The sequence below is a fragment of the Colossoma macropomum genome, unplaced genomic scaffold (assembly GCF_904425465.1).
Source record: "Colossoma macropomum unplaced genomic scaffold, Colossoma_macropomum, whole genome shotgun sequence".
Taxonomy (NCBI): Eukaryota; Metazoa; Chordata; class Actinopteri; order Characiformes; family Serrasalmidae; genus Colossoma; species Colossoma macropomum.
In genome coordinates, this window is record NW_023494805.1 from 38,957,832 (window position 1) to 39,246,189 (window position 288,358).

Sequence of the window (288,358 nt, forward strand, 5' to 3'; positions counted from 1 at the left end):
AAAAATTACTCGGGGTGCACGATATATCAGCCAAAGATGTATTTTTTTCAGATGAATGGAGAATTGTTTTGTATATTTCTGTATGAAAAAGAAAATGCCACAATAAAAGTCCTTGGGAATTTATTTAATTATGCAAGAAATTACTGGGTGTGCACAATATATCGGCCACTGAAATATTATTTGCAGATAAATAGGAAGATTTAAATGTTATCAGTCTGATGATGGAAGTGATAATAATTCAGTATACTTCATAATCTGCTGTACAAATGGTTGGCTGTTGAGCTGAGCTGGTTGAACATGCTTGGTGCTTCAGGCAGACGTCATGCCTGCAAACTCTCTGTATGAAACGGTGTATGTTTTAAGATGTTCTCAGGCCACAGAGTCAGGTTTCACACATCAAACAAAACAGCTTCAGGTCTCTGGAAAAACAGTCATGTCTCAGCTGTACAATCAGGCCAAGCTAAGCAACTACAGACACCACAGCTTTGGATGGTAAACTTTGTGTGACATTCACAATTGCATTCTATATTATGTTACCGGTCCAAAGATTGTTTTGTCCTCTGGGAGAGGAGGTTCAGAGCTGACCGCTGTGGCTGTCGCTTGGTGCCAGCGAGCCGGAGTCCAAAGCTTCAGTTAGTGCGCTCTACCTGTTCCTCGGTGCAACCGTCTCACTTCTTTGTTAGTTTCGTGGCCAAATAAATGATTTACCACCAAAACTTTTTACTGTAGTCAGTGTTTATGTTCTTCTATTAGACATAGATTAAGCTTTATCTGTGTTTGCTCCCATGTCCAGTTTAGTGTTAGAGACCGTCTCAAAATCAGCAGAAGAAAAAGCATTATTATTGTTATTATTGATAGTAGCAGTAGTATATCTGTAAGTACATCTGCTGTAGATCTGGACACATGGTCAGTGACGTCCCTTTAACATCAGCAGATATATTAACAGAGGTATTAATAATAGCAACACTTTCGCAGTCAGTCGTTTTGAGACTCAGTGACAGTGCGGGAGCTGACGCTTAATCAACTGATCTTCAAACCAGAACAGGAGGATTATGTTAATGACACAGGTGCAATGATAATTTATTGACATCTGTATTGGCTAAAATGAGGTGTTAATTGTTGGTTATTATATCAGAAATTCCATATCGGTACTTCCCCATAAAATACACTGTTAGTTACATAATGAATTACATTTATATTCTGTATCAACAGCTTCAAGTCTACTTTTCTGACTTTTTCTGACTGTTTCAATGTCAACAATGGCAAAAATGTAAAGGATGTTTTCTTCTTTCTGCGAAAGTAGACTGTATGGACTGTTCACCAAATTTAAGTTAATTTAAAATAAAAACATAAATAAGATAATAAATAAAAGTATCTCCTTTTACTGTTCATAAACACAAATGTGGTATAGATCAGAAGTTTAGAATCTGCTCTTTCAACATCATTTCTTCGCTTGACTCAGTAAGCTATGAATGAGATAAAATTCATATAAAATTACTGAATGCTTTTATCATTAACAATAACTGTGACTTCTAAGGGATTCAAACTGCAAATAAAGATTTTACAGATTTCTGATCTATAAACAGTTACTGCTCTAATAATCCACATGGCTTATTCCTGAGGAAAATCCCTCACTGCTGCCTCAGTGTGGGGCAGGTTGTCACACCATTAACAGTTTCCACAATATTACTAACTAAGATACAGCTGAAGATATTATCAATGGCGATATAACATTAATTTATGACCATGTTTATTAGCACGCCAGCTCATTACAACACAAAGGAGTGGAGAACAGGCTGAATACAGTCTTCCGAAAATGAGCTGAAATTTTTAAACACATAAGTCTCAAATAATTGTGATTGTTCATTTGCGCCCCATTTCAAACACATAGAAAAGCATGTTTTTGTTCGCATTTAAAAAAAAAACAAAATGTCAAAGCACATCAGCACATCAAAAAAAAAAAACAAACCAAAACCATAAATGTCGCAAGTGATTCACAAATTCACTTCAATTCCAAGGCAATTTCCAAAACACGTCAAAGTCCACAACACAGGATGATAAACACTTGATCCTTCGTGAGGCTGCACTAACACTGGAGGGATAAAAGCACTCATTACAAACCATTACTCGCCAAAAAAAGAGATACGTTTTCATACATTTACGTAAAAAGCTCGATCTATAAACCGTGTGCAGACATACGCGATGTGATCGACCTCAAAAAAGAAAAAAAAAAGGACACTTGATGTGTTAATACTGTACATTTAAACATGCAGCCTTTCACAAGGTTTAAAAAAGCACTTAAGACACTTAATAAAACAACATGAAAAGGAAGGAGGCTTACAGGTGACTAAAAACACAAAGTACTGAACATCTGAGAGATCTGAAGTGAACATTCACAGACTAGCGCTCTTGGCTTGTGTACCACTAATGCTGCCACAGAACGGTGAAAAGGCATCGACTGTGTGAAAAAAAGAAAGACTTGGTGCGACCTGAAGCTCGGTGCGACCTCAAAATAGGCAGGGGCGAATTCCACAAAGAGAGCTGAGTATTCTTGCTGATTCTTAGCACGTAGTCATCCAAACGAAAGAGAAATCCAGGATCGGTGAAAAAGTGTCCCGGCGCGACCCCTTAGCTGAGAGTGTCAACAGAGCGACCGACCAGAAGAGTGTCTTTGTCCTCTAGGAGAGGAGGATCAGAGCTGACCGCTGTGCCTGTCACTTTGAGCTAGCAGGCTCAAGTCCAAAGCTTCAGTTAGTGCGGTCCTTGGTGCAACCGTCTCGGTGCCGGTCGCTCCGTTACCTGCGGTGTGACCGACGGAGTGCTTAAGCTGAGACAATGCTGCGCGCCTGCAGAATGGATTAGCGCTGTAAGTGAAGGCTGCTGGAGAAGGTAACAATCACAAGCTGATTCCGAACAATACGCTACGTATGAGTGCCTGCTTTGAAGCCACATGCTGCTTTTGAGACCAAATGCAGGAGTCTCTGCGCAGTGGCAGCCCTCAGGGGCGCTGCATTGTCTGCTGGTTAACAAGGTGCTACAGCACTTAGCTACAGTAGCTGAACAGTTAGCCTGCCCTTTTGACAAAAGACGGCACCTTGTCCTAGCAGGCTTCGGAGGGATACCGACAGATTATGCACACAGTGGTCTTTTTTTAGGCAGATAAGGCCTAAGGATATGGGGTAAAGGCGGATGGGGGCATTGCACTGAGTCTACATTGGCTACTAATGTATACAGGCACAAAATCTTAAACATAAAGAAAGGAACTTCACGTGGAGCTGTCCGTATACTGCACGTTGCCCCAACCTCTCACGAAGAAAGGACTTCCGTCTACAGTACAAATGGCAAACTTCTTCAAGTCAGTTGCACTCTTAGCGCTGACGATCTTGCTAGCTAGCTGTGGCACATGAAAACAGAGCTTCACGCTATCGTCTTTAACAGACTTGAGGTCAACTTACAAATGCCTGCATTTGCTTTCCGTTCTCTCAGTTCACAGCAGAGATGATAACTTAATATTAAGTAATAATACGAACGCTTCAATGCTAATGCTAAGAATGCTAAAACGTCAATGCTAATGCTATGAATGCTAAAACGTAACGGCTAATACTTTTCGTCTTGGTTCAGAGGGATCAGGGCCAGCTCTGTCACATTCATGCTCAGGACAGAAAGATACTGGAACCGATTACAAATGATCTTTGTAAGAAAAGCTACGAGTGGCAGGGCTGAGTTGGTTAGCATTTCTCATGAGATTCTTCATGTTTTTTGTCTGGATTTGGATCATTTTGCTGGTTGTTTCACTCCACCGAAAACCGGCGTGTAGCAACATAAGCTACTTAAGGTTAGATTCATGCAAGGAGGGGACTCCGGCACAACCAAGATAAACTTAAGAGTAATGCAGATCCATCTAGGCTAAATGAATGTGGCCCTCTTACAACCTTCGCCTGGTGCTTCAAGGTTTATCTGTCTGATGAAAGGTAATCAGTGCTTCCTATTACACTTTGTCTCCGCCAGGGTTGTTTTCTTCAACACCGTGTCCTTCCCTTGAATGACATCGTCTCTTGTCCAGTGCCAGAGATAAAGGAGAATAAAAGACCGAGGCTTTCCAACGGTATAGTATGTAGTGAGGCTGTCTCGACTGTCCTGTTGAGGAAAGGATGTCTTGCAAGATCCCACCAGCGACAGGGTGTCAGTTCCGTACCAGAGTGACTCTCTCTTTAAACAGAGGGCAGATCAGTAATCAGTATGTAGGTGGTTTGTGGTGATTGTCCAGGCCCGTGCATGGCTACTTATTTGTGCATTAAGACAGGGAGTGTGTTGGCCCGACAGGCCTCAGTGCTTTAGGCTTCCTGGAGAAGCCGTCGTCCTCCACTGGTCACGACAGCTGCCATTCTGGGTAGAAGAACTTGATGGGGTGGGTCTTGGCCCACTTGGCAAAAACAGCCTTCTCTGTTATGAAACGGTGGCCACCATAGGGGGCGCTCTCGTGCAGGAGGTATTCGGCACACTCGTCGCGGCTTCCGGCTTCGTAGTAGTGGTACGGCACCTTCCTGTAGCCTTCGGATCTGACGAAGCAGGGGAAACGGGGTGGCAGACCGAAAGAAAAGAGAAAGAAAAACATTTTTAGAACCCACCATTTTACTACCATTCTTTCGTTGTAAAAAGTCACTTGCTCTTTTAAAGGAATGGTCAAATGGTCAAACTGTCCACTTATTCCAGATCAGCCAAGACACTTTATATTCATTGGCTTCTTCAGTTTTGCGCTGGAGCTATGAGGCTAACACTAGAATTCAATAGTCACCGAAATCTTTTCTGGAAATATATCTGTAAAATTTCTCTCAAACTGCATCCAGGCCTTCATTTAGGTTGGTGATGTGGTTCAGGGCACAATATAACTTCACTGTGAGCTATAAATATCAACAAAACCTATGGATGCATATGGACACTACAGATAACACTCGCAATTTTTTGTTGTTTCTTTTCGAAAACAGTGCTGGGGGAGTTATTCAAAAAACATTGTCCATTAAAAGTCACTAATTACATCTCTCCAGCTGAAAATGAATTACTTTACTCATTAATTCCTGGGAAAAGTAATCATGTTATTCACTACTTCACTTCTGTGCTAGTCTCTAAAACACAGACAACTGCAACAGCACAAAAGAAAAAATAATTCTTTCGTTTAAAACGCCTGTCAGTATCCCTGTCTTTGAACAAGATATAGTCATGCCTGATAAAAATGAAGAATGGCTCATACTGTTCAGAGAAACTAGCCCAACTAGAAACAGTTTAAAAGCAGCTGCCTCAAAATAAAATCTTTATGAATCAAACGTAAAGCCTAAGGAGCAGTTTCGGAATAGAAATCGAGGCTGGTCTGCTGAGGTATGGTTGGTTCTCTCTCGTCTTCAGTAAGGGGATCTTCATCCATCAGGTTCATATTAGCATGATTAGATTTCTTGATAGAATTTACCCGCTGTTCATATTCACGCAGTCACGCCGTCAGCTATCGCAGGTGCTGCATGCTCAAAGTACATGCAAGGGCACCTGTGGATAGTCTATACAGAGAGGACATTTATGTTTTAAATGCACTGTGCATAATTAATATTGCTCTGTCAGAGACATATGAGCAATGCAAGCAACAGAAGTTTTACTGAGTTACTGTAATATGATTATAAGAAATTAACCAGTAATACGCTACACTACACTACTAAAATAACATTACTGTAACATGTTACTATGTACTGTTACCCTCAAGTCTTTTTACAAGCAACTGTTGATTCATGAATTTTCAAACTGAAGCTGTATGTTTATAAATAGAAACAACGGAAATCACTAATTTAATCTATAAATTAAACGTTTATGCACCTGCATGACGCTCACATGAAATATCAGAATTGCATTATCTAAATGGATGTGTCATAAACCACATCCACACTGTGTGACCGTAATGAAAACCTGGCTGCGGTTTGAGTGGGATGAGAGACGTTTTGGGGATTTATTTACAGAAAAGATTTGGGTGACTTGACTTCTAGCATTTGTTAACAACATTAGCCTAGGGCAGGGGTCGGCAACATGCGGCTGTGGAGCCGCATGCAGCTCTTTTACTGTCCTGTTGTGGCTCCACAGCTGAATCAAATTTGTAGGTAAAAATAAAATAATCCTCCTTTACAGTAAAATAAAGCTCTGCTGATCATTCAACACAGTTTAACAATAAATGGTCTTAAACTCTGGAGTTAATGTAGAACTGCTAATTCACTATTTAACCCTGAAGACTGGCACACAGACTGCTGGTCACCATAGCAATGCAGACAACAATCTCACCTAGCTAGTAGCTAACGAAACGTCAAGAAAGATTTAAGACAAATAACAATAATTTAGAGACTAATGGACTTATTTGCATCTATAATCACTCCAGCTGGTTTCCTGATACATTTAATTTGCAAGGAGAAACTGTCAAATTCTAAAAAGTCGTGAAGCTGAAGTTTCTCGTTCGCCGGCTTATTGTACAAATGTTCCCGTTTCACCTTCAATGGTGCATCAGCTGCATTCTGGTGGAACAGGAAAATCTGAACAAGAAGCTGGCGAATGAGAAGCGACTTCAGCCACGTAAAGAGTTGAATGTTGAGAGACATTTTACAAAAACTATTCTACTTGCGTAGAGCAAAGTAAGCCTGTGTTTTCATTTATATTTTTAGCCTGTACTGGTACATCAGCACATACTGAGACATATTTACAGCCAAGATGGCAAAATGGACATAAAATGTTGTGGCTCCCAAGGTGGTTTGATTTTGTTGAAAGGACAAAATCGCTCCTTACCATTTGGGTTGCCGACCTCTGGCCTCGGAGCTTCAAAGCTAAATTATAGAAGCAAAATTTTGACAACAAACATGCCTCAGCTGACTACATCTGGGATAAGGGGACAATTGTGTCAATTAGATTCTGGGGCAAACTATTCCTGTAACCGCAAACAACCTGTTTTAGTGATGAAAAGATTCAGCATTTAAACCCCAACTGTTCTGAATCAGCAAAGTCAAAGAGTGACAGTTCTCCTGTCCCTTTCACTTTTTTTCACCTCGCCAACCATCCCAACGCCTGAAACGTTACAAATGAATTCAATTTCACTCCCCTCCCCCCCCCCTCCTGCAGCACCTGTTGAATTTCAATTACGGGCAAACCAGTGAGGTCAATTGCTACGATGGCTTCACACATCATGTTAAAATAGATACTTTCCCGCTGCACTGCCTTGCATCGTAATGACTCTGTTGTGGCCACTGTTCCCCCGCGTTCCAGTCTATGCTGGCGGCTGAGATTCGCCATAAAATGAAATGGCCCATTGTTTTGGAGCAGGAGTGGAATGCATAATGGACGCTAACAGCGGAGAGGATAATGACTACTTACAAACATGCTAATCACACCATCGCATGCTTTGCTTATCGGGGATATTTAGAACTTCAGGGGTTTTTTTTGGATTACAACAACCAGACCGTTTTGGGATTTGCAAATTCGCACTCGGGGGCATTTTTCTGTTGCTAACTAATGGCTGAAACAGCTTCAGGTGAAGCATAAGACACTCCGTGGATGAACCCGACTCATTAAAACATGAGCAAAAAGGCAGTAAAACGTTGATTTTATATTTCTACACATAACTAAGGGCTATACAACTAGGTCAGAGACGTAAAGTTTACGGTCTTTGATGTTCAAAGGCTCAAAAGGCACGGGGCAGGTTATAGCAGTAAACAGATGCATGCACAGGAGGAGAACAAGACCAGTAAAAATAACCCCTCAAGGATGGTCAACAAGGGAAAACATTAAGAGCACATTATGGGCAAAATATGTTGAAAACCTAGATCTCACTGGCTTTGCTCAAAATTATTACTTATTATTGCCTCATTACCTTCTCTCATGAAGTCGTCTGATCCTCAGTGGAACTGTGTTGCCATCCCAATTAAGCAGTGAGGAAACAGGCTGAAAATGTCAGCACTATTGGGTGTCTGTGGGTCTAAAACTGGGCCTTTAACTCAAGGTTCGAGGTTGGATTTACAATATTCTCATAACAAGTCTGCTGGTTATCAAGGGTCTGCCTTACCTCAGATTTTGCCAAGACATGCTTGATGCCCAAAGTATAAAAGTACAGACAAAATTCAGGCTTTCGCAAGATGGTAGTAAGGGCGAAATCTCGCATGTGCTTCCTATGATACACATGAATTTAGCCACTACCTCTTATCACTGCAACATCACTGGACAGCTCAACATGCTTGGAGGAGAACGCTAACTGCTACTGTCCACAGACCAGCATGGATGGGGGGGTGGGGGAAAGCCATCCGGAAACATGGGAGGAGAATTGTAATCAACTTGAAATATCTATCTTGGCAGAAAAAGCACAGATCAGCTTGAAATTGTACAGGCCAGCCAGCCTCTCCTTTTCCATCACCACTGGACTTCTGGAACTGGAGATTTGGTCCTGATACTTCAGAGCTCCATCACCCAACGTGAAAGAGGCCTAGGGAGACCAAACTCAGCATGGTAAGAGTTACTGAGAGGCTCTACCAAATGACCAATTTTGGGACCCATACAATCTGTCTATGGGATGCTGTGGACCTCTGGTCTCAATAACGCCTCTATTTGGCTACCTTCACAGAGTTACTTCCTCTGCTTGCCTTGAGTCGTCATTTGGCAATCAAAGCTTACATTAATGCCAACATTAGAGTTGCGGAGAGGAGGGCCTGGGTTTTAGAATGAGACTCCTTCTAAACATCTAACCCCTGGTGAACCAGAGATACAGGCCCAGGAATTTGGTGCCCCATCACTCAGAGAGTGGGGGAGCGAACTCTGCATGGTTAGAGTTGTGGAGGGGCTCAAGTAAATGACACTTTTTACTTTGAACCTACATTGGTGGAGGAAAGTCTGATCAAACATCATACTCTAGGGGGACGTAGTGCTTGAGTGCCTCTTTTCACTGACCGTCTATCCCATGAGGAACCAGAGGTACAGGCCCTCAAACTCCTTACGTTTGGAGCCTTGGAACTCAGCCAGAAGAGTGGCAGAGGCGAAACAGTACTTTCCAACGAGACCGACTATGTGGCTTAAATCCCTGTGGATCCTGAGAACTAGCTCAAACTTGGAAAGGGGGTGGTGAAAAAGTTTGGAACTCCATAGGTGGATGAGGGAAACTTGTTCCGATACCGAAGATCCAGGGCTTTCAAATGAGACCAACCCCAAACCTCTCTGCCTGGACTCCTGGCCATGAATCACTGTCGATCTTCTGACAATGAGGCAAACATTTAGATGGTTGTGCCACTCGGGAGCCCATGCAACATACTTTTGTATGTTTGTACAGCTATAGTAAAGTATATATAGAACAAATATAGTACACTGATAATGTTGACAGCAAAAAATACAGTCAGATGCAAAAGTTCGCCACCTGGTCAAATTATGTTTTGTTGATTTTGTAAGTGAAAATAAGTTAACCTCTATAGAGAACACACTTTTGCACATTTTAATGCACAATTACTGTTTACTGTACTAAAACACAATATGTGGCCTTTGCAAAAGTTATGGCACATTTTATAATGTATGTTTTATATGTTGTTCCTATATATTAAAAATAAATTAAATTGTGCACTAAAATTTGCAATAAAATGACATTTAAGTTTCCTGTGGCAGACGTGTTCACTTATTTTCACGTAAAAAATTCAACAAAACATAAATTGACCAGGGGCACCAAAACGTTTGCATACAACCCAGACAGATAAAATGTTTCAGCCTTACTTGCAGTAAGTGTCGTTGATCATTCCGTACACTCGGATCTCCTTGCACATGTCCATGGCCAGGATAAGCGTGAACCAGCCAGTGCTCAGGTACGACCCTGACTGAATCCTGCCAACACACACACACACAAAAATAACATCAGACGTCTGCATTCAGAACTGCCCTATTCACACAGCGCTATTCACGTCACTCACAATGAGCAGCGTTCACAGAAAGTGGCTCATAATGAAAGATGCGAGGCTTGGCAAGCGACTCTCTCTGAGGCAAAAGTATCTCCGTGTCCCTGTCGCCGGGGGACGTGTCACGCAGAGTGACAGCACTATGGTTTGAGACCAGATTTCTATGCCGGAGGTTAATGGCAGTGCTTGCTGACAGCGCTGTGGACTGACACGGCCACAGTAAACATGAGCTGTCAGAGAGAGGTAACCAGGAGAAACAGAGACGGAGCCTTTCAGAGGCTGAGCCTGAATATGACTGATAACGTCTTCACGTTTGTAAGAACAAATCACCGCTCAGTGTTTCATCCATTAGTGCAAACTGCCATTTACTTTGTTTGAACAAGAAGTTGTGGGTGAGTAACAAAGTTGGGGGGTGTGTTTTTTTTTTTTTTTGCTACTTTCAAAATTTACCACAGGCACCGGAAAGGCTTGACTGCACACTGTCGAAAATTAAAATGAGATGATTTATGAATTCTGATTAATGTTCAATAGCTGGCAATGGAACAGGCAGGTACATCAGACTACATTTAAGAGAGGGAGGGAGAATGATTGAAAATTCTATCAGCTCCTCTGACCATAAAGGAGCACTTTATAGCTCTACAGTTACAGATTGTAGTCCATCTGTTTCTCTGTACACTTTGTTACCCTGTTCTTCAATGGTCAGGACCCCCACAGGACCCCACAGAGCAGGTACTATTTGGGTGGTGGATCATTCTCAGCACTGCAGTGACACTGACGTGGTGGTGGTGTGTTAGTGTGTGTTGCGCTGGTCTGAGTGGATCAGACACAGCAGTGCTGCTGGAGTTTTTAAACACCTCAGTGTCGCTGCTGGACTAAGAACCAAAAACATCCGGTCAACAGCGTCTTGATCACTGATGAAGGACTAGAGGATGACCAACACAAACTGTGCAGCAGCAGATGAGCTATCGTCTCTGACTTTACATCTACAAGGTGGACTGACAAGGTAGGAGTGTCTAATAGAGCGCGGACAGTGAGTGGACAGTGTTTAAAAACTCCAGCAGCACTGTTGTGTATGATCCACTCGTACCCGCGATGTATGTATCGCTGCTGTCCAAACAAAACCTGGTATCTCAATTTTTGCTGTTTTTCAGTTTTTGACATAATTATAAGTATAATTATTTTTCAAATTTTTTCAACAATTTTCTTAGATGCCTACATTTATAAATGGTATTATACAGAATTGTGAACAGGCAGTTAAAACCAAATTACACCACTGGTTTAATCAGAACAGTTTACCTCTACAGTATCAAGACACTTAGACATCTAGAGTTATTAAAGTCAATTAATTATTTATGTAATTACATAATTAATCCCATAAAATCCCACGCTTCAACACAAACATATGTGATGTTGATGATGGTGGTATATCTGGAAAAATAATTTTCCTGTGGGGACTATTTTGCCTTAGAACACACTGCATGTACCCCTCCGCCATGAATGGGTTTAAAAAATACATTTTATGCTAAAATCTTATCTCAAAACCATAAAACAATCTCTCAGACATCAGGCAGTGTAGTCATTACTATTTTGCCTATTAGCTTTCTGTGAGGCAGCTTTTAGAGGTCTGGTTCCTGTCACCACCACTGTGAATAATTCTGTGTTGGTCAGTTTCTCTAGAACGGAGCATTTAACACCAAACTACCCTGAATAACTTCATTTACATTTATGCAGAAATGCAATTAAATTTTCTTGCAAACATACACAGTCACAATGCGACAGTCGCAGTAATAATAAAAAAAAACAACAACAAAAAAACGTGTTGCGCAGGAAGTTTGACACTGAAATCTTCACCAAGACCAAGAGCTGATAACTGCTGGCTAAAGAAGAGCCCCTCAAATGGGCCTCAACTGACCGGCCTGGAGGCCTATGGGTAAGTGAGAGTGATTGAGATGGACACTGGCAGAACAGCCTCTGCGTTTCTCGGCCAGGAAATAAACAGTATCTGAGAAATGAAGTCTGACAGTCGGAACGGCGCTCAAAGTAAATAATGTACCGCGCCTTCGCGCCACGCTTTACCTGCCTGCTCTCTGGACCAGCCTCAAAGCATACATCACTCCTCTTCAGCCCGCGCTTTCATATTTGCCGCAACCTTGAGGATATGTGCTCAGCTTTGTGTCCCCCGGCTTGAACTGCCAATCATCGAGACGGAATGGTGGTTACGCGTCCATTTGGAGAAGCGATGGGAACCTATGGCTAAATCCATTTGGCGGCAGCTTTGTGCGGAACGGAGCAGTCTGGCTTTAAAGTGCAGACATTAATTCCAGCTCTCCTCCCACCCAGTGCAGCCCCGGCTCACTACATTGCTATCTAGGCCGAGCTGCAGGGCATTGTTCAGCCTTAAGTGTTGCGTGATTTGCCTGGGGGAACACAATGCCTTTTTAATGACCGATCCTCCAGTTGCTGGAGCAGTTTAATAGCATTGATTTTGGAGAAAAGAGGCTGAACCTCAACCTGTCTGCATCTCTGGAAATGTTTCATACTCATCTCTGTTTCACATCCAGCCAGCGCGGCAGGGTGGCGGTCATTTGATGCTTTATGGCCATTTTTAATGGCTTAGGATGGTGTTGGGGAAAATGAGCTCATTTATATCATGATATTATCACACTTTAAAGAATTATCATGACATAAAAAATAAAAAGTGTTCATTATAAAAATGGCTCAGGCTCATGTTTAATGAATAATATGCGTTTTTCATATTTAAAAAGTCCAAGTTTTTAAGAAAAAGTCCATCTTACAATATAATATTCATATCATTGAACAGCGTCAAACTGGTGTTCCCCTTTTATACCGGTAACTTTCCCACCCAGTAGCATACACTAGGGACTGAGTTTTTACAGTTTGTAAGGAGGAAAGCCTTACAATTAGGAAAAGAATAAATACATGACTGATAAATGATAAATAACACTAACTAGATTATATTATGTCCTCATTGCTGTAGCTAATAGGTTAACAGGCTCCTCCAATAATTTTCAGGTAACAGTAATTTTAAGAATATGTCACCTAAATGTTGATAAGTTTTTAATGTCCATGTTCAAGCTAGAGCCTGGAATAAAGGCCATAAAATGGTATTCAGCCAAAACTTGCTAAGGTCCAGTCATATCAAATTTCTTGCTTACAGAGTTCCAAACAAACTAACATGAGTGAATGGCAAAAATGGGGACTTTTAAATGCTTAACCCTTAATGACAGTCCAGCTAACTAATAAAATAAAATAAGACACATCAAATATGTTTTGATAAAATGTTTTATTTAAACTACTGCTGCGAAATATGACAATATTTGTCGTTATTGTGATTAATTACATCACAATATGTCACAATATGCTTATCGAGTAGTTGTGTTTAACTGGATTTAGAGCAGCACAGAATGTGTTTTTGATAGTAGTAAAATGTGGCACTACTTTGGCTGTTCTGATTGTTGATGTCAGAAAAAATAAACATTGTGACATTTCATGTATCATAAAAAACGTCCTGAGGTATAGTGATATTACATTTTGCCATATGGCCCAGCCCTATTTTGAACATGTCTTTAAAATCTAATGAATGTTTTACATTTGTACTGCCACTGGCTACTGTTTGTTTAAAAAAAATGGAAAATCTTTTGTGAAAGTCTAAATAAATCATTACATTTTTTGTCCACAGAAGAAACAATCCTGTCTTTGCATAAGATTAAATAAATTAAATAAATTAAAAGTCAATTGAAAAAAGAATAATAAAGGCTTCTCTTAATGAGCATTTCTCTCTGGTAGAGCTTTCATGTTGAGCTTTGAGTTTATTTTATTCATCCTCAGAACTGAATTTTGTCAAAATGTTCATTTGCAGTTCATTTGTTTCTTGATTGTTTTGTTTTGCAGAGGTGCTGAACATTTCCACTATTGACCAGCGCCACAGGCAGAAAATGTCATTGTTTTCTGAACGATCATTTTTAAACTTTTAAAATTGTTGACTTTCCTTTTTTTAAAAAAGCCAGGTTGTCATTTCACAACTCAGACCAGCAAATAGCAAATAAAATACAAATATGTTAAATTATGATGATTATGATTTTGCGAATATGAATGGATAACAACCAGCTGGGGTACGATAACACTGGCTTAGCAACTACCTGGGATACCATACCAACAGCCCAGTAACACCTTAGCAAACATCTGGAATACCATAACATGAGCTTAGCAACACCTTAGCAACTACCTAGGATACCATACCAACAGCCTAGTAACACCTTAGCGACCTTCTGGAGTACCATAGCAATGGCTAAGCAACACATTAGCAACCACCTGGGATACCATAACATCGGCTTAGCAACACCTTCGCAACTACCTGGGATACCATACTAACAGCCTAGTAATACCTTAGCAACCATACGGAATACCACAGCAATGGCCTAGCAACACCTTAGCAACCACCTGGGATACCATAACATGAGCTTAGCAACATCTTAGCAACTACCTGGGATACCATACCAACAGCCTAGTAACACCTTAGCAACAATCTGGAATACCATAGCAACGACCAAGCAATACCTTAGGAACCATCTGGGATACCATAACATTGGCTTAGCAATACCTTAGCAACTGCCTGAAATACCATACCAACAACCTAGTAACACCTTAGCAACCATCTGGAACACCTAAGCAACTACCTGGGATATCATACCAACAGCCTAATAACACCTTAGCAACCATCTGGAGTACCACAGCAATGGCTTAGCAACACCTTAGCAACCACCTGGCATACCATACCAACAGCCTAATAACAGCTTAGCAACCATCTGGAGTACCATAGCAATGGCTTAGCAACACCTTAGCAACCACCTGGGATACCATAACAAAGACCAAGCCACACCTTAGTAGCAACCTGGGATACAATATCAATGTCCTAGGAAACCTTAACAACCATGCAGGATACCATAGCGGTAGTCTAGTAACACCATAGTGAACCATAACAACCACCAAGCAACATGCTGGATACCATAGCAAGCTCATAGCAACACCATAGCAACTCCCTGGATTACTGTAAACTGAACCGAATTCTTAGTGACTGAATCACTAAGAAACCACTACGCCACTGTTCCCACCCCTACCTCAGTACGCTTGGAGGCACCAAACTTGCTCTGCTGAGGCATCACATACTGGTAGCCAAGGCTGGATCCTGACAACCCAGCAAGTCAATCAGTTAAGCTCCATAAAAGGCACATTACGCAGCTGAAATCCAAATCTGAACCTTAGCAGTCTGGCTCACCTAAGCCCTGGCCAATTACCACACTTCTGACACAACCCCAGATGAAGGTCCATCACTTGAAGACTTTACTACTAATGAGCTTCATAATAGGCACGGCTAACAGAAGCTTAATGGTTTCTTTTTGTAAGTGTAAACCCGCTCTCCCGAGGGACGAATCCGCCATAACGTTCGGCATCGAGCCTGGGGGGAAATGGTTCTGCTTGCTAGTGCTCTTAAGCGGGCCAAACCAATTTATTTTAATGATGCCGCAAAGTACGGCCATTATTACCTGACACATTAGAGCAGGCCGAGCGCTCCTCCGAGCTACAGTTGTGTTTACTTTCATTCTGCTGAAATCTATTAATAACCCCCGAGGCCATCGGCAGCCACCGTTCAAAGGCAGCCCATTTATTACTGCAGCGACTCCATTCTTCAGCCGAGTTTCAGCCAGGTCAGCAGACGCCCATCCGCCGAAGTCTATCGGCCAACAGCTAATGGCACTGTTCTGCTTTCTTCTAGGCTCTCTGTCAATACAGGCGAGGAGGAGAACCGGCTCTCTTGCGTTTTCTTTGAGCCATCAGCAACAAACCCGAACTCTACCATATTCATACCTGTCATTGTGCATCAATTTGTGGATCAATACAAAGAAACCCCATCAACTGGCCAGTGGAAAAGATCCTTTTTACCATGGCTGACCATTCAACAGTGTGAATTTGGCAGGAAACTTATGGAAATAGATGAAATATTCACTGTAATTTCAACAAATACTACTCCACAGACAAGGCTGCTACACCACATGCTGAACTAAACACAACAGTGTGACTCAAGCGAGGAGAAATGACCACTGCATATGCAGGTGGTGTTGTAGATTATATAATATCTATTATGTGGCAATGCCTTATGTCGGGATCAGACTACATGAATTCAGACCGGCTTTGACATGATTTTGTCCCAGCCGTCAATTTTCCAGCGCCAGGTCCAAATATGAACATTGGGAACGATGAACGGGTCATGCAGTGCCAACGACACCCCAACGAAAAGTCCAGCATGTCCGAATTTTTTGTATTTTTCCACCAAGTCTGACATCTCCTACATCTCTTATGTTTCTTGATGTTATAGGATGAAAAAGCACTGTCTGGTGCACATATGTAAACATAGAGAAGAGAAAGAGGGATGGTCCTGTTGTAGCTGTCAGATGGAACAACGAAACAGAGGAATGATTTGTTGAGCTGTGGTAACAATACCCCTTGAGGGAGACCATGACAAAAAAGATGAATGTTGGCGAGAAATAGCATTTATAGCATCTGTTTCCATACAGCGAACCTGGCTGCTATCTACATTTATGTAATGTTCTTTATATGTTAGCACTTTTGTTACCTCAAGTTCTCTTTAAAGGACAGATGGCCCTTGCTGTCCTCTTCGTGATACCCAGGAAAGGGTCTGCAATCGCTTTTTCTTTCTTTCTTTTCTTTTTCTTTTCAGAAGACAAAACCGTCAGCATCACAGATAGCGCTTCTGTAGCCATGATTGACAGTTTGTTGACCCGCCTCCCCAACGACCTGGGAACTCACGCAAGAACGTGAACGATGATTGTTCGGCATCAAACTTGTAGTGCTGCCAGTCTCCCGACCCAGACATGACAAATTTATGACACTATGTTACCCATTTCACCTTAAATTGTTCACACACACTGTGTGGGCGGTCACTGTCTGGGGAGGGCAAAACAAAACGTGGGGAGGGCGGACATTTTCACAGGAAGGAACTAACATGCATGTGAAGCTGGACTGGCTATGAAAACGTATCAAATGCAGAGAGATTTGAAGAATTCATGCAGACAAACAATATATAGTATATATACTGAGAATAGTCCACCAACCAAAAATATCTAGCCAACAGCGTCCTGTGGGCAGCGTCCTGTGACCCCTGATGAAGTACTAGAGGATGACCAACACAAACTGTGCAGCAGCAGACGAGCTACTGTCTCTGACTTCACATCTACAAGGTGGACTGAAGAACAAGATAAAAGGGGGCTAACAAAGTTAAACCTACATTAATTAACACTAAAACCTCGTTTCTACACTCATTGTCTATTTTATCAGCTCCACTGACCGCATAGGAGCACTTTGTAGTTCTACAATTACAGACTGTAGTCCATCTGTTTCTCTGCATACTTTGTTAACCTGCTCTTCAATGGTCAGGACCCCTACAGGACCCCCACAGAGCAGGTATTATTTAGGTGGTGGATCGTTCTCACCACTACGTCTTTAGTTGTTTGCTGCTATATTAATGTTTAAAATGTCATATATATCACCTTCATAATTTTGCATCAATTTGATGATTTGTGGCAGTCAATAAAAATCCAAGCATAATCAAGGCTCACCTTGAACACTGTCATGCTCTTTACAGAGGCTAACCATTCAACAGTGCACATTTTGCAGGAAACCTCTGAAAACGTTAAAGGGTTAAGGCTATTGGTCCCTACAACCAAAGTCCAATGAAATCACTAAAACTTCAATGAATTCTTCAAATCCTTCTGCAACTGATACAGCTTCAATGAAAGGCTTTGCTTCTCCACCCCTAAGGCCAATATCCTCTTCTGAGTCGACTACTATCCATTTGTTCAGCTGTGTGCTGCCGAAAAGGGGGAGGGGGAAATTAAAATGCCCAACACGAAAGAGTCAAAAAGCTAAGGCAGAGATATATATCTCTCCCCAATCTCCCTCTATTTCAGATTCCTCACAGCGCGCTACCTGGGCAGAAATATTCATTAATCCGTGAAGAGCCAAAGCCTTATGCCCTGATCTTTATCTACTCAGACCGCCGGCGTCTAGCGGATTTTAGCCGTCCGTTCATGCTCAGAAATAAAGTTTGCGACGCTAGCGCGGCCTTTATTCCACCCAAGACGGGCTTATACGCCTTAAAGCCTGGCGAAGGATTTGAAAAGATCTGTATCACACAGAGATTCTGATTTGGTCAGATATCAAGACTTTACATTGAGTGCAATGTACACGATAGCCTTAACAGTAGCGCTTACCCTCCAGCGGCTTTATGAGCGAGCCGCTAATTCTGACGTTCTGCGTGAACGTTATTCCTTTTAACACAGGAAAGCTGAAGAAAGAAGCCTAATTATGCTCAAGTTATCAGCTTTTGCATTATTCTTTCACTTCGTTTTGCTAATTGAGTTCATTTTTCTGTATATGAATATGCGAATATGAAGAACGGGACATTCACAAGAAAAAAAAATCATGTTTATTTCATCCTTATGCACGACTGACTTTCAAGGCCTAGAAAAGTTTCTCCTATTTGTTATTTTAATATCTTTATATGCATCATTAAAATGCATGAAAAGGAGTGTGAAGAGCTTTAAAGGCCAAGGAAGCACAGTGTAAAATATTAAAAATGTCTGTATGATACCAACATTGAGTTTATTATTATTAGACATCCAGCAACATTTAAATGAAGATAAAAAAATTAATAAAACACAGCTGATCTGAGACGGTCTACAGTGTGTGGCTAATATTCTAATGAGCAAGCATGATTGACATCCTTCAGCCCAACACACTGAACTAAACAAACAATCTGCATTGTATCTACACTCATCGTCCACTTTATCAGCTCCAATTATCATATAGGTGCACTTTGTAGTTCTACAGTTACAGACTGTAGTCCATCTGTTTCTCTGCATACTTTGTTAGCCCCCTTTTACCCTGTTCTTCAGTGGTCAGGACCCCCACAGGACCCTCACAGAGCAGGTACTATTTGGGTGGTGGTGTGTTAGTGTGTGTTGCGCTGGTATGAGTGGATCAGACACAGCAGTGCTGGAGTTTTTAAACACCTCAGTGTCGCTGCTGGACTGAGAATAGTCCACCAACCAAACATATCTAGCCAACAGTGTCCTGTGGGCAGATGACCAACACAAACTGTACAGCAGACGTGGTGGTGGTGTGTAAGTGTGTGTTGTGCTGGTACGAGTGGATCAGACACAGCAGTGCTGCTGGAGTTTTTAAACACTGTGTCCACTCACTGTCCACTCTTTTAGACACTCCTACGTTGTTGGCCCACCTTGTAGATGCTCATCTGCTACTGCACAGTTTGTGTTGGTCATCCTCTAGTCCCTCATTAGTGGACGCTGCCCACAGGACGCTGTTGGCTGGATGTTTTTGGCTGGTGGACTATTCTCAGTCCAGCAGTGACACTGAGGTGTCCAGCACCAGTGCTGTGTCTGATCCAACATGAAATGGGCTGATAAAATGAGCGCAGATACAAGGAGGTGTACTAAATGTGGCCAGTTCATGTGTGTGTGTGTGTATATATATATATATATATATATATATATATATATATATATATATATATATATATATATATGTTGAACATACGCTAATCCTATATACAACAGCAATGGCCTAGTAACACCTTAGCAACCACCTAGGATTTCATAGCAATGGCCCAGCAACACCTTAGCAACCACCTGGGATTTCACAGCAATGGCCTAGCAACACCTTAGCAACCACCTGGGATTTCATAGCAATAGCACTGTCAGGCCAACTTAAGGTTTGTTCGCAAACTTTCTCTTTCTAAGTACTATTATTAATAACGTAATTAATATTTTTTATTAATAATTTTTTTGTTTTAATAATATTTTCATAAAGTACTTCTATGGATTTTGAAACATTAGCCCACATTTCATCTCTGTATGATCCTCTAACTGGAGATGAAGTAAATGACGGGTGGTCTCACTTTTGCACAGTACTGTAAAAAGTTAAGACCTTAAATCTTCAGGTCAGGGCTGTGGACGGTTCTACTGACTATAGCTTTTCTAACTAGACAAAAGGCCTAAAATATGGTCAAATATGGTCAAAATATAGAAATCAGCTATGAAGTCATATTAGTTTCAATATCACTACATTCATCAGTTTGACTGCATTTCCTCACTTCAGCTATTTCCTTTTTTACTAAGACAGAAATAGCCATCCCAATAGCCATTCCGAATATCTACCACTTTATGAAATTGTACCTTGATGAAAGAATCCCATGCAAATATTTATAATATTTGATTAATATTCGCTCAGTAACAGGCTCTTATCGCTCTGCTGGAACAGCCTGGCTGAGCTGCAGACTTTGTCTTAGCCTGGGAGAAAGGACACTGCGCCAAAACTAATATTTAATATTCAGAGGTCCGAGATCAATGAGCGAGTGGTAAATTGGATGTTGGATATTGTTGGGGACTGCCGAAGGGGAAATGTGAACAACTCGGACGGGGAATGGAATAATCTCGCCGTTCGGAATTCTGCTCACACGTCTGCTGGGTAATGCCTCCTTCAAAGCGTCCAGAGTTAATGCAAATAACAATAGCATATAAATGATGAAGTCTGCTGAATGCATTACAGCCAGGCCTTTCCTTTTCATGCCATTCTCTCCTCATACGGTACGGAACACTGTAGGCCTTCCATCCACACATGCTGTTGATTCAACAGCACTGGAGGAGGAATACAAAACCGCTGAAGGTGCTTCGAGGTTAACGAGATGCCGCAGCTGCCGATTAGTGAGCCGGGTTTTACAGTCATATTACTGTAATTATCGCGGCGGATAAAAAAAGAGAAAGAATTCACTAACAATCCAAACGCCAATTCACACATTAGACAGGTGCTTTGATGCGGAAAAGAATACATACTTAAGCTTTCTTTCATCCTGAACGATTACAGTCAATCAAAATCAAGCGAAACACACGCCTCAGAAATCTTTCAAGAATGTTCCGACGATAAACGAATATTGAGGCAATCATCAAAACGAGTTCTTTGGGACCCTCGGCATGCTGCAAGGGGGTGAAGCAAAAGCAAAGCGAAGGGCACTGTTTTTTTTTTATATATATAACCGAGACAACCGAAAGGATTATACTCCACATTCTCTATTTGGAGTGAAAGAAAGGACAAGGTGCCCCATGGGGAAACACTGCTGGGGTAAATATGATGAAGTGAGGTAAGACAAGAGATTTTCACAAGTCACTCTGTCTGAGTCCGAGTCAAGTCTTGAATCTTGAGTCTCAAAATGAAGCCAAATCTGCTACATGTCTATGGATTATTCCACCAAATTGGAGTCGGAGTTGAAAACACAATTCAGACTTTTAACTTGAGCTTTAGACTAAGCTTTGAGTGACCCTATAACTATTACAATAAATGACTGACACTAACAAAACAATCATGTTACCAACCAAAATTCATCAAATGTTTCAGTAGTGACCATTTTAGCTCGCTTTGAGCAGAACCTAAAAATGCTAGCCAGTACATGACTAGCGAACACAGTTTTGAACAGCTGTACACACATAATATCGTAATTTTTTTCACTAAAACATATTTAAGTTTACTTCACTGCAGAAAATGTGTTTCAGTAGTGACCATTTTTAATGTTCCACACTGATTTTCAGACGTTGGGACACATTTACATCAAAACAATGGGATCTAACTGCTCACCATGTGGCCACAAGGGACAGGGATGCAGCCTCACTTCCTGCTCTAAAATGCAGGGGCGTGGCTAAAATAAGGTCCTGCCTACTGACTAAAGCTATTTGTGTTCCGGTAGTGACATGAAAACATGGGACAGCATGTTCACTCATCATCTAAGCTGCTTATCCTCCTGTGTCACAGGGGGTGCTGGGGCTTCTCCCAGCACTCAGTGGATAGAGGGCAGGAAACGCCCTGGACAGGACCCAGGTCTCCTGGCCAGGGAATTGAACCCAGGCCCTTCTATCTGTGAGGTAACCCAATGGCATCAAAAGCATCTTACAAAAACATGGTGCATGCAGGGTGTTGTAAGTCCAAAAAGTCCTCAAAGAAAGCTTATATTTCTGGTTTATCACTATTTCACCATCATCAACATTACATAAAAATACTCAGAAGACACGTGTAGGTTCACTTTTTTGGGTGGTTTTGGGTGCTAAATAAAATGTGAAAGAATGGCATTGCAGTAAAGTCGTAAAATTGGAAGGCACGTGTTCAATCAGACAAAAGGTTTCAGTTATCACAGTGAGTTTTGCTGATGTTTTTCTTTGGTAGAGTCTTTGGTTCGAAACGAGCTGTGAGTCTTCGCCTTTAGTGAAAACTGATGCAACTCGAACAACCAGACATACAGCCTGGTACTGACAAATATCACTTCCAACCTAATGTGGAAAATGTTATAATGGAAAAACACATTAGCCACGTCCGCCACATAATGAATGGTAAGCGCAGGATTATAAAATTGGGCCAGTGAAAGGAGGATGGAGTGACCAGCTAGGAAAGCAAGTATAATTCCATTTAGAGCCTCAATTACTGGAAATCTAACAAATGGCACGAATAAAAGATACGAGAAAGAAATTGCATTAAGTTGCAAATAAAAAGCCCCAGCAAATAAAACATAACTATACTGTTACCTACCCTTTACAAATGTCCAGTGCTGCTGGACATTTAAACACCTCTGTGCCAATGTGGGCATGAAAACAGTCCACCAACCAGAAATGTCCAGCCAACAGCGTCCTGGGAGCACAGATGAAGGACTGGAGGATGATCAACACAAACTGTGCAAAACTGTCTCTGACTTTACATCTACAAGGTGGACCAACAAAGTAGGAGTGTCTAATACAGTGGACAGTGAGTGGACACAGTGTTTAAAACTTGTCTGATGTCTGTGTCTGATCCACTCGTACTAGTGCAACACACACTAACCATGTCACCACCACCATGTCAGTGTTACTGCAGTGCTGAGAATGATCCACCACCCAAATAGTACCTGCTCTGTGGGGGTCCATGGGGGTCCTGACCACTGAAGAACAGGGTAACAAAGTATGAAGAGAAACAGATGGACTACAGTCTGTAATTGTAGAAATACAAAGTGCTCCTATGCGGTCAGTGGAGCTGATAAAATAGACAATGAGTGCAGAAACAAGGAAGTTTTAGTGTTAATTAATGTAGGTTTAACTTTGTTAGCCCCCTTTTATCTTGTTCTTCAGTCCACCTTGTAGATGTGAAGTCAGAGACGATAGCTCATCTGCTGCTGCACAGTTTGTGTTGGTCATCCTCTAGTACTTCATCATGGGTCACAGGACGCTGCCCACAGCTCCTATATGGTCAGTGGAGCTGACAAAATGGACAAAGAATGTAAATACAAGGAGGCCTCTATGGCTATGTTCAGACTGCCAACCCAAATCTGATTTTTGGAATATACAGATTGTATCCAGATTGATTTTGATAGTCTAAACAGTAAAAAACCACATGAAATCGGATTTTTGCAAATCAGATCCCAGCCACTTTTGGAAGTGGTTCGAAATGTAAGTCCAAACAGATTTTATAGACGTGTGTCAGTCTGGATGCTCCAGCCACACAAATCAGATTTAAAGTCTTTCGCGTCACTCGCAACGCAACAAATAATGACGATGTCAAATCCAGAGTGATGGAAGTCCGAGAACGGCGCCAAAGATTCATACTTATTCCAGAGATTTCTAGAGTTTGGAGGATGAGATGCTGCATCCCCATCTCTCCTGAATCCCCGTTTGAAATCCGCATCACCAGTGTAGCTACGTAGTTACTGACGCCTACGTCATTACCGCAGCGGATAGGTTGGTGATGTCTGGACGCACAAATCCGATCTGATCACTTACAAATAGCAGTGCGGCCAGTCGTCTCAGAAGATCTGACTTGAGCAACAAATCCAATTTGCCTGCAGCCTGAACACAACCTATAATTTACACTTTCTTTGTTCCAAATGAATATCTAATCCTTTACAGTCTCATACATTAAAGCCTTTTTGATGTCAGATCATTGTAATTAGTAAGGCTCTTCTCCAAGAATGCAATGAAAAGAGCTCTTTGTTTCAGCACAGCGAAGGCAAAGTCAAGCAGCGAGTCAGTAAGCAAGCGGTGGATAAGAGAATCCATTAGTCACTGAGAAGTCATTACTCAGTGTGACTGTGTGTGGCTCTGTGGAACCATACTGTCTCCACAGCCTGTTTGTCTTCTCTGCTTTACGCTGGCTCCTAATGGCGTTCAGCAGGGCTCCATTTGGAGCTCTCCCTGTCTGTACACACTGTGTATTTAGGCAGATTAATTCCAACCAAACAGTCAGCTGATCTAATTATACCTAATCACATTTGTCACATTATATTATATGACATGCAGGTGCACTCTTTACTGCAGTGGGCAATGGGCCTGATTCAATTAGCTATGGAGCAGAGCACTCCTGAACAGCACTCCTTCTGGACTAATGCTTCTAGTACACAGTGAAAGAGGTACGCGTGTGCCTAAGCCTTTAAAGCGGAACATCCTAATTGATCTCTAAAAGAAAGGTTTTGGTCAATTTGATTATGCAGATTTATTTCTTGAGGTAAGTGAGATCTGTTTGGCACAACAGGTCCAGTCGATAAGCAGCAGTTTGTTTGGTTGAGGACCTTAACACTAGCCCCAACCATAACCCCACACAATAACCCTAAGCCCTAATGTAATCTAATGTAATCCCAACCTTAACCCCAGCTACAACTTAAATCCCAACTCAAACCTCAACCTCAACCCCAGATGTAACCTAAACCTCCACCCTAAACGTAACCTATACCCCAACTCTAAATGAAACCTCAACCCCCAAGCCCAACTGTAACCTAAGCCTCAAACCCAACTGTAACATAAAAACCAATCCAAACCCCAACTGTAAATTTAAACCCAACACCAAACCGACATCAATCTCAATTGTAATCGAAACCCCAATTCCAACCTCTAGTCTAACCTCTAGTCTAAGGTAAGTCTAACCTCAACCTCCACCCCAAATGTAACCCAAACCTCAACCCCAATCCCAACTGTAAACTAAAAACCAACCCCAATCTGAACTCCAGTTGTAACCTACACCTCAACTGCAACTGCAACCTAAGCTCTAGCTCCAACCGCAACCTCAACTCGACCTGTAATCTAAACCCCAACTTCAACCCTAATTGTAACCTGAAGTCAAACTCCAACCATAACTTAAACCGCAACTTCAACCACCTGTAACCTAAACCTCAACCACAACTGCAACCTAAGCCAACCCCAACCTAAACCTGCAATTCCAACCCTAACCATAACCTAAACCCCAACTCCAACCCTAACCTAAACCCTCAAATCCAACCCTAAGCTAAACACTCAACTCCAACCCTATCCATAATCTAAACCCCAACTTCAAACATAACTTAAACCCCAACTCTAACCATAAACTAAACCCTCAACTTCAACCCTAACCATAACCTAAACTCAAACCCCAACTATAACCTAAACCCAAACTCCAACCATAACCATAACCTAAACTCCAACTTCAACCATAAAACCATAACCCAAACTCCAACCCTAATCATAATCTTAATCCAAACTCCAAGCATAACCTAAACCCAAATTACAATCGACCTAAAGCCAAACACCAACATGAACCATTGTCTAAACCCAAAGTCCAACCATAACCTAAACCCCAACTCCAACCATAACCTAAACCCAAACTCAGTCAGAATCTAAACCTCAACTCCAACCTAAACTCCAATTTCAACCTAAACCCTAGCACCAACCCCCACTTCAACTCCAACTGCAAGCTAAACCTGAACTCTCACCTTAACCATAACTGTAACCAGAAAATTCCAACCGCAACCACGACTCAAACCCAGCCCCAACTGACACTACAATCTCAGCCCAACTGTAACCCCATTTCAACTCCATCTCTAAGCCCAACTGTAACACTAACCCTAACATATGCTGATTATGGAATCCCATATGTGATTTAACAATAACATCCAGTCCCACATTAATAAATATGAACTACATCATATTAAACTAGACTTATCCTCATGCTTTAATAATCAGCCTTGTAGCTCACATCTCAAGACTTCTGCCAGACAATTTACAGTGTATCTGTAATATCATTACACAGATAAGTGCAACTGTACAAGAGTATTACCAATGCAAAGCACAGCTTAAGTCTTAGAAACAGGCATGTGCAAGCTAGCTGAAAGATTAACATCATTTATTCATCTTACTTGAACCACAGCGCAACAAATGTATTTTTATCTGAATATCATCTGCAGATGGAGGCCTGCCAAGCTTGTAATGCTAATAACCACATATTTCCTGGGATTACAGCTACTGATTATATAACGTAGATGTTTTCATCTAAATTACAGAGTAAAAATAGATAGATAGATAAATAGATAGGATGGGGGTCTTATTGGTGACACAAAGACACAATTACATCTTGTCTAGAGGACAGTTTATGCCTGAAACCACAGACCTCAATACTTACATACAGAAAAATACAGCTGGTAAGTTTTAGTTGGTAATTACAATGTTATAGACTTCACCCAGCTTGTAATAAAGCTCTCCATGTGCTGTAGCACAGACCGCCGGTCACCTGTCAGCGAGCCTGAGCCCCCAGGCTATCAGCAACAATATCTACAGTGACTTAGTACCTCGCGAGGCGGTGGCAGCCGAGGGGTCAACTGGTCTGCTGTAGCCACATGGTAATGTGACAGCATGATTTAGGAGTGCTGTCCACTGTTATCTTCACACAGTTTACGAGTCTGCCCACACACACGTATGCGCGCACGCTCACATGGCTGCGGCTGACAGCGAACAGCTATATTCCGATAACAAAAACGCAGGACGTGAGGACCTGTCCTTCATGACAAGCAAGCACAGGGACGCTCTGAATATATATTAAAAAACATCTGAAAAAGCTCAAATAGCAGTGAGGTCACAGAAGGAAGGGAAGTGGAGGGAAGGAAAGAAAAGGCATAGAAAGGCAAGGAACATAAGCTACAAAGCAGGCAGAAGAAGGGAGGGCTGTGAACACAATGATACCACGTCCATATGAGCAACTCCGGCCCAGTACTGGCTCAGCCCCCTCGTCATCACCATCACCCGTGTCTTGTTTAGCAGTCTGGTTGTGTACATCGTCACTGTAACAACAAAATCAAGGCTTTTTCATAACTTGAAAATATCAGCTGCTCTTACATGGCGTGAAAGTCATGATGAATGGTCCAACATTGTTTGGAACACAGTATTTTTCCATTAACACTTTCAATCCCAGGCTTATTATACACTAAAGCTTATTATTCAGCAACTACAGGGACTTCAATGTAAACTGGCTGAGCTATTCTTCAGGTTATAGAAGTGTGTAATAAAACTTTGGGCTTAACTTCCATTCAAAGTTAGAACATCTGTTCATTATCCTGTAAAGCTTTTTTGTTGCTGCCCGTTTCTGTGTGCATGGCTCGTGGGTATGGGGGTGTCGGAGTCCAGCACCCAGGCCCACCAGCACTCCAGGAATGCAGTTTGCCACCCCTGGTCTAAGCATTTGCCCTCTCTTCTGGAGACTGCGACTTCAAACCTGATGATGCAACAGCCATCCATGGCTGGGAGTCCAAGACAGCATAAATGCCAGCTCTGTTATTCCAGTTACATTCATGTTGGCTGGCATTGCCCATCACTGAGTAATGATGGACAGAGAGGGAGGACCATTCTACCCACCCAGAGAGAGAGTTGCGCTGAGTGATGAGGGTTGGATGGTCCTCCCTCTTGTTCTCTCCGTCACTCAGTGAGATGTTAGCCAATGTGGGCGTCTATTAGCTGATGTAACACTATTGGCAGTTAGCATTCTCCTCCAAGTGTGTTGAGCTGCCCAATGATGTATTAGTGGCAGTCTGAAAAGATGCAGTGGTGCTTCATATGACTCAGAGGAAGAATGTGTAAGCATTCACCCTCCCAGTTTGGGAGCACTGTGTCATGGGGGGGATCTAGCAGCTGGAATTGGCCACTACGACATTGGGGAGTACTAGTTTATCATATTTACTGGTATCAGCAAAAATCCTGGTACACAGAAATGGAAAAAATACGGTATTCTGAAGCTTTAAAACATGTTTACGATGTATGTTAAGAACTACAATATTTAGTTTCTCTGAGGCTTCATAATAAGACAGTGCAACAGTAATGCCACGGTTAAAAATGCTATAATGAATTACAATATTAGTCAGTTTTTTCACCTTTTTCAGCATTTCTCATACTGTGCCAAGCTAAACTCAATTAAGCAGCACCGATTATGGACTCCCAACATCATATACAACAAACTCTAACAGCTACATCACTTGGAGCTCCTTATAAACCTGTTTAAAGCATGCATTTGTCCAGTTTTCTAAAACACTACTGATATCCACAATATGCTCAGAATAAATATTCTGAAGTTGTTTGACCAGAGGGGAACCCTCAGGGCCTTTAGAGAAGGCCTGCTGATTTCTGTGAACTAAAAAAACGCAAGTCTGTGAGTTGAATTCCTTTTTATTTAATAGAATCATGCTTCCATTTAAACTCTGCAAGTATTACAGTACTACTCCTCTTTCTTTTTTCAAGTGTAGAAACAAAAGGGTTTAATTCTTAAAGTGAAAAATTGGCCAATCAGGAATTGGTTTTCTCTGTGGTCTCTAGGTAGATATAGCTAAGCGAGCTCTCCTATTGGTTAGGACTTCAGGAGCTGAAGAGAAGTTATGAAGTAATAGAGGAATCAACCAATCATGGTTTGAATTCCAATAGGTGGGACCAATTTCATGAGAAAAACATCACTCTAGGCTTTTTGGAAGTCCTAAATATGTCACTGGCTGTGAATATGAGCAACAGATTTATCAGTGGGTTGTTAGAAATGGAAAACTGCAGCAGCAGCTCTATACTAGCCTCTCTGCTAGTCACTGTGAAGCTGCTACAAGGTAAAATATATGCTAATATGACTGTCACAGCCTTAAAGTAAAACATGTAATGTCTCTTCATCATCATCAATCAATCAATCAATCATCTAAACCGCTTATCCTTCTAGGTCATCTGGGGTGCTGGAGCCTATCCCAGCGCTCAGTGGGGAAAAGACAGGAAAGACCCTGGACAGACTGCCAGTCCATCACAAGGCAGACACACACATTCACACCTAGGGGTCATTTAGTATTATCAATTCACCTGACAGCACATCTTTGGACTGTGGGAGGAAACCCACACAGACACTGAGAAAACATGTAAACTCCACACAGAAAGGACCCTGGTTGCCCGGTCGGGGAATCGAACCCAGCTTGAAATGTCTGTTTTTGATCTAGAAAGGCCAAAAACCATTCAAGCGATTGACCGAGTTTTGACACGGCTCAAACTGAAGGCCTAGCTCCAATGGTCATGGTTCACCACTGTCTGACACCAATCTTTACAGAGACTGCATAGTTGAGAGAAACCAGATGCTCATCTTTGTTACAGTAAAACAGGCTTCACTGGTAAACATGACCACTAAACATCACTATGGTTAACGACAAAACATGTCAATTGAATCTACATTTAATTTTTGAGCATATCGGCCAACATCATCCGAAATTTTGCTACGTCAGGCCATAATTCTAGGCCATGTTTCTAAACCAAGCTAGCCTGTTATAAGCTTGCCTCAACTACCCAGGTCTTGCCTTGTTCTGTTTTTGTTTGGTCCGTGTATTTTTCCTAGTTTTGAACTTGGCCTGCTCTTGTGAGTTTACAAATCTATGCTAACTTTACCTACCTGTGCCTTGGTGCCTGCTGAGGCTGTTGACCATGCCTGGAACAAAACTAATAAACTGACTCTGCACTTGCATCAAGTGTCCTGCCTCACTCGCCACAGCTCCATCATGGCGTAATGAGCCAGCCTGGTCAGTCGGAGCCCCTTTAAAGATGCAACAGGAGCCAGCCCTGTTGAGTCAGGGGCCGGTTCACTCAGCAGCAGTTTGTCTGGTTCGGCTCGCGGCACCATGACGGTAATTAAACTTGTCTGAAGTGTCGCGTCACCAGACGGGCATGCTGATTATATCCCGGCCTGCGCCGCTCCGCAGTAACAGGCTTTAACACAGATGTGGGCGGACATAATAATGAGTGAGTAATGCCTGGCAGCTGTGCTGCCTCTGTGACAGCATGCTCTCTGTGTTTACTGTGCAAGTTCAAAGGTCAAGACCATGGAACAGAAATACAAATTAGAGCTGACATGAAGAATAGCACGTATTTTTGGCCTTTGGCCTTTTTTGTTTATGTGTTTGTTTTTCATAGGAAGGCTTGATTTATGATACAAAAAGAATACGATGTTATGATTGCAAATTTATACAGCAGTTATTTACACAAGCTGACAAATGAATGACTGTATAAATAATAACTGTACACAGCGGCTAGATTATTGTGCTGTTAATAAGAAAAAAAAAAAAGATTTCCAACAGCATATGATCCATCAATTCATAAGCATAAGCTCTGCAACAGTTCATTGTTTATACCCGTCTTCATTTTCTTCCAAGATGTACAGCAGTCTTCTGGACAACCCAACAAACGCATGGTTAAACCTCTTAGCATTATGGCTAGGTTTAAGTTTCAATATTGTAGCTTTCAGATGACCCTTATGAAGGAATTCAATACGATTTGATCCATCATATATAATTTTAAGCAGTTTATTTTTTTCAAGATATAGAATAGTTTTTCCAAACAAACAACAAATGCAAGGTTTAACATTATTAGTGTTTTGGCTAGTTTTAAGTTTCGATCTTGTAGCTTTGAAGGCCATTAATATGAAATCCAATCAGAAGTCCAACGAAAAAACATGATCTTTCTTTTCAGAAATTCCGCATCATGTATTTTTTATGCTTTTCTTCATTTTCTTTTAGAATTTGTAGCAATTTTTCCTTAGAAACCAACAAAAGCAAAGAAACGGTTAGCATTAGGGCTAGGTTTGAGTTTAGCTGCCGTAGCTTTCACAAGGCAATTAGTAAGAAATCCAATAAGAAATCCAACAAAAAAATATGATCTATCCTTTCATAAATTCTGCAGCATGCATTTTTTATGCTTTTCTTCTTTTTCTTTCAAAATTTGTAGCAATTTCTCCTCACAAACCACCAAAAGCAAGTTAGAAACAGTTAGCATTGGGGCTAGGTTTGAGTTTAGCTGCCGTGCTTTCACAAGGCAATTAGCAAGAAATCTAATAAGAAATCCAATCAGAAATTCAACAAAAATCATGATCTATCCTTTCAGAAATTCTGCATCATGCATTTTTTATTTTTTTCTTCCTTTTCTTTCAGAATTTGTAGCAATTTTTCCTCACAAACCACCAAAAGCAAATTAGAAACAGTTAGCATTGGGCCTAGGTTTGCTGTAGCTTTCAGAAGGTCATTAATAAAAAAAACAATAAGAAGTCCATTCAGAAATCTAACAAAAAACACAATCTGTCCTTTCATAAATTCCGCATCATGCATTTTCTATGCTTTTCTTCCTTTTCTTTCAGAATTTGTAGCAGTTTTTCCTCACACACCAACAAAAGCAAAGAAAAGGTTAGCACTGGGGCTAGGTTTGAGTTTAGCTGTCGTAGCTTTCACAAGGCCTTTAATAAGAAAATCAATAAAAATCCAACAAAAATCATGATCCATCACTTCATAAGCTTCGCACGATGCATTTTTAGGCACTTCGTATTTTTTCTGACAAGATAGAGAAGGATTTTTCCACACAGATCAACGAAGGCCAGGTTAAAACCTGCTAGCATTATGGCTAGGTTTGAGTTTTTGTCACAGCTTTCACAAAGCCTTTAATAAGAAATCCAATAAAAAGTCCCAAAATAACGCATCATTTCATGAACTCCACATCATGCATTTTTTATGCCCTCCTCCTTCTGTCAGGATATTGAACCTCATAGCAGTTTTTATTTACTGCAGATTAACCTTAACCTTCTGTTTCCCTTTAATCCAACCATAATTCACCCCAAAATCACCTACAAGGTCAAATGTCACTAAGACACCACTCGAATCGGACCTCCGCTCTTTACAGAAGGCCTCGTCATGCAGTCAGAGCACCAGCATCTCTCTGGAGCTCAGCAAATTCCATTCATCATGTGCTTCGTTAGGCCTGTCATCACACATATCCACAACACACTGCTCCCAATCTGGATATGGATGTGTGACACCAAGAATAATGGGCTGTCTCTCCATCATTTCCCCCGCAGATCCACGATGATGGATCACACAAGGCCTAGCAGAGGGAAACGGATATTCTGCCTTGAACTCAATAGTCTATCTTGGTTTTGACAAGCCTCAAAAACTTTGATCAGCTAAGTGGTGGATTAAGAAGGTGAGCAATGCTGCAGTCTGTAAAGGCAAAGGTTCTGCTTTGGAAACCTCACAGGTGGAAGGCATCTGTGATCAGAGCATTCATAGCCTTCATACTGTAGCACTTAAAATACACTCTAATGTCGGTCTCAGTGTTTTGCAACTATTCCATGTTTCACGTAAAGTCATATTACACTGCGCTTTTGTTTGATACTATTGACTTCGCCCACAAATCAAACAACAAAGAACTCCTCTAGTGCAGAAGCATCTTATACACCGCAATAATACAGCGTTTATGTTATTTTAGGACAGGGGTCGCAACCCAAAGCTTAAAAAGAGCCATTTTGTCCTTTCAATAAAAATCAAACCACCTTGGGAGCCACAACATTTTGTGTCCATTTTACCATCTTTGCTGTGAATATGTCTTAGTATGTGTTGATGTACTAGTATAGGCTAAAAAATATAAACGAAAACTCAGACTTACTTCGCTCTGCTTTAAGCTTTAGCTTAGCTACAGCCACTTTTCTCACATCTCGAGCAGGAAACTTTTCCTCAAAAGTAGAATAGTTTCTTGTAAAATGTCTCTCAACTTTCGCTTTTTTACGAGGCTGAAGCTGCTTCTTGTTCTAATTTTTTTGTTCCACTTTAAATGGTGCCAGAATGTAACTGCTGCACCATATAAGGTGGAACGGGAGAATTCAAACAAGAAGCTGACTTCAATTTTGAGGGCTTATAAACGCAAATAGGTGCGTTCAGCTCCAAATTATCGTTTGTCTTAAACCTTTGTCTTTTTGTTAGCTAGTAGCTAGGTGAGATTGTTGTCTGTGTTGCAATAGTAACCAGCAGTCTGCGAAAACATTTAGTTTATTTCACATTTCATTCTGTACAGTCACTGTAATCTTAATGCTATAATATTTTGTCAGTAGGGGGAGCAGTGAACTCACCTCAAACTCTGCCTACGAGCACAGCCATTGGCTCACAAGCTGCTGAATGCTGTTATTTTTTTAGCTGCCTACTGAAACATCTGCATGGTTTAGGGCATATATATATATATATATATATATAGATATGTTTATTTCCCCATTTAATAAAGCCATTTTTCCACTGTACATTCAAAAACAAGACTGACCGAAACATAACTTGCAGTTCTTGTTGTGGTTCACCTTTCAACTGTTTTACAGACAACTGGAACCGTCATAATAACTGCATCATTTGGCTAAAATAGCTACCTTGCTTGCTAGTTATCTTAACTTACTGTTTACACTAGACTGCACTGACATGAAATGATATAATGCACTGTCCACACATATCGAGCAAAGTTTCAGTTTTTTCTCGACAGTGTGAATATATTAATTATTAGCTATCTTGTTCACTAGTAAGCTTAGCTTAGCTTAACACTATCTGTGCTGAGATGAAATACTTTATTGCACTTTTCTGCTCACACACACTGATGTCTATAATTACAAAGAACTATATATTATTATATTTTTCTTTGATGAGTGTACAAATATGAGCAAAACCATCCATTATGGAGAGGCCAAACACAGAGGTGAACCCCCTCGAATACCATCAGGTCCTGTTGGTAACAGTCTTAAACAGGTACCAAACGCCATATAACTGGACCCTTCAGTACTGGACCAACAAACAGTGGAAAAAGCACAGTTCTAGTCTGGAAATTCAATGTTTTATTCATTTATTCATACATTGATCATTTTTAGGGCAGCGGTATACTTACTTTTAACTATGTGTACACACGCACCAGATGTATTTGTATGTCCTCCGAATATGTTCGTGAGATACAATGCCAGCATAAACAGTAGGGAATACCGCAATATGATAGTGACATCAGCAGCACACTGAACAAACCATAAACAATGGTGTCCATGGCAGAAACTGCTGTAGAGAGGCTGACAGAGCTTGTCTACTTTTATTTATATGACATTTTTACGCCACCCCACTGGGACAAATATATCCTCGTCAGAACAGTTGGCGTGAAATCGCTGACAATTCACAAGTAGACATTAAAACTTGCAAACAAAAATGGAAAAAGGTTGCAGTGGTGATCAGGGATTTATTTATTAAGTGCCCCCTGGGGGTAGGAATTTTAGTCCTCCAGATAGACAAGAGCTACGCCAATGAGTATGTGGACAGAGCTACTGTGTATGGGCGTCTATGTGTTGTTAAAAGCAATTATAAGAAGGCCATTAGACTCTCCTTCATACTGTAACACTTCCAGGTGGGACCATTTCCTTTAACAGACTCAAACCATCTTGATTTATTAGTTTTTCAGCATCTCCGATGTGGCGAAACAGTTTAACTGTCTGGTTGGAATACATTTTGTAAGCCGACTCGCAGGCCGAAGCATTCAGTTAGCCTCCTTCCCTCCTCACCTGAAGAGCAGCTGAATATCAAACCAAACATGGTTTACAAGCCCCTCTGGGGCGGTTGGACCAAGCGTGGTGGATGATATAACCGTGCTGAAATCAGACCCACAAACAGTGCTGGGATGTTTTCTATCTCTCTGCTTCCTTTTGAAACCTCTGCAGACACAGCTAATGTATTTCAAAGGAGAGGCAGGCAGGTAAACATGGCAATAGTACATCATGCCTCTTAGCACAGCCTCAGATATGCCAGGTTTGGACCTCTTCGGTAGGTCAGTGTCCTTCAGTTTACAGATACATGGTTACTAAGGGTCTGACAATACTACTATGGATCCTACCCAACTGTATTGCGTCGGTTATTGCACCTTTTTTGAAGCTGTCATTTGCACAGTGTTGTAAGACAGCCGAACATGCTTGGAGGAGAGCACTAACTGTCTGATGACTTAATGGACACCCACGATTGGCTAACATCACTCTGAACTGATAGGGCAATAAGAAGTAAGCCATTATTTACACCTAATTAGAGCACTGCCAACTGTTGGCCACTTGGCCAACTAGACCATGATGTTTTTAAACAGTTACATTTTAAAGCGGTTTTTACCTGAAACCAAAAGAACATCACAATTTATTTATATGCAAGTTACTTATAAGTTTAGCAGAAACAAAAGTTAGCTTTCAAACGTTTGTCCTTAATAATTAAGACAAGTTTTATGAGCCTGAATGCACTAAATTGCAACCAGTCAAGCAATAAACAGACTCAAATTGCTACAGACTATCATCGAGAATTTTTCGACTCTTATAATGAATTTCAATGCTTTTACTCTCTCATGACTACTTTTAGCACAATTCAGTTCATGTTCTTAGAATCAGCACACGTCATCCGACGGTTTGATCCAAAAAGGCTCCTGCCACATCTTATCTCTTACACAGAGCTCCGAGAGAACACGCAGGCCGGCTGATAGGTGCAATTTGATGCAACTTGAAAATGACAGGAGTAACAAGTCCTTTTCCCAACGATGGAAAAAGGCTTAAACCCCAACACCCCCCCTCTCCCGCACCCCGTCTGATTGCACCATCTTTTCAGACAGCACTGCTGAAAACACCTTCTGGAAGAAAAGGCCCATTTACAGCACCATGCTGCTGAACCACCGCACCGTAATTCCACTAACAGTGCTCGCTGCTTTGCTTCCCTGTGGTGAAATGTTTCAAACGGGTGTAAAATCGTACTGATTATTCATGATTACGGTCTGACCAACCCTTTGCACAATTAAACACGTTGCAAACTCACAAATGCACTGCAAATACAGAAAACACAAAGGCGCAAAGCCAGTCACAACACAGTCGAAGTGAGACAAAACAACAGCAATGTTTCTGGAAGGTTCTCAAAGGTGGATTTTTGTGATGGAAAATCACTGACAGAAGTTCATTAGACCACAGAGACTCACATTCCAGTAAGTTTATGGTTAGCTTGGCTTGCTAGTTAGCTATCTGACATGTCATAGCTGTACCAGAGAACTTGTAGAGAGGAGAATTACCACTGTGTAAAGTCTTGCGGGTTTCTCAAATGCTAGAGGGCGCTCCCGAGCAAGTCCAAAATGAATGGGTTAAGATGGAGCATTTGAGCAAAATCATAGTTTATAAATGCTTTAACACTTAATGTAAAAGAATAGATTCATTTCCTGAACACTGAACAGCATAAAACATTTTAGAAAACAGGAAAAAAGGAAAACTACAGGTATGTTTTCTTTGCTTTTTTAGTGAAATACAAACTTCTACTCTCTAAAATTAAAGGAAAGTTCTGAGCGAGTGATTAGGAACTATTTTAACTTTTCGTTTTTAGCTGTTTAGCTCCATTCGCCCCCATTCATTGAGGACTCGCTCGCGGATGCCGTCTGGCATTATGCAGTCATGTTTTTGATATAACGAGGGAAATAGGAAGTGGCCGGACAGCTGTGGCTGTACTACAGTAGTTATCAATGCTGGTATTACTATTTGAAATGGTGCAGTTACACTCTACAGCCAATTCCCATTGTTGTACAGTGATGCCACCTGCTCAAGTTTTACCAGTTTACTTACTTTTACCGGTGAATTGAAATTGAAACTGAAAGTCTAGAACCAGACAGTTTCTTCCCCCGAGCCATCAGCCTGCTGAACAGCCAATAGTGCTGGTGTATCGGTCAAGGGGCCTGTCCCTGCACCTCTGAATCATCATGATGATGATGGACAATCCATACTGCATTCACACCTCAAACAGACTCACTCTGATCTCAACATAACTTCAGTATAGCAAATCTCTACCTGCACATATAGACTGACATCTTGTGTATCTTCTATCCATATCTTGTATAATCTGGAATATTTATATATTAATGGCGCAGTGGGTAGTGCTGTCGCCTCACAGCAAGAAGGGCCTGGGTTCGATTCCTGGCCGGGTGACCAGGGTCCTTTCTGTGTGGAGTTTGCCTGTTCTCCCCGTGTCTGAGTGGGTTTCCTCTGGGTACTCCGGTTTCCTCCCACAGTCCAAAAACATGCAGTCAGGCTGATTGGACATGCTGAATTGCCCCCTAGGTGTGAGTGTGTGTGTGACTGTGTATGTCTGTCTGCCCTGCGATGGACTGGCGACCTGTCCAGGGTGTATCCTGCCTTCCGCCCAATGACAGCTGGGATAGGCTCCAGCACCCCACCGCGACCCAGAAGGATAAGCGGTTTAGATGATGGATGGATGGATTTATATATTAATATCCGATCCCCTTGCGTACCCTCCATCTCATTTATATATCATAGGGTTAATTTCATATATTACTGTACAAAAACTGTACATTGGAAATGGTGCAATACTGGTGTATATTAATGTGTACATTCTAATGTGTATTTTATACATACTTTCAATATATTTTTGCATTCAAGGACTACAAGGGGGCTATGCACCTAAGTTTTTCACTTACCTGTGCAAAGGTGATGTGACAATAAACATGATTTGATTTGATTTGAATGTTTATGCTGCAAGCCTGAGTGGTTCCATCCTCTTTGAGTGTCCTCCAGAAACATTTCCACCGCGCCATTATTACGCTTGCAGTGTTTCTGAAGTTGCATGTGTTTTTTGTATTTACAGCATGTTTGTGAAATGAAGCGCTAGTGTCGTCATTTTGATGATTTTCAGAGTTTGCAAAGCGTCTACGTATTTGCAACGTTTTGTTAATTTGCAGAGCACCTGTAAAAGTGCATATGTTACCATTTTAACGACAGTGTTTTCTGCTTTCGCAGTTTGTTTTTTATTTGCAGTTTGTTGGGTCTTCTCAGTCACCGTATGATAATTTTACAGAGCTAAAAGCTCTAAAAACCAATAATAAAGACTGAAATAATTTGACATGATCAAAAATAAACACTCCTCTACACTCTCAGAAAAAAAGGTATGAAACATTGACTGGGGCAGTGCCCCTCTTGTCGGTGGGGTGGGACCCTCAAGGGTACATCTCAGTACCTTTAGTCAGGGAACATAACTGTACTCCACACACCCCGCCTCGCCTCCATTTTTTAAATTTTATTGTTCTGTTTTAAAACATTCGGTTATGAAAAGGTACAAATACAAACTTTTCACCTGGAAAAAATTATTTAAGGTGCACAGCTGAACCTGTACCTGCACACCTACCCATAAAATGCATATAGCCGACAGGATTCTTTGCAGGTGAACAAGCAGGTCAACAGGTCAGGTCAATTTTATCTCAGCATGGCCACCTTTGTGGAGAGACGTGAACTGTTTTACACAGCAGTGGGTTCCTAGTCCCCCCCTTTCACCCCTCATTGCTCGCTAGCAGCTCAACAGGGAGCAAACAGTGTCTTAGTTCATCTGATATTAGAGTTACAGGGGAAATATTTAATTTCATCATATTAACTCAAAATATCAGTCAATTTCCGTCCCTACTGACTGATATATACTGTATATATATACTGTATATATATGAGTAGACATGCGTTTTATGAAACTATTCTCATTTCTGCAGAAATATATGCAAATTACTCATTATGAACTATCAGACATGCCTTTGTATTGAATCCGTTTGATGTGAAGTTGACTGACTTTTTCCTTCTTAGACTCACATAAGGCTGCTCAAGTGTAGCACCCCCACCCACTCAGACAAATGCATAGGCTGAGTATCTTTCCAGTTCTAGCAGGGTTATGCGAAAGGCGTGTGCGCTGCTGATGACTTCTCGCCGTGTGTTCCAGTCACAGACGGTGACTTTAAGAGGAGCTTCTCCTAAAATGTGATTCGAAAGCAGAGGCTTTACCGCCAACTGTTCCCTGACACACACCCCGCTCTATTAAAGCTGATTTATCACCCACATTACACACACATCTGCTCACAGACAAGCACACACAATCACTGCCTCGTCTGACTGCAGTAAACGCCCCGTCTCTCACGTCCTGGTAGCATAAACTGCTCCATGCTGTGGTGAAGGCTGCTTTCTGCTTGTCCTCCACTGTAGTAGAAGGTAAAGGATGAGGAGGAATATCTTTAAGCCTTCTTCTTCTAGAGGCGTACAGTACTGTACAAACGTCAGAGACCACCCTTCATTTATTTCATTTACAGTCAAAACAGCCATTAAGTACAAGCTCATTTTTCAGTGTCAGAAAAGCAAATAACACAAATGCTTCAATAAACCAAACATAATATCACGTTTTTCAGTGTTTAGTGTGTCAATCTTTACCTTTATTCCAGCTTCCATTCTTTTCAGGAGACTCACTTTCAGTTTCTCAAAGAATCTGCAGACACACCTCCAAAGTTCAGTCTTAGAAGTTGGTTGCACTTTCTGTATTTCACAACCTGGCTAATATAACACTCAGTGGTCACACTGAGATATAGAGTGAGGAGCTTGGTCATCCGGGAGGAGCTCAGAGTAGAGCCACCTCTCCTCCACATTGAGAGGAACCAGTTGAAGTGGTTTGGGCATCTGTTCATGATGCCCCCTGAACGCCTCCTGGTGGGGCTTTACCAGGCACGGTCTACTGGGACGAAATCCCGGGGTCATCCAAGGACCCACTGGAGGGATTATATCTCCAAGTTGGCCTGGGAGTGGCTTGGGGTCCCCTGGAATAAGCTGGAGGAAGTTCCGGGGGACAGGGATGTCTGGGAATCTCTGCTCTCCCAGCTGCTACCCTATTCTGGATTAAACGGTTTAAGATGATTTTCACAATTCAAGTAATCAAACACATTCAGTGATGTTGAGGTCTGGACTCTGGGGTGGTCAGTCCATTGTTCAGCTTCTTTGTTTGATGTGTCCATCTCCTTTTCTCAGTGAGGTTCTTCTTGAACAGCTACACATCCTTTCAGACCCACAGCGCTGAGTCGTCTTCTCACAGTGGAAGGATGGACAGAAACACCTGTGGATGTTTTCAGATCTGAAGCAGCTTGATTTTCTCCTCTCTCTCAGAGATGAAAGCTTTAAGTGCTGTTTATCTGATGGGGGCAGTTTTGATGTCTATCGGGTCTTCCAGGTGGTTGTTAGGAGGCCCATTTTCTTTCTTTCTTTTTTGGAAACCTGCTTTTCACTTACTTTTCTTTGATTTTCCTCTTCCCGCAAGGGCATTTTCTTATATCTAATCTCAGTAATATGAATATCTTCTATGTACTGGCTGGATATTAAATAAATTAAAGGTGGTCTCTGTCTTTACCCCCTCTTGTCACTGGGGTGGGACCCTCAAGGGTACATCTCAGTACCTTTAGTCAGGGAACATAACTGTACCATAATCCACTGAAATGATATGTTCTAAGCTGTACTGACTCCACACACCCCGTCTCATCTCCAGGCTTTTATTTTACTGTTCTGTTTTAAAACATTCGGTTATGGAAAGGTACAAATACGAACTTTTCACCTGGAAAAACTTATTTAAGGTTCACAGTTGGACCTTAAAACCACTGTTGAACCTTTGAGGGAACATTTACATTGTTTGTACCTTGATGAACAAAACAAAGTACCTGAACAGAACCTTTATTTCTAACAGTGTATGTCACACAATTGAGACTGCTTAACAACTCGACACGGTTCAAGGCAAATGTTTAAAGAATTAGGCTCGCCTTTTTGCATGATGCTAATTGGTACACATAAGCTGCCATTACTCGTTAGCCACATTAGCCTTGTAGCTCCAGTGCAACACTAAAGAAGTAAGCTCTTCTCAGCTCATCGACTACAGGGGGAAATTGTGTCTATTAGATTTTTTTTTGCTCTTTAACTTTGGTAGTCATTTGTTGCTCTAAGGGTCCAGACAAAGACCTCACACTAAGCTTTCAGCGAGGAACAGGTTAATCGACTCTTTGCCAACGGCACAAAGGCGTCGCGGCGCGGTCCGATGTGTGCTAGTGGAACAATGTCCACATCTTATTAATGCCATCTCTCCACACGAGCCGCGGCTCATTAGCACACAGCGAGCGCACTTCAGCGCCCAGGTAACCTTGAGCTCCCATTGATTTCATCTGGCTGGATGTGACTGCAGCGCAGGAGAGATTTCTGAACGGTAAGCGAGAGATTGGAAGCTCTCTCCACTACAAAGCAGAGCGAGGGACTGGGAGTCAGGCTCAGATAGAGCGAACGGCGCCTCAGAAAAAGAAACCCTAACAAGCCCACGGTGCCCGGTGGGGCTGCAGCTGGAAGGAATCAGAGAGAAAGTTTCAAACCACCTTTGAAAGCTGACTTTTGTGGATCCAAGGACTGTCAATGGCAACAGCACTGCTCCGCTCTGTCCAACAGAGGGCATAAACTGCATACCATACCCATAGGAGACGAGGTCTGCACCCTTTATTGGGTTACTGTCTGGTCAGTTGGACATGGAGATGGAAAAGACAGGAGGTTACAAAGACAGTATCTCATCATTAGTGTGAGAAACTGGATTCTCTCAGAAACCTCTGGGCAACACAGTTTGGAGTTTCTGCCAAACAGAGAACAATTACATACATAAACCAGCCTGGTTTCCTGTACTGCATATGCCAGTACTTTCTGTAAAACAAAGATTTGAATTTGAATGAGTTGAAGTCATACTGGCCCTTATTCATCAAAAAGGAGCTCAGATCTGACCATTTTTAATGATGTACAAACTACTCTGTGTCTGGTTCATGAAACATTGGTATTACAGGGAAACGAGTGGAGGTTTGAGAGCAAATGATGTCCATGAAATCAAATGCCAGCCTACCAGCACCTCATTTACATATCATTTACATGTAGCACGCCCCAATTCATGTAGATGTTGAGTAGGGAGCCAATAAACCAACAGCAGCTTGTGAGCCAATGGTTGTGCTTGTAGGGGGAGTTTGAGCTAAAGCCAGTTTATGAATTATGATGACTGAGAAAAATAAAATGTGAAATAAACAAAACATCAACAAAAAAACTCTTTTTGTACTGGATTTTGCACAAATTATTGGTATTATTTTCTATTTTATCCTTATTATTGGCATTGTAGATGATGTTATTACATATATTATGTTTTTTGGCATATTTGCTACTATTACGCTCAAGTTTGCATGCACTCCTACCAAACTTAGTTTGATTATATCAATACGCCAAAGATGAAATTAACGAGCAACAAAACTGTTGGTGAAATTTTGTGTGCACTCATTTTACGGTTAGATTTTGACTCTGATGAATTGGGGCCAAAACCGTAGCTGTTACTACAGCATGTTTCATCAGCAAAGGCCTCCAAAAAGAACCATGACTGTGGAAAATACAAAAAATAGGTAAATTATGGCTGGATTAGTTCAAAGCATCATAAATTCACGCTGAGCATCCACGGCACTTTGCCTTGCTAAAGCTAAAGGAGCAAAGATGTCTACGAAATCATAGGTGTGAGAGTAAACTGAGTAAATAAAAATGCTCAGTGACAAATGTATGATAAGAGGTTGGTGTGCTAGGGAGGCATAGCAAATTAGATAAATAAATAAATAAATGCTCTTAAAAAAAGATGGTTATTTAAGGGTTCTTTACAAGAAAAAAAAAAAGAAGGTGCTATAAAGAACCATTAACATTCAAAGAACCCTTTTCATGATTAAAGGGTTCTTTGAATCATGAAAGGGTTCTTCAGATCGATGTAGACTGTGCTGAAGATAGTACTATATAGAACCTTTTTGAAAAGGGTTCTATATAGCTCCCAAAAGCGTTCTTCTATTGTTACAACCTTGACATTGTAACAACAGAAGAACCCTTTTGGGTGCTATATAGAACTCTTTTTAAAAAGGTTCTTTATAGAACCATCCACAACACGTGATAAAGAACCCTTTTGTGATGCAAAGAACTCTTTAATTAAGCAACGGGTTCTTTGAGTGTTCATGGCCCTCCTGCTTTAAGATGAACCTGTAGCTCTAAAAGCTCCACAAGCCCCCTCTCCGCTCTCAGTAGCCAAACTGCATTCCATGCTAAAAAACGGCAAAGCAGCCAAAGAAAATAACTAAAACAACTAAACAAAATCTCAAACTGTGATGGTGATGGATAAAACAATCACTCTTTAAACTGTTCGTTAAATTTGTCAAACCTTCAGCACCAACCTGAATCAGAACGCTGTATCTGAACTGCAGTAACAGGCACATTTAAAATGATGGGTAATTATAAAACCTAAACATTGTTGTTTTTAAGTAAGTAATCAAGTGCTCATTCAGAAACACCAATCAGTATTCAAAGCCTGTGAACTGCTGTTCAGGCAAGCCCTAGAAATAGCCACTGATGGACACTACGGATGGGCGATATGGTAGAAATGTTATATCATGATACCTCACGATATTTTCAATGTTATATATTGTAGTGCCATATTAGGGCTGGGCGATAAAACGATAACGATAATTATCGCGATATAACTTTTCCTCAATAGAGCGATACGACATGTTCGATAAATGTTCGATATAATACTCCATTCACACACTTCCATGTTCAGCGAAAGCCTTGGAGGCGTTTTCTACTGCAAGGAAAGCGACACTACTCTGTTGTCGCCAGGAGAGGGCGCACTTCCGAGTTTTTCCACATGATTAGAGAGGGAGGGGCCACGAGTAAGATGAGTCTTTAGCAACGGCTGAAACGCGGAGTTATACATTCCCTGTTTGAGTGGAACGACAGGCGATCTGTTCTCCTGTGACCGAGTCTGAGTGACGAGGTCAGTGGTGTAACTGTACTGACCTACAGTGAACTCACCTCTTTCTGTACATCCTAACCAGCTTTAGCAGCGTTAAATCACAATCCTCACAACTACAGCGCTGTTGCAGCGCTCGGACAGTCATATTTAAGTATGAGTGCATTCCCAAGCAACGAAAGTGAAAGAAAGAAGTGGGTTCATGTAAATTACAGCCCTGATTTAAACGACAGTAAACTGAGGAAGCTGTGAGGCATTGGAGAGCGGGAGAGCGCTAGCTTTCCAGGCTAGCTGTTTTTAGCAGCTGGCTAACTTAAAGCAGCGCTTCGTCATTCGCACAGCACGGCGAATTAATGATACTGTAGATCAAACACGACACAAAAGCACCGCTTTCAGTTTAAACGTACCTAAAAGTCGGACTCTGTTTGTCTGGTGTTGATATTTTGCGGTTCACCACTTAAACTACTACAATTGAATATCCAGTCGTCACTAGCTGCTGTCTGAATACTGTGATGTCGTTTGTAACGGGGTAGCCGAGCGCTCGGCACCAGCTAAAAATAATCTGTTTTCTTTCTTAAATTATGACTATTACAAAACAGCCGTGCTTTTCCAGCTGGTAAAAACAGCTCAGCAGACACTTTCTCCCACTCTCCCATGACAGATCTGAGAAATGTTCCACTGTTTGGTGAGTGTTTGTCGTGTTCAGACCATAAAGGATAGTTTAAAACAGCAGTTAACCCCCCAGGAGCAAAAATCAGCCTTCAAACTTGAAAGAAATAATGATTTGACATTTATTGCGGTATGTATCGATATCGAACGATATGAATTCTGTTTATCGTGATAACATTTTTAGCCATATCGCCCAGCTCTATGCCATATATAACAAACACTATAACAAAAATAATAAACATGAATACGAAAGCACAACAGAACTGTCCGTAGCCGTGGTCAGTGATAAACCAAGTTTATATCAAGTGAGTGAGTAAAATCTAACAATAAGTTAGCGAAGTCTAAAAAATGTTGAGTAAACACCACTTCAAATTTTAAAAGGAACCTAAATGTTTATGTGTTTACACTTCGCTAAATGTCCGGCTGTGGAGACAAACAAAACCAATAGAAATGACACTGATTTCTCCGGCTCATTTGTCAGCAGCTGACAGTCTATTTGCGCCGAGTATAAACAGTGTCCACTGTACGGCATCAATAACGTTAACTGTTGTTTGCATGTTCTCAGCAGACCTGAGACACATTTCCAGCTGCAGCAGCTGTTAATGTCCTCTAAGCTTTAACACTGCAGAAACGCACACTCTACTTTTCAGGCTTGAAATGCGTCCGTCTTGGTGTCATAGCCGCCAAATGTCCGGCAGGCAAAACAAAAAGCCCAATCAATCATGGAGCTGCTTTCCAGCCAGTCGTAAATTTCGTACCATTCTCCGCTAAAAGTCGCACATGCACTGGAAATGTAATTAATGGTTCATATTTCCCACTCGCAAAAAAGTTCACACCATTTTTTACTGCCAAGGACTGAATCTCACTGAGCTGACTGCTGTGGGCTGGGTTTTGAAGTATGGCTTAGATTTCTCTTAAAAAATCTTCACTGTTTTCTTATGTAGGCTATGTTGTATTTTACCCACGTACCATAAATGACGCGAGATACAGTCTGAATTCGTATTAACTGTTATTTCCATTATTAGTTTAGTCCGCTCAGAATGAGGAAAAATATCAAACCAAGCGTTTTAAAAAATTAACAAACAAGAACTAGAGGTGATGGTGGAAGAAACAGTCAACAGAAACAAAATCCTCACTGGGAAATATGATAATTGTGGGATGACGGATGAGGACGGGCAGGAGTAGCAAAGACAGCGTCCGTGAGAAATTTAGAGGCTATTGTAAGGTTAAGAAACCATTTAAGAACACAACATTTTCAAGAATAACACTTGTTCCTAAAATTATTCTTAAGGATAGAGTTAACAAAAAAATAAGAGAATTCTCAGGAAGTTCTTCGGAGAATAACAATTTCTCCTAACTTTTTTCTTAAGAATGTTCGATCCCTGGTGATGCTACAGCCGTCTGTGGCCGGGAGTCCAAGACAGCACAATTGGCCTCGCTCTCTCTGGGTGGGTAGGATGCCCCCCTTCTCCCCCCATCACTCACTCAGCGCGATGCTAGTCAGCGCAGGCGTCTGTTAGCTGACGTAACAGATCTGGCGGTTGGCCGTTTCCTCCGAGCGCGTTCGGCTGTCCAATGACGTTGCGTGAGCAGCAGTTCGAAAAGAAGCGGTGGCGCTTCACAGGTCTCGGAGGAAGCCTGTGTTAGCCTTCACCCTCCTAGCGCTGGTGGCATCGTGTGACTGGGGGAGTCCTAACTAATGGGTGGAATTGGAGACGACTAAATTGGGGAGAAAATTGGGTAAAAATAAAAAAATAAAAGATTTTTTTTCCTAAGACACTTTCGTGAATCCGGCCCCAGATTTTGACCTTATTAAGAAGTAACCGTCCAGCATATTGGTTGTTTTTCCATTTCCGCCACTGACACACATTTACTTTTCATACCTTTGACAGTGGCAGACAGCTACAGTGCCCGCAGAGTGTATGGTTGTATGCAAAAGTGAACACCCCTGATCAAACGATGCTTTGTTTATTTTCAGATAGTAAGTGAGGTAGTAAGATACAGTAAGTGGAGCTGATAAAATGGACCGTGAGTGTAGACACTAGTGTTGCACCCCTAGCGATACTGCTTCAGTACAGATGCTGATACTGGCACTTAAACACAGGATCGGTGATGGTGATGGGGATACAAATACATACATAAAAAAGATATTTTTTATTTACTTAAGTTGTTAAACATGATTCTTATTACTAATTATATAACAGTAAATACTTATTTCATACTGTAAATAAACAAAAATGAGTTTTCTTAAGCATCTAATAAATATCATCCAACAAAAATGCCATGTAGCCAAGCTAAGTGTGATTTTACCAAAACAAAATATTGTAAAAATGTAATTGTATAAATATCAGGAGTCATTGGTGAGTTAGGTTAGATAGAGTTAGTATTGGTATCGGTACTCAGCATCGGCCAATACTAAAGGATCAGGTATCGGTATCGGAATCAGAAGGGATAAAGTGGTATCGGTGCAGCTCTAGATATGAGGAGGTGTAATGTCGTAACAGGTGTAACTCTGGTATGTGTCTCACTCACCTGTCTTTTCCCGTCTCCCTCTTGAAGACGGTGTCGCAGTAGTTCATGCGCTCCTCCGTGGTGACGTAGATGCGGGCGTGGGGGTAGTTTTCGGCGGCCTGCCGCAGCATGTTGTAGACGATGCCCTTGCCGTCCTCCCTCATGTTGCGCAGTGGACCCCACACCACGTACACCGTCTCGTTGCCCTGGCCGAAGAAGTGCTGGGGCTTCTGCAGCAGCAGCGGCACGCTCGTGTGCGAGACCACCCGCAGGTCGGTGCGGCGCCCCACGTCCAGCTCGAAGCCGCGGGTTGGCGCGTTGTTCATCCGCCACACGCAGGATGCACGCTCAATCTCATGTCCCGCCTGCCGACCGAGCATCTGACCCGAACTGGACACCACGCTGCAGACATCACAGTGCAGCTTCAGAGGCTACAGGAGTGGAGAGAGAGAGAGACACGTCAACTAATGACATCATTCACACACGATGTGACATCATCACCATTTAAACGTTATGTTTTCAATGACATAAAGAAGAAGATGCGGCAGATGTGTAGAAAGGTGTAGAACATGAATGTTCTAATAGAATTAAACATTCATTAATACAGTTCTAATAAAATTCATATACAGAATGAAACTCTAATAACATTAATATTGAGAATTAAGCTCTAATAAAAGTATCTAGTATGAAATAAATAAAATTATTATCCAGAAAGAAGCTCTAATGAAATTATTTTCTCGAATGAAGTTCAAATAAAATTATTATCTAGAATGAAGTTCTAATGACACTATCCAGGCTTGTTGTTCTAATGAAACTGACATCCAGAATTAAGCTCTAATAAAATTACTATCCAGAATTAAGCTCTAATAAAAATTACTATCTAGAATTAAACTCTAATAAAATTATAATCTAGAATGAAACTCTGACAAAATTATTATCTAGAATGGAGCTCTAATAAAATTAATATCTAGAATTAAGCTCTAATGAAAGTATCTAGTACGAAGTTCTAATAAAATTATTATCTAGAACAAAGCTCTAATAAAATTAATATCTAGAATTAAACTCTAATAAAAAATATAATCTAGAATGAAACTCTGACAAAATTATTATCTAGAATGGAGCTCTAATAAAATTAATATCTAGAATTAAGCTCTAATGAAAGTATCTAGTACGAAGTTCTAATAAAATTATTATCTAGAACAAAGCTCTAATAAAATTAATATCTAGAATTAAACTCTAATAAAAAATATAATCTAGAATGAAACTCTGATAAAATTATTATCCAGAATGGGGCTCTAATAAAATTAATATCTAGAATAAAATTCTAATAAAATTATTATCCAGAAAGTTGTTCTAATGAAACTGGCATCCAGAATGAAGCTCTAACAAAATTACTATCCAGAATTAAGCTCTAATAAAAATTACTATCCAGAATTAAGCTCTAATAAAAATTACTATCTAGAATTAAACTCTAATAAAATGTTTATCTAGAATGAAACTCTGACAAAATTATTATCTAGAATGGAGCTCTAATAAAATGATCATCTAGAATGAAGTTATTATAAAATAATCTAGAATAAAGTTAAAATAAAAGTACTATCCAGCATGAAGTTGTAAAAAAGTAAACAATTGTCTAGAATGAAGTTCTAAAGAAAGGTTTATATGGAATAAAGTTCTAATAAAATAAATATCCTGAATTCTTTGGTAATCAAATCTCAAGACAAGACAAATCTGACAGGAAATTACTATAAACAGATATTTAAAATGTATTGTTTTTCTCTTAAAACACTTGAAAAACCGAATAAAGCATCTAAATAAGGTGTCGAGTTTCTAATATTTAAATGCTATTACTGAATAATACAGCATTTATAAATATGAGAGGTGACACTTTTGAAGAACAGGGTATCAGTGAGAGCTGAATGACAGCACACTGCACACACCAGCACAGCTACGGCGACTGCAGGGCACGGAGACACAGCGACACACAATGGATAATAAGATTATTTACATAATTACACTGAAAATACTCTGAATCACAAATATATATAAATAATTGATGAATCAACTGTGCATAATGCATAAGGACCAGTTAACCATCACTGAAGCAGAACTGGGCGCTCGTTTAGGTCTGCTGAATATTCCAGCATCTGAGTAATACAGACAGGTCATTTCATTTCTGTTATTTTATATACATTAATAACATACAGTGTAGGTTTAAACAAACTACATCTTTCTACATCAATATGAACATATTAAATAATAAATAATATCTTATAATGATCTATTTAAGGCAACAGCTATTATGCTATCTTTCACATGATACAACCACCACTTTTAAAAATACAAGACATACTGAATATTAATTTTAATTAGAACTTCACGTTAGATATTCAGTTTATTGGAACTTTATTCTGGATATTAATTTAATTATTGCTTCTTTCTAAATATTTATCATGTTAGAATTTCATAGCAATCTTCCTCAATTTATTAATCTATGCTTTCTTGGTACTGGCTTTACGGGTCACAGTTTTTAAACTAGAACCACAAACCTTTGGAGGATCCTAGAGCCCATATGACAACCACCTGGGATACCACAGCAATGGCCTAGCAAATCCTTAGCAACCACCTGGAATGCTACAGCACAGGCCTATCAACACATTAGCAACGGCCTGAGATAACACTGCAACAGTCTAGCAACATTTTAACAACCACCTGGGATACCCTAGCAATGCCCTAGCAACACCTTAGCAACCACTTGGGATAACATAACACCAGACTGGCAACACATTAACAACCACCTGGGATAATATAGCAACATCTTAGCAATCACCTATGTTCACTCACAAACGTTTAGCATCTCCTGCTTCTCACGATCCCAAAGTAATCCCCAACACATTCAGTGATGTTGAGGTCTGGACTCTGGGGTGGTCAGTCCATTGTTCAGCTTCTTTGTTTGATGTGTTCGTCTCCTTTTCTCAGTGAGGTTCTTCTTGATCAGCTACACATCCTTTCAGACCCACAGCGCTGAGTCGTCTTCTCACAGTGGAAGGATGGACAGAAACACCTGTGGACGTTTTCAGATCTGAAGCAGCTTGATTTTCTCCTCTCTCTCAGAGATGAAAGCTTTAAGTGCTGTTTATCTGATGGGGACAGTTTTGGTGTCTACCAGGTCTTCCAGGTGGTTGTTAGGAGGCACATTTTCTTTGTAACTCATTTTTTGAACTCCAACTTTTGCTCTTTTCACTCATTTTCTTATATCTAATGTCATAATATCTAAAAATAAATATTGGAAATACTTTTGGAATAACCTTTGCACAGTACTGTACACAGTGTATATAAAATATATAATGTCCACTATAGGTGTACAGGAAGGCTAACCAACAGATGCACCAACATATGAGCTACAGTCTCTAACTGTACTCTGGTAAGGTGGAGCTACAAAAGAGGGGTTTCCAATAAAGTGTCCGGCGCATGCATTTCGCAGTAATACATTCTAAAGCCAAAGTAGAACTGCAATGATGACAAAGCCTTATTTGAAACACAAGCTAGAACACATTCTCTCTCTTAATCATGACTTTCCAATCTTTCTGAATGACGCCAAACATCAGCAGCGACTCTTCTGCACGTATTATGTGAAGCATTGTTGAGCGATTTCTTTACTGCAGTTTGTAGGCGCCAAAGACAGCTGTCCCATCAGCTTGGGAGTGGATTTTGTGCAAACCTTGAATAATTAGCCTGCTAAGCTCCAATAAAGAGAAGAAAATCCTCCCCCTGAAAGTCCACCAGCCATCTCGTCCAAACAGGCAGTGAAGCTAATTGGAGGCAGCGAGAGGACAGACCGCTGTCATTCCGCGCCAACAAAGCGCTCCGCTATGCTAACCGAGGCGACATCAGCCGTCGTCCGAGCGGCAGTATCATTTCCATCACCGCGCTCTCTCGATTTAGGTGGCTAATGTAGCAGACGGGTGCGCAACGCTATCAGAACGCCCCTCCCTACAAATTACAGCTTGTTCGTCCTGCTTGGCTGGTCAGTGGAATTGGGAGACTAACTGCCACCACGCCAGGATAATAGAGGCAATCGATACCATATGACTGACCAGCAGCCTGAGAACGGATAGGAAGACATCTCCCTCACGCCTCTCTGTGTGTTGTTACTGATGTTTATCTGCTCCAGTGATGAGACCTGATAACATCACGTCCATTTATCGACCACAAGTGCGAAAACAGCATTTCAATGTGGGTCTTGTGGTATCAAAAAAGTTGTTGTATAATAAATGCATTCACCTCTTTTCATAGTCGCCATCTGTCCTCATCTATGCTTTTTTGTCTTCAATAATACTGATGTGGTACACTATATGGTCAAAAGTATGTGGACACCTGACTATCACACCTACAGGAGCTTGTCGGACATCCGATTCCAAAACCATGGGCATGGATATGGAGTTTGCCCGCATTTGTGGCAGCCTAACACTCTTCTGGGAAGCTTTCCACAAGATTGTGGAGAATGTCTGTGGGAATTTGTGGCCAGTCAGTCAAAAGGCATTTGTGAGATCAGGCACTGATGTTGGACGAGAAGGCCTGGCTCACAGTCGATGCTCCAGCTCATCCCCAAGGTGTTCAGTGGTGTTGAGGTCAGGGCTCGGTGTGGGCCACTGTAACATCCCCATATCAAACTCAGGCCTTCACCAAACTGACACCAAGTTGGAAGCATGTAATTGCCTAAAATGTATTTACATGCTGTGGCATTAACATCACCCTGCACTGGAATTAAGAGGCCTGAAGAACAACCCCAGCCCATTATCCCTCCTCCACCAAACTTGACTGTTGGCACTATGCAGTCTGGTCAGTAGTGTTCTCCTGGCATCCACCAAACTCTAATTCGTCCATCAAACTGCCAGATAGTGAAGCATGATTCATCGCTCCAGGGCGTGTTTCCATTGCTATAAAGTCCAGTGGTGGTGTGCTTTACACCTCTCCAGCTGACACTTGGCATTGCGCATAGTGATCTTAGGCTTGTTTGCAGCTGCTCAGAAATGGAAACCCAATTCATGAAGCTCCTGATGCACAGTTCTTGCGCTGATGTTGCTTCCTTAGGCAGTTTGGAACTCTGTAGTGAGCGATGCAACAGGAAATAGGTGATTTTAACGTGCTATGCGCTTCAGCACTCGGTGGCCCGGCTCTGTGAGTATGTGTGGTCTAATGTTTTCGACTGAGCTGTTGTTGCTTCTAGACGCTTCCATTTAACAATAATAGCACTTACAGTTGACTGGGGCAGATCTAGCAGGGCAGCAATTTCACAAACTGTCTTGTAGCAAAGGTGGTTTCCTATGACAGTGCCATGTTTAAAGTCACTGAGCCCTTCAGTACGATCTATTCTACTGCTAATGTTTGTCTATGGAGGTTGCATGGCTATGTGCTTGATTTCATACACCTATTAGCAATGGGTGTGGCTGAAACACTCTAACTGTTTCTGTATCAACAGGTTTGCGTCTGTACCCTGAATTCTTGCATTTCATGATAAAAACAGTGCTCATATAAATCAAAACATAATAAAATGTCTCCTCTTCTACTTACAAACACAAATGTGGTATAGATTGAAAGTTAACCTGCTTGTTTCAATGAACTACAGGTGTGGAATAATCAATAATACAGCATGCTTTTGTTATCGGCAGCAATAATTGCAATTTCTAAGGATTAACTGTGTCCTCTCGCGTTTGTCCAGTTGTTTTGGCCAGTATTAAGTCAAGCTCCGTGTTCTTAGATAGAGGTTTTGTAGACTCTGGCATGAGTCCCTGAGGAAAAGGCTGAACATGAACTTCAGCTGAAGAGCAAACGCTTGACCTGAGACTTGAAGATTGCTTTTCGCAGAAAGCTGTTGTAGCCTCTAGCCTCTCGGCGGAGAGAGCGAAGGACAAACGAATAGACAGACCTGCCTCTGTAGCCTTGGACTGTCGCTGGTCCCCCTGCATTAACAGGCGGTGTGTCCTAGCCCGCCACGCTCCACCAATCTTCACAGCTCTCTGCACATATCGATCGGCCGGGGCCCAGCTGAGGACTCGCTCTCGATCTGTATCATCTCAGAGACTCTATACGTCTACACGCAACCGGAGACTAAGAACATCCCCCTATAGCGCTGTAAACCTCTGACATAGTACAAGATTAAAGTGGAAATCCACAGATTTGTCAACATTTCTGCATAATTCAAATGCTGAGATGTAAACAGAGTGTATTTATGTTCATTTAATGTCGATAATGGTCAAACAGTGTTAAATTAGAACAAAATAACCTTTCTACAGGGGCTATTTTGCCTTATAATGCCCTCCACGTATTCTTCCACCCTGCATGGATTTAAAAAATAGATTTTAGGCCACAATCTTCTCTCAAAACTACTGTAAAACAATGTTTCAGACATCAGATGCTGTATTGACGACCATTTCATGCCAGAACTTTCTGTGAGGAAGCTTTTAGAGTACCAAAATTAATTGTCTTGCTTACTAAGGCCCGGATAAACAAACATAAGCGAATAGTGAAAACAGTTACCTTTAAATGTTCAACCATTAATGATTAGTCCAGGGTCGGCAACGTGTGGCTTTGGAGCCGCATGCGGCTCTTTTGCTGCCCTGTTGTGGCTCCACAGCAGAATCAGATTTGTAAGTAAAAATAAAATAATCCTCCTTTACAGCAAAATAAAGCTCTGCTGATCGTTCAACACCGTTTAACAATAAATGGTCTTAAACTCTGGAGTTAATGTAGCCTATACCTTTTAATTCACCAACGTTTAACCCTTAAAACTGGCGCGCAGACTGCTGGTCACATAGCAATGAATGCAGACAACAGTCTGGCATAGCTAGTAGCTAATGAAAAGGCAAAGAAAAAGATTTAAGATGAACGTAGATAATTTGGAGACAAACAGACTTATTTACGTTTATAATCACTCCAGCTGGTTTCCTGATACGTTTAATCTGCAACGGGAAACCGACAAACACTAAAAAGTTGTGAGGCTGAAGCTTCTCAGTCACTAGCTCGAATTTTCTGTTCCAGCTTAAATGGTGCAGCAGTTACATCCTGGCGCCTCAGGCACCATTTAAGGGAAAATTTGAAGCTGGTGAATGAGAAGAGACTTCAGCTTCATAAAAAGTCAAATGTTGAGAGACATTTTACAAGAAACTATTACACTTTTGAGGAAAAGTTTCCTGCCGGAGATGCGAGAAAAGCGTAAAGTATTAAAGTAGAGTAAACTAAGTCTGCGTTTTCATTTATATTATATATCTTAGTCTATACTGGTACATCAGCACACAGTGAGACACATTTATAGCCAAGATCGTAAAATGGACATAAAATGTTGTGGCTTCCAAGGTGGTTTGATTTTGTTGAAAGGACAAAATGGCTCCTCTTAACGTATGGGTTGCCGACACCTGGATTAGTCCAATCTTCTATATCTAATGCACTTATATATCTAATAAGCATGTTCTTTGTATGGCCATGGGCTATTGTTTGTTAAAAAACCAAAACAAACAAAAAAAACAACACAAAAAAAAAAACACAAAAACTTTTTTAAAGAAGAAAAAGTCGTTTAAATATCTGTAAAATATTTCTCCACAGAAAAAAATTCCTGCCCTTTCAAAAGGAAAATGAATTACATAAATGAAAACTTAATTCAATTCAAATAAAACAAAATAAAATCTATTCTTAATATTTTACACTTTAGTAATTAGACAAATGAGCTTCAGGTCTTGGGATAAACAGTCATGTCTCAGCTCTCACAATCAAGGCTAAACTACAGAGGCAACGGCATTGGACAGTAAAGTTTGTGTGACATTCACAATTCTGTTCTTTATTACTAGATTAAGTACAGTTTTGTGGCAAAATTAAAGATGATAATAAACTACAACCACAACTTTTACTGAACTGTGCTATTATTATGTTCTTTTATTAGACAGACACAGCGCGACAAACCAATGGCTAAAACAATACAGAGTGAAATACAAAAGAAAATATCACATGTTCATGAAAGTTAATCTAAAAAATGAGCTTTTAGTAACATTTTAAAGCAGACCAAGGTAGACACATTCTTAACAGTGTCAGGAAGGGCATTCCACACTTCCATACTTAATGATAATAGTAATAATAGTAATAAGAGTAATAATAATAATAATAATAATAATAATAGTTGCACTTTTTCTTCTGGTAATTTTGAGATGGTTCCTAATTCTGAGCATTAACAGTGATACGTTAAAGAAAACAAAAAAGTGAATTAAAAAGTAAAGCAAAGGAATAAGACACTCCTCAAACTACTATAATCAAAACAACTGCTTTTGTTACACCTTTAATACTGATATATTTAAATGAGCTCCTTTCTGATTGGGTGCCTTTTGTTGTAACTTATTTAAAAAAACTACGTTAATGTATGTATAACAACTTATAATAATGTGAATGGGCTGGGCCTAAACTGTTGTAGGCTTAACAGGAAGATGCGTGTAAATGTGTTGTTTTTGTGACATTATAAAACAAAACAAACATAAACACATAAAAACTTTATACAAGACAAAAAACTGAGCCCTTTAACAGTGTTTACATAGTATATCACACATTTTTCATTTAAAAAAAATCAACTAAAATGAGTTTTTCTATGATATGGGCCCTGATGGGTGCTGATGATAATGAGCTGCTGGCACCATCCTGTGGTAAGACACGACACAGTGGTAAGAATGGAAAGTGGAAAAAGGAAAATACCCCAAAAGCCCTGCTTAGAGACTGATGAAAAGTGTCTGCTTTTTTTTTCCAAAACACTAATGGAAAAGCTGGAGGCATGTTCACCCCAGACATTTCAGAGCGTGAGCAGAGACTACACAAAGAGATAAACATTTTAAGGTTTTAAATGCTGTTATGCTTCTGAAACACTGTCTGCAGCCTTCCTGTTTAGGCTTATGGTGCTGTATGTGTGTAAGTGGGGCATGTGGGGCGATCCCAAAGCTGCTTTAAAGCTTTTTATTATTTGAGGCATATAAGGATTCTCTGCGATCTACTGAAGCACCCACAGGTCCTCTATTGTTCTGTCCTCAAACAGAGCGTGAATGGAGCTGGAGCCGAGAGAGAGTTACAGCAAAATGCTGCGACAGGACAGTTAATCTCTTATATAAGCCCAGCGGCCAGTGGCTCAGCTCAGCGCTCGCATTTTTACTGTCGTTTTGGGCTGAGGCTAGTAGAGGGCGGAATAGCCGAATAATTATATTGTGGTATAAATACAATGTCTGATGGTCACAGTATTTATATATTGTATATACAAATATAAGTATATATACTGATCAGGCATAACATTCTGACCACCTCCTAGTTTCTACGCTCATTGTAGATTTTATCAGCTCCACTTACTATATAGGTGCACTTTGTAGTTCTACAGTTACAGACTGTAGTCCATCTGTTTCTCTGATACTTTGTTAGCCCCCTTTTACCCTGTTCTTCAGTGGTCAGGACCCCCATGGACCCTCACAGAGCAGGTACTATTTGGGTGGTGGGTCATTCTCAGCACTGCAGTAACACTGACATGGTGGTGGTGTGTTAGTGTGTGTTGTGCTGGTCTGAGTGGATCAGACACAGCAGTGCTGCTGGAGATTTTAAACACCTCAGTGTCACTGCTGGACTGAGAATAGTCCACCAACCAAAAATATCCAGCCAACAGTGTCCTGTGGGCAGCGTCCTGTGACCACTGATGAAGGACTAGAGGATGACCAACACAAACTGTGCAGCAGCAGATGAGCTATCGTCTCTGACCTTACATCTACAAGGTGGACCAACAAGGTAATGTTATGGCCGTTTCTTTATGTATTTTGCTAGTTTTGGGGTGGTTATATATGTAGAGCAACAGTATGGCTTTATGAATTAGTTGGAAATGATGCTTCGTAACAGTGTTATAAATCACATCAAATTTCTGTCCTTTTAAGGGTCACTTTGTCTTTTACTTCAAAAAACATCTTAGGCTATCTTGCTATTACTGACATAAGCCGCTTATAAATACTGAAGTCCTACTTAATAAATGTTATTCAGTGCTTATGCATGCGTTGTGCTGTTTCTATGTAGGCAGCCTACGTAGGCATATCTTTAAGGATTTTGCTAGTTTAGGGGTGGTTTTGTACATATGGAAGGACTTTAGAAAAGACTTTGGAATGATGCTTCATAGCAGTGTTATAAACAAATGTCTGTCACTTTAATTCAATTTCCTTACGTCTATACAGTCATTTACTTCATAAAATATCTTAGTCCACCTTGAAATTACTGACATAAGCTGTTTATAGTTGAAGTACTGCTTTATAAATATGTTATTCAGTGCTTATGCATGCGTTGTTAAGTGGTTATGTATGTAGAAACATTGCAGGCATTTATTTATGATTGTATGTATGGAAAGACAGGCTGTCAGGGTGAGGTTCATGCATGCGCAGGTCTAAAATCTGTCAGGTGCCTTGGGTCCCTTATTTTTCTCTTCATTCATTTCTGTTCTGTACTTAACAAAGAGAAAGAGAGTGAGAGAGAAAGAACAAGAGAGAGAGAGAGAGAGAGACAGAGCGAGACAGAGAGAGAGAGAGAGAGAGTAAGTTCCCTCTCACATATAAAAGAGCACAGTACTCACTAAGTCACGCTAAATGCGGCGAACATGAGCATCATTAAATTATGCCCTCCAGGCCTGTGTTTAACCTTGAGATTCATTACGATGCTGAATAAACCATTATCCATTAACAAGGAGTAATTAGTACAATTGCGTCCAGTGTCGAATTAAGGCCCCTGCGTGGGGGGGTCCTGCTTGGAAGTGTTAGATGCGCTGGCACAACGCTGTACTGATCTTTACTGCGTCTATCAAGCTGTGATATACCATCGCGCTGATGACTCGTGGCTGTTTGAGCGCCAAATAAAGTGCGTCTTTAAGGTCAGATATAAAATAAGTCTCACTAAGCATAGACGAGTTTTACGGTTCAGTACCACGACCAGTACTGTGGATAATGTAGGCACAGCGTGAGAAGAGCGGAAACATCCAGTGCTGTTAAAGGCTCAGAAACACATTTCCGTCAAATGGCCCTGAAGACTACAGCACGTCATGTTGTGAGCTGATTGCTCGTTAGGGAATGCAGTTCTGTGCTGACAGCTTAAAGCAATGAGGTATAATATCAGTGTGCAGTACTGTCATCAAGACATTAAGACTTCTCAGATAGCAAAGCCAAAGACATAAAAGAGGCTATTCATCCGACAAATAGGGACGTTCCAGTCCAGTTTTCTTCCTTTCAATTCAATCCAAGCACTTCAATACTGAGTACCAGCCAATACCAATCGGATCCGATCTTCATGTTCTTTGACTGGATTCGTTTTTCAGGGGAAATCTGTAAGAACAAATGTCCACTTCTGCTCAGTGATGGAACTAATGGTCATGTGTCGAATGCAAGGCCCGTGAAATTAGTAAATATTAGTCTATTTCACAAGGTTCTGCACTACAATCCCCAACATGCATATGGCGCACGTTCCAACCCCCCTTCCCCAACAACAGTCTATGGGACAGTGGTTACACCACAATTCCAGTCATATCACCAAAACACCAGCAGCGTTTCAGCAACAGTCCAACCAAAATAAACAGCTAAAAAAAAAAACAGTAAGTGACCCTTATTAGTCCCACAACAGGGAAATTTCACTTCCGCATTTTAACCCATCCGTGCAGTGAGAACACCCACATACATTCTAATGAATGCACACACACTAGAGGGCAGTAAGCACACTTGCCCAGAGTGGTGGGCAGCCCTATCCACGGTGCCCGGGGAACAATTGGGGGTTAGGTGCCTTGCTCAAGAGCACTTCAGTCACATACCATCAGCTCAGGGGATTGAACCGGTGACTTTCTGGTCACAAGGCTGCTTCCCCAACCTCCAGCCCACAACTGCCCCATATATGCCCCAAATACCTAGTTCGCTAAAACTTAAAAGTGGACAGTGAACGCTGGGGATTTCAAAACAGCTGGGAGACCGAATACCCTTTTACATCCAGTAAGGATAAACCTGTCTTGTTTGTGGAGATGGTGTGGATGTAATGAACAAACAAACAAAGAGGAGCAAGTTCTGGGCTGGGAAAGGTTTTGGTAAGTTGTTGATATTGTGCATATAAAGAAATGCTTTGATGATACGATGCGATTATAAAGTGCTTCATCACTAATAGACTTTATTGTGTTTCTCCTCCTGCTGAAGCTCTCCTGGTGTGGAGAGGATGGAGATGAAGTTCTAATCTAAAGCCCAGATCAAGTCAGACTGGTAAGACTCCACCTTTTTGTGATTTTGAAAATGCTCGATATGGATATGCAGGGCACTAGGACACCAACATGGCCAAATCAGATAGAAATAGAGTCACCGAGAAGCCAGTAAAAGAGGAAATTACCCCAGGACCCCATGTACCCATCTGAATGTTCCACTGTTGATCATACTACAGTACAATCCCACTTTTTAGTATGTCTAAAATGTGACGTGTTTTGTTTTTGGCCTATATTTAATGACCATGTTAAGAAGTATAATAAAGACCACATTAAAGTGTGTTTCAGTTTGATTATACTTCATTTTTGATATGTGCACACAACACTCTTATCTGATATCTTTTCTTTCAACTACTTACATAAAATAACCTTTTGATAACAGTGCTTCCACTATATATATTTTGTAAATATTCAATATTCGGAAAAAGGTCGACCCAGCCTTCTCACGGTGTGCCAAGTTAGCCAGTTTAGTAACAACAGCTTGCTAAAACCATCGGTGCTTCAGCTTAACTCGACTGTTCGAGCAGTGTTCGTCCATTTCCTGTAACTGTTATTTCAAATTAAAAGCCCTCTGCAGAGTTTTGTAATTGCAACATTTCATGTCATAAAATTGTGATGGCAATAATTTTGCAGGAGTGGGCCACTGCTGCTGAACTCTGATGTAATGTAATTTAAATAGGGCCTTGTGAGTGGCTAAGAGGTTTGCACCTTCCAGAACCCAAGCTTGAATCCAGATGATGCTGCGGTTACTTGTGGCCAGAGGTCCAAGAAAGCACAACTGGCTGAATCCCCGTATGACCACAGTGCCTGATGACATCACCTTCTCCACTGCTGGCCCGCTTTCAGTCCTGCAAAGCTCCAACTTGCCGGTCTCAGTTTGGTTCTGTTTTTCTCTCCTCTGCAGGCATCTGATAACCTTGCTTTCTCATGTTTTCTGTTTTGACCTGCCTACTTTAATCCCAGGCGTTCCTCTGCAGAGGCCTCCGCACTCAATTTGGTCACAGCTTATCCAGAGCTGCCTCTCTTCTGTCCCCTCGCCTTCTCCGTCCTCTCCCAACACCTCCCTTTCATTACACTTCTTTAGTAAGAGGGTGCCTGGTTATGTTTGTCATTTATGTACTTGGTAGGGATGGAAATGATCAAGCGATTCAGTGTTAACCAACAAATACATCGCTGTTCAACCAATGCTATTAATAAAAAACGATAATTTTATTTCCATTAAACAACAGTTCCTCTTTAAATAGACAGGCGTGTCACTGAAGTTGAGGAACGTTCTTAAGTTGCATGTATGAGGATGCAATATACACATGCTGATGTCTGTCCACCCCTATCGGTGTTTTAGTCACTTTTTAATTTCTTAGTACATTAATACAGAACACAACTTTTATTTTTACCCGATTTTCTCCCCAATTTAGTCGTCTCCAATTCCACCCGCTAGTTAGGACTCCCCCAATCACACGATGCTATCAACGCTAGGAGGGTGAGGCTAACACAGGCTTCCTCCGAGACCTGTGAAGCCAACCACCACTTCTTTTCGAACTGCCGCTCACGCAACATCACTGGACACCCGAACGCGCTCGGAGGCCAACCGCTAGATCTGTTACGTCAGCTAACAGACGCCTGCGCTGACTAGCATCGCGCTGGGTGATGGGGGAGAGGGAGGGGCCATCCTACCCACCCAGAGAGAGCGAGGCCAATTGTGCTCTCTCAGACTCCCGGCTACGGATGGCTGTAGCATCACCAGGGATCGAACTCGTGATCTCCTGATGAGAGGGTCAATGCTTAGACGGTTAGACTCGGGAGCCCAATAGGTAGCGTTCTTGATTTCAGGCTTGCTGGGTAACAATTTATCACCGACTAATGACAAGCAGATATCAGCGAAAATAATTTTTTATAGCACATAGATGCTTATGTGTTTAACTTACATTCAACTTAATATCTGTTCAATTCTCCTCAACTTTCTCTGACCTTAACCCCAGTCCTTAAAAACTCCAAACCCAAACATCAACTCAAAACCTAAATCTAACCCAAAACCTGGTCCTAAGCCTAGTCCTGATCCTAATCTTAACCTTAACCTTAATCTCAACCCAAAACATAAACCTAAAATTAACCCTAGTCTTAGTCCTAACCCTAACCTTAACCTCAACTCAAAACACAAACCTAACACTAACCCTGGTCTTAATTCTAACCCTAACCTTAACCTCAACCCAAAACCTAAACCTAACCCTGGTTTCAATCCTAACCCTAACTTTAACCTTAACCCAAAGCCTTAAACCTATACCAAATGCTGGTCATAAACCTAGACTTGGTCTTAATCATAACCTTAACTTCAACTCCAAGTCTAAATTTAACACTAACTCTGGTCCAAATCTCAACATTATCCTCAACCCAAAACCTAAACCGAACCCTGGTCTTAATCCTAACCTTAACCTCAACCCAAAACCTATACCAAACCCTGGTCCTAAACCTAAACCTGGTCATAATACTAACATTAACTTCAACTTAAAACCTAAACTTAACACTAACCCTGGTCCAAACCCTAACCTTAACCTGAACACAAAACCTAAACCAAACCCTTGTTCTAATCCTAACCTTAACCTCAACCCAAAACCTATACCAAACCCTGGTCCTAGTCCTGAACTTACCTGTAACACTGCTGAGAATCTGCTGATTTTCTCCAGACAGTCTGTTAACAATTTAAACACTTGTAGATAATCTAATTTAATCTATTGGGCTAATCCCAATACTGTAGGACCAAAGTATCTTCAGAACCTGTATAATAATTTTAATAGTGTCTCAGTGAACATAACTGAAAAACCTGGTTCTTCCAATTTCCAGCAGGTTAAAATGTAATGAGATACCTGTGTTACCTGTAACTGATCCAGTCTAAAAAGATAACTCTGTATTTAAAGAACAGATCTGAGTCATTTCAGGCTTGGCTGGCTGCGGCTACAGGCTGAATCTCAGAGCCATAACTGAGATACACCGAGGATTCAGTTTGCTTTAGTGTTGTTAGAGACTTGTTTGTCTCAGTTGAGTATTTTTTTCTCTTTTCCCTTTTTTATTTGTTGCTCTTTATTTGAGTTTTTTATTTATAGCACTGTGCACTCATCACTGGACTTCGGAGAAAATAAACCACCACAGCTTCCTCCTTCTGATTAAGGCTTTTCAAGCACCTTTCAGAAATCCATCTGCACTGAGGGCCTTACAGCGGGCCCATCTACACTGAGGACCTTTCAGTGGTCCATCCACACTGAGCACCTTTCAGTGGTCCATCCACACTGAGCACCTTTCAGTGGTCCATCCGCACTGAGCACCTTTCAGTGGTCCATCTGCACCGAGCACCTTTCAGTGGTCCATCTGCGCTGAGGACCTTACAGCGGTCCATCTACACTGAGGACCCTACAGCAGTCCATCTACACTGAGCACCTTACATCGGTCCATCTACACTGAGGACCTTACAGCGGTCCATCTACACTGATCACCTTCCAGCAGTTCATCTACACTGAGGACCTTACAGCGGTCCATCTACACTGAGGACCCTACAGCGGTCCATCTACACCGAGCACCTTACAGCGGTCCATCTACACCGAGCACCTTCCAGCGGTCCATCTACACTGAGCACCTTACAGCGGTCCATCTACACTGAGGACCTTACAGCGGTCCATCTACACTGAGCACCTTACAGCGGTCCATCTACACTGAGGACCTTACAGCGGTCCATCTACACTGAGCACCTTCCAGCGGTCCGTCTACACTGATCACCTTCCAGCGGTCCGTCTACACTGATCACCTTCCAGCAGTTCATCTACACTGAGGACCTTACAGCGGTCCGTCTACACTGATCACCTTCCAGCAGTTCATCTACACTGAGCACCTTTCCGGGGTCCATCTACACTGAGCACCTTTCCAGGGTCCATCCACACTGAGCACCTTCCAGCGGTCCATCTACACTGAGCACCTTACAGTGGTCCATCTACACTGAACGTCTTTCAGTGGTCCATCTACACTGAGCACCTTCAGGAGGTCCATCTACACTGAGCACCTTACAGTGGTCCATCTACACTGAACGTCTTTCAGTGGTCCATCTACACTGAGCACCTTTAGGAGGTCCATCTACACTTGACTCTCAGACTCTCTTAACTGTACATTCCAAGTCTTCATTCCAGCCCCTTAAAAATAATCTCAAGCCATTCCCTGTTGTTCTTTTCCTCTTCACAACCCCTCCTGCATCCTACACTTTTACCTGCCACAACAGGTTCTCTGAGGTACTTCTGGTTTCCTAAAAACCAAGTTTGAAAAGAACCTTTTAAAGGTTAAAATGTTTTATATATATATTTTATATACATATATATATATATATATTTGTTAGTCAGGCCAGTTTAGCGTCATCCCACAACGGAGGACTGGTGTTTCTTGGCAAAGCTATGCGCCTGAAGGTACCCGGAAAAAACTGCTCTACGGAATTCTGTGATCCTTCTGCAGTGTTTCAAATAAAGCAAATGTAGCTTCTATAAAGAGTCACTAAAGAACACCAGTCCATCTCTGTGTCATGTTTTGAAAGGAGTGTGAATTTGAGATGAAGAACAGGTGGTTGTTTACCATCTGGAGGAGAATCTTTGCCTGGTTGAAATGGAAATGTTTCCTGAATGTCTTTATCAATTTAAAGGCTCTTCCTAGAATGTGGAGGTTCTTTAAATAAAAAAAGGTCCATCTTTACAAAAATACTTCTGAATTCATCTACTGAAAGTGTTTAGGGAAACAAACATTTTGTTCAAAAAAACCTTTTTAGCCATTCCATTTTTAGATGCGAAGCACCTCCTGAAAACACCTCACTCACTCAGGTTGTGCAGGCTAACAATTCTCCACAAGGGGGTGCTATCTCCCCAGTGGCTTTTGGTGCTTCATGAGTGTGGTGCTTCACATCAGTGACACTGTGCATCCTTGTTAAGAGTGCTGCAATTTTCTATAACTTCTACAACTTCCATTCCAATCCCAATTCCTTCATCCCACCCTCTTCCCTTATAATCCCATTCCCTTCCTGTGTACTTGATGATCAACTGACTGCATTTGTATCTTCCAAGCCTGCTGTATTCACCCTGGAACATCTAACCCTGACACATCCATTCTCAGGACACTCGTTAGGATTGTTGCAGCTCCTCTGAATCTTGTACCGATGGCTTATTTTGCATTCGAACAGCTGTGCTTCAGTTCACAATGTCAACATCAATTCATGTCAATATTTCAGTCAAATTAATTGCAATTCCAATTATTTTGTCCATTTGTCATATCAGTTTCATATCAAAAGTCAGTACTGATAGTGATGCATCAGTCGATAGATTACGTTGCCCTTAAAGTGGTCAATTAGAACTATTCCATCCAGTTAGTGGAGGCCTGTACTCTGGAATGAGTGCAGTCTCTGTTCAACACCAGGCCTAACTGTACGGACTTGGCTGCTTGCTATGAATAAAACATGAGGCCGAGGTTCCTGACCGACCTGTAAACAGTGCTTAAGAGCCGCATGAGCGCCCTGAAACAGCTCCTGACGGCTTCCACTGCGGCCCGTCACTCACAAGCGCAGCCTCTGCTGGGAGCTGACACAAGGCCAACGCCTCCACCCTCCTGACCAGCACTTAGGGACGGTGTGGATGATTCATAAAGCTTACTCCACTTACTAACTTCTTCAACAGCGTTCATACACTTTAACCATTTTTCAAATTCCAGGACTCTTCATGACTTACCTAGTACAAAAAAATTCAGGACCAAAGGTGAAGTACTGAATATCCACAAACAAAAAAACACGAACCTAATTAAAAGTGATTTTAAAATGATAACGGCTTACAAAGGCCGACAAAGTAGTATGTGCTATCAACGTAAGGCAAACAGGAGCTCTCACCACCCATAGCGCTACTGCTGGTGGCTAATCCACAGGTTCATGAAGTTGAACAGCATGCTGGTGTGGTCGTCAGCTGCAATGTTCTCACAAATGGTCAAACATAATTCCCAAAGTTCCAGGGAACGTTAACTGTAGGTATAACTCTGTATGATCCCAGTGCCTCTGTTAAACCATCCTTGTAAACTTGTTTTACTTGAACCCTAACCCTAACTGCGTCCAGCGCAAAGGAGGATGAGTTCCCCTTTTGAGTCTTGGTTCCTCTCAGAGGTTCTTCCTCATGCTCTTCAGAGTTTCTGCTTCTGAATCACGGCGCCTCTCAGTGGTTTTTCTCTGTTTCTACTTTTGGTCTTGGTTCTTCTTAGCGGTTCAAACTCTTTAAAGGTGCAATGTGTGAGGTTTAGTGTCATCTAGTGGTGAGGTTGCAGACTGCAACCAACTGAATCCCCCTCCCTCACCCTTCCACTTCCAAGCGTGTAGTAGACCCTACGGTGGCCATCAGCTTTCCCGATTTCACAGGGTCGCTGTGATAAACATTTACATGCGTCTCAGTTCCAAACCCATTAACAGTTTCAGAGAACATGCATTTAGAAATATAACATGTTACAGAACGACTTATATAAATATATACTAAACATTAAGATTAGCTAACTAGCTTGCTAGCATTGCTAACTTACAGAGATGAATCTTCATCGTCCAGTGAGCCGACGAGTTTCCTCTTCAGATACTCCAACATGGAGGATGTGCTCCCATAGCCAGCTGAGGTCGGCTTTAGTACAACTGACAACCTTTTTTTCGGACTTTAGCGTGAAATGCTCCCTCACTTTTTGCTCTTGAGGCTGCCATAATGCTTTGGTTAGCTCTCCAGTAAGCGGTAATGCCAAAACATTCCTAGTTAGCGCGAGAAACATGTGTGATGACATCACCAACTAATCGACTATACCAAGTCGAACAATAGTTGCACCCCTAATGTGAAAGCAAATACGATCCACTTTTATTTGATAGGGATTAGGCCTGGTTCTACACTAAAAATGATTCTACGAACAATTTCCACTGACGCCATAATGTAGCACCAGACTAAGCTTAACTCATGTCTTAGCAATTATACATAATCAGCTTTCTAGGTCTTATCTAGTACAGCCGTAGCCTAATCAGCACTTAATTCAGAAGCATATTTTCTTCTGTAAAATGGAAGAATTTTTTTGTATGGGGAGCACATCTGCACACCAGACACTAAATATTCAACACATACTCCCTGCGGCTTCATAAGGAGCTTAGTAAACCCTGATTTAAGAACAGCATTGTTTTTTGACCGGGGCAATCAGCCGGCATGCGAAAGATAACAGATTCAAGTCCTGCAAGCAAATTACATTCGATTCATGTGCCGTTCCGGACCAATGCGATTTGGAATGTAGACAGACGTGGCTGTGTTTGGGTAAGACTCAGAGGCTCAGGTGGTACTGAGATTGAACCCTGGAAAGACTGCACAGCAGTACTTCAACACACCAGGGGAAACAAGACAGCGCTCTTTTTCATCTGAGGTGAGAAGAGAGGGACTAAAGGTGGATTGGATGCGGAGTCTCCTGATGTGCCGTTTGAGACGATGCATACAAATCTAAATGAAAAAAACCTGGAAAAAGAACAAAACACAATCAAGACTTACGCTTCACTGTGCAGGTGCATCTTCCGGAGAAGGATGTTGATACTTGAGTCGAAATAATTCAATATTTCCAGAGATCTGATGGAAGATGCGTGCTCTTTAGTTGTTTTTCATTTTGATATTGATTGCGCTCTCCCTGCGGTTCCGCAGCTTTGATATCGCAATTTCCATAAATGCCGTTGGGAGTGTGGAAAGTTCAAAGCTGTTTGATGTCCAAAGCATAACACCACGGACACGGTGAAGTGGTGAGGTGCAAACAATCCAGAGACTCAACAAAGAACCCGAGAATATAGCATCTCGGATCCTTGTCAGGACACGCAACGAATGAGAAATTTGCTGTGCCAAGTGTGCTCCCATTAAAATTTGATGAAATGCTTGGAAAGACTTGCAGCAGTGTGTCTGTACAGGCTGATGAGAAGTGAAAGCTCACAGTGGCCTATTACCTGGGAAAACATCGTTCCTTTCCTCCAGATCGAACCTGCAGGCAGTCCTGTTTAGTCATACAGCCGGAGACTAACTGCAAACCAGTGATATGAAACGTATAAGCAAAATATGACAATGTTGCTCAGTGTATCATTAACGTGCACCTGCACAGCTAAAGCATTTAGACCAGGTACTTTTTTTATCAGACACATGAACTCATTAACACTGAAACAGGGGAAGAAACCAGCCCTGTGTAGCCGAGTCCGTCGACATCACTCCTGGGAGAACATTTCAGTGATTTTAACACAAAATTCTGGAGCACTCAAAGAATAAAATACAGGGGTAATTGCTGGGGGAATATTTCATTGAGTTCAACTATGCAAATGCAAGTCATGCCCAAATACTGTACTATTTTATAGGTATTTTGACTTTTTATTGTTCAGTTGCTTACCATTCCAAGGACAAATAAGTGTATGTAAATCAGTGTGTTTTTGCAGATATCTTCATTTGAGATCCCTTATTTATTTTAAAGGCCATTCTAAAAACTTTGCCCTCCATTCTGTGTCCTACTGGCTCCATAAGGGCCCCAATGATTGCCACCTGCAAAGTAATATACAGTCACTAAGCTCTCATAGCAGCTATGACAGTCCACAGAAATAAACACGCTCTACAACCATAGCAAAGTAGGTGAAAACTGATCGTCATGGTTTCCAGCAATGATAATTTACATAATTCAACGTTTTTTTTTAAGCTGCTGATAAAAAAAGCTTAATATGTGAAAGGTAAATCCTCTCTCATTTCTCTGGTGGAAATAAACCACTCCCCGCTTTCCAAAATGAAAAACTCATCATATCTACATTATTTATGTGAATGGCATATTCAGCATTCGAAATGGCAAATTTTACCAAAACATAACAAATTTGCAGGTATGTTAATGGGAATTATGCTGAAAAGAATATTTTAACTAGGTTAATGTATTACCAGAATAAATTAACACCACTGTTGTTATTAATGCCACTATTGTTTTAACATTGTTCACACGCTGATTATTGTTACTGCTTATTATTATTATTATTATTATTACTACTACTACTACTATTATTATTATTGTTATTATTATTATTATTATTATTAAAGTTAAATTTTGCTTTTAAAATTGACTCCCCATCTACAACCCCATTTCCAAAAAAGTCAGGATGCTGCATAAAATGTAAATAATAATAGAATGCAATGATGTGCAGATCATTTAAACTCTATATTTAATTGGAAAAAGTACAAAGACAACATATCAAATGTTGAAACTGAGAAATTGTATTGTTTTTTGAAAAATATATACCCATTTTGAATTTGATGCCAACAACACGTTCCAAATGTTCCGTTGGGACGGGGGCATGTTTACCACTGTGTTTCATCACCTCTTCTTTTAACAACACTCCGTGAGTGTTTGGGAACTGAGGAGACACTTCTGTAGTTTTGAAAATGAAATGTTTTCCCGTTCTTGTTTGATATAGGATTTCAGCTGCTCAACAGTTCGGGGTCTCCTTTGTCATATTTTTCATGTCATAATTCATCATTTGTTTACAATGGGTGACAGGTCTGGACTGCAGGCAGGCTAGTTCAGCACCCTGACTCTTTTTCTATAGAGCCATGCTGCTATAACATGTGCAGAATGTGGTTTGTCATTGTTCTGCTGAAATAATTAAGGCCTTCCCTGAAAAAGACGTTGTCTAGATGGCAGCAAATGTTGCCAAAACCTATATATCATCCAGCATTAATGGTGCCTTCACAGACGTGCAGGTCACCCATACCATGTGTACTAATGCACCCCGTACCATCATGGATGCTGGCATTTGAACTGTGCGCTGATAACAAGCCTGATGGTCTTTAACACGGAGGACGCAGTGTCCATGATTTCCAAAAAGAATTTCAAATTTTGATTTGTTGGACCACACGACACTTTTCCACTTTGCCTCAGTCCATCTTGAATGAGCCTGGGCCCAGAGAAGGCGGCGGTGTTTCTAGATTCTGTTTGTATACGGTCTCTTCTTTGCATGGTAGAGTTTTAACTTTAAACGTTTGTGGATGCAGTGATGAACTGTGTTCACAGACAATGGTTTTCAAAAGTGTTCCTGAGCTCATGCAGTGATTCCCACTCCAGAACTCTCTGTTTTTAATGCAGTGCCGCCTGAGGGCCCAAAGATCACGGCCATCCAATGCTTGTTTTCAGTTTTGTCTCTTGCATACAGATATTTCTCTGAATTCTCTGAATCTTTTAATGATATTATGTATCATAAATGATGAAATGTTCTTTGCAATTTTACATTAAAAAATGTTATTCTTGAACTATTTGCCCACACAGTCTTTCAGAGTGGTGAACCCCTCCTCATCTTTACTTCTGAAAGATTCAGCCTCTCTGGGATGCTTTATTTGTACCCAGTCATGTTACTCACCTATTGCCAATTAACCACTAGGGTTTTTTTTGAGCATTGCACAACTTTTTATTTTTCATTGCATTGCATTCTTCTTTTATTTACATTTAGCACAGCCTCCCAACTTTTCTGGAAACGGGGTTGCGTGTTATTTTGTCCAGCAGTCTGACGTGGAAATGTAACTCAGTCCAAGAACCCATCAGCAGAAGGAGGAGAAACATTCATCTCACAATGGCCTGTCAAACACGTTCTCCTGACAGCTGACCTTGCTGAACTGGGTGCCTGAGCTGAAAGCTAGAGGACGACGGCCTTACTGCATTCGACATGAGTCTGACCTGGTTTATTGGGAATCGAGGTTTGAGCCAAAAAGGCCAAATGTCGTATGATGGGTGTTATTGATGTTGGCTGTTCTACAAAAACACTTTCAGAAGCATGGCAGTCTTACAGCAAGAGAAGCTTCCTGGCATGCAGCTCGGTCACGGTGACTGTGACCACTGTAGCATTGAAACTCCAGAGACAATCTCTCTATCTGTCTATGGGGCTTCAGTCTACCAGGCTTCATTACTTCAGACAGGTACATTCTCTGAATGAACCAAGTAAGATCATGTTTTATTGTTACAAAACGAAGAGCAATCTTGAATAAGCTCTTTGGTCTAATTCATCTTCATCACCATTATACCATCATCACTACCATCACCACTATCATCATCATCATCATCATCATCATCACCACATTCATTAGCCGGAAAATCTGTCCTGTAATAAACCACTCAATCAGCGTGTCACTGGACAAGGCTGCTTGTACTGGTTATTTCCACATATGTAGCAGAAAATATGACTTATTTGTGTCTCAGATGGCTTGGAATAAACTATATTTCTAATAAACTACATTATTTAGTCAAATTAGCTATACATTCGCTGACTAAGGCAACTTGTTTAATCAAATAACTAATGTTCTCTGCCATGGGCTACTGACACTGCATTTCAATTGTATTTATTATAAAGATTTATTTTATATTTACATATATTATATCTACAGTACCAGTCAAAAGTTTGAACACACCTTCTCATTCAATGTTTTTCTTTATTTGTATTATTTTTCTAATATTTTATGTAGTGAACTATTATTTAGAATTATGTAGTAAACAAAAAGTGTTAAACAAACCAGAATAAGTTTAATACTTTAGATTCTGGACTGTCATTTCTCTTTACTTAGCTGAGTGGTTCTTGCCATAATATGGATGACAAAAGTAGTCAAATAAGGCTATTCACTGTATAGAACTGTATACCAACCCACCCTCCGCACAACACAACTGATGGTCTCAAACACATAAAGAAGGCAAGCAATTCCACAAATGAACTCTTGACAAGGCACACCTGTCTGTTAAATGAAAACCATTCCAGGTGACTGCCTCATGAAGCTGAGCAGAAGGTGACTACTTTGAGGAATAGACTTAAATAGTCTTGAATAGCCCTATTTAGCTACTTTTCTAGAACAGACAAACCAAACACTGCTCTAGAGACGTCTTTCACGTTTTTACATTGAAGCAGCAGCACTAGTTGGAAGACAAAGGAAGAAAAAGAATCAGTGGTTGCTGCTGGTGTTGGCTAAAAATTTTGTGTTGTGAGAAGTTTGAGAACCCAAATTTTGTAGGATCAGACATATTATTTAGCACTAGACAAAGTGAGGGAGGGTGAATCCTCGTCGTCAAAAAAGCAAAAACACGGAGAAGCAAAACGAAATCGAAACAGGCGACAGCAGAAAACCTGACAGCCATCGGAGGTTCTAATATACGCTTGGAAAGGGAGGGGTGAGGGAGGTCCATTCAGTAGGTTGCAATTTGCAACCTCACCACTAGATGCCATTAAATCTTACACACCACAACTTTAACAGGTAAGAACGTTTTTGCCTTCTCCTGTAAAGTTACTACTTTGGAGCTCATTTTTTCTTTTTTGACAGTGACGATAAACTGAAAGGTGTGTTACAACAGCAAAATGAAGCCATATAACTCTATCCCTGTCGCGCAGCCTCAGAAAGTGCTGCACTAATTCCAGCCGTAAGTCGTGGAGCTCTGTTAGAGGACATTTACATTATTCCCTGCTGCTGCTGTGAATCAAAATTCTGCCTCACGCAGCCTCCCCGTTAACCTTGGTCATGTGAGAGCGCTTGCCTTGGCAGCCCTCCATGCGGAGATGTTTTCACCTGTAACTTAGCGCTGGCGCTCTCTTGTGAATGATGCGGGAGATATGAGGTCAGACCATAAAAATGATGGGCAGGCTATTATTAACGTGAGCAGCAGACTTCCAAGCAAAAGGTCTGGCTATACAGATTAGCCAAACAGCACTTCACCTACTGGAGGGCTTTACAGCTGGACGCACCTTGATAACAGGATGATTTCTGGAGTTCACTCGAAAGTAGAGCATCTGAAAGTTGCAGTAATGAGTTCAGAAGGGAAAACCACCAGATTGCAAAGAGACAGCAGGAGTGCTGGTGTCAAGCAACATAAGCACCAAGATAATGTAAACAGTCTATAAGCCAAAGCATACAGCATTAAATCTAGAAGAAAAACAGTCAATAAGGCCCAGCATACAGCACTGAAATCTAGAAGTAAAACAGTCAATAAGGCAGAGCATACAGCACTGAAATCTAGAAGTAAAGCAGTCTATAGGCCAGAGCATACAGCCTTAAATCTAGACGAAAAACAGTCTATAAGCCAGAGCACACAGCATTAAAACCTAGAAGTAAAACAGTCTATAACCAAAAAGGTGGAATAGTTTCTTGCAAAATGTCTCTCAACGTTTGATTTTCACGAGGCTGATGCCAGCTCGTCATTCGCCAGCTTCTTGTTCGATTTTTTCTGTTCCACCTTAAATGGTGCCTGCTTCACTTTTTAGTGTCTGACAGTTTCTCATTGCAGATTAAACGTATCAGGAAACCAGCTGGAGTGATTATAAATGCAAGTAAGTCCATTAGTCTCCAAAATATCAATGTTTGTCCTAAATCTTTCTCTTTGCCTTGTCGTTAGCTGTTAGCTAGATGAGACTGTTGCCTGCGTTGCTATGGTGCAATACAGACAACGCAGATCAGCAGTCTGTGCGCCAACCTTCAGGGTCAAAGGGTGAATTAGCAGTTCTACATTAACTCCAGCGTTTAAGACCATTTATTGTTAAAACAGTGTTAGAATGATCAGCAGAGCCTAAAAGTCTTGTTATGCTGTCGAGCCGCAACAGGGCCCTAAAAGAGCTGCATGTTGCCGAAACCAGTGCTAAGAGAAAGTACTACACCATTAGGCCAGCCACAGTTTTGCACCCTAACATCATTAATAATGTACTCCTAAAAATATTAGCAACGTGGGTATATAAAAACGCTAAATTCAAAGACTGCATATGAAAACTCCTGGCTAGTACCCTTAGAAAACCAGTACAAACACTCAAAATGTGATGTCAAATAAAACAAACAGATTACAGGCTAATAAAGAGAAAACAGATCAACAGGGCTGGGCAATATAACAATATTCATCATTAATATTGATCATTCGAATTATGTATGAGAGCAGGTAGTGGCAAAGTGGTGTGAGTGTAACGCTGCACTCACCTCCTGTTTGGGGACGCTCACATAGCCAGGGTGGGGTCGGAAGGCCTTGTGCGGCTGCCGGGAGAACATCCAGTGGCTGCTGAAGCTCTGGCCCAGCACAGGCTGCAGCAGGAAGTAGGGCTTCTCTGAGTAGTTGACCACCACCACGAAGAGGGACACGGCCACGATCAGGCCAGTCGCTATCACCGACTTCTTCTGTGGAAGGAAAGGAAAAAGAGAGGTCATCTCACCTGATCAACTCATAACTCACTGCTGTGGTAATCAGGATGGGAGAAGTGCTGGAAAATGTCATCACCCAAACATTTGCAACCCAAAGTTTGGCTAATAAAAAATGACAGAACGTTAAGGACAGAACATTAATATACTGCATGTAAATACCACCGAGAAGGACATGAAAACAAGGAAATACCAAAGTAAATGCCAACGCTGATCTCAGTAATTATTCTCTGAAGAGCTTACATTCGGCTTTCAGTGGCCACTTTATGAGCTCCACTTACCTTAAAAGTCTACGATACAGGTGTACAATTCCAGACTGTAGCCCATCTGTTGCTGCAGAGTTTATGAGCTCCCCTCTAACACATTCATTAATTGTCAGTTTCTGGCTACAGAGGCAAGGCGGTGGACTCAGACATGTTCACAAGTCACTTTAAGTTTACAAGTCCCAGTGGAGTTGGGAGTCAATCAAAGGCTAGTCTGAGTCGAGTTAGGAGTCAGTCAAAGGCTTGTCCAAGTTGAGCTGGGAGTCAGTCAAAGCCTAGTCTAAGTCAAGTTGGGAGTCAGTCAAAGGCTAGTTTGATTCGTGTTGGGAGTCAGTCAAAGGCTAGTCCGAGTTGAGTTGGGAGTCAGTCAAAGGCTAGTCCGAGTCGAGTTGGGAGCCAATCAGAGGCTAGTCTGAGTCAAGTTGACAGTGAGTCAAGGGCTAGTACGGGTTGAGTTGGGAACCAGTCAAAGGCCAGTCCAAGTCGAGTTGGGAGCCAAACAAAGGCTAGTCCCAGTCAAGTTGGGAGTCAAAGGCTGGTCCAAGTTGAGTTGGGAGTCAGTCAAAGGCCAGTTAGTATTGAATTGTGAGTCAATCAAAGGCTAGTTTAAGTCATACTGCAAGTCAAGCAAAAGCTAGTCTGAATCAATTTATGAGCCAATTAGGTGTCGAGTCAAGTCAAGCTGCAAGGCCAGTCTGAAGTTAGTCTGAGTTAATTTGGCAGGCAAGTCCAAGTCGAGTTGGCAGTCAGTCAAAGGCTAATCCGGCCTGAGGTGTCAGCCAGTCTACAGCTAGTCCAAGTTAAATTAGGAGTCGAAGGCTTGTCCGAGTCGATTTAGGAGTCAAAAGCTGGCCCAAGTCAAGCTATGAGCCAGCCAAAAGCTAGTTCGAGTTGAGGTGGGAGTCAGGCAAAGAGTATTTTGAGTTAAGCTGAGAGTCAATCAAAGGCCAGTTTGAGTCATAATGCAAGTTAGTCAAAGGCTAGTCAGAGTCGAGTTGGGAGTCAGTGAAAGGCTAGTCCAGACAGAGTTGTCAGCCAGTCTAAAGCTAGTCCAAGTTGAGTTGAGAGTCAGCTGAAGGCTAGTCCGAATCAGTTTGGGAGTCAGTCAAAGGCTGGTCTGAGCGGAGTTGCAACCAAGTCTAAAGCTAGCCCGAGTCAAGTTTAATCACAGTATCTGAGGTACAGCGGTGTCGCTGGGGTTTCTACACACATCAGTAGCACTGCTAGGTTAAGAGTGGTCCACCACCCAAAAATATCCAGCCAAGAGCTGGCTCCACGAGAAACTGATGAAGAGCTTGGGGTCAAAACAACTCAACTGTGGTCAATACAAACAGTGCATCAACATACGAGCCACAAACGGCCTCCAAGGCTCCACCTTGCTTGTGTACAGTTAGAGGCCATTTGTGGCCCATACGTTGACGCCCTGTTTGCGGGCTGGAGGTTAGGGAACCAGCCTTGCGACCGGAAGGTCGCCGGTTTGATCTTCACTAGAGTGTATGTGGTGTTTCACTGCACGAATGGGTTCGATTGCGGAGGTGAAATTTCCCCATTGTGGGACTAATAAGGGTCACTTAATCTTACTCTTAATCAAGCAGCTAATGAAGAAAATATAATTGCAATATCTATATATGTCAAGCTGAACTGGCCGGTGAGTGTATTTTTTCTCCAGTAACTCTGGATGCAGCGCATGATGCCTTTCATCCGTTGAGAATAGACTAAAATGTGTACCAGGTGCTGAAGTCAATTTGCTCGGCGAGTTATTGCCTTGGTGTAGCACCTGCCAAGTGGGAAGTGTGTATGATTACATTCGGAAGCCAAATTACACACCAGCATCTCTAGTGTAGCATTCCTGCTCTCGTTCAGGCTGTGAGGAGCGAGACATTAAATAAGAATAAGGCAGCTTTCCGGTCCGCCTCCCGCACAGCTCCACGCTGGAGCGAAACCACAGGCAGCGAGGTGGAAAAGCACTTGGCCCAATGAATACTTCATCTCCTTCTCTCAAGGCTCAGCCTTCTACTCCTTCAGCTTCATCTGATTTGACACATACTGTGCCCATCCAGTAGTCCATTCCAAAAAGCGTTAAAGCAGTACACGTCTAAAAAAAGATCTCTTTATATACTCGTGTTTAGACGCTAGGAGGAGAGATGTGTTATTTATGTCTAGATAATGAGCTGTCCTGGGAATTGAGGCCTAATAACTACCCACGGCAGAGCGGACTAACTCAGAGCACAATGAATATACATGTGACGGCACTCAGTCAGGTGTTGTCCCAGATGTTGCAGTCTCAAAAACTCATTATTAGTTGAGATGAACAATATACCTATATTAATGTGCTGTAGTTTTATCGGCATCAATCAGCGACTATCCTCATCGGAAACAGAACTCGCAACCTCCCGAGAATAGGGAAATTTAGATGGTTGTGCTACTGGGTAACCCAATAAAAGTGATTCTCCAATTAAGTATATGACAGTAATACAGGCTGAACTGCTCGATCCAAACACCACTGTGGTTATTACAACACAAATATATGAAGATAGCTAATATAAATAAGAAATATAAGTGGTAACAGAAAACAAAACTGCTATGAATTCAGAACAGCTCCACTCCCAGGGCTACAGCATTTATTGATATAGATATATTTTAGACTAACAATGTACTAAACCATATGGAAAAAAAAAACATATGGGCATGTATTTTTATATATTTGAAATACATTTAAAATACATTGCAATCCATGCCGAAATACATCCCAAACACTAAAATGTATTTCAGAATATTTTGCCACATTACCCAAATATATTTTAAAATACATTTATTTTATGACGTATGGGGAAATATTACACATAGAAAAGTATCATCACTGTTGTCAGAACAAAACCTCATATCTCCAAAATAATAACTTTACAGGAGAAGAAAAAAACCTACTTTACTTTTAATGTAAGTCAATGGAACCAGACTTTTTCCAGACTCAATTTCTTTTAGTCCATTCATCATGAAATTCACATACAATGTAAAGGGTAACAGGCATTTTCAAATTATGTCAAAAACTGAAAAACGTCAAAAAATGGAGATACAAGGTTTTCTTCAGACAGCAGCGATATACAAATATGTATGTAAATGTATTTATCAAATACATTTGAAAATGTATGAAAATAGCCAAAATACAATTTACTGTTTGGATCAACTAAAAACTAAAAAATCCAGAGCGCGAAAGCTACCACCGGCACAGCCAGCGCCTCCAGCAGTGTTCAGTGCCAAACTCTCCCTGACCTGACAGTGCTCAACCAAAAACAAGGATAGCAACAGATCGATTCGTTGCGTTAGATATACAGCCATTTTAAATTGTAGAGAATGAAGGACTCTGATTGCTGTAAATAAGCTTAAGCTGCAGTAAGAAACTCAAAGCACATTCCATTTCAGTGCACAAGCAGAGCCAAAGACGTGGAAAGCAAGACAGGCCAAACTTTGTGAAAAGCTGGGTGAGCACAATTCACTGCAATTACGGTGGACAGCTGGACATTTTAAGATCTTCTACCAGCTACTTTCCTGATAAAAAGAAAATCGAAAACTGAATGCTGGTTAGATTTATTTCACTTGCTCACAGTCGCTTTACCTCTCGATGTTTATATGTATTATTCCAGCTGTTTGTTTCACCTGCTGATGTTAATATTGAGTGTGTTTATTCAAATGGTCACGTAAACACCACACTCCGATATAGAAATCCGATTCACAAATCTGTTAAAGAGGGCTGGATTTTAGCTCAGTAATCAGATTTCTCAGTGCGTGTGAACTCTTACTCTGATTTCTTTCGGATTTCTAAGTCTGGGCAGGTGTGAAAACAGACGGACGTACCAGCAGTGCTGCCGCGAGATGGCAACAAAAGACTTTTGGAGAAGCACTGAAATCAAACATGAAATGAAAGATTTAAATATCTTTCATCTTCTAGATCATGTATATGTTTAAAAATGCCGAGTCATGAAGTTTGAGTTTTACGCTACGTCACGTCTTCTTCTGTGAGTTTATTGGCTGGTTGTAAAGCAGAAATCTGATTACTGTCTGACTCATGTAGACCTGAAATTTCCCCATTATCTGATACCTCAAGTGCATGTAAACATGTTGATCGTATTACTGACAAAATCTGATTTTCTGCAGTTATCAGATTATTATGTGCATGCAAACACACTCACTGATGGGTCCATCTCTAGTATCAGCCACACAACTATCATATCGGTCGAGCCAAACATATTGAGGAATGATTCCTTCTTTTCCCAGACAAGAAAATATAGATGTCTAAGCTGCAAAACACCATTAACACTAAGTCCTTCTGCGTCTGCATCTGCACAAAACTGCTTAAATGTAACGAGTGAGAAAATAATACTGCAAGACAAGATCCAATTCAAGGCTTTCGGAGATGACAGACATTTTCAATTACTGATAACGAGAGTCGGGGCTTAGAAACATCACACTGAGGGATCGCTGTCAGCTGAGCTTCAGCTCCTCGTTGGGCAATAAACCCGAAGATTTCATGCTGAGGCTGAGCCTCGAAGCACTTGACTTGTTTAAATATTTTAAATATCTTGAAGAAAATGAAAGGACTTTATGTTCCGGATTTCACAGGCTCAAAATATAAGTGAGATGACCTTCTCAGAAGACGAGAGCTGACGCCAAACAACGTATAATAGAGATTACTTAACTCCACACAAGTGTGAGATGATTTAGGCATGCAGTTAGCACATACCGGCACATAAGCTTCCATTACCAGGGTAAAGCCACAGAAGCAATCTTCAGATGTCCAATATCTCTTGGCGGATTGACTCTGGAGTCAGAGGAACATGGGCTTTTTCATGGACTGTTACTTTAAGATAATTAGAATCATACTAGACAGCACAGAAAGAAAAGCCTGATAACAGACGCCCTGCATACCCTGCACGTCTAGCCTTCATCTGCAGGCAAAAGGACTGGCTGGACATTGAGTAAGGGAAGTGTTTGGCCCAAAAGTGGGGCTAACAGCTGTGAGTACAGCCTTCTTTGTTCATCTCATCAGTTAGATGCCAAACACTTTACACCAGTGGTTCCCAGTCATGGTCCTAGAGTCCTAGAGTTCCCCTGTCCTACACAATTTACTGTTTTCCTGCTCTCAGATTTCCACGTCAGCTCAGGAAGGACTTGCTAACTGGCTGATGAGTTGAATAGTGTGTTAGAGTTGGGAAAATACCAAATACCAGGATTGAGAACTTTAGTCGAGTGAAACCTACAAGAAACAAAACAGCTCTCAAGTAGCACAATGTAAAGCGTCCTGCAACTTATTTGAAACTCAGTTGCGAGCAGAACTGCGACAAAATCAGCCCATTAATGGTTCATTTTAAACATCTATAAGATCAGACCTCGGAAAATCCTGAAGGCTGAATCTCAAATGGCTCACTGCTCCCTATTTAGCGCACTATGTGAGTGTGCCCTGCGCCCGTACCCCAGGCCCCGATGACAGCCGTGAGAGCCGGCAGGAAGGCAGGACCCAAATCCCGAACACCGCCGAGGGACGTAAGTGATGGCGGGAGGAGAAGGTCAGCTGTCAGAGAGGGGACGACAGCGATAACGGCCATGAGAGGCACGAAAGCGGGAAGCAAGCCCTGAACTCTGCCGCCCAGGCCCCACGTCCTATTCCTCAGCGAGGCTGCCAGACTACACCTTACACTTGGCCCAGCCGGCCGAGCTGCGGGGCAGGGGCAGTGACGGGGAGGCGGAGCAACGAACTCTCCTACTTCCAGCCAGATCAGCACCTGAGCCGAGAGGGAAAGAGAACTTGGGACTGAACCCCAGTCTACAGCATAGATAGCAGAGGTGCTACACGCTACCTTATACCGACCATACTGGTTTGTATAGTGTTATATACCAACCAATATGGGTGGTATAACACTATTCATATTACCCCCCCACCCCCCACCCTCCCACATCTAAAGCTAATCACGCCTGAACAGAACTTCAGGCCAACTCACTGCAAATGCTACTTTTGAAACAATGAAACAAAAGCCGTGAGCCTGAAGCCCGTCCCTCAGCGCGGCGGCCGAAGGTGTGGACAGGGAAGGAGTCTTTGAACTCGTTTGATGGCTCGAGTGATACTCGGCTCATGTGTGCAATAATGGGAGGGTGGCTGTCAGTGCAGCCGGCGGGCTCAGATCTCTCACTTCAAACGTCTCGGCGCGGTTCGGAGGCTGCGCTTCTCAGGAGCACATCAAACGCGCCGCGATGGCACAAAAAAACGGCCATTTAGAGTTCACGCTCAAATATTTTGCAGCACGTTACATCACTATCTCGTTCCTCGACTAAAAGAAACTTCTGACGCAAAGAGAGCGGCTGCTCAGGGAAGACGAGGGAGATCGTTATCTCAGCGTAAAAGGGTCTCACGCATACAGGCCGACGTGATTTTTGGAGAAATCTCACACTTTATACACGCCGTGATGGCGCTGTAAATAACGGCCGCTTTAATGATGCAACGATCCACACTTCAGCCGGACTGTGAGCAACTCACAGGGGATGCTGTTAGGGCTGTCAGGGTAGTTACTGTAAGATAGCAGAGAGAAAGAAAGAGGGGGGAGGGAGGGAGGGAGAGAGGGAGGGAGAGAGAGCATCCATCTGGCCCACACTTGTCACTCTCATCTGTTCTCATGGCACGAAGGAGGAAAAAAAAAAAAACAGAAAAAATCCTTCACCTTCGATTTCAATCTGAAACCACAAATCACAGCAAAATGATGTGTCAAATCTGGGGGCATTGCGAGGGCTCGGGGGGGCCGAGGGGGGAGCGGAAAGTCGATGAACTTCCACGGACGGCCGACATATGACTCGCCTCATCATCCTACTATCCATCAGGATAATCATCGCCCAGGCTCTACGTTCTGCACAATTTCACCCATTTACCGCCCTTTCAGAGAGAGAGCGAGAGAGAGAGAGAGAGAGAGAGAGAGAGGGGGAGAGAGAGAGAGAGAGAGAGAGAGGGAGAGAGAGAGAGAGAGAGAGAGGAGCGAGACAGAGAGTGAGAAAAAGAGCGAGAGACAGAGAGAGAGAGAGATGCAGAGAGAGACAGAAAAGAGAGAACAAGAGAGGAAAGAAAGAAGAGAGATGAGAGAGGGAGAGAGAAAGGGAGAAGAAGGAAGAGAGAGACAAAGAGAGCAAAGGAAGAGAGAGAAAAAAGACAGAGAAAAGAGAAAGAAGGGATAGAGGAGAGACGAAGAGAGTGAAGAAAGAAAGAGAATGAGAGAAAGACAGAGAAAAGAGAGACAGAAGAGATGAGAGAGAATGAGAGAAAGAGAGTGAAGGAGGAGAGAGGGAAGAGAAAGGAAAGGAAAAAAGAAGAAAGAGTGAGAGACAAAAGAAAAAGAAGGGAGAGAGGAGGGAGGGACAGAAAAGGAGAGAGAGAGGGAGACAGAGACAGAGAAAAGAGAAAGAGAACAGAGAGGAAAGAGAGAGAAGAGAATGAGCGAAAGTCAGAGAAAGAGAAAGAGGGAAGGAGTGAGAGACAGAGAAAAGAGAGAGAACGGAGAGGGAAGACAGACAAAAGCGGGAAAAGAGAGAGAGTTAAGAGAGGTGAGAGAAGAGAGGAGAGAGACAAAGAGAGAAAGAAACGGAGAAAGACCAGCGAGAGAAACAAGAGAGAGAAAAGGGAGAAAGAGAAAGAGAGAGAGAGGAGAATGAGAGAAACAGAAGGGAGAGAGGAGAGAGGAGAGAAAAGAAAGACAAAAGAGAGAGAGAGGAGAGAGGACAAGAGCTCATAGAGAGAAAAATGAGAGAAAAGGGGGAGAGGGAAAAGAGAAAAAGGGAGGAGAGAGAGAGGGAGAAGGAAAGAGAGAGAGAGAGGAGAGTGAGAGAGAGAGAAAGGACAGAGAAGAAAAAGAATAAAAGAGAGAAGAGAGAAAGAAAGAGGAGGACAACAGCGCCACCACTGGTCTTTACTATGATATTAACTATTTCAGGCTCCGGTTGTCGGCTGTACTGAGAAAACCCTGCAGTAACTGTATCTGAGTAATTTCTCACTCTCAGGTCTTTAAAACGAGTAAATGAATCCTACTGAAAGTGCAGATTTAACCTTCCAGCCTGAGCACATCTGTGTTCGTAACAGACGAGGAGACGTTTCATGATGATAGCAGACGTCTTATTTTAGAGAGGGTGAAAACATCAACCTTTGCAAAGTTTCTGTCAAGTTTTGACAGCAAAACGAATGGAAAAAGTCAGAAATGCGGTCTCGAGTGACGTCCTGATCCCTGCGCTGTCAGAGATGGTGACATAAACAGACATTATCCACAAACTGTGTCAAAGAGCTGCATTTTCGGAAGATAACAATGCTGACTAATGTCTCACTATTTTACAGTGGAATATAAATAATATCGGTATTCTTACCATTTCATCTGTGCTGGAACTGACCATTTTAATGTAAACACAGGCATGTAAAACATGAGCACAACTACATATATACACCAATCAGGCATAACATTATGACCACCTCCTTGTTTCTACTCTCATTGTCCATTTTATCAGCTTCACTTACTATATAGGTGCACTTTGTAGTTCTACAGTTACAGACTGTAGTCCATCTGTTTCTCTGATACTTTGTTAGCCCCCTTTTACCCTGTTCTTCAGTGGTCAGGACCCCCATGGACCCTCACAGAGCAGGTACTATTTAGGTGGTGGATCATTCTCAGCACTGCAGTGACACTGACGTGGTGGTGGTGTGTTAGTGTGTGTTGCGCTGGTCTGAGTGGATCAGAGAGCAGTGCTGCTGGAGATTTTAAACACACGTTTACATGCAGCCTGATAATCTATTAATAATCTGAATAATAGCTCAATCAGAATAGAACACGTCCATGTAAACACCTCAATCTGAATGGTCCAGTTTGATTGAGACCATTCAGAATACAGTGTCTATCCGATTGATCGAGGTGGGTAATCCTGTAAATAATCCGTTAAATAGAAGAATAATATCCGTGTAAACGCCTGTATCTGATTACTTTCCCTATCGGAAAGTTTAAGTACGTTCTGATCATGTTCGTCGCGTCATAGTGAAAATTTATACCGTTCAACATGGCGGAGCAGAAACTGGTCTGCAGAGGAGACGAAGTTTATGCTCTGATCTTTAAAAGACGGCGGTGGGACGGACGTCCAGCTTGTGTGTCTCAGAACACGACGTCTTCCTCTCGGCCTCCTTTAATAAGGACATGTGAAGGACGTTTTCCTGAGTCTGACATCATTTTAAAGCAATTAAAAACACAAGCGCTGCTCACTGCTGCTCATCTCACTCTGACTGGGCTCACGTGATGCTCGTTGTCATGGTAACTGCTACTCTAAGTGGTTCTCTACACGTGTAATTTTGGATCTGACTACTTGTAGTGAGCATGTAAACGGAGATTTTCATCAGATTGTTGAGTAGATTGAGAATAAACACCTCAGTCTTAATCTATAATCGGAATGTACTCAATCAGATTGGAGAACATTTTTGCATGTAAACACAGTCATCATTACTTTTAAACAGCATAGCAAAGGGACAGTAATAACCGCAGACTTGTAAGGGTTAAGACTATAACAAGGCGGGTGCAGGAGTAATGCTGCTGCTGAGGTCTTGGCAGACGCTGCTATTTAGAGACACCAATTTCAGCAGGAGGTGAGGGAAGGAGCTGTGATTGTGTGGAGCTACTGTTGAGCGTCACGCTGCCCTTTCAATAATTCACGCTTTGACACTTTTTAGAGCGGAGATTACATTCGTGGTGAATCTCTCGTACTCAAAAAAGGGTTTTTGTACGGACCTTCATGGGTATAACGCACATTCTGAGAGAGACTCAATCGCTCTTTCACGGCTTTACAGGCCTCTTAAACCCTCAGGGTTTCTTTCCAAGGCTACGGGCAACTCAATCGGACGAGTCCGGCTGCTTTTTATGAAGCTTTTCTTTTTAACGACCGAGCCTGACAGAGAGTTTTACTGTAGCGGAGAGCAGCGGCAGCACCGTAATGGCTTACAGAGCCTATTTCTGGACCTTCTTGCAACCTCATTTGAGCAGCTATCGATCCCTGCTCACAGCCTGAGATCCTACACAGCCGCCCGCCAGCCTGTTCGGGGTGTGTACGTGTGTGTGTGACTCGTAGAGTCGAGTCAAATCAGAAATATTTTCAGGCTGTGGCTGTGAATGTATGAAATAATGGGAAATCTGTTTGAGTCAATTACTACAGCAGATTTGCAATTAACTGCTTCTTTATTTTGTACCTGTATAGTTTCCTTCATTAATACCTTAAGGCTACGTTCACATTACCAGGTTGAAGTGGCTCAAATCCAATTTTCTGCCCTAATGTGACTCAGATCTGATGTTTTCAGAGCTGCATGGACACGAAAATCTGATCTTTTCAAATCTGAGTCGCTTTCATATGTGGTCCTAGATCGGATACGTATCCGATTCGTGGCCATGCAACCTTAATGTGACGCTCAGATCGGAATTCATGTACTTTTTTCCACTGCGCGTGCGCCTTCATTCAGCGTTACCATGGCAGCAGCGCAAAATCCAAAGTTAAAGCCTGTAAACGGTGGAAAAGCAGCTCATCTCATCTTTTTCTCCTTCGTCTCGCTCTAATAATGAAGCTGAGAGCTGATCAGAGTTAATGATCTTCTCAGTGAAGCTCGTTCTGCTCGTTAGTTTGTGCTGATGATGAACGTGATTCATTCACGTGACGTTACTGAGTAGGATGTGGGCATGAGGGTCATTTCAGGACGCCGGTTCGTTCACATTAATGACAGATTTAAATCACTTACCTAAATGAGTGTGAACCATCGTGTCAGAGAGATCGGATTTGAGCAAAAAATCGGATTTGAGCAACGAGGCTTGTAATGTGAACGTAGCCTAAATACATACTTCTATAACCTAAGAATAGCTCAGCCAGTTTGCACTGAAGTCCCTGTAGTTACTGAATAATAAGCCTTAATATGTAATAAGCCTGGGATTTTAAGGGGTTATTAGTAACAGTACTCTTACATCTTACATTTTTCAAAATGTCTGCATAATTCAGTGGTTGAGATGCCAATTAAGCTATTCAGAGTGGTTTGGAGTGAAACAATTCATTGTAGAGAAGCTTACAGACTCAGATTTCTTTACAGTGGTGATGATAGGAACCAGACATCACCATGACTACAACACAAATATAGCCAATTTATTTGCTATCCAAAACCACCAGTGAACCTACCATGATTTCAGAGTTTATATATGTAATGTTGATAATAGTGAAATAGTGGTAGTTTTCTTTGGGGACTATTTTGCCCCGTAACACCCTGCATGTACCCCTCCACCATGAATGAATGCATTTAACACATTTTAGGCCATTCTGAAACACAAATGAATCATATGACAATCATAAAACAATGTCTCAGACATCGGGCAGTGCATTTATAGCCATTTCATGTAGTAACTTTCTGTGAGGGAGCTTTTAGAGGTGGACGTCTGGCTCCTATCACCACCACTATGAACGTTTCTGACTCTAGAATGAAGCATTTCACACCAAACCACCCTGAATGACTTTGCTTAAATATTAACCATTTATTGATATTAAATATTATTATTTATTGACGCAGAAATTTCCCTATAAGTAGGGATCTTCAGTACTCTCTCCACCCCTGCACAATGGGTAGCCTCAGCTATCACCTGATCCATTTCCACATCTCATCACTGGAACTCAGATTGAGCTTCGGAGTTTCCCTAAACGGCCTGGGATTTAGACTACGCATCACCGCCGCCTCAAACGCACCTGCTGCCATTTCGGACTGTACACCTGCCACAGCGACGCTCCAACCCTCTTCCTCCCTCAATTCCGAGCACACCTGCTCCTAATAACCACAATCAAGATGGACTGTTAATGCCTCAGCCCAGCCCTGGAATCTGCAAAGTCTTGGAATAACTGGTTAACTAAACTCTGAGCTTTATTCCTTGTATATTCTGGATTAAGTCAAGTCAAACAGGTGTTATCACAAAGCAGCTTTACAGAAAATACAGCTCAAAGACCCAATGTGTAAACGACATGTGACACCCTCAGGAAGGAGGAAGGACCCTTAGGAGGAACCAAGGCCCAATCCCATTTCTTCATTTTACCACTACCCCTTGTTTTCGAGTGTCACTCTAACCCCTTGGAACTGAGTTACAGGGTAGTGGTTATAATCTTCCCTCTGAAATGGGACCCTCAAATAAAAAGAACATTACTTCATTAACAGCTACCAGCGCTGCTCTGTAGGCGACCCTGTCAGTCTGCAGTGACAGCAGAGGAGGGTAAAGTTCAGCTCCTCACTGCTGGGCTTTAGTTACATTTAGGGCATCATATGCCTTCAAAGAGGGGGGCAATTATTTATCATCACCCACCCCTGATTCTTCAGTGATATGAAGCTGAAGTCAGATATTCACCAGCTTCTTGTTTGAATTTTCCCGTTCCACCTTAAATGGAGCAGCAGTTACATTCTTTAAGGTGGAACAGGAAAGTTAGCTAGCTAGCTAGCTACCGAGACATTAGCATGCTATTAGCAATTTTTTATGCTTGTTATGAAAAAAACGACCATAATACATTGAAACGACAGTGAACTATGATAATACGATGGTTATCGTGATTATTTTAACGGAGAAAATTCTCACATTTGTGGGTTTCTTTGGTCTCTTGTGCCGTTTAACACTTTTGGAGTGAGCTTCTGGAAAACCTCTGTTTGGCCAAAATCCGATCTTTTTCTTCATATGTGACTCAGATGTGTGCCTGTGTGTCATTGTGAACAGCAAAACACACAATGAATCTGACATTTTCAGTTCCTATTTGAGACGCTTTCATACGTGGTACTGAAATCTGATCCGTATCTGATATGCGGCAATGAGACTCAGTCTGAACAGCCAGATCGGAAGACTTTTACATCTTTTTTTTGCTAAGACTGTGAGCAAATCACAGGGGATGGTGTTTCTGTGCAAATTAGAAGAGACTTATCCAAAAACCCTCCTTGTTCAAAGAGATTTTGAAAGAAATGTCCGAACGCGGCCGTAGGAGAACGAGGCTGCAGCGTCAAAGAACAGTTAAAAGTCTGAAAGGAAAGTTTAAAGAATTAAAAGAAGTGACCGCGCCCTTTTAACGGTGAGTTCGAACACATTCTGGGTGATGAGCCCAGCTGTCAGTCAATGAAGCTTCTGAAAGCTGGTGAAGCTGATCCTCCGGGAGTGACTGGCGTTCGTTGGCAGTAATGATTGTTTACCTCTGGATGAGCCGCGTGAAGCAGCGTGACACGTTGTTCTTTTGCGCATGCAGGTCGGTTTAGGAGCTGATCTGTTCAGACTGATGTCGCATACAGATCACATTTAAAATATAATGTGAACAGCCAAACAAAACAATCAGATTTGATGAGAAAATCAGATTTGGGCCACTTTTACCTGCTGTGTGAATGTAGCCTTAGTTTCTAGGACAAGTGTCAACAGAGCACAAGCAGTGAGCCAGGCAGGCTAAAAGGGCAGAGCAAGAAGGTAGCAAAGCCATGAGGACTCCCTGAGACGCCAGCATTTAGTAGCTACACTGGAGTCTACAGCTTAGATTTATGCTTACGACAGCGTCCACGTGCACAACGATCCAGAAACACCAGAGAAAGCATTCTGATTAGGAGGCAGATTTGTGTTATATCTGTACAATGAACAATCCAGACAGCTCATTTAAAAGCTCAGCATCAGGAGAGTCCAAAAATAATGGCATGCCTCATACATGCATGGAACCGCGTTCTCGCAAGCCCTCCAAAGCGGCGGCGAGAAAAATGAAAATTACATTAGCAATGCAAAAGCACCGGCGCCTCACCGCACGCCTCCTGCACTCATGGTCGAATGAGCCGTTAAAATCCAATTTCAATTAATCAGGGACTCGAGAAATATTTACAGAGCACTCCTCCTCCTCCTCCTCTCTCCTCGCCCCGCGTCTCCTGCTAATTTCTGCACGTACGGACTCGTCAGCTCTCCGAGGGAAATGAGGTCGGACGAAAACATAAACAAAAACCCATCTTCTGATGGAATGTGTTTAGTCACATTACTTTATTCATAACCTCACATGTACCTGAAGAACCTCGCTTCTCGAAAGTCAAGGCCTTCGAGGAATTGCTCCGAACTTTTGGAGACTGAATTCCACCTCCTTTGCCAATTTGCGGAAACATGAGAGCCTCTAGTGCTGAGTTCTCCCATTATGAGATTGCACAGTCTAGTTTTCTCTGCTTTAGTGATCCTTGCAGAGCAAGTAAAGGTGAACTTTGAGCAAAGAGCTTTCTGAAGAAGATGAGGCTGTCGAAATATTCCAAAAATGGAAAAAAGAAAAGTGGAAAAAAGAAGTGGAAGCTTTTTATCATCCAAGACCTTTTTAAAGTAGGTCAATATCTGAAATTATGGCAATTTAACAAAAAGCAGACTTGATTTGAAGGCAGTCTTTAGGCCTGAGTGATGCTTAAAAATAATTATCACATATTTTCTTGTTAAAAAAATGGGGATTTTCCCCATTTATACTGCCCCAAGCCCTGCTTTCCCATGTTCTATGCTATCTTTAGCTTGTATGATTTTTTTACTGTTAACTAATTTGATGAAAATCTTTAATAAAAATCACAGAGTAAATAACATAACATTGAGTAACTCAACATCTTTTCGTAATAAACAATTTCAATTTTGAAAGATGCAAACACATGCACTCGAGAGCTCCTGCTGGTGTGGGTTCATGACTGTTTCTTCTCTTTAAATGATACACACAAAAGTGACCTAGGTGCACAAGCTCCCCCTTGTGAAGAAACATCAGACTGCTAAACATGCACGAGTGAGTGTGTACTGAATGTCCATGTTTTACATATTAAAAACGAGGTGTTTCCATTGTTATCGCAGATTCGTTCTGGAATTCAGCTCCAGCTGCCTGTGGGAAACCATTATGTATTATATTTTCAGAAGTTTACAACTCGAGCCAAGCTGTATGTAAAATGTTGATTATTTTGCTCAGATGGGATGTCACACTCAGCATTAACAATGCCTGATAATAACCCATTGTTTTAACAGTAAAGGGAATAAAACATGACATCTATATTATTTACTATCATTTACTTAAATTAGCCATCTCAGAGGTAACTTTAGCCCTTTATATGACATTTGTGAATATTTAAAGCTGACTATTAGTTATAAATAGAATATCATTTGAACATTATTTGTGTAATTATTTCATTTTCATTTCATTGAAGTTACACAGCTAATCTAGCATCACTCATCACTCAATGTGCAGTAAAACATTAAATAAGATTAGAAAAGATGTTATTTTTTAATTCAAAATGTTTATTGTGTTTACCTTTTCTATTTACAGGTAAAATGACCATGCCTGATAATTTACAGCAAATTGAGAAGCTTAAATATAGACTTTTTTATAATACTTTTTTTAAAGACTTTATTTATGTTTTTACACTTTGAACACTTTTACATTGATTCTATTAGGTAAAAGATAGTAATAGAAAATGTTTAAAAACATGAAAAAAACAAGCCAACAACAAATAACAGGCAGTAACCCAACAAAAGGGCTAAAATGAACCCAGTGTTGAGTCACAGTAATCATATTTTAGGCTAACTCTAATGACCTAGCCTTGGGTTACTCACATATCCCAGTGATGCAGATTAAGCCAATGTATGCTCTGTTATTTAGTGACCCAGCACTGGGTTATAGATATGACCTATACTGAGTTGTTTTTAACCTGTTATTTTTTGAGTGAAACATTGTTTCCGAGTATCAAAACCTGTGCTGGTTGTGCTGACTGATTTATAGTAATGTGGCTAGAAAACAGCCAACACTTGATTCCAAAGCACACGTGCGGCATGGCTGCGCTCCAGATGTACAAATGATTACAGTAGATTCTTCTTTGACCTGCGGATGTTTAATAAATCCAGTGCTTCCCAGAGAAGCATCAATGATGCAATGGGGTGATATCAGCACATTGTCACCGGCTGCCTCTCCTCGGCAGGAACGGAGGATTTGCTCAGGATTAAAAAGAGCGAGCGAGGTTCAGGCAGACACGGCGGGAAAAGAGCAGCTGGGGTGAACGTTCACCTCAGACCGGCAGTCCCAAGCACAGGGCCAAGCAGATGCCTGAAAATGATGAAGGGAATATCGCTGAGAGGTCCAGTCACCCTGACCTTAACCCCACGGAGAATCTGCTGCACAGCTCTGGAGTTTGCGGTTTGGAAGTGATGCCGAGGCAACTTCAGGGAAAGTGAGAAAGCAAAGTTGCTAAGAAAAAAAGTAAATACTGGAGCCATTTTTGGGCAAAGCCAGTGGACAATTATCTTTAATCTATATTCTGGTACCTGTACCCAGTAGCGGATCAGGGGTGGCAAATGGGTGTCGGGGAGGTTTGACAGGGTAGTTATTTAGTACAGATTTCTTTTTTTACCCAAGTATCTCCCCAATTTAGTCGTCTCCAATTCAACCCGCTAGTTAGGACTCCCCCAATCACACGATACTACCAACACTAGGAGGGCGAAGGCTAACACAGGCTTCCTCCGAGACCTGTGAAGCACCACCGCATCTTTTCGAACTGCCGCTCACGCAACGTCATTGGACAGCCAAACGCGCTCGGAGGAAAGCACCAACCGCCATCTGTTACGTCAGCTAACAGACGCCTGCGCTGACTAGCATCGCGTTAAGTGATGGGGGAGAAGGGGGGGCATCCTACCCACCCAGAGAGAGCGAGGCCAATTGTGCTCTCTTGGACTCCCGGCTACGGATGGCTGTAGCATCACCAGGGATCGCACTCGTGATCTCCTGATGAGAAGGCCAACGCTTAGACGGTTGCGTCACTCAGGAGCCCTAGTACAGATTTCTATTCCACTGAGAACTGAGCAAACTTAAAAAACCCTAAAACAAGAATAACCAACAGAGTCTATGTATTCTGACCAGCTGTTTCAAAAATAACAGTTTTGTACTTAAAATCAATTGTGTCTGCCCGTGACATACTTTTGCTGAAGGACAACGACATGATAGTTAAAATCTGACAGCTGTAAGATGTAAGATATAAATGGCCCATAAACAATTTTTCATGCCCTCTGCGGCAGTATGCTTTAGCCTTGGTATCTGTACATCGAACACCCCAGCCGGGGGGGTTTAAAAAATATAGCAAGCCTCACACATGCATGGAACTGCAATGAAGATGACATTATTGAATCCAAATCGGACAGCTGAGATCTTAGGAAAAACAATACAGCAAACTTAAAATCCAAAAACGTGTCCCTACAGTGCCGCAAGCGAGCGACGGCAAAACCAAAACAATTATAATCAGGGAAGCTACACCAGCTGCAAAAATGTACAGTCTTCATTCACTGAAATGTACTTTTGTTATTTTTTGTCCATTTAACTTAAACCGGTTACCTTAAAATTTTCAGTTTGTCGGTCAAACCACCTCATTCATTCTTTTTTTGCATGTACTAATACTCTCTATACTAAATTACTCTTTCCATAACGAATGAAAATTCTACAGGTTACAATGTTTTGCAAAGTTTCTTTTAGGGGACCATCGGTTTTCTAGGACAATGTAATGTCCTGTAATGTACATTCTCAGAAAAAAGGTACTAATATGGTTTCCCTCTTGTCACTGGGGTGGTTCCCTCAAGGGTACATCTCAGTACCTTTAGTCAGGGAACATAACTGTACCATAATCCACTGAAATGATATGTTCTAAGCTGTACTGACTCCACACACCCCGTCTCGTCTCCAGGCTTTTATTTTACTGTTCTGTTTTAAAACATTCGGTTCTGAAAAGATACAAATACAAACTTTTCACCTAGAAAAACTTATTTAAGGTTCACAATCAGACCTTAAAACCACTGTTGTACCTTTGAGGGAACATTTACATTGTTCGTACCTTGATGAATGAAAAATGTACCAGCACAGTAACCTTTTTCCCTAAGAGTGTACAACTGAGCTGTCCAGGGCAGTATAATGCTACTTTAACTACACTCTTAAAAAAGATGGTTCTTCGAGGGTTCTTTGGTAGAGAAAATTCTACATAGACCCATGAACACTTAAAGAACCCTTTGCATGATTAACAGGTACTCTGAATCATGAAAGTGCTCCTTAGATTGATGGAGAAAGTGCTCTAGATGGTTCTATTTAGAAAGTTTTTGAAAATGGTTCTATATAGCACCCAAAAGGGTTCTTCTGTTGTTACAAGCTTGCATCGTGACAATAGCAGAACCCCCTTTCTGGTGCTATACAGAACCATTTCCAAAATAGCTCTATATAGACCCCTATACAACACATTCTCCTTCAATCTGAAGAACGCTTTCACGATGTAAAGTATCTTTAGTCATGCAAAGGGTTCTTTGAGTGTGCATGGTTCTAAATAGAACCATTTACTTTATTAAAGACCCGTTGAGAAATCATTATTTTTAAGAGTGTACATTATTTAGACAACTGATGTTTAATATGGGGATAAAACACAACCCCCACTCCCCAGCTGGACAGACTACATTTTGACTTGATACATGCACTTGACGTTTGCCAGTATGGACGTCCTGGAGGCTTTGGGTCCCAATGCGATACTACATTTGCACGCTCACTTGCTGTTAGGAGTGCAACACCTCAAGCATTCAAGACTAAAGCGTACTGCCACGCAAGATTTAATATCACAGAAGGTTCTTGTCCATTTTAAGGCTTCTGAGAGTACAGACACATTGTACTTTATACAAATTTGCATTATATTTTAGGGGCTGCAGAACTGAGCTGGACCCTGCCACCCTTTGCCACCCCACAGAGCCGCCCCTGCCTGTATTAGTTCGGCGATATCTCTAAATGAAAACGTTTATGTCAGAAGAGATTCGCAGAGATGCAGTTATTCCCAGAGAAATCCAATTACTTCTGCGGCGAACTGTCCCTCTATCAACACTGGTCCTTGTGCGAGTCCCTCAGTGGGTCAGCAATGAGCTGTTAGCACTAAGCTGCTCCTGTTCTGCTAGCGCTCAGCACCAGGCTGACATTGTAAACCACTTTGCCAGCTCAGCCACCTTCATACCGTATGCAGTTTCATTACTGTTAACACAGCTCAATTCAGTCCAATATTGTAAAGCAAAAAGGTCAAGCGCTTAAAGGGGAATTCCAACCATGTTTCAAAAATTTCTGCATAATTCAATGGTTGAGATGTAAACAAAGTCATTCGGTTTGTAATCATTTTAAAAAAAAACTTTGACTCAGATGTCTTTACAGTGGTGGTGATAGGAACCAGGAGTCGCCATGACTACAACACAAATATAGCCATTTTATTAATTATCCAAAACCACTAGTGAACCTACACGTGTTTACTGAGGTTCTACATGTTATGGTGATGATGGTAAAATAGTGATGAATTTGAAATACATTTGTTTTCTTCGAGGACCGTTTGCCTCACAATGCTTTGTACGTAACCCTCCGCCACAAAAAGTATATTTTAGCCCCAGATCTTATGTCTAAACTATTGTACAACAATGCCTGTCATCAAACAACATATTTATAATCATTTTATGTCATAACTGTCGACTGACGTCTGGTTCCTATCACCACTACCATGAACAATTCTGACTCAGGAAGTTAGTCACCAATCCACTCCGATTTTTTTTACATTATAATGATTTAATTATGCATATATATCGAAGAATCATTAAAATTCCCTTTTAAGACACTGAAAACAATGCTAAAGATACTTTTGTGCAAAAGGTACAGCAAGGCGTTCTGCACAAATGAATGTCCCTCCAGCAGCTGCTGCTTCATGAAGGCTCCACTGCTACCCCAGAAATGACCAGCAGAGGGCTCCTCTCCCTCTCTGTGCCCTCTCTCTCGGAGGCGGACAAGTGCAGCGTTCAAAGGGCCCATTAAGCCCTCGTCACTCCTCGTGGTGAGTGCAGCTTTTTTAGCACTCCTGACCGAGAGCGAGCAGGAGACTGTGATTCATTCAGTCTTGGCTGAAGTGTGAAACTCAGGGGCTCAGGATGAAGCTGGGAAAGCTAAAAGAGCTCAGTGAGCACCTGGATGATCTGTACTGGCAACAGACGAAATATGTGAGTGAGTGACAGGACCATCCAGTGGAATACGGCCAAATTAACGTATTACGGGAAAATGGGAGAAAACATGACTACCTGTGGCAAAACCAGTACAGCCAATTAATATGAAGTTTTGGTGGGCCACTGTCCTTTTTTGGCTCATGCGTTCAACTCAATTTCACACACACACACACACACACACACACACACACACACACACACACACACACACTTTCTAAGCTGCCCCAATTCAATTTAATTCAATTTCAATTTGGTACAATTTTCTTGTTTCCCTATTTCATGTGCTTTTGTTTACATCTACCATGTGCCTTTGTTTTCTAATGCCATGTGCTTTTGTTGCTGTGTTGGCTCCTCCCCTTCCCTGCCATGACTTCAGCCTTCACCTGTTCCCTGTTTCCTAGCACCACCCTCTCATTAGTCCCACGTGTTCCTTGTCTCCTGTATTAGTATATATAGCCCTGTGTTTCTTTTGTTCCCCAGCCAGCATTGTTCCTGGTTTATGTTTATCATCTTAGTGTACTTGGTTCCCTGCTTGAATTTTCTTTGTGTAAGTTTGGCCTTAGTGTTTTATAGTTTTATTCATTTCATGTTCTTAGTGGTTCCCTTTGTTACCATGTTTTGGCATGTTCTCCATGGATCCCAGTACAATTTATCTGCCTGCCAGTCATTTGGATTATCTACGTACAGACTTAAATAAAATGCATTCAAATTTGTTCTCCACCTCCTTGTGTTCCTCGTCAGCCCCTACGTTACAGAACCATTGTGGAGTACCGAAACTCAAAAGGAGAAACTTCCCACGAGCATGAGAAAGAACCACTGAGAGTAACCAAGACTCAAAAGCTGCAAGAGCATGAGGAACAATGAGGGGAACCAAGCCTCAAAAGGTAAAACACCGCAAAAGCATAAGCAAAAACCACTGAGACCTACTAATACTCAAAAACTACCTTAAAGCACAAAGAAGAACCACTGACAATAACCAAGACTCAAAAACTCTCTAAGAGCCTGAGGAAGAACCACTGATAGGAACGAAGACTCAAGAGGAGAAACTCTCTAAGAACATGAAGAAGAACCACTGAAAAGAACCAAAACTCAAAAGGAGAATCTCCCCAACAGCATGAGAAAGAACCACAGAGAGTAACCATGACTCAAAAACTCCAAGAGCATGAGGAACAATGAGAGGAACTAAGCCTCGAAAGGTAAATCTCCCCAAGTTCATGAGAAATAAACACTAAGAGGAACCAAGACTCAAATATACATAAGAGCATGAGGAAGAACCACTGAGACGGACCAAGACTCAAAGGAGAAACTCCCCAAGAGCGTAAAAAAGAACCATTGAGAGGAACCAAGACTCAAAGGGAACCAAGACCATGAGGAATAAACACTTAGAGGAACCAAGACTCAAAACAGGATCCCATACTCATCTGGGCTGCACCAGAGAGTGTAGTTAGGATACAACTGGGACAAATTTGCAAGAACAGAGCAAAATCCCAGTGGAAAGATCCAGAAAATAAACCAATAACAATGGACAGCTTATCAGGATTTACTGATTGTGTCTGACACGCACCAAATGTCCAAAAGTATTCAGACACCCCTTCTAATTAGGGAATTCAGCTAATTTAATGTGCACCTAATGATGACACAGAAACCCACTGACCAATAGAAGGGGACACTCTGGAGCAGAGGCTGTTACTGCAGCAAAGGCGGAAAAACTCCCTATTAATACCCAGAAGAAACGCTGGATATGCAGCGTCCAAACTTTTGGACATACAGTTTACGTAGAGACCTTGCATTCCTGTTGAGGTCTGTCTACGTCTTAGAGAAGATTTTAGAGGCTTTCTGCCTCTGAAAGTACTTTTTAATGCACTTGTTCCCCTCTAGGTAGAGTAAAACACAATTCGATGTTGGCTCTGACTCCTGTGGACCACTACGCATTTTAAAAGCTCTCTCAAAAAAACAGGTCACTGAAGATGTAATCCTGGTCTCATGAGTCCGACAGATGAAAACTCGCCATTTGGGCCATCACGGTTAAATCAACCTGACTGCAAGGGCTGGAAAGGGGCCACGTGTGACCCTTACACCAGCCCCGTCCTGTATCCGATGTCAAGCGTAAGCGTAATCCCGAATTCCGGGATTTCAGCCCTGTTTTGGCAAAGCATCCCCGCTGCCATATGTCCAGTGAGAACGGCAAGAGGCCGGGGGATTTGACTCCGGACGCGGGGGCTATGCAGATAGGTATGTTTATTTGGATCTTGTCCTTTCGGCTCCGCTACTTGTTCTGTGAGGGCTGGAAGGGAAAGAGCATTAGGTAAATCCTCCAGGTGGTGAAAATTCTGAACGACTGCCATGGGACGGCTGGGACGGCTGGCTTGTTTTTACAGTTATGCTCCTGGAAATTTGGCTCCATTCGCGAGGAAGTAAGATTTGGCTCTCTGCTTCAGTCCCAGCAGGGAAGACTGAGTAATCACTGGCATGAAAAACATGAAGAGCAGTTAAAGGGACATATTTTACCTTTTTTGTTCCAATTTAATACACTGTAAGAGTATGAGACAAATAACAGCTTCATTCAGTTTGTTTTACAACTGTATGCAAAGGTTTTAACAGGCCTGGTCAAATTACATGTTTTGTTGATTTATTAGGGTGAAATTAATTAATTCCCTACAGAAAACACATTTAATTTGTGTATTTTTCTGTAAATTTTAGTGCACCTTGGGCCTCATTCACCAATATTTTAATTTTTTTCCAATATCTACCTGGACCAGACAGTGTTTTTAAACACCTCAGAGTCACTGCTGGACTGAGAACCATCCTCCAACCAGAAAAACCCAGCCAACAGCATCCTGTGACCACTGATGAAGGACTAGAGGATGACCAACACAAACTGTGCAGCAGCAGATGAGCTATCGTCTCTGACTTTACATCTACAAGGTGGACTGACAAGGTAGGAGTGTCTAATAGAGTGGACAGTGAGTGGACACAGTGTTTAAAAACTCCAGCAGCACTGCTGTGTCTGATCCACTCGCACCAGCACAACACACACAACGTCTGTGTTACTGCAGTGCTGAGAATGACCCACCAGCCAAACAGTATCTGCTCTGTGGGGGTCCATGGGGGTCCTGACCATCGAAGAACAGGGTAACAAAGTACGTAGAGAAACAGACAGACTACAGTCTGTAACTGTAGAACTACAAAGTGCTGCTATATGGTCAGTGGAGCTGATAAAATGGACACAGGAGGTGAACTTAATATAGTATCTGTCAATGTACCGAATGTACATTTAGTACAATGTACTAAATCTATCTGGATTAGCATTACAGAGAAATATAATGTTTATTAGATGTGGCCACTTCCACCAGCTAGCTGAGTCTTGACCAATCAAACCATGCTATTAAGCTGGGAGGGTGAATGTTAGCCTGTGCTGGCTCTGAGACACGTGTTCCACACATGGCCTAAGACTTTTGCACAATACTGTGCAGCAGAACATATCGACTGTATCTAACTGTGACTAGCAATGTAAACTAAGATGGTCATTTAAATCCCAGATTGGCAGTAAACACCATTCAGCCTCAGTGCGAAATGTTTTTGTACAGGTGCTTTAGGCTGAAGGTGCAGGCCGGGCCCAAGGCTGACCCCACCCTAGCCTGGAAGCGACTACTGAAGAGTAGCGAGTGCTGGTCTGGCCCGGCACGCGCGGCTTAAGCCCGTCTCTGGAAAAGAGGCTGACGGGAGGCCAGAGATCAGTTTAATTCAGAGGATCAAAGACAGAAATAGCTGTCTCAGCACACACAGCGGCAGCGCTTTCGGAGCCAGGGAACTCTCCACAGCTCCGCGGCAGCAGCTGCGGGCCGGAAAATTCACAGCACGTAACTGCTTTATTTGCTTGGCAGCTCTCAGAACTCTCTCCTCGAAAACTCCAAATCAAAAGGTCCCCAGAGAGGACTTAGAGTCAGCAAGCGTCCGGCTTAGCGAATGCTAATTAAACAGAGGAGAACCGGTTTCATTTTTCCTCACGCAACTTGATGTCGACGTCTTGAGCTCAGAGGGATGCGCACGGGTGCCAGAGTACTCGGCTAACTGTTCTAGATAGCAATGTTTGAGCAGTGAAATCAGTATTCAGATATGGACCATTCTACTGAATTAGTTCAAACTGTGAGCCCAGAGTAAAAAATTTAATTAATTAATTAAAAAAAAAATGTAGACTCAGACTTAGATATTTACAAGGATTATACCTTTATCTGTTTAACATATTTTTTATATACAATTACACGTAATTATATATAACGTTTTATGAAAAAAAATTACTTTATTAAAAAAATGCTGACCCACAATTTCATTTTAGTTTTTCAATAAAAAAGCTTGACATGTTTCCATCTATAATTTCATTTCCCTCACTGTCCCACAACCAACTAATAAGGAAATTTTGTTTATTTTTTATTTTATGATTTATTTTTTTCCCCTGTTTCTATTTAGAAAGTGCTCTAATATGCGCTATATGGCTTTTCAAGCAGCTCTATATGGCTTTTCTTTATGAGAAACTTGGTTCTTTAGCTTCACATACCAAAACTGAAGCTGAGTGTGATGTTAGACTCTGCTTTATCCCGCATGTAAATACAGTCACTAAAGTAGCTTTTTATCATTGGAAAAATATCGCTAAAGTTTGGCCTTTTCTATCTCGGAGCGACGCAGAGAAACTTGTTCATGCATTTGTTTCAAGCAGGGTTGATCACTGTAATGATCTTCTTACTGGGCTCCCTAAGAAAACAATAGATCCTCTACAACTCATACAAAATGTAGCAGCGCAGATCCAAACAAAGACAAAACAGAGAGATCACATCACTCCTGTTTTAAGAGCTGCACTGGCTGCCTGTATCATTCAGGATAGATTTTAAAGCTCTGCTACTAGTTTTTAAAGCTCAAAATGACCTTAAAGCTCTGCTTACATCACAGAGTGTCTGTCTGTTTATGTTCCGGCACGTAATCTAAGATCTGCAGATACTGACCTTCCGCAAACACCCTCTGTAAAATAAGAAAACATGGAGAGACTCGTTCAGTTATTCTGCTTCTAAACTGTGGAGCTCAGTTCACCTTTTATTGGACGGTCAAACTCAGTGCATGCCTTTAGGTATGAAAAGTGCTCTATCAATAAAGATATTATTATTATTATTATTATTATTATTATTATTATTAACAGGCTGTAGACTTTTCTGGATGAGTGAAAAGTGGCAGCATTCCTTCTAAAAACACTCTCGTCTCCTCCTCAGTGCATTTCCACTGTAGGCTTTTGCAAGATTTCAGGTATTGATTAGAGATGTGCACGGGCACTCAGCACACACTTAACCGATCAAGATGCCAGTATTCGGGCACTCGTTCAATTTCAGCAAAGGAAGACAGGGAAAACCTACAGACCAAAAATTCAATAAAATGGCAGATTAATGTTTTAACAAGACAGTAAAATATTTTTTTTGCTCGTATTTGTGTGTATGTACCTCTCTAAAACACTCCAAGTGCCTGAAAGTGAGCACACTGAAGATGACATGTTAAGGATGTGATTGAGAAGGCAGATGTAGTGTAGCTTTATCGCTAACTAGGCTAACAAGCTTATGTTAGTTAGGTCCAGAAACAGTGAAAATAGATTTCTCTGGTAAACTAACATGTTGGCACATCGTACACTGATGAGAAAATACCTCATATGGAAGACGACAAGTCCTCATCAGTCAGGCCTCAAGTGGTACAGCCAGCATTGTACCTGCTAGCTGTAATTTAGCTCATCCGAAGAGGCAGCCTCTGATACTCATCCAGCACCTTTTTGGAATAATAAATATATATTTATTCTTCTGCTTGCAACTAAATTTTTGTGCTACTAGTTTTTATAGCATCCTAACAGCTAAAAGAATGAGCCTTAATTTTCCACCCTACGTTAATTTTGTCCAAAGTAGTCTTTTGTGTTTTTCCTTGGTTGCAGTTAACCGGATATCTGTTCATTTCCTTTTGCGGATTCTCGAAAATCAAGATTAGTCCGAATGCACATCCCTAGCATGGACAAACAATTCTCCCACCAATGCTGAACGGAAAAAAAACTTTTGTCGATAGTCATAAAATATTCCAGGCAATTTCCGTTTCCACAGCCTACATCGACAAACTTTCTGCAGCGTTAAAACGTTTTTTACAAAAAAAATCTTCTGGATGTAAACACAGCTGCTGTCCATTTATGATCAGATCACTTGAGATGGATGTTAATGACAGGAATGCGCAGGGCTCGTGTTTTATGGATATCAAAATTGGTCAACCGTAGTTCAGAATTCTTTCTCGGGTATATATCGCTGTTGTCGGAAACAAAACCTCGTATCTCCATTTTTGTCGTTTTTTAGTTTTTGACATAATTTGAAAATGCCCGTTGTCCTTTACATTATGGGTCAAGTTCATGATGAATGGACCAAAAGAAACGGCCCAAAATTACTCCGAAAAAAGTCTGGTTCCATTGACTTACATTAAAAGTAAAGTATGTTTTTTCCTTCTCCTGTAAAGTTACCGTTTTGAAGATAGGAGGTATATCGCATACTATATATAGTTGTGCAGTGGATCTTTGCCTTTAGGCCTAATTCTAAGGAATCCTGTGAGTTTATGGTGAAAATCTGAGATGCCTTTCATGCAGGAGTTTTGGATCAGGCCTCAGACGTGGGTGGAGCTGCGGAAATCAGAGAGGAAATACAGACTTTCTCTTTGAATTCTGGCGCAGCGAATTTCAAGGATACTGAGGAAGCCGGCTGGCTGGGTCTGTACAATAACCCTATGAGTCTGTCTGCTTCAGTGGTCTGTGTATAACTGCCCTGCATAGTTTTAACATTTCTTTTTGGGCCAGAACTACTCAAATAAGAACGGTGCCCATCATTCTCACATCACATCTGCTGTCAAACTGGCTCAAACCAGCTGAAACAGATCACAAACTACTGACACACAACAAAATAAGGCTCTGACGATAAACAAGATCTCAGAGCAGTATTGGCAGGACACATTCTGGACTTCTGCTCAGTTTCAGCCAACCATCCGTCACCTCATCTGTTACAGCCAGCCAAGCCCACTGAAGCCCTAGAAATGCAAACAACATGGCTTTCCCGTTGGTCAGGCAGTCCTCTTAACATCAATGGCATCAATGGTCCAAACCTGTTATTATACTCTGCTGAAGTCCATCATATATCATCTCGGCAGTTTTCTAGGAACCTGCGGCTTCTTAGGGAACGGCTGAATTCTGTACAGTAACTCTGAAATGTACACAGATCAGGCATAACATTATGACCACCTCCTTGTTTCTGCACTCATTGTCCATTTTATCAGCTCCACTTACTATATAGGTGCACTTTGTAGTTCTACAGTTACAGACTGTAGTCCATCTGTTTCTCTGCATACTTTGTTAGCCCCCTTTTACCCTGTTCTTCAGTGGTCAGGACCCCCATGGACCCTCACAGAGCAGGTACTATTTGGGTGGTGGGTCATTCTCAGCACTGTAGTAACCTGATCGGTGTATTTGAAAGTGTATATTGTTTCCTAGAACTGGATACAGTTCAAAATGTTTGGATAATAATACCAATACTGATACCTTGACTTCGATACCGATTCCTGAACAGTACTTTTCAGGGCTGGGACGATAAGCAATTTATCACTAATTATCAATATTGTCATTGTTTAAAACCATGATATTTTATGGTATCATTCCATATATCTAGGACAGCTTTCATTTGCATACAAGTCAAGTTTGGAAAATGTACATTGATGATAATGGTTAATGATCAGCTGATCAACCGACTGAGAAATACATAAATGTTGAACCAATGCTTTCAGTTAAAAAGTTCAATTTGTGATAAACAACTGATTTTTGAATAGACGGGTTTTTCATTCAACTTGAGGACCATTTTTGAATCGTACGCATGAGAGCGCAGAGACTCGACTCTGACTCTTGACTCTCCTTTAAGCGACTGTGCCAGAGCCGTCTATTGCAGCCAGGATGTTTAGCCACGACACAGTGCTAAGCTAGGCTACAACTGACTCTCTCTTTAAACATTATGTTGTTTCTGTGGAGTGTAGGCTTAACCTCTTCAACTCGAGACCACCGGTGGTTCCAAACGCACTTTGTCATATTCTTCATAACTTTCATATTTCATAAGCTACATTCAGAAGGTGGGTGCCATATGAGAGTCTTCTTTCCAGTCAAATTGATGGATGATGTAATTTTAAACCCTTATAATAAAAGAAGTTTTTTGTCTACTGAAAGTCGATCCATTTTTCCACAAATCTGGTCTATAAACTATAAACAGATGGCGTCTCTTCAGTGATCTGCTCTGTAAAAATGATTTTTATAAAAAAAATACAAAGAGCGTCTAAGATTTTTGGCTTTCAGCAGTAAATTGTAATCATATAGCGATATGTGTGATCATAAAACACGTTCTGTGCATTTGAGGGGAGCTTTAAAAATAAATAAATCAAATAAAAATTTGCATTTATTTCATGCAGATACTGAATAATTTGCCTTATGATTTGGTCATGCAAATTCAGATGGACAAACCAAGGAGAATAAGAGGATAAGCAAGCCTGCAAATGTGTTTCTCAGCTAACGGTTAGCCTGTGTGTAGTTAGCGTAACGACAAATAGGCATAAAAGCTGTGAGCTACAGACTTTATGTTGACTGTTGTTTAACCCTTAGTTACTCTAGGGTAATTTGGGGTGATTGTTTGGTATTTGAGTCAACTGCAATTGGAATTATAAAGTATTTACATGTGACACTCACACATGCCATATGCTGTTATTTTCAGGAGACCCTGGGCTGCTCAGATATGCCATTATTTGACATGTAAATGCTAACAGAGAATTGATATCTTTATGAATTTGGCTCATTTTTGATCAAAAATTTACCTAGCGCCTGCAAAATTCTGTCAATTTTTGCTTACAGAGATCTTGAAAACAAGTGACATAGATACCTTACATACCTTTTCACAAATTGTTAGTCTGGAGTGTCTGTGAGCTGAAAGTGCAAGAATTTTGACAGTGATTCCATCTATTGGTCATTATTGAGTAAAAATAAACAATTAGCATAAGGGGGCCATGTTTTTTATTGATTTTCTGTCCTCTTGGATTCAGGCTGAGTGCTAAAACTGATACACAGCAAGACAGGCTTTATTTTTGATAACAAATATTTAAAACTATGTATATTAACCATAGGCTAGCCTCGGTCAGGCCATATATGTGCCTTAACCTGGGCTAATAATGTGGTAAATGTAAGCAAGTTGAATACATTACGTCACTGCCGTATCTGACAGTCTAGGCTGTGTTTTTTTCATTTAATAACACCTAATAACATCATATCTGCTGGGTTAGGCTGCAAATTTTGTCAAATTCCTCAAACTGGACTCCAGAAAACTGTCCCCACTACCCACTGTTCCTAGAAAAAACAGCATGGGCATGCCAATGTCCGTCTTAACTCTCACTAGCAGGACTGATTTTATTACAGCTTGTGAAAATGGAGTGAATTTTAGTCTTTTCTTTCTGGCCCAGTCAAAATCGGCCTAGGTTATAAACCCCTCTAGCTCAAAAAATGTCATCATGATCCTCGAACACCTGCTAAGGAGCCTTTTCAAGTCTACTGAAAGACTGGTTTCCCACCATGATGCCTTTAATGGAAATCTCTGCCATCTGTGTCCATTTTGATCAGCCAAGGCTTCAACAAAAAAAAAAGCATCGTTCCAATTTAATCTTTAGAACTTTGGAGAACCGCGTAAAACACTGGCCTTCAGTATAACAGCCTTAGCCTCATACTGAATCTGCAGACTGCAGTAGGTGAGGCACTTTTATGGACGCTGGGTATGATCTTGCTACAACATGCTACAACACAGCCTGAACTGCGAAACGTTCCTGTAAAACATGACGAACAGCCGGAGTAGATACACGGGGAAATCCACAGGGCAGGTCTTTTGAGGTTTTGACGAAGCGTGAATGGAAATGATTCTGGTGTCTAAAGACTCGGCTTGAAAAGCCCAGGGAAGCCGCTGTAGCTCTCAATGGACAAGGTTAATGCAATTACAGGGATTTGTATCCCAGGGCAGAGAGCTAGCTCAAGGGCAGAGAAAGGCCAGACCACAGCATGAGATCCAGCTTTAAACCAATCAAAAAAAATAAATAAATAAATATAAAAAAAAGAACACAACAGAAGGCCACCGATGCTCAGATGGATTAAGCATCACAACTTTCATTAAAAAAATAAGTAATTTTTTCACATCAAAAATATAAAAACATGACATGAATTGATTTTTTTTTTTTTTGAATAACAAACCAAAATGTCTTTAAACGTGCAAAAATATGTCTCAGGCAGGCTACTTTCTATTTTGGAAAGGCCAAAGGGGAACAGAGAGTTTCAAGGCCTCATTCAAGAGCCAAAATCCAGGAGTGTATATCTCGGATGTCTGTAACTCAGCTTGAGCTGCTGTTGGAGATGCAGCTCTACACGTGACAAACACGAGGCCAAAGAAATCCATTTAATATTTGTTAAAAAGTTCTAGTTGCTGGCTGGGCTGAACAATTTGGAGAAAATTAAGAATATTAATTAAAATTAGTGTGATTAGGATTTTCCTGACCAGTACTGCAACTCCGACTGGAAAGCAGATATTTCCAATGAATTACGCTCAAGGCCTTAAAAACAGCATGCAGATTTTTTCAGGCTTTAGACTTAACAACGTACACCATGATATTTAAAAATGCCGCCGGCCCTTTAAAATGACAACTATTTCAAAATTATGACGTTACATTTCTATTCCACATCTGAGCGGACGAATAAACACATTCCACCCATTTATATTTTAGAGGGGTCACTGACTGGTGGTGTGGGAGCTGACTGATAGGTGGCCCTGATGGACAAAAGGGGAAAAATCAGAGCCAGAAAAAACTCACATGATAGCAGCTCATCAACGGCTACACTGACCACAGAACACATTCAGTTTCAGCTTCCACTCCAACACCAGTCATTCGACTCTGCACCCTCAGAAATCATCTAAACTGGGATCGTTTTATTTTCAGTTAGCTGGAACCAAGTTTGGCCTGCCAAGTAAGCTATCGTTAGCTAACACTACACTCCCAAATACCACAGAACAGGTATATCATCTATTCTGTCACTGAAACACCGGTCACTCAATTTTACTCTCTCAGATTTTAGTTTTATCATCTACACTGGTTTCAGCAGAGCAGCAGTTACAGTCGAAGCTGTACTAAGGCCTGTGTTTGGATCTGTGGCATAACTGTAGCTAAGCTAACGGATAGTTACGCCACAGACCCAAACACAACAAAACACTTTTGTTCAAACAAAAAAACTCAAACAAGAAGCTGAGGTGCTGAAATGTAGTCTAGCTGCTGCGCCTTTTAAGGTGGAACGGAAAATTCAAGCAAGAGGCTGAGGCGCTGAAATGTAGTCCGGCTGCTGCGCCTTTTAAGGTGGAACGGAAAATTCAAACAAGAAGCTGAGGCGCTGGCTGCTGCACCTTTTAAGGTGGAACAGGAAAATTCAAACAAGAAGCTGAGGCGCTGAAATGTAGTCTAGCTGCTGCACCTTTTAAGGTGGAATGGGAAAATTCAAACAAGAAGTTAAGGCGCCTGACTGTAGTCTTAACTGCAGAAATGTAGTCTAGCTGCTGCACCTTTTAAGGTGGAACAGGAAAATTCAAACAAGAAGTTAAGGCGCCTGACTGTAGTCTTAACTGCTGCACATTTTAAGGTGGAACAGGAAAATTCAAACAAGAAGCTGACTTCAGCTTCATTGAAATTTGAAATGCATGAAAAGGGATGAGGAGGTCGCTCCTGCTGGACAGGCGGGCAACATTAACTCTTTTTTGCTGTTTCACAGAACCAATTGGTCAGTGTTGTTTGACCTGTTTACAAATGTTTGTGATAGCAGCTGTTTAGCTTCACGGTACAAACGGTACCGACAGTTTGCTAACCCACAGCCGAGCTAACGTTAGCTACATGACTTGCTGTGTCACTGTTCACTCTATCTTAAAAAAGTGTGTTGATCTCGACAATGCACATCCATGAATTTGGGGGCGGAGCTTCTGAAGAAGTACTGAAGGGAGGGGTGTGTTTTTTGACAACACTACTGTACGGTTGTTTTAATAGTATCTCTAATGTACAAATGTTTACATAATAACATGAGGAGTACAGGAGCTACATCACCACTAGCTGAAGTAACTGAAACGATATTGAGATTTATCGTGGGACTGTTGACAGAATGCACATAAACGCACATGTACACACTCCCTCGTGCAACACACAGTGCCTCGTGCAAATCCTCACGCAACCTTGACAGGGGCTCGCTTTCCCTCTCCCTCTCTCTCTCTCTCTCTCTCTCTCTCTCTCTCTCCCGCCTCCTCACATTCTCCTTAAGCTACTTACACACAGTCACACCGCCACCGTTCCAAGTCAGATTACGCTTAAAATGAGATGTCACTCAGTCCTGGTGGACCAGCTCTCCATCCAAACTCCTAAACAACGCAGAGTCAGCATTAGAAGAACAGAACTAATGCAGGCCGGACCTACAATGTGACGGGGTCAGGATATCAGCTAAGTTGCTGGCAGATGTCTTGATGGATCATGCGTCTCAATCTCTGTTCTGTCCTGATGGGTGATGTTTAAAGAGGTGATAATCCTGCTCACCCATGGTTTCTTAAGCCAGGCTCATTCACTGCAAGCCAAATACGCTACACTGCCTGTGCCACACCTGAGGATAAACAAGAGCTTTTTTAAAACCGTGACCATGCCAGAACCTGAAATGAACCTTTTTAAGCCTGTCTTAAACGAAGCTGTTGGCCTGTCATGAAATCTTAGCTGGTAATTATTTTGCTAATATGGTCTCTTTCTGCAGCCACCTTAGTGGCCAGTCTTTTGGGGGAATAGAAATAGCTTATTTTAAATAATGTAATCAATGAAAGTATTTGTTCCCCGTAACTCTGTGAGTAGCCCTGCCACAATTATCACACAACTATGTGAACGCAATTATTTGAGATTATAGGCCCATTTCACATTTTTTATGCTGGAAGGTCACACTGCCTCCAGAAGTGTTCAAGCTCAAAGCAAAAACAAACAATCTTACTTCAGTTTTGATGGCTTTTGTTTAGCAGGAATGCATCGAAATATTGGTTACAGGTTTCACTCCAATACCGTGCTCTTTTAGTCATATTTGTACTCATAAAAATCCATCTATACCAAGGTCTGATACCACCTGATGCCACGTGACGTAAGCCAAGTGTATGCTGACGTGCTAATGAACAAACGACTCAAGCTGGCAGTGAACGAGGATCTGCTCTTACAGAGAAGTGTTACTGACTTTAAACATTCTGCCTTACACCGATCAGGCATAACATTATGACCACCTCCTTGTTTCTACGCTCATTGTCCATTTTATCAGCTCCACTTACTATATAGGTGCACTTTGTAGTTCTACAGTTACAGACTGTAGTCCATCTGTTTCTCTGATACTTTGTTAGCCCCCTTTTACCCTGTTCTTCAGTGGTCAGGACCCCCATGGACCCTCACAGAGCAGGTACTATTTGGGTGGTGGATCATTCTCAGCACTGCAGTGACACTGACGTGGTGGTGGTGTGTTAGTGTGTGTTGTGCTGGTACGAGTGGATCAGACACAGCAGTGCTGCAAAGTAGGACTTTTAATGATAGCAGGACAATCCAAAGTCACACCGTTGTTACAGGCCAGGATCAATACCGAAAAAAACAGTAATATAAAAACATGAGGCAAAGAGCAAAAACCAGGAATAGTCTGATATCAAACAGGGGGATAAACAAAGTCCAAAAATACCAGCAAAGGTCAAAACACGGAAGAGACAAACAAGGAAAGAGCAATACTTCGCAAAGTTTGAGCGGTGAGCAAACAGTATTTAAGAAGTCCTAATAACAAGCAGCTGCTGTTTGTCAATACTCAGGTGAGCTAGATCTCTAGACAACTGGCCGACGGTTCTGACGTGATTGTCCCGTGATTGGCTGCTGCATCCTGTGAAGCCTCTGAACTGAGCCGGAGGGAAGCATCACAACCCTAAAGCCCTTGATTACTTGGCTCAGGTGCGTCTGGAACCGTAAAACAACATAAATGTCTTCAAAGACTGGATTGAAACGCCTTTAGATGCTCAGCATCAATCCCAGCATCCTGTGTGGTTTCTGCTACTAATGATCCAAATCTTCATCATCCAGCTAAGGGCCTTTCAAAACCTGCAGTCAAACAGAACACTGTGTAAAAAGACAGTGAAGGGTTGGAAACACTGTGGGTGGGCTTGTGTGTTTTAAGGGGTTTTAACATTTGTAGCTTGGTACTCTTGGTCCAGAGCAAAGCAGAAAACAGTTCTCTGATTAATCCCAAAATAGATCACTTCTTGTGGTGTCCCACAAGGTTCAATTGTAGGGCCTCTGCTTTTCTCTTTGTACATGTTACCTCAAGGTGATCTCATCAGGACACATGATCAATTTTCACACATTTTTACATTTCCACTCCTGAAAATCAAAACTGTTGACACAAAAACTGTGGTAATGTTACCAATAGGCCTAAATTTAGTGTAGTTTAATGAATAATAAAATTGTGATTTTAATTTGGTCAGCATTGTTAATCAAAATCTGCCCTGCAATGGACTGGCGACCTGTCCAGGGTGTATTCTGCCTTCCGCCCAATGACAGCTGGGATAGGCTCCAGCACCCCACCGCGACCCAGAAGGATAAGCAGTTTAGATGATGTATGTATGTATGTATGTATGTTAATCAAAATACCATTCATGATAACAAAACTCCTGCTTTAGGTTCATTCTGCCAACTCCATCCCATCTGAAAGCTCAACCATAGATCCATCTTAGGTAGCTCTGAGTAACCAAGTCTTTCAGGTCAGGAAGGATATCAAAAAAGGAGAACTTTGGAGAACACGATGCAGCTTCTGGCTGAAAAAAAACTCCCACTACCCAACAGTGCAGGGTGTACACCGCACACAGAATCACAGACTGAGAACTACGACAGCTCGACCATGTACTGTGAGAAAAATAGCATCTGAAAAAAAGAAACAATCCACAGTGGATGCTGTAAGAGAAAAGAGAATCAGGAGAAGCTTGGCACCATATTAGAAGAAGACAGAAGCTAGCCAAGAAGACTCTCTCTGGGGATGAGAAACAGCGAGCTGCCAAGAACTGAAAACACTGGAACAAAACTCACTGTAGCCTTACGGAAAGGCCCACCCGGGACAAAGATAATTAAGCAAATGCACCGCTATGTCAGTTCAGCTACATTTAGATGTGTTTCCCTGGGCTTTAAACACAGTAATGAAAGCAAGATCATCCAAAGAACCCGGAGGAAAAGTACTGAGCTAAGGTGGCAGCAGTGCTGTGGGTATGGATTTGACAGTTACCAGAAGGTTGTGGGTTCAAGTCCAAGAACCCATCCCTCGACTGGTGCCAAAGCGGTGTGGCAAAATGCTTTGTTCTAAGGACAATAAACTGTAGTACCCACTAGGGACACGCACGGGTACTCAGGTACTCAGGTATTTGTCTGAGATACCGGTATCTGAATACTGAAATCCCTATTTGGGGATTTGTTATGTTTCATAATGGGAAGATGGAGAAAATATACAGGCCAAAAATTCACTGATACATCAATTTTGGGTTTTAACAGGGCTGTAAAATGTGTTTGTATTTGTGAATATGTACATTTGTATGCAAAAAATTTTACACCCCTGGTCAAATGACATGTTTTGTTGATTTTCTAGGTGAAACTGAGTTAACATATCTTCTAACGTAGAACACATTTAATTTAAAATATGGCATTTTGATGCAAATGTTAGTGTGCAATTTGTATTTATTTGCTGAGTTTAAACCCTCAAATGGCCAGGGCGTGCTGGTGGGCCCACAGTTTTATTACACACTTCTATAACCTAAGAACAGCTCAACCAGTTTGCATTGAAGTCCCTGTAGTTACTGAACAATAAGCCTGGGATTTTAAGGGATTAACATACTGGAAAAAAACCATAAAACATAAAATGTGCCATAACTTTTGCAAAGGCTACATTTTTCCCAATATGTCAAATTCAGCAAACAAACAGTAGTTCTGAACTGAAACGTACAGAAGTGTGTTCTATATAGAGAACTTATTTTTTTTTACTTAAATAAGACTAGGGGCACCCAAACTTTTGCACATGCCTGTATATTAAATGAGACTTTGCCACTCTGAGTGCCAAATGTTAAGAGCCATTTTGTCCTTTCAACAAAAATCAAACCACCTTGGGAGCCACAACATTTTATGTCCATTTTATTGAAGTAACGTTTTACCATAATGGCTGTAAATATGTCTTAACATGTGCTAATGTCTTAGTATAAGTTAAAAAATATAATATAAACAAAAACTCAAAACTTACTCTGCTCTGCTTTAAGCTTTAGCTCAGCTATAGCCGCTTTTCTCGTATCTCCGACAGGAAACTTTTCCGCAAAAGTAGAACAGTTTCTTCTAAAACGTCTCTCAACGTTCGACTTTTTACGAGGCTGAAGTCGCCTCTCGTTCGCCAGTGTAACGTGCCAACAAGAGTCAGACACTCGCGGTTAGAAAACGCAAATGAGGCTTTACTGTTAGAATCAAAATCCAAGTACGTAGTCACAAAACAGGCAAGGGTCAAATCCAAAAGGAGCAGCAAATACAAACAGACAATCACAACACAGGGCAAACAATCCAAGAGGGTTAAGCAAAAATGTCAGTGTTGAGGAAAACAGGCAAAAAGGTCAAAAATAGGAGTCAAACAAGAAAGGCAAACAGTCCAAAAGGGTAACGCAAAAGGCAGAGTCGAAAAACAGAAAGCAATGGTCATAAACAATATACAGGCAAATAGTAGCTAATACCTCGCAATTAGCTATGGCTAAAGCCCGGGCTTATAAACTAAACTAAGGAGGTCATATGACATGAGACACAGGTGAACAGAATCAATATTCCGGAGATCTAGAGCGCTGATTGGAGCACAACGAAAGGTCAAGAGTCATGTGATCTCCCACAGGATTCTGGGAGATGGAGTCCAAGTGAGACTCGGAGTGCGAGGGAAGCTCAGCAGTCATGTGAGTCATAGAGTTCGGGTTCATCTTAGAGCTTGACGAATGCGTGAAAGCCAGCTTCTTGTTCGAATTTCCCGTTCCACCTTAAATGGTGCCTGAGGCGCCAGAATGCAACTGATGCACCATTTAAGGTGGAACAGGAAAATTCGAACAATACTTCATCTTTGTGACTTTTTAGTGTTTGACAGTTTCTCACTGCAGATTAAACGTATCAGGAAACCAGCTGGAGTGATTATGAATGCAAATAAGTTTGTTCATCTACAAATTGTCGATGTTCGTCTTAAATCTCTCTCTTTGCCTTTTCGTTAGCCACTAACTAGGCCAGATTCTATTCTGCTATGGTGACCAGCAGTTACCAATGATGTTCAACCAGCAGTTCTTCATTTTAATCCCTAAAACACTACACCTCTGCTGTTAACAGCTGCTGTCTTTCAAAGTGCATTAATCCCTGGCTGCAGGGCTGACTGACGGCCATGTAAACTGGTTAGGTAGATTTCCATTAGTTAAAAAGGAAACCCGAGCCAAGCCAGAGGACGCTGACCGACAGATGAAGGTCACGTTACCATCGCCGACTCTTTCCCTAAGCAAAGCACCACGATTAAAGCACGGCACATGAAACGAACACTGGCTGAGCACCATTATCAGTCAGCACGTTCATCCCCTATGGATCCCTTTAACGTAACCGAGACTATAAATTTTACACAAACTGCGTTCAATAGTTAATTTCTGCTCCTCTGATTGCAGGCTGATTGCAGCCCGCCAGAGCCTGATGACCCTGGCTTGAATAACTATGGAGGCTGACAGCGGAGTGTCCTTTCAGACTCGAGACCACTTTTAATCAGACAGGCCTGCAGCCCATTCAGGCTATTTATAACCACAGGCCGATTGTTGGGGTTTGCAGACAGTGCAGCTCCTCCTCTGCGTCCACATATACAGCCCTGATTATCCATCTGCACCGCCTTAACAGTGGCAAAGGCTCACGATGCCCTCGCTGCTTTAAAACATACACCAATGCTCATTAACATGCCTGCAGCTTTGAGAGAGACAATCTCGCTGAACTAAACCATGCAGGAGTAGAGAAACTGGAAATATAACAGTGTCGGGAGATATTTGTTTTAAAAAATATTGGCCAATATTCCAAATAAATATTTGATTATGTATTTATTACACTCCAGGGCCCAGTTGCACCAGCTGTATGTAAGTGCAGATGTAGGCTAGTTATAACAGTTATAAGTGTTAAATTCAGGTTATTATTATTCAGTAACTACATGGACTTCAGTGCAAACTGGCTGAGCTATTCTTAGTTTATAGAAGTGTGTAATAAACCTTTAAAGGGGTTAATAAACCATTTAAGGGGTCAATAAACAAAGCCACTCAGAGTGGTCATTTAAGTTGTTGCATGAAACGGCTATAGTGGAAGTGGAATTTCCTTTTAATACACTGTAAAGCAGCAATAAAAACACAAAATGGTGTGTTATCATGCTAAAACAATAGTTTGTTGACTCATGACAGGGTGCTGGGATTTTCTGAATAGCTTGCGATCAAAATTTAAAACCTATATTAAGTACACTCTTAAAAAAAGATGGTTCTTCAAGGTTCTTTAGTAAAAAAAATGGTTCTATATAGAACCCTGAACACTCAAAGAGCCTTCTGCATGAATAAAGGTTCTTTGCATCATGAAATGGTTCTTCGGATTGATTGAAAATGTGCATAAATGTGCTACAGATGGTTCTATACTGAACCTTTTATGACAAGGGTTCTATACAGCACCCAGAAGGGTCCTTCTATTGTTACAAGTTTGACATCATAACAATAGAAGAACCCTTTAAGGTACTATGGAGAACCCTTATCATAAAAGGTTCAATATAGAACCATCTACAGCACATCAATCTGAAGAACCATTTCATGATTCAAAGAACCCTTACTCATGCAAAAGGTTCTTTGGGTGCTCATAGTTCTATATCCCATGTGTCTAACACAAGGCCCACGTGCCAGATCAGACCCGTGGCACAATCCAATCCGGCCCTTGAAATTATTTTGATTTTCTATTAATATTTGCCCATTTCACAATCAGTAGCACTACAATCCCCAGCATGCAGTGCAATATACACCGATCAGGCATAACATTCTGACCACCTCCTTGTTTCTACGCTCATTGTCCATTTTATCAGCTCCACTTACTATATAGGTGCACTTTGTAGTTCTACAGTTACAGACTGTAGTCCATCTGTTTCTCTGCATACTTTGTTAGCCCCCTTTTACCCATGGACCCTCACAGAGCAGGTACTATTTGGGTGGTGGATCATTCTCAGCACTGCAGTGACACTGACGTGGTGGTGGTGTGTTAGTGTGTGTTGCGCTGGTATGAGTGGATCAGATCAGTGCTGCTGGAGTTTTTAAACACCTCAGTGTCACTGCTGGACTGAGAATAGTCCACCAACCAAAAATATCCAGCCAACAGCGTCCTGTGACCACTGATAAAGGACTAGAGGATGACCAGCACAAACTGTGCAGCAGCAGATTAGCTATCATCTCTGAGGTGGACTGACAAGGTAGGAGTGTCTAATAGAGTGGACAGTGAGTTGACACAGTGTTTAAAAACTCCAGCAGCACTGCTGTGTCTGATCCACTCGTACCAGCGCAACACACACTAACACACCACCACCAGATTAGTGTTACTGCAGTGCTGAGAATGATCCACCACCCAAATAGTACCTGCTCTGTGAGGGTCCATGGGTAAAAGGGGGCTAACAAAGTATGCAGAGAAACAGATGGACTACAGTCTGTAACTGTAGAACTACAAAGTGCACCTATATAGTAAGTGGAGCTGATAAAATGGACAATGAGCGTAGAAACAAGGTCCTGTGGCCCTCAGATTAGCTGACTTTTTTTAATATGGCCCTTTTAGTGGTTGAGTTTGAAACCCCTGTTCTATATACAACCATTTCTTTACTAAGGAATCCTTGTAGAACCATCTTTTTTAAGAGTGTAGACCTTCTGCTACCAGCATAGCATGTGACATACCATCAAACATTACAGCATCTGTCATAACAAATACCGGTAGTGGTGATATGACTGTTATATTACTGACCCAAATCTAACATGACAGCTCGTGACAACACGACACCTGCTATTACAGCACGGCTATGTCAGTGTCGTAGCATTTTATGTTTTTTTTCACAGAATCACCCCCCGTCTGCAGAATTCAGCTGTTTTGTGCTGAACAGTCAAGGAACTCTGGATGTTTCCAACCTTATTTTGTTCTCTACTGCACAGCTGACACTAAGACAGTGTGGATTACAGAAGGGCGATTTGCATACAACTGGCCTGTAAGGGAGGGTGGCTAGAAAGAAACCATTACTAAAGAAAAAACACATCAAAGCACGTCTGGAATTTGCCCTAAAGCATTAAAGTGACCCAACTAAAATGTGCGATAAGGTTTTGTGGTGATATTAAACCAAAATGGACCTTTTTGGCCAAAATTCATAATACTATGTGTGGCACAAACCTAACACTATCCATTCCTCAACAAACACAATCCTGGCAGTGAAGCATGGCGGTGGCAGCGTCATGTTGTGGGGGGTGCTTTTTCTCAGCTGGGCTAAGCATCTTATTAAAACTGATGGATGGATGGTGTAAAAAGGAGATACTGCAAGGCAACTTGCTTCAGTCTGCTGAAAAACTACAGCTTGGAGGAAACTTTCAGAAGAGCAGTGATCCCGAGCACGAGGCCAAAGCAATGCACAAGTGGTTGAACAACAAAATGTTCAAGGTTAAATCCACATTTCAATCCAATCTGAAGTCGGTGGCACTGTTTGAAAATTGCGATCCACAAGCGTCACCCAACCAACCTGAACAACCTGGAGCTAATCTGCCAGGAAGAATGGGGAGAAATCTCTCCCAAACACTGTGCAGAGCTGGGAAACTTAGGCCGATGTCACTTTCATACTCTCTGAAAGCTGAGCGGTGAGCCACAAAGCTGGAAGTCCATCAGCATTCCTGTGGCCTTTGTAGTTTACATCACGCCTCACACAGTTTCATAACAGAGTAATAAACAGCTATCAAGCCATGTTTGTTTAAATAGTTCAGCTGTGGTCAAACACATCCTTACTGAAGACACACACTTCACTGTTTGACCCTCAGAACAGTGCTTTTCTGTAAGCAGCCACTGGAACTGAAATATGAATGTTTGTATATGGATTCTGCATTACAGACAGGAGAAGGAGAATGAGGAGAGGAAGAAGAAGAAGTAGAAGAAAGAGGAGGAGGAAGAGAGGAAGGAGACGAAGAAAACAGAGGAGGAGAAGGAGGAAAAGAAGGAGAAGAAGAGGGAAAAGAAGAAAAAGAGGAAGGTGAGTAGAAGAAGAAGTAGAAGAAGAGTAAAACAAAGAAGAAGAAGAAGGAGGAGGATGAAAGAAGAAGAGCGAAAAAGAGGAGTGGGAGGAGAAGGAGAAGAGGAAAAAGAAGAAGAAGAAAAAGAGGAGTGGGAGGAGGAGGAGAAAAAGAAGAAGAAGGAGAAGGAGACGAAAAAGGACTGGCAGGAGAAGGAGAAGAAGAAGAGGAAAAAAAAGAGGAGTGGGAGGAGGAGGAGGAGGAGAAGAAAAAGAAGAAGAAGAAGAAGAAGAAGAAGAAGAAGAGGAGTGGGAGGAGAAAAGAAAAGAATGAAAAAGGAGAAGAGGAGTGGGAGGAGGAGGAGAAGAAAAAGAGAAAAAAGAGGAGAGGAGAGTAAAGGGTAAAGGGGCAGGAGGAGAAGAAGAATAAGAAGAAGAAAAAGAGGGAAGGAAAACAAAAGAAGAAGAAGAAGAAAAAGAAAAAGAGCAAGGTGATGAGTTGGTGATGAATTGGTGATGAGTTGGTGATGAGTTGGTGATGAGTTGGTGATGAATTGGTGATGAATTGGTGATGAGTTGGTGATGAGTTGGTGATGAATTGGTGATGAGTTGGTGATGAGTTGGTGATGAGTTGGTGGATGTGGTGAATGTCATCAGTATCTTAAGAACACTGACCAACTGCGTGTCCAGATCAGGTAGAGGCTGCATTAAAGGGTGATTCCACCAATTTTTCTAAACTACTGCATAAGTAAATCATTCAAATGTAAACAAAGCCAAACGCTCCATTATATCACACTAACGTATCAGGTCAGAACTGCTCCCTGTGGTGGTGATAGGAACCAGACGTCTGGTTTAGTTTACTGCCTTTATAAGCTGCCTTACTGAACATGAAATGGTTATGAATTTGCTGGCTGATCCCGACACATGGTTTATGGCAGTTCTGAGCAGGTTTGGGCCTAAAATGTATTTTTGTTAAATGCATGCATGGCGGAGGGATACACAGACGGCACTGTAAGGCAAAATAGTCCCCGAAGAAAACTATTCGACTCGTGTAGGTTCACTGGTGGTCTTGGATAGTAAATAAAATGTCTATGTCTGTGTTGTAGTCATGGTGACCCCTGGTTCCTATCACCACCACTGTAAAGAAATCTGAGTCTCTACAATGATCCATTTCACACCAAACCACTCTGAATGGCCCTGTTTACATCTGAATGAGTGAATTATGCAGAAATGCTGGACATTCAGTGGAATTCCCCTTTAAAAGTATGACTAAGAGACTAAAGCGGGTCACTCTCCTACGTTCCTCAGTAAAGCACATGTGAAAGTGACCTTATCTGTTTCCTGATGAAAAGTTAATAAGATCGTAAATCAAGAAGATTCTAAAACATCCGACCCACTTAAGGTGTGTGTCTGTGTGTGTGTGTGTGTGTGTGTGTGTGTGTGTGTGTGTGTGTGTGCGCACTCAAAATGGAAAAAACACACACTGTTGATTGTAAAGCTATTCTAAATGAAGCAGCGCAGGCTGCCCTGTGTATAATCTCCAAAAGTAGTTCTGCGTGCGGGCAGACAAGTCACTGACCGTGACCACCCCGTTCCTCTTGCAAACTCTCACAGATCAGGTGGTCCTAATTAAAATGCCATCTCACAAAGAATCGGCTTTCTACATTTCCAGAAAAGATACTTTTTATCCAATTAAGGCGCATTTCACTGAGAAAAACTAGGCCACAGACAGAAACGTCTGAGCTCAGAATCTGGAACAGCAGCCAGAGGAGCCGACAGGACGAACACGTTTACGTGTACATTCTACAACACACGATTAATAGAGCACTGTACTGACTACAGACAGGAAGAAGAAGAAAGAGGAGGAGGAGGAGGAGGAGAAGGAGAAGAGGAATAAGAAGAAGAAGAAGAGGAAGAAGAGATTAAGGAGAAAAAGTAGAAGAAGAAGACGAAGAAGAAGGAGGAGGAGACTGAGAACAAGAAGCAGAGGAACATGAAGAAGAAGGAGAAAGAGAAAGAGATTAAGAAACAAAGAGAACAAAAAAAGAAAAAGAAACAAAAAGAGGAGGAGAAAAGGGATAAGATGATTAAGAATAAGACGAAGGAAGAAAGAAAAAGAAAGGAGAAACAGAAGAAGAACAAAAAGTGGGAGAAAGAGAAGATTTAGAAGAAACAAAAGGAGGAGGAGAAGAAAAGGAAGAAGAAGAAGATGATGAGGAGGAAGAGAATGAAGAGGAGAAAAAAAAGAAGAAGGAGGAGGAGGACAAAAAGAAGAAGAAGAAAAGAGGAGAAAAAGTAGAAGAGGCAGAAGAAGAAGAAGGAGGATAAGGAGAACAAGAAGCAGAGGAACATGAAGAAGAAGGAGAAAGAGAAGGAGATTAAGAAAGAGAACAAAAAAAGAAGAAGAAACAAAAGGAGGAGGAGAAAAGATGATTAAGAATAAGGAGGAAAGAAAAAGAAAGGAAGGGTGAGGAGGAGGAGGAGAAGCAGAAGAAGAACAAGAAGTGGGAGAAAGAGAAGATTAAGAAGAAACAAAAGGAGGAGAAGAAAAGGAAGAAGGAGAAAAAAGAAAAAATGTTAGTCTAAATTTAATGCAAATTTCATATACTGGTTCAAGATAACAACAACAACAATAACAATAACAATAACAATAATAATAATAACAAAACAGTGAATGAACTGTCATATAAACATATATAGATTCTGAATCTTTGTACTGTAGTTAACCTAAGATGACAACAACAACAACAACAACAACAACAATAATAATGATACTAGTCAATAAACTCTCACTGTACTTACACCAGACATCACAATATCACAGTATTAATACTATCAATACTATTACAGCGTTATTACAGTACTACAGTAATAACAACAATAATACAAGTCTGTGATGCTGTACTGACCCAAGACAAACAACAACAACAGACATTTTACAAAGTCAGCAACAGGACAGCACTGCAGAAGAAAAGACCCCACAGCTTCTTACAATAACCTATTATTCTCAATTTAGGTTATTTTGGCTCTGAACCCCCCTCAGGTCGTCCTGTCCCACGGTCAGCAGTGTAGCACCCTGCATTACCAGCAGTGAAGGACCATCCAACACAATGTCCAGCAGTTCCACACCATCTGCAGCAGTCTAGCCACACAGAACCAACAGAAACACGTGTGCTATTTACACTGTACACTCGTAGAGCATTACAGCGTCTCTCCCCGAAGAGCTCACAGATGCACTGCACTGATTGAGCTGCTCGGAAAGACAAACAAAGCGGAGAAAAAGGGGCACAAAATGGCTCGAAATGTTGTGTATGTGGTCATTTTCTGCACAGGAGAGCAGCATAATAGTGGACAGAAGCAACAGAGATGAATTCAGGTTCTTTTTCGACACCTTCTTTTTCGAATTTCGCCGTTCCACCTTAAATGGTGCAGCAGTTCCATTCTGGCGCCTGAGGCGCCAGAATGGAACTGCTGCACCATTTAAGGTGGAACGGGAAAATTCGAAAAAGCAGCTGAGCAGCTTCACGGCTGGAAACGATGGCAACGAAAAAAAAGACCTCTCAGCTTACCTTCCACATCCAGGCCATTCTTAACGGGGACGTTCCGGCCCACAATGTTCGTTTTTACCGACTAGAACCCGACCGGGTCTCTGCTGTGTCCGTTAGAGCCACGAAACGTCCGAAAAAACGAGGCATTTTCTCTTCCTTTCCGTCCAAACCTCCTCCCGTTATTCACCATTCTCTGTCCATTTTCTAAAAAAAAAAAGCCTCGGTTGACGGTTGACGTTTGCTCTCATTGGCTGGCGGTCACGGAGGCCCCGCCCCCCGCTCGCGTCATGTGATTCCTGACTCTTGTCGGCGTTGCTTGTTTATTTATTTACTTTCACGCCCGTTTTGAGGGGCCAGGCTTGTCTGAATACGAGTGGAGACAAACACAAATAAATGTTTTTGAGCTGTAAATTGTTTCTGTTTTCTGATTTAAGGCAGACAGCAGCTCGGGAAATGTTCTGACTATTAAAATTCAGACGTAGCTGGGAATAAGATCAACATTCCAGATCAATATTCCGTGTTTTTTTTTATACTGTATTATCCTATGTGTGGAGCGTGGCCTTGTGAGATGTAAAGCTGTACACGTAATTCACCGGACAAATTAAAAATGAGCAAAGGTTTTCACTGGTGTTAAAGGGACAGTCCAGCCAAATTGAAAATTGGAACCCTCACGTCTTACAGTGGTGCTGCAGTAGCGCCCAGAGTGAGATTTACCAGTTTAAAGGCTATTAAAAGCACCTTCTGGTGATGTATCTTGAGGGTAGGAGCTTTTGAAAGCCTAAAATGCATTGGAGTGGAGTTTTAAGGAGGATTTTTGGCTTCTACTCCCAGTTTGGCATCTTTTCTCTGGCTGAAAGGGTAAAAAAAACTTCAGGGAAATACAGGGAACAAACCTAATACAGATTTTTTTCTGCTTTTTTTGTGCAAATTTTCATTTATTTGCTGAGTTTGACATATTGGAAAAATTAAAACATACCTTTTTTCCCCAGTATGTTAATTTCAGCAAATAAACAGTAATTGTGTATTCGAATATGCACAAGTGTGTTCTCTGTAGAGGATGTGTTAACTTATTTTCAACGGTTTTATATAATGTAGTATAATATGTATATGCATATAATAGTATAATGTACATAACGTAATATAATATATACATATCAGCATGGAATGAGAATAAGATGCACTATAAAAGCGAATGCTCAGCCATGAAATGGCCGAGACAGCTGGCCGGTCACTTCTCGCAGTACATCTCTACTTGACGATAGGCACTAACACTGCACTACTACCTCACAGCCCAACACAGGACAAATAACACATGTACACATCTCACACTGAACCACAACAACTTATCTACTGTAAAAGTCTCTCCTACCGTGAACGTGGCACTTCCCAAGAGCCTCTTTGTGCGGCCACTTTGTGTGCTCATTGCTCTATTGTACTCTGCATTGCCCACGGAGGTGGGCCCACGGCAACGCAAGCCAGTAGTGGGACCTACAATACATATATAGTAGCAGGTATATGTTGTTAGGAGTGAGCTTTATAAGACATATCAATGCTATATTATGATTAATACCACCTTTACTACAGAAATAAAAACGTGTTTTCTATTACATATCAGCTTTCAAAAAACCCATCCCAAAGCCCTGATGTTTTGGAATGAAACTAATATACAGATACGAAGATACAAAGTTTAGTTCTAACAACGGTGAAATGCTAGTTTTGGTTATTAGCTATGCTAGTCTATGCTACTTTAGTCTATGCTACTATCAGTTAAGCTAGTCTGTGCTACTTTTTCTAGCGGGGATGTCAGGCTAATTGCCTGTTTAAGCTTCAAATAAAACGTGAAATGTCTTTAGTTACAAAGTTGATATATATACATATTTAAACATCAAACATCAAAAAGCAGAAATCTGCATTATTGTCAAGGCGTTTTTTTTTCTTGTTTTTGACCAAGTTTTGATGTGTATGAGCTGAACTGAAGACCTGAGACTGACAGTCATGGTTCTCCACTGCTAATTATACCCACCTCTCCTCTTTCTGCTGCTTTTTAGAGAGGGTAGCAGCATCATGATGCACTAACAAAAGCAGAATGCACTCCGGTGAGGCTCCAAGACTGACAGTGCAGAGACTTCAGAGCCCTGAAAGTGAAAGAAAGATTTTTTTTATACAGAAAAGCAAACAGAAGGATCAGAAATGTCAGATCAGCCTTTAGTCTCGTAGCGCAGAGCTTCAGTTCACCGACCTTGTGGCAGAAACACATCATAAAGTGAAGAGGAAACTCAACCCATGTGGAAATCTGATACATGGCAAGATAAGGATTTCAAATATATGACATATAACAGCATATAAAAGTGGGAGATTTCTCTCACATTAGCACAAACAGGCCAGAATTTGGTCTTAATAGAATCATCTTAGCCTAGAACCATACAGAAATCTGATATATGGCAATATTTGGGTTCAAATTATATGACATATATTAGCATGTATGGTTTTCCCTTATATCCAACTTATTAGTCACATATGGACTTATATGGGAAACATAAGCCAACTTATTTAAAACTGTCCATTTTTAAATATGGGTCAAATATTTCAGCCATACATCAGCATACACAATCATTGAATTCAGATGTTCCAATCACTTCTATGGCCACAGGTGTATAAAACCAAGCACCTAGGCCTGCAGACTGCTTCTACAAACATTAGTGAAAGAATGGGTCGCTCTCAGGAGCTCAGTGAGTTCCAGCGTGGTACTGTGATTGGATGCCACCTGTGCAACAAGTCCAGTCGTGAAATTTCCTCGCTACTAAATATTCCACAGTCAACTGTCAGTGGTATTATAACAAAGTGGAAGCGATTGGGAACGACAGCAACTCAGCCATGAAGTGGTCGGCCACGTAAAAATGACAGAGCAGGGTCAGCGGATGCTGAGGCGCATAGTGCGCAGAGGTCGCCAACTTTCTGCAGAGTCAATGGCTACAGACCTCCAAACTTCATGTGGCCTTCAGATTAGCTCAAGAACAGCGTAGAGAGCTTCATGGAATGGGTTTCCATGGCCGAGCAGCTGCATCCAAGCCTTACATCACCAAGCGCAGTGCAAAGCGTCAAATGCAGTGGTGTAAAGCGCCACTACTGGACTCTAGAGCAGTGGAGACGTGTTCTCTGGAGTGACCAATCACGCTTCTCCGTCTGGCAATCTGATGGACGAGTCTGGGTTTGGCGGTTGCCAGGAGACGGTACTTGTCTGACTGCATTGTGCCAAGTGTAAAGTTTGGTGGAGGGGGGATTATGGTGTGGGGTTGTTTTTCAGGAGTTGGGCTCGGCCCCTTAGTTCCAGTGAAAGGAACTCTTAATGCTTCAGCACCAAGAGATTTTGGACAATTTCATGCTCCCAACTTTGTGGGAACAGTTTGGGGAGTTTGGCCGCTTCCTGTTCCAACATGACTGCGCACCAGTGCACAAAGCAAGGTCCATAAAGACTCGGATGAGCGGAGTGGAAGAACTTGACTGGCCTGTACAGAGCCCTGACCTCAACCCGATAGAACACCTTTGGGATGAAATAGAGTGGAGACTGCGAGCCGGGCCTTCTCGCCCAACATCAGTGTCTGACCTCACAAATGCGCTTCTGCAAGAATGGTCAAAAATTCCCATAAACACATTCCTAATGTGGAGAGCCTTCCCAGAAGAGTTGAAGCTGTTATAGCTGCAAAGGGTGGGCTGACATCATATTAAACCCTATGGATTAAGAATGGGATGTCACTCAAGTTCATATGCGTGTGAAGGCAGGCGAGCGAATACTTTTAGCAATATAGTGTATGTGGGTCATTCTCCATTTGCAGTGGGAAACCATGTCACAAAGGTTGCAGGGCTTAAAAAGATGCTTAAATTATTAGGCACAGCTCCAAAAGTCAGTATTTACATTTACACAGCTGACCTAATATTCAATAACACACTTCCTTTACGATTTCTTTGATTTCTCAAAATCGCTCTGCATATGTAAAACAGCTCGCATAACCAATTTTCAACATTTGAGAAGCCATTTTTAATATGAAATAATATTTTTAAAATGTTTGCTTTTGGAAACTGCACAAAACAGATTAATGTTTACTTTTTATATCATTAACATTATACTACATTAAAAAAGGTGTATTTTTTTTTTAATTAATTTGTCACAGAGATTTTGGTCATTGGTGTCATCAGGACTCTTATGTTACATTTTAATATAGTATTTTCAGCTCTATTAAACTGCTTCCTTATAAAAGGACCAAGCCACTTGAAGCTGTGCGTTACTATGATTTTATCACAGAGAAGGGAGTTTTAGGCACTTCGTGTCATGCCTAACAACACCCTTCCCTGTGATAAAATCTCAGTAACGCACAGCCTCTTGTGGCTTATTGCTTAAATATATGCCTGATCTATTATAGCATATGCACGTTTATGGCCATATATCAGATTTCCGTACGAAACGTGCTGGGAAAATGACAGCTTTAACAACATTCTCTGCAGGACAGACCTCATGATTTAGTTTAGAGTGAAGTGGACCATAATTGCGAAGTCAACAGAACATAAGAGGTTAGCACTCAACATCTGACTCTGCTGTTAAGCTGTTAGCATAGAAATGAAACACATTCATTCTGAGTGGAGAGGGTTTGTTTAGAAGCCTGAAGCACTTTCTGTTCGCTTTTGCCAAGACGCATAGCGTTCTCCACCCAGGGTCACATGTACTTCAATTACAAGTCATCATGCTGAGTTTAGGTCATTAGAGTGGAATTCCAACAATTTTTCAAAATTGACATGTAAACAGAGTCATTCAGAGTGGGTTTGGTGTGAAATAGTTCATTGTAGAGACTCAGATGTCTTCACAGTGGTGGTGATGGGAACCAGCGGTCACCATGACAACAACACAGACATAGACGTTTTATTTACTCTCCAAAACCACCAGTGAACCTACACAAGTCTTCTGAGTTTTGTATGGAATGTTGAAGATGGTAAAATAGTCATAAATCTGAAATAATAAGTTTTCTTTGGGGACTATTTTGCCTTACAACGTCCTGCATGTATCCCTCCACCATGAGTGGATTTTAAAATATTTTTTAAGCCTTTTCTAAATTACTGTAAAACAGTGTCTCAGGACTCAGGCAGTGAATTCATAACCAGTTCATGTAGTAACTTTCTGTGAGGGAGCTTTTAGAGGTGGACGTCTGGTTCCTATCACCACCACTGTGAACAATTCGGTAAGTTTCACTAGAACGAAGCATTTCACACCAAACCACTCTGAATGACTTTGACTTTGTTACATCTCAGCCATTCATCTTAACAACTATTTAATTAGGCAAACATTTTTCAAAATTGGTGGAATTCCCCTTTAAAAGTGTACGCCCATGAACACATTTCTCATAGTTTATTTTATTCCTTATTATTTTTTTATATGTACCAAAACCAGTCATATTTCACTAACGGACTATTCTACCTGAATTAGTTCAAACTGCTTTTAAAAACTATTTAAAAAACAATTAAGTAGTCAGACTTTAGAAATTTGTAAGGATCATGTTATGATCTATTTACATGCAAAGTATTAATCAGCTACATATATACAAAAATATATACATAAATATATACAAAATCATCATTTATAGGGTACTTTCTATGGGGAGGTGTCTGCCCCTTACAGTGTGTTCAACTCTGACTTTGAGCCAGTTCGGTAGAATGACCCATATAAAGATGACTCTTTTCCAACCTCTTTTAATCCCTTAGAATTAAACGGGCTGTTTTTGTTTCTGAGCTTTTAAGACTGATATATGTAAATGAGTACTGTTCTGATTGGCTGCCTTGTATTTTGCCTTAACTAAAAAAAACTGTCAAATCTAAAACACTCCTTATAACTTCAGCTTGAGTGGGTTGGGCTAAACTGCTGTACACTAAATAAGTATGACAAAGTCACAACAAAATGACCACAAAAACACTTGAAATTAAAAATAGGCTGTATGTGCTGCTTAGTTTTCACACATGGGCTGTATAGACTGGGAAGTTTAATGGTACATTGTGAAACTTTAACCATATATATATTATATTAATATGTTACATTAAAGTAGCATTGACTGTACAGACTTCCAAAGGTCCTGTGTCGTCTTCTGCTGGTGCTGAAAGGCTTTGGGTTGGATTATATTAATGTAAGGCTTGGCAAAGACTCCAATCTGGGACATGTTGTGTACGTGACCTAAAAACATACATTCAGCTTAACAGCCCATTTTTATAGGCTGATTAAAGAGGATCGGCCTCCAGTGCACTTTACACATCCATCTGAAGGTACAGTTCATTTTATTACAAACACCTACCCTGTACTTCCACTCACTGGCCACTTAATTAGAAAAACTTGCCTTGTATTTCCACACACTGGCCAGTTTACTAGAAACACCTACGTTGAACTTCCACTAACTGGCCACTTTATTAGAAACACCTACCTTGTACTTCTGCTCACTGGCCACTTTATTAGAAACACCCACCTTGTGCTTCTGCTCACTGGTCACTTTATTAGAAACACCTACCTTGTGCTTCCACTCACTGGCCATTTTATTAGAAACACCCACCTTGTACTTCCACTCACTGGACACTTTATTAGAAAAACTTGCCTTGTATTTCCACACACTGGCCAGTTTACTAGAAACACCAACCTTGTACTTCCACTAACTGGCCACTTTATTAGAAAAACCTGCCTTGTATTTCCACACACTGGCCAGTTTATTAGAAACACCTACCTTGTGCTTCCACTCACTGGCCATTTTATTAGAAACACCCACCTTGTACTTCCACTCACTGGCCACTTTATTAGAAAAACCTGCCTTGTATTTCCACACACTGGCCAGTTTATTAGAAACACCTACCTTGTTCTTTAACTCACTGGCCACTTTATTAGAAACACCTACCTTGTACTTCCTGCCAGTGTTAAAGTACTACATGAGCAAAGTAGGCCACGGTACAACTAAGCCGAACAGCGTGAGCAGCTTCCCGCAGGCCCCCTGGTGATGGTGTCTACACTTCAGACACTTTTAGAAAACATGACTTGTATTAAGAGAACAGTGACACTATCACCAAAAGCTGCATGTAAGCTTTTAAAGTAGTGAAAGTTCTTTCAACATGCAGAAGTTTTCACAGAGACTCTGATGACTCGCATTTCAGAAAAGACTATTTCTCTTTAGCAGTTTTTTACAGCCCACCTGACTTCCTGATAAACCTTTAAAATGATTGAGAGATCACAAAGGAATAATTTTATCATCCTAACCTCGTTTGCATTCAAAACAAGAACAAATTACACCTGGCAGGTAGACCCTGTATGTGGCTTTGCCTATTCAATATATGTGTAAAATGTCAATGTGTTTCCACTTGATGATATTATAGTATGAAATGTTATTGCATGGCCAAAGTATTTAGACAGCATTTCTTCTTGGTTTTAGCTTTTGTTGATACACCTATTGCGAACGTGCATAAATTCAAGAATAAGACCCTATAGACAAACACTGGCAGTAGAATGTGTCTAACTTAAGAACTCACTGTCTGTGTTTACATGCAAAGAATTTTGCCAATCCAGTTGAATACATTGATTACAGATTCAGACTGAGTTGTTTATGCTCACTCTACTCAACAATCAGATGGAAAATCTCTGTTTACATGCTCACTACAAGTAATCAGATCCAAAATTATGCATAGAGAACCACTTAGCATTACCATGACAACCAGCATCACATGAGTCCAGTCAGAGTGAGATGAGCAGCAGTGAGCAGCGCTTGTGTTTTTAATGACTTTAAAATGATGTCAAACTCAGGAAAACGTCCTTCACATGTCCTTATTAAAGAAGGCCGAGAGGAAGACGTCGTGTTCTGTGACACATAAGCTGGACGTCCGTCCCACCGCCGTCTTTTAAAGATCAGAGCATAAACTTCGTCTCCTCTGCAGACCAGTTTCTGCTCCGCCATGTTGAACGGCATAAACTTTCACTATGACGCGACGAACATGATCAGAACGGACTTAAACTTTCCGATAGGGAATGTAATCAGATACAGGCATTTACACGGATATTATTCTTCTGTTTAACAGATTATTTACAGGATTAGCCACCTCTTTCAATCGGATAGAAACTGTATTCCGAATGGCCTTAATTGGACTAGTCTTTTCCGATTGAGGTGTTTACATGGATGTATTCTATTCCGATTGAGCTACTGTCGGATTATTAACGGATTATCAGGCTGCATGTAAACATGGCTACTAGGGGTGCGGGAAAAACTCGATTCTTAGTTGCATCGCGATGCGGACGTGAACGATTCTGAATCGATTCATTCAACGTCAAAAATCGTTTTTCTAAATATTTAATTTATAACGTAATGTTGATGGAACGCAAAAGGCGGAACTGTAAGTGGGAAAGTGCAGCGCCCGGACAGTCTGTGGCGGCACATAACAAAACACTACTGGAGGAGCGAGAAATCCGACCGGCTCCCTCTGCATTAAAGCCAGGTTAGGTCAGGAGTCACAACACAAATGATAAGAAGAGCCATTTTGCCTTTCAACGAAGTCAAACCAGCTTGGGAGCCACAACATTTAATGTCCAGTATGTCTCAGTGTGTGTTAATGTCGTAGTATGGGCTAAAAATATAAACGAGAGCGCAGATTTACTTCGCTCTGCTTTAAGCTTTAATAGCCGCTTTCCTCCCATCTCGGCCAGAAAACCTTTCTTCAAAACTAGAAGAGTTTCTTGTAAAATGTCTCAGCATCCGGCTGTTTTACGAGGCTGAAGTCGCTTCTCATTCGCCAGTTTCTCGTTCTAATTTTCCTGTTCCACCTTAATTCTGCCTTAGGCGCCGAATGTAACTGCTGCACCATTTAAGGTGGAACGGGAAAATTCGAAAGAGAAGCGAGTTCATTTTCGCAACTTTTTAGAGAAAGACAGTCTCTCAGCAGATTTAACCAACCGCGCTGCTTATAAATGCGAATAGGTCCTCCAAATGTTCGTCTTAATCTGTTTTTTCGTTCGCTACTGGCGAGGCCAGACCTCGGGGCTGTGTGACCTGCTGTCTGCTGTCTGTTCTCAGTCGTTGAGAACCGGGGCTTTCGCGCTATGCTGCACACTGTGGAGCCGAGATTCAGCATCCAGTCTCGAGATTTGTGCCCTGCTAGGGTTGACCTAGTCAACTGTAAGTGCTGTAACTGTAAGTTATCATGAACTGGAAATATCAATAGTTCAGGTGTGAAGGAGTAAGCCACACAAGCTTAGGCAAAATGACCACTGACTTGTCCTCGGTAGCGGGAACACCCACTGCCAAGTTCCAGACTGCCTCTGGAAGCATCATCAGCACAAGAAATGTTCGTTCATTAGCTTCATGAATTAGGTTTCCCTGGCCGAGTAGCCGCCCTTATGCCAAAGATTACCATGCGCAATGCCAAGCGTCGGCTGGAGTGATGTAAAGTACACCGCCACTGGACTCTGGAGCAGCAGAAACATATTCTCTAAAGTTTCACCATGTAGCAGAACGATGGATGGATCTGGGTTTGGCGAATGCCAGAAAGGCGCAACCTGCTCCAATGCATGGTGCCAACTGTAAGTTTGGTAGAGGTGGAATAATGAGTCTGGGGCTGTTTTTTCCTTATTCATTGGAAATCTTTATGCTACAGCTTAAATCCACTTTGTGGCAAAAGTCTGATGCAGGTTTTCCTGTTTCACCATGACAACGCCTCAATTAAGGTCAATAAAGAAATAGTTTGCTAAGTTTGCTGAGGTTTTGAAATGAGATGAAGTACATATGGATATAAAGTTCAAGTGTCTACAAACTTTTGGCCATGTAGTGTATAAACCAGAGTCAAAAAAGAAGTCCTCTGCTTAAAGAGGTTAATATTCTGAGTGCATAAACTATGAGAAAAGAAAAGAAAAAGATAAAATGTCACTCTTATGTACAATAGGACCCCATAGGCTTTCACGAAGGTATAAGCTAACCTGTGCTGGTAATATGAGGCAATGGGAATCTGCCAGTTGACTCTTGTCCCACTGAGCATCACTCAGGGTCAGGTAGTTCAAACAGCACAATGCCAGCCTCAGCACTGATTCCCAGGCCTTATTGGGCTCAGACAGACAGAGTGATGGACCCTCCTGAGGTTGGTAATTCTGGGCCTGTGCTGACAGACCACCACAATGCCCACTCTAGCCAGACAGACTCCCTTGTGAGGCTTCCAAGCCACTTCTGAAAATCACAGAACCTTAGATCCTTTTTGCCTTCTCAGTTGGATTTTTTAGGATTTCCTTTTCTTTTTTTTTTTTTGGAAAAAGATTTACTTTCATTCATGAGGTTGTGCTGCAGTTCACAGAGCACTGTTCACAATCGCTGTTGTAGAAAATGGAGCAAATTCAAGTAAAAACTTGATGTTTATTTTTTCACTTCAAAATAATTTGTTTGACCGAAAGCTTACGTTGAATAAAGTTTTTCAGAACAAGTCAAGCAGAATAACAATTTTTCCTTCTTGGCTTGTATTTTCCAAAGATGAACGTTTCTGTATATTCATATTCTTTGTTTAAAACAGTAGATAGGAGACTGATACCATGTTATAATCATCATATGTCCTGGTTATATCTCCTATTTCTGATTTTCAGAATTTAGTAAAAATTAGAGTACAACTAAAAAGTGTTCATGTGATTTAGTCAGTTGTGTAATTTCACATTTGAATAAAACAGCAAAGGGCCTAGTATTGAGCCCAGGGGCACTCCTGCAGCTAGAAAGTAATCTTAAAGCAGCCTAGCCGTATTATTTAAAAGAAGCAATTAATTATTCAGGAGAATCAAGCCTTCCTTTGCTTTATTCTATATTTATGTTCTATGTTTAAAACAATAGATGTTACTATGACATGATGACAGTGCATCTCTACATTCCAGTGTCCTAGAAAACAGCCCCCTAAAAGAGATCTTGAAGAACATCAGGTTCAACATGCTCCGGTTTACTTCAGTGAGGAATTTTCATTGATTATGGAAAGGGTAATCAATATAGAGATTATTAGTGTACTAAAGACTTGTCGTTTGTAATTACATTATCAAAAAAAATAAAGACTGCATGGCTTGATCGTGCATTTACTGCTAATACGGGTGTTCAATTGCAAACAAATAGCTTGTACAATCATTATAGAAAAGCATTGCCAATGGTAAGCAATGTTAAAAAAGAGCCATTTCAACAAAAATCAAACCACCTTATGAGCCACAAAACTGTATGTCCATTTTACCATCTTGGCTGTAAATATGTCTCAGTACATGCTAATGTACTAGAATAGGCTAAAAAATATAAACAAAAACACAGACTTACTTTGCTCTACTTTAAGCTTTAGTTCAGTTATAGCCGCTTTTCTCACATCTCCGGCAGGAAACTTTTCTGCAAAAGTTGAATAGTTTCTGTAAAATGTCTCTCAACGTTTGACTTTTTACAAGGCTGAAGTCGCTTCTCATTCTCCAGCTTCTTGTTTGAATTTTTCCGTTCCACCTTAAATGATGCATGAAGTACCAGAATGTGACTGCTACACCATTTAAGGTGGAACGGGACAATTCAAACAAGAACCTGATGAACGAGAAACTGATTTCAGCTTCACAACTTTTTAGTGTTTGACAGTTTCTCGTTGCAGATTAAACGTATCAGGAAACCAGCTGGACTGATTATAAACGCAAATAATTCCATTCGTCTCCAGATTATCGATGTTCGTTAAATCTTTGTCTTTGCCATTTTGTTAGCTACTAGCTAGCTTGTTGTCTGTGTTGCTATGGTGACCAGCAGTCTGCGCACCAACCTTCACGGTTAAAGGGTGAATTAGCAGTTCTACATTAACTCCAGAGTTTAAGACCATTTATTGTTAAACTGTGTTGAACGATCAGCAGAGCTTTATTTTACTGCAAAGGAGGATTATTTTATTATTACCTATAAATCTGATTCAGCTGTGGGGCCACAAAAGGGCAGTAAAAGAGCCGCATGCTGCCAACCCCTGTGCGAAGGTCACCATACCATGCCAAATGTCAACATAAAGCCCCCCAGCATTGGGCTGTGGAGCAGGTGACTAAAAACATAGGGACAGTGTAACGTCTATGGTTCATATGCAGTTTCTGTTAAGAAGCTGCTGTAGAACTCTTACAGAATGTTCATCTACGGTATATGAATTTACTTCCAGCTGTGGCTCACGGACAAGTCGCAGAGGGATGCTGTGTTGCTATGAATCTGCAGAATCAAAACCAGAAGCCCGATAGAGTACAGCATCAAGCTTTTCCTGGTTTTACGCGCAGCAGAGGAGCATGACTGTGCCATTTCAGTGATGCACTTTGAAACTCAAATTGTTATCCAGCGGGGTTCTAAGACTGACAGCCTGGAAACTTCTGAAGATCTTTTTCATGTGGGGAAGGAAATGTAAGTAGCAGAAAAGTCTGTATTTCCAAACTCCTAAGTTTAGTGAAATGAACAGTACAACTATAAGAATGAGTGATTTGATAAGTCTTGCAATTTCTCATTTGAATAAAACAGCAAAGGACCTAGTATTGAGCCCAGGGGCACTCCCGCAGCTCTAAAGTAATCTTCTTACAGCATCCTGGCAGAAGGGCTACGTGAAAGAAGAAAGTAATTATTTAAGAGAATCAAGCTTTCCTTTTGCTGTCCTCAGTGTGAAGCGCAGTGCAATGCCAAGCCTTAAGCATAGTTGAACAGAGTTTAACTGCAGTTCTAAAAATGCAAAAAAGCATTTTTTTCTTGCAAAGAATGGACTATATTTTACAGGAGACAAAGTGGCTCAAACATGTAGAACTTACTTGTTGTCCAGCTTTGGCCTCCACAAAACAGATAGCATTATTATGGACATCAGAACAGGGCTGGGTCTAGCATTTTGGGGGCCCTAAGTAGGACTTTTTGGGAGACATTCCACCCAGACTTAAATCCTGTAAATGGCAGAGACAATAATTTTTCTAATTTAACCTATTTGATGTGTCCTATACACATATCAGTGGCGGCATGGTGGTGCAGTGCTGCAACCACACAGCAAGAAGGGCCTGGGTTCGATTCCCCGGCTGGGTAACCAGGGTCCTTTCTGTATGAAGTTTGCATGTTCTTCGTCTGTCCATATGGATTTCCTCCCACAGTCCAAAGACATGCAGTCAGGCCTGTGATAGACTGGCAACCTGTCCAGGGTGTTTCCTGCCTTCTGCCCAATGACTACTGGGATAGGCTTCAGCACCCGCTGTGACCCAGGAGGATAAGTGGCACAGATTGTGTGTGTGTATTTATATATTAGCTCGATTTGACTGTATACTGCCATAACATTGATTTACTCCCAGTCTAATTTTATGTTTAATATAGAAAAGATTTGCTGAACTGTTGTTTGAGTAAGGACCGGTCTTGATATAATCCAAATATTTATACATATAAATGTTATACATAGCCTTAAATAAGCATTCCTAACGATCTTAACTTATATAACAATAGCAAGCAAAGCTAGCTTGCTAGCTGATGTACTATAAAATTAGAGGCTAATTAATAACAGTAAATACCACTAAGGGTGCAAATTATATTTAAAAAAATGGTAGTTTTGTGTGTTGCTGTTGACTAAATGTTAACGGGGTGCTAACGGCATCTCAGCATTTTCCTTCCAGACCGACTACCGTCTTCTCCTGTTTAAGACATGATTAATCAGTTGCTTTTCAACCCCATTATTCCAGCATTTCTTATTAGACAACACAATGGTAACTTACAATAATTTCTTAAAAGTTGTAAGGGAGTCCCCTGGTGGCCGCCGGGCCCTAAGCAGCTACTTGTGTTGCTTAATAGGTAGAGCATCACAATATCCAACCAAAGCTGTGAGATGCATCAAATCCTAGTTTAGGGGGTCGGCAACATGCTCCCTTTTACTGTCCTGTTGCAGCTCCACAGCAGAGTTAGATTTATAGGTAAAAATAAAATAATCCTCCTTTACAGTAAAATAAAGCTCTGCTGATCGTTCAACACAGTTTAACAATAAATGGTCTTAAACTCTGGAGTTAATGTAGAACTGCTAATTCACCCTTTAACTCTGAAGATCAGACTGCTGGTCACTATAGGAAATGCAGGTAACAGTCTGGCCTAGCTAATGGCTAACGAAACGGCAAAGAGAAAGATTTAAGATGAACATTGATAATTTGGAGACAAATGGATTTTATTATTATTACAGTCACTCCAGCTGGTTTCCTGATACGTTTAATCTGCGCCGAGAAAATGTTAAACACCACGAAGTTTTGAAGCTGAAGTCAGTTTCACCAGCTTCTTGTTCAAATTTTCCCGTTCCACCTTAAATGGCGCCAGAATACAACAGCTGCAACATTTAAGGTGGAACGGGAAAATTCAAACAAGAAGCTGGTGAATGAGAAGCTGGCATTTGAGACATTTTACAAGAAACTGTTCTACTTTTGAGCAAAAGTTTCCTGCTGGAGATGTGAGAAAAAAGGTTACAGCTGAGCTAAAGCTTGAAGCAGAGTCTGCATTTTTGTTTATATTATATTTTTTAGTCTATATTAGGACATCAGCACATACTGAGACATATTTACAGCCAATATGGTAAAACGTTACTTCAATAAAATGGACATAAAATGTTATGGTTCCCAACGTTGTGGTTTGATTTTTGTTGAAAGGACAAAATGGCCTTTCTCAACATTTGGGTTGCCAACACCTGGCCTAGTTCACACTCTATTTCCCAAAAATACAAGCTTTTAAGAGTAGAAAGGATCCCCACAACATAACCGAATTTTGTAGGAGCCCATAATCAGACATCTTGTCCCGAGACGGATCCAGAGAGGAAGGTTATTTCTCCTTCACCCTCATAAATCCCTTGGCTTCACTCGTCTCTGGGCTGGAGGCTGGTGTTTCGTGCGCTACCAGCTCTAAGCCCCGTAGTGCACTGAACCGCAGTGACATTGCAGCATTTCTCAGAGCCACAGTCATGAATAGAAATGCGTTCAACCACTTCTTCATGGTAGAATGCAGAAGCTGTTACCCAGACAAATGAAGTTTTAGATTTGCATTGCAGAGAGGTGCCACTTCTGTGAGTCCCTTCAAGCTCAAATCAAAAATTGTCCAAACAATCACCGCAGGCCTGGACCTGCTCCACAAACTAAAACACATCGGCCCTCAAATATGGGAAAAAAGGAGGAATTTTAGTTCAAACACAAATCAGCCCTTTTATTCTAGTGAATCAAACAGAGTGACTGCAAGGTGTGATGTGTCGCTTTGTATTACATTATATGAAAAACAAATATGAAAAACATTGCTCATAATGTCGGACATACCGGCACAATCTGCTTTGGCAATTCTACGCTCAGTATGAAGTGCTCCACCATGTTCGAGGCAGATCATGGCTCACAGAGTGGGTGTGGCCACGTGTTCAGAAGACCTGTCACTCCAAATCTGTTGACCAATAGAAAGTGCAGGTGAGCGCCCTCACCCCCTCTTAAAAAGTGCCAAAAGTCAGAGGCAAAAGAGCAACTCTGGAAGCAAAAAATAGATCAGCAAATTTAAAAATTCAAACAAAAATTGGCAAAATTAGTAATAAATTTATATCAGAATGAGAAAAAAATAGTAATTTAGTAAGGTAATGTACTGTAACCTTTTAACTCTAATTATTTGTATTTGCAACAATTTTGGACACTGTAATATTTAATATTTTGCTTGTGGCTTGTTTTATTTTTTTTTTTTGAGACAAAACGAACTCCATACAAAAGCACAGTGCAGTTATGGCTTTAAAGAAAACAGTGCAGTGTGTAAGATTTATGGGGATATATTAGCAGAAATAGAATACAGTATACAAAACCATGTTTTCATTACTGTGTAATCACCTGTAACTACGACTCATTGTTGTAGCCTTCATATCTACATAGTGAGTGGGCCATGTTTTTACAGTACGTTTCCCAAAATGGACATACCAAACACTGGCTCTAGAGGGCGCCTTTCACATGTTTTACATTGAAGCAGGAGCCTGAATGTGGTGGAGCTGTAGCTCCAGTTGGAAGATGCAGAAAGAAGAAGAATCAGTGGTTGCTGCCGGTGCTGGCTAGCGATTTCGTGCTGTGAGAAGTTTGAGAACCAATATTTTGACAAATGAAGAATTAACTTATTACTGCGCACGAGAAAAAGCAAGTGAGGGTGAATCCTCGTCATCAGAGAAGCAAAAAACATGAAAAAGCAAAACGAAATCAGGACAGGCGACGGCAGAAAAGCTGACGGCCACTGTAGGTTCTACTACATGCTTGGAAAGGGAGGGGTGAGGGGGATTCAGTTGCAATCTGCAACTTCACCACTAGATGACACTAAATCTTTCACACTGCACCTTTAATAGCTCAAAATAAAATAAACTGTATGTAGTTACATGTCAGATATGTTCAAGCTACATCACTCAGGTCATCCTAAAACACTTATTTAATTCTTTATTTTAAAAACAAGAGTTTTATTTTACTCTGTTATTCTTCCCCTTTGTATTTTGTCTTTTTATACCAGTGATTTGTCCTTTTGTATTTCACCAAGCTGTTTTCATCTCGCTATAAAACACTTTAGATTGGTTTCCTGGGTGATTCAGTTTAGACCTGGACTGAATGGAGATTCTCCATTTCAGAATTAGGACTTGGCTTAATGCCTGTCTGGGAAAACAACCCTAGGAACTGGGGTGATAGGAACTATGGAACCTTGCAAGGGTCATAAATGTCTACAAAAGCATAGCCATCCAGTGAACCTACATGGGTTGATGGTAAAATAGTGATAACCTGAAAAAATAAGTTTGCTTTAGAGACTATTTCTCTTACAACGACCAAAAAACCCAGCCATCGCAACTTAATCATAAACATTTCATGTAATGTTTCCTTGATGAAGCTTTCAAAGGCTCTGAATGACTTTGTTTACATCTTAACCACTTTATTATGCAGGTAATTTGAATAACTGGTGGCGTAGTTTCCCTTTAAGAATGGTCACATTGGACACCCTTGCCAGGTTATTTAAAGCTGCACTTGGTAAACCAATTTCGGCTGCAGTGGCGTCACACACTGTAAAGTAACTGTACTTTACTGCCATCTAGTGTCAGTGAGCAATACTGCAACGATGAGGCAATGCTCAACTTCACACAGCCTGTGGCAGTAAAAAAGTTTAATAATTTTACTTTTTAATTATGAATGACTAAAGGCTATTGCCAGTTCAGAATCTGCAGCGGCTCATTACCATCGAATGTGACTTTTTAAAAAAATCTCACATTTCCATATAAACTCCCATCTCAGACCTTGAAAACATACAGAAATATAACCTTTTCAACTCCTTGGGACCACCAGTGATTCCAAAATGCACTTCATCATATTCTTCATAACTTTCATATTTCATTAGCTACATTCAAAAGGTGGGGGTCATATGAGAGCTGTACTACTTTCCTGTCAAATAGATGGGTGATGTAATTTTAAACCCTTATAATTAAAAAAAAGCTTTTTTTCTACTGACAGTCGACCCATTTTTCCACAAATCTGGGCTATAAACTATAAACAGATGGCATCTGTTCAGTGATCTGCTCTGTAAAAATTACTTTTATTATTTATAAATAAATAAAATAAAAATGGACTTTTATTTCATGCACTTATTGAATAATTTGCCTTATGATTTGGTCATGTAAATTCAGATGGAGAAACTAAAATATACCCTGGAGAATAAGAGGATAAACTACAATATAAAAGAAACAAAAACGATGCAATAAGAAATCACACGATAAACAGATTTATTTGACAAGTATACAGGAATGCTTAGAGAAATTATAAAGGAGTCAGAACATATTGTAGACGATAAAAAAGGGACAAATGTCCTGTGATGACCGCTTTCAGAAGTTACAGGAGACTTCGAGAAGAAAAGCTGGAGAAGGACGACATCAGCCGTTTCAGGCACTGGGAGCGTACTGCATGGCGAGTCTGTCAAATTCATTCTCCTGCGAAGGACACAGGTATTAATTAAGGACTGAAATATCGTGAAAGGGTTTAGAAAGGTCTGTCAGGAACATAATCATTAGCATTAGCCCGCCATTATAATCACGCTCAGCATCAAAGTAAAACTGGAAGTCATTATTTCCAACCACAGCAGTAACGAGGAAATGCTGCAAAGGCTTTTATTCTTTTTTCTAATCATTTCTTTTATGAGTTCAAGACTTTGGTTATTAGAGAAATCTTCCAGTTTGAAGTGCTCACCTTAGTGAGATATTCCTTAATAAAAGGATGTGATCTGTGGGCGTCTTTGAGTTGGGACAAGTAGCGATTTGTAACCTGTACAGGCACAAGAGAAAAACAAGAGGTTAAAAAGGCAAGTTCACCGCACACGTTCTCACGATCTAGAACTAGAACCATATCAGCTAGTAAATATTCCACACAACGATATTACATTTGTACTGCCACATGTTGTGATACGTCTTGAAAAACATTAAAGGAGGCAAATAAACAAAACAGCATTTTCCACTGAAACACAGTTTTATCTCCATCTAAGAAACAATGGAATATTAAGTCTCTGCCACTGTGCAGTTTTTCCATTTTACAAAAAGCAGGATTTTACATGCTGTTAGGAAACCTGAAGAAAATGTCCTGCCCCACTCGAATAACCACGCCCACTCAGCCTTAATACAGTCACCGAATAACCACGCCCACTCAGCCTTAATACAGTCGCCGAATAACCACGCCCACTCAGCCTTAATACATTCACCGAATAACCACGCCCACTCATCCTTAATACATTCACCGAATAACCACGCCCACTCAGCCTTAATACATTCGCCGAATAACCACGCCCACTCAGCCTTAATACATTCACTGAATAACCACGCCCACTCAGCCTTAATACATTCACCGAATAACCACGCCCACTCAGCCTTAATACATTCACCGGATAACCACGCCTACTCAGCCTTAATATATTCACCGAATAACCACACCCACTCAGCCTTAATACATTCACCGAATAACCACGCCCACTCAGCCTTAATACATTCACCGAATAACCACGCCCACGCAGCCTTAATACATTCACCGAATAACCACGCCCACTCAGCCTTAATATATTCACTGAATAACTACACCCACTCAGCCTTAATACATTCACCGAATAACCACGCCTACTCAGCCTTAATATATTCACTGAATAACTACACCCACTCAGCCTTAATACATTCACCGAATAACCACGCCTACTCAGCCTTAATATATTCACTGAATAACTACACCCACTCAGCCTTAATACAGTCACAGAATAACCACGCCCATTCCGCCTTAATACTTTCATCAAATAACCACGCCCACTCAGCCAGCCTTCAAACTGTCACTGAAGGACGTCTTTTTCCCATATGGACGTCTTTTATGGACAGGACAGTGTTAAAAAGTGACAGCAGACTCTTCTGAGTTGATGTTATCAGGCTTTCTGTGACACACTCCAGTAATATTCAGAGAGAGGCTTCAAGTCCAAATCTTCACTGAAGGAGTCAACATGTCTGTTTTAGAATTTCAAATGTCTGAGATTAAGTTAAAGAGCTGCTATAAAGCAAAATGTCCCAATCAGATCGGTTGGGAGGGCTGACCATCGCTCAAATTTTTTGATACGATACCAAAACTACTCCCTGGACTTCGATACAGATTCCCAGACAACAGCTTTTCTGATACCTTCTATTAAATTACACACTGAAGGTGGGTGTGGCTTAAAGCAGAAATGAGTATGAGGTGCTGGAAGTGGGTACATTTACCAACTGTACAGGTATGCAGACTAATCAAGAAGAGCTGACAACCATAACATATACAGAATGAAATTTAGACAGCCAATCAAGAGTCTAGATTTATTATGCTTATTGGCTCACAGATGCTGATCAGACTCTCCTTACTACAGTACCATAGCTCCAAAGACAGACCCTAAGAAGTTTCACACAGACTTAGTGGTTTTATCTACTGAAACTCTACCCAGGAATCCTCAGACTGCCCCAGGCTAATTCATATGCAGACTGTTCCCCTGGCAGATCAGGAACGGGACAAGAACAGTCACTCACCTCGGGAGGCTTGCCCAGGTGCTGTGTCAAGACAATCAGATTGATGAGTGTTTCAGGGTGGCTGCTGTCCTGTGGTGGATTAAAAGAAGAACACAGTGACTGGACATATTGGAGAGTCTCATCTCAGTTAGCTGGCTCCAGAGTGCCACCTGCACGTTTTACTGCTTTTACAGTTTGGATTTTGGGCCTATACTGAACAATCTGAGACTACCTACACCTTGTATTAACATATATTTCATGTCCCAATTGAATCATTTTCCAGATTCCATTTACACTCTTCAGTAAAATGTGTCCCCAGTGTGACCAGATGAGCGCCGATTGTACTTTCCCCACATAAAAAGTGCATCAACACCTACGTCGAATGGATTTTTCCCGTTACCATAGAAATCGTCAAGCTTGGCTTAGATGCATTAGCCTAGAGTGCAAGAAGGCTCTTGATTTGGGGAACTCCAGCCTTACGTATCCTCAGTCCTGCTTTTCCTTGTTCATCCTCTCACCTGCTAGTTAACACTCGGCAGACGCACGGCTGCAAGTCTGTAACCATGGGTGATGGGGGTGGATGGGAGTGGGGCAATTGGCCCCCGCTAAAATGTTCATCAACTCACTTTAATTATGGAATATTGACATTTGTCCAAACTATATTCTGTGTAAAGAGACTGATCTCCATGACACTAGGGGGCAGCCTGCATTCTGATGTGATGAGTTTTCATGCAATGCAATGTACTATCGAAAGAACTGCGGTCACCAAGTTTAAATTATGCTGCAGCCTCACTAGTAGCACAGTCTCTACTCTGCTAGGAGATTTTCAAAAACTCTAGAAGCCAAAAGTTGACTCTGCGCTCAAAACAACTACCGAGGCCCACAGCGTCCACGGAAGAGGTCCGGCAAAGTGACAGTGACTGGATCAGATGATGACTCTGCTATGGGTCACTACAAGGAATTGTATTTTGTTGTACTGGGCAAAACCAGTCAAGAAATCCATGAGCGTTTTCAGGAAAATGACTTGGAAAGCGTAATTGCACTGAACTACATTCCCAGCTCTCGAACACACACTGAAGCGGACCTGGCGTCTGTCATCGCTGTGGATTTCTCAAAGAGGAGACGAGTGCAGAGCTGTCCCTCTTCAACGCTATGCCATCAGAAGAAATCAGCTTCAATCCGTGATTAGCACTTTTTAAAGCGTCAGATCTGTGTAATAGCCTAGCAAATGTCAGAACTCTTCAAGTTGCTCCTGCCCGCGACAGTGAGCAGCACATCATGCGAAAGGAACTTTTCTTACTTGCGACTGAAAACTTATATGGGAAACACTATGAGTCAGAAGAGGCTGTCTGACACTGCAGGGCTGAATACTAAATGGGTCATTCACATGGATTTGCAAAAAACAGTCAGTGTATTTGATGCTGTGTCCTGTGGCCACCATCTTGCACTTCACTAAGGTAGGACATTGTTTATACTTTGATAAATACAGAGTATTTTCGAAAAATAGGTTTTATACTTCCTATATAGTTGACTGAGATGGCTTGCCCGACCCCCCCATCCATTTCTACTTGTGTTAAAAGCGTGTCCTGGGTGTGTTTAGACCTGCCCTTTTTATGCCTTTCATGTAGTCAGGCGAAATCCGAACACAAGTCGGTCACCGAAAACACACGGATGCAAGGTATAAACAGTCTGTTTAAAAGGCAGCCAGTATAAAAGGGTTCACTGATCAACTTAAGAGAGTACAGCTTACTGACGTGCTGATGGTCTAAAGCAATTCTCTTACTTTGTCCAGGGCGTCCTGCAGGACAGACTCCGCCTCGTCCCATTTGTTCTGGGCCATGTGGCAGGCAGCCTGGCCATTCAGCAAGATCAGAGTGGGAGAGTATTTATCAGCCATCTCCTGGAAGATGTAGAAGGCGTCCTGCAGCTTCTCTCCTCCCTGGCAATAAAGGAGAACAGAATAAGAGACATTTTGTTTACAACGTACAGCGTTCACCAACACGGTTTCATACAACATAGAACTGAATGGATACATGGAGAGTTTATGAAGGGCAGAAACACGCATTCTCATGTGGTACCTAAAGTAGAAAACGTAATAACTGAACAGAGATTAGGGAAAATTCTCCAAAACTGGTAGTTCTCTAGTGTCAGATTAGCATGTGTTATACACTACATGGTCAAAAGTATGTGGAGGTCACTTCTAATTAGTGGGTTCTATGATTTCATTCACACCCAGCAGGGTTCACCGGGTTGCTAACGGATTCACAGTCAAGCATACAGCCATGTAACCTCCATAGACAAGCACTGTCAGTAGAACAGGTCGTACTGAAGAGCTCAGTCTGTCATATTCCCGCCCTGCTAGAGTTACCCTGGGCAACTGTAAGTACAGCTACTGTGAAATGTAAACGTCTAGGAGACACAGCAGCTCAGTCGTGAAACGGTAGATCACAAAAGGAGAGCGTTACCTGTATGAAAGCAGTGCCAACTGTAAAGTTTGGTGGAGGATGGATAATGAGTCTGGATTGGGAATGGGGATGGATGAATGAGGCTCTTTAGTTCAAAGGGAAATCTTAATGTTACAGCATGCAATCACTTTCTAGGGAATGGAAACCGTGGAAACTGTCCCCACGCACAAAGTGAGGTCTGTGAAGAAATGATGTGGAAGAACCCAACGATGTTCGGGTGTGTACTTTTGGCCATGTAGTGTACGCAGGGCAGGAACTACTGAGTGTTTTCTCTTCAGAATATTCTATTGAATATTATGTCAAACATTCCTTAAGGATTAGAAAAGGTAAAGACGTGTGTTTTATTAAAACGACAAATCAACAGTAGAAAACATAATCTGAAAAACTCTTGAGACAAAACCCCTGATATTAACTCTGTTCTACAGCTAACACCCAACAATTTGAATATTTTCCAGCAGCTACTGAGTTATGGCTATTGTGTTTAGCGTTTATGGAACAAGTATTGTGTAACAGACTGGGGGGTGTTTTGTCTGTCATTTTCACTTCTTTTCTCCTCTTTTCCTAGACTAGTGGTTCTCAGGGAGCCCCAGGCGGTCCACATTTTTGCTCCAACCTAACTCCCAATGCTTAGGGATAGAGCAAAAAATGTGGACTGTATGGGGGTCCCTGAGAACCAGTTTGAGAATCACTGTTCTAAATTATGAAATTATATTACAGATTCAGATACAGTTTTAATGCTTCTCCACGCTCACTTATATCGATCTTAACACCAGGTGCAGTCTGAGGTTTTCTACTGCTAGCTAACTAGTGGCTGCAATTTATTACAAGAAAAAATGCACATGAAAGCATGCCAGGTAGCCGTCCACAGCAGAAGGACAATTATTTGGATTATACCTAACATTAAACAAAGATTTGCCATAATAAGTGTGTAGAAGTTACAGAGAATTCAAGTTGTAAAAGGATCAAATACTGAAATGACTGACGTTAAGAGTTTATTAATATTTGAAACTCAATTTTATTGAATATCAGTTGCAGACAAAGTAAGATGAAGTGAGGCAAGAAGTCAAAGGAAGTCAGGACACACAGATACTCACCACGGCGAGGTTGACCCAGGCTGTGGCCAGCTGAGTGAGCGTAGCGTCTTCATCCTGTTCCTGCATCTTTTTCAGCTCCTTCCTATGAAGTTGATATTCAACACGTTAGCAGCAACATGCGCACTTAAAATGATGGTTCTTCAAGGGTTCTTTAGTAAAGAAAATGGTTCTATATGGAACCACGGACACTCAAAAGAACGCTTTGAATGATTTAAGGGTTTTTCTGCATTGTGAAAGGGTTCGTCAGATTAATGGAAAATGTGCTTTAGATGGTTCTAAATAGAACCTTTCTGAAAAGCTTGACATCCTAACGATAGAAGAACCGTTTTTGGTGCTATAGGGAACCCACTCAAAAAAGTTCAAAATAGAATCATATACAACAGGTTCTCCATCAATCTGACGAACCCTTTTAATGATGAAAAGAACCCTTCAATCACGCAAAGAGTTCTTTACGAGTTCTTTAATTCCTGACTGAAATTCAGCTGAATTACCACATTAACTATTCAAAATAACCAAATTCATACACAAAATCATGTAAGAATTCGTTTATCAGAAAAATATGGTTGCTCATAGAAAGACACATCTGATGCACCAAGCATGCAAACACACACTAGACTAAGAAAACATTACAGCCTACCTTGCCATGTCCACTCTGTCCAGCTTGAGAAGTACCTGGACGGTCATCCCCATGCTAATACATAAAAAAAAAAACAAAAAGAGAATCAAAATAAATACATAGAATCAAATGTGTGACTCCTGAAGGCAAACTGAGGACCCTCCCAGCACTGACCACTCAAGGCTGTCTCCCTGGTGAAGCGTTCGCAGGGCAGCGTCTGTGTTCATCTCGTGCAGGTAGATGGAAGCGGCCATCAGCAGGAAGGTGGTGTTTGAGACATCTACACTTTTGCTCATCTTCTTATCCAGCTCAGCCACGATCGCATCCCTGCAGAAAGCACCGTATTTTCACCATGCAGTTTCCAACAGTTTCATTACATTTATGTAATGTACTCTACAAAACCAGCACATTTTACAAAACATAATTAAAGTGACTGTTTGCTCAAAAATAAAAAAATACACCAATTTCCTGATACCCTAAATCACAGTCCATCACCTGATTTTGCACAATCATGAGCAAAAAGGCTGACCAATAATCCACCACAGAGGTCAGTGGTAAATGCACAGTGCCTCCCAATACTCTGTTTATGATGTACAACAATTATAATGGGTCACACTGGGTCAGGCTGACCTTTTGGCCTCATTAGACAGATAGTCCGCGAACATCCTGACAGCCTTCAGCTCCTCAGAGGAACTGGGCTTGATGTCGTCCAGCACCACTCCATACTTTCTCTGCAGAGACAACAACACAAAAAAACTGTTAACCTGTGTTTCTAATTCATGGAAGACAGCCACAAATCACTTGGCAAGTTTTCATTACAGCCCAGCTCAAAGAAAGGAGATCCCTGGTGCACATAGTGATCTTGGGATCTTCAATCTGCAAATTAATGAAAAAATGAAAAATGTAGCCAAAAAAAAAAAAATGGAGCTGCATTGCTTGAAACTAACCTGTGCAATGTAAGCCCTGTAGAGGAAAACGTCCTTCTCCAACTCTTTGTCTGGTCCTGACGTCTGTGAAAACAAAAGAACTGACAGTCAGTCATTTGGACATTAAATATATAGCACCAGTTTCCTGGATTAAGCCTAGTCCTGGACTACACAGCATTCTGAACTGGGAATCTCCATTAAAAAGAAAGTGTAGTCATGGACTGGGCTTAATCCCAGTCCGGTATATAGATTTTTTTTCTGGACACTGACTGGAGCTGAGAATCTAAACGCGTAATTGATAGTGCTGCTATTAAATTAGGGCTGGGCAATGTGACAATATATATCATTATCGTGACAAATCATGTCACAGTACAATTATAAACACAGTACATCTCTTGAACATATCATGTATATCGTCAGTATGTGTAGAACACTGATCAACTGCATTTTTCATTACATAAACCACAAAATTAGTACCATTCAACAGCATTTAGTGCAACACAGTATACCAAATATTGAATAAAAATCACTGTATTCACAACTTATGATAGTATTTTAAAAATGTAGCACTACTGGTTCTCTTTTCTCTGCTCCAACTGATTAGAAATCTGAAAAAATAAATATGGTGACATATCGTTTATTGTGAAAATGTCCTGAAGTATCACAATATTTTTGTCATATGGCCCACCTCTATATTAAATAATAAATAAATAATAAATAACAGGTAAATAATATACTTAAAGGGGAACTTTAATGCTCCGTTCCAGAAAAGCTTGTGAGTGAGAATTGCTTACAGTGGTGGTCATAGGAACCAGATGTTTAATGTCTCCAAAAGCTCCCTCACAAAGATACGTTTAGATATATGCTGCCTGATGTCTGAGACATCGTTTTATGATCAAGTGATCATAAAATGTATTTTAACCCGTTTATTATAATCTGGCACAGGTAAATGCAGAGTGTTGTGAGGCAAAATAGTCCCCAGATTTATGACTATTTCACCATCATCTACATTCCATATAAAACCTATAAAAACTCAGAACACATGTCGGTTCACTGGTGGTTTTGGATAGTAAATAAAATGTCTATATTTGTGTCGTAGTCATGGTGACCCCTGGTTGGGCTGGAGGTAAGGGAACCAGCCCTGTGACTGGAAGGTCGCCGGTTTGATCCCCTGAGCTGACAGTACGTGACTGAAGTGCCCCTGAGCAAGTCGCCTAACCCCCAACTGCTCCCCGGGTGCTCACTAGTGAGTATGTGGTGTTTCACTGCATGGATGGGTTAAACGCGGAAGTGAAATTTCCCCGTTGCGGGACTAATAAGGGTCACTTAACTTAACAGACTCAGATTTCTTTTCACTGTAAAGAAATCTGAGTTTGTTAAGTCACTTAACTTATCACCACCCCTGTAAAGAAATTAGTCTGTTAAGTGACCCTTATTAGTCCAGACTCAGATTTCTTTACGGTGGTGGCGATAAGTTAAGTCACTTATAACCACCACTGTAAAGAAATGTGAGTCTGTGTAATGTGTTTCAACAACTGCAGCTTATTTAGCCCGCTTTTAGTCTAAATCTGGGTCTGGGAATCAGCCTCTTAGCGTTGAGAAACGTGTTCTCTGAGTGGCAAACGAGACTGAAATATTCTTCTTATCCGAATTTTCCGCTCCACCTTAACTGGTACGTGTAACTGCGGTACCATTTAAGGTGGGACGGGAACTAGAAGTTGGAGTACTAGCTAGAGGAGTCTGAGTCTGTTAAGTCACTTAACTTATAACCATCACTGTAAAGAAGAGTCTGTTAAGTGACCCTTATTAGTCCAGACTCAGATTTCTTTACAGTGGTGGCTATAAATTGAGTCACTTATCACCATCACTGTAAAGAAATCTGAGTCTGTTAAGTTTCTCAACAATGAACCATTCCACGTCAAACCACTCTGACTCTGTTTACATCTCAAGGACTGAATTATTCATGAACTTTGGGGAAAAAATGGTGGAATTCTCTTTTAAAGCTAGCTTTGTGGACATGGATTAGGCCAGGTCTTGGAACTGCAATGTAATGTGGTTCACCATTAACAACTGCAGCTTATTTAGCCCGCTTTTAGTCTAAATCTGGGTCTGGGAATCAGCCTCTTAGCGTTGAGAAACGTGTTCTCTGAGTGGCAAACGAGACTGAAATATTCCTCTTATTCGAATTTTCCGCTCCACCTTAACTGGTACGTGTAACAGCTGCACCATTTAAGGTGGAACGGGAACAAGAAGTTGGAGAATCAGCTAGAAAAGTCAGACAGCCAGTCTCCTGCAATTCTAAGAGCCGCTGTGGTCATTTGTTATATTAAAAAGCGGAATATATACGCAGTGTACAGTAAAATATCCACAAAATGACCGCTATTCAACAAACCCGGACAGCTGACTAATGTTGTGTTGACTACGCTAAGCTAACGGCGGTTAGCCGGTTGACAGCACGAACACAACCGCCTCAAACTCGCTTAAATCTCCGCTGTCGACAGTGTTAAAACGCTTTAAACCATCGTTATACCTTCACTTTCTGAGCTTCGTTAATGCAGTGCTGGTAGCTGCCGATGTAAAAGGCGTTTTTCACGTCGAAGAGTTCATCCACTTCGCCCTGCTGCGACGCCATGATGCTGGAGATCAGTACACGTCACACCGGCCACATCATCCGGCCCGGAGGAGGGAGAGTGGGCGGGGCGAGCGGTGATTCCTATTGGTCGACAAAGATGTCAATCACACGTACCTTCATCCGCCACTTTATTAGAAACAGCTACCACTGCAGGTCCACCTTGATTGTGGACTGACCTGTTATTGCTGGAAACCTTCAGTGGTGTGAAAAAACACATACACAGATGTTATACTTGAAGGGGAATTCCACCAGTTTTTCTAAATTTCTGAATAATCCAGTCTTTCGGAGTGGTTTGGTGTGAAATGGCTCATTGTAGAGACTCGGATGCCTTTACAGTGGTGGTGATAGGAACCAGGGGTCACCATGTCTACAACACAAATATAGCCATTTTATTTACTATCCAAAACCATCAGAGAACCTACACATGTCTTCTGAGTTTATATATGTAATGTTGGTGATAGTGATAAATCAGAAAAAGTAAGCTTTCTTTGGAAACTATTTTGCCTCACAGTACCCTGCAAGTATCACATCACCATGAATGGATTAAAATAAATGGATTAAACTACATTTTAAGCTGAAACTTTATTACAGAAACTAGCATAAAACAATTTCTCAGACATCAGGCAGTTTATATCTAACCATTTCATGAAACTCTTCAGACATCTGGTTCCTATCACCACCACTGTGAACTATTCTGACTCTGTAAGATTCTCTAAAACGGAGCATTTTACACCAAACCACTCTGAATGACTTTGTTTACATCTCCAACCATTTAAATATGTAGAATAAAAAAAAAATAGGTGGAGTTCCCCTTTGAGTAAGTACTTTGCCAAAATCTCACCAATTAACTGTGGAAGTATAGAGTGTGAAAGTAGGTGGAACTTGTTGATACTCTTAACAAATAAATGAAAAGTTTTCTTTGGTGGTCATTTAGCCCTGATATAAACGTGGCTGGATGTTTCAATAAAAATGATAAATGAAAACGCACAGAAGCTTGACCGGTTGGTAAGAGAAAAAAGAAAGAAATCTCCTGGCCTTTTAAAGTCTGAATGAAAGTTTGAGGAATTCTGTGTTTTTCTCTTGGAAAATGTAACTGAGTAAAAGTGCAAGTATTCAATTCCAATAATACCTGAGTAAAGTACAGATCCCACTCCTGTTTCAGTACTATTTTAAAATTCCCTCTCCACTCGGAAGAAGGCCAGACCAAAGTCCTTATAGGACAGTCTGTTCGCTTGGCGGCCTTCTTGGTAACATCGCTATACAGTTATTTCCAGCCATACAAGACCGGACTCCTCTCTTTCTGAATGAGAGACTGGAAACCTCAAACCTGAAGGCCAAATTACCGTTTAAAAACATTTGAAATCACTGATAAAATCTGACAAACCTCATAAATAGTCTGTAGCATTTGGCTCAGTAACACAATAAAAATGTGTTTTTAGGTTGTTTTGGCTACTGTGCCTGCACAGATCTTGACAATGAGGGAGGTCCTTCCCCACTCAGGGCATAACCAGCAAGGCCTTTTTTTGGAGGGTGAGATTTTCGGACGGACGCTGTGTTGAGCGTTCCCATTTATATTTCATCCAGTGCCTGGTATCCTCCATTATAACACCTTTGGCCAAATCTACAACTGTGTCCAAAACTGAAGGGAGCTATCTCGATGCTTTGCTGACTGCACTGACCTTAAGGCAGCGTTGTCCACTGTGACGTCAACCACATCAGCATGGACACAGGTATACATCTAAGCTGCCTTTAAAAAATACAAGGTAAAATATATGTTGGTATGACTGTTAGAAGCTTCAGATAAAACATGGAATGCCTTTTACCGGCCTCAAAGGTTCACGTTTAACCTACAACAGCTGAACAATGTTCACGTGAATTGCTGTTGGAATGTTATAGGGGTGCTAGCAGCAATTAGCATTATTGCAGAGGTTCTTTTGTCCTTCTTTTTGTCCGAGTTTTGAAATTTACAGCCTAAACTGAAGGCCTGAGGCTAACAGCCATGGTTTGCCGCTGGGTACTGATGAGATCACACTGATAAAACTGTACTGAACAGGTGGCTGAGAAACCTTATACTTCCACTCGCTGGCAAAGCGGTATTGCTGGGGTTTTTCCTCACATCAGTGTCAGTGTTAGGTTGAAAATGGCCCACCACCCAAAAATACCCGGCCAAGAGCAGCTCTGTGGTCAGAAACTTGACCACTGATAAAAGGCTAGAGGACGACTAGCAGAAATCATGCATCACCAGGCTATATCTATAGTGCAGGGGTGCACAACTCTGGTCCTGGAAGGCGTCCAGCACAGTTTAGTGATTTTCCTGCTTAAACACACCTGATCACACTCACCTGTTAATTGCCAGGTTTAGTGGGTGTGTTTGAGCAGGGAAACCTCCAAACTGTGCTGGACAACAGCTCTCCTGGAGTTGTGCACCCCTGCTATAGTGTGTCCTTATCTATAAATATTATCCAGCGAGTGGAAGCAGAAGATTTCTAGCAAATGACAAGGCAAACCAACACAATGCCTTTCAGGTAGGCGTTTCTAATAAAGTGGCCAGTGAGTGGAAGTACAAGGTTTCTAATAAATGATCCACAAAATTTCTAATTTTTTACCTTAATATGTATTGATGGAGCACTATAAGCTGCTATCATGCTGGAAAACGAAATGTATTTAACATTGATCATTGCATAGCTCACACCCAAATGCTTTGACAACATTTACATAAAGTCTAACTAACTAACTCACTCACTCGTGTTTAGCAGTCTAAAGATTCTCCACAAGGACTCTAGAAGCTTTTGGTGCTTTGTAAGAGCAGGGCTTTGCATCAGCGACACTTCATGTTCTTAGTAAACCTCTTTTGTGCATCCAAGCTGAATAGACAGCTGAATAAGCTGATGGCTTATCAACTTTAATCAAGTGACAGAAAGTAAAATGCCTGAAAGCTCGCAGACGCACACAAATACAAGACACATCTAGTGTTTGTCTATGCAGATGTTTATTCTGCATCAGAGATATGAGGAGAGCAGCTCTTCCAGTTTAGAGATGAGGGTGTAATTCAGAAGGGCGCACGGCACGGCCCTCACAAAACTAGCCCCCATCCCGCTGTAGAAGCCTCGCACTCCGCTCTTCTCATAGATCCCCGCCAGTGCTTGAAGGATGTTGGTAGATGTCTGTGAGTTTGATGTAAAAGCTGAAAGAGAGAGATTTTAGTGATTAGTTCATTGAGAAAAGACACTGGTCATTAATGAAATATAAAGCTTTTTATAATCAGCATTAATGTTGCAAATGTAAACATTTCGTTTATATTAAACTTAATGTATCATTTTTTAAAAATGTTCTCATTGTTTACTTTTGACCACATCATTAATAAACTACCAGTAAATTACATGTTTACATCCCACACGATCAGCAGAATACCAGTAAACTACAGCGTCTTTGGTTTTTTTTTGGTATTTTAATGCCATCAGTGTCTGTCAGTTTGGTGTGCTGGTTCCTCTGGTTTCATAATATCTGACACGCACCCATCCAGCACATTCAGTAGGCAGAGTATGAAATTTTTCCATATAATATATGGGCCCACTCTTTTACTGCTCACCTTGCGCTTGCTGCTGGGTTCTAATGACCGCCAGAGGGTAGCTGCTGGCCTGTCCACTCGCAAAGGCCACAAAGCTGAAGAACAGCAGTTTGGAGTCACTGCTGTTGGTGGGGTTTCGTCTTGCCCAGCTCATTATCGACTGCCCGGATAAACAAGAGAGACTGACATGACTACAAACTACTAGTGAAAAGTTTGCTGAAAACTTTTCTCTCTTTTTTTTTTAAACCACATAATAATTTTGGGAGTATTTTCACAAAAAATAAATAGTTTAACAAATTTTTTTTGTGCTCGGATTCTTCAAAATAGCTACCATTCAAATTTGTAATAACTTCAAACATTCATGCTTAACAAGTTTCAGCAGGAAATCATGCAACGTGTCTAGACTCTTAACTTGTGCTCCAGATTACACTCTTAAAAACGATGTTTCTTCAAGGGTTCTTTGGTAAAAATAGTGGTTCTATTTAGAACAGTTCTATATAGAACCATGACATGCTTGAATGGTTCTTTGCATGGTGAAATGGTTCTTCAGATTGATGGAGAATGTGTTACTTATAGAACCCTTTTAATATACCTTTTCTATATAATATCAAAAAGAGTTCTATTGTTACAAGCTTGACATTGTTATAATAGTAGAACCCTTTTTGGTGCTATATAGAACCATATCCAACATTTGCTATCTGGCCTAGCCTCACCACATCTTAGCAACCACCAGGGATTCCATAGCAATGGCCTAGCAACATCTTAGCAACCACCTGGGATTCCTTAGCAATGGCCTAGCAACATCTTAGCAACCACCTGGGATTCCATAGTAATTGCCTAGCAACATCTTAGGAACCTTCAGGGATTCCATAGAAATTGCCTAGCAACATCATAGCAACAACCTGGGATTCCATAGTAATTGCCTAGCAACATCTTAGCAACCACCTGGGATTCCTTAGCAATGGCCTAGCAACATCTTAGCAACTACCTGGGATTCCATAGTAATTGCCTAGCAACATCTTAGGAACCCTCAGGGATTCCATAGAAATTGCCTAGCAACATCATAGCAACAACCTGGGATTCCATAGTAATTGCCTAGCAACATCTTAGCAACCACCTGGGATAACACAGCAACATCTTAGCAGCCACCTGGGATTCCATAGTAATTGTCTTGCAACATCTTAGCAACCACCAGGGATAGCACAGCAACATCTTAACCACCACCCGGGGTTCCATAGCAATGGCCTAGCAACACCTTAGCAACCATCTGCGTTTCCATAGCTTTGGCCTAGCAACACCCTAGCAACCACCTGGGGTTCTAGAGCAGTGTTCCTGGCCCTGGAACACCTCCGCAATCACCTGGGATACCAAAGCAATGGCCTAGCTACCATCACACTACTTAAACTAATATGCTGGCTACTTGTAGTGATGCTACTGCCCAGCACTGGTGAACACTGACAGAACTCACCGTCAGAGTCCTGTTTACCTGATGGACGGCGCACTCCACTCCAGCATAGGGCATCATGCAGAGGAGGCTCGGCCTGAAACCTCTGTAGAAAGCTGACACAGACTCGCTGTAGTAAATGGACTTGGCGCATCCCAGAAGTCCACTGTAAGTGCCGGCCTGCTGCACGTTAAGCCTGACCTTCAGCACCTGAGATCGAGAAGCACTCCGCTGATTTGTAATAACACCTTTATACATGTCTATTAAATATTTAAATTAGCAAAGTGTGCATTACTGCTATTAAATTTCAATGGTTAAGATGTAAAAGGAGTCATTCAGAGTGGTTCGCTGCAAATGTGCCACTCAAGTGGTGCTGAACGGTCAAAAGCACTTAATGCCTCTAAACGCTGCAACATAGGAAGTCGTTAAATAAAATGGTTATGAATACACTGCCTGATGCCTGAGACATTATTTTATGACAGCACTGAGATGAGATTTTGGTCTAATACATATTTTTTAAATCCTTCAGTCCATTAAGCAGAGGGTGTTCTAAGGCAAAGTAGTCCCTAATAGTCCCCCCAAACTCTTTTCTTTTCAGATTAACCACTATTTTGTCATTATTATCATTGCATAATAATAACTCAGAAAACATATGTAGGTTCACTGGTCATTTTGGGAAGTAAATAAAATGGCTATATTTGCGCTCTAAACATTGCAACCAGTTTCTCTACAATGCACCATTTCACAATAAACACTCTGAATGACTTTGTTTACATCTCAGTGATTCAACTGTGCAAAAAATGTGACAAATCTGTGAAATTCTCATTTCATGTCTTTGCCAATGCAAGGCTGTTTGTGCTAAAGCAACTATTTCCCATTGTAGAAAATCACTGGGGAGAAAAGTTTTAGTAGCACAGCATAAACTCAGTTCTCTTTTTTTCACAGACTGTGCTGGCCTACATCTTTTTAAACTGTCATGCATCTACTTGGGGGCTAATGAAAGTAAATGATACTGAAACACCACGTCACACAGGTAAAGGAGAAAGTCTCTAGTTGGGTATTCAGACCTGTCATGTTTCTGCGATACCTCTAGGGGGTAAAAAGCAGCATGTGCCACAGCTCCAGACACACAGCCCAGTCCAAACCTCTGCTCCACTGACAGATAGTCTCTTTCACCCAAGACCTGCTTCCTCATCTGAGAGAAGGACAGCAAAGAGCGGGGAAATTCATGAGAGAGACAGAGAGTTAGTTGGGGAATACTGTAACATATATGATTACAGACAAGACTGTGATTTTAATCCAGTGTGTGTAGTTTTACAGTCTGACTGTAATATTTGTGGAGTGATTTTAATCCAGTGTGAATCTGCAGTGTGTGTAGTTTTACAGTCTGACGGTAATAACTGTGGAGCGATTTTAATCCGGTATGAATCTGCAGTGTGTGTAGTTTTACAGTCTGACTGTAATAATTGTGGAGTGATTTTAATCCAGTATGAATCTGCAGTGTGTAGTTTTACAGTCTGACAGTAATAATTGTGGAGTGATTTTAATCCAGTATGAATCTGCAGTGTGTGTAGTTTTACAGTCTGACTGTAATAATTGTGGAGTGATTTTAATCCAGTATGAATCTGCAGTGTGTGTAGTTATTACAGTTCGACTCTACATACCTGGGCATAAAGGAAACACTGCAGTGTTGATTGTGGAGTTCCTTTAAGCACATTGACTGCATTTCCCTGCCACATAGACCTCAATCCTCCAGTTTTCAGGTCTTGCAATCCCAAAGAAACAGCCTTGGATCCATAAACCTAGATAAAAAAAGGCATCTTGATCACAGAATCTGTAACTCATAATGTTGATACATGTTTGTAATGCTCACATTATCACCTTGCTTATCTACTGTTGTGCAAATTAACAGTTTTTTTACTATTAAAGCCTCCGAAACATCTCCCTGTCACAGATTTCAAAGTCACGTTTGACTTTCTTTCCAGGATGTGACCTATTTTAGCAAAAACACAATGTGCAGTCTTTAAATTGATTGCATGATCTTATTTTTATTTAGAAAGCAGTGATAAATAAATGCTGTCATGTTGATCAGGGCTTTTAACCAGTAGAGGCAGTGTTTTATGTGGTGCTCGCTCTACCATTCAACAATGACCTTTGTGCTGGGATGCTTTTGGGAAGTCCAGCCCAGATGTGAGGAATAAAGCTGTGTCTGTGTCACTTGCAGCTGTTGAGTCAGATTAATACCTGTAGCTGAGTTTTCAGCCGGTCGATTGGAGCTGTAACAGTTCTAGAAACAGCATCAGCCGCACCGGCAGCCAGGATGAAGTTTCTCCACACTGACAGGTCCGTCTCCTCCTGAGTTAACTCTATCGGCATAGATCGACTCTCACCAACATCAAACACCTACGGACAGAAGCACTACGTGCAATCAGACACCCACTTCTTCACACTTGGGGATCCTAGGCCAACTAGATAAATCTATCATAATGCATCGGTCTGAAGGTTCAACTTCATAGGTTTTAGAATGTTAGAATCTACTATAATGTATTATAATTGAACAACAGAACATGAGAGATGAATAATATCACAGTAAGAGGGACGAGTCAAAGTTGAGTAACAGATTAAGTGCACAAAAAAAGTGCATAAAAACACTGAGTATCTATGCTTTATTACAACATGAGCATAATTAGGCCTGTTTAATTGGATTTAGTGCAGTGAAGCTTGTGAAACACTGAATAAAAATTATTGTAGTTGCAGGTTTATTATAATAATTGTTATTATTATTGTTGTAGTATTTTTATATGTGGTGCTACAGTTGCTATTCTGTCTGTTTCAACAATTAAATCTCAGAACAACTAAATCATGGTGCATATCGTGTATCATGAAAATGTCCTTAATCACTATTACTTATACGACAATTAATCTTCAGAAGTTCATGATTAGCCACGTTTACATGCAGTTTGATAATCTGTTAACAATCCGACTAATAGCTCAATCGGAATAGAATACATCCATGTAAACACCTCAAGCAGAACAGACTGGTCCGATTGAGGCCAGTCGGAATACAGTTTCTATCCGATCGAGGTGGGTAATCCTGTAAATAATCTGTTAAATAGAAGAATAATATCCGTGTAAACGCCTGTATCTGATTACATTCCCTATCGGAGAGTTTAAGTATGTTCTGATCATGTTTGTCACGTCATGGTGAAAGTTTATAACGTTCAACATGGCGGAGCAGAAACTGGTCTGCAGAGGAGACGAAGTTTATGCTCTGATCTTTAAAAGACGGCGGTGGGACGGACGTCCAGCTTATGTGTCTCAGAACACGACATCTTACTCTCGGCCTTCTTTAATAAGGACATGTGAAGGACGTTTTCCTGAGTCTGACACCATTTTAAAGCAATCAAAAACACAAGCGCTGCTCACTGCTGCTCATCTCACTCTGACTGGACTCACGTGATGCTGGTTGTCATGGTAACGTCTACACTAAGTGGTTTTCTACACATGCGAAAGTTTGGATCTGATTACTTGTAGTGAGCATGTAAACAGAGATTTTTCATCAGAGTGTTGAGTAGAGTGAGAATAAACACCTCAGTCTTCATCTACAATCAGTATGTATTCAATCGGATTGGCTAAAATCCAAGGATAACTGCACTCCTTACCAGCGTGTGCTTCCATGAGGACACAAGCTCTCCGATATTTTCCGCTGGGTTGATGATAACATGGTGCAGGAATTCCCCCCAGTCCACAGTCATGGAGTTGTCCTCATCCATCCTAATGATGAACACAGAGAGAACATGAAACAGGGATATACTAGCACATGATCAATCACACCAAATTATAGAACTATACCGGACCAAGCATGGGGAAAACTCAGAGCGTGAAATATGACAAAATAAAATTGTGATCATGATACAGTAAAGCACAGTACAGTGTTTCCCACAGGTCTGAGACAAACCTGGGGGGAGCACCAAGAGGGGTTGGGGGAGCTTATTTGAATATATGAACTCATCACAGCGTTTGTTTACTCGTTCAGGTATTCATATTAGGCAGGTATTTTGGCCTTCTTTTTTCAAAGAAGGCCAAAATACCTGGGGGCCAAAATATTATTCATAGATGTTTCCAAATATTATGTTTGAAAAATATGAGTGCCTAGAATCGAAGCTTTCTGTGAGCTACTGTGTTTCCTATCACTGTATAAAAGATGCATGAAGCTTCTTTTATTGTTGAATTGTTCTGAGCTGTCTGGGTCAGTAAAGCACTTATAACAAATAATCAAAGTGTTTAAGACAGTCGTCAACGGTCGTCAACATGCAGCCATATGCGGCTCTTTTGCTGCCCTGTTGTGGCTCCACAGCAGAATCAGATTTGTAGGTAATAATAAAATAATCCTCCTTTACAGTAAAATAAAGCTTTGCTGATCGTTCAACACAGTTTAACAATAAATGGTCTTAAACACTGGAGTTAATGTAGAACTGCTAATTCACGCTTTAACCCTGAAAGTTGGCGCGAAGACCGCTGGCCACCATAGCAACACTGACAACAATCTCGCCTAGCTAGTAGCTAAAAACCAGCAAAGAGAAAGATTTAAGATGAACATCGATAATTTAGAGACAAATGGACTTATTTGCGTTTACAAGCACTTCACTTAAATGGTGCAGCAGTTACATTCTGGTGCCTCAGAAATTATTTAAGATGGAACAGGAAAATTCGAACAAGTAGCTGGCGAATGAGAAGCGACTTCAACCTCGTTAAAAATCCGAACGTTAAGAGACATTTTACAAGAAACTGTTCTACCTTTGCGGAAAAGTTTCCTGCTGGAGATGCGAGAAAAGCAGCTACAGCTGAGCTAAAGATTAAAGCAGAGCAAAGTAAGAGTTTTTGTTTGTATTATATTTTTTAGTCTATACTAGAACATCAGCACATACTGAGACATATTTACAGCCAAGATGGTAAAATGGACATTAAATGTTGTCTCCCAAGGTGGTTTGATTTTTGTTGAAAGGACAAAATGGCTCTTCTTAACATTTGGGATGCTGACCGCTGGACTAAGGGTAACAATAAAACATGTCTAATGTATTAAGTATAGTTAATACAGGCCTATTCCCATTGAAGTGTTTGCTTGTTTAAAAATATAATTTGTGGGACAGACTAAACAAAAATCTACAATTTTTTTTCAGTTGTGTTAGATCATGTTCTTTATATATCAAATAAAAGCAGTAACTGTGTTCAGAAATCACTTTAGTAAACGAGAAGAGTGGATTAAACAGCATAAAGAGCCACTTTTTATCAGCTATAAAGGGTTAAATATTAACTGAACTACTGAATTTGCTCTGAGAAAAAGTTTGTGCTGTGAGACTCTCCTGAATATTTATTGTAACGTCTTTGCTTTGTGTCATGTGTATTGATATTAAACTCATGACAGTTGCTGTCGATGAAAAAGTATTCAAATTTTCATTTGGCCAAAATCGCCGGTTCTCAAGTTTGTGCTTTATGGCTGTATTTTTAACTAAATATTATTCAGTCATATAAGCTGCAAGTCTAGTCAGAAAAGAAAGGCTCTTAAACTTTAGCTAACTTCGTTACCACAGTGCAGCGCATTACACTGTAATTTTGTGTTAATACTACCACCACCAGGTGAAAGGAAAACTGCAATGCATTGACTGGCGGGCCATTTATAACATGCTCATAAACTAAAGACATGGGCCAATTAAAATCTGTCCACGAGCCGCATTTAGCCCTGTGGCTGCACTTTGGACACCCCTGAAATAAACTGAATCAGTGAATGCTAAGCCTTCTGTGTTATTTGATCTTAGATGTGAAGCACATCATAGACTTGGCTGAAGGGCAAGAGGCTGTAGAAATGACCACAAGGACTGGAAGAGTGATACTTTTCATCAGTGACACTGTGTGCTCTGTTCATTCATAACAATATAAATATTTTCTTATTGGAAGTTATGAAAATGGGAGAAAATGCAAATTGGACAAATAAACGCCCGTTATTGGGCTAATTATTCCAGCAGGAGTGAAAGCAGGGCTGCAGCACAAGGTGTGACTATCAGTATCAGGGTGTCCACCCTAAAGCGATGGGATGTGAAGCATGCAGTGATGTCCATGGCCTTTTTTGGTGAACAAAACAGTCTTTTCTCCATCATTAAACTTTTGTGGGAAACTGTTTTGTTCCCAGCAGCTGTATTCATGTGAAACGGCCATGACCATCAAAAACAGGTTTGTAAAAAGAGCAGCAGCAGCAGCGGATCTTACATCTGGATTATTCTCTTTGCGTTCGTCTTTGATATGACCACCCCTAATTCCTTAAACACATTTATGATATCCTCCTGGTCAATGGCTCCTAATCAGAGAAGAGATTATTGTAAACGACACAACATCTCACAAATAAACTGAGGCTTTTACAATTTTAGAGTCAGTAAACAAGACATGTATGCCTAAAGTTGGGGTCTATACACTGTAAAACATGCAAATTAAAACAAATGTCCAGAGCTATAATTAAGGGCCTAATACAGATTACTTTCTAATCTAACAAGGCAATGGCATTGTACAACGTCTCCAACAAGGCTGCTTCTTGCTGTGAGCAGTATAAGCAATTGCTCTGGACTCCTGAACCACTAGAGGGCCCCAAATATGCACTTTTACATGTTTTCTATATTGTTTGTAGAAAAGTGCTGTGAGTCTAGAGATGTTCTTAATTTTTCCCGATCAAAATGAGTTAAGAATTCATTCTTATGGAAGCCCATTCCCACCAGATAGAGAAGAACCTTACCTATGTATGTCAAAACTTTAACTTAGCAACTAAATAATGACATATTATCCCAAAATATGACTGCATAATTAGGAAAAGACTAGAAGTGGACAATATGGCAAAAACATATTGTGATACTTCGAGAAATTTTCACGATACATCTCACAATATTTATTTTTTTCAGACATCTGATTAGTTGGAACAGAGAAAAAGGACCAGAAATGCTACATTTTAAAAAGTGTCAATATAATGATTTTTATTCAATGTTTGTCATACTGTGTTGCCCTAAATCCAGTTAAATGGGAATAATTTTGCTCTCTTTATAATGAAACATGCGGTTGGTCAGTTTTCTACAAGTACTGATGATAAACATGATATGTGACATAATTTATCACAATAATGATATATATTGTCATACTGCCCAGCCCTAAGAAAGATCCCCCCCCTCACAAAAAATATAGTTTTTTTGTTACCCTCACAGCCGACCTATTAACAATCTGATCCAATTGAACTGGGACTGTATTAAAATACAGAGAAGACAGACGGGACACTCTGGAACAGGGGTATTTAATTAAAATTCAGTAAGGTCCAGTTAGAGAAAATTTCCTCAAGCAAAGGTCCAGAACATCATAATGTCTAACTTGGGTAGCGTCACATGATATTTACAACGCATGCGATTGGTCTGTGAGTCTCACCGGCTGCTAAACCGGCACCGCAAAGCCTAGAAAAGCTTCGCCGATTAAAATAGTAAAACCCTGTCGAAATTAAATAATTCTCCATAGTTTATCAGTTATAGGTCCAGGTCCGCATAGGACAGCGTCTGGGTCCGGACTCGGACTGCAGTCCGCCTATTAGTGACCTCTGCTCTAGAATGTTTATTTAATAAATCCTGTGTTACAGTACATCTGGGTATAGAAGCCTACCAGATGGTATTGATGGGAACCAGAGGTCACACCACAACACAAATATAGCCATTTTATTTACCATCCAAAACCACCAGTGAACCTCCACATGTCCTCTGAGTTATTGCATATAATGTTAATGATGGTAAAATAGTGATAAATATGAAAAAACAAACTATTTGTATGCACTTCTCTGCCATGAATATGTTTTAAACTATATTTTCAGCTAAAAAAAACTCAACACTCAAAAATCATAAAGCAATTTGTCAGACAACAGGCAACATATTTATAATCATTATATGTAATAACTGGGTAACTGAGTAACAGCGTTTTGCTCTTAATGTGACCTGTGTGTCAGTCAATAACAAAGTTTGACTGAAAATAAAGAAAAATATGAGACGTTTTCCTCTAATGATCTTCTTATGATCTTAGGACATTCAATAAATGTGAATTCCTGTTAAATATGTTACTTCAAGATATTTCAGCTGTTTCATAGTCGTCAATGTGTTCAGATAACAGCACTGAGGGAATGTTGTTCATGTTTCATAACCTATGATGGACACCTAATGAAAAAGGATGTTTCATGCATGAGATTAATTAATGCTAATGCAAAAATAATATGACTTTTTAAGTATTAAATAATCAATGATTATATTTCAAGGCAAAGTGCAGCTGTAGTGGGCTGGTACAGGCTATCATAAACCGTCATAAAACAATGTTTCGGCCATCAGGCTGAGTATTCATAACCATTTCATGTACTAACTTTCTGTGAGGGAGCTTTAGAGGTGGACGTCTGGTTCCTATCACCACCACTGTGAACAAATCTGACTCAGAACAGAGCGTTTCACACCAAACCACTCTGAATGACTTCGTTTACATCCAAACCATTTGATTATGCAGAAATGTTGAAAAATCGGTGGAGTTTCCCTTTAGGTTAATTACTTGAAAAAAATACTCACCACAGTTTTTCTTATCAAGAGCCTGGAAGTCTATTTTCCACTTCTGTTCTCTGTCCATCATGTAGCCGAGGAACTCCTCATAATCCAGCCGGCCGTCTTTATCACGGTCACTGTTTGCCACGATCGTCTGATAAAAGTGGCAGATTTTTATCATGTTAACACAAACAGGCCATATATTGTCTCAGCACTGCAGTAACACTGATGAGGTGGTGCTGTGTTAGTGTGTGTTGTGCTGGTCTGAGTGGATCAGACACAGCAGTGCTGCTGGAGTTTTTAAACACTGTGTCCACTCCCTGTCCACTCTATTAGACACTCCTACCTTGTCGGCTTGTAGATGTAAAGTCAGAGACGATAGCTCATCTGCTGCTGCACAGTTTGTGGTGGTCATCCTCTAGTCCTTCATCAGTGGTCACAGGACGCTGCCCACAGGACGTTGTTAGGCTGGATGTTTTTGGTTGGTGGACTATTCTCAGTCCAGCAGTGACACTGAGGTGTTTAAAAACTCCAGCAGCACTGCTGTGTCTGATCCACTCAGACCAGCGCAACACACACTAACACACCACCACCATGTAAGTGTCACTGCAGTGCTGAGAATGACCCACCACCCAAATAGTACCTGCTCTGTGGGGGTCCTGACCATTGAAGAACAGGGTAACAAAGTATGCAGTATATTTAACTCTATCTGACAGATATCATTATTCACATATGAAAGGCATATATTACTTCAGAAGTCTGAAGAGGCCATGAGCTGTTGCTTTAATTTTCCGGATTGTTAACTTGAGATAACAATTATCTCGTGATCTCAGGATAACAATGTTCTCTGGATTTCCATATTACTGATATATGTTGGCTTCATGTTTGTTTTATTGACAATGAAGTGAACATTTGTATACCGGCTACATAACCCTAAATATATGTACATTATAAACTACGAAGTAGAAGCATTAAAACACAACAATAAAGAAAATATTGTTCACTGACACATTAAATTAAATATTAATTAATATTTAAAAGCAAACAGAGTAAAACTGATAGAAACAATTAAAACTGTACGGGTATGTATTCAACCACGTACCAGACGTCTATGTATGGTCCATACATTGTGATCAAATATCCAATATTCGATGGACACAGAAAATATCTAGATATTTTTTTAAATATATGTCTGACCCTTTATGATATACGCACATATGTCCATGTATCAGATGTCCGTAAACCACGCGGCTAAACTCATCTTCTTATTCGAATTTTTCCGGTCCACCTTAAATGCTGCAGCAGTTATTACTGTAGCTCATCAGACGCCAGGGTGTAACTGCTGCACCATTTAAGGTGGACCGGAAAAATTCGAACAAGAAGCTGGAGAATAGGAAGCCAACTTGACCCCCGTCGACTCACCCGAGCTTTTTCATCCGCACACACAACCCCGACCCTCCTCATCTCTTCGTGGAGCTCCTGGACTGAGACAAACCCGTCCCTGTTTTTATCCAGCTTCGCGAACAGGCGCTGGAAGTGACCCATGCTGAGGGACCGGCTAACCTCAGCTAGCCAAAACGGCTAAACCACTGTGAGAAATGAAGAGCGACCGCCTGACGTGGGGTCCTTTTTATTAATTAATTAATTAATTTATTAATAAATAATGAAAACTCGGTCTGTATATTGTGGCTACAAAGCACACAAATGAATACCAACCGTCACACAAATGAAACAGACACAAAATCCTATATAACGTAACAAAAACCATTGGAATTTTCCGCTCCACCTTAAATGGTGCAGCAGTTTTAACTATAACGCCTCAGACACCGAATGTAACCGCTGCGCCATTTAAGGTGGAACGGAAAGTTCGAATGAGAAGCAAATTATTTCAACTGTCTTATTTATATTTTTACTTTTTATTCCGCATTTTTATTTTTTGGGGGGGCTGGGGTGAATTTACATTGGTTTGAATCATGAAAGATAAAAGATTTAACAATTTCTGTATAAATAACGGCTACAGTATCAGGTCCAAAACGTGGTCGGATGCATATAAAATATTTTTCTTAAAAAAAATAAAATAAAAATTGATCATAAATGACGTGTCTCTTTCTCAAACAGCATCATGACTGCGCTTCGTGTCTCTGCAGGCACCGCTGAGTCATGTGGGAAATGTCTCCAGATCTGTAATCCGCTTGAGTTGTTGCAGTTCCAGTGGCGGACCAGGAGGCGGCGCCAGAAACCGCAGCTTATTTGGTAAACGCAATGAGTACGAGAGCGATTGGGGCGCTATTGTAGCACTTGTAACTCCTATAAATGAGGTTTTTAAATTATATTTAATGTTTAATGTTTTATTATTTAATTTTACAGTGTCTTTAAATGAGTAAGACTGACAGTGTCAGGGTTGTTTTTTTAAGCATAGGAGTACACAGATATACAAAATGAGGTTAATTAGCATCCATGATAACAGCTTGAGAACATCAAGGCTATTCTAATGATGCTTAAAATTTTTATCTATTTTTAATGAATAATTTACTTTCAGTCTATAATTTGGGCAACATGCTAGTACTTTCAAAGTGAAGTATTTTAATGATTATATTTCAAGGTAAAAATGCTGTAGGTGCGGTTTATTAATAGGCCCATACCATTGAAAACTGGATTTTCCTCACCTTTTTTTAAATAAAACACTTTGTAAACACTGGTAAACCTTCAAATCGTACCATTTACTTCTGTGAATATATAGTCCACGTGGAAACTTAGATGTAAAACCAGTCCATTTTAATCAGTTGTTTCTGTGATGTCACAAAAACCAACACATATATACATTCAGCCAGCAACAGTTTAGCCCCACCCATTAACACTGAAGTTATAAGAAGTGTTTCATCCCAGACTGGGGCACAGTACAGGTCATCCAATCAGAACAGAGCTCATTTACATATGTCATACCTAAAGGCACAGTAACAAAACAACCTGTTTAACTTGTGGATTAATAAAAATAATGCGTGGCCACAACTTAGTAAAGTGTGGGAATGAGATGATTAAGTCGTGGCCACGACTTAGTAAAGCGTGGGAAAGAGATCCTGATGCATGGCCACGACTTGGTAAGCCGTGATCTCGTTCCCACACCTTACAAAAGTTATGGCCACGACTTAATCATCTCTTCCCCACACCTTACTAAGTCGTGGCCACGCATTAGGATCTCGTTCCCATGCGTTAATAAGGTGTGGCCACCCATTATTTTTATTTATACAGGATGTCACCAGCAGGGCTCCGTAGGATATGGACCTTAAAGTTGTTTACAGATAAGCAAATACATCCACTTACTGTCCACTTTATGAGCTTCACTTACCTTAAAGTGGAACTCCACCAATTTTTCAAAATTTCTATGTAATTAATTGGTAATTAATTAGTAATGTAATCAGAGTCGTTCAGAGTGGTTTGGTGTGAAGTGCTCTGTTCTAGAGAAACTTACAGTCAGAGCTGTTCACAGTGGTGGTGATAGGAACCAGACGTCCACCTCTAAAAGCTCCCTCACAGAGAGTTATTACATGAAAGCTTTTGGCCTAAAACATTTTTTTTCAAACTCATTCATGCAGAACGTTGCAAGGCAAAATAATCCCTAATGAAAACTCAGACTTTCTTTTTTACCATCATCAACATGACATAAAAAACTCACTATAGGTTCACTGATGGTTTTGGATAGTAAATAATATGTCTATATCTGTGTTGTAGTCATGGTGACCCCTGGTTCCTATCACCACCATTGAGTTGGTAATCTTCTGTATAATGACCCATTTCACGTCAAACCACTCTGAGTGACTTTGTTTACATCTCAACCATTTAATTATACTGAAATTTGGAAATATCTGTGGAATTCCCCTTCCAGGGTCCACATCTACATATAGACTTTAGCCTGTCTGTTGCTACAGTATATTAGCCCCCCTCAACCTTTATCACTGGTCACTTTCTGATCACAGGATCTTCAGTGTCACTGCTAGGTTGAGAGTGGTCCACCACCCAGTAATGTCCAGCCAAGAGAAACTGACCACTGTTGAAGGGTTAGCGGATAGCTAGATAACAGTTTGAGGGTCTTTTACTCTTTAATGGCAGATGTGTTACACATATTAATAGCCAGTCAGTTATGACGACTGTCCTTTCCGTCCTCTAAGAATGGTGGGGGGAGATGGGGTCCTGTCTTTTAATATCACAGATATCCCACATGCTATTTATAGGGAATGACCCGCAGTAGCCTACATCTGTGGCAGCTTTGTTTCCTGCTCGCTGACGTAGCCAGTAAGCTAGCCGTCTACAGTGGCAGCTGGCGATCCTACACTTCTGGGTAAACTCACAGTTTTAGGCTGGTGGGGGTCAGCAGGGGCTACACAATCATCACAAAGTGTTTAGAGATGTTACTCTGGCCCAAGTCAAGACAAGAGAGCACAGGACGGTGGGCAGGGTTTGTGTCTGATTCGACATTAAAGGGCCCATATATTGTTTTTTTTATGTATTTTTCCTCCATTTTTAAGATTTGTGTGGTTTTGGGTTCCAAAAACAATTGTATTTTCTCCTTACATGATCATTTTCCATGAGAATGTGCTGTATATGGTTCTATACGGCACCAAAAAGGGTTCTTCTATTGTTACAAGCTTGACATCAAAACAATGGTTCCATAGGACCATATACAACACATTCTCCATCAATCTGAAGAACCATTTCAGTATGTACAGAACCATTCAAGCAAGAAATAGAACTGCCTTTACCAAAGAACCCTTGAAGAAGTGTGTAGAACTAAATGGGCTGTTTTAGTGACTTAAGAATGATGTATGTAAAAAGCTCTGTTCTGATTGGTTCCCCTTAAAAAGCAGCCTAGGGTGAAACACTCCAGCATAAATGGGTGGAGCTAAACTGCTGCAGGCTGAATAGGTGAATGTCAATATATTGATATTTGTGACATCACAAAAACAGTGAATTTCAATCGGGCTGTTTTTGTAGCTCACCTTCCGTATATGGACTGTGTGGGCAAGCGGGAGTGAATGGTGGGCTTTAACACTAACTTTATATATTAAACAGTTTTCCATGATGAAGTAATGGATATAGGCCAGAGTTTACTGACAGTCTGAGTTTACTGTTGGTTGAGGCACATGGCAAGGATCGGATTCCCAGATAGGGATTAAGCCTAGTCCTGAACATATTACATATCACTGCTGTCAGAAGAAAACCTTGTATCTTCATTTTTGCCGTTTTCCAGTTCTTGACATAATGTGAAAATGCCTGTTGCTCTTTACATTGTGTGTAAATTTCATGATGAATGGACCAAAAGAAACGACCCAAAATGACTTGGAAAAAAGTCTGGTTCCATTGACTTACATTAAAAGTAAAGTACATTTTTTCCTTCTCCTGTAAAGTTACCATTTCGTAGATACAAGGTTTTGTTCCGACAGCAGCAATATGCATTTCATTGGATGATCTCCATTCAGAGTGCTGTACAGTCCAGGTCTCGGCCTAATGCCTGTCTGGGAAACCGACCCTAAATGTGATTTTCAAGTAGGCCTAAGCTAAACAATTCCAGGTATATCATAGTATAGTCATTATAAGAGAGGGCAAAACAAGACACATCAGTCCGATAAGCAGTCCAAAGTAATATGCAGCACTAGTATTGAGCCATGCTGAGACAAAACTGCAAAGCAAGCATCTGATTTCTGGCTAAATCTCAGATGGATTATCTACATAGGCCTTGAAAAAAGGGGCTGCTATAGCCAAACACTATGGGCTGGTTTCACAAGCATGGATTAAAAGGGGAGTTTAGAATTTCTGTACAATTCAATGGTTGAGATGCAAACAAAGTTATTCAGTGTGGTTTGGTGTGAAGTGCTCAGTTCTAGAGAAACTCAGAGAATTGTTGTGTGGTGGTGATAGGAACCAGACACTGGGGTGTTTAATGTATTTAAAGGCTCCCTTACAGAACGTTATGACATGAAATTGTTAAAAAGGAAGGTTATGAGCTTAAACCTTTTTTCCAGATTCACCATTACACCACTATCAATAACCTATAAGATAATGTATATAAACTCAGAAGACACGTGTAGGTTCACTGGAGGTTTTGAACAGTAAATAAAATGGTTATATTTGTGTTGTAAGCATGCCGACCCCTGGTTCCTATCACCACCACTGTACAGAAATCAGTAAGAGCCAGTAAGCTTCTCTACAAAATGAGCCATTTCACCATTTTACAGTGAACGACTTTGCTTAGGTTACATCTCAGTGATTCAGTTAAGCAGGAATCTTGTGGGAAAATCAGTGGAATTGCCCTTTAAAGGGGAACTCCACCAATTTTTCAAAATCTCTGCATAATTAATTGTCAATTAAAGTCATTCAGAGTGGTTTGGTGTGAAACGCTCTGTTCTAGAGAAACTAACCAAGTCAGAATTGTTCACAGTGGTGGTGATAGGAACCAGACGTCCACCTCTAAAAGCTCCCTCACAGAAAGTTATGACATGAAATGGTTACGTATTCTCAGCCAGATGTTATGTGATGAAGTTTTGGCTTAAAATGTATTTTAGTCCATTTATTTAATCCATTCATGGCAGGGGGGGTGCTTGTAGGGCATTGTAAGGCCAAACAGTCCCCAAAGAAAACTCACTATTTGACCATCATCAACAGTTCATATAAAACTCAGAACACTTATGTAGGTTCACTGATGGTTTTGTCTAGCAAATAAAATGGCTATATTTGTGTTGTGGACATGATGACCCCCTGGTTCTTGGTTCCTATCACCACCCCTGTCTTACACCTTAAGAACTGAATTACTCAGAAATTTTGAGAATTGGGTGGAAATCCCCTTTAAGCCTATTCTTGCCTGTTTAGCCCGGGTTTGGACTGAATCTGGGTCTGGGGAAAAAGGGGGTATCTTTTTTGTGTTAGTAGCCATTTGAGGCCATCATTCCTGGATCTCCAAAGCTTTTTGTGGTCGGATCCAGAACTCAGCTATGTGGACGTAGGAGATGACGTGAAGTTTGGCGTTAGCTTTCTAGAAAGAGCCAGGGGTGCAGCGCTGGTAGCTACGAGGGAGGGCGGAATGGCTATTTAAAGAGGGGGAACCAGGGAGAGGAGGAGAGGAAAAACAGAGTACAACACAAGCCACAGCATCGAGTAACCGCCTCCGATATAGACAGACGAGCAGAGGGAGAAAAGCCAGCTAACAGTGAAGTCAGCTAGCTGCCTTCGTCCTGCCATCACCCTCCACTCATAACGGTTAACGGTTTTTCTCCACAGGCTAACCGGCTAATTCGCCTCGGGGGGGCAAGATGGGGAAAGACTACTACAAAATACTGGGCATTTCGAAAGGAGCGGCCGAGGAGGACATTAAAAAGGCGTACAGAAAACAGGCTCTAAAATGGCACCCGGACAAAAACAAGGCGCCCAACGCCGGCGAGAAATTCAAGGCGATAGCCGAGGCTTACGAGGTCCTCAGCGACCCGAAGAAACGAGAGATATACGACCAGTACGGAGAGGAAGGTAAGTTAGGAATGAAGACTCTTTCTCGGTTTTTCGTGTCTTCTTCCATGTCTGCTGGCTTAAAGGCTTGAGCAGCAGCCAGGCAGCAACATTTGTCGTCGTGTCTGCCTCATATTTTCGTCGTTTTCAGAGATTTATTTGCGTTTTTTTTCCAACTCTCCGTTCCACCTTAAATGGCGCGGCAGTTACGTTCTGGCGCTTCAGGTGCCAGACTGTAACTGCCGCACCATTTAAGGTGGAACGGATAGTTAGTGAAAAAGCCCATTTAGTCTAAAACAAAACCACTTATTTCAACACACAGGCTCAAAAACCCTAGTTTGCGTGCTCACAACCCTTATTTTAGCGTTTAGGTGAGACTTTTAGCACAATTTGGATCACTTTAGTGATGATATAACCTTAGGATACTGAATATATAACATAGAATAGGCCTATATAGGGTTTGGTTTGTCTCAGTGTTGTCAGTGTAATGTGCTGTTATCTATAATCTGCTCCACACAGGTGTCTGAATTGGCACCATCAGTGCCGTCAGTTACTGATGGCCCTATTTAATTTGTATTTCTTGGCACATCCTTACATTTTGGGGAGCTGGCTGGTCACTGAGCTATGCAGTGCTGCACGATCTGGAAGGGACAGGTAGGGGGCAGCTGTGGTACCCCACCGAAATTAAGCTGCCATGTCACATCAAGATGCACCTCTGCGTCACTGACATGAACATAATCTCACAGGTTTCACCTGTTCTAGCTTTTTGTGCTGCCTGATCCAGTACAGTCTTAAAAAAGATAGTTCAAGGGTTTAGTAAAGACAGTGGTTCTGTATAGAACCCTGAACACTCAAAGAACCATTGGCATGCTTAAAGGGTTCTTTGTGTGGCGAAATGGTTCTTCAAATTGATGGACAGTGTGTTGTATATGGCTCTATATAGCACCAAAAAGGGTTCTTCTATTGTTATAAGCATGACATGGTAACAATAGAAGAACCCTTCTTGGTGCTATACAGAACCATTTTCAGAAAGGTTCTATATAGAGCCGTACACAGCACATTCTCCATCAATCTGAAGAACATTTCACCATGCAAAGGACCGTTAAAGCGTGCAAGTGGTTCTTTGAGTGTTCATGGTTGTGTATAGAACCATTGTCTTTACATCTACAACATTTTTTTAAGAGTATATATAGAACCATTTCATGCTTAAATGGTTCCTTGATGGAGAATGTGTTGTATATTTTTCTATATGGAACCTTTTTGAAAATGGTTCTGTATAGCACCAAAAAGGGTTCTAGTATTGTTATGTCTTATTCAATGTTAAGATTGTAACAATAGAAGAACACTTCTTGGTGCTATACAGAACCATTTCCAAAAAGGTTCTATGTAGAAAAATATGCAACACATTCTCTGTCAAGCTGAAGAACCACTTCACCATGCAAAGAACCATTTAAGCATAGAACCATTACCTTTATTAAAGGACCCCTGAAGAACCGTTTATTTTGAGTGTAGGGCTTCAGCCAAGTCAATTATGTTGTTAACAGTGCTGATTAAGATGGAAAGTAAAGCTCGAAGATCTTAAAATAGATAAGACCTCCCAAAGTGAGGCCCAGTGGGCCAAAGTTGGCCTGCTAGAAGGTTTGATTTGGCCCATCAACTTCTTCTATTATGTATTTCATATGAATAGAATATCATAGAATATTGGCATTGGAAAAATGTTTAGATTTGATCGATATTGCAAACTGATATTGATGTTGATGTATTTATTGCACCCCAGAGGAGCTGAGTGTTTAGACGACTGGGCTACTGCGCTAAAATTTCTGCATTTTATTCATTTTAATGTATTTGTATCCCTCTATAGATAAATATTACATTCAGATTTACTAGATTGACCACATTACAGGTAGATTTATCAAATTTCTGTGTTTTATAAATGTTTATATATCAACATCATCAGACAGGCACTTGAAAAGTGTCGGAAGGGGAAGGAGGTGGGCGATTATGGCATAAATATAACATCGCGATACTTAAGGAAATTTTCACGATACATGGTATGTAACGATTTTCATTTTTTCTGACATCTGATCAGGTGGAACAGAGAAAAAAGAACCAGAAGTGCTACATTAAAAAAACATAGCAAAACTGTAAATATAATGATTTTCATTCAGTATTTGGCACACTGTGTTGGGATGAATCCAAATAAAACTAAATCTAATTTTCAGACTAATTTTGCTCTGTTTTCCAGGAGTAGGCTTAATCCCTGTCTTGAAAACCTACCTTTAGTTTAATGAAGTATGATAAATACATAAATATCCAGTTATAACTAACCATAACACGGATATGACCACATGGTAGTATTGTATGCAAATCTTTAGGCACCCCAATTAATGTGAAAACACCATAGAAGAAGACACTGCTTATTGCCAAAGATCATATGTAAGGTAAACCAAGATGATGCATGCCTGTTCAAATCATTAGGACAAAAATGATACAGTTCTGTGTGCTTAAAGGGGAACTCCACCAATTTTTCAGAATTTCTGCATAATTGGTGAACATGTCAACAGAGTCATTCAGAGTGGTTTGGTGTGAATTGCTCCGTTCTAGAGTCAGAATTGTTCACAGTGATGGTGACAGGAACCAGATGTCCGCTGGGGAAAATAACTAAATAGATGGTTCTTCAAAGGTTCTTTAGTAAAGAAAATGGTTCTATATAGAACCATGAATACTCAAGAACCCTTTGCATGATTAAAGTTTTCTTTATATCATGAAATGGTCCTTCAGATTGATGGAGAATGTGCTTTAGATGGTTCTCTATAAAAACCTTTTTGAAAAGAGTTCTATATAGCACTCTGTATAGGTTCTATTTAACAAAAGCAGTGCTATATACTATACAGTGTCAAGCTTGTAACAATAGAAGAACCGTTTTTGGTGCTTTAGAGAACCCTTTTCAAAAAGGTTACCTAAAAAAACCAACAGGCTTAGGTTGCCTAATGAAATCACAAGACTAATGTAGCCAAATCTCATGATTTCCAGGTCTGAAAGGAGGCGGAGGACCCACCGATGGACAGGGAAGCAACTTCACCTACACCTTCCACGGAGACCCCCACGCCACCTTCGCCACCTTCTTCGGTGGCGCCAACCCGTTCGAGATGTTTTTCGGCAGGAAGGTGAACGGGAGGGACGACGACGACATGGAGGTGGACGGCAGCGACCCCTTCGGCTCCTTCACCAGCTTCAACATCAACGGGTTCCCCCGCGGTGACCGGCACGTGGGGCTGGGAGGACAGCCGCGGACCAGGAAGCAGGACCCCCCCATCCACCACGAGCTGAGAGTGTCGCTGGAGGAGGTCTTCCACGGCTGCACCAAGCGCATGAAGATATCCCGCAAGCGCCTGAACCCGGACGGGCGCACCATGAGGACGGAGGACAAGATCCTCACCATCGAGATCAAGCGCGGCTGGAAGGAGGGCACAAAGATCACGTTCCCGCGCGAGGGCGACGAGTCGCCCAACACCATCCCGGCTGACATCGTCTTCGTCATCAAGGACAAACCCCACGCCCACTTCAGAAGAGAGGGATCCGACATCGTCTATCCTGTGCGAGTCAGTTTGCGGCAGGTGAGGATCCGCATACGGCAGTTTAGCCCTGCCCATTCATGCTGCATGCAAGTTATAAGGAGTGTTTCAGCCTGGACTACTTTTGAATAAGGCTCAGTACAATAAGAATAGAGCTCATTTACATAAATCAGTCTTAAAGGCACAGTAACAAAAACCGTCTGTTTAGTTCGGAGGTCATGTAGCAATGAATTATGGCAGTTTTTGGTACATAAACCACATAAATGTTATAAGATTCTATTTTAAAATTGAATATAGGATATGGGCCTATGGGATGCGCCCGTCCTCTGGGCCCCGCTGACAGCCGCGAGAGCTGGCAGGAAGGCTGGGCCTGAACTCCGAGCGAGGGCGAAGCTCGGCAAGGACGGGAGGTGAGAATTGAGTGAGTGGGGGCGGCTCGCGAATCCCTGACACCGCCGAGGGACACGAGTGACGGCGGGAGGAGGACGTCAGTCGCCAGAGAGGGGACGGCAACGATGACTACCATGAGAGGCTCGAAGTCCCGGGACTCGCATCCCGCCTTCATGCCTCTCATGACTGTCATGAACGTCCTTTTCTCACCTTTACTCGCGTCCCTCAGTGGTGTTTGGGATTCATGCACCGCCCCCCACTCACTCGGAGTTTGGGCCCCGCCTTCCTGCTGGCTCTCGCAGCCATCATTGGGGCGTAGGGGACGGGCGCATGCCAAATAGCCCTTTAACACATCTAACACTACTGATCAGAAGAGGCTGGAATTGGCAGCAGTGAGTTTGGCTCAACAGGTGCCAAACTAACAAACTAAGGTGCACTATTTAAGGTGGAATTGTAAGATTTGAAGCCAGCCTCTTCTGATCTACTCTGACTGCTCCACCATTTAAGGTGGAACAGGAAAATTGGAATAAGAAGCTGGCAAATGAGAAACCAACCTTTCTCCTTACCAAACCCTTGATGAGCTTAAAGTGGATGTGCAGTGCAGAGGTACTTCATGACCACTAACAGAGGATGTGGATAGGCTGAGATAATATCAGTGCACAATAAAACAAGTATAGTCTTTTCAGCCATTTTATATTCAGCTCTTAATGTTCTGCACGTCACACTTTGCATTACTAATATGTGCACCATAAAGAAACTGAACTGTAGGCCTTTCGATTACGGCTATTCTTGTACAGCGCAGAGCCTTGTACAGTCATGAGATGAAGCACTACTGGGACCGCAGTTATTACATCTACCTTCAGTCAGCGCGTCTCTTATGTAATCCAAAGTATGAGCAGCGAGAGACGTGAGTTGAATCAGCTGTGCGGTGCCAAAAGACGAGCATCCGCCCCCTTAAATTGATCTTGGCTTACTAGTAGCTCCTTGTACGGCAGAATCAGTGGGAAGTGAGAGCCAGCAGTTTTACTCTAAGGGCCGCTTTGCCTTTATCGTGGATGGATCAGTGAAACTAGGCAACGCTAACAGTACCAGCTCTAAAAGGTAATAGTCTATAATCAATATCCATGGTATGAATTCTTGTTCTGTCACTAAAGTGACGTGAATGAGACTTTGAATTCACATCATTATGGAAAAAACTGCTATGAGTAGTTCAGCATTTATTTCATCACTGGTACTTTTTCATGATACACAGAATTCTATGTTTTTTTGGGTTTAATAAGTTGGAACTGGCACAACACACCAGCAGTATCACATTTAAAAATGCTAGCTTTAATTTTTATGTCTGTGTGTTACTACATTGAATTTAACAGTGGGCTGTGACCAATGACTAGTGGAACTAGCCCTTCAGTTCAGGCCATAAATGTGAAAACTATTCATAAAAAAGAAGAATAAAACACTTTTGATGATAATGCTCATTTCTGCTAGCATCCCTAAGGACTTTCTAGGATGTTAGCACTAGACTAACGCTATTAAACGTGAACATTTTTAGCCTTTATAGGTTAAGCATGAACATTTGAAGCTTGTAACAGACTTATATTAACACATATTCTACCTAGTATCAGCTTTACAGTGACTCTTTCAGTAAAGAGTCCTGACTTAGAGCTGCTGCCGCTGTTTTCCATTCCTAACGACTAACCGAAACCTGCTTAGACTCTGGCTCGCGTTCACAGTCACTGATGTATGTAGAACTTCCAGAATGTCTAGAATGACGTTTTTTTCTCATGAAATTGGTCAGACTTATTATTAATCAGAACGTAACTGGTTGATTCCACTGTCACTTGCTGAATTATGTTCAGGATGTTCAGATCCTGAGGTCCTAACCAATAGGAGAGCTCGCTTGCCAATATCTACCTAGATAAATGGTAGAAAAGTTAGAAAAAATTCTGATTGGATCAATTTCCGTTGAGCATTTCAAGATTTTTTTTGTTTCCAACCAAAAGTTACCAATGAAATAAGAGTATTACTGTACGGAGCCCTGCTGGTGACATCCGGTATAAACAAAAATATTGCGTGGCCACGACTTAGTAAGGCATGGGAACAAGACAATTAAGTCATGGCCACAGTTAAGTTATTAATAAGGCATGATCTCGTTCCCATGCCTTACTAAGTCGTGGCCACAAATTAGGATCTCGTTACCATGCGTTATTACGGCGTAGCCACACTTCATTTTTATTTGTACAATGTAATATATTATATAATATTTTATTATTATTATATTACTGCAGTACTCGTTGAGTTTATTCTTGTTGAGTTGATACTATTAAATAAAATGAACTATTTTTTAAGTTCCCAGAAATCAGTTGGCCTTTTTGCGCAGCCTGGAAAGCCATGAGGGCTGCAGTTTAGCAGTAACCAGTGCTCAGTCCCAGAATCATCAGGATTCAAACTCATGAGCTCCTGATAATAGAGGGAAACCTTAACTGTGCGGCTTCTTAATCTCTTTTTATTATTCATGCAGTTGTTCAGTGTCCTAAAATTACTGATGATATAATCAGAAATAATTAGAAACTTATCACCCAGTTAGACTTGATTTCTATCTTAAATGATCAGATCTATTCATTTTCCTGACGTCTGCTCAGTAAAACGACTGACGATGCCTCTCCTGTTTCTTTGGTTCCAGTCTTTGTGCGGCTGCTCTGTTACCGTGTCGACGATAGACGGGAAAACGTGCAACATGAAGATCACCGACGTCATCAAACCCGGCATGAGGAAGGTAATCGCGGGACAGGGGTTGCCCTTCCCTAAAAACCCGGAGCAAAGAGGGGATCTCATAGTGGAATTTGACGTGACCTTTCCGGACAGCCTGCCGTCCAACGCCAAGGACGTCCTGAAACGGCACTTACCAGCTTCGTAAAAAAAACGGGACCGGACTGAACGAACAATAAAGTCCCGAGAACTGCTTTTCACCTCCTCCCTTTGGACCTTGTCGACAAATCACAGCTACGCCCCCATAAAGAATGTGCAATTTCTATTTTTTAAACTATATTTAGTGTTTAGTTTTGTTGTTTTTTAAATATGTTGCATGCTGAAATAAGGTCATACGTGCAAAAAAGTGCAATCTCAGTGTCCGAAAGTAAATATCGACATTTGACTTCTTTCCACGGTGGCTGTATCTTCTCATTTCTCTCTTCAATCGTGCCGTTTGGGCAGAAAATACTGAGCACAAGTACAACACTCGGAGAAATGAAAGAGACTGTTTCCTACGTTTTACAGAGTAGCATTATTTCTATGTGTTTCTATAGACAGCGACGATTTTCTTACTGAAAGGAACTGCCTGATGTAAACTGTGAAACGGTAGATTTTACTTCTTGCTTCAGAATAGGTTTTAAAGCCCCAGGTAACCTAAATCTGTGTTCATCTTGCACAAACAATGTCCTGTGAATAACTTTCCGGTGTCCACTTAATGGCCGATGCATCTCTCCTCTTTGTAAACTGTCCTAATCTTGGGTGGCACTTGTGTAAGCAGTAACATGAGGCTGATGTGGGCTGTCCTGCCCACATAGCTGTTCCCATACAGTCCCTTTGTGTGTCTGAGTTGGAGAAACATTGGTAACTTTACTGTAGGGTACTGTTCATAAGGGTATATGACATCTGCATAAGCTTGTTAAGACAACTGACGTAACCCTACATAGCCTTTATGACAGATGGTGCCTATTGGAATAAGCAATTATAAGCATTTATGTAGGGTTATGTCAGTTGTCTTGACAAGCTTATGTAAGTGTCATATAGCCTTATGAACAGAACCCTATAGTGAAGTGTTACCGAAACTTTCAGAGCGAACGCTAACCACCAAGCGAAAACTAACCTAGTAAGCATAACTGAGCTGTCAGGCCGGCTCGTCTGCCTGACTGTCCAGTCGTTTAACCGGCCATGCCAGCAGTCTCTGGAGGCAAGTCTGGCAATAAAGTGAAAAAGAGGCTTCTTTAAGACGTCGCCTTATAAAAGCCTGATGTTTTTAGCGAGCAATAGACCACCTGCTTATCGCTGCTGTCGGAACAAAACCTCGTATCTCCTTTTTTGTTGTTTTTCAGTTTTTGACGTAGTTTGAAAATGCCTGTTGTTCTTTACATTTTGTGTGAATTTCATGATCCTTGCACCGAAAGAAATGGCCCAGAATTACTTGGACAAAAGTCTGATTCCATTGACTTGCATTAAAAGTAAAGTAAGTTTTTTGCTTCTCCTGTAAAGTTACTGTTTTGGAGATACGAGGTTTTGTTCTGACAGCAGCGATATGCAGAGCCCGTCTCACTCATTTCTCACCACCCACACTGTTGTGTTTAGTTCCGCTTCACTGCCGCTGAAGGATGGGAGTGTTGACAGATCATCGGAATATTTGGCCGCACCCGGAGTTCTCAGATCGGTCTGATAAGCCATTTTTAAGCTTCTTTCTTACATTTTTCTATCTTGTTTCTCAAACATTGCTGAATATTTAATATAGCACTCAATTTCAGTCTCATAAAAAGCACTTTTAATGTTTCACCCTTTGTTCCCTGGGACTTTAAAAGGCTGCGAGTACAAGCCTGAGAGCCTGAAGCATAAGAGGGAGAGCCTCAAGCACTACACCACAGCCTTGATTCCTGGAAGGCTGATTCAAAAAGGTTGACTTAAAGGAAAGTGGCCGATTCGAGTGTCCTGAATGGATTTCTGCTCACGGCACTCTGGTCTACGCTGTTGCTTAATGATGAACTACTGTGTTTGGAACACTGCAGCCGGGAAATGTTAGAACCAGATGTTCAGCTCCTCCAGATGTTGAAGGTCATATTGAAAACTCAGACGTCCACTAGGGGACGCCACATGTCTGGCTGCACCAGAGCAGCTGCCAGGCGAATGCTGGATTGATCAGGACTGTAAATGAATCATGTTTGGAACTGTTTAATACACAGTTGTTTGCATCTGGTGTGATATTTAAAGTGGGAAGTACGAAGAAGATTCGCATCGAATTGAATCGCTTGCTGCTGGTCTTGGTGAAATGTACGCAATGCAAAGCTTACAGGAACAGCTGAACAGAGTCAAAGGTGGACAATTGTTGTGATAAATTACGTCACAGTACACTTTTGGGCATCATCAGTATTTCTAGAACACTGAAGAACTGTATGGATCATTAAAAAGACCAATTACAGAGAACCTGTAAACAACAGCCACTGTGAAGTAATTGCATAAACTGTGTAGTAACAAGCAGCCGATTGGCTGTCGGCTCATAATGACATCATCTAATGTAGGCAAAACTAAACTTAAAAACAGCTGAACAGCTTGTTGTTGTGATAAATTGTGTTACAATGCACTTTTGAGTGTTGCAACTGCATGTAGCATTTAAACAGCCAGATTTAGACCAGTTACAGAGAGCCTGTAAACAACAACAACCAATATAGTAACTGTATACATCGATCAGGCATAACATTCTGACCACCTCCTTGTTTCTGCGCTCATCGTCCATTTTATCAGCTCCACTTACTATATAGGTGCACTTTGTAGTTCTACAGTTACAGACTGTAGTCCATCTGTTTCTCTGCATACTTTGTTAGCCCCCTTTTACCCTGTTCTTCAGTGGTCAGGACCCCCATGGACCCTCACAGAGCAGGTACTATTTGGGTGGTGGATCATTCTCAGCACTGCAGTGACACTGACGTGGTGGTGGTGTGTTAGTGTGTGTTGCGCTGGTCTGAGTGGATCAGACACAGCAGTGCTGCTGGAGTTTTTAAGCACTGTGTCCACTCTCTGTCCACTCTATTAGACACTCCTACCTTGTCAGTCCACCTTGTAGATGTAAAGTCAGACACGATAGCTCATCTGCTCCTGCGCAGTTTGTGTTGGTCACCCTCTAGTCCTTCATCAGTGGTCACAGGATGCTGTTGGCTGGATATTTTTGGTTGGTGGACGATTCTCAGTCCAGCAGTGACACTGAGGTGTTTAAAAACTCCAGCAGCACTGCTGTGTCTGATCCACTCAGACCAGCACAACACACACTAACACACCACCACCACATCAGTGTTACTGCAGTGCTGAGAATGATCCACCACCCAAATAGTACCTGCTCTATGAGGGTCCATGGGGGTCCTGACCACTGAAGAACAGGGTAAAAGGGGGCTAACAAAGTATCAGAGAAACAGATGGACTACAGTCTGTAACTGTAGAACTACAAAGTGCACCTATACAGTAAGTGGAGCTGATAAAATGGACAATGAGCGTAGAAACAAGGAGGTGGTCAGAATGTTATGCCTGATTGTTGTAACTTTAGAGTAACAAGTAGCTGATTGACCCTAACTAACACTGAACAATATCTCCCCTTATTTACAAACCTCAGGAAAATGTACTGATGTGTTACATATCGTGTACCATGAAAATGCCTACAAGTATCATGATGTTATATTCATATATGGCCCGTCCTTAATGGAAACTATTGGTGGCAAAAGACATTAGTTACCAAAGGTTACACTAATTACCAACAGCTACACTGGTTACCAACAGTTATGCTATGTTATTGCAGTGAGAGGGGATGTATGGCGCTCTTTCCTAAAAACCTTATCACTAGAAAGCATGAAGGCCCACAGGAAAACAATAAAACTTTCTTTTTTTTTGCTTAAAAAATCATTTTGGGGAAATTTTCAATAGAGTAATTTTCAGGTTGCACAAAATGTCATGTACATCGCTCATTTAATATCAACAGATTAGGCGAACATAAGCTTGTTTTATACCTGAAATCAGACGAAGAGCTAACTGAAACTTAAGGAAAGTGCATTTGTTTCTAGAGACAAGATGCAAAAACATAGTTGAAGCTGCTTTGTTCACCACTGTTGCATGAACTGTAAATATTGTTTACCGTTTTACAGCATTTTAGATTTCTTTCTTATTATTAAGTCAACTTTTTACACTGATTTTTATGACAAAGTACCATGACTGGCTCACTGTGGACCATTGGCTCCTCCTCAGTACTGGCCCGAGGACCACTATAGGGTGCTTCATGGCCCACTTGTGGTCCAAGGCCCAGTGGTTGAGAAGCCCTGATCTAGAGGGTTCATTTAAGTCCTGCTGAAATACTGCAAGAGGGAAATCAGCACTGCAGGAGTTTCTGTCGAACAAGCTCTTTACAGTTTAGCTGGGCAGTGTAGCCAGGCTGAAGGGGCAATGCGGCAATGTAAGAGTTAATGGGACGTCCACTGATTTCTCAAAATTTCTCCATAATCTAGTTGATGAGTCGTTCAGAGTGGTCTGATGTGAAATGGTTCATTGTAGAGAAACTTACAGAGTCATTTCTTTACAGTGGTGGTGATAGGAACCAGACGTCCTGATGTCTACAACACAAATACAGCCATTTTATTTACTGTCCAAAACCACCAGTGAACCTACACGAGTCTTCTGAGTTTTATATGGAGAGTTAATGATGGTAAAACAGTCATAAATCTGAAAAATACATTTTCTTTGGGTAATATTTTGCCTTAGAACAATCTACAGTCATCACTTTACAGTGGTGGTGATGGGAACCAGACGTCATGTCTACAACACAAATATAGCCATTTTATTTACCATCCACAATGACCAGTAACCCTAAACCGGCTTGATAACGTACGCCTCGGACCACCCAGATTTCCGACTAGTTTTTAATCTCCTCAAACAGACTTTAAATGAACATTTAAATGACTTTTATTTTGGAAAACAAGCTACAATTACAAGGAATTGAGAGAAAAATGAATGACTAGGCCTAATATAAAATGTTTTTTGTTGAATTATGTTGTTGCTGACACTGTGCTAGATTGATTACAGCTGTATAACCAGCTTTATTTATAAGATTGCTGTTAAAATTATTTACTGAAGTAATTTACAAAGGATAAAGAAAGACAGAAATGAATGAAAAATGATTAAATTGGGCTGTAAGTGAAAACTGAGTGATGAAAAGTGACATTTTGTCTAACACTCTGCTTAACCAGCTATGAAATACGGTTTAGGCCGAAGCCTTTTTTGCAAAACTACTGTAAAAGTCTGAGGCACATGACAACATGAACACATAAACACATATACATTACTGTTCCATGCAGTAACTTTCTGTGAGGGAGTTTTTAGAGCCATAAATACTTTGGACTCAGGTTCTCTAGAATGACCTATTCCTCATCAAACCGCTCTGATTGACAGTTAACATCTTAACAATAGATTCATCCTGAAATTTCCAGAACTTCGGTTGGATTGCCCTTTGATTCACCAGAGCAGACCGTCGTCACTGAGTGATTTAACGCTGTTTCTACCCAGATAAGCTATCTGTGTTCGATTGTTTCTGCCTTTGGGCGAGAAAACAGAACACTCGAATACCTGAGGCAGGTAAATGAGTTTCAGTATGACGTAGGCAGGCTCACTGCGCGTGCGCACTGAGCTCGAGCCCTGTGGGGAAACAGTGTCAGTATTGTTTTCGCGTCCAGAGTTTAGGAGCCCGGAGCAGCAGGAGGAGGAGCAGCAACACTCCCCTGACAAATTCAACACTTTACTCTTCTTTTTCTCTCCTTTTCCCGACTCCGGAGCAGAGAGGACAGGAAAGAGGGTTTTTTTTGCTACAGGTTGTTGTTTCCAATGAGCCTCTCGTAGCCCCACCTGAGCCTGAGAGAGAGAGTGAGAGAGTGAGAGAGAGAGAGCAGCCATGCCTCTGGGGCTGAGGAGGAAGAAGAACAAGTCGCGGGAGAGCTCTCATCTGGTGGAGAATGAGGAGGTGGGCGGTGTGGGGAAGCCGGAGCTGAACGGCGGCGGGGTGGCTCCTCCGGCCTCAGCGCTCCGGCCCCGGCTGGTCTTCCACACGCAGCTCGCTCACGGCAGCGCCACCGGCCGGATAGAGGGATTCAGCAACGTCAAAGAGCTGTACGGCAAGATAGCAGAGGCCTTCACCATACAGCCCACTGAGGTAACCAGAGAGAGAGAGAGAGAGAGAGAGAGAGGGGGGATTAATGAAGGAGTAAACACAGTGAAATAATCCAAAAATGCTACATCTACCACAGAGAGAGGGAGAGAGAGAGAGAATTAATGAAGGAGTAAACACAATGAAATAATCCAAAAATGCTACATCTACCACAGAGAGAGAGAGAGAGAGAGGATTAATCAGAGTTAACACAGTAAAATAATCAATAAATCAACATACAGCCCACTGAGGTAACCAGAGAGAGAGAGGGGATTAATGAAGGAGTAAACACAGTGAAATCCAAAAATGCTACATCTACCACAGAGAGAGAGAGAGAGATAATTAATCAAACAATTAAACAATAATACAATCTGTCTGTCTGTCTGTCTGTTCATCTATCAATATGTCTGTCAGTCTGTCTATCTGTTTATTTGTCTATTTTTCTGTCTCTATCTATCTATCTGTCTATCTGTCTATCTATGTATCTGTCTGTCAGTCTCTCTGTCTGCCTGTCTATCTATGTATCTGTCTGTCTGTCTGTCTGTCTGCCTGTCTATCTATCTATCTATCTATCTGTCTGTCTATCTGTCTATTTATGTTTATTTATCTGTTTATGTATTTATTTCTCTCTCTCTAGCTCTCTCTCTTTCTTGAAATATAGAGTAAGACATCTCCCAAATAATGGGAACATTTGTATAAGTTATTATTATTATTATACTTTTCAATGGTCTCTCTCCATATATATATATATATATATATATATGTATGTGTATATATATATATATATATATTTATACACACACACACACACACATACATACATACATACATACATACAAAATCAATACAAATTGTGGCAGTAGTACTAAAAATTCTGGTACACTACAGAAAAACTATGTACAATAACTTTGTTGTCAAGTCTGGTTTGTCCTCCGTGTAGAATGTGTGAGTGGTGGTGATTCAGCAGGTGTGACTGACTGTTTTACATTTAAAATTCTGGTTTTGACTCCACTTGAAACAAAAAGGACAGTAATGGTGTTGCTTAATAAATAAGTTAGATTCCAGTAAAAACATGTTTTTTATCAGTGTATTGTCCTCCTCTGTGGGCCTCCAGGGACATAATATTCTATGGTCATGTACAGTGTAACATATATAGACCCTGTCGCTGCTGTAATGGATCAGAGTCTGTCCTAATGATGGTGTTTGATCCAGATGACGGTGTGTGCTCGGCAGGTGCGACGGCCAGTGAGGGGTTTTGTTTGAAAGCTAACACGTGAGCGTTCAGAGCGTTCAGAGCGTTCAGGGATCGGACGGAAGCCTCAGAACGCGCGTTAGACTTTGCGCTGCCCTTTGACTCGCTGTGGAAGTTAAAGACTAGAGAGCGGGATTAGCTTTCAGGGGTGCTTCCTAGAAACCAGTCTGACGAGTCGAGGCGCAGTGTGGACTGAGCCTGACGCTGGGCTGGGTGTGGGGTGCGGAGAGTAAGCTGGGCAGGTAACAGCATGACACACTACCTGCTGGTTATATATTAACAGGAAAACCATCGCAGAACAAGCAGCGCAGCTCTTTACCTGTGAAATTCTGTATGAGGCAATAAAGTCTGATCTCAGTTGAAAGAGATACTGTTGTGGTAACAAAACCTCATATCTCTGAAATGGTAGCTCCCATTTCCATCCATTCTCCAGTAGTTCTTACAGGGGAATTCCACCTTTGTTTATCATTTCTGCATAATTCAGTCATTAAAATGTAATCAGAGTCATTCAGAGTGGTTTGGTGTGAAACGCTCTGTTCTAGAGAAACTTACTGGGTCAGAATTGTTCACAGTGGTAGTGATAGGAACCAGACGTCCACCTCTAAAAGCTCCCTCACAGAAAGTTATTACATGAAATGGTTATGAATTCACTGCCCGAGACATTGTTTTACCATAGGTTTGAAAAGATTTGGCCAAAAATATCTTCTTTATTTTAACCCTCTGGTCATCTTGCAGGTCAAATTAACCTGTTTCAAAGTTTAAAAATAGGGGAAAATCTTTTTAAGCATTTTTGGAGCATGAAATCTTTTCTTATGGCTCATTTAGTGTGATTTGAATTAAAAGCGTCAGTTTGACCCGGAACAGACGTTTGTATTAATCGACATGCCCCAAAAGTCTAAATAAGAACATAAACAACTGTTGAAAGTCTAGCACAGAAAAAAAAAGTTTGAAAATGATTTTTTTCAATGAAAAGTGAGTGAATTATTATAATTTAACTTTGATTTGTAATGGGTGAAAAACTTAATTGCACTAAATATTGATTAAATTGGTAATAATTGAGCTAAAGATAATATTTATGGAAAGAAATGCATTTTTAACTGTTTTTCGGATGGTTAAACATGCATCAGGTCAATTTGACCAGGGAGCAATATTGCTGTTCTTTTCAACTGAACATATCAGGAGGGTTAAAATAAATATGACGTAAGGGTATATGTTTATGGTTGTCAGGCAAAATAGTCCCCAAAACATATTATTTCAGATTTATCACTATTTTACCTTCATCAATATTACATATAAAAACTCAGAACATGTAGGTTCACTGGTGGTTCTGGATAGTAAATAGAATGGCTATATTTGTGTTGTAGATATGGCGACGTCTGGTTCCTATCACCACCACTGTAAAGAAATCTGAGTCTGTAAGTTTCTCTAAACTGAACCATTTCACACCAAACCACTCAGAATGACTCTGTTTATGACTGAAGTCTATGGCAGGTTTTCAGATGGTTTCCCAGGCCCTGATTAAGCCCATTTTAAAGGCCAGATTAAGACGAGACCCAAAGCCATATTAGGCCATGATAGGTTTCCAGTGGTGAATAACAATTAGCACTATAGTTTAGCCCAAGACTAGGCTTAATCCAAGCCAGAGAAACTGGTCTGTATTGCTGGTTTTGATTCTTTTCTGTGCTGTCAGTGAGGTGATGTGCAGGGTTGAGGCTTTTCCATGTGATAATTGGTGGGTTTTGGGGGGTTTTGGTGGGCGTAGGGCAAACTCAGGCCCTCGGAGGAAGTCCCTCACGTCCTGTGCGATGGAACTGCCTGAAACTCGTGCTGATAAAGCTCACAGTTAGGATTCTCTGGGGATTTAGGGGGGGCTGCCCACACATTCATCCAGTCAGCGGCCACTGGACAGGTCTAACTGGACCATCTGTCAGTCCTGAGGGCTACAGATATACTGCTGCTCTAACGGAAGGATGGTTCGAAATGTGTGGGAGGTTTAGGTGACAGTTTTAGTGATGTGGGTGTTGGTCAAGTCAGTTTAAACAGCTTTTGGCCAGTAATTATAACTAATTTAAAATGAATGCATGTTGGAAAAAATCTTCATATGAAGATCCAAGTATATCTGTTTATAGCACCTCCTACATGGTCACTTTTTAAAGAAACCTCGTTCAGAGTGGTGATAGGAACCTCCACCTCTAAAAGCTCCCTCATAGAAAGTTACCACATGAAATAGTTATGAATATGCTGCCTCATGCCTGAGACACTGTTTTACGCTAGTTGCTTTTGGACTAAAACATTTTTTTTAATCCATTCATGGTGGAGGGGTATATGGAGGGTGTTGTGAGGCAAAATAGTCCCCAGTGAAAACTTATTTTGTCAGATTTTCCAATATTTTACCATCATCAACATTCCATATAAACTCAGAAGACTCGTGGAGGTTCACTGGTGGTTTTGGATAGTAAATAAAATGTCTATATTTGTGTTGTAGTCATGGTGACCCCTGGTTCCTATCACCACCACTGTAAGGAAATCTGAGCCTCTACAATCAACCATTTGATTGTATACGTTTTGGGGACTATTTTGCCTCACAACAAGCCACATGTACCCTTATGTCATATTCATTTTTAACCCTCCTGATATGTTCAGTTGTAAGGAACAGCAATAATGCTCCCTGGTCAAATTGACCTGATGCATGTTTAACCATCTGAAAAATAGTCAAAAATGTGTTTCACTTATAATAATTCACTCACTTTTCATTCAAAAAATCATTTTCAAACTTTTTTTTTCTGTGCTAGACTTTCAACATAGTTGTTTATGTTCTTATTTAGACTTTTGGGGCATGTCGATTAATACAAACGTCTGTTCCGGGTCAAACTGACGCTTTTAATTCAAATCACACTAAATGAGCCATAAGAAAAGGTTTCATGCTCCAAAAATGCTTAAAAATATTTTTCCCATATTTTTAAATTTTAAAACAGGTCAATTTGACCTGCAAGATGACCGGAGGGTTAAAATAAAGAAGATATTTTTGGCCAAAATCTTTTCAAACCTATGGTAAAACAATGTCTGAGGCAGTGAATTCATAACCATTTCATGTAGTAACTTTCTGTGAGGGAGCTTTTAGAGGTGGACGTCTGGTTCCTTTCACCACCACTGTGAACAATTCTCACTCTCTAGAACAGAGCGTTTCACACCAAACCACTCTGAATGACTCTGTTTACATCTCAGCAGTTGGATTATGCAGAAAAATATGTCAGGGGATTGTATAGGAATATTATATTTTTATTGTATAGTTACTGAAATAGACTTTAGGCCTAATCCTGTCAATGATATACTTTTAAATAATATACAGCCATGATAGACGATTTTGCTCTAAAACCTGAGATCAGCGTTTACTGATTATTTTGCCATAGCATGAATTTTCCTTCTAGATAAGGAAGATATGTTAAACAGCTGATACTATCAGTGTGTTTTAGTTCTGGGGAAGCACTGTTTAGTGATTCCTGTACTAACGTATACAGGCTAACGCAAAAAAGGTTTGAAGCACTCCTGGACAAATAACATGTTTTTTTATTTGATTTCCTAAATGAAAATAAGTTCTAAAATAAGTTCACACTTCTTCTAAAATGATGCATATTTTAATGTAGTTACTGTTTGTGTAACGTGTTGGTACATAAAACAATGTTTAATTATGGCACATTTTATGTTTTATATTTATACCTTTTTCCAGTATGTTAAATAGAAATTGTGAAGAAAATTGCATATTTCAAGAGAAATTCCAACAAATTTTCAAATTTCAGAATAATTAAATGGTTAAGATGTAAACAAAGTCATCCAGAGAGGTTTGGTATAAAATGCTCCAATCTAGAGAAACTTGTTGCATCTGAATTGTTCACACTGGTGGTGATAGGAACCAGACGTCTGAATAGTTCAATGCCTTTAACAGAAAGCTGTTACATTAAAAGTTTACAAATATGCTGCCTCACATCTGACATTGTTTTATGATCATTTTGAGATATGATTTTGGCCTAAAATGTATTTTTTTTAAATCCATTAAGGGCGTTGTGAGGAAAAATTGTCCTCAAAAAAGTTTGGAACTATATATTTGCATTGTAGACATCATGACTCCTGGTTCCTATTGTTGAATTCTGCGGAAATGTTTAAAAAGTGGTGGAATTGCCCTTTACACCGTATATACAAGGAAGTGTAAACTTATTTTCACTTGGAAAATCAACAAAATATGTAATTTGACTAAACTTTTGCATGTGACTGTGTACTGTTCAGCTGCCAAATCCTCATATAGCTGCAGCTTTTATATATGTTTATATATGTAGATATACAAACACACATACATCTAATGATTTGATTGAACAGATGGTCAGTGATATCAATCTTGCTACATGGAAACATATCAGTCATCTTTTGGAGTCATATTTTCATGAGGCTCGCTCCATTTTGAATAATGCAGCTATAAACCTTCTGTGGGTGAGTTCAGGTATGATTACACCACCTCGTCTCTTCGCCAAGTTCTGACCGTGGTGGCGTGAGAAGTGCCTCCGTGACTCCAGTGCTGCATTAACATGTACAGTCTAATGTAAAATTAATGGAACAAATAGGCTCACTTTGTCCACCGGTCTGGTATTGTTTTCCACAGTCAGCGCTGGAGCTTACTTCAGCCGTCTGACTGTACCGAACACCGGTAGAGCAATCTGACCTCACTACATTGGGCAAAGTCTGTTTATTACCATCATAGCTGAAACATAAAGGCACGCTTGCCTACGTGACTCCTGGATGCCGTGGTTGTCCATCACTGGGGGCCTGTTCATGCGGCTGGAGGGTCATTTGCTTACAGTTTGAATGCCGATTCTGCTTGCAGGAACTTTGTGAACAGAACAAGAGACGAAGCTGAACAATGATGGGAAAGTTTGAGTGCTGCGCTTAATAACACTTTATTAAAAAATTACCTCCAGGGCCTTCAGATTACAACATGTTATGACTCGGTTATGGAAATGTCATTGCAAGGAAAAGCCCAACACGTATGTGTTGATGCAGCTTCATTAATGGATTTTGCCAGTACGACATTTAGCTTTTATTATCAAGAGTGACTGCGAATCCCCCGTTGTCTGTTTAATTGTGCGTGTACAGAAATGTGCAGAAGTCAGAGACCACCTTTCATTTACTTCCAGTCAAAACAGCCATTAAGTACCAGTTATTTTCTGGGAGATATTTCTGAGATTAGGTATAAAACAATTCATAATTCAGGCCCAATCCCATTTCTTATTTTTACCCCTACCCCTTGTTTTTCGAATGTCACCTTGCCCCTTGGAACGAAACATTTTATGTCCATTTCATTGAAGTAACGTTTTACCGTACTGGCTGTAAATATGTCTCAGCGTGTGAAAACGCAGACTTTTAAGCTTTAGCCTAGAGACAGCTGCATTTCTCGCATCTCCGGCAGGAAACTTTTCTGTATTAAATTGAATAATTTCTTGTTAAATGTCTCTGAACATCCGCATTTTTATGAGGCTGACTTCAGCTTCTCATTCACCAGCATCCTGTTTGAATTTTCCCGTTCCACCTTAAATAATGTCTGAGGTGCCAGAGTGTAACTGCTGTCCCATTTAAGGTGGAATGGGAAAATTCGAACAGGACGCTGGTGAATGAGAAACTTCAGCTTCACGACTTTTTGCTGTCTGACAGTTTCTCACTGCAGATTAAACGTATCAGGAAACCGATACAAACAAGTCTGTCAGTTCATCTCTAAACTATCGATGTTCGTCTTGTAATTATCTTTCTTTTCTTTGCCGTTTCGTTAGCTACTAGCTAGCGAGATTGTTGTCTGTTGCTATGATGACCAGCAGTCTGCACACTGATCTTCAGGGTTAAATGGTGAATTAGCAGTTCTACATTAACTCCAGAGTTTAAGACCATTTATTGTTAAACTGTGTTGAACGATCAGCAGAGCTTTATTTTACTGTAAAGGAGGATTATTTTATTTTTACCTACAAATCTGATTCTGCTGTGGAGCCACAACAGGGCAGTAAAAGAGCCGCATATTGCCGACCGCTGGTGTAGGTCACCCATTTGCACCCATTTGTTGGGTTACTCTGGGTCGTTGAGGTGCAGAGTAGGTTTTACTGTTAAGGCAAGGTTTAAATGAATCTTTCAACCCTTTTACCCACAGCATAATTAACACAACCATCAGGGATTCCAGGAGTAATGAAGCAGCAGCTGAGTCACTGAATGTCCTCAAATGATAAGGGGAAAAGCTGCTTGTTGCCTTCGTCGTATTCATATACAGTGCTGGAGGCAAAAGCCAAAGCGTTAAATAATTTCCTTATATTTGCATTGTTGGTAAGCAACAGACATCAGGAGCACTGGCCTTAGGGCAGAGCTGCTGTGTTTGGAGAATGATGGTTATGAAGGTGTAGAACCTTTTGAGAGACATGATGGATCCTGGATTGTGTACTGAAAGGTGCACAGCTGCTGATAATTCAGACTGTGTCTTATTGGTGAGTGTAGGTGTATCTTGGGCTGGCTCTTGTTTTGTGTTTGAAGGCTGCTGAAGATCCAACAGAGGAGAGCCAGAGCCAGCGGAGAACATGGGCAGGTGGCAGGGTGGAAAAACTCGTCATGGAACAGTTAGCAGCTAGTAAGGGAATAATAATAATAAACAGTAAGTTTATTTATAGAGCACTTTTAATACAATTAGCAGCTTGAAGTGCTTTTACAGTGCAGTAGTATATTTAAAAAAGTAAAAGCAGAAACAAAAAAACAGTAAAACAGAAAATGCAGTCATATCAAATGAAGTTATGTTTATTTTCGCAGAGAAAATTTAACATATTGGGGGGGGGAAACATATAAGCAATACATTTCGGGAGAAAATATCAAAATATTTAACATTTTGTGAAAAAATAAAATATAAAATGTGGCCTGTGCAAAAGTTATGGCACATTTTATATTTTATTTTTTCTCAAAATGCTAAATTCAGCAAATAGACAGTATTTGTGTATTAAGATGTGCAGAAGTGAGTTCTCTGTAGAGGATGTGTTCACTTATATTCTCTTAGAAAATCAACAAAACATATTTGAGCATGGGTGCCAACATTTTTACACAGAACTATAAAATGTATTAAAATAAAATTTTAAATTAAAGCTAAATTTAAGAAATGTTTCTTAAACATAGTCGTGAAAGGATACGCTGGCCATGAAGAAGGACTTTAATGCTAAGTCTATCTCCCTTGAAGTATTGTACCTTTTTTACAAGTTATTGTACATACAGTTATTATAGTTTCTTGTGGTTTACATCTCAAAACCTTGTAACTTGACATCATTAACATTGTGTGAGTGGTTTATGTAGAAAGGATCAACATAAAGTGTTGATGACTCTGAATGAAATATAATTACATTAAAGTTCATTAAAGTTAGGTGTGTTTTTGCTTCTTTTATAAAGTAACCCTTTAAAAAATACAAGATTTTGTTATGGCAGCAGCAACAGTATCATAAACAAACACCTTAACAGCTTCTTAACAGTGAGGAACCTTTAGGGCCTTCTAGGCCTTCATAGAAGGTCTGGTAACTTTTTTAAAACACACACCTGCAATTTATAGTTCATTTATATTTAATTTATCATCATGCTTGTTGTATTTAAACTGAAAGTACTGTAGTATTCTTATTAAAACAAAAGGGTTAAATTGTCCAACTACCAAAAGGAACAGTGGCCAATTAGATTTTTTCAACAGTGATATCTAGATAGATGCAGCCAAGCAAGCTTTCCAATTGGTTAGGACTTCAGGAGCTGAACTGAAGGCCTGACGTGTCAGATTAACTACTGACATAATTAGGAAATGTGGAACAACCAATCACATTTTCCTTTGCAAGGAGTGGGACCAGTTTCATGAGTGACAAAAAACATCACTCTAGGCCTCAAGGAAGTTCTAGATACATCACTGACAGTTAATATGACAGTGGCAGTCTAACAATGTTTCAGTTAACTGTCAGAAACAGAAAACATTGGCAGCAGCTCTGAGCTCTTTTTGCTGAAAGAATCACTGGAAAACTGCTACATTCAAGGTTAAATATATGTTAACGTCCATTATAAGATTAAAATGAAACATATGGAATGTCTTCTTTAAAGCTTCAGATGTCAGTGTTTAGTTTAGAATGGCCAAAAATGTTCATATGCACCGGCATCAGCTTAGTGCTAACATACTATGAGAAGTCCCATAGGGGTGCTAGCATAAAAAGCATTATAAGTCTTTTTTGGCCTGTTTTTAGACAGAGTTCTAACATTTTCGGCCCAAACTGAAGACCCAGCTCTAATAGTCACGGTCTGCTCTTCACTATGTTTGACAAACACTGAACTACCATGAGCCTTTTGACCAGACACTTCTGAATGAACGTTACTGAATATCCAAAGCGCTGCTAGCTAATTTGTCCTCTTAACATTCCGAAGATTTTTGCCAATCTGATTGAATACATACTGATTGTAGATCAGACTGAGGTGTTTATTCTCACTCTACTCAACAATCTGATGGAAAACCTCTGTTTACATGCTCACTACAAGTAATCCGATCCAAACTTTCGCATGTGTGTAGAAAACCACTTAGTGTAGAAGTTACCATGACAACCAGCATCACGTGAGTCCAGTCAGAGTGAGATGAGCAGCAGTGAGCAGCGCTTGTGTTTTTAATTACTTTAAAATGATGTCAGACTCAGGAAAACGTCCTTCACATGTCCTTATTAAAGAAGGCCGAGAGGAAGACGTCGTGTTCTGAGACACATAAGCTGGACGTCCGTCCCACCGCCGTCTTTTAAAGATCAGAGCATAAACTTCGTCTCCTCTGCAGACCAGTTTCTGCTCCGCCATGTTGAACGGTATAAACTTTCACTATGACGTGACAAACATGATCAGAACATACTTAAACTTTCCGATAGGGAAAGTAATCAGATACAGACATTTACACGGATATTATTCTTCTATTTAACGGATTATTTACAGGATTACCCACCTCGATCAGTCAGATAGAAGCTGTATTCCGACTGGCCTCAATCAAACTAGTCTATTCAGACTGAGGTATTTACATGGACGTATTCTATTCCGATTGAGCTATTAGTCTGATTATTAACAGATTATTAGGCTGCATGTAAACATGGCTGCTGTGTATGTATTGGTTACTGTGTCTAATGGTGGGACAGTATATTGTAAATGGCCTCGTCTTTCACTGTTGTAAAGTCATGATGTGCTTTTGCTTATGCGGCGTCTCCTGTGAGATGAATGGTGTGTGATATTTCATTATAGTTACTCCACTTTCTGAGAGTGAATGAGGCCTCAGCCCTGCCGAGAATTAATTAGCACTGACGCGCGGAGCCACTGCTAAAAATATCACGCTCACCATGGCCACAGACAGCCTGAGCTTTAAATATAAAACCAAATATTCACCGTCCTCCGCACTCACAGATTTCACAGTGCGCGTTTAGCAGACAGTTTCAGAGTGACATGACTGGAGTGGATTTTTTTAGTTATTACTTCTTCATGATCAAACAGAAGAGGATGACTACATGTGGACATGACTGCGCCGGCTCATCCCTAACATGGAATTCTCTTTTATCTCAAAGACACGGGTTATTACGTAAAGCAGCTGATCAAAACACAAGCATGTACTTGATCTCATTCAACAGCTTCTTAAGCAGAGTGGAATGCGTTCAGACCCGTAAGACGCCGCAGGTTCAGCCACGCTCGGAACAGGTTTTTTAAGGTTAAACCATTAGTTTGGCAAAAAAGTCAAACACAGCCGTCAATCTTACCATAAATGCAGTCAGTCAGCCAAGACATGTTCGGTTGTTTGGTGTCTGAATTTTGATTCTTCCCTAGAGCTACAAGGCTAATCACACTTAAAGACGATAAAAATGGTTCTTGTAGGGTTCTTTAGTAAAGAAAATGGTTCTACATTGGACCATGAACACTCAAAGAACCCTTTTCATGATTACAGGGTTCTTTGCATCCTTGATTGATGGAGAATGTGCTGTAGAGGGTTCCATACAGAACCTTTTTGGAAAGGGTGCTATATAGCACCAAAAATGGTTCTTCTATTGTTACAAACTTGACATCGTTACAATAGAAGAACCCTTTTGGTGCTATACAGAACCATTTTCTTTACTAAAGAACCCTTGAAGAACCTTCTTTTTTAAGAGTGTAGCTAACAAGTAATGAAGGCTTACAGCTAAAAGACTTAGCTAACGTGCTAACAGACACTCTGACATACTATTATCTATAAAAATGGACAAAATTGTGTCACATTAGGGATTAATTCTGATATTGGAGTGTCTGTGAGAGTTAAGTGGAGATCTGGTTAACACAAGGAAAGGAAAAGCAACAACAAAAAGAAATGGACTTAGCTAAAATTAGCGCAGGGCTGTAGGTTTAGTTCTTAGGAAGCACTCAGGTTATAAAGCTAAAATCAAAAAACGTATTATTTTAAAAAAAGCCAAAAAGCTGGTAGGTTTTTGCGTTGTATGAGTAACGGAGGCTGCCTCAGGTGAGCTAATGAGCTAGCTCTGAAGCTAACTAGCACAGCACTGAATGAGGACTCCTCTTCTACATCTTCTCCTTAGTGGACGATGTGCCAACATGTTACTTTCTCAGAACAATATATATTCGTTGGGCCTCATTCTCCAATATCTTCCTTAGATTTTTTTCTTAAATGTGTTCTAAGGTCCTAAGAAAAGGTCTACGTCAGATTCCTGACGTGTTCGTAAAGCGCAGAACTGTTCTCACCTTTGTGCTCTTGAGTGTGTGTAGATTCTGTTCTTACCTAAGAACAAATCCCAGATAAGAAAACACTGCTGAATCTTTGTGAAAACTGCGTAAGTGGGTTCTTCTTAACCTCTTATTGACCAGGGTATATTTTGGTTTTTCCATCTGAATTTACATGACCAAATCGTAAGGGAAATTATTCAGTAACTGCATGAAACAAATGTAAATTTTTATTTTATTTATTTATTTTTGTAAAAAGCTCCCCTCAAATTAACAGAACATGTGTTTTATGAAACACATATTACTATATGCTTACAGTTTACTGCTGAAAGCCAAAAATCTCAGATGGTCTTTGTATTATTTTATAAAAGTAATTTTTACAGAGCAGATCACTGAAGAGACGCCATCTGTTTATAGTTTATAGCCCAGATTTGTGGAAAAAGAAAATGGTTTTATTATACGGGTTTAAAATTGCTTTACCATCTATTTGACTGAATTTTGAATGTAGCTTATGAAATATGAAAGTTATATATAAGAATATGACGAAGTGAACCACCTGTGGTCCCAAGGAGTTGAAAAGAATGGTTGGTGAATGAGGCCCATTGTTTCTGGACCTAGCCAACATCAGCTACAGTACTTAGCCTAGTTAGCAAAAAAGCAGCGCTAGCTCTGATTTCTCCGTTGTGTCTTTAACAGCGCGTCCTTGGCAACATGTTGACGTTAAAGCATTTCATAGTAGCAAAGAGTAATATAACGTAGGGGTGGGCGATATGGTAAAAGTATTATCACAATACTTTCATATTTTCATGATAAACGATATGCATCATGATTCGTTTTTCTGTGATTTGAGTTGGAACAGATAGAACAGAACTTGTAGTGCTACATATAAAAAATACTAAAATAATGACAACAATAATTATAATAATAAACCTACAACTACAATGATCATTCATAGATACATTCATAGATATATTTATAATTGTGTATATATTGTTCATATAGTTATATGTTTCATAGATACGTCATATTTATGCCTGTTACTGCACATTTGCACTGTCCATTTTGCACTATTGCTACTATTTGCACTTCTGGTAGATGCTAACTGCATTTCGTTGCCTTGTACTGAGCAATGTCAATAAAGTTGACTACTCTCTACTCTCCACTACATTTTTATTCAGAGTTTTACAAACTTCACTGCACTAAATCCACTTAAACAGGCCTAATTACACTCCCTTTGTAAGGAAACATGTAATGTTCTCTAAGTACTGACGATATCCACAATACGCTCAGAAAAGCGTACTGCGGCGTAATTTATCACAATAACGATAAAATATTGTCATATTGCCCACCCCGAGACAATGTGTGTGTGTGTGTATATGTGTGTATATATATATATATATACATACACAAATACAAGCAAAACTATCACATTTTACAGTTATAGAGAAACTCTTAATCACAGATTTCTTTACAGTGGTGGTGATGGGAACCATGGGTTACAATGACACGTGTAGGTTTTTTGTTTACAATCCAAAACCACCAATGAACCTACCAAATTATGTAGTGTTGATAGTAGTACAATAGTGGTAACACTGAAAAAATAAGTTTTCTTTGGGGACTATTTTGCCACACAGCACCCAGCATGTATTTCGACATGAAGAGATTAAAATTTAGCCCAAAGCTTATCTTAAAACTTCAATAAAACAATGTTTCAGCCATCAGGCCAGCATTTTCATAACATTTCATGTAGTAACTTTCTGCGAGGGAGCTTTTAGAGGTGGACGTCTGGTTCCTATCACCACCACTGTGAACGATTCCGACTAAGTTTCTCTAAAACAGAGCATTTTACACCAAACCACCATTTTAAAAATTGGCATGATTCCCTTTTTAAACTGAGTATTCGTGCACGTCCCTACGTCACAGAGCTAACAACAATAGTAGCAGTCATTTTGAAGCCTGAATTTTGTCTGTATTTTTGTCCATTTATATTTATAACAGTGTCTCATACAGTGTCAGAAACCACAATGAACAAGTCTACTTGAGATTACATAGCAACTCAAAATACTGATGCTAATTGGTGGGATATAAGCTTCCATTACTTGTTAGCTACATTAGCCTCATATGTCTTGTCAAAAAGAAGCAAACTTCAGACACAAAGCATGTCTTGGTTAAAGCACTACATTTAGGGTAAGAGTAGGAGAACATTGTGTTAAACTGTTAAAGTGTAAAACTATTGCTTTACCACATTTCCGCCTGGGTAATCATTGCTTATGTATTACTGCTGATGAGCATTTCTGGCTCTTGTAACTGGACTTAAACAGTCATTTTATAAGCCACTCAGTCAGTCATTTAAAAGAATGATTTAAAATGACTGACAAACAACAAACATATGCTGTCCTGCTGGAAGCCTTGTGGCACGAACTATGTCCGGATCAGCGTTTTAACCTGCTTAACTAGGTTAATCTTTAAAGCCCAAACTCACCATAAACACCGGCTTTGTTTTTCTTTCCCTGACTGATACTGAAGTCCGGCCGCTCTCGAGGCTCTGCCACGTCCATTCTTGCTTAATTAGTGTAGAGCGCAGTGGCCGTGCCCCAGAATAGTCCCCCGTTACCACAGAAACAAGCCGTCCTACCAAGCACTGTTACACTGATTTTTAGGCCTCTTTTCCTAAGGCCTGTTCCGTTTCCCTAGAAGTGCTTCAACAAGGCTGGTACATGCTGTCATACACTGGCATTGTTAGGACAAGATATTATTGGTCATCGTTGTTTTCATTTTCTTTTTCGAACTCTCGGTTCTTTGGAATCCATCATAATAACAATATTCATTTGTATAGCATAGCAATGCAGCTTAAGGTGCAAATACAAGTGTAAATGAAAAATCAATGAAAAGCAAAAACTATTTGAATGCTAAACAGAATAAAGTAAACAAAACTGTCAACTGTAGGAGCCTCAGATTTTTTTTGGTCGAACTGAAAGTCAGTTTTTTGGGCTCAATTTAGATCTTCAGGCCTCAAATGCAAAATCAACATTATACTGACGAAGGTATGATGACAACAGTGGATAATTCACTCACATCCTCACATTTGACATGTCCAAATTTCGGAAGGAAGCGTGTGCAATTACACATTTCCGCCAGAGAGGTCGCCAAATCACCAAATCTTACATTGTGTAACTTTAAAGAAATCAATAAGTACTTAGCACCACATTTTGCACAAGCTATAAGCGGTTTTAGGGTAATACAGAAATTCTCTGATACAGAAAGCATATTCTCTGATAAACTCAGGGACAATACACAAACTCGGGTGACTTGGAACTTGCCCGAGTTTACCATTCGTGTTTATGACTTTGTCAGCCATTTAAGTGCAACTTCCTCGAGGTTGACTCGGACATTCACAAGTTCAAGAGAACCGGCCAAATGCATTATTACTGTGGCAGTAGGAAGACATAGGGGAGGGAAATATGAACTAATATCATGACATTTTATACTATTCAGACAGTAACTGTGTCATGATATACATACTACAACTAAACTGGGGTGGTTCCCTCAAGGGTACCTCTCAGTACCTCTAGTCAGGGAACATAACTGTACGATAATCCATTAAAATGATATGTTCTAAGCTGTACTGACTCCACACACCCCGTCTCGTCTCCAGGCTTTTAATTTACTGTTCTGTTTTAAAACATTTGGTTATGAAAAGGTACAAATACGAACTTTTCACCTGGAAAAACTTATTTAAGGTTCACAATCAGACCTTAAACCCACTGTTGTACCTTTTGATGGAACATTTACATTGTTTATACCTTGATAAACAAAAAATGTACCTGCACACAACCTTTATTTCTAACAGTGTAGATCCTGACCGATATGAACATTCTGATACCGATACTGACTTTAGGGGGCTAAAAATTCAGATAAACAATATCAAGCCGTATAATCTTATATTAATATTTAATATTTTTGGTGCTTGTGTCAGTATTGACTGATATGATGGTCACTTCTCTATTGTCTCAAACAGCAGCAGAAACTCAACGTCTTAAATAACACATTGTAGCACTGGGGGCGGAGTTACCCAGAATACTTTTCACATTTTTGGATTCTGTTTATCTTATTTCATTAGTTCTCTTTATTTTAAAAATGTCCTATAACATGTTATTTTTATGCTAAAGGCTAGGTTAGGACGCGTCTTCACCATGATGGTGTTCTGTGTTCAGATTCACCAGTTCAGCCTGTGTTGCGGTCACATAGTCATGACCCATATTGAGTTGACCAGAGGCATAACTAAGGGTTTACCTTGTTATCAGGAGGTGGAATCCGGCCAGTGCCACACAAAAAAGAAGCTAATTATGAACAGTAGAATTGGCTGATAATTTGACAGTAATATAATTGGCCAATATATGAGTCTGGCCTTTATATCTAATAATGTATATTTACATAATAATGCATATGACAAATCAGGTTTACTGCTCTGCATCAGTACAGATAGACATTATATGCATTTTAAATTGCAACAGAAGAGTAAAAAAGGAAGCCTGCCTAACAGAACAGTAATCTGAATGAGAACATAAGTTTTGTAAATGTTTAAATTGTGTTTCATAGCTTGTGTTGAGGTATTTAGGCTCTCTGAGGTTAATCCGTCTAGGCGGCTATGACTGCATCCGTGTGAAGATGAGATCTATATCATGGGGTATCGTTCCACAAACCATGTTTTCATCCATTTGAGCAAATAACAAATGTGGCAAAAAAAAAAAAATGCAAATGAGGTTGCGTTTCCATCAGCTCTGTATGAGAGAGTGGAGCTCTCAGTGTCTTCACTTCAGAGTTTACTGAACATAATCTATTTCTGTTTGTAGTTTTGTTTATGGATGTAGGCTATTTTATATCACACGCTGATAGAACGCACTGGCAAACGTAACCTTCTTTTACTGTCTGATATCGCCAGCATGTTTTTTCTTTGACAAGATTGACCCAGTGATACCTGTTGCCTTCTGCCCTGTTTTGTAGCCACGGCTGAGCAACAACAGACACACTTATTCAGTCGAATGACTGTTTAAATTTTTACAGTATTTATTCAGTCAGAAAAAAGGTAGTATACATTTACATCAATTACATTTCTGTTCATTAAGGTACAAACAATGCAAATGTAGCCTAAAAGATAAAACAATGATCTTAAGGTCCAACTTTCAGAGGGAAAAACTATGTATTTATACCTTTTCATAACCTGATGTTTTAAAATAGAAAAAGAATATTAAAAGCCTGGACACACAACAAGGTGTGTGGAGTCAGTGCAACTTAGAAAATATCATTTCAATGGATTATGGTTCAGTTATGTTCCCTGACTAAAGGTATTTAAGACGTACCCTTGAGGGGACCACCCCAGTGACAGTTTAGTACCTTTAAATTGTTTGGCAAAAGTGGTTCCATCATAATTTAACGCATTTTATGTTATGTAAGTTTGAGGATTCTATTATAAATTGGCCGTTTTTGTCAAGTATTTTTTATTCAATATGCCAAAATACATACACTCTCCGAAAAAAAAAGGTACTAAACTGTCACTGGGGCAGTCCCCCTCTTGTCACTGGGGTGGAACCCTCAAGGGTTCATCTCAGTACCTTTAGTCAGGGAACATAACTGTACCATAATCCACTGAAATGATATGTTCTAAGCTGTACTGACTCCACACACCCCGTCTCGTCTCCAGGACTTTATTTTACTGTTCTGTTTTAAAACATTCGGTTATGAAAAGGTACAAATACGAACTTTTCACCTGGAAAAACTTATTTAAGGTTCACAATCAGACCTTAAACCCACTGTTGTACCTTTTGAGGAAACATTTACATTGTTTGTACCTTGATGAACGAAAAATATACCTGATATTTCCTGTATATCTCCCATCTGTAATGCACAGTATTGATCCCTATGGAGAAATGTGGGTTCTACAGTAGCAGTTAACACCAGACAGTATGTACACATGATAATTGCACATAATTACAAGTGTATTTCCACAGTTTGCCCTGGTCAACAGGCACGAATCCCATAATCGATTAGACCTGCGAGCTGAGCGTGTCCCGCAGAGACCGGAGCTTTACCCCATACGGCGCTCCCCTCTACGGGTGGTGTGTCAGCGCTAGGAAGCGAAGCTGCCCAGGAACATCCTGTGCACTTCAAAACGTGCCTGTGAGAGGCGGCATGATGTCAGCTGCATCCTTGGCAACGGCAGCGTGGGCGTCTGTGAATCCGCCCACAGATAGCAGCTTTTAGTGTCCTTAACAAGACTCGAGCAGGCAAAACCTGGCGCTTCATTCACTCTAACACCCCCCGCCCCCTTTCCAGAACCCCTGCCCATGCTCCCTCCTAATCCAGGCCTTTTTATACGCACTGGTTACCAAGGGCAACATGCCTCGGTGTGAGTGCGTGTCACAGCTGATGTGTGTCCAGCACACAGACGGCTAGAGAACAGGCCAGGATTTGTTGGAGCACCTGGCAATCCGAAGGTCACTCTAGTTAATTGATACAAGCCAATATAGCTTTTCTTCCTTTTTATGACCACAAATTCCAGTCTTGCGCTCCGTTCAAAGGTCTGGCTGAGTGTGTCGTCAAGACCTTTTTATCAACGAATGAGTACAACGTAAGATCGGCTGCTGGAAATGAGCCAAATTAGCATTTGAAACGCAGCTCGCTTTGTTCTCGCTTGCCGCGCTGTTGTATTCCAAGGCCATTATGCTAAACTCTCTCTCAGCTAGAACGTTCTTTCCCTGGCTCTCGCCAGCACAGTCCCTCAGTGGTTGCTCTTAAATCTGGCAACAAATATCTCAGGTTGCCAGGCATCGTATTTCCCGTCTTTGCTGCCAGGGGTCACACTGAAAGAAGGGATGCCAGATTTGAGGGCGATTGGAACCAGCGATATGGTCACTCTATCGGTGCATATGGTTGCTGGGTCCAAGGTGTGGACATCTAGCCGTCTGCCATGTAGCGGTTAAGAAACCCGTCAGACTGACCAGACATATCAGATTTCAGTTTAAAGGAGCAGCCACTGGAATCTGTTCAAGTATTCATGTTTCTTGATATTACTCAATAGGTCACTCTATTATTAAGGCCTGGGATAAATCAGTATTGTGCAATGTGCGTGCATGGGAGTTTCATCATAACGTTCCTGAGGCTGTTACCCACCATTTCAACTGGGTAGGCTTTGCTCAACTCATTCCCCACTGCTCAGGGATTAACCCATTTCCTTGATTAAACCGATGGCTTTTCTTCTCCATAATTCACACCAAATTGACTTTCATTTGGTAACTAATGCGTGGAAGGTAGAGACCTTGCATTTCGTCAACATGGCATATTAACCATTAAGCATTTTATACTGTACACTGTTAGAAATAAAGGTTGGGTGCAGGTACATCACCATACAAACCATGTCAATGTTCCCTCAAAGGTACAACAGTGGGTTTAAGGTCTGATTGTGAACCTTAAATAAGTTTTTCCAGGTGAAAAGTTTGTATTTGTATCTTTTCATAACCGAATGTTTTAAAACAGAACAGTAAAATAAAAGCCTGGAGTCGAGACGGGGTGTGTGGAGTCAGTACAGCTTAGAACATATCATTTTAATGGATTATGGTTCAGTTATGTTCCCTGACTAAAGGTACTGAGATGAACCCTTGAGGGAACCACCCCAGTGACGAGAGGGGTCCTGCCCCAGTGACAGTTTACTACCTTTTTTTTCGGAGAGTGTTTCTGTTTGCACTGTGAAACATTTACCCTTCCTATCTTTCCTGGCAGATTTTATTTTGCACCCTCAACACTCACAAAATTGATATGGAGAAGCTGCTCGGAGGGCAGATCGGCCTGGAGGACTTCATCTTCGCTCACATTAAAGGGATCAAAAAGGAAGTGGAGGTGTTCAAGGCTGAGGACGCGCTGGGCCTCACCATCACAGACAACGGGGCCGGATATGCCTTCATAAAGGTAGGAGGCAACAGTCCTGAGGAGAAAAAACTCTGTCAAAGCGTCATCTGAAGGCACCAAAGTGAATGGATCTCATAATCAGTTTGCTTTTTGACATGAAGCTGAATCTGATTTGTAATGTTTAGAGCACATGTGTCAGGCTCCAGTCCTCACGGGCCAAAACTCTGCAGACTCCAGCCTCATTAAACACAACTGATTCAGCTCATCAGCTAATTATCAAGGCCTTCATGAACTGAATTCAGAGCATTAGACGAGTAGACGAGGGTAAACACTAATCTCTGCAGTACTTTGGCCCGGAACGTCCCCAGTTTGACACGCCTGGTTTAGAGAAACATATTGTTGCTGTCAGAACTAAAGCTCATATCTACACAATGGCTGCTTTACAGGAGAAGGAAAAGATGTAACATTCAATGACATTTTGCTCTAAATCATTTTCAACCTTTTCTTTTGGTGTGTTCATCATGAGCTGCTGGCATTTACAAATTATTTTTTAAAAAGATTTTCAGACAGCGACGATCTGCAACCCCTGTATAATAATTACATACCCAGTTGATGATGAATGAAGACAGTCTGTTCTGTCATCTGGAATAAATATGGATGTGACTTGCTGTTCTGTTGAGAAGCGAGGAAAAGGGTGCCATCTTGTGTTGATGAGGCCTCGAATTTTGACTACACCTCAGTGTAGTCTGCTGTAGCTTTACATGACTGGAGCAGGTTTAGTTTTGCTCATCATGATTCAGATTCATGGTCTGGTTTATTTTTGAAAAAATATTCTAGTTTATATAAATTGATAACAGATTTCTCGATTATGCATCTCCCGACAAAGCATAATTTTGAAAAATCTTAGACTTGAATCCCCTCTAAAATCTTTTCAGAAGCTCCAGTGAGGATTTAAATATTGCAGACTGTTCATAAAAAGGTATTTTTAGATGTTTTATTGAATATTTGAACAATTCTGGGAATTCTTTCACAAAAGAAAGAAGTTGATTAAAGGATAAACTGATAAAATCAACTAAATGAGAATTAATAGACTAGTTTATTTACATATTTACTTCTTTGAGATTTGATCTCCACTTTGAAATCTGATGAATTCTGAATGTAATTTCTTTATAATGTAAATCTGGATGTTATACAGCTTTTAGAATCTTCCTCGTGTCCTCTTGTTTCACATTGTGGTAGCGGAACCCATCAAAACGACCCTGTTTTATTTATGTGAATGACTTGATTTCGCATAGGTGGTCCTAATCTGAAAAGCTGTCTCCATGTTTTATGAGTGACCCCACTCCATGTCTGTGTTTGTGTAGCGTATAAAGGAGGGCAGTGTGGTGGACGGTGTGAAGGTGATCTGTGTGGGAGACCACATCGAGTGCATTAACGGGAAGAACATTGTGGGAACGCGGCATTACGAAGTGGCCCGAATGCTGAAGGATCTGCCCAAAGATCAGTCCTTCACCCTCAAACTGATCGAGCCCATGAAAGCCTTTGGTGAGTCTTTCTCCAAAACTTCATCGTCTGCGTAACTGCTGGGACTAGCAGGAGTTAAACGTCAGCAAAACATGATTTTTAGAAATTTATCATCATCTTAATCAGTAGGAAACAAACTAAACACAGCTTTCAGGCATAGAGGTCTTGATTTGACTGAAACTGTATTTTGATTTGGAGTTATATACTGAGATATTAACTCAAACTATAACTCTGACCTGGCTGCAATGTCTGAAACATTGGCCCAATCACTGAGCCCTTACCCCACCATTTAGCCATTCACGTCTAGGGGTAGGGTGTCCTGATTCTTGTTGAGATAGAGGGGTAGGGCGAAGTGTTAGCGCTACATGGCCCTCCAAACAGAGGTTTATCAGAGACTCCAAACAGAGTTATGAGGAAAAAAATAAGAAAAACCGGCAAGGTGGCTGAGCAAGAGACCAAAAAACACACAAATGTGAGAATTTTCTCTGTAAAAAATAACAATAACCTCTGTATTATCTCAGTTTAATTTCGTTTCAGTGTATGGTCATTTTCTTTATAACATCACAATTAGTAGCTGATGTCTCGGTAGCTAGCTAAATTTCCCGTTCCACCTTAAATGGTTACATTCTGGCACCTCAGGTGTCACAACTGCTGCACCATTTAAGGTGGAATAGAAAAATTCAAACAAGAAGCTGGAGAATATCTGACTTCAGCTTCATATCACTGAAGAATTAGGGGTGGGTGATAATAAATAATTGCCCCCCTCTTTGAAGGCATATGATGCCCTAAATGTAACTAAAGCCCAGCAGTGAGGAGCTGAACTTTACCCTCCTCTGCTGTCACTGCAGACTGGCAGGGTCACCTACAGAGCAGCGCTAGTAGCTGTTAATGAAGTAATGCTCTTTTTATTTGAGGGTCCCGTTTCATAGAGGAAGATTTCAACAACTACCCCTTGTAACTCAGTTCCAAGGGGCAAGATGACACTCGAAAACAAGGGGTAGTGGTAAAAATAAGAAATGAAGTTGGGCCATTGTTTTGGGTATTTTTATAATTTCAGGTTTTCTTGTAATTTGTTCCATAACTTTCTTAGAGCGTTTTGATCTCAAACAGCACTGGTTTAATTGCAGATATGCTGGAGCCAAGGTCAAAAGGAGGCAAACCTGGAGGAGAAAACAAGATTGGCACTGGCAGAGGGACTCTCAGACTACGCTCCAAAGGCCCAGCAACCGTGGAGGAAGTGGTGAGAACATTTACCATTATTACGCAAGTAATGATATCGCTTGGTCAGTGCAGTATGAGTTGGCAATTTGTTTGACTGTTTCCGTATGGAACGCTCTCTTTCACAGCCCACAGAGTTTGAAGAGAAGGCAGTGAAGAAAGTGGATGACCTGCTCGAGAGTTATATGGGCATCCGTGACACAGAATTAGGTGAGTGGATGTATAAACGTAAAACGTTAAACATTCCCTCATGTTCCCTGTTAACCGAGGTTTAGTCATTCAAACTAGTAGGCTTGTTCTTGCCAACCAAGATATCCTGCTTCATGAGAAGCTTCATCAGAAACTGACCAATGATGAAAGGAGGGCTGATAAATCGTGCAGCAACAGATGGTCTACAGCAGGGGTTCCCAATCCTGTCCGTAAAGGGCCGGCTGGGATGCAACTAAGCAGGAACGCGGCTGATTCTACTTGCTTAATCAGTTGGTCAGACAATTGAGAAGTTAAATGAGGTTCACACCTGCTTAGTTGGAATGAAAACCTGTGGCCACACAACCCTCTGTGGATAAGACTGGGCACCCTTCCTGTAGACACTTTCGTGGCTTGTATTAAGGCTGGCTTTACACGGTGAAACTTTCATGCAAGTAGTTGCATGCAACATAATTTTCCTGCAACTTGACAAAGTTTTTTTTTCTAAACTGCATATAACAGATTTTTTCAGTTGTCACTGCTGTCCTGTTCTGTCTGTCTTTTATCTAGCTGTTATTCTTCTCTATATACTTAATTTTTGATCCACTTTCTGTATTGTAAGCCTTTGAAAATTACTTTGAGACGTTACTTTTGTACTTGACCTTATTAGGGGGCATCGAGAGGAGAACCTACATAGATCATAATAACAGAAGGCTCAAGAAGTAATAAAAGGTTGCTCAAGCAGCCGTTTTAACAGCTCTTAGCATTAGCTAGCTAGTTAAACCTGCTAGTCAGAGAATCATTAGCTTCCTGTTTGTTGTCATGGCTCAGGAAACTGAAGTGAAAACGCACCAACTTTACATGAAGTCCATAAGGATCTCATTTTCAGCTGTCCAATAAAACATCATCTGCTCCATTTTCTTGATGATCAAAAGATGTTCTATGTTATTATGTGATGTCATCAGCATTTTGATTAGCTGTTTTATGAAACTTGTTCCACGAAGTTAAGATGCTTGCAAGTGTTTCTAATCAGTGTTGGGACGCTTTACATTCTGCAACTCAGGGGCAGTTTTAAGAGTAAAGTTGCACGCAAGTTTCACCGTGTAAAACCAGCCCTAACATTTACTATGGAAGAGTTGGAGCTACAATTTCACTGTATTGATCCTCAACATATCACAGCTCTTGAAACAAAAGTGAAAATCTAAGGCACTCATGACCCTCGTGACTCTCCCTGATGAAGGCTCACGCCAAAATGCGTCGAGATATTTCTTTTGTCCATAGCCACGTTATAATAAAGGCCTTTTAACTCAGAGTGCCATGAATTTGGACATTTTTCTCAAGTTTTTGAACCCCAGGTCAGATTATCAATAGCACATCGCTGTTGTCGGGAGAAAACCGCGCATCTCCATTTTTCAATTTTTGACATAATTTGAAAATGCCTGTTGTTCTTTACATTGTGTGTAAATTTTATGAATGGACTGAAAGAAACGACCCAAAATGACTTGGAAAAAAGTCTGGTTCCATTGACTTACATTAAAAGTCAAGTAGATTTTTTCCATCTCCTGTAAAGTTACCATTTTGGAGATACGAGGTTTTCTTCCGACAACAGCGAAATGTTTATTTCCTAAAGCAGCGCACTCTACGTTTGTATTCTTCTGAATAACTCACAACTCCATTTCTCTCCCACAGCGGCAACAATGGTGGAGGTCGGTCGGGACAAGGTGAACCCGGACGAGTTCGCTATGGCTCTAGACGAAGCTCTCGGAGACTTCGCCTTCCCAGACGAGTTTGTGTTCGACGTGTGGGGAGCTATTGGCGACGCCAAGCAGGGACGGTTTTAATCTCACTCCCCCACTTCCCATGCTCAGCGAAGCCTTTGGGATACTGTATAGAGAACAGCAGGCAGTATGTAGAAGGGAGTGATGCTGATTTCCTACCACTGTGATCTGACGGCACATATACTATAGCTCACTCAAAGTGTACTTATTTTCTTAGGCATCACAAACTTGTTAAGGCATATACTTTTCTGTAGAGCGGAGAAGCAAACCCCAGTGATTTTAACACGGCCCTCATATCCTGGCATATTCTGAGGATTTTTAAATTACACTAAGAATAATTCTAGCTTTTGTGCTTCAATTCGCTGATTTCCTTCTAAGCATGACGTATCATGAATGTGCCTTTCAGGCTGATTCACTAATGTTTGTTCAAAATCGGTAACAAGGTCAGTAAGCGGTCACTGTGTACGAATAATAAAATGTTTTGTAGGATAGTGATTTTTTTTTTTTAAAACAAGCTGCAAAGGAGTCACTGAGGCCTAAATGAGGGGAAACTCTGAATATAAGTGAATTCCATGTGTGACCTGGGCGACAGTCACAAGAATCAACCCTGTTAAATGTACGCACCACCACCACCTACCGTGTTTTATTAACCATGTGCTAGAAATGGCTTCTTTTACTGCACTTGTGTTGACCTTACAAATTTGTTCCAATGAAGGATTGTAGGAGTTTTAGCCTCAGGTCTAGACTTCAGTCTGCTGTTATCTGTTTTATACAATAACTAAAATATATAGCTTATCTTTGAAACGTGATGGTTAACTTTAGACGAGGGTGATCTCTGACACATTCCTACGAGAATATTTTGTACATGAATATACGATAATTGTCATTTTATAGATGGATAGATATATTTTCAGCCTTTTAATTTATTTGTTTAATAAAATTCTTGTTTTACACAGAATGGTTCAAGACACTGGACTAGGACTATTTTCAATATCTGATATGTTTTATAATGAAATTTCAGCTTGGGAAGCTAGAGTTTTGTCTCAATATTAAACTTCTGATGTAGTGCCATCTTATTGCGAAGGTAGCTTTGGAAAATCTCACTGCGGTGGCTCAAAGCTGGCTGGTTTTTGTCCATCAGGGAGGAAATGAAAATGCAAATATTAACAGAAAGCTTTTAATTGACGCGAGAGTCACTGGCTCTGAGCTAGTGTGCCACCTGCTGGACAAAAAAAAAACCCTCTATTGGGCTGCTCTTTTTATAATGGCTGTAGTGTCACTCCATAAGGGATGTTTGTGATAGAGATTTACTGTATGTTTGTATGTATGCCTACACAGATGTATTGTCTTATTTTGTATGAACAATACCTTATTGTGCTCAAATACAGGTACTCAGTTAAGCAGCGTGGGACTACTTTCATCAAACCCTGGAAAAGATACAGTGTCAGTTGTCTCCTATTTTATTAAGCAAACGTTTGAATAGTCACTCACTGTGATGAATAAACTACTATGATCCTTGTAGTCCTTTATGAAGTAGTATTGTTTCACTGAGGCGACAGTAGGTGGTGATATTTATTGTTATTGTGATAAACTGTCACATCACAATATGCTTTTCTCAATGTTGTATTGCACTAATACAGTACTTCCATTATAGAGCCTAATTAGCCCTGTTTAACTGGATTCAAAACAGTCAGAACAAAACCTCATATCTCCAAAATGGTAACTTTACAGGAGAAGGAAAAAACCTACTCTACTTTTAATGTAAGTCAATGAAACCAGACTTCTTTCCAAGTCAATTTCGGCCGTTTCTTTTGGTCCAATCATCATAAAATGTACACACAATGTAAATGTATTTTCAAATTATATCAAAACTGAAAAACAACAAAAATGGAGATAAGGTTTTGTTCTGAGAGCAGTGATATGATCAATATAATTAATTTTTACATGACCATTTTCCAACCTCTCTTTATCCCTTAGAATAGGCTGTTTTTGTTACTGTGCCTTTAATGCTGCTATATTTAAATCAGCTCTTTTCTGATTGTCCTGTATTGTGCAGTTTAGTTTCCATATATGCACTGTACTGAGTGAGGAGTGAACGGTATATTTTGAAACTTTAACAATGATAATACATTATTCTTATTTCAAAGAAGTTGATTGTCCATGATATGGGCCCTTCAGTGTGGTACTATTGGTTCTTTTTTGCCTGTTCCAACTTATCAAAATCCGATAAATATTGGCTTTTGTGAAAACGTTGAAGTATTGTGCTTAGATTTTCGCCATATTGCCCATATTCACTAGGCAACATCGTAGTCTTCCCTCTAAATCAAAATATTGCTGTTGTCGGAACAAAACCTTGTATCTCCAATGATAACATTACAGGAGAAGCAAAAAATATACTTTACTTTTAACGTAAGTCAATGTGATCAGACTTTTTTTTCCAGTCTTTTTTGGGCTGCTTCTTTTGGTTCATTCATCAAATTCACACACAACGTAAAGAGCAACAGGCACTTTCAAATGACGTCAAAACCTAAAAAACGCCAAAAATGGAGATACGAGGTTTGTTCCGACAGCAGCGAAATGCAAGACATAAGCAACTTCACCACGTTACTGAAGGAAATATCACTGTTGAAGCTGCACAGATCCATTTAAAGATGTTTCAGCTGGATCCTCAGTACAGAACAAGTTGGCATTGCTTCAGTCAAGCTTTATAAAAAGTAAAGTCTGTGAAGTTGTTCAACAAAAATCACAAGGAAAAATAATGATTGGTAATATTACAGAAGCCTGGCAACCTCATCTTGATTCATAATATAATAAGGCAACATCGAGCTTGCCTGAGCGTCTCCACTGGAATCTAAAACGCTCGCAAACCCGCGTGTTCCTAGATTTTAGCCAATGACTAGATAACCTTAATCAAGTACCAACTTTAATTGTACACTTGGCCGTATACATACATGTAAAAAATACAGTATGGCAAAGACACTTCCACACAGATTATTCCCTCTTTAGAAAACACTTGAAACACCAGCTCGTGTCACTGGCCCTTCACATTTCCATTAATAGGCATTTTCTACAGTAAAAATCTGAAGTCTTATAAAACCAGAGGCAGGTCCGTACTGCTGACTGGATTACACAAATTGGCAGGATAAGAAATATACTCATTAGAATAATCTCATCATTTTAGGACTGTTAAAGTCAGAAATACAAAATTTTAAGCTCGTCACGCTTGGGTGGGGAAAATAAGGCCCTTTGTTCATGTGGCTGGCCACTGTGTTGTCATTCTGCAGCATGAGATGGAGCTTGGAAGCACGTGATAACGGTTTCATCGTCGTCTCAAGTGTATTCAGTATTACTTCTAATTTTGAACGAAATCACAGAGCGCCTATTAAAAATGCAGTCGGAGGGCGGTATGCAGACATATTGCTCTGAGCTCAACGAAACATTTATATGAGGGCATAATAAACAGAACCTCAGCATGATGTCGGATGATAAACAAAACCCAGTAGCACCCTTAACAAACGGACAGCTAAGTAGAATGCTTTGGTTCGATTTATGCCATTTTATGGACAGCTGGTACTTTGCAATGACCGAAAACATGGAGAACAGTGGACGGAGAGCGGATTCACTCTGCTAAAGTGGACCACAGAAACTGAAACAAGGAGTTGAGGTTTGGGCTGGCCCCAGTGCAAACAGTGGTTTGAAAGTGATGTAGTGTGGCTGCTCTTCTCACAGCTCGTCGCCCATGTGGGCCTTTCGGAAGGCATCTCCGGTCAGCTTCTCCTGAGCCTCCTTCATGCTGGCCACCACTGCAGATAGAGAAAGAGAGATGGTCACTTCAACCATACATGGACTTCGCCTGGTAATCGTGGCAATCGGGTTATTCATTCAGTGGCCATGAAAGTTTTCATTATAAAGTACAGTGCTGTGAAAAAGTCAGAGACCACGCTTCATTTAAGTTCCAGTCAAAATGGCCATTAAGCACAAGTTTTCAGAATCAATGAAGGAAAAGCAGAAAACATTTAAAAGAAAATTACACATAAACCTCAACAACTAAATATAATATCAAAATGTTCAGTATTTAGTTTGTTGCAAGTAATCAAACACATTCAGTGGTGTTGAGGTCTGGACTCTGGGGTGGTCAGTCCATTGTTCAGCTTCTTTGTTTGATGTGTCCGTCTCCTTTTCTCAGTGAGGTTCTTCTTGATCAGCTACACATCCTTTCAGACCCACAGCGCTGAGTCGTCTTCTCACAGCGGAAGGATGGACAGAAACACCTGTGGATGTTTTCAGATCTGAAGCAGCTTGATTTTCTCCTCTCTTTCAGAGATGAAAGCTTTAGGTGCTGTTTATCTGATGGGGGCAGTTTTAGTGTCTACCAGGTCTTGCATGGCTTTTAGGAGTCCCCTTTTCTCTGATTTTAATCGTTTGGAGCTTTGGAAACTCATTTTCTTTTGACTTTCCTCTTCCTTATGCAAGTGGATTAGGTTACATCTAGTTGTCTCAGAAATATCTCCTAAAATGAATAATTTGTGTTTGATGGCCATTTTGACTGGAAATTAAATAAGGGTTAGTCTGCGTATGTCTTCAGGAATCACTGTTTACCCTAGCACCAAGAAAAATTCTTTGCAATTCTGATTGAACATCCTCAGTTATATCCAGCTGTCCATAGGTCCCTGTCTACCAAAATGGGGAGAGATCTATAAACAATAAATAAACATTTCAAAAACATTTGAAATCACAGATAAAACTGGAGAAAAATAGCAAATAATTTGTGGTCTTTAGCTCAAATAACACTCAAAAATATATTTTTTTCTGGTCCTTTGGCTATTACTTGTGTGCATTCCTCCACAACAAGAGGGCAAAGGTCTGACCACACCAACCTTCTTTATGGCTGCTTCTATGGTTATTCCTCTGATAAAGTCTCTGGTGTAAGGACTTTGGTAGCACTGTTGCAAAGACAGAAGCAGCCTAATTTGCTGTTGTGTCAAATGTAAGACTATGATAAATCTGACATTTTTCCTAGTTATGTCTTAAAAAGTCAACTGTCTCTTCTTATTGAACGGCAGGATGTCCTGTAACACAACCGCCATGTTTAGCGATACAAGCTATGCCGTTTACATTTCAACCAGTAATCTCCTCTGGTGTCGTATCTGCTGTGAGAACCAGTTCAAAGCATGTATGATCCAATTAACTAGCTTAAAACAACAATACAGACGATGCCTTTCATGTTCGTTAAACAGTGTTTACAAACTGAAGCAATAAAATCTTGACACCATAAATTAAACAGTGAAAATGCCTGGTGAACTTTGAAGATCATTTTTCTCCCAGAGAAATAAACAGTTATTATCACTAGCTAGCTTTGTAATTAGTATAGACTTTTCTAAAAGGAAGTGCAGAATTAAGCCCACAGTGTTTTGACACATTTCTCATTTACAGGCTGTACAGGCTGCACTGTGGGCTTGCTGAGAACAGCCAGTGCAGATGCTGCATATAGCCTGAGAGAACAACATGCCAGTAGAGTTGCATAAGTAGTAACACACTTTTATACAGACCAAGACAACTTTGACCCCGTTCACACCTGATCACTTCAGGTGACTGCTATCTATATTGTTTCCAGATAAGATTTTAGCCAAATGCATTTACACTTGGTAGTCAAATCTGTCTCTAGACAGCTGGACCGAAATCTGATTGCTGTGTGGGACAGAACATGCAAATCCGCTCATTATGTGGCAACCAGTTACCAATTGTTAATCCATTCAGCCTCTTCCTGTATGACACTGAAGATGGCTGCGGCCTAAAAATGTGTCTGTCCATGTTGCTATTAAGCATTTTGTGTCATCCGGTCCCCAACCATGTGCGTCCTCCATGATTATCTTTCTCGCAGACGTGCAGTGTGTCCCAATTCAGGGGCTGGATCCTTTGAAGGATGCAGTCTACGAAGGCGTGTCCTTCGAAGGCTGCTTAGACCCGCGAAGGCTGAACCGAAATGCAGCCCCTGAATTGGGACACACTGAGGGATCACATGCTCAGGGACGTACTGTATAGGGAGGAGTTTGCGGCTGTACTGGGAGGAGTTTCGGTTGTAGGGATTTTAATCGTCGGATGTGTCTTGGAGAGACGGTTGCGTTTACAGTGCTATGATATGTAGCTCAAATCCATCTCAGTGACCTCCTTGATTTTTATCTGTTGTAAAAGCATCTTGAGTGCGTTTACACTTGCATGTCTATATGGTTTGGCCTCATCCAGATATAATCCAAGATGCATGAAATGACCAGGTGTATATGGGGTCTTTGGCAAATGTTATTGTGTCTGTGAAATCAATGCTGTCATAAGAAAACCTCTTATTCACAAAATGGTATGAGAATGGAAAAAAAGTTTGAGTTTTTATTGTCAAGATTTTTATTCCAGTAAATTTGGTTTCCTAGTCATGAAATGTTCATACAATGTAAAGAGCAGTTGGTATTTTTTTAAATCGAATAACCAAATAAAGGCCATAAATGGAGATATGAGATTTTTTTTATGACAGGAAAAGATGAATCGTTGGGAAACTAGCCTGGTAAAAGTCAGGCTGAATCTTGTGATGTTTCATTTTGTTGTCCATGGATTTCAGTCTGTCACTGACTGCAACAACAGGTCAATAGTGACGTCCACAGAATCCACAGAGCAAAGATGAAACTGAAAGCTTGTGAGATTCAGAATGTTTTTACGAGGCAAACGAAAAACAAACAAAATGGTAACTCTGAAAGCAGAACTCGTGGCTTGAATCCTGTACGTGATGAGATTCAACCACTGCGATCATAAAAGCCAACACTATTTCACAAACATGATAAAAACCTGGTAGTTTTTATCTGCACTATGCTCACCTTGATCTGCATTGCTGTAGAAAAACTTGTAGTTTGGGTTCCCGTTCTTGTTCGTGATCTCAGGGCGGACTTTACCACTGGGATCTACAAGGGAAAATAAAATTATCATCATTAGATCACTGCTCACGTTTCCAGCCTACATGGGTCTTCACCCTGGAACAGTATAGGATAACACCTAACTAGATATAAAAACTTTTATTTCATAATTACGTAACAGTGTGGCCTTTTTCCCCAAAACCAAATCCAAATGCTCTGATTATTCTTTTGAAGACCTGTGGGTTTTTTTTACTCAATTAGCCCCAATGTAAAGTCTGTCAAACAGGAGAAGGGCTAAGAAAGGTTTCTACTGGAGAACTGCTTAAATAACCCAGCTAACAGGAAGTTTCACTTGGTAAAATACGCAAACAAACTGCTTTAGCAGAGCAGCATTAGTGATATTAAATAACATCTTGCTACTGCGTACTGCAAGGTCAAATGTCAATTGTATTACATTTGCTTATGTTTAGTTGCAATCTCCAATAGACAAACTGTGATATACATTTTATGTGAGTTCTAGATTCCAGATCCTAGACGATGCTTTCAATGTCTGTCTAAGTTTACTGAACTGAAACTTTTTTATAACTCTCAGGCAGGTTCAAATAAATGTTCAGAGATCTGCTTGCTTACAAACCTGCCTAAACACCTGCTAGAAGACAGGTAACACTGAGTAAACTTCCAGCTTCCTACTCACAGAGTGCAAGTTAGTTTATTTGATTTACAATCTTTTTATGCATCCTGCAGACCCAATCGATTCATTATACATGCTGAGCGTAGAAAACCAACTATCTATTCTTTGGCAATAAGGCATTTTGCCTCCACAAAAAGAACTCAAATTAACATATAACACATTCAGCTCACATAAACATATAAAAAATAATAATAAAATGCATTCTGAAATCCAGGTTATGCCATTTAAACACACATACACAAGAGGTAGTTTCTTACCCAGAAAGAGTATTCTGGGAATATAACCTCCATCTGGGCTGAAGGCTTCATCTTTTGGCTCCTCTTCATCCTGTAGATAAAACTGAATATTTAGAAGGAAATCTCTGTCCACCACTGGACATCTAGTAGTAATATCTAAATCTGTATATATACCAGAATGTATTCCACAAACACATCTCAGGACATACCAACAGTCATCCAAAAAGAGCCTGGAAGCCCTAGCCAGCTCTATTCACTATGCTACGATATTGCTGGCTAATGGAACCAAGATGTACTCATGTTTATAGTTATTGGAGAAAAATGAATCAATTTCTCCTATTTGTGCACGACATGAAGTCACACAGGCTAATGGTATAAGAAATACTCATATTCTGTGTGAACTGACAGCTCAGTTTGCTAGCATTAACACATTACTATGAGCAAGTAGCCATGGTTACACAAAAAACCATAACCAGGGTCATCTAACCCACTATATTCATATTTCAAACCACCACTGTCCACCAAAGTCCACAAAACGTAAAGCTGAACACAATAACATTGCAAAATAAGGTCAACCCAACCTCCTCATGGTGTGCTAAGTTAGCCAGGTCATTACAGCCCGCTAAAACTGTCTGAATAGTCGGCTCAGATGATCGTTTCATTCAGCATTTCGGCTCGACTCTGCTCTGACTGCTCAAATTAAAAGTCCCCTGTGGAGTTTTGTAACAGCAACTTCATGACAATTCATAAAAGTGTTGTTCGCCTTGGCAATACGCGTTTATGAATTTGGGGGGGCGAAGCTTCTGAAAGAGCACCGAAAGGAGTAACACTGTATGTCAAATATCCAGACCTTTAAAGAGGTATAAAACTGACCATTTCTACTAAGTTAGCCTGTTTATTCACACTATTTAAGTTATCCTAAAAAATAATCCTTAGCAGGCTCATTAAAAAAGCTTTAAAGCTTCCATTTCCAGGTTTAATTTCAGCATTACACACGAGAGTAAGGCATATGTAATCAGTATTACAGAAAGCAAAAGCAGTAAGAGCGCAAGTCATTCTGACTGGAGCGAGATGAATCCATTATGTGATGAGAGAACGTGTGCTGTACTGTTTCAAAGCCTCAGACATAACAGTTCCAAAAGAATTTAAATGTTTTGAGATTGTTTCTACCAACATTACCTAACAGTATTACTTTCTACACACTTCTTCATCAGGTTACATAATAACAGGGAACAATTTCATGCTTTTCACCAGCTACAAGGGCAACACTGGGGCCTTCTGGTGTGTCGTGTTGTGGATATCGCTGTAAACATGACCAGCGCTTCAAATTCTCACCTCCAAGTTAACCATGACAAAGTTGTGAGCCAGCTCCGAGATCTCCTTAGATTCAGCAAACTTCGGCTTCAGTGCTACAAAGACACAAATTTGAAATAAAAGTTTATATTTTAGTCGAATCACAACTGGATCTAATGCTGCGTTCATGACAAATGGGACATCAGACTTTCTCTGAGCTTCTTTCTTCTCACCTCAAAGAGCTGAACTGCCTGAGGTAAGAAAAAAAAACAGATGCTGACAGCAATAAAGTGCATGTTTGGCTTTTTAAAAAGCTTTTACACCAGAGTGAAAGAGTTCTTTGGTTAGCATTTCACTTATTTTAAAAGCAGACGTAGGTTATGGCGGTTTACCGATAAAATAGTGCCAAAAATGACACGGAAGTGCAAAGTTCGCTCAAGAATCTTGACCAGAACTACTTAACTTTACAAATATCCAAGTACTCAAATGTATTTAGTGATATTACACACAAACAGCATTTCATAGACTAAAACAACTAAAAAGCTTACAAACTTATCACTCTTTGGGTGCCGAAATGTTGACATGGTGTCACGGAACTCACAGAAGCTGGAGCTCTTGACAAACTGACACTTTTTTGAGAGGGAATTGCAAGTTGGATGGCTGTTAAAATGGATTCGGAAGCTTCCCTGTTCCCACTTGGGTCATGAACACAGCAAAAAGCCATCTCACACAGTATCTTTGCCTTTCATAGACGTGGACTAATACGAGGACAAAGGCAGTGATAACAGTGAAATATGGTGACCTTCACAAATTATCTGACACTATTTTCAACCTAATCATGATTCTAGAAACAAATCAGAAGAATTTTTCTGTTATCTCCATCTATTTTCTGTCTAATTGTGATTCTAAAACAATAAGGTGACTTTTACAAATTATCTTACACCATTTTCAATCTAATGCTGATTCTAAAAACCTAACCTTGTTAAGATTCTTGTGTGAAACGTGGCCTAAATATTTATTTTAACAAGGTTTTTTTCATATTTAGTGTGTTAAGGGTGACAGCATACCTTTACAGGCACCACACCAGGTCTTGTGGATGATGACCATAACAGGCAGCCCACTGCACAGCATGAGGAAAGATACAAAGATCAGTTCAAAATTGGTGTAAACTAAAAACACATGAAAGCATCGACCAGAATAAATGTACACAGATTCTTTTCTATAAGGATGTAGACAGATGCAAATTGCAGCTGTCACAACTGAAAGGACATTCCACTAATTTATCAAAATTCTGCATAATTAAATGGTAAGATTTGCAGAAATTTTGAAAAAACTGGTGGAATTTCCGTTTAAGCAACTTAAAGTGGAACTCTACTAATTTCCCAAAAAAATCTACATAATTAGATGGTTGAGATGTAAACAAAGTCATTCAGAGTGGTTTGGTGTGAAATGCTCCGTTCTACACACCTAAAAAAAGATTGTTCTTTAAGGGTTCTTTAGTACAGAAAATGGTTCTATAGATCCATGAACACTCACAGAGCCCTTTGCATGATTAAGGGTTCTTTGCATCGTGACAAGGATCTTCAGACTGATGGCGAATGTGCTGAAAATGGTTCTATATAGGACCGTTTTGAAAAAAGTTCTATATAGCACTAAAAAGAGTTCTTCTGTTATTACAAGCTGACATTGTAACAATAGAACTCTGTATGGTGCTATATAGAACCCTTTTCAAAAAGTGTTCTGTGAGTGCACGTTTCAAGATAGAACCGTTTTCTTTAATAAAGACCCCTATGAGAAGCATTTTTTTAAGAGTGTAGAGGAGCATATTGAGTCAGAACTGTTCACAGTGGTGGTGACAGGAACCAGACGTCCCCCTCTAAAAGCTCCCTCACAGAAAGTCAGGAGCATATGACACGGCTATGCATATGCTGCCTCTCTGAGACACTGTTTTACCAGTTTTGTGATGAAGTTTTGGCCAAAAACATCTAATTAATCCAGTTATTTATATCCATTCATGGTGGAGGGATACATGCAGGGTGTTGTAAAGCAAAACAGCCCCCAAAGAAAACATATTTTCAGATTTTCCACTAATTTACCATCATCAGCATTACATACATAAACTCAGAAGACGCGTGGAGGTTCACTGGTGGTTTTGGATGATAAACAAAACGTCTATATTTGTGTTGTAGACATGGTGACTCCTGGTTCTTACCACCACCACTGTAAAGAAATCTGATCAAGTTTCTCCACAGGAGCCATTTCACATCAAACCACTCTGAGTTTGTTTACAACTACGTGATTAAACTGTGCAAAAAAATTGGAAAAAACGGTGGAATTCTCCTTTAAGCAACTTAAAAGCTGACCCCTACCTTGCTTCAGCCTCTTTCTTCCCATCCTCCAGACCTCTCCAGTGGATGTGGTCGCCAAATCCTATTAAAAAACGAGTCAAAGTGCAGAAAATAATCGGACACTCGAATTAGCAGAAAGCAGAAACGGTGACCTAACCTGAGCAAAGGTTCAATGAGAAGGCAGTAGATTAAAGTTAACCCGTTATCGTATGATTTCTATTGCTTTTATAGGCACAAATGAGGTGTGTACAACCGCACTGGAAATATATAATTATTGCATTATCTTTTAATAACACAGGAAAGCAAAGCAGGTGTCCTACTTTAGGTGAACCAGCTGTTTATCAGCGGAGCTGGGGTAGCCGTTAGCTCGCTTATTCGCGACGGCGGCGACAGAAAAATCAAATTAATCCGTTATTATCCAGGCTGGAAACCCCATATTTACTATTTTAGAATAAGACGTGTCCAATTAATGCATAACTAGCATTTTAAGTGCTTTGTATTCGACTTATTTGGTTAGAAAATGTATTATGCTAAAGCTAACAGGTTAGCCGTTGCCTAGCAGCCAAAATGTACCGGTAGCTAACCGGCTAACTAGCTTCCCGGCTAAAGTCAAACAACCCCTTAAACGCTTTTTACGTTACCTTTCCCCGGTCCGTCGGCGGAAACTCCTCCGAGTTGTGTTAGAATGAAAAGTGGTGCGAATGAAAGCAAAGCGACGCTGAGGAAAGCCGACTGCATGGTTTCATTCAGGCGTTAGCATCGAAGGAGGAAACACAACTGCGGCGAGGAGGGACGAGTTCATCCGCTCATCTAGACAAACAAGACCTCGCTTCTGCGCAGCGGCACTCGTTCAGTATCCTGACCCGGACCAAATTAGTTTGGGAATTTTAGCAATTTTAAGATAAAATAAGTCTGTTGGCTGAAAAAAAACTTGTCACAGTGATTTTTTTCCAATTTCTTCTTTTCTACACCCCTCAGGCATAACATTATGACCTTGTTTCTGCGCTCATTGTCCATTTTATCAGCTCCACTTACTATATAGGTGCACTTTGTAGTTCTACAGTTACAGACTGTAGTCCATATTTTTCTCTGATACTTTGTTAGCCCCCTTTTACCCTGTTCTTCAGTGGTCAGGACCCCCATGGACCCTCACAGAGCAGGTACTATTTGGGTGGTGGGTCATTCTCAGCAGGAGTTTTAAACACCTCAGTGTCACTGCTGGACTGAGAATAGTCCACCAACCAAAAATATCCAGCCAACAGCGTCCTGTGACCACTGATGAAGGACTAGAGGATGACCAACACAAACCGTACAGCAGCAGATGAGCTATCGTCTCTGACTTTACATCTACAAGGTGGACTGACAAGGTAGGAGTGTCTAATAGAGTGGACAGTGAGTGGACACAGTGTTTAAAAACTCCAGCAGCACTGCTGTGTCTGATCCAATTGTTCCAGCACAACACACACTAACACACCACCACCACGTCAGTGTTACTGCAGTGCTGAGAATGATCCACCACCCAAATAGTACCTGCTCTGTGAGGGTCCATGGGGGTCCTGACCACTGAAGAACAGTGTAAAAGGGGGCTAACAAAGTATGCAGAGAAACAGATGGACTACAGTCTGTAATCATAGAACTACAAAGTCCACCTATATAGTAAGTGGAGCTGATAAAATGGACACTGAGCGTAGAAACAAGGAGGTGGTCAGAATGTTATGCCTGATCGGTGTATACTGCATCAGACCAAAATCCTGCTTCAACTTCAAAAACCTTGTCATCAATGTTCAGTGTCATCATGATCAATGTACTGCTCAAAGTAATGCCAGGGCACCCAGTCAGGTGTTGGGTGTTGTCCTCTAGCAGCAAACTGTTCCATGGTAGAGATTTTAGGTATAAATGGAGAGGGATGAGAATTAGTTTGTTTTTAAATGTTTTAAAAATCAAGAGGGGTGTGATCATCCTTTAATTCTCTCTGCCTCAGTCAATTTCCTGTCACCTGTGACACCAAAACTTTTATGTAAAAACAGATTTCATAAGTTCCAGTGTCCACCACAGAGGACATCAACAAACTATACTGTTAGGTGGTTAAACTTTTGTGCATATCAATAAAAAACTGCTCTGAAAATTAGCTAAAATGTTGTTCTACCTAAAACATATCAACTACAGGCTTTAGAAACATCATAAATGTATATTTTTCTTTTTACGTCTCCTGCGCCCATAAAATGTGGTTTCTGAGATGGCAGTCGTTTTCAAAAGGCAGAACTCCTGTTGTGAATGACAGACCCCAACAAATGATATATCACTGGAAAGGCCAGGATGTCTCTACATGGCGCACCAGATTTCAGCACTGTGGCTTATATGGTTTTTTAAATATCCTTTCGGGACTCATGTCCTCCACAGAGGACAAAAATGAATTACCAGGTCTTATGAGGATATAGAAGACCATGGCCATTTAGTAAGTCATAATCATGAGAAGGCTTTCCATAATTATGACATAGCATCTCATGTCATAACATCTCCTAATAATGAGATTCTGTCTCATAACTATGACTTAGTATCTCATAATGACGAGAAAGTTTCTCATTATGACTTAATATCATAATAATTACTTAGTATATCATAATAATGAGAAAGTAAGTCATAATTATGAGATGCTCATAAGTCACAATTGACAAAGTAAGCCACAATTATTACTTAGTATCTAATAAAAATGACTTACTATCTCATAATTATGACTTAGCATCTCATACTTATGAGAACGTAAGTCATAATTATAACATGGTAAGTCATAATTATGGGATACTAAGTCATAGTTATGAGAAAGTAAGTCATAATTATGAGATAGCGAGCAATAATTCTGACATTCTAAGTCATCATTATGAGATACTAACTCATAATTATGAGATATCTAGTCATAATTATGACATGGTAAGTCATTATTATGAGATAATAAGTCATAATTATGAGAAAGTAAGTAATATTTTTTGAGATGTTAAGTCATCATTCTGACATAGTCATCATTATGATATGGTAAGTCATTATTATGAGAAAGTAAGTCATAATTTTGAGATGTTAAGTCATAATTATGAGATAGTGACTCATAATTCTGACATAGTAAATCATCATTACAAGATACTAACTCATAATTATGAGATATTAAGTCATAATTGTGAGATTGAATCTCATTATTGTGAGCTACTAAGTCAAAATTATGAGAAAATCATGCTTATGAGATGCTAATTCATAATTTTAAGATTGTAAGTCATAATTATAATATGGTATGTCATTATTGTGAGATAATAATTTATAATTATGAGAAAGTAAGTCATAATTTTGAGATGTTAACTCAGGACCCTGTTCACCCAGCTGGGGAATTAAACCCAGACCTTTCTTGCTGTGAGGTGACAGTGCTACCCACTGCACCACCCAAAAGTTTTGTTCAGGCCCAAAGTTTTATTACACACCTCTATGACCTGTGAATAGCTCAGCCAATTTGCATTGAATTTCCTGTAGTCACTGGATAATAAGCCTTAGTATGTAAGCCTGAGATTTTAAGGGGTTAATACCACGTTTAATAGAGAAATAAAAATGTTTTTTTAAATGATTTACATGTCAGCTTTATTGATTTCAAACCTCTTTATATCCAAAATTGTTGCAAGTAGATATAGGGGAGAGTGGGGCACAACCTAACATGGGGTAAAACTGTAATATTGATAATTTATGTAGTTAAATAATTGAAGCAGAACATGATTTTTGTCATATTCATCATCAGTGACAACAATGAGACAGATATTTCTCAAGCTTAAGACCCTTTATCGTCATATATACAAAATAAATGAGACGATTCTACTTTGTAGGCAGATGTAAATTTGCCACAATAGACACAGGCCTCTTTTATTTTAACTTAAAAGTTTATTTTTATGTATTTTAGTTGGTTCAAACAGCATAGATTTCTATGAATTAATAGCGTTTATATTAATTTACCAGTTATAACTTGCCACCCCGTCTTTTACAGTTAACCCCGCCTATTAACCCTATAAGTTGTATCGTTTACACTCACTCTGCTTTAAGTCTGGCTTCTGAAAGGGTAATTTGGACAAAACATAATTTAAGACCCCCAGGCTTCACCTGGCCAATCCTGCTGAAGACCACTGCATCAAATGAGGTAAAATGTGTAATTATCAGTCATAACTTTTGCATTGAGTGACTTTTATTTCTTTAAAGGCAAAACACTTGGTGAACACTCAGCACTTGGCATTTTGAGAAACAATGGATCATTTAGAACATCAAATAATTTACCAATAAATATATTAAATAAATAGGTTTAAATACAATTACAATAGTCCTTGCATTATGACACCTAGAACAATTAGGCTTACTTGTACTTGTCAAAATGACAAAAACATTGCCCGTAACTACGTAACTACGTAACATAACTAAGCACACAACTACGTCGAATCACATTTCGATCATTCGTCGACTCCCTGACCTGTGGTCAGGACATGGTTCACCACTCTGTTGATGGTGACAGCACGAATCTGGAAGGCCTTCAAGACTTTGCAGAGCTTCAGTCGACCCTCAAAGGAGTTTTCATGCTCCATGGAAACCTGTGAAGAACACCAGGACACGTATTAGAGATGGATGACCAGAGAGTAAACCAAGAAGTAAACCAATGTTTGAGTACATAATTAGCAAGTAAGTCTTACCAGAGGTTGAGAACCATCGGTTGGTGCGGCAGAAAAGCAGTTCTGTTTGAACAAAATGTACATTCAGGTTTAGACAGTTATGGGTTTTCTTTGCTCTACAACCATCCTCTCTGACCCAAATCCTTACGTTTAGTATCCTACACTGACTGACCACTCGGTACACTTACTCACTGGCCATTTTGTAAGATACACCTAGCAAATGTCCACCATGTAGGTATACAATTACAGACTGTAGCCCATCTGTTGCTGCACAGTTTTTTAGCTTCCCTCTAGCCCATTTATCATTGGAAAGGGACCTCCATAGGACCACCACTCACCAGATACTATTTGGGTGGTGGAACATTCTCACCACAGCAGATAGTGGTAGTGGTAATGAATAGTTTTGCAATCTCATAACAAGAATACATGTTTGCGGGGAAAACTTGTTGATAACAAAGGTGCTTCTTCTAACGTCTGGAATACAGTTGATAGTTCGAATGCAAATCTGATGTCTTTTCCCAAACATGGCTGCCAATCTTCCTACATTACATTTACTCTGGCTGAATGGTCGCAGCTGTGAACAGTAGAGGCCCCGTACAGCCACTGGTAACCACTTGTATCAAAAGCCCAGTGATATCTTCTAGAGCTAAAGCTGCAACATGCGGCTCTTTTACTGCTCTGTTGTGGCTCCATAGCAGAATCAGATTTGTAGGTAAAAATAAAATAATCCTCCTTTACAGTAAAATAAAGCTCTGCTGATCGTTCAACACAGTTTAACAATAAATGGTCTTAAATGCTGGAGTTAATGTAGCCTATATCGACTAATTCACCCTTTACACCTGAAGGTTGGCGCACAGACTGCTGGTTACATAGCAACACAGTCAGCAATCTCGCCTAGCTAGTAAACACTAAAAAGTCGCGAGACTGATATCAGCTTTTCGTTCAAAAGCTTCTTATTTATTCTTATTTATTCCTCTTATTTATTGTTATTTATACAGCTTCAGTTCCACCTTAAGTGGTGCAGCAGTAATATTCTAGCATCTCAGGCACCATTTAAGGTGGAACGGGAAAATTTGAACAAGAAGCTGGCAAATGAGAAGCGACTTCAGCCTCATAAAAAGTCGAACGCTGAGAAACATTTTACAAGAAACTGTTCTACTTTTGCGGAAAAGTTTCCTGCCAGAGATGCGAGAAAAGCAATTATAGCTGAGCTAAAGCTTAAAGCAGAGCAAAGTAAGTCTGTATTTTTGTTTATAATACATTTTTTGACTATCATAGTACATTAACACAAACTGAGACATGTTTACCGTTAGGATGTTAAAATGGACATAAAATGTTGGTGGTTCGATTTTTTTCGAAAGGACAAATTGGCTCTTAACATTTGGGTTGCGACCCCTGAGCTAAACTATATTCTTATTTCATGCAGCCGCCATCTTCAAATCCAAAGTGAGACTTAGGTGGAAAAATTCTGGAATTTGTACAGATTTGTACAAAAAGAGCATAAAGAAAATGAAAAATGAATATTTCAGTTTCATCATGAAGCTGTGAGTATTAGGAATAAGCACGTGTACTCAGGTACTCAGTTACGGATGCCAATATTTTAACACTAAAATGACTATTTGGGTGTTTATTCCATTTCATTCCAGAGACAAATAAACAGGTTATTCACTGAAATTCACAAAACACAGTTGGCATTTTTAACAGGACCGTAAATGTGACTGTTTTGCTTGTACTCGTGAGTTAGTAGGCTGTATTGTACTTAGCTTCTCTGATACACAAGAGCCTTAACATTAGCATGTTGTTAAGGATGAGACTGAGAAGGGCAGCTTTATCGCTAACTGAAGTAAATAATTCCTCCAGCTGATATTAGCTAACGTTAGTTTCGGTAATAGTGAAAATATATTTCACCGACAGACTAACATGTTGTCTCTTCGTCCACTGAGGAGACAGCGAGTCCTCCTCAGCAGCACCGACCGTGTACCGGTAGGATAGCCTCAGTGAGCTAACCAGATAACTTTATAATGCAAAACGTTTTTTGAGAAGTTTGAACATAACATGACATAATGTATGTACAATTTCTGAATACCTGCTTTGTCCGGCTATACTGTGGTGTAGAACCATGGTGTAGTGCATTTGTTGCTAGCTCTGTAGCCTTTAGCATGCTAACTAGCAAACTAGCCAAGTGAAGTCATGTTGTTTCAGTTTGAAAGATGGAGTAATTTGCAATCTAAAGCCCAGCAAATCGAATGCAACGTTTTTGCAGTGTTAAGCATTATAAAGTACTTTATTGCTATAGCTTATAAACAGCTTTGTCCACCATTATTTGGGGAATTTTTTTGAAATGGGAAATATGTCAGGTCGCAATGATTTCTGGGCACATTCTGCTGCTAAAGTTGACACTTGTGTTCAGTCAATCCTTCGCCCCTCCGAGGGCTCGTCTAAGAAACTTCACTTGAGCTAATAAAGCATTGGAACAGCCCTTAAGATGGCGTCGGGGATTCCCATGAGGGGGAATGGTGAGGACAAGTGGACGAGGGCTTGTTAGCCGCTTTAAATCCAAGGCTTATTGCATACTAAGGCTTATTATTCAGTAACTACAGGGACTTCATTGCAAACTGGTTGAGCTATTCTTAGGTTATAGAAGTGTATAATAAAACTTTGGGCCTGACAGGGTCATTTTAGGGGGTTAAAACCAGTATTGTGGGTGGTAGTAGGGGCATAATTGCAGGTGTTGTGCTGGTATCAGGCTACGGTGAACCTACAAAGTGCACCTATATGGTAGGTGTACAAAATAACCAAGCATATCCAAACTGCACCGTATCAGCCTGCAGAGCAAGCCTTTTCCAATTCACATATTTAAGCTGTTAATATCCAGCTCATACCTGCATGAGGTCATCAATGCTCCTGAGCACTGACTGTTCCAGGACATGGTCTCGGTCACTGTAAGCTTTAAAGGTTGCCCGGTACTGCCTGAGATCTTCCAGAACACTCTGGAGGCATTTGTCCTACAGGGGATATTTGGGTTATTACATGAGGGATGTCAAGATAAACTGGGATTTGTTCAAGTCAGACTAAACAGCATACCTGATCGAACGTGAAGTCTCCGCTGTCCGCTGAGCATTTTGAGTTCTGTTGAATGAAGGGTAGATATGTTTATATTTCATGTATTTGGTCTACTGTATTCATTGATATACATGAAGATAAGACAATGATTATAGGCTGTTTATGAAGTTGAATTGCAGTACATTTATCTGAAGCACGGTTGAGAAAAAGAGATCGGCACAAAAGCTACCATCGCTACAAATGTTAATGAGAGCAGTAAAAATGCTAATTTAAACAGAGTGTTAATCAATTTAGACTTAAAATGGAACTTTAAGGTAGTCTAGTCTTAATCTGTACCAAAAAACCCCACAAAGGTTTTCAATCCGGTCCTTGTACCCCTCAATCCAATCCACATTTTTATTCTGTTCCAGCTCCAAATACACCTGAGCCATGTAAACAAAGAATGTAGCATCCAGCAAATATGTGGCCTGTCGGGGTTTCCCCTCCTGTTCCGACTTTCCTCACCTGTGGCATGCACACAGCTAATGTTTGGGTCCTGAGGTGCAGCTCAGCGCTCTGCTCCGTGCAGTTCAGCCCTCTGAACAGGTGGTCCTGTACACAGGCAACACAGTTGCATTTAACTTTATGCTTTTCCCATCAGACACACATTTCTAAAAAGATATCGTTTAAGTTCGGCCCCACGCACAACTGTCAGCGCTGCCGTCACGTTCCAGAGCAGAGAGCGTGCAAGGCCCTTGCATGTGCTTCCATCAAGTTGAAGCGACGGGACTGGACTTGGAGCGCTCAGCCACCATGAGGAAGAGAGGAGCAGAAGGAGGGAGCCTGCAAAGAAACCACACCAGAGTTTTGCAATTATGCTCTGAGTTTTTTAACTAAACCCAAGTGTAGAAGGATGTTCTCTGCTGATAAAACGTGTAGCCAAAGAAAATTCTGTTTAAATCCAAAAGTAGCCTGCAAATTTCTTTTTAAATTTGACTGTTACCAGACTAATTTCTGTCTAAACCTGACTGTAGCCTGATTAAATTGTCTAAACTTGACTGCAGCCCATCTAAATTCAGTCCTATCTCAATTGCAGACTGACAAAATTCAGAGAACCAGTTGTAGCCTGACTAAATTCTGTCCCAGTCCGATTGTAGCCTCATAATATTCTGTCTGACTCTGACTGCAGCCCAACAAAATTCTGTCTGAGAACCGATTGTAGTCTGAATAAATTCTGTCTGAAACGAAAACAGCCTGCAGATTTCTGTGTGAACACAGACTGTGTTATTACAAAATTCTGTCTGGGCATGCCTGTTAATCCTGTTCCAATCCAAATGTAACCTGACTAAATTCTGACTGTAGCCCAATAGAATTCTGTCTGAACCTGACTGTAGCCTGACAAAACTGTCTGAGAACTGAGAATTGTAGTCTGACTAATTTCTGAACACGATTATGGCTGGGCTAAATTCTGTTCCATCCCAACTGTAGCCCAACTAAATTTTGAGTGTACCCGACAATAGCCTGCAAATGTCTGTGTGAACACTAACCTGACTAAATTCTGTTTGAACACGATTGTGGCCCAACTAAATTGTCCCAGTCCAACTGTAGCCTGATAACATTCTGCCGAATCCGACAGTAATTCTGTCAGAACCTGACAGCACCCTGACAAAATTCTTTCAGTCTGACTTTAGCCTGACTAAATTCTAGACACAACTATAGCCCAGCTAATATTGTTCCAATCCAACTGATTAAATTCTGTATAAACCCGACTGTAGCCTGACTAAATTCTTTCCCAGTCCTACTGCAGCTTGATAATATTCTGTCTGAACCCAACTGTAGCCAACAAAATTCTGTCTGAACCGACTGTAGCCCACAAAATTCTGTCTGAACCGACTGTAGCCCACAAAATTCTGTCTGAACCCGACTGTAGCCCACAAAATTCTGTCTGAACCGACTGTAGCCAAGAAAATTCTGTCTGAACCGACTGTAGCCAACTAAATTCTGTCTGAACCCAACTGTAGCCAACAAAATTCTGTCTGAACCGACTGTAGCCAACAAAATTCTGTCTGAATCGACTGTAGCCAACAAAATTCTGTCTGAACCGACTGTAGCCAACAAAATTCTGTCTGAATCGACTGTAGCCCACAAAATTCTGTCTGAATCGACTGTAGCCAACAAAATTCTGTCTGAATCGACTGTAGCCAACTAAATTCTGTCTGAACCCAACTGTAGCCAACAAAATTCTGTCTGAACCGACTGTAGCCAACAAAATTCTGTCTGAATCGACTGTAGCCAACAAAATTCTGTCTGAATCGACTGTAGCCAACAAAATTCTGTCTGAATCGACTGTAGCCAACAAAATTCTGTCTGAACCGACTGTAGCCCAACTAAATTCTGTCTGAACCGACTGTAGCCAACAAAATTCTGTCTGAACCGACTGTAGCCCACAAAATTCTGTCTGAACCGACTGTAACCAACAAAATTCTGTCTGAACCGACTGTAGCCAACAAAATTCTGTCTGAACCGACTGTAGCCCACAAAATTCTGTCTGAACCGACTGTAACCAACAAAATTCTGTCTGAATCGACTGTAGCCAACAAAATTCTGTCTGAACCGACTGTAGCCCAACTAAATTCTGTCTGAACCGACTGTAGCCAACAAAATTCTGTCTGAACCGACTGTAGCCCACAAAATTCTGTCTGAACTCGACTGTAGCCCACAAATCTCTGTCTGAACCGAACTGTAGCCAACAAAATTCTGTCTGAACCGACTGTAACCAACAAAATTTTGTCTGAACCCGACTGTAGCCCACAAAATTCTGTCTGAACCCGACTGTAGCCCAACAAAATTCAGTCTGAACCGACTGTCGCCAATAAAATTCAGTCTGAACCAACTATGGCCCACAAAACTCCTGACTAAATTCTGACTGATCCTAACTGAGGCTGAACAAAATTCTGTCCCAATCCGACTGAACTGAAATTCTGTCTGAACCTAGCCACCCACTGGAGACCAGTGAAACTATTGATTTCCATAAATAGTTAATCTATCAACTATTATTTGAATAATGAAGTCAAGACTAATGAAGTCATTATGCCTTTTGCTGTTTCCTCTCCATTTGTCACCATCATTCAAAGTTCAGTCAGTGCAAAAAGAGAGGAGATTTCTTTTGTTTATGCTCAATGAAACAACAAGAGCCATATCGCCCCCTACAGTTCCTGCAGTGTACTGCAGCCTGTCAGAATGACCGCTTATATTACATGAACATTACAGAGCATTGTTGCTGCTGTACTGTTAAGTTATCTTCAGTCTTGTAGACCTTGGTGCCAACAGCACAAATGCCTCACGTATGCCAGATTTAAACTTGTTTAAGGCAATAAAAGTACCTGACAGATATTTTAGAAGTGATGTTTAAACCCTGCCAAACCTCAACATGAATGACCTGGTCCCACTGGATTCAAACGTATCTAGTCCCCTGCACTTTGACACCATGACTCCGTAGAAAAGCCACAAGAACTCAGCTATGTCAGATTCAAAGAGTGTAGAAAAAGAAGAAGAAGGAGAGGAGAAAAGTGCAAGCTTATTACTTACAGTGGTACACAGTGGTCAGCATGGCTACAAAGGATGTTGTGTTCCAAATTCTTCATGCCACACTTGATCCTGTAGTGTTTATATACTTCACTTCGAGGGACTTTCCTAGCCTGACAGCAGCCCATTATTACAGATGAAACCAAAGGAAACAAAGGCTAGCTGTTGTGATTTCCAGCTAATTATCAAATGCGATGCAGCAGCAGGGCCCATGCAGCAATGGGAATTAACGCATGTTTCGGTTTGTATGGCCAGACTTCACGCATCGGGTTTTTGCAAGAGCCACTTTAGTATTTCCTCTTTTCTCAGGAAACATCCTTCAGAACCACTTTCATCATGGCTTCATATTTTCAGAAACTTTTGTTCAATCATCACTTTAGTTAACCCTCCTGTTTTATTGACCTTACCTTTACTTAGCTAACGCCACATGCATGGTAAATTTGAAGATTTCAAGTATAAATTTGTAATATAATTATTAAATTATATTTATATTGCCTATTCAATCTTGTCTCTCAACCAAGTTTTAGTCTCCTTTTGTCACAGTGGGTGAGCTGAGTGCATTTCCGAAAGGATACTTGCAGATGACCACAAAACACTGTTATTGCAACTATTTATGAAATATTTCATGCATAAATTGGCTACACATGAACATATGTATATTTCCTTTGATCTTATGTATCATTTTCTGGTGAGGATTTCTGAAACATGTGGAGTCAAAATCATGTTCTTAACCAGTTAATCATTTTATAACTTTTTTTTGTTATTTTCAATACAATTATAACTTATACAATGTATTTACAATGTATATATAAATTCCAAAATAAATTAAGATTTGTTTGTTTATTATTTGTTCAATCTTCCAAGCATTTCAAGATATTATATATTATAAATTATATACTGCAATTTTTATTGTGAATATTTTTCTATAAATACATGTATCAGTATGCTAGTATATATATATATATATATATATATATACATATGTGTTTTTGTGTGTGTGTGTATATATATGTATATATACACACACACACGTATATATATATATATATATATATATATATATATATATATATATATATACACACACACACACACACATATATACTATTATTATATATAGATTATATATATTGTTAATTATATACTGCAATTTTCATTGTTATTAACAACAATTTGCTGTGACATTATCTAGACTGGGATTTGATCACCATTTCTTAAATTTGTTTGTTTATTATTTGTTCAATCTTCCAAGGAATTCAAGATATTATATATTGTTAATTATATACTGCAATTGTCATTGCTAATATTTTTTTGTGTATACATGTATATATATATATATATATACCCACATATATACTAGCATACTGATGTATATATCCTGACATACTTGTGAGGATTTTGAGATATTATATATATTGTTAATTATACACTGCAATTTTCATTTCAACATTCATTTTAAATATCAATTCAACAATTTGCTGTGACATTATCTAGACTGGGATTTGATCACCATTTCTCAAATTTAAGGCATATTAATTATTTTATTATGAATAAAAAGGATTGGCTATATATATATATATATATATATATATATATATATATATATATATATATATATATATATATATATGCACATATAGAGGAAGACTGAGATTTATATTGTTGAAAAAAGAAAAAAGTAGAGAATCCCTTATCATATTAATAAATGTTATTTTATGTACAATAATAACTTTTACATATATAAATATATTTATATTATACAGAAATATATTATATATATTTAAATATTGTAAACTAGACACCTAAAGTTATTAAATATTTTTAGATGATTTATATAATATATTTTTTAAAGACTTTATAACTTTAAAAAAACGAATAATATAGTACAGAATTTCAGCTGTAATCTGGAACTGCAAATGTAACTGTGTCACTGAAAAAACAGTATGAGATAAACTGAAAAAGAAAGAAAGTGTTTTGTGACAACCGGGTCATTCAAGTAAAAGCACAGTCGGAAAATTATTCGAGCTGTGAAGAGAAACTCAGAATCACAGCTGCAGAGGTTGTAAATCTACAGAGCATAGAAGTGAAAGTCTGATGATTCACCATTCATAGAAAACTCTGAGAGGAGAAATGTAGAACCTCCACTGCAAGAACCGGTGAAGCTCTCATCAGCAGCGCTAAGAGAAATGAGCATGGAGAAAGAGAGGGAATCGTGGCTTTACTGATGATGTCAGTGATGATGGCCAAAACGTTGCGTCTTCTCATGTTCAAAAACACCTAAAAAAGTCACTGGTGGAAGTTCGGAATGCGGCAGGGCAGGGATCCTAAGCGTACTGCCCGTCTGGCTGTGGAATTCAGCAGAAAGAAAAATCGGGAACTTTTCAGCTGGCCACGTTGGGCACCTCAGTGACTCACAGAGCTAAGACAGTTACTGCATGTGACCAACTTCAAAGGCTACGTCATTTTATTCTGCTAGTCGTGTCAAGGAGAAATCTGGAAGCCAAACCTGCGTTGTTCTAAGCAGCTCACAGAACCTCAACTATTTTTGAAAATATGAATTTATTGCTGCTATTTATTGCCTATTTCCAGGGGCAGTGGGTAGTGCTGTCACTTCACAGCAAGAAGGGCCTGGGTTTGATTCCCCAGCCGGGTAACCAGGGTCCTTTCTGTGTGGAGTTTGCATGTTCTCCCTGTGTCTGTGTGGGTTTCCTCCCACAGTCCAAAGGTCAGTTGGAGATGGCAAATTGCCCCTAGGTGTCTGTGTGTCTGCCCTGTACTGGACTTGGTGGCCTGTCCAGGGTGTTTCCTGCCTTCTGCCCAATACGTGCTGGGATAGGCTCCAGCTTCCCCTGCAACCCAGGAGGATAAGCGGCTTAGAAAATGAATGAATGCTACCTTTTACTGCACAAATGTTTGCAGTGGGCCACATGGGCCCCAGTGCTAAAAGAATTATTAGGCCTCACCATACAATAAATACTTTCAATTAATAAAAATAACCATGTAATTTGCTTGTTTTACTTGCTACCATGCGCTCAAGGCATGCCACTCCACCGACTAGTATCTAACCCTAACCAACATGTTTACATTAGTCTCCCTATTTAAGGCTTTATGAATATATGATGCAGGTTGTAAAGGATCCATTTGAAATGAGTTATGATGGATAAGCAGCATATATAGAAGTCAGTTCTGTCTGTGTGGTGCTGATAAAAGCTAACTGGTGAGGGATGTTGGTAAGAAATAGGTCTCTCTGTGAGTCAGGGATGCACAGTTGTGTCAGTATCTACATATTATGTGACTATATGTCTATGAAAACTTAAGGGGGCCTGGCCTCCACGGCCACAATGGGCCCTGATCACTTAACTGGTTAGCTAGGATGGCGTTGGCCACACTGGCCACCCCTTGGCTATACCCCAGTGTAATCTAATGCTGTATAGTGTTTTTCCTGACAAAAACATCTTTAATACCCAGACAAAAGGAGGCTAAGACTTTTGCACAGTGCTGTCAATCCCGCTGTATCCAAAAATTTGGGCGCCCTGGTCAAATGACGTTTTGTTGAGATAAGTTAGCACATCCTCTACGGAGAACACACTTCTGCAGTTTTACTGCACTTTTATATTGTATTTTCTACATATATGTGAAACAGAAATATGAAATGTGAAATAGAATTTGTGCACTAAAGTTTACATAAAATGTTTAAATATTGCTGATACAGTAAATATTTTGAGCCGTCTTGCTGGAGAAAAGTCTGTATGTGAGTTTCGCGGATCGGCAGAGTTGAACTGTTGTAGGTAATTTGTAGCGTTAATCATTCGCACTTCTCGGTCAGTTCAATGTCAAACTCTGTTTACACTGATTCTCACTGAACCTCATTACTGGCTCATCAGCAAACCACTCAAGCGCTCAGTCCTTACCCTGTTTACATAGTGTTGTTTACATACTGCACTGCCCTTCATACTGTCTGTTTGTTTATATATTATATATTTGTCCACTCCACCCTGTAAAAACACCGTGAATGACTCATCTGAATACTTCTTGGGTTACCTGCTCAGTATGCTTACTGTACAATTTGCATTGCTTTTTAAGCAACTGTAAGGCTATATTATTATTATTATTATTATTATTATTTTTATTATTATTATTAAATGAATGCATATAAAATTCTGAATTGTTTAAAACAAGCAGAAATGACATTGTCTAATATACAAAGTAGATGTTTCTATTTTACCTTGATTTGTCAGCTTATTATACAAAAAGTGTAATCATATATATATATATATATATATATATATATAGACATACTCACTGAGCACTTTATGAGGTACACCTCTTATCAGCTCCACTTACTATATAGGTGCACTTTGTAGTTCTACAGTTACAGACTGTAGTCCATCTGTTTTTCTGCATACTTTGTTAGCCCCCTTTTACCCTGTTCTTCAGTGGTCAGGACCCCCATGGACCCTCACAGAGCAGGTACTATTTGGGTGGTGGGTCATTCTCAGCACTGCAGTGACACTGACGTGGTGGTGGTGTGTTAGTGTGTGTTGTGCTGGTACAGGTGGATCAGACACAGCAGTGCTGCTGGAGTTTTTAAACACTGTGTCCACTCACTGTCCACTCTATTAGACACTCCTACCTTGTTGGTCCACCTTGTAGATGTGAAGTCAGAGACGATAGCTCATCTGCTGCTGCGCAGTTTGTGTTGGTCATCCTCAGTCCTTCATCAGTGGTCACAGGACGCTGCCCACAGGACGCTGTTGGCTGGATAATTTTGGTTCTCAGTCCAGCAGTGACACTGAGTGTCTGATCTACTCAGACCAGCGCAACACACACTAACTCACCACCACGTCAGTGTTACTGCAGTGCTGAGAATGACCCACCACTCAAATAAAACCTGCTCTGTGGGGGTTCTGAGGGGGTCCTGACCGTTGAAGAACAGGGTAACAAAGTATGCAGAGAAACAGATGGACTACAGTCTGTAACTGTAGAACTGTAAAGTGCTTCTATATGCTCAGTGGAGCTGATAAAATGGACAATGAGTGTGGACACAAGACAGAACCTTGTACTTGAAGACTTTTTTACACAGTTTGAAAGTTCCCACTGCCCTTTACATTGTGTGAAAATTCCATGATGACTGTATCAATAGAAAAGCTCCAAAATCTACAGTAACTTCCATTATAAGTGAGGAATCTATTACAAGTTGGGAAGCATTATAAGCTAGAACAAATCCTATTTACATTATATATTTACCACTCTGGAGACACAAGATTTATGTCTGATAGTGACAGTATATGGTCGGTTTAACTTTAAGGCAGCTGTAAAAAAGGAAATCTATAATCATATATAACACATGCATGTATACAAATGTCAAGAATATGCACATTTTTAAATCACAGGGCCATTACGTCTCATTTTATGTCAGTATAAACTCTACACTAGTTATTCTTGGACGTCTTGTTTAAGTGGCCACGTCATACTGCTATCACACGCTGTCACTGAAATACCAGTGCGGCTTCACAGTAAGACTGAAAGTGCGCTGTACTGCTATACATCCTGTTTCATATAATTTGGCCACAAAAGGGAAGCGTATGCTCCAGACTTAACCTCAGTGATATAGTAGTTCACAACACGCCTGGTAGTGCGTTCAACCACAAGCAGCCATTTGTATCATTTGCCTTTTTGGACATTTATGCATCATTTGATAAATAAACTCCCCTGATGTATTACAGTATTATATGTATTACAGAGTTCCAAAACTTGATTTCAAAAATTGAATAAAAAATACAAAGAAAATGAGACTCCTAACAACCACCTGGAAGACCTGCTAGAGCCCAAAACTCTCCCCATCAGATAAACAGCACTTAAGGCTTTCATCTCTGAGAGAGAGGAGAAAATCAAGCTGCTTCAGATCTGAAAACATCCACAGGTGTTTCTGTCCATCCTTCCACTGTGAGAAGACGACTCAGCGCTGTGGGTCTGAAAGGATGGGTAGCTGTCAAGAAGAACCTCACTGAGAAAAGGAGACGACCACCTCAGAGTGTGCATGTCTTCCTAAATTGGCCTTTAGGCCCTTACCAAGCCATGAGCCTGCCAGTGGGCCCAAAGTGTTATCACACACTTCTATAACCTAAGAAAAGCTTCATTGATTTGCACTGAAGTCGTACTGAAGAATAAGCCTTAGTAAGTAATAAGCCTGGGATGTTAAGGGGTTAAAGGCTCTTCATATAACATGATCCTCATATGTTTCATATCAAAATGCTCTGTTATCTTAATCACTACTTTCCAAAACCTGTGACTTCAGCAGCTGTAAACTCTCGGCACGCCATTTCACGTGTTTCCAATGTGGACTGAATAAAAAATGAAGGGTTTCCGGCGTGACGGTCAGTGTTTAGTGACGTCCTGAGTGTCCATTGGTCAGTTTCACACAGGATGTAGACGGACACACGAATCCACCAGTTCCACATGGTGAGAGGCAGATGACATGTATCTCAGCCCCTCTTCACAGGCTCATAACTCCAGATGTGAGTCGCATATGATCTCGGAATTAGATGGAGTGGAGAGGGCGACTCTACAGATTCAGTAAATGTTTGAACCGTATTTCTGCACCATATTGTGTAAAGATATTGAAACATATATGGAAACATCAGATTTGATGCAAGTTTGTGGACCCCAGAGTGATAATGGGCGCTTTGACGGGAAATGCAATAAATGAAAGGTCTTCTGCTGAAAAACGATAACCTCAAAGAAAAGGTAATATTTGCAAGTAAATCATTTATTTATCATTTTTTAAACATTTCTGTACACCAAGTTTTCAGTCATGTTGCAACATTGAACCCTTTGGAAAGAGCACCTTCGTAAGACCTTCATGATGTCCTTCAAATGGATGAAAAATAAAGTTCACATTCTCAAAATACTGCTATAATAGTTCATTATGAACACAAAGGTTAACCACTACCACATCTGGCCACCACAGCGTCTCCAATAAGTGCTTGCTTTTGATCTGACTATCTTTCTTTTAATGGAGAAAGGCCTGATTCAGATTCAGTTAAAGTCAAATGTGATTTGGGTTGAATGGCTGGTTCTGTATGTCTCACTTTAGCCGGCATTTTCTTCACCCTGCTTTAGATACTTGCACTAGCTACGTTAACATTAGCAAGCAAAGGAGCTGAAGAAGAATCTGCAGGAACGTTATAAGAACGTTGTAATCTTTATGACTAACAAGCAGTCCTCGAAATCAGGTATCACATATCGAAGAGAATAAAAACACCCACAATTCCTATGGATCCATCTCTAGTGGATGGATCTGCGCTGTTAAACATTTAGCTTTGCACGCTAGGTTTGTGCCCGCAGGCTTAACACAGAGGGGGCTGTTCCTCTGCTGCGGTGTGGACATGCAGGAAAGCTCACAGCGTGTTTGACCGACATACATCCACACAAAGCTTGCAACAAGGGAAAATAGACACACGTCTAGAGAAACTGTGATAGAAAGGAAACCTCGGTGCGTACGCTACCACGACACGTAGTGCTAACAGCTCTGACCCCAATAACCGTGCTGTGAAGGCCTCTGCGAGGCGTGGAGGGGGGGCGGAGGGGTCACAGGGAGCAAGCGCCTTTCCTTTTGGCCAGGGCCTTCTCTGCCATGTGTCTCTGCTGACTGTGTGCGTGCCTGTGAAGAAAATCAGGAAAGGGTTAATAAATAAACCAGATTTGCACTTCCTGAAGCACAGTGCCTGCAAGGCAAGAAAATATGATAAAATTATATTTGTTCGGAATAAGTCACAGAATTTATAATAAAATAGCAAAGAAAGAAAAAAAGAAAGGAAGAAACAAAGAAACAAAGAAAAGAAGGAGGGAAGAAAAAGAAGAAAGGAATCTAAGAAAGGAAAAACTATGTATGTATGTAGAAGCAAGGAAGGACTGAAGATAAAGAAGAAATAGACAAAAAAGAAGGAATTAAAAGAGAAAGCTTGGAAGAAAAAAGGATGGAAGAAAGCAAGAAAAGGAAAGAGAAAGAAAGAAAGAAAGAAAGAATATATCAAGAAAAATGGAAAGACAGACAGAAAGAAGCAAGGAAACACTGAAGGAAAATAAGAAATAGACAAAAAAGAAGGAATAAAAAGAGAAAGAATGGAAGAAAAAAGAACGGAAGGAAGCAAGAAAAGGAAAGAAAGAAAAATTTAACAAATATAAAGAAAGAAAAAAGAAAGAACACTTGAACTATCTTCTTAAGGGTGTAGTTTTTAGCTTTGCATGTGTGTGCAGTTTGTAAGCAGCTCTATAGCATAGTGGTTAAGTCATTCACTCTGACAGTGGGTGATCCTGCAAGTTTTAGGACTAGGGTACAGAACTACTAGAAGTGGATCCTTCTTTCTAGCCAACCCCTGACCTGGTCAAGTCCTCCACGTCCACCAGCATTGCATCCTGCTCCACATGAAGCTCATCCCTCAACAGCAGCAGCTGTACCAGCTCCTCATTCAGACCTACAAAGATAAGGAGTCAGATCTCAGGCTTCGACCAAATCAAAGTCACACTTTCCCATTATTGCTTTTACTGCTGAATACTGACCTGATCAGAAATGCTAATATACACTACATGACCAAATGTATGTGGACACCTGACCATCACACCTATATGAGCTTGTTGGACATTGCATTCTAATGCTCTAGACATTATTATGGATATGGCATGCGCCCGCCTCCCCCCAGGCCCCCGATAACAGCCGCAGGCCCGAACTCCGAGCGAGGACGATGCCCAGCGAGGATGAAGCCCAGCGAGGACGCGAGGAGAACTGCGAATGAGTGGGGGATAGAGCGCAAAGCCTGAGCTGTGCTGAGGAGCGTGAGTGACGGCGGGAGGAGGGAGATGATGAGGCCGGCCACAAGAGGCACTGAAAACTGAAGCCACTGAAAAGTTTGTGCCGAAAACCGGCAGGAGAACGCCAACACACTGAGTGAGTCTTCGCAGCAGAAGAGGAGGCCATCAAGACTCTAGTCCACCTGCACATGGCCAGCTGGCAGGAGCTGCAGGCTGTCTGCCAGGACGCTGAAAAGAAGTGGAAGCAGCTTAAGGAGTAGCAGGTGGCGACCCGTCCGATGAAAAGTCTAGCCAGCTAAAGCCACTGAAAAGTGGTTTTGTTCTGGTTTTGCTTGTTCTGTGTGAATAAAGAGAACATGGCTGTTGCAAACGCTTCTCCTGCCTTCAGCGTCGTCCTTGAGCCCAGTGTAGTGCATGACGTGCTACAATGGAGTTGTCCCCCTTTTGTAGCTGTAAAATCCTCTTCTGGGAAGCTTACCACAAGATTTTGGAGTGTCTCTGTGAGAATTTGTGCCCGTTCAGTCAAAAGAGCAATGTGAGATCAGGCACTGATGTTGGACGAGAGGGCCTGACTCGCAATCAGCGTTTCGGTCCTTGTATGCTGCAGCATTAACATCACCCTTCACTGGATCTAAGGGGCCTGAAAAACAGCCCCAGCCCCTCATTATCCCTCCTCCACCAAACTTACTGTTGGCACTATGCTTTCTGATCAGTAGTGTTCTGCTGGCATCCACCAAACCCAGATTAGTCCAACAGACTGCCAGATAGTGAAGCGTGATTCATCACTCCAGAGAACACTTTTCCACTGCTCCAAAATCCAGTGGCAGTGTGCTTTACACCTCTCCAGCTAACACTTAGCATTGCGCATAGTGATCTTAGGCTTGCGCGCAGCTGCTCAGCCATGGAAAACCATTTTATGAAGCTCCCGACACACAGCTCTTGTGCTGGTGTTGCTTCCAGAGGCAGTTTGGAACTCTATAATTCAGCCGTCCCGCTCTGTGAGCTTGTGTAGTCTACCACTTCGTGGCTGAGCTGTTGCTGATCCAGGATGCTTCCATTTCACTACAAAATCATTTACAGTTGAGAAATTTCACAAACTGACTTGCGGCAAAGGCATCCTATGACAGTGCCATGTTTAAAGTCACTGAGCTCTTTAATTTGACCCATTCTACTGCCAGTGTTTGTCTATGGAGACTGCAAGGCTATGTGCTTGATTTTATACACCTTTTAACAATGCGTGTGGCTGAAACACCTTAACTCAATAATTAGGAGGGATGTCCACATACTTTTGGCCATATAGCATACAAACAGTTAACTCCCTCAAAAATGCTCGGAGATTTTGCTATGTTAGTGAAATATAGCTACACAATTGCATATTTAATGACATGCACATTTATGTAGTGAAGTACATTCACATTCTGTTAATGAGAGGCTCGACCACACTTCTGACTTTTTCCGCTTTAAAGGAAGTTTTTTTTCTTTCCAAAAAGTGTTCATCAAATCCAAATCATAATAAAATATCTCCTTTAATTACAAAGAAAATTTAGCGTGGATTGAAAGTTTAGAATCTGCACTTTTAACATTGCTCCGCTTGTCTCAATGAGCTACGAGTGAGAAATAATGTAAACCCATTAAATGGCCAGAACCAGGCAAACTTTAATTACACATCTCTATAAGCTAGGAATAAGTGAGGCAGTTTGCACTGCAGTCCATGTAGTTACTGAGTGATAAACTTTACATTGTAATAAGCCTGAGATTTTAAGAGGTTAAATCAAGAAACATGAAGAAGAAGTGTTTCAAGGCATATATGACATGTGGGACTTGGAAGGTGTTTCCCTGCGAATGAATTACAAACAGGTTCATTGTGTCTGTGTGCATTTGAGTATGAACAGTGAGCAGAGGCCTGGGCTCACTCTGAATCTGTGAGTGGAGGTCGTTCGTGATGACCTGTAGCTGACCCAGACTCATGTCCCTCAGGTCCACGGGCCTCAGGCTCCTCTTCATCAAACTTTCACTGATGTGGGGCAGGTGTGGCAACTGAAACAAATGAACAACGAACTCTCAGAACACATTTTATAGTAATCGTAATGGACGAAAATGACCAAATCTACTTTCTTTTATAAGTGTTGAACTTTATGATCTGTCTAATGCAGTCTGAGCTGCTACTTGTATGAAAAGTGCTTTATAATTAATTAATCTTCCTCTTCTTATCGTTATTATTCTATTTTTTTGTTCTGTTACTTTGGCACAGTTTTTGAGTTTGCTTATGCTTTTTGGGGTCACACACTGCCCCTCATAGACATTACAGACTAACATAAATACCCGCACACAAATATACACACATTAGCAACCACCTGGGATACCAAAGCAATAGCTTAGCAACACCTTAGCAACCACTTGGGATATCATTTGAACAGCCTAGCAACACCTTAGCAACCACCTGGGATATCATTTGAACAGCCTAGCAACACCTTAGCAACCACCTGGGATATCATTTAAACAACCTAGCAACACCTTAGCAACTAGCTGGGATAATATAGCAGTGGCCTAGCAACACCTTAGCAACCACTTGGGATATCACTGAAACAGTCAAGCAACACCTTAGTAACCACCTGGGATATCATTTAAACAGCCTAGCACATCTTAGCAACCACCTGGGATATCATCGCAACATCCTAGCAAGACTTTGTCAATCACCTTGGATATCATTTAACCGGCCTAGCAACACCTTCGCAACCACCGGGGATATAACTGAAACGGCCTAGCAACACATTGGCAACCATCTGGGACAGCATATCAGTGGCCTAGCAACACCTTAGCAACCACCTGGGATATAACTGAGACAGCCTAGCAACACCTTAGCAACTGTCCTGCATCCTTTTCACAGGCCACATTTATGTTATTCAATTTAGTAAATAAACAGTACTTGTGTATTAAAAAGTGCTCCATAATGAATGTGTTAACTTTTAACTTAATCTCACATTCAAGATCAGTGCGGTGTGACATCAGCTTTATTAAGCGGTCAGCCTCAGCACTGTAAAGGTCAGCCTCAGTACTGTAAAGAAATGCCCAGTTTGCTCTAACAGTAGTCTGGTTTGAGAGAATGACCTTGAGGTTTTTCTGCGTATAATATGAAAACTAGAAAAGCAGAAGCGCTGGAACTCGTCCACCGCACCAGCACTCTTCACAGATATGGTTCATTTCGTGGAAAGGCAGACACAGTGGGGTCTTTGTTGTGGAAATAAACAACAATCACCGAAAGTTCTCTAATTGCACAAGGGACACAGAGAAGTTCTCCCATTCATAGAAAGTGGTGCGAGTGCAGGGGGGATGGGAGGCCCCGTCGTGCTGAGCAGCACTCATGACTATGTGTGGCCTCCTGGGACTGCCTCTCTTCTTTCACTTTCTCAGTGGTCAGCGCGTCACTGAGCCCAGCGCTGAACAGTCATGCTCATTAACGCTCCCTCAGAGAAAGTGGGGTTTCTCCTGTGGCTGCAACTTCACAGGAATTTATATGAATCCAGCTAATTAAAAGAAAACAATCAAGGTCAGAGCGAAGGGTGGACGTGGTGTTAAAACGCCTCTCATGACTTAACTGAGGTGAAGCCCATGAAAATTGCCCTCATCTTTCTGAAGAACTTCATGAGACAAGGCTGGACAACTGACTCAAACCTCAGAGTAAATAAACCACCACAGAAAATATGAGCCCTGTACACAAACAATGACCTCACACTTCTCTTCACTGACTGCTTTATGAGAAACATACAGGCCACTTTAACCTCTCAGTCCTCACCTAGAAAAGATATGGAAACACTCATATTCATCTTAATTTCATTTTAAACACAATGTGGATTCAAACATTATAAACTGGATATCAAACTAGACATGACAAGCTGTATTATGTAATATTTCAAGCATTTTTGGAAGAAGAAGCTATTAACTGATTAATAATATAGTGTATTAATATTACTTATTGATAATAATTACCTGTCAAGTTATCTGCTTCAAGATTTAATTACTTTTTAAATACAACACATTCTGGATATTAATTTTACTCAAATTTTATTCTGGATATTAATTTTATTACAACTTCATTCTGAATATATTAATCTTTTAGAAGGTCATTCAGGATATTATTCTTATTAGAACCTCATTCTGGAGAACAAACTTCATTTTATTAGAATTTCATTCAACGTATGAATTTTTATTACAGCTTAATTCTGGATTAAAATTTTATTAAAGTTTTATTCTGGATATTATTTTTATTAGGACTTCATTTCTGAATATTAATTTTATTACAACTACATTCAAGATATTAATTTATTAAAATGTCATCCAGGTTATTAATCTTATTAGAACTTCATTTTGGATATTAATTTTATTAGAACTTTATTCAACATATGAATTTTTATCACAACTTAATTTTTGGATTTAAATTTTGCTCTGGATATTAATTTATTACAACTACATTCAGGATATTAATTTTGTTACAACTTTATTCTGGATATACATTTTATTACAACTATATTCTGGATATTAATTTTATTAGAACTTTTTTCAAGGCATTAATTTTGTTACAACATCAATATAAATTATTTTACAACTTCGTTCTGGATATTAATTTCGCTCTGGATATTAATTTTATTAGAACCTTATTCTGCATGTTAGGTTTTTTACACCTTCATTCAGGATATTCATTTTATGACAACTTCACTCTGAATATTAATTTTATTACAACTTCATTCTGAATATTAATTTCATTTTGAATATTAATATTAATTTATCCAAACTCTATTCTGGATAATAATTTATTAGTACTTTATTCTGGATATAAATTTTATTAAAACTTTATTCTGGATATTAATTTTATTAGAACTTATTCATTTTATTAGAACTTCATTCTAAATATTATTTCATTAGAACTTTATTCTGGATATTGACTTATTAGAACTTATTTATTCGAAATTCATTCTGAATATTATTTTTATTAGAACTTCATTCTGAATATTAATTTATTGAAATTTAATTTTGGATATTACCTTTATTAAAACTTAATTCTGGATATTAATTTTATTAGAACTTATTAATTGTATGAGAACTTATTCTGGGCATTAATTAAAATTTCAATTAGATATTAATTTTATTTAAACTTTATTCTTGATGTTCTACAGGGTTCTCAGTCATTACAGGACCATCTACACACATTTCTTCTTTTTTAAGTCTTCCTGTGAATCATCTGAGTCCTGTGACTCAGCAGGATCAGCATCACATTAGCTTGGCTTTATTTCAAGCTCATTATTTATGGGAATGTAGTCCATCTGCTTTATTAGAAACGCCTGCACTTCCAGTCACTGGAGCCTTTATGAGAAACACTTCAAGAGCAGAAAAGGCAACAAACCAAAACTGCCACCAGATAAAGAAAACATGTGTGGGCATTTCCTAAATGTCACAGAGCTGACTTAAGGTGTTTAGGTGACGTCAAAGAAATAATCGGGTTGGTCAGTCCTTAGAGGTCCACTATGCAGGTGTACGATTACAGACTGTAGCTCTCTAGCTGCACAGTTTATCAGGCCCCTCTACCTCATTCATCACTGGTCAGTTTCTGACCACAGGATAGCTGTTATCCAGGTGTTATCTGGTGGTTCTCATTCTCAGCACAGCAGTGACAGTGGCATGGTAGCGTGGAAGTGGTGCTGGTACGAGTGGATCAGACACAGCAGAGTTGCTGAGGTTGAGAGTGGACCACCACCCAAAAATATCCAGCCAAGTGCATCTCTGAGGTCAGAAACTGACCAATGATGGAGGACGACAGAGTGGCTGAAACAGACTGTTATCATTTTGGATATGAGTGTTTTTAAAACTTTATTCTAGATTTTTGTTTTTTTAGAACCTCATTCTAGGCATAAATTTTATTAGGACATTATTCTGGATATTAATTTTATTAGATCTTCATTCTGGATATTGATTTTAGTACAACTTCATGCTAGATATTAATTTTATTAGAACTGTATTCAGGATATTAACTTTATTCTAGATATTAATTTATTAGAACTTTATTCTAGACACTGATTGATTAGAATGTATTAGAATTTTATAATAACTTCATTCTGGATGTGAATTTTATTAGAACTTCATTTTTAATGGTACTGAATGAGTGGTTGTAGCGCTGACCAGGTCAGCCACGGGGGATCTGCGGTGCAGCTGGATCTGTCGCTCCACCTCCACCTGCATGCGGGCCATGGGCCGGGCGAGAGCGAGCGCCCCCCGCGCCTCCTCCTGCAGCCGCCGCTGCACTCGCCAAAACTCACAGTCCTCCTGCTCCAGGTCCTCCTCCCCCGTGTCCCGGTCCGACAGAGAGGAGCTCTGCTTACTCTGAGCAGGAAACACAGACAGAGACAGTGAAGCACGTCTGGAATCAGGAGATAACAAGAGCTCCACACTGGTCAGTACAGTTGGTCATCTTGCCTATACTCTGCTCACCCAGGCCTTCTTGTTTCATTTTTTAGTTTCTCCATGCTATTTGTAACTAGAAACACCTGTAAATTATGTAAAATTAATAATTCAGAGAAAAATGCAAGTGTGCAGTGCACCAACAAAACCCTGGAAACCATATTGGACACTGTAGCAACCACCAGACATACCATAACAACCCTTTCAGCAACACCCTAGCAATCACCTGGGATAACATAGCAACCACCTAGCAACACCTTAGCAACCATCTAGCAAAACCCTAGAAACTACTTTGGACACTGTAGCAACCACCAGACATACCATAACAACCCTTTCAGCAACACCCTAGCAATCACCTGGGATAACATAGCAACCACCTAGCAACACCTTAGCAACCATCTAGCAAAACCCTAGAAACTACTTTGGACACTGTAGCAACCACCAGACATACCATAACAACCCTTTCAGCAACACCCTAGCAACCACCTGGGATAACATAGCAACCACCTAGCAACACCGTAGCAACCATCTAGCAAAACCCTAGAAACTACTTTGGACACTGTAGCAACCACCAGGCATACCATAACAACCCTTTCAGCAACACCCTAGCAACCACCTGGGATAACATAGTAACCACCTAGCAACACCTTAGCAACCACTTTAGATACCATAGCAGCCCCCTAGCAAAACCCTAGAAACCTCATTGGACACTGTAGCAACCATCAGACATACCATAACAACCTTTTAACAACACCCTAGTAACCACCTGGGATAACAGCAACCACCTAGTAATACCTTACACACAATCTGGGGTACCATAGCAACCACTAGAAATAACATAGTGACCTCCTAAAATTGACTTTATATTGACCTTTTGGCAACACCCTAGCAACCGTCTGGAAACTGACCAAGCTGCACAATCACTGCAATTTCTTCAGGAAATGCACTCTGTAGGTATTTTGGTAAATATAAATATAATATGATATAATTTTTGTATTTTCAACTAATCAAACCTCAGACAAGCGAAATAACGTGCTTCGTACTGTGTATTGAGAAACCGTCTTTAATTATCATGATGGTAAATGTTTGCCATATTGCCCACCTTTACATGCAGGCATAAAGTTTCCCATATTCATTTAATAGTCAAGCAGGTACCATTGGAGACAAGGGTGTGTCCAGGCTCGTCTCTGTCCGGCTGTCCTCCGCATCGCTGTCCTTATCACTGCTGCTGTCGTTCACAAAACACATCTGCAGGTTCACCCCATTCTGAAGCCTGAAACCCAAGAACAAAGAATCTATTTCAGGAATGAGTTGGTTAAAAATAAACGATGGATGAGACCCAAAAATAGCAGCGCTGTATGAAATCATCTCAGTCTGATCTGCACTGTCTGTAAGTGTTTATTCCCATAATGCCATTGGTCTTTCTCAGTTGTTTTAAATAGCAAAAAGTGATACGTGTTTTTAATGTTAGATCTTAACTATGAAAATAACATCAGATCTGCTTAAAATAGACTTCACTTTATTAGAAACACCTAAATTGTGCTTCCACTAACTGGCCACTTTATTAGAAACACATACCTTATACTTCCACTAACTGGCCACTTTATTAGAAACACCGAAATTATGCTTCCACTAACTGGCCACTTTATTAGAAACACATACCTTATACTTCCACTAACTGGCCACTTTATTAGAAACACCTAAATTGTGCTTCCACTAACTGACCACTTTATTAGAAACACCTAAATTGTGCTTCCACTAACTGGCCACTTTATTAGAAACACATACCTTATACTTCCACTAACTGGCCACTTTATTAGAAACACCTAAATTGTGCTTCCGCTAACTGACCACTTTATTAGAAACACCTAAATTATGCTTCCACTAACTGGCCACTTTATTAGAAACACCTAAATTATGCTTCCACTAACTGGCCACTTTATTAGAAACACATACCTTATACTTCCACTAACTGGCCACTTTATTAGAAACACCTAAATTATGCTTCCACTAACTGGCCACTTTATTAGAAACACCTACACTTAATTAATGCACTTAATATTAAAATAGACATTTTTAAAAAATACACCTAGAAGTGTTTTTTAGTTAAATCTTGTGAATTTTAGGGTTGGAAAACATTGAACCACAATTATTACTATAGATGCCTTGTTAAATGTGACATGTATGCGCTCATCAATGTCGTTGAGCCAGTCGGGTGCGTTGTTGATATATGGGGTATAAGTAGCCATATTTGACAGAAGGCCAATATTTTGGGTTAGAGGATTGTTATTTTATAGTTTTAAACTATTCATTATTATTCTAAACTTTGGAAAGAAAGAAAAACCTTTCTATGAGTGGACATGTCCAACCCTTGACTGGTATTGTATTAGGAGCCACTGCAGGTTCGAGTAAAAATGCCACTGGAACAGTTATAAACAGTGCTTAGGACAGTTTTTTCAACACAGTCGTCAAATAAATGACAACAGGGCAAGATTTCCAATCTACCGTTCAGTAAATGTTAAAAGCATTAATCTAACAACAATTGTTAAATGGTTAAAGGCTCTGCTAACTAGAACAGAGGAGCTGGTTAGCATTAGCTTAGCCAGAGTGCTATCAGCTCTCCTCACCATGTAACAGGTTCAATTCTGCCTAACAGAAGCTATAAGTTTAGATGATTATGACTCGAATCTGAGGATTCAAGTCGAGCCGTTGGTGTTGGACTGACAGAAAACCAAAATCAAACCCGTTCTGTGGTGTTTGGATCCGTAGCCTACTAGCTAGGTTTATATTAACCGGTTCCTCTAGCCTAGTTAGCCTGTCTAGCGGCCTTTAATTCCAAGCACCACAGACGGTTCAATTCAGTCTGCTCTGCTGTTTCAAGCACAGAAACTCATGTCTGAGAGACAAAGTTGAGTGACTGGTGTTGGAGGGACAGAAAGCTGGAATCAAACCAGTTCTGTAGTGTTTTAAGCTGTAGCCTGCAGGGTTAGACTGGCAGCAGTGTAACGTAAGCTTAGCAGGCTAAAGGTTCCACCCACTGCAGTGCAGGCTCGGTTCCAGCTAATTGACACTCGCACCTGTTCAGAGAATAAAGACTCCAAGAGCACAAAATCAAGTGACTGGTGCTGGAGTAGCACCCAGAACTGAATGTGTTGAGCAGCTGAGCAGTGCGGAGCGGCACAGTACAAAGAGGCCTTTGACTGTGAATGGTACAGTGTAAGTGAAAACAAAGAGTTGGCTCAGCTCTTTGCATTTATAACCACCATTTATAATCACATTCACTTCCCCGCTGTGGACTTCCTGCTAAACCCCTTACTCACTCCAACCCCGTTCATTAGGAACTGTCTCTCTGCTCCATCAAAACAAAAGTGACCATTGGAACAGAAGCTTTTCCCACTCGTACTATTTCTTTGCCCACTTCTGCTTATGTGGTTCCATTTCACATGCGCCTAAACCGCTGGATGAATGACTTACATAATCGTAACTAGACTGCATGCCGCAGGTATCTCTCAGTCCTGCTGTGTAAGGTTGTGGTGGTGATCGTAGACCACAGTGCACAGATAATTCCACCAAATGCCAAGCCAACGGTAATGCCCCAGCCCAGTTAAAAACTGTTTTAATCGCCCTCTTATTGGCTGTAACATAGCACCATATAATAACTCATAGTGAGAGTTGGCCATGCTAAAGTACAGCCTCCACACGGGGGGGTTAGTTTTACGTCTTTTTAAGTCTCCATATGTCATTTCAAAACATTTTTTGTAATGTTTTATTCAAAGATGGATCAAAAACATTCAGTAGATATCTATATATATTTAAATTTTACTGTGCTGAATCTCTTCACTAACTATATTTATTATGATTTACATATTTTTGCATATTTATGTTGGAAAGGTCTGGCTCAAACAACAGATTTCTACTGAATTAGTTGTGTTTGCTCTAATTTACCAGACTTTTTGGTAACTGCTACAACTATTTCTGGGTCATTCTACCGAAACGTCCACTTTTCTATCTATCCATAGTCACCGATCCTAAGAAAGGTAACACCAGAGACATTTTTAATGAACAATGCATTTTACAAAACGGCTGCTACAGACCATCAAACCACATGTTGTCAATCATGGAATATCCACAAAAATATGGAATTTAATCCATTTGTGTTCTATTTTTTCACAGTTACCTCAGAATAAAGTCGGTCACACCAGAGACTTCAGCTAAAAGCTTCATATGAAATCATGAGCTAAATGAGAAAATCTCTGATAACTGAAAGACACAGTGGACTCACCATGTGCTTTTCTTCATAGATCCTCAGAGAATAGGTAAGAGGAAGTCGAGTGATGTCATCAGTGTGATTTTTATTTCAGAATAAGAGATTTTTTGTTATGAGGTAACACCAGTGACACGACTCCTGGGGACAACAACTTCATTATATATTTTATAATATTTATTTTGAAATTTGTTTTCTTTATGTCATTTAATTCATATATTTTGCAGTCATGTAGAGATTATTGCAGTTAAAATAGCAGAAAAACATGGTTTTACTTCAAAATATGGCCTCAGCCTTCACACATAACTGTGAGGACAAGCTCTTCTGTGGTGCTTGGAATTCTATATAATTGATTTAAAAACCAATATTGCTAAATTGAGGCTCAAGAAGGTGTAACTGTTAAAATAACTTATTGTTTTGTTTTAAAATATAAATAAATTGTAACCCTAACGTTTTTCAAATGTAATATATCTGTAAACACTAGGGACACAAAAATGGACGTTTCTGTAGAATGACCCTTCTATTTTTATAGATATTATTTATAGATATTTCATACAGTGTCCACATAATCTAAGTCTATATGAGACGCCACACGGTTTAATGTGCGTGATGATGGTGCTGTTAGCACCGTGCTAATAGGAGTGGTATAAGACTCCAGTACTTCCCAGCAAACATAGTTATGTTGTGACAACCTATTATTTTGCTGCCCACAACGTTGTCACAAGGTTGAAACGTAATTCCTCAGAAAACTGTGACAACGTTATCTGACAACATTGTGACAACATAGTGGCAACGTTGTCAGTACCTCCCAGAATCCTCATAACCCAGACAGCGAGCATATATCGGTCAGCTGGCTTGATAAGGTCGGCACCCCGCTGACTGTTTGCCACTGCTGGTCCACCCTCGGACCACCCGGATTACTGTCCTGCATACAAGCTCTAACTAGTTTTTATTCTCCTCAAACAGATTTTAAATGCACAGAGAGTTTTATTTTAGAAACTAAACAAATATTACAAACAACTGAGAGAACAAAAATGATAACTAGGCCTGACATAAAATGATTTTATAAAAAATGTTGTTGCCGACGCTGAGCTACAGTAAAATTCTTCACTAAAGTAATTTATAAAGTATAACTAAAGGAAAAATAAGTAAATTGGACTGTTAGTGGAAAATGAGCGATGATAAGTGGAATTTTTTGTAATACTCTGCTTAAACGCCGGTGGTCCGCCCAGAAAACACAGAGCAAAACGCCAGTGGACCACCAGCCTTGCCATCAGCGGGCAAACAGTGGCCCACTATCCTCTTGCTATCAGGGAAGTTCCATTATGGAACTGCATGGAATTTTGCGACAGGTAGTCATAACACTGTATGTGACAGCATTACTGATTAATCAGGTTGTGACCATGTTGTGACAACCTTGTCCAGACGAGGTAAACAGCACCACCTTTTGACAATGTTGCAGCAACACTGTAAGAAAGTAGACAATGTTGTGACAATGTTGTGTGTTCGCTGGGTTGTTAGCCTTGTAGCTCCAGCACAAAACCAAAGAAGCAAACTTCAGAGCCTTCGTGACCTGCATGGCTGGTGAACTACATTTGTTTTAAGGGGGGAATTTGTGCACATTTGATTTTCCACCCAAGTACTGCAGTAACAGTGGCTGAAACCCTTGAGTTTATCCTGCTTAATCTCTTTTTGCCCGCGTTTTCACTCTTCTCATGATGATTTACCAGCTAACTCACAGTATGCCCTCATTATTGACAAGTGAAAATGATGCAAAAGCCCAAATTTCAGAATTCAGGCTCGTAGTCCTGTATCTCAAAGTTAGGCCTTCACAGTAGCAATGACACACTGCCCTCTAGTGGAGGCTGAGCCAAAAGGCTCTGGCTTAATTCTAAACAATACAGGCCATTTTCCTACTGCCAAGGCTAGGCTTAATCCTTGTCTGGGGGAACACTCAATCTGTAGGTTCTCACAGTGGATGTCCTAGAACATTAGAAATGGTTTTGTAACCTTTTCCAGACTGATACATTTCAAACAGCTATTTTTCAGCTCTTTCGGATTCAGTTTTGATCACGGTGTAGTTAAAACGATGTGGCAACCACATCACTCTGATGATAAACTTGAATATGAGCGAGGTTTACATCCAGAAGGACCAGCTATACTCAAGCCTGACTGTGTTCAGTCGGCTGAATCTCATTATCAATTAAATTTGGTTAATTTGCTTGAGCAGTAAAGGGGGGCAGTTAACCTTCACATGGGTGATTTGCATGTTGGGTAGCTCCTTAAATAAAATAAAAAAAATGCATAAACACTAATTTAAAAATGTGTTTGAGTTTGAAAAGATCCTCTTTGTTTAATATTACATTTTAGAAGCATTTGCTGTGACATATCGTCGCTGTCCAGTGAAAAACATGTATCTCCATTTTTTGCGATTTTTACTTTTCTGCATCGTTTGAGCTCAGCAGCCGTCCTTTACATTGTGTGAGAATTTCATGATCATTGGACCAATAGAAATACTCCAAAACTGCTTAGAATAAAAACTCTTTCCATTAACTTACATTGAAAGCAAAGAACGTTTTGCCCTCTCCTGTAAAGTTACTATTTTGGAGACACTTGCTTTTCTTAGGACAGCGACGATCTGCAGTAATAGAGACAATTAAGATGGGGCATTTACTTTTTCACAGTACTGCGGGTGGAGTTTGTAAAGTGGCCAGTGAGTGGAAGCACAAGGTAAGCGGATGGCGAGAGGATGCTTGATCTTCTTTGGGCGTGCAAAAGTTTTGGCGCCCCCAGACAAATGACGTTTGGTTGAGTTTAAGTAAAAGTAGGTTAAGACCCTCTACAGAGAACACACCTCTGCACATTTCAATGCAAAATTATTTCTGAGTTTAACATACTGGGGGGATGGGGGATAAAACAAACCAGTTATGCCACATTTTATACTATATGTTTTATTTGTCCAACATGATAAATGTTTTTCCAGTGTTTAACTGAAAATGTGCACTAAAATCTGCAGAAAATGCCGTATTTAAGTTCCCTCTAAAAGAACGTTTTAACTTATCTTCACTCAGAAGCTCAAAAAAACATGTAATCCGTCCAGGGGAGTGCAAACTTTTGCATACTAACGGTAATCTGCTAAACCTGGTGCACCAGGCCCAACAATATCAGAGCAGCATGTATGGCGTAGCTGTATTTAGTCATTTCTTCAGTCATTTGACCCTTAAATGCATTTTTCAAATCCAGTAAAAGTGAAAGTTTGCCGTGGGAGTAGTGGCCCCTGCAGAAATGTAGCTTCAAATGTCCGACTTGCAGTAAAATGGAGGCCTGTTTACGAGTTCTTTGCAGACATATGGAGAATAATCAATCACAGCATGCGCAAATACGCACTCCAGCACATTTCCACCCACCGTGAGGACAGGCAGTTTTTGCCGCCCTTGCTGCAGCCGGTGAAGAAAGCGGGGCCGTCGTCATAGAAACTGCCGAGGGCCAGCTTCTGCCTGATTGACTCCCTCTCGTTCCTCTGGGCCTACACACACAAATACATACACACACAGCACGCACGTTAAATAAATGATGAAGCCAGCTCAGCCGTGAAGATCCAGCAAAGAGCACCACGTACTGTTTACTACCGAGGGCCGGGAAGATGAGAGTAAGAGCAGTAGTGTGTTGTAAGACTTGAATTAGAGTGGTCACTATGGCCATGGTGGGCAGTTGGGTGTGCGTGTGGGGGGTTTTAGGAGGAGAAGAGAGGGAAGAGTAGAGAAGTAAAGTCTGTCCTTGTACTGGAGGGGAAATCACTGCTCTCTTAGTGAACAGAAGGCGTGGAGGGGGCTTTCCACTTTTGCCGCATCTCCAATACTGATACACTGCCCACCTATTAGTGAGAAAGAACGCAGCATTTGGCATGACAATATACACCGATCAGGCATAACATTATGACCACCTCCTTGTTTCTACGCTCGTTGTCCATTTTATCAGCTCCACTTACTATATAGGTGCACTTTGTAGTTCTACAGTTACAGACTGTAGTCCATCTGTTTCTCTGCATACTTTGTTAGCCCCCTTTTACCCTGTTCTTCAGTGGTCAGGACCCACCTGGACCCTCACAGAGCAGGTACTATTTGGGTGGTGGATCATTCTCAGCACTGCAGTGACACTGATGTGGTGGTGGTGTGTTAGTGTGTGTTGTGCTGGTCTGAGTGGATCAGACACATCAGTGCTGCTGGAGTTTTTAAACACCTCAGTGTCGCTGCTGGACTGAGAATAGTCCACCAACCAAAAATATTCAGCCAACAGCGTCCTGTGGGCAGCGTCCTGTGACCACTGATGAAGGACTAGAGGATGACCAAAACACACTGTGCAGCAGCAGATGAGCTATCGTCTCTGGCTTTACATCTACAAGGTCGACTGACAAGGTGGGAGTGTCTAGTAGAGTGGACAGTGAGTGGACACAGTGTTTAAAAACTCCCACCCGCCAAACACAACACTCACTAAGTTACACACACAGTCTATATCAAGGGTGCCTAAACTTTTTTGCCCTGTAATGTTTGTGGTGGGCCGAGGCCAAGAAGACAAAATAGGTCATTAGTAACTTCTTAGTCATACATTTTGGGTTGTATTCTTTAAAACTACACTATGTAAGTTTTGGGGATTTGGAGACCTCTCTGGTGGAAAGGTGTAATTACACTACAGCATTCTGTAATGTAGGTTGTGTTTCGGAGTTTGTGTTTCCCCGAGTGGAAGAATCTGATAATTGCAAGCATATTGAAAGCCTTAAAAGAGACTTCAGTCAGAACTTGGTGAAAGACGTGTCTTCAGAGGATGTGAGTGAATTATCTACTAGTCATCATATTTTCATTAGTGTAATGTTGATTCTGCATTTGCGGCCTAGACATTGAGCTGGACCTTCTTTTTGAGCCTATGTGTGTGACATTAGACATATGACATGGTCCAAAAAACTAACAACCTGACACCTCTGACTTTTAAAGCGGCAATATATCAGATTTTTTTTTGGTTGAAATTAAAAGAAATAGCATTACTGCATCAGATGAAAAGATAAATATGGATGTAATTCACTTACATCCTTGAAAGACATTACCATTACTGTTCTCTTTGATTACTCTTTCAACACTCTCGCAATCATCAAGTTCATCCGCTTGGTGAAGTGGTCCGAAGCACAACCCACACTGCATGTAATAACACCTTTCCACCAGAGGGGTCTCCAAATCCCTTGAACTTACATAGAGCAGCTTTAAATGATTATTTCAGGCTTACGGGCTTACGGGGTGACTTACAGCAGCGCACAAACACAATATTGTAGGGTTCTTTTTTTTTTCTCCTGATTCAATAATACTACAAATCTTACACAGTGCTGCTTTAAATACTACAATGAGTTCCTTACATATCAGGCATACAGCCTTGCTTTTCAATTCAGTTGAAAGATATTCTTCATACTGGTGGTCTTCTCTTGTCAGTGTATACTCTTACACTCTTAAGCTCATATTCCTCCTACATTGTAAAAAACAGATGTTTAGTGAGTGTCTGAGAGGTCACCCCAACATGAGGAGATTGTGAATTTGAATTCAATGCTATCCTTGGCCCAGAGACCAACACAGCATGTCGCTGTGAGAGAAAACCTCGTATCTCCAGAATGGTAACTTTACAGGAGAAGGAAGAAACCTACTTTACTTTCAGTGTAAATCAATGGAACCAGACATTTTTCTGAGTCATTTTCAGTCATTTCTTTTAGTTCATTCACCATGAAATTTACATACAATGTAAAGAGTAACGGGTATTTTCAAATTATGTCAAAAACTGAAAAAATGGAGATACGAGGTTTTCTTCAGACAACAGCGATGTGTTAACGGCACTGTGAGACCTAGGAAGTCCTAAACAATAGGTGGGAGAAAATTTTTGATTGTAGCTATATTTACAGAAATAAGTGTTATTTAACTGTTTTCTACGGCCAACTTTGATGACAGACTTTCGACTGTTTTTTGGCATTTATTTGAATTTTTTGTTTTTTCACCCTTTTTACACAGTGTACATATGTCTATTGTTAATGAACTTGAGGGACTAAGAGAGAGTGCTCCGAGGCCTTGCACACGTATGTGCTTCATCTTCACCAAAATAACTCCAATCTACCTGCTGCTATCTCCCATAGCAACACCGACGGTCATGATGTGGAACAGCTAATGCTATTTCTGCTGCCATCATCCATCTCCAGGACGTTGTTTTCCTCCCCCGTCTTCTTCCTCCCCCCTTCCACCCTCCTGGGACTGGGCAGAAGGTGTGGATATTTTCAGGTGGATACACGCCAACCCCTTCTCATTCCCCAGAGCAGAAAGGGAAAAAACATCTGCCAGTTCTTCCACCTTTTCCCTCAAAGCCACACCCCACTCGCTTCATCTCACTGTCAAATTTGGCAGCTTCTCCCACTGGATTTGGGTTAGTCTGAGGCAGGCCTTCTGTGGATCAATGTAGACGAAGACAGATTTCGTGACGAAGCCTGTGATGTAAGGTCGTCAATCGAAGTCAAGCCGCTTTCTGGTACATTCTGGGGAGCCTGAAGTCCTCCCACTCTCCGCTAACGGCTGGGAGAGAGCAGGTCTGGCTGTTCTGTGGACTGATAAAGCCCTTTCCAGAGCAAACACTAACTCACATGCCCAGATTGTCCGAGCAGACCAGCAAAATTGCAAGAAGAATGGATTTCATCACTTGAACCAGCATCATCACTCGAATCAGAACCAGCCCGTCACTTAACATATCAAACCAACATGTAATTAACATATCAAACCAGTCTGTTTACTCTGAAAACACAGAAACAGCCTTGATCTCTAAATTCTACGCATAGAGATTTGATCAGCTCCACCCGGAATCGTGAAGCCATCAAGAAACAGCAATCAAAACAAGCCCTTTTCACAAGTGGAGCCAAGGCCAAGACGCCTAAATATAGATTTTTTCCCACACGCCCAAGCCAGATCAGTGAAGAGGTGGTCCCAAAACACTGAGGTAAAGGTTACCGTCGTCCCAAAATACAAGGCCTGCTCACCTGGTAAAGGCATTTCTCCTGGTGCACCATCCTTCAGCATGGCAGAGTGCAGCAGCAGCAACCGCCCTGCCTTACACTGCAGTGTGTGAGACGCTTCCCCAGAGAGCAGCTCTACCTTCACCACACACACACACACACACCACGCACAGAGCGAAGGGAGGAGGGAGCGAGAGAGAGAGAGAGAGAGAGAGAGAGAGAGAGAGAGAGAGCGAGAGCAATCTTCCTCCCAGGCACTGTAGAGAAGGAGAGAAAGGGACTAAGTGGCTATAAGAGTGAGGGTGGGAGGGGGTCCCACGTTCAGGCTCATGGTCAGACTGTGCTTTTCCTATCCGTGTCACGTTTAAGCTGATAAAATGGGAGAATATTCTATTGATTTGATTCAGTAGGTGGGTGAATTTCACGATCGGGTGTCTCACAGACATTACATTCACAAATATGAATGTAAAGTAAAGGTAAAATACATTTTGCGTACATTCTTCGCAACAACCTATGTGCATGTTTCAGATATATAACTTACATTAAAGGGCCCACATCATGGAAAACATGAAATAAATGTATGTAAACATTATTAAAGTATCAAAACATCCATACAGCCATACATCAATACATCCCAGACCATATATGGAAACTAACCCCTTAAAATCCCAGGCTTATGACATACTAAGGGTCAATATTCAGTAACTACAGGGACTTCAAACGCTTGTTCTGCCATCTCTATAACTAGAACATCTTTAGACTTTGGCCTGTTTGTACTGGCACAAAGACAAGCTTTCCTGGTGTTTCTTGAAGTCGCTGTAGTGAAGAGCATCTGCCAAATGAGAGTGTAAACTCTAAACGTGGCCCAAAGAAATGTGCAAAATAAACTTTATGGCCAAATATTTTTTAAATCAGTGCTGAATGTCCTGTAAATCCCACTTGCGTCCACAAGGAGGTAGAAAACATTGCCACAGACCACTGTAGTCGAGCGTCGTTCTGGGTTTGAGCTCCATTTCTCTATGACCAGAATGAATAGGGTTTCCGAAAAAATCGCCCCCTGTGTTAAATAAACATGTTCAGAACCCGATACGGTTTGTCCTGTGAACATTTTCTCCCGAATATCACTGGATCCTCTGAATTACGAGGTCGTTAAAGAGCTATAATACTAATATTGCTACATGTGAGCTAAAGCTACTGCGCATCAATTTGATGTCACTAAGCTACACTAAACTAAGGCGGGCTGTGGCGGTGCTCTGACGAGCTGTGCTACCTTATCGAAATGTTCTACTGTTGCGCATAATTACAGGTAAACCCGTAAATAAAACCTCTAGGTGGGATATTTTGATAGACTAAAACTCCTTATTAAAGATACTCCCCGTGTTAAACTACGAGGCTGAATTTAGTGTCTTTTTTTGCAGCTTCTTGTTTGAATGTTCCCGTTCCACCTTAAATAGCGCAGCAGCTGTGACTAGCTATCACAAACATTAGCAAACGAGACAAAATACCGACCTGTCGGTTCTGTGAAACAGCAAAAAATAAGTTAATGTTACTCTGTTAAGCGGAAATAGAGAAACCTCCTCATATCAGGCCTTTCAACCCTCCATGAAGCTGAGGTCAGCTTCTTTTTAGCCGGCTGCTTGGTCAAATTTTCCCTCATCAGATGAAGAACAGAGAACTGCAGGGAAACCTGCTTTTTTCTTCAGACTCCTTTTCATTGCCTTCAGTCTGTACATGGAAATACGCTACCACACGGGCAAAGTGTGCTTAAGGAGGCTGCCAGTCTAATGATGTGAATTCAGTGTGCAGTAGCTTTAGCTCACATGTAGCAATATTCATATTTCAACTCTTTAACGACCTCGTAATTCGGAGGATCCAGTGGTATTCGGAAGAAGAATTTTCTGAACATTTTTATCTACCACAGGGGGCGATAGAGACGATTTTTCGAAAACCCTATTCATTCTAGCCATAGAGAAATGGAGCTCAGACCCGGAGTTCCTAATATGGACATAAGAACATGGCGCCCACTACAAAATGACCACATGGCTACAGTGGTCTATTCACGTGAACCAGCAGTTCCATCTGCACGTGAACATTTGACATCCTATTTGGTGTCACTATATAATTGTGATCGTTTAGGGACATCTATATGGTTCAAGGTGTTTGTGGATCATCTACAGCAGCAGTGCCCAGTCCTGGTCCTGGAGATCGACCACCATGCAGAGTTTAGCTCTAACCCTAATCTAACACCTGATCCAAATAACGAAGGCCTTCAGAGGAATGTGTTAAAGCCAGGTGTGTTGGATCTGAACTCTCCAGCCCTGCTCTACAGAGTCCCCCAGATATACTGCCACCCTTAGTAAACATGAGCACAAAAAACAAGGAAAAATCTTTGTTTTTGTACATATTCAACAAAAAAAAAAACGTTTTAGTGAGGCTTAAATATTAAAAAAGTCAGCAGTTAAAAAACAGCAGTTCCATTTTTATGGGACGCTCTGGATCAGCTGTGCATAAGCTCACCATGTCCAATGCCAAGCGAGGCTAGAGAGGTTTAAAGCCCACCAGCATTGGGCTGTAGAGCAGTGGAACTGTGTTCTATGGAGCTCCATCCAATATCTGTGGGATGAGTTGCAGTGGTCCAGAACTGATCATCCAACATCAGTACCTGACCTCACTAATGCTCTTGTGGCTGCAATCAAATCCTTACAGCAATGTTCCAAGTAAAGCCTTCACAGAAGATTAGCACTGCAGCAAAGTGAGGACAAACTCCCTGTTACTACCCTTCATTTCAAGAGAAACACTGGAGGAGCAGCTGTCTACAGACCTTTGGACATACAGTATGCACACTTAAAAAGACGGTTCTTCAAGGGTTCTTTAGTAAAGACAATGGTTCTATTTAGAACCATGAACACACAAAGAACCCTTTGCATCATTGGAGGCTTCTTTACGTAGTGAAAGTGTTCTTCAGATTGAGAATGTGTTGTATATGGTTCTTAATAGAACCTTTATGCAATAGCAGAGCCACTTTTGGCGCTATATAGAACCGTCTACAGCACATTCTCAATCTGAAGAACGCTTTCATGATGCTGAGAACCTTTTAATCATGCAAAGTGTTCTTTTGTTGCTCTATCTAGAATAACTCTTCACTAAAGAACTCTTAAAGAACCATCTTTTTTAAGTGTGTACAACCATTTCATGCTCAAATGGTTCTTTGCACAGTGAAATGGTTCTATATAGCACCAAAAACAGTTCTGCTATTGCTGCAGTGTCAAGCTTGTAATATTAGAACTCTTTTTAGTGCTATATAGAACCGTATTCAACCACCATGTTCACCATACGAAGAATAATTTAAGCATGAAATTGTTGTATGTAGAACTCATGGCTCTAAATGGAACCATTCCCTTTACTAAAGAACCCCTGAAATCTTTTTAAAGTGTAATTTATGTTCCAAAGTGGTTCAGAACTCAAAGGCTTTTAGTAGAAGTGAACCTAAGATGAATCCATCTATTTATTTTTGGATGTTATTGTTTAATTTCTGATTATCAAAGTGTTCATTAAACCCCCAAAGTGCAAACAAATAAACAGTCTGATCTTGTGCCTGTAGCTTTCCAATAAAATATTAAAAATATATAATATTAATATTTTCAAATATAATTAATATTTTATAATATAATATTATAAATATTAATAGTTTAAAGAAGGCATCACTTTACAGATTATCTTTAGTAAGGTTGAATGGTCATGGGCTGGAGGTTGGGGAACCAGCCCTGTGACCGGAAGGTCGCCGGTTTAATCCCCTGAGCCGACAGTACGTGACTGTGGTGCCCTTGTGCAAGACACCTAACCCCCAACTGCTCCCTGGGCACTACGGATAGGGCTGCCCATCGCTCTGGGCAAGTGTGCTCACTGCCCCCTACTGTATGTCTTCACTAGTGTGCATGTGGTGTTTCACTGCACGGACGGGTTAAATTGTGGAGGTGAAATTTCCTTGTTGTGGGACAAATAAGGGTCACTTAATCTTAAAATAGTTTATTAACAGATAGTAATTATGTAATAAACATCTTACAATTATGAATAAGCAGCTGTAACACAGAAATAACAGGGCAACAGTGAGCTGTTCTATCTGATTAATGTAACTATGTGACGAAGCAACATAAGGTCAGTAACCAGCAACATCAGATGTTTACCAGTTTAGATGAATGTTGGCTCACTATTTGGCAAGCAACAGGTCACTGTTGACCTTTTTATTTGTGTTAGGAGAATGTGCATGGATGTGCTGTAGATGGTTCTATATAGAACCTTTTTGAAAAGGGTTCTATATGGCAGCCAAAAGAGTTCTTCTATTGTTACAAGCTTGACATCGTAACAATAGAAGAACCGTTTTGTGTGCTATATATATATAGAACCATCTACAGCATGTATCCATCAATCTGAAGAACAATTTCATGATGCAAAGAACCATTTAATCATGCAAAGGGCTCTTTGAGTGTTCATGGTTCAATATAGCACCATTTTCTTTACTAAAGAACCTTTAAAGAACCATCATTTTTAAGAGTGGAGGCCAAAACAGTTTGTTCAACACATTCAAAGCAATGCAGCCAATCAGAACAGAGCCTGTTAACACATAAATAACAAGGGCAACAGTTCTATCTGTTCTATCTGATTAATAGAAATAAGTGATGAAGCAAAATAAGATCAGTAACGTCAGATGTTTACCAGTTTAGATGAATGTGGACTCACTATTTAGCAAGCAACAAGTCACTGTTGCCCTTTTCATTTGTGTTATAAGGGGATATTAAAGATTTTTAAGGTGTTTATGACCTTTAAACCATTCATAAACCCTTGATAAGTGTAGTCTTATTGCACAGAGCTGCCTAAAACAAATTAGTCTGCCAGTCAGACATTCTGGCCGTAACAAAACTAGAATCTGAATCGGCCAGGACGATTCATGACCCTTGTTTTCAAACATCTCGCCGAAACAAGCCCAGGACGCTGGACCTCCCTTTGTACTCTGGTCCTTTGATCTGGCTGGCTGCCAGGACTCCCCGCAGGCACTGATATTACAGGCCCAACAACTACCCTCGTCAGCGCTCTCCAATATCCATGGTTACCATCAACACTGTAGAGGGCACAGTGGAGCCATGCACCGCTGCTCAAAAGTGCCATGAAGGTCAGGGAGGTTAGCAGGAGCCTGGATAGCCTTTGGAGCGTTTCCATGTCCCGCTTTTGCCCTACCTGCCGGGTTCCGATCAGCCTAACGACAGCTGAGGAGAGGGAAAGTCTGCCGAGGGGAACTCAACCCTAAGTGGATCAGGTTTCCTCGCTTTCTTTCTCTGGACGGGGCGGATGGAGAGTGGAGAGGCCTCAGGCGAAAGAATGTCCCACTCTGGGACACTGACATGGGACAGTGAGACGCTCCCAGCAATCCACGGGGTCCAAGATGCTTTAGAAGAGCAAGACAGCAGTGTGAAGTCAGGTGAGCAGTGGGATACAGCTGCATGCTTTACTTTCCTAATACAGGCACATTTAGACAGCAGTGGCTGTATTGAGTACAGTGATCAGTGACCCACACATGTGGTTCACACATCCCTTTTGAGGAATATATGTATTTCCCTGAGGATGATGTGCGACGTTTGTGTTGTTTTATGTACCAAAACAGTCATAGTTCATTTCTATATGACCATTTTCCAACCTCTCTTTATCCCTTAGAATTAAACAGGCTGTTTTTGTTACTCTGCCTTTAAGACCGATCAATGTAAATATGGAGTTAATTTTGTGCCAAAAGTTTTAACTAAAATAAAAAAATCCACAAGCAAAATATTAAGTATCAAAATGTCCAAAACATTTTGTAAATACAAATAATAAGATTTAAATCAAATTCAACTTTTCAAAAAGATTACTACTCATTTTCAGGTGATCGCCCTCTTCTTAAAAAAGTGCCGAAAGTCAGAAGCGGAAGAAAGATTTCAGAAGCAAAAGAGGTTCCAGAGGCCAAAAACAGACTAGCAAAATCATAAAATAGAAAAAAATATGAGTAGTAATCTTTTTGAAAAGTTAAGTTTGATTTAACTCTCGTTATTTGTATTTGCAAAATATTTTGGACATTTTGATATTTAATCTATTTTTATTTATTTTTGTACATAAAACCACATGATCCTCAGGGAAATAAATAAAAGAAAGATAAGAAAACAGCAGGAAAAGGCTCAGATTTGTGCCACTGAATTGTAAGAGACTGTGACAATTTTAAATTCTTTTATTTCCAAAAAAAAGTAAACAGTATGTGGTTTTCCATGATATGGGCCCTTTAACAATGTTATAATGTATTAGATGCAGCTTCTGCAGTCGGAGACCCTGAGCCTGGAGAAAACGTGGTGGATCTGGTGAGAAAAATCTTTCCTCACACAAATGCAATGACTATGAATCCTAGAGTGAAGGCTCACCAGTCACTCTTAAGGCTTATTATTCAGTAACTGTGTAAGTTATGTAAGTGAATTATGTAAGGAAGTTATGTAGTTATGAGGGACAAATGGGCCTTTAAAGTTTAAGGTGATAAAAACCTCTTTGCTGGAATTTTCAGTCAGTGTATTCCCTCTACTGCATCTCTGGTGTGTTTGTTGTTATTCAGCCGATGGAGCAGGATCATATACAGAAGCTGGAAGCTTCCCTGGATCCCAGCCATGGCCTGCACGGTGTCCTGAGATACAGGAGGGAATCACAGGAGAGAAGAATAAGTCAGGAGGTAGCTCCTGGAGTCAAGACTCACTGTCAAAGTTTTTATCATTCATATTCATGATCAGTGTTTCCCCTGGGGAGAGGAGTTCATGCCAAATTGAAGACAGTGGAAATACATGAAATGCAATTAACACATGACATTACTTTTCCATAGTGACTTGCAGAATATGTGCCAGGCATGAGGACTGGCATTTTAAGAATGAAATGCTGAATTCAGCCCAGAATTTAATGTAATTGGAATGTAATAAAGGCACAACTATATTGCTTTCCACTCCTCAGAACCTAAAACAATGTTAAATCAATGTAATAGATCTTTTACTTTTGATGTTGGCACATTGCACAGTCTCATATGTACACAGAATTTCACTGTTTCGGTTGCATTTCAGTGAGGCAAATACCTTCAAAGTACTGAAAAAGTCAAGCAATGTGAAAACAGCGTAGTGGGGGTTTTGCTTTTCATTTTGGCACTTATTCTGCATGTCACCTGTGGAAAGGTAATGTCATATGTGCATTGCATTTCATGTTTGATGGCTTTTCAGGCACAAATTCCTCTTAATATTCTCCTACCCTTTTTTAGACCCTTCACAGTGACCAGTGTTGTTGTGGTATCATCAAATGCAGCGGTGTATTAACATCACAGAAAATTATTTTAAAAATTCAAGTATACATGTGAATACACTACGTTATGCATTCTCTACACATTTGTTTTAAGGAAGTGTAATTGTAATTAATTCCAGGGACCCATTTATAGTCCGTTTATATGAGTCAAAGAATAATTTGCATATGTTTCTGTCAAAATGTATAGGAATAGTTGAATAATTCCTTGAAATCTAAGTAGTGTTTTATGATGTACAACCTTTTTTGTAACAACACTAAAAACTGTTTGGACTATGAGGTCTATAAGAGACCTCAAATAGATCTGCATCTGATTATAAGGCCTTGTAAAGAATGCTGTAGGAAGCTGACTGTTTAGCTTCACTGCTTTTATTGCGGCCTTTTCAGGAGCACAACACATTCAGTAACACTAAAACAAAACAACACATTTCAATTAAACTAAAACCACCCCAAAATAATATCTCAGACTGCAGAGAAAAATAGTTTTAAATAAAATTCTGCGATTAAAGTCTACTGTGGTTAGACACTAGCAGGCTACGCTGCTTTTTCAGCACAAACCAGCTCGCCTCTGATCAGATCTGTGCATGAGATTTGAAATTAGTGCATCATCAAATTTGAAAACAGATGGTTTAAAACAATTAGAAAATAGACTATTTTGCCCAAAATGTAGAGAATACAACACAAAAAGCAAACGCTAGGAAGCAAATGTTAGCCTGAAGTTACATCCTATTGTCCGAATGTCATCCAAGATGGGCAGCAGGTGAGTTTATTATTGTAGGGGAAACACTGATCATATTATCCTTCGTGATAAGCAAACAATGTGAATAATGCTATTTCCTGTTATCTGTGTGGCTTTAGCCTCAGCCATCCAGTGACCAGTCAGCATGGTGTGAATTTTGCGGTGCGACGGCCAAACCTCCTCTGGATTCAATCCATGGAGAGGAGCCAAAGGTAGGTTTAAAAACAGACTAGATCAAAGGAATAGTTCATTAAAAATGAAACGTACACAGTTTTACCCTTAACGCAAATGTGGTCAGTCAGCCAAGACCTGTTTGGAGTGCTACTTTTAGCAATGGAGGCTAATGCAGCTAACATGTGGGCCTGTGCCGCTAACAGAATCCTCTTATTCAGAGAACTGTGTGAATCATAACTGCAGTAAACGGTTAAACTAGATTGTAGGGGGTCTTTTTACTTTTATCCCCTTTTCACAGTCATAAAAAGCTATTCCTGCTGATTTTCTCCCCAATTTAGAAATAATCAACTCCACCTACTAGTTAGGACTCTGCCAGTCACATGAATTGAATTAAATTCAGAGCCATTATCCAACTGTGTTTGCACACAGAGGAATTAGACCTCCGCATTTAACCCATCCGTGCAGTGAAACACCCACATACATGCACACTAGTGAACACACACACTAGGGGGCAGTGAGCACACTTACCTGGAGCAGTGGGCAGCCCTATCCACGGCATCCAGGGAGCAGTTGGGGGTTATGCGCCTTGCTGAAGGGCACTTCAATCACGTACTGTCAGCCAAGGGGATTGAACTAGCGACCTTCTAGTCACAATGAATGCCAGGGCTGGTCCACACCCTAAGTGAGAATCATAGCCCTAGACCAACGAGCCTATGAGCAGTGATCTGAGACCTGTGAAGCGCCACCACATCTTTTCGAACCACCACTAACGCAACGTCATTGGACAGCTAAAAGCGCTTTGAGAAAAGCGCCAACCGCCAGATCTGTTACATCAGCTAACAGACGCTGCGCTGGATGGCATCGCATTCACTGATGGGGAGATGTTGTGCTCTTTTGGACTCCCGGTCACGGACGAATGTAGCATCACCAGGGATCGAACTCGCGATCTCCTGATGAAAGAACCAACACTTGGCCCGTTGTGCCCAATTTTCATTTTTCTTAGGACAGCAAGCAAGTCAACGTTCATAAAAGTGTTTTTCCTGTGTTTAAATGCTACTTCTTAAAGCAGCTGTGCGCTATTTTGATATAAAGAAAGCTGCAGTTGTCCTTTTTCTCTCTCCATTTTAGGAGAGGTGTGAATTGTTTTTCACAGTTCCCCCTTTACTCCCTCATTGCTCACTAGCAGCTCAACAGAGTCACAACGTTTGACACACAGAGAGCCACCTGTGTCCAACTTAATCTGATAACCGAGTTATGGGGGAAACATTTCTGTTTGATTATATTCATTTAAAAATATCCAAGTCGATTTTCATTCCGCCAACAGACTGACCACTAGAGGGCCGGCAGAAAAAGGTAACCTCACATGCTGTCACTGCTTTTACTCCCACGTCTGCTTCAGAGTTGGGTACAAAATTACTAAAAGAAAAAGTGTTGCTCTTTATTATTAATGATTTTATATTGTATAGTATATTGTCGCCTTGGGCGGCGCAGTGGGTAGCGCTGTCGCCTCACAGCAAGAATGGCCTGGGTTCGATTCCTGGCCGGGTGACCAGGGTCATTTCTGTGTGGAGTTTGCCTGTTCTTCCCGTGTCTGCGTGGGTTTCCTCCCACAGTCCAAAAACATGCAGGCAGGCCAATTGGACATGGTAAAATTGCCCCTAGGTGTGAATGTGAATGCCTGCCCTGTGATGGACTAGCGATCTGTCCAGGGTGTATCCTGCCTTCCGCCCAATGACAGCTGGGATAGGCTCCAGCACCCCACCGCGACCCAGAAGGATAAGCGGTTTAGATTATGTATGTATATTGTTGTCTTTGAACTGGCCACAAAACTGTAATTAACCTGGTTTGGACTTTTTATCACTGAACTATTCCTCTAACCCCAGAATACCTCATCAGTGTTAAACCAGAAGAAACGAGTGCTTCCTTTTTTCGGGAAACACCTCAGAGCAACCTTCATTTGTTCTCTAGGAGTTCTGCTGTCAGCGGTATAGGGAGGTGTTTGAGGAGGTGGCCCAGGAGAGGAGGTTTGTTCTGAAGCTGTGTGAAGAGAGGCCTAGAGGGACCATAAGAGCGGGAGACTTCCACAGCAGTATGGAGGACGGGCTGGAGCTGGAAGCCGGAGAGTGGGACAGCGAGGAACGCAGGTCAGTGAAATGCTGAGAAACCCATCAGTTTGAACGAAATCCGTGACATCCGCTCCACACTGGGATTGACGGTGACCCATTTGCTCTTGGTTTCCCTCTTGTGGCTGAATTTAAGACTGCAACAGAGAGAGATGGAGAGGTTCTACAGAGAGGCTCAAGCAAGACTGTCTTCAGAGAACAGTGAGTAGGCGGTCTTGTTCTGAGGTGCCCTATGGCCTTGGAACTATGGGAAGTTTTAAAAAACACAATAAATAAGCTTTTAGTGTTTTTCTTCTGAGCTGTGGTCTTAACCTCCCATAGGTTTCTATAATACAGCTTTTGGCAGTCCTAAGCATAAGAAAAAGCACAATTACTTTAATATATATCGCTGCTGTTGGAACAAAACCTTGTGTCTCCATTTTTGTCATTTTTCAGTTTTGATCATTATTGGAAAGTATCTGTTGCCCTTTACATTGTCCGTAAATTTCATGATGAATTGGCCAAATAAAATGACCCAAAATGACTTGGAAAGACGTCTGGTTCCACTGACTTACATTAAAAGTAAAATACGTTTTTTCCTTCTCCTGTAAAGTTACCATTTAGGAGATACGAGGTTTTGCTCTGACAACAGCGATATGTAAATAAATGTCACTTAACTAGCAGAAGCTGGGAAAAATACAGTATGACTACAGATTCTACCTCTCTTCAGGTTCGTTTCACACCCAGACCATCAATTTCCAGCTTTCCAGCTGTGTGCCTGTGGAAGAAAGCTTGGTTGTAAAGAAAGACTCCAGGAAGGAGGAGATGCCAGAACCGTGGGAGTGGAATGACCCTTCTGTGTCTGGACCGGCGGGGTTTGGTCTAAACAATCAGCAGGTACCTGCCTGGAACATCAGATTAGTCATGAGTTCATCAGACAATTAAATGTTTATTACAGAGAAGAGAGTCTATTATTAAAGACCTGGGAACCGAAATCTTGTTCTTGTAGGCAAACAGTTAACATGTTCTAAGTTGACCCTTCCAATAATGTTCCAATGACCATAAATGACCGATATATTTCACCACATTTCTCCGCTCTCAATGTAAACTGGGCGGTCCTAATCTTGGGTAACTCTTCTGTAAACATTCCCCTGACCAATCACAGGGTTGACGTCTTTTGTCCCGCCCACATAAAACAGTTTCAGAGTTTTATTAAGCTAAAGCTAACCCAACATAAAAGCTAGCAAGCTAGACCACCTGTCTGTAGCTGCCTGTCGCCCATTCACTCGTTCAACACCAGCATCGTTTGTTAGTCCATCCCTTCATTTACACGTTGCTTCGTCCGTCTGTTCGTCTGTGACGTTTTTCGTCCAGTTAGCGTCACATAAAAGCTGGATAATGAGTTTAGTTCTGTATGAGGGGCAGAGCTAGGAGAGCTGTCAATCAAGCTGCTCACTAGCCACGCCCATACAGTTCTCAGATTTGATCAGCAGTTTTTAAGCCATGTTTTATCACATTTATAATTTTTCATTCAAGCGTTGCTGAATGTACACCCCCCAATGACAGCTGGGATAGGCTCCAGCACCCCACCGCGACCCAGAAGGATAAGCGGTTTAGATGATGGATGGATGGATGGCGTTGCTGAATGTTTAATACAACAGTCTTTTTTATATTTTACTCTGTGTTTGCTGGGACTTTAATTGAGTAAAGAATGTACTATTATAGCCTCACAGCAAGAATGGCCTGGGTTCGATTCCCCGGCCGGGTGACCAGGGTCCTTTCTGTGTGGAGTTTGCAGGTCCTCCCTGTGTCTGTGTGGGTTTCCTCCCACAGTCCAAAGACATGCAGTCAGGCTGATTGGAGATGCTGAATTGCCCCTAGGTGTGATTGTGTGTGATTCTGTATGTCTGTCTGTCTGCCCTGTGATGGACTGGCGACCTGTCCAGGGTGTATCCTGCCTTCCGCCCAATGACAGCTGGGATAGGCTCCAGCACCCCACCGTGACCCAGGAGGACAAGCGGTTTAGATGATGATGTGTGTGATGATGATGATGTACTATTATATGACGTAGCCGTCTTTGTTCTAGGACAGCGCAGGTTTCATACAGAAGTTTTACCCAAACGGGAATAAATTCCTCACCGGGTTTCCAGACGGCTCTGCACAAGTCTTGTATCCTTTTAGAAAGAGTTCATTTTAGGACCTTACAGTTTACTCAATGCTCCGTAAGAACAGAGGAACCCTCAACATTCACTTTAACACCAGCAGAGGGCAGTAAAGCTTAAAAACTGACAAATATTCTAGTTAACGAATTGTGGTTAATAAGATCCTCTTCAAAACTACATATATCACTGTTGTCGGAAGAAAACCTTGTATCTCCATTTTTGATGTTTTTCAGTTTTGGACATAATTTGAAAGAGCCTGTTGTCCTTTACATTGTGTGTAAATTTCATGATGAATGGACCAAAAGAAATGACCCATAATGACCTGGAAAAAATCTGGTTCCATTGACTTACATTAAAAGTACAGTAGGTTTTTTCCTTCACCTGTAAAGTTACTATTTTGGAGATACAAGGTTTTCTTCCGACAACAGCGATATGGACTTTTCCACAGTACATAGAGGTGTAAACATACTAAATCTCACTATTATTATCATTTTGCAGTCTGAGTGAACACTATAGTGTATGCAAATGAAATGTTTTGTAGATTTTCTCAGTGAAAATTAATATATTGGAAAAGAAAAGCGTGCAGTGTAGCTTCTACAAGCTGTACATTTTATATTTTATATTGTATTTTTTCCAATGTTTTAAGCTTAGCAGATAAATACAGGGAGATTCACTTGAAAGAGGCCCCGAATATTCTGTTGTAACTGCCATTATGATGAAGCGATCTGAATCAAAAAAATACCCTACATACCTTGACGTATGTGTAATCGATTGCATTACATGTGATGCTGGAGGTGATCTCCATTTTCTGCCAGACACATGAAGGGGTAGGGGGGTCTGCACCCAGACATTGCAAAAGGAGGTTAAACGTTGCGACGGCTGTCCGGCGCCTACCTCTTCGCCCCGACACAGGGGCATCCTGACTTGTTCGACACTCTATATACTGAGGAGCACGTTGCACGTTGTTTCGTTCAGATTGCTTTGTCCTAGCGAGAGTTATTACAGAATATTTGGGGCCTCTTTCGAGTGAATCTCCCTGTAGAAATCGTGCATTAAAATGTGTAGAAAAATGTTTGTTCACTGTAGAGGAAGTGTTCACTTATTTTCTTGTAGAAAATCAACAAAGACATGCGATTTGAGTGGTCAAACTTTTATAATCCACAGTAATTATCTTCACCAGGCCAAAGATTGAACCTGAATGTTGTATGGGCCCCGTGATCTCTATAGATAGCCCTCCGTTTTCTCCCTAACGTCAGGAACGCAGCTACCCGTCAGGAAATCTGGCCATCATCCTTCTCACAAACGAGGAGAGGGTGTGTGTCATCCAGGATGACATCACACCAAACAGCCCAATGAAAGCCTTGTTCCAGTCCAGCGGCAGAGCCACCTGTTACCACGGCAACGGCGGGGTCTGGTAAGGTCAAGGTGTCGGCTCTGTCTGTGCTCTGGTTATTGATCGACATGGTAAAACGGCAGAGCAGCTCACTCAACAGAAAACAAGCTGTTATGCAGAAGAGCAGCAGACTAGGCCACGTTTTCGACCCCACACGCTGTGTTGGGTGGACGCAGTCCAAGATGTTACATGCAGGGTTATATCTTGCAGTTAGTCTTAGATAAAAGCTCAAATGGACCGCACTGACCGCACTCATCAAAGACCACACACCATCCACTTTATCAGAAACTGGTACCATGTAGCTCCACTTTGCTGGTGTACAGTTAGAGACTGTAGCTCATCTGTTGATGCATATTTTGCTTTACTCATCATCTAGCCCTTTATCAGTGACCAGTTTCTGACCACAGAGGCACTCTTGGCTGGACATTTGGGGTGGTGGACCACTCTTAACCTAGCAGTGACACTGATGTGTGTTAAAAGCCCAACAACAATTCAGTGTCACTGCTGTGCTGAGAATGAACCACCACCCAAATAATACCTGGTCAACAGTGGCCCTGTGGTCACAACCAGTGATGAATGGGGTCAGGGGGGCTTATATAGTGCCAGTACACCTACATAGAGAATTTATAAGGTGGGTGCAGCTCATAAAATGGCCAGTGAGGGGAAGTAAATCCAGGGTTTCTATTAAAGTCTGTGGATGTATTTGTTCCATTATACTGTAATCATTCAGGCTGAATATGGACATGTGTGGAGGGCAGAGTCTCGATGAAGGAGGAGCCAGGACCAGAAAGTGGAGCTGGAGTGACCACGCCCAAACTCCCACTCCCTTCAGACCCATCTTCCTGTCACTCAATAAAAACGTGGGGGTCAGAGTTCTGGGACGACAGCATGTCTTCGTATCATTCCTGGCCCTGGGACAGCAGGCGAGGTTCAGCGTCGGCAGCTGCGTTAAGGTACTGTACGTCTTTAATCTGACACTTCGTGTCCGCCATGTCAAATACAGAGTGGCTGTAGACTCTAGACAGGCTGCATAATATGTGAGTCAGCTGTCCTAAAGGTGTGGGGTCACTCAGAAAAGACGAATGAGTCTGTTTATACTGGTTAGAGAAGATGTTCAGTAGCATCAACACAGTATAATTCAGTTTAGCTATGGCGAACCGTGACTAGATGTAAGGTTAGCTTTCAATTTAGGCCATAAAGGTCAAACTTCAGCCAAAACATTAGGGAAAAAACAACTCTACAATAAAGCTCATTGCCTCTAGTACAACAGTGTTTTAGGGCCACTGTTAATAAAAATAAAAATACTAGACTTTGAGAAAAAAGTTGCAATATTTTGAGAAAAAAGTCGTAATATTTCGAGAAAAAAGTTGTAATATTTAGAGAAAAAATTTATATGGTATGATATTTGAGAATAAACTTGTACTATTAAAAAAAAAATTTTAATATCTTGAGAAAAAAGTCATAATATTTCGAGAGAAAAAGTTGTAATATTTCGATAAAAAAAGTCTTGATATTTTGAGAAAAAAGTCGAAATATTATGACTTTTTTCTAGAATTATAACGACTTTTTTCTCGAACTATTACGACTTTTTTCTAGAAATATTAAATCTTTTCTCTAAATATTAGGACTTTTTTTCTAGAAGTATTATCACTTTATTCTCAAAGTCTACTATTTTTATTTTTATTAACAGTGGCCCTAAAACGCTGTCGGACTTCTAGCGCCTCTATGGGATTCAAGTAGTTTGTTAGCGCTAAGCTAATGTTGACTTGGATGCATTTTTTTGCTGTTCTAGATTAAACAGACGTTTAAGAAGCTTCTAAAAGATTTTCTGCGTTTTACTTGAAGCTTTTAATAAACATATTAGCATTTTAGTTTTCCATTTCTAACAACTCACTGATTAGGCTGCTGCTCGTATTCACAGCCAGTGACGTATCCAGGACTTCAGGAAGGCCTAGAGTGATGTTTTTCTGGTCCCGCCTACTGGAAATAAAAACATGATTGGCTGATTTCTGTCACTTCGTAATTATGCCGTTGGTCTAACGCTTCTCTTCTGCTCTCGAAGTCCTAACCAATAGGAGAGCTCGCTTAGTTATATCTGCCAAGATACCACAGAGATAAATAATTCCTGATTGGCCGATTTTCTGCTGGATGTTTCAAGGATTTAACCCTTTTGTTTCCATCCAATACTCAACAATTAAACAAGGGTGAAACTGTAACACTTGCAGAACTTAAATACAGACACAGCACTGCTGATTTAAAAGAACTAAAAACTACCTACATGTATTTTTGAGTTCCAGGAAAGCTCTGAAGGCTCCCATCTGCAGTTTATTGTAGACAAACAATCAAAAGTGAATCAGAGATTCGTTTAAAACAATCAAATATACAGGCTTTTCCACTTAGTCCGTCAACAAAGACATGTTTGCTTTCTGAAGCGTACTTTAGTGTTTCACTGGATCTTTAAGGCTTATGTAGCAACGTTTTGGAAGCTTTAATGCTATCAATTAAAAAAATATCTAAATTAAAACAATCACACACACACACACACACACGCACACACACACACACATTATCTAAGCCACTTATCCTAAAGAGTTGCGGGGGGGGGGGTCTTTCAGGCCTATCCCATTGCTCACTGGGTGGAAGGCAGGAAACACCCTGTACAGGCCACCAGTCCATCACAGGACAGACACACTGAACTACACATATTCACATCTAGGGTCAATTTAGCATCTCCAATCAGCCTGACTGCATGTCTTTGGACTGTGGGAGGAAACTCACGCAGACATGGGAAGAACTCCACACAGAAAGGACCCTGGTTGCCCGGCCGGGGAATCGAACCCTGTTTTTATATGTGATGTTAGGTCAAAACTATCATAAAACAATGTCTCAGGCATGAGGCATCCATTTAGTGCCATAACATATCAGTATTCAAGGCACAGTAAATGTATGTCCTGTTTATCTGTAAGGAATAAAGAAAGGCCACAAAAGGTCAGGTAGAAATGAATCAACACTGTTTTAGTACCTCCACACCAACATCGTAAGTGTCCTTCCAGAAAAATGTCGAACATTGACCATTTCATGCTGCAGTGGCTGCTTAGAAACCATGTCAAGTTCACAGTCCATCTCTCTCTGAATTCACACAGCCAAAGGACTACGACTCTCTTCCTCCTGGACCATCCCTGTGTGAAGAGGAGCTCATCCTGCTGGCCTGCCAGTTTTACCTCCGGCTCACTCTCACTCGTCTGCGCTGGTGCCACCGTTTCCCCTCCAGCCCCAGGCACCAGAACATCAAGCCATCTCCCGTCCTGCTCTCTCTGGCCAAGAAGCTTTTGAGCGTGAGCCACAATATGCACATGAAGGACACGGACAGGACCTTCATTCAGCACTGCCTGCAGGACTGCCAGTGACCCCAGGCCTCAGGAACGCTTAAAAGTCTAAAATGCTTGTAGGAGGAGCTACTAAGCAATATGAAGAGGAGAAAATGAAGATTAAAGGTGCAGTGTGTACGATTTAGGGGGCTCTATTAGCAGGAATGGAATACATTATGCAAAACCCTGTTTTCATCACTGTATAATCATCTGTAACTATGACTCGTTGTGTTTCCGTTTAGAATGAGCCCTTCATATCCACATAGGGAGCAGGTCCTCTTCTGGCAAACCACACCGCCCTGTTTCTACAGTAGCCCAGAATGGACAAACCCAAACGCTGGCTCTAGAGGGCGCCTTTCGCATTTTTACGCAGAAGCAGCAGTTTGAATTAGGTGGCGCTGTAGCTCCGGTTGGAAGACGTAGAAAAAAGAAGAATCAGTGGTTGTTGCTGGTGCTGGCTGACCATTTTGTGTCATAGGAACCCAAATATTCACAAGTAGATGATGAAACGTATTATTTAGCAATAGAAGTGAGGGAGGGCGAATCCTCGCCGTCAAAGAAGCGAAAAAATGAAGAAGCACAACGGAAACGTACGGAGCCCCGCTGGTGACATCCCCCATAAATAAAATAATGCGTGGCCATGACTTAGTAAGGAGTGGGAATGAGATAATTCAGCCTTGACCACAGCTTAATAAGGCATGATTTTGTTCCCACGCCTTACTAAGTCCTGGCTGAGACTTAATTATCTTGTTCCCACGCCTTACTAAGTAATGCTCACACATTAGGATCTCGTTCCCATGGCGTGGCCATGTGTTATTGTTATTTATATGGGATGTCACCAGCAGGGCTCCTTAGATTCGGGACAGGCGACAGAAGAAAACCCATCATAGGTTCTACTACACGCTTAGAAAGGGAGGGATGAGGGAGGGGAATTCAGATGGTTGCAATCTGCAACCTCACCACTAGATGCTGCTCAATCTTACACACTGCACCTTTAAGGCCTACTTTAAGTTACGAGTGCTTACTGTTACAAGCATCACTTTGTTCTGAAAAGTGGTGGGAACAAGAACAGAGAAAAAACTGTAGGATATTTTGCATGATCAGGTTCACTATGACAATCATGCAGCAAACAGACTTACACATACAGCACAATCGCTGTTTGTTTGTTGTTATGGAGCTGCACTGACCCCTCATTCAAGAGGTCACACTATTAAGTCCTGGAGCACAAAGGTTGTTGTATAAGCACTCTGTGTGTGATCACTCAATGCTGATAAAATCTGCATTTGATTACCGCAGTGCTTCCCATCTCCACTCCTGGAGTACGGAGTCAAAAAAGGGTCAAAAAGATTTTGAGCTTGTAAAACGATATTCACAAATGTTCTGAAATCTGCCGTTGTGTTTGAGCAACTACACACATGTAAAATCCAGGTTCACAAATGATTTGGAATCTGCAAATATGAAACAAAAATAAATAAATGAATTAATTAATAAAAATAAATTCACAAATGCATAAAAAAATTTTGAATATGCAGAAATTATTTTTGAACATGTAAAAAAGCGTGAGTTTTTCAGTGTGACGGTACAAACCCACGAAACACATCTCTGCAAATTGATGGACCAATAGGAAAGCTTGAACTGGTCCAATCAGAGAGCGAGTTTGACTTATCCAATCACAACCCTGACTGGTTGCTGTCAGTCAAAGCTTTGGTAAGCTGTTGGTTCCCCGCCTCTAATGGCGCTTCAACCGAAGGCCTATGTGGACATATCGGTATCTGATTCTAGCAGTATGTTTACATGTTAGGTAATAGAACAAAACACTATGGACATTTGACTCTGCAGTCCGGTCCCGCAGCGAGGGCACTTTAGTTTGCCTCTCATTCGACCCGGGCGGCTGAGCTTGAGAGTCACTTCTCGCCTTCATGCCTCCCATGGCTGTCATCGTCCTCCTCCCGCCGTCACTCGTGTCCCTCTGCAGTGTTTGGGACTCATGTGCCGTCCCCCACTCACTCATGGTTCTCCTCTCCCTGCCGTCCTCACAGGGCTTCGTCCTCACTCAGAGTTCGGGCCCCGCCTTCCTGCCGGCTCTCGCGGCCATCACCAGGGCCGGGGGACAGGCGCATGACAACATCATTATATAAACATAACTGACTGCAAAGTCTCACTGCGGGACCGGACTGCAGAGTCAAATGTCCATAGTGTTTTGTTCTATTACCTAACATGTAAACATACTGCTAGAATCAGATACCGATATGTCCACATAGGCCCTCGGTTGAAGCGTCATTAGAGATGGGTACCAACAGCTTACCAAAGCTTTGACTGACAGCAACCAGTCAGGGTTGTGATTGGATAAGTCAAACTCGCTCTCTGATTGGACCAGTTCAAGCTTTCCTATTGGTCCATTGATTTGCCATCAAAATAGGGTCAAAAATCTGTACTTGTAAAAAGAGCTTCACACAAACAGAAACAGAGACGTGTTTGTGGGTTTGTACTGTCGCACTGAAAAACTCCCGCTGTCACAACTGGAACCTCAAACTTTCCATGTGATTTTATGGTTGGAAACAATGCAAATCATTTGAGTAGCACTGATTCACAACATTTCATTTACAAACGCCAATGTTTTTTACACATTCAAAAATCTTTTCTACATATTCAAAATAATTTTACACGTTTGTGAGTTTGATTTATTATTATTTTTAATTTAATTTTTTTTTTTTTTTGGTTTCATATTTTCAGATTCCAAATCATTTGTGAATCTGGATTTTACATGTGTGTAGTTGCTCAAACACAACTTCAAATTTCAGTACATCTGTGAATATCGTTTTACAAGCTCAAACTCTTGTTGCCCCTTTTTTGACTCCATACTGGAGCCCCTCCAGCACTGTATGGTTTCATGTTTCTCCTGCTTTGAGCCAAATCAGGAGAATTGCAAGAATAAAAAATGATGCAGTCAATGTGCTCCAAGGCTGGAGTTGGGAAACTCTGATGTATTTTCAAGGCACTTCAAAACTCCATTGCAATTGGTCATCTGTGCTCCTGAACGAGTCTCAGGTTGAATGTCAAACGGCTTCCTACTCTATATAAATGTACTGCACTCTTAACTACGAACACTCAAAGAACCATTTGCATGCTTAAAGGGTTCTTTGCATGAAATGGTTCTTCAGACTGATGCACAGTGTGTTGTATATGGTTCTATCTAGCACCAAGTTTGATGTCTTCATCAATCTGAGGAACCATTTCACCATGCAAAGAACCCTTTAAGCATGCAAATGGTTCTTTGAGTGTTCAGGGTTCTATACAGGACCATGTCTTCACTAAAGAACCCTTGAAGAACCACCTTTTTTTTTAAGAATGTATGGCTTCTGCACTCAAACAGTGCATTGAATGTTATACAGGGGGTCTGACTATAAATGCCTGGATGTAAGTGGGTTTCTACTGAACAGATGAAGGACTACGTGGGTGTAGAAGCCATTATTTCATTACCTACACAGTGCACTACATAGGCAGTAGGGAGCTATTTGAGATTCAGCCTCAGGCCAAGTGCTCCCTCTACGATTCACTCTCTCTGCCTTAAAGGGGAACTCCACCCATTCTTCAGAAATTTTCCTGTATTATTTTTTACAGCATTTTAAATGCGGTATTACTTTGTTCCAACTTGGAATAATAAAGCAGATAAGACTGAACATCTGTTGTGTTTAGAGACTGTAGCTCATCTTTAGATGCATATTTTGCGTTATTCATCCTCTATCCCTTTATTAGCGGTCGGCTACTGACCACAGCGCTCGTCAGCATATTTTTGGGTGACGGTCCACTCAGTGACACAGCTGTGTCCAATGCATTCGTACCAGCACCACGCACTACACACTACCACCAGTGATGACTTGGGGCAGAAGGGTTAAGTGTAACTGTACACCTATACAGTGGACCTACACCGATCAGGCATAACATTATGACCACCTCCTTGTTTCTACGCTCAGTGTCCATTTTATCAGCTCCACTTACTATATAGGTTCCCTTTTCTAGTTCTACAGTTACAGACTGTAGTCCATCTGTTTCTCTGATACTTTGTTAGCCCCCTTTTACCCTGTTCTTCAGTGGTCAGGACCCCCATGGACCCTCACAGAGCAGGTACTATTTGGGTGGTGGATCATTCTCAGCACTGCAGTAACACTGATGTGGTGGTGGTCTGTTAGTGTGTGTTGTGCTGGTCTGAGTGGATCAGACACAGCAGTGCTGCTGGAGTTTTTAAGCACCTCAGTGTCACTGCTGGACTGAGAATAGTCCACCAACCAAATGTATCCAGCTAACAGCGTCCTGTGACCACTGATGAAGGACCAGAGAAGGACCAACACAAACTGTGCAGCAGCAGATGAGCTATTGTCTCTGAGTTTACATCTACAAGGTGGACTGACAAGGTAGGAGTGTCTAATAGAGTGGACAGTGAGTGGACACAGTGTTTAAAAACTCCAGCAGCACTGCTGTGTCTGATCCACTCAGACCAGCACAACACACACTAACACACCACCACCACATCAGTGTTACTGCAGTGCTGAGAATGACCCACCACCCAAATAGTACCTGCTCTGTGAGGGTCCATGGGGGTCCTGACCACTGAAGAACAGGGTAAAAGGGGGCTAACAAAGTATGCAGAGAAACAGATGGACTACAGTCTGTAACTGTAGAACTACAAAGTGCACCTATATAGTAAGTGGAGCTGATAAAATGGACAATGGTGGTCATAATGTTATGCCTGATCGGTGTATAAGGTAGCTCTACATTGCTACACTGGGGAGGAAGGAACAATGTTCCACAAAGAAATAGTGATCAAAAAGAATAATGATGTGGACTCTTCGCTCTAAACTCAGCTCTACACAAAATGAAAACAAAAATAAAAGTTCTAAGAAAGACCAGATTGTGTGGATTAAGATAATTAATGTAATCTAGTATTAAGAGATAAGACATCTCACCTGAAGCAATCTGATTAAGACCTGACTAAGACTGCAGCTGCTAACTAGGTCACAGAGCTTTAACAGTTCCATGACACTAATCCCAGTGATTTTCCACTTTTCTACATAATTAAATCAATAAATTGTAGTCATTCAGAGCGGTCGAGTGTGAAATGCACATTTCTAGAGTCTAAAGCAGTTTATAGTGGTGGTGATGGGAACCAGGCGTCTGATGCGCCTCTTCAAGGCCTCCTTAAGGCCTCTAAAAGCCACTGCACGGAAAGCCGTTGCACCAAAATGTTAAAAATAAATTGCCACAGCTTCCCCCTGTGTACTGTTGTTCACCCAGTATAGCACCAAATACCCTCAACTGACAGTTGACACTGCAGTTTAACCTCACAGTCATTCATTTCAAACCTCATGTAGCGAAGTACATGAGTACATACCAAAACGTACTGTTTTACTGTCCAGTCACTTACAGACTGCATATAATAAACAGAAAAGTCTTAAACTCGCAGGTTTGAGGTCTTCGCAGTGGCTCAGTAGCTCTTTCCAGCGTTCCTTCCAAGTGTCGTTTAATCATGTAGCTTCAGAACTTTTGGAAGCTCCACCTTCACCATAATAACACCAGGTGCAATTTGCTTTTTCCTAATTTTGGAACAAAAATATTCAACAGAGATACATTTCAAAAGACATCAGACTCACCTTTGTTAGAATTAATTTTATTATCCTCTCAGTTAACATGGTTGGCTATAGAAACGAATACAAAAATTACAGGAGGTCAATAAAACAACCCACAATCTGTCTAATGTTAAACAGCCATGACTGGGTCAGTTGAATAAGTTACACGTCGTCTTCAATCTCTTATGAAAGTACGCAAAGACCATGTTTTAGCCATACAATGAGCGTTAAAAGGTGGAAGTGGAGAGACTCCCCAAGATTCCGTCAGTGGCAGTAACGCTTGAAGGAGCTCAACACGAACTACACAGATGTGCTTCAGTGCAGATTCTCTCTTACCAAAATCTACGTATATGTTAATCCTGAACTGAAAGGTTATTGCACAGCATGTGGGCTTCAGTAGTAACAAACGGCCACCGCTGTTGCCGTGGACCCCAAGCCGGTATCTGTAGGCGGGCGTCTCCGGGGGGTGTGGCGAGGAGCGAGCGGGACATCCGGCCTGCGCTAGTAGATCCACTACTTTCAGCACAAACCTTCATAAACGTCGCCTCGCAACCGTAGGAGAGCCCCACCTCAAAACTGGAGAGAGGAGAGAAGAACACAGTGAGTGCAGATCGCGCAGCTTTCATGTGTCAGAATGATCATGAGTTCAAGTTCTAGGCAGGGCTGGGTGATACGACGACATCGTTATTGTGATAAATTACAGTACAACGTGTCAAAATACGCTTTTCTGAGTAAAGCGGATATTGTCAGCACTTAAAAACCCAACTGAATGTTAGATTATAAAAAGAGCCTTTAGAGCAGAATGTGAAATGTTGAATACAAATAATTCATAGTTTTTGAGCATATTTTTAAAACGCTGCTGTTCGGTAACACTTTATTGTAGAGCACTGTTCATAGAGCTACGTAACACCTACATAAATGTTTATACATGCTTATTCCAAAAGGTATCATCTGCCATACAAGCTACTTTAGCTAACTTTGATCAAAATTGGCAAATGCAACCTTTATAGCGAATGGCGCCTATTGGAATAAGCATTTATGCCATTTATGCAGTTATGTCAGCTTTCATGACAAGCTGATGCAGGTGTCATGTAGCCTTATGAAGTATTGTTACATATCTTATATCGTTAAAAAAAGTATTGTGATATAAAGTTTTGCCATATCTGCCCAGCTCTAGCTCTACGGCTGTATGATGTGGATAAAATCATATTGTGATTATTTTGCTACATATTGCAATTACAGTATGCACTTCACAGGTGGGCAATATGATGATATTTATCTTCAAATTACATCACTTTACAATAGTTTTTTCTTCTCTTTGAAGTACCGATGTACTTCTGCCATATCGCCCATTGCTAATGCACAGCAATGTACTCCAACACCTTTGATGCAGTGAGGATTAAAGGACAACCTGCATTATTTTGAACAACACGGTTTACATTTTACATGACCCATGATCTAAACGCCAAAAGAGCATCTGTGATTGGCCAGAATGCTCACAGCAAAGCATTTATTGATTGTGTAGAGGCTCATATGCATACTGTGAAGGCTGACCTTGCAAAAATGACAATAATGGTCAACAATGTATACACATATGCGCAGCCCTAATGAGATCCCAACCTTAAATGTTCATGTGAACCTCCCCCCGAGTCTTAAGTACTAAAGAAAGAGCTCTAGGGTCAATTTGGATGTTACTTGTGACATTTACTCGTTGACACTGGCAAAGTATTGCTTCAGTGGTCAGTTAGGGGCATATATGTTTCCCTTAAATCAGGCATGTCAAACTGGGGACTTTCTGGGCTAAAGTGCTGTGGAGATCAGCGTTTACCCTCATCTAACACGCCTTGCCATATAGCTGATGAGCTGAATCAGGTGTGTTTGATGAGGCAGTGAGCTGAAGTCTACAGAGTTTTGGCCCGCAAGGACTGGAGCCTGACACATGTGCCTTAAATGCAGCTTACATTTTGTACTCATTGAGAAGGCCAAAGACACAACAGATGTGAGGGAAATGTTAGGAAGCACCATCTGATGAGCACATGGAGGTCACAACTTCAGAAACTTGACTGATTTTGAAAACATATTAGTTTTGTGATGGATAGCACTGGAAGAACTGAATTATTCCCTAGGGCTATAACTTCAGTTGCCAACAAAGAAAGAACTGAAGAGCGTACCCTTCACTAAGTAAAGTCCTGAATGATGTGGCATGTGGACTGTTTGGAAGCTGTACGTACATGGAGGAGTCCTAGGCTCCAGGCAGTGGGGAGGAGGAAGGGTTACGAGTGATGGTGTGGGAGTCTGTCCATGTGCACGTTCATCTTCATCTCGTTCTCCAGGATCTGCACCAGCTGCTGCATGGAGGGCAGGTGGCCGGACTCCAGCTTGGACCACACTGGAACATCTAATAACAACGAACATTACCAGTATATTGATTACTGATGCTGCATACCTGGGTTTTGTAACTGTTCTAGTCTGGCAGCGAACTGTGGTTCAACACAAACTGCTTCCCCATTTTGATGTTATTATTGTTTTCTACTAACTAAAGTGGTGATAAAAATGGGCGAGACTGAGCGTGCTCCAGTACGGTCATTTGCATGATCAGAACACTGCAAAAAACTGACTATGGACTTTACATGAAGAGTAAGAAAACATTTTGTAAATAATTTGGAGAAAATACCTCAGAAATAAAGAGACTAATTATAAATGGCCCAAAGCAGCACATTTCTAGATTAAATTTAGAGGCGGGAAAAAAAAGACCCTTAAACATAAAACTACTTACAACATATAACTAAACAGTAATATAATGCACTTTAATGCTCTAAAATCTTAAGTTAGTAAAAGCCTATATTACATTATTATTAAATAAACAAAATATTAATATAGTCTGTTATTAGTAAACAGTATTAAAATGCACTCTTACGGTTGTAAAATCAGCCATATTCAGATTTTTAACTTAATTCTGTAATTCAAGTTACTAAAAGCCTACTGTTAACAAACTACATGGCCTGGCAGAAGAACTGTGCTGTGATTAATATTAGTATCATTGTTCAATTTTAAGGGATTTTGTCACGATTTTCTAAAATAATGCACTATTGGCTGTGCATTGTAGTGATTTTCCACTGTGTTGGGCACAACCTATTCCCTGTGGCTTACTGCTTTAATAAATGTTCAAATTCTACCAACAGCAATCAATAATACAGACAATTTTACATGGGCCTAATGGAAATTAATCCTAAATATTTCCTCCCCCACCCCCCCAAAAAAAAACCCAGAGCCTGCAGCTTCACCCCTACGTATGCTACATGTTCCTGTTCAAAGATTTATCTATACATTTTTCTTTTTTAGATTTTTAACCTGCATAAAACTGAAAGTCATTCATTTAAGTGTGTTTAACTGAATAAAACTGCCTTTAAATCAAAACTTTCCCAAGGCCTGCAAACATTATGGTGGACGGTATATAAGCTGAGGTATCCAGGCAACATATCTGAGCTGCTTCTTGGCTTAAACTTCAGTAAAACCATGTTTGTAGCAGGTTTAAGACAAACCTCAGTTAAACCTCAGATACAACCACATCTAGAGGCAGATATATGACTTAAACAACAACTGGCTTAACCACAGGTGCACTTTAAACTGCAGCTTCCATGCACATAGCGTAGGACAGAGAACACTGATTTAAAACACATTCAAAAAAGAGCCTTACCGTTGAGTGTGATCTCAAAAGCACCCGTAGACATACACTGATTTTCAATCATATTGCTGAAGAAGAACACCATCATGCAGGCGTATACCTGCAAAAAAAGAAGATAAAACAGGACATTCAGGCCCAATCCCATTTCACCCCTCACCCCTACCACTTAGCCCTCTATTTTGCATGTTCACGTTTAGGGGTAGGGTGTCCCGATTGTTGTTGAGATAGAAGGAGTAGGGTGAAGTGTTGGGGCTACATGGCCCTTCAAACAGAGGTTTTTCAGAGACTCAAAACAGAGAGTTATGAGAAAAAAAGAAAAACTGGCGAGATGGCTGAACAAGAGAGCAAAGAAATCCAAAAATGTGTGAATTTTCTCAGTTAAAGATTACGATAAACATTGTATTAGTTTAGTTTAATGTCGTTTCAGTGTATTATGGTCCTTTTCTTCATATAATGCATAAAAAAAATTTGCTAACTGTATGCTAATGTCTCGGTAGCTAACTAAATTTCTTGTTCCACCTTAAATAGTCCAGTAGTTCTGACTCCTGAAGCGCCAGAATGTAACTGCTGCTCTATTTAAGGTGGAATGGGAAAATTCAAACACAAAGCTGGTGAATATCTGATTTCAGCTTCATATCACTGAAGAATTAGGGGTGGGCGATAATAAATAATTGCCCCCCTCTTTGAAGTCATATGATTCCCTAAATGTAACTAAAGCCCAGCAGTGAGGACCTGAACTTTACCCTCCTCTGCTGTCACTGCAGACTGGCAGGGTCGCCTACAGAGCAGCGCTAGTAGCTGTTAATGAAGTAATGCTCTTTTAATTTGAGGGTCCCATTTCATAGGGATGATTTCAACCACTACCCACTGTAACTCAGTTCCAAGGGGCAAGGAGACACTCAAAAACAAGGGGTGGGGGTAAAAATAAGAAATGGGATTGGGCCTTAGTCTCACAAAGTGATTCCTAAACATGATGCAAGGTCTTTTATAGCTTAACTTTACATTCTCTGAAAAACAGAGCCATCAGGTGATGCTCATTAGCACTGACACTGCACTAACATGAGCTAAAACATGATTACACAACAGACACCAAGAAGGGAAAATTATCATGGGGGTGACCAATGAGCTTCAAGCACATCCACAGGGGACCGATGGCTGGAGGCTGATTAGTCCCTAATGTGTCCAGCACAAACACAAACAGCAGCTTGGAGAGGCTAAATCTACAAACACAACACTTCATTTCTTCAAGGAAAAAAAAAAAAACTGTGGGATTATAACATTTAAGGCCATTTCCCCGACACAGATTAAGATTAATCCTTCAGATTAATTTTTTAGTGGTGAATCATCACTGGCCTTTAACCACTGCGGTTAAGGCTAAAACTGTGCTTAACAGACGTGAGGGAAAGCAATCGCTACTTTACTTAAACTCGCCAAGAGATCTAATAGAAGTTCACTATTTTAGCCCGACCGATATATCAGATGGTCGATAATATCACCCAATATTAATAAAAATAACGGCACTCTCATGGCAGGCCCCCAAGCATGAATTCAATGTTGTTCTGACCCACACTCATCTATTAGTTTTTTTTCCCCCCATCCCTCGTTTCTATCATAGACTCCCATTCATTTTCACCACCACACAAACTTCGTTGCCCTACAGTCACAAAACTACATGTACTGACTGACTAAGGGTTGGACCTAAATCTCTACTGCACAGCCATACTGACCCCAAAATTCATGTACACACTCAGGGCGGGTCCCCTAGCTCTAATCCACAGTTATGCTGACCCACACTCCTCTATGTGTCGTTTTCTCATCCCTCGTTCCTCACATAGACTCCCATTGTTTTTCAACAACACATAGCTGCCACTTGGCAACTCTCTATGAACAACTAAATAAACACCCCATACACCATGGCAACTGCCTAGCAGCAATTTAGCAACTGCATGGGATAGCATAGCAACTGCCTATGAACACCTTAGCAACCACCTGGGTATCATAGTAACCATGCAACCATTCTGTGATTTCTTCAGGAAATGTATGTTTCTAGTTTAAGACTGAGCTTGTTTATTTGTGTAAGATGTGTGATAATTGAGAACTGACACTCATATCTGTCAGTAAGGCACCGTTTATCTAAGACTACTGCATTTTAAAATTAAAATCTAAAATAAATATAAAATTTTACGAATATTATCACATCAGTCACGCTCTACTACAGACAGCAGAAGTGAGACTAAAATTTGATTCTTCCTTCCTTCCGGAATCAGTACTGACCTTAATGTATTGAACTGGAAACCAGAATTAGAAAGCAGTGAAGCAAAGGTCAACAAACTACTCAAACAGGGTGGTTTCAGGTCCTGAAGTGCTGACACACAGTCCAAGTTCTCACCTTATTCTCTTGACTCCAAAGCCAAAGTCCTGGAGTCGGCATACCGAAGAGGGCGAACGGGTCCTTCCCTACGACGATCACTCCGATCAACAGCAGTTTGAAAACAGACAGAAAGGAAGCAATGTACCTGGAAGTAAAAACAGAGGCGAGAATTCCTTAATATTTCTGAGAATAAATCAGTCTCAGACTCCTGAATCAGTCTATCAACCCACTTTGTACATCATTCTGAGATATCAAAGGTGGGCAACATGATGATACTTTATCATTATTGTGATACCGTCACAATATACCTTTCCGAGGACATTACAGGTATCGCTATTACTTAAAGAAGACCTGTTATGCTCATTTTCAAATCAACTACTAGAATAGATTTACATGCTTCAATGTAAACACATCACTTTTCCTCATACTGTACATCTCTATTCACCCTCTGTCTGAAATGCCCTGTTAGAGCTCCTGCGTCTTTAAGCCCCGCCTTCCGACGAGCCCAGTGTGCTCTGATTGGTCAGCTCACACACTCTGTTCTGACTGTTTAACTGCCAGACCAGCTTCACCCCCACAGAAACTCTTCCCGGCCTCTAGTAGCTGCTGTTGCTGTGTGAGGGCGTGCCGAGCTTGTCGGAAGGCGGGCAATAAGGTATTGTGTTAAGAGATGATGTCATCTTGTAACAAAGTGCTGAAATTCCAGCGAAGCGTTTCAGGCAGCTGAGAAAAGTGATTTCTGTGGCAGAGAGTTTCTCCCTCTGGCGTCAACTTTGAGTTTTGTAACTTTGTAGACTGTTTACATGCACTAAGAGCTACAACACACTAAAGAAAAGGGAAAAACTAGTAAAGCATAATAGGTCCCCTTTAAAGAACACTGACCAATTGCTTGAATCATTAAAGAGACAGCATAATTATTCCTGTTTCACTGGATTTAACACAGCATGGTATGTGAAATGCTGAATAAAAATCATTATATTCATTATTAATTATACTTCTTATATAACAACTTACCACCCACCCCAGTTCAAGGATTACATAATAAAAGTGGAATAGGGTTAAAGGGGAATTCCACCAACTGTTTAAGACATAAACCATTCTAGAGAAACTTTACCATGTCAGAACTGCTCACAGTAGTGGTGATAGGAACCAGACGTCTGAAGAGTTTAAAAGCTACCTTACAGTAAGTTAGTACATACAATACTCACACATACATTACCTGAGGCCTGACACACTGTTACTAAGACTTTTGGCCTATTTTTAAAAAGCCATTTTTGAGGGAGTTGTATTCGAACGCCGCTTTAAGGCAAAAAAGTCCTCAAAGAAACCTTTTTACTTCGTTTTGTCAGATTTAACTGTATTTTATAATTACTACCATCACATATAAAAACCTCAGGTTCACTGGTGGTTTTGAATGGTAAATAAAATGGTTATATTTGTGTTCTGGACATCAAGACCCTTGGCTCCTATCACCACCACTGTGAAGAAATTCTCTACAATTAAATATTTCACATTAATCCAAATTGTTCACATCTCAAGCATTGAATTATGTTGATTTTTTTAAAAGAAAAACAGTGGAAAATCAGGTACATTGTGTGTCGGTTATACTTAAGCAATAGAGCATGAGAGGGAGTGTGTTATGGCGAAATAACATCACGGCTGTGATTTGGTCGCTGTAGATCATCACAGCCGTGATGTTATTTCGCAATAACACACTCCCTCTCCTGTTCCTTTGCTTATGTATATTTCTTTAAAAAAAAAACAGTGGCAAATCAGGTACACTGTGTGTTGGTTATATTCGTTATTCGCGATAACACACTTCTCGAGTGTTCTGTTGCTTTTATACAACAGTTAAATTAATAAAGTAATACATTAATAAACTGGGCCGTGAACGCGGCGTTTAATGTTTTAATGTTTGCAGTTCCTTCAGCCAAATTATAGTTCCTTAACAAGCAGCTTGTTGCTACGTCAGAGTAACAAACTCCGCCCACTCGCTGCACAGTCTGATGTAAGTCTCGCCTTTTGAAGTACAGACTGAGCCATAAAGCTGCCGCAATATCAAGTTTAGCTCAGTTTTGTCAGTTTTTGCCAGATCAGTATTAATGTTGTTTTGCTCCAACCAGTCTGTAAATCATCTTACAGCCCATTTAGTTTGGCGAATGGTGTTGGCTTCATTTCTGGCTGATTCCAAGTTGTTTAGCTGTTCTTCTGTCACAGCTGCTGACTGAAAAGCTGCTCAGTGGTGATGACAGTTTGGGAATTTAGTGTCGTCTCATCTTCAGAGTCTGACCAAATCTGCTTTTTGGTCAATGTATGTGATCTTAAAAGTATCCATTTTCTGTTTGTGCGCAAAAAAATGGCTTGAGCGTCTCCAACAGTTGTCACAGTCGCTGCTTAGCAATGGCGTCTCAGTGGAGTGATACACTGTCTGTGAAAAGCCTTTTCTGTTATGGCGAAATAACAGCACGGTTAGAACGCTTCTCGACCAATCAGCTTGCGTGGCCAGAACTAACATTGTATACGTTGTATAAAATGCAATAGCTGCTTCTTCTGTAATCAGACGATGATGCAACATAGCTGTCAGATTGCTTTACTTTTCCATCATAATGTCAGGAACAGCTATAAAACGGTTTATGATGCAGTGCTGAATGAGCCTCTCTCTCACCTGTAAACAGGCAGAGGAAGATAGTTCTCCCCCTCTATGCGGATGTCTGGGTACCGCTGGTACAAAGCCTGCGTGTACTCCTCAAACACCCGCTTGTACCCTCAGGAGATACTGGAACAGAACACAGAGGATTTTAGACAACAACACACAGCAGTGTGCAAACAGGAAAAAAAAGGAAGCAGCGTCCCTGGAAAGAAGATCATGTGACGACCATCGTTGGGAGGGAGGAGTAAAAATAGGACTGTATGATCTGTCCTTCCACAGATTTTCCCTTTGTTTCTGCCTAAATAAACAGCTAATATGTAAACAAAGTCATACAGAGTGGTCTGATGTGAAATGCTCACAGAACTGTTCACAGCGGCGGCTTTATTTGTGTTGTAGACAAACCCCTGGATCCCATCATCACCAAGCTCAGGCAACCATTTCACACCAAACCACTTTAAATGACTTTATTTACCTCTTAATGACTGAACAATGGAGAAATTTTGATTCAATCAATTGATCAATACATGTTATTGTCCAAAAGGCAGCCCTATCAGAAAAGGCAGACAGCTCAAAGGAAAATGTATTAGTGGGACTCTTAGTTCATCTTGAATTAGGAACCATTTAAGGTGCAACTGTGTTTGAGATGAGATGTATCCATTTAAGTAAGCTATAATAATGATAAGGTTTCCCTTAATGATGACATAGCATCTAATAATTATGACTTGCCATCTCAAAAATACAACTTACAAAGTCATGTAAGTCATACAACTTACAAAGTCAGTCATAATCATGAGATAGTAAGTCCTAATTGTGGGACAATCTCATACTTACGACTTAACATCTCAATTATAATATAGCATGTCATAATTATGACATAGCATCTCACAATTATGACTCAACGCCTTTTAATTATGACTTAGCATCTCATAATGACTTACTATGTCATAATTATGATCTAATCTCATAAGTACGACTTACTATTTCATAATTATGATTTAGCACCTCAATATTACGACTTACAAAGTCATGATATTGCCTATAATCTTCTAAAAATGACTTAATATCACAATTACAATTTACAAAGTCTTGATTATGACTTATTATCTCAAGTATGACTTATTATCTCAAAATTCCGCCATACTAAGTCATGATTATGACTTCTCATAATTATGACTGTCATTTAATCACGACTAACCATCTCATAATTACGACTTACTATTTCATAATTATGACCTAGCGTCCCAAAATTATGACTTAGTCACAATTATGACCATCACATAATAATAACTCAGTATCTCAAAATTACTCCTTGCAAAGTCATGATTGTGACTTACTGTCTCATAACAATGACTCAGTGTCTCAAAATTACGCCTCGCAAAGTCATGATACTGCCTTATAATCTCTTAAATAACTTAATATCACAATTACGATTTACAAAGTCTTGATTATGACTTATTATCTCACAATAGCGACTTACTATCTCAAAATTACACCTTACTAAGTCATGATTATGACTTACTATCTCATAATTATGACTTGGTATCGCGTAATCACGACTAACCATCTCATAAGTATGACTTGCTTACTTATATGACATAACAGCTCATAACTATGACGTAATATCTTCTAATAACGCTTTAGCCTACTATCTCATAATTACGAGAACACTTTCTCATCAAGTCATTTTTATGAGATATTCAGGTCATTATTAAGACACACTTTATGACTTTTTTCCCAAGAGGCAGAAACGAGCTTCCACACATAGAAGAGCTGCTTATCCTGAAAAATTAAAGCCGTTAATGGGATTAGAGTCCGCGGGGGGAGCTCTCTTAGCTAGCCAGGCTGTCTAGAAGCAGAATCAGACTCTTCACACCGCTCAGCTGAACGCCTGGCCAGCTTTCTCAGAGCACAGGGAACACCTCCTGCTGGAACCCTGGTTCGGTTTCTGTGCTGAGCTACAGAGAGAAAAGTGGGACAAACAACAGCGGCAGCCGAAACCCGGGTCTTATAACCCGTGTCAGGAAATGACAGTTAGCCACTGTGCTAAAGTCAACTTAGCGCTAGCTTACCGGCGTCTAGCCTAGCACGACCTGAACACGGGACATTTCCAGAAAAAACGTCTCACCAAATCTGGAACTTGAGCAGCGGCCCCGTCGCGAACTGCATCTTCATCTTTTTAACGCCGGTGTTGTCGCCGGCGGCGCAATAAAGAGCGCAAATCCATAACGAGATGAACGAGAGCGCCAACCAACGCATCCTCCCCGCAGCTAGCTC

General features: G+C 40.8%; 10 protein-coding genes across 10 annotated transcripts in view; 3 read left to right on the forward strand and 7 right to left on the reverse strand.

The window, feature by feature from the left end:
* Positions 1–1,733: 1,733 nt before the first annotated feature.
* Positions 1,734–118,983, reverse strand: st6galnac3 (ST6 (alpha-N-acetyl-neuraminyl-2,3-beta-galactosyl-1,3)-N-acetylgalactosaminide alpha-2,6-sialyltransferase 3). The gene is made up of 5 exons (XM_036597481.1): positions 118,796–118,983; positions 73,249–73,443; positions 46,993–47,402; positions 9,760–9,867; positions 1,734–4,559 (listed from the first exon to the last, which is right to left on the reverse strand). The coding sequence occupies exons 1-5, from the start codon at positions 118,811–118,813 to the stop codon at positions 4,370–4,372; spliced, it is 921 nt and encodes a 306-aa protein (XP_036453374.1). The 5' UTR covers positions 118,814–118,983; the 3' UTR covers positions 1,734–4,369.
* A 17,529-nt stretch (positions 118,984–136,512) lies between these two features.
* cope (COPI coat complex subunit epsilon) lies at positions 136,513–146,566 on the reverse strand. The gene is made up of 10 exons (XM_036597435.1): positions 146,437–146,566; positions 143,928–143,990; positions 143,611–143,711; positions 143,155–143,307; positions 143,002–143,055; positions 142,365–142,446; positions 140,589–140,744; positions 138,827–138,895; positions 136,995–137,069; positions 136,513–136,738 (listed from the first exon to the last, which is right to left on the reverse strand). Exons 1-10 carry the CDS (start codon positions 146,536–146,538, stop codon positions 136,691–136,693), a joined length of 903 nt encoding a protein of 300 aa, XP_036453328.1. The 5' UTR covers positions 146,539–146,566; the 3' UTR covers positions 136,513–136,690.
* A 2,971-nt stretch (positions 146,567–149,537) lies between these two features.
* Positions 149,538–161,696, reverse strand: slc25a24l (solute carrier family 25 member 24, like). Its single transcript, XM_036597115.1, has 10 exons — positions 161,567–161,696; positions 160,172–160,298; positions 157,815–157,902; positions 155,213–155,324; positions 153,795–153,953; positions 153,215–153,352; positions 152,638–152,745; positions 151,593–151,760; positions 150,128–150,266; positions 149,538–149,722 (listed from the first exon to the last, which is right to left on the reverse strand). The coding sequence occupies exons 1-10, from the start codon at positions 161,687–161,689 to the stop codon at positions 149,538–149,540; spliced, it is 1,347 nt and encodes a 448-aa protein (XP_036453008.1). The 5' UTR covers positions 161,690–161,696.
* A 5,300-nt stretch (positions 161,697–166,996) lies between these two features.
* Positions 166,997–175,045, forward strand: dnajb4 (DnaJ heat shock protein family (Hsp40) member B4). The gene is made up of 3 exons (XM_036597360.1): positions 166,997–167,656; positions 170,669–171,252; positions 174,281–175,045. The coding sequence occupies exons 1-3, from the start codon at positions 167,446–167,448 to the stop codon at positions 174,512–174,514; spliced, it is 1,029 nt and encodes a 342-aa protein (XP_036453253.1). The 5' UTR covers positions 166,997–167,445; the 3' UTR covers positions 174,515–175,045.
* A 4,960-nt stretch (positions 175,046–180,005) lies between these two features.
* gipc2 (GIPC PDZ domain containing family, member 2) lies at positions 180,006–206,673 on the forward strand. The gene is made up of 6 exons (XM_036596526.1): positions 180,006–180,538; positions 200,313–200,498; positions 201,803–201,983; positions 203,090–203,202; positions 203,309–203,390; positions 205,056–206,673. The coding sequence occupies exons 1-6, from the start codon at positions 180,281–180,283 to the stop codon at positions 205,205–205,207; spliced, it is 972 nt and encodes a 323-aa protein (XP_036452419.1). The 5' UTR covers positions 180,006–180,280; the 3' UTR covers positions 205,208–206,673.
* A 1,372-nt stretch (positions 206,674–208,045) lies between these two features.
* Positions 208,046–217,450, reverse strand: txndc12 (thioredoxin domain containing 12 (endoplasmic reticulum)). Its single transcript, XM_036597151.1, has 7 exons — positions 217,250–217,450; positions 216,630–216,690; positions 215,328–215,380; positions 214,303–214,376; positions 212,989–213,058; positions 212,005–212,088; positions 208,046–208,947 (listed from the first exon to the last, which is right to left on the reverse strand). Exons 1-7 carry the CDS (start codon positions 217,344–217,346, stop codon positions 208,868–208,870), a joined length of 519 nt encoding a protein of 172 aa, XP_036453044.1. The 5' UTR covers positions 217,347–217,450; the 3' UTR covers positions 208,046–208,867.
* Positions 217,451–221,077: 3,627 nt separating this feature from the next.
* Positions 221,078–227,945, reverse strand: LOC118825427 (interleukin-12 subunit alpha). Its single transcript, XM_036596013.1, has 7 exons — positions 227,924–227,945; positions 225,042–225,178; positions 224,861–224,947; positions 224,378–224,422; positions 224,176–224,298; positions 221,315–221,356; positions 221,078–221,215 (listed from the first exon to the last, which is right to left on the reverse strand). The coding sequence occupies exons 1-7, from the start codon at positions 227,943–227,945 to the stop codon at positions 221,078–221,080; spliced, it is 594 nt and encodes a 197-aa protein (XP_036451906.1).
* Positions 227,946–234,668: 6,723 nt separating this feature from the next.
* On the reverse strand, positions 234,669–254,636 carry zgc:153615 (uncharacterized protein LOC777747 homolog). Its single transcript, XM_036597451.1, has 7 exons — positions 254,497–254,636; positions 250,853–250,971; positions 244,337–244,454; positions 242,903–243,103; positions 238,645–238,768; positions 236,304–236,397; positions 234,669–235,583 (listed from the first exon to the last, which is right to left on the reverse strand). The coding sequence occupies exons 1-7, from the start codon at positions 254,524–254,526 to the stop codon at positions 235,511–235,513; spliced, it is 759 nt and encodes a 252-aa protein (XP_036453344.1). The 5' UTR covers positions 254,527–254,636; the 3' UTR covers positions 234,669–235,510.
* A 4,953-nt stretch (positions 254,637–259,589) lies between these two features.
* Positions 259,590–272,114, forward strand: LOC118826587 (glutamate-rich protein 6). The gene is made up of 11 exons (XM_036597594.1): positions 259,590–259,945; positions 260,797–260,849; positions 261,095–261,208; positions 262,675–262,767; positions 264,698–264,873; positions 264,989–265,053; positions 265,562–265,728; positions 266,918–267,000; positions 268,258–268,407; positions 269,117–269,339; positions 271,530–272,114. Exons 1-11 carry the CDS (start codon positions 259,816–259,818, stop codon positions 271,791–271,793), a joined length of 1,518 nt encoding a protein of 505 aa, XP_036453487.1. The 5' UTR covers positions 259,590–259,815; the 3' UTR covers positions 271,794–272,114.
* Positions 272,115–277,398: 5,284 nt separating this feature from the next.
* selenot1a (selenoprotein T, 1a) overlaps positions 277,399–288,358 on the reverse strand; it is a 10,979-nt gene continuing 19 nt past the window's right edge. Inside the window, exons 1-6 of the mRNA XM_036597350.1 lie at positions 288,210–288,358; positions 286,100–286,210; positions 283,453–283,579; positions 281,076–281,163; positions 279,610–279,776; positions 277,399–277,954 (exon numbers count right to left, since the gene is read on the reverse strand). The exon at positions 288,210–288,358 is cut by the window's right edge and continues 19 nt beyond it. Of these exons, the coding sequence (XP_036453243.1) occupies positions 279,652–279,776; positions 281,076–281,163; positions 283,453–283,579; positions 286,100–286,210; positions 288,210–288,340 (582 nt within the window). The 5' untranslated portion in view covers positions 288,341–288,358 and the 3' untranslated portion in view covers positions 277,399–277,954; positions 279,610–279,651. The remainder of the gene's footprint in view (positions 277,955–279,609; positions 279,777–281,075; positions 281,164–283,452; positions 283,580–286,099; positions 286,211–288,209) is intronic.

What these genes read in the sequence shown, in the direction of transcription:
- slc25a24l (XM_036597115.1), bottom strand. Translation starts at nt 161,689, where the DNA reads ATGGGTCACTTCCAGCGCCTGTTCGCGAAGCTGGATAAAAACAGGGAC. An exon ending in CCTCATGGAAGCACACGCTG is followed by an intron (nt 153,954 to 155,212) that starts GTAAGGAGTGCA and finishes TTCTGTCCGTAG; the next exon opens with GTGTTTGATGTTGGTGAGAG. An exon ending in GGCTGAAAACTCAGCTACAG is followed by an intron (nt 153,353 to 153,794) that starts GTATTAATCTGA and finishes TTTTTTATCTAG; the next exon opens with GTTTATGGATCCAAGGCTGT.
- zgc:153615 (XM_036597451.1), bottom strand. Translation starts at nt 254,526, where the DNA reads ATGGTGCACCAGGAGAAATGCCTTTACCAG. An exon ending in AGGAGAAATGCCTTTACCAG is followed by an intron (nt 250,972 to 254,496) that starts GTGAGCAGGCCT and finishes TTGTGTGTGTAG; the next exon opens with GCCCAGAGGAACGAGAGGGA. An exon ending in ACACACCCTTGTCTCCAATG is followed by an intron (nt 243,104 to 244,336) that starts GTACCTGCTTGA and finishes TTTCCTGCTCAG; the next exon opens with AGTAAGCAGAGCTCCTCTCT.
- dnajb4 (XM_036597360.1), top strand. Translation starts at nt 167,446, where the DNA reads ATGGGGAAAGACTACTACAAAATACTGGGCATTTCGAAAGGAGCGGCC. An exon ending in CGACCAGTACGGAGAGGAAG is followed by an intron (nt 167,657 to 170,668) that starts GTAAGTTAGGAA and finishes CATGATTTCCAG; the next exon opens with GTCTGAAAGGAGGCGGAGGA. An exon ending in TGCGAGTCAGTTTGCGGCAG is followed by an intron (nt 171,253 to 174,280) that starts GTGAGGATCCGC and finishes CTTTGGTTCCAG; the next exon opens with TCTTTGTGCGGCTGCTCTGT.
- LOC118826587 (XM_036597594.1), top strand. Translation starts at nt 259,816, where the DNA reads ATGGAGAGTGGAGAGGCCTCAGGCGAAAGAATGTCCCACTCTGGGACA. An exon ending in AGAGAAGAATAAGTCAGGAG is followed by an intron (nt 261,209 to 262,674) that starts GTAGCTCCTGGA and finishes GTGTGGCTTTAG; the next exon opens with CCTCAGCCATCCAGTGACCA. An exon ending in TGGGACAGCGAGGAACGCAG is followed by an intron (nt 264,874 to 264,988) that starts GTCAGTGAAATG and finishes GCTGAATTTAAG; the next exon opens with ACTGCAACAGAGAGAGATGG.
- txndc12 (XM_036597151.1), bottom strand. Translation starts at nt 217,346, where the DNA reads ATGCAGTCGGCTTTCCTCAGCGTCGCTTTGCTTTCATTCGCACCACTT. An exon ending in CTGGTGTGGTGCCTGTAAAG is followed by an intron (nt 214,377 to 215,327) that starts GTATGCTGTCAC and finishes GTGTCTTTGTAG; the next exon opens with CACTGAAGCCGAAGTTTGCT. An exon ending in CTACAGCAATGCAGATCAAG is followed by an intron (nt 208,948 to 212,004) that starts GTGAGCATAGTG and finishes CTCTATCTGCAG; the next exon opens with TGGTGGCCAGCATGAAGGAG.
- gipc2 (XM_036596526.1), top strand. Translation starts at nt 180,281, where the DNA reads ATGCCTCTGGGGCTGAGGAGGAAGAAGAACAAGTCGCGGGAGAGCTCT. An exon ending in TCACCATACAGCCCACTGAG is followed by an intron (nt 180,539 to 200,312) that starts GTAACCAGAGAG and finishes CTTTCCTGGCAG; the next exon opens with ATTTTATTTTGCACCCTCAA. An exon ending in CAGCAACCGTGGAGGAAGTG is followed by an intron (nt 203,203 to 203,308) that starts GTGAGAACATTT and finishes TCTCTTTCACAG; the next exon opens with CCCACAGAGTTTGAAGAGAA.
- LOC118825427 (XM_036596013.1), bottom strand. Translation starts at nt 227,945, where the DNA reads ATGCTGACCACTGTGTACCACT. An exon ending in GCTGACCACTGTGTACCACT is followed by an intron (nt 225,179 to 227,923) that starts GTAAGTAATAAG and finishes GTTTCTTTGCAG; the next exon opens with GCTCCCTCCTTCTGCTCCTC. An exon ending in GAGACTTCACGTTCGATCAG is followed by an intron (nt 224,299 to 224,377) that starts GTATGCTGTTTA and finishes TATCCCCTGTAG; the next exon opens with GACAAATGCCTCCAGAGTGT.
- cope (XM_036597435.1), bottom strand. Translation starts at nt 146,538, where the DNA reads ATGGCGTCGCAGCAGGGCGAAGTGGATGAACTCTTCGACGTGAAAAAC. An exon ending in ACGAAGCTCAGAAAGTGAAG is followed by an intron (nt 143,991 to 146,436) that starts GTATAACGATGG and finishes TTGTTTTCACAG; the next exon opens with ACGTCAGGACCAGACAAAGA. An exon ending in ACCTGGGCAAGCCTCCCGAG is followed by an intron (nt 137,070 to 138,826) that starts GTGAGTGACTGT and finishes GTGCCTGTACAG; the next exon opens with GTTACAAATCGCTACTTGTC.
- st6galnac3 (XM_036597481.1), bottom strand. An exon ending in TGAGCGTCCCCAAACAGGAG is followed by an intron (nt 47,403 to 73,248) that starts GTGAGTGCAGCG and finishes CCACTCCTGTAG; the next exon opens with CCTCTGAAGCTGCACTGTGA. An exon ending in AGGGAGACGGGAAAAGACAG is followed by an intron (nt 9,868 to 46,992) that starts GTGAGTGAGACA and finishes GTGTGTTGGCAG; the next exon opens with GATTCAGTCAGGGTCGTACC.